At 37.8% G+C, this 288,358-nt stretch overlaps 2 protein-coding genes, 1 long non-coding RNA gene and 2 pseudogenes across 5 annotated transcripts; 2 read left to right on the plus strand and 3 right to left on the minus strand.

The window, feature by feature from the left end:
* Nucleotides 1–14,629: 14,629 nt before the first annotated feature.
* Nucleotides 14,630–18,841, minus strand: RPA3 (replication protein A3). Its single transcript, XM_004001404.6, has 5 exons — nucleotides 18,823–18,841; nucleotides 18,425–18,539; nucleotides 17,033–17,107; nucleotides 15,776–15,884; nucleotides 14,630–14,988 (listed from the first exon to the last, which is right to left on the minus strand). Exons 2-5 carry the CDS (start codon nucleotides 18,521–18,523, stop codon nucleotides 14,906–14,908), a joined length of 366 nt encoding a protein of 121 aa, XP_004001453.2. The 5' UTR covers nucleotides 18,524–18,539; nucleotides 18,823–18,841; the 3' UTR covers nucleotides 14,630–14,905.
* Nucleotides 18,782–239,226, plus strand: UMAD1 (UBAP1-MVB12-associated (UMA) domain containing 1). The gene is made up of 4 exons (XM_011280402.3): nucleotides 18,782–18,915; nucleotides 41,528–41,618; nucleotides 162,956–163,029; nucleotides 237,278–239,226. The coding sequence occupies exons 2-4, from the start codon at nucleotides 41,537–41,539 to the stop codon at nucleotides 237,533–237,535; spliced, it is 414 nt and encodes a 137-aa protein (XP_011278704.1). The 5' UTR covers nucleotides 18,782–18,915; nucleotides 41,528–41,536; the 3' UTR covers nucleotides 237,536–239,226.
* On the minus strand, nucleotides 97,016–97,818 carry LOC101099451 (annotated as a pseudogene).
* On the minus strand, nucleotides 173,761–236,317 carry LOC109497465. 3 transcript variants are annotated; one of them, XR_006594228.1, is made up of 3 exons: nucleotides 234,437–236,317; nucleotides 180,707–180,795; nucleotides 173,761–175,728 (listed from the first exon to the last, which is right to left on the minus strand). It is a non-coding gene; the product is annotated as an uncharacterized LOC109497465 (long non-coding RNA). The 3 variants fall into 3 exon arrangements; XR_006594227.1 differs by having other exon boundaries at nucleotides 173,761–175,576; nucleotides 234,145–236,317; XR_002153686.2 differs by having other exon boundaries at nucleotides 234,145–236,317.
* Nucleotides 239,227–247,833: 8,607 nt separating the features above from the next.
* On the plus strand, nucleotides 247,834–247,933 carry LOC111559622 (annotated as a pseudogene).
* The last annotated feature ends 40,425 nt before the right edge of the window (nucleotides 247,934–288,358 follow it).

The following is a 288,358-nucleotide window of genomic DNA, read 5'->3' on the forward strand; positions in this document are numbered from 1 at the left end:
CAGTGAATGCTGAGAGACTGCTGGCTTCTAAAAAAGAATACTCCTCTAGGCAGGGAACATTATTTTCCACTGGAAGGATTAGACACAAATTGGAGATTTGTGGGGGGAGATCCTTGAGGTCATTTGCTACAACTGTTGTTTTGGTAACATCCTTCACCTAACTTAGTGAACAAATACTTTTTTAAGTCTATTTTATTGAATTCTGTTATCTCTGTTTCAGAAACTGTTCTGTCAGTTATAGAATATGTTCTTTCTGGGGACCTGAGAAATTAAAATCATGTATCATCCTTGCTGATAAAACACATCCTATGGGAAAAAAGTAGCCAAGAAGTTACTCAGTACCTCTCCTGGTTTCCCTCTTGTAATTCTTTGTTCTTTTAGAGTTCATTCCCAATGTGTGGAATTCTACAGATTTCTAAATAACTTCAAATATCTCATGCTAGATTTTGAGTGGTGTATATTTTCTCAAGCAGAGACATCTGAACGCAGTGAAAATGAATTCTCATAGAACAAAATTGCCAAGCATATGTGACAGAACTGTAGGGAAAAAGAGCATAACTTTAATCTTCAAAGAAGCTTAAAAATAGCTCCACTGTTATTATGCATGAGGCCTGACAATTGACATTTCTCATTTTGGCAGCATTCACCCACAGCCCCGTATCAGCAACTGAACACATTCATCTCTGGGATAAATGATTAATGAGCTGCCTATCATCTCCACTTCTTTTGTACCAAGTGGCAGAGGCTTCAGTTGATCATATTGCAGCCATCAGCATCATTATTGAAATTGATTCTGCCACTAGAAGGTTGTGCTTGGACAATCGATTAGCATTTAAGTAAAATAATTAAGTTACGGCATTAAAAATAACACAAAATCATCCCTTCTCAGTCACTCTGTCACACCTGGTAAGGTTGTTTGGTTTTGTTTTTGCTTGTAAGCTAGTATCATACAACTTTAGATTGAGGAAGGAAACATGGTAGGCATCAAAATTCAGTTCTTGTTTTGAGTCGAACCCACTAAGAGAATAAACCCATTCTCTTTATTAATCACTGTTGCATTGTGTGAAATGTAAACTTACAAAATTGTGTAACTTGTATGCAATGGTGAGCAATGATTTTGCCAAGTTACTGATGTTAGAGAAAAAGTAAAAGGGTAGAGTTAAGACATTTTTGAAAGGCCAGAATTAATCAGAAAGGAGAGAAGATGAAGGATATAGATTGACAAATGGTACTCTGATACAGTGAAATGAAACTTATTTTTCAGCAAGCAGATGTGAGAATGGGGAAAAAAAACATCATTTAGATGTTTTGGTGATGTCTGCATGTCTAAAACAGATGGCAGAGAGTGATGGTCAGCACAGGCCTACAGAAAAGTGATGGACTGCAGTTTGGGTGAAGTGTGATACACCCAAGGGAAAGGACTTGACACTGTAGGAGCTCAGTAAATGTTAGTGGGGTTTTAGTTACTCCTCTTTCCTCCTCATTTCTAGTCTTAGGCAAGACAACTCAATCTGGCTGCTGGAGAGGGGACCTACCTGTGTATTTCAGTGATAGGGAAAAATACCATGTGATAAAGATAATTTGATTGTACATCATGGTGTCCAAGACATAGTCTTTTTGTGCATGGAGTGATTTCTATAAAGATGCATGGTTAGACTGCCATTAGGTACCTTCTGGAATCAATTATTAGTGCCATCAGAACTGTTCATCATACAAGGGAATCCCAAGACTCGTTTCATATAATTGGAACATTATTCTCATGTAAAAACATCCTGAGGAGGGAGTTGAGTGGTGGTCAGATTGGTGGAGTGATGGATGTGAGGGTCTTCTGAATTTCATAAGACCAACTGTTTAATCTACCTCAAAATTAAGACAGCTACCTGAACTACATTATATTTGTCACCCAATCAAAACACATGCACATTTTCTTCAGAGTTAGGACTTGTTATACAAAGAAACAGAGCCATCACAGCTCTTTCTCATTCCAGCTCCTTCTGCTCTATACTTAAGATTCCAGATTTTAGAAGTTAGGCTGTTGGTGATGGTATTGTGAGTTTCAGTCTTTTTCTGGTTTGTGTGTATTTTAAGAAACTAGAAAAGGCTGCTTTGAGGACTAAGTAGAGGACATTTTTACCCAAAAATTGTTGGTGTAGATAACTGAGACCTGTATTTTGTTTTTTGTGTGTTTTTTTTTTAATTCAAGTTTAATTAACATACAGTGTTGTATTAGTTTCAGGTGTACAATATCGTGATTCAACACTTCTATACATTACTCAGTGCTCATAAGTGTACTCTTAATGTCCTTTATCTATTTCCCCCATCCCCCTACCCACCTCCTCTCTGTCAACTACCAGTTTATTCTCTGTATTTAAGAGTCTTTGTTTTGTCTCTTTTTTCTTTTTTTTTTCCTTAAATTCCACATACGACTGAAATCATATCCTATTTGTCTTTCTCTGCCTGACTTATTTCACTTATCATAATATCCTTTAGGTTCATCCATGTTGTGGAAATGGCAAGATTTCATTTTTTTTTATGACAATAATATTCTGGCGCGCGCGTGTGTGTGTGTGTGTGTGTGTGTGTACCACATCTTTATGCATTCATCTATCAATAAACACTTGGGTTCTTTCCAGATCTTGGCTATTGTAAATAACGCTGCAGTAAACATAAGGGTGCACATATCTTTTCAAATTACTGTTTTCATTTTCTTTAGGTAAATGCCTAGTGGTAGAATTACTAAAGCATATCGTAACTCTGTTTTTAATTTTTTGAGGAACCTGTTTTCCACAGTGGCTGCACCAATTTGCATTCCCACAAACAGTGTACAAGGGTTCCTTTTTCTCCACATCCTCGCTATTGTTATTTGTTGTGTTTCTTTATTTTAGTCATTCTGAAAGGTGCAAAGTGATATTGTTTTAATTTGCATTTTCCTGATGATTAGTGATGTTGAGCATCTTTTTATGTGTCCGCCATCTGTATGTGTCTTCTTTGGATAAATGTCTATTCAGGTCCTCTGCCCATTTTTAGTGTGATTTTTTTTTTTTTTTGGTGTTGTGTAAGTTCTTTATATATTTTGTATACTAACTCCTTATTGGATATATCATTTGCAAACATCTCCTATTCAGTAGGTTGCATTTTTGGTTTTTTGGTGATTTCCTTTGTGGTTCAAAAGCTTTTTATTTCAGTGTAGTCCCAATAGTTTAATTTTGCTTTTGTTTCCTTTGCCAGAGGAGACATATCTAGAAAACTGCTTTTAATGGCTGAAATCAAAGAAATTATAACTGATGTTTTCTTCTAAGACTTTTCTGGTTTCATGTCTCACATTTAGGTCTTTAATCCACTTTGCGTTTAATCTTGTGTATGGTGTAAGAAAGTGGTCCAGTTTCATTCTTTTGCAAGTAGCTGTCCAGTTTTCCCAACACATTTGTTGAAGAAATCATCTTTTTCCCATTGTATATTCTTGCCTCCTTTGTTGTAGATTAATTGACCATAAAAGCATGGGTTTATTTCTGGACTTTCTATTCTGTTCCATTGATCTATGTGTCTGTTTTTTGTGTCAGTACCAAACTGTTTTGATTACTACAGCTTTGAAGTAAATCTTGAAATCTGGGATTGTGATACCTCTAGCTTTGTTCTTCTTTTCCAAGAGTGCTTTGGCTATTTGGGGTCTTTTGTGCTTCCATATAAATTTTAGGATTATCTATTATACTTCTGTGAAAAATATTTTTGGTATTTTGAGAGGGATTGTATTAAACGTGGATTGCTTTGGGTAGTATGGACCTTTTAACAATATTGGTTCTTCCGATACATGAGTATGGAATGTTTTTCCATTTTTTTGTGTCGACTTCAGTGTCTTCCATCAATGTTCTGAATTTATCTGTTAGTTCCATCTGGTCCAGTGTGTCATTCAAAGTCCTTGTTTCCTTGTTGATTTTCTGTCTGGATGATCTATCTGTTGATGTAAGTGTGTGTTAATGTCCCCTACTATTATTGTGTTGCTGTTAATTTTTTCCTTTATGTCTGTTAATAGTTGCTTTATGTGTTTAGGTGTTCCCATGTTGCATGCATTAATATTTACAATTGTTATAACTTCTTCTTGGATTGGTCCCCTTATTATGTAGTGTCCTTCTTTGTCTTTTGTTACAGACTTTGTTTTAAAGTCTGTTTTGTCTGGGGCGCCTGAGTGGCTCAGTTGGTTAAGCAGCCAACTTCAGCTCAGGTCATGTTCTCATGGTTTGTGAGTTCAAGCCCTGCATTGGGCTATGTGCTGACACCTTGGAGCCTGGAGCCTGCTTCAGATTCTGTGTCTCCCTGGCTCTCTGCCCCTCCCCTGCTTGTGCTCGGTCTCTGTCTCTCAAAAAGTGAATAAAAACGTTAAAAAAAATAGTCTATTTTGTCCAATTTGAATTGCTACCCTAACTTTCTTTTCACTTCCATCTGCATGGTAAATATTTTCCTATCTCTTCATTCTCAGTCTGCATGTGTCTTTAAGTCTGAAGTGAGTCTCTTGTAGGCAGCACATAGATGGGATGAGACCTGTATTTTGAAAGTGGGCAGAATATGGTTAAAGTAAGAGGAAGGACTGCAGTGATATGAAAAAACAAACAAACAAACAAACAAACAAACAAAAAAAACCACATGGAAACAAGAGTTCCATAAGTGGACCGTTAACAAACTTACTTTTTATGTTAAAATTCTTCATTGACAAATAATTCTCTTCACTCACCATGAGATGAGCAGGTTAGGCCAAGTTGTGCTTGATCTGCTGTGAGTGAACAACCCCACCCTTCTTTAAGACCCTTGACACAGATTGCTATCAATCACCTGCTTTCCCTCCAAACCTTTTCCAGCATAGTAATATTCAAGGCAGCAGCTATCAGCCGGTCAACATTCATGTTTCCCATTTTTTGCCTCACCATTGATTTGGAAAATTACTTATAAACCAAAATCATGAATGGTTAGAACGGGGAGAAAACTACAGGGTCATTCAGGGAGGTGCTGGAACTAGCTCTCAGATCTCTTGAGTGAAGTCTAGTGTTTTTCTGTTTCATAGATGAACTAGACCAGATGAACTGTTCCTTGTTAGTACAATGTATATTATATGAGCTTTCAGTGATTTTTTTTTAAAGCTAAGTTTTGTTACAAAAATAATGCAGGCTCATGAAAAAAAATATCAAAAATTACAAAACGTACAATATGGAAGTAAATATCTCAGCCCTTTGCTCCATTATCCCTGTTATCTACATGCTGCCTTCCAAAATTCCAACTTTTACTTTCCAGAGGAAGCTGCTTTAAAGTTCCTATACACGTATGGAAATGTTCTTTACATAGACTGTATCTCTCTGTGTCTGTGTCAGTCGTTGCCTCTCTTCATGTGGATAAAATCATGCTATGTAAATTTTCCTTCAAATTACTTTTTTTAACCTAAAAATGTATTTTGCAGACTTTCCTTAGCCCATATATACCTACTTTTTTTTCTTTAGCTGAATGGTATGCAATTATATGGATATATCCTCCTTTCAATGGCAATTTGAGGTATTTCCAATTGCCGTTTTTACAAATAATGTTGCAGGGAACATCCGTGCTAGTATATCTTTGGGTATTTGTGGGTAAGCGTAACTGTCAGATACAATATAGAGCTTGAAATTATTGAGCCAAAAGTTATGTGCATTTTACATTTTGATAGCTATTATCAAATAGTGCTGTTATAAACCATTTTCCTCTAAATCATTGGTATAGAAAATGCTTATTTTCCCCCAACATCTTCAATAGCTGGCATTAAAAAAAATTCTAATTATGGCCATCTGGAAGGTAGAAATCTTAAAAATGTGTTAATTTATGTATGCTCCATTCTGAGTGAGGTGAGCACAGAGTTTGTCCACTGTTTATTTACAGTGCACTTATTGACATGCACTGCCTGCTCATTTCCATCCTCAAACTTATTGATCTTTACTTTTGAGCAAAAAATAATGTTGGAAAGCCCTGATTTCGATACAATTCTCTCCTTATTCATCTTTTCTAAAATTTCAAAATTACCTTTGATGCATTTCTCCATTTTCAGGATTTTAATATTTTTCCTCTACATTGGTCCACCCCATCTGCCCCCTCACCCAAAAGGGGAAAATAATAACCTTCTCCTTCCTTTTATCTTCTTCAATTGAGAATGGTCCAGCATTGATCACATTAAAGCAGTTGTTTAAACTAAATCCCTTTATCAAGGGATGCAGTCAGTATGTAACCATAGAGATCATATTTTGAAGTCAAATAGAGGTGGTGGTTTTGACTATCATCTAGTAGCTATACAACCTTAGCCAAATTAGGAAATACCTCCTACCCCAAAGAAGGGGATAAGGCTTATATGTTAAATAAAAAGGGGTGGGACTTATATGTTAAAATAAAGGGCAAACACAGCTCACACACACACACACACAAAAAAAAACCCTTCAAAAATGGTATCTATTGTTATTACTGTTAAGAAATTTGGAGAATATATTTTGGGTAATTTACTTAGTTCAAAATAAGAAACAATATATCTAGAGTGTTAATTCATGTTTAAGTGTTTGGTTGCAGTTAGGGTGAGGAGGACTACCAGTACTGTCAAAAGTCCCTGATGGTCTGGGTTCAGAGATAATTTTTGTTATAATGTTGCTTAGTATATTGTACTCCATTGTCTTGTTGCCACCTAGTGTGGGTTCTTCCTATTCATCTTGTGTCTCAGTGGTACCCACTGTAGGTCAAGTCATGTGTTTAGGGATAGGGATATATATAACGGGCCAAAGTGACCAAACTTGGCTGATTTGTTTAGAATGAATCGTACTGAAAATTTTACCTCCTGTTTACCTGAGGGCTATTCAGGAACACATTTCTACTGTGAAGACTTTTTCACTTAATTTTTGAATGGGGAATTTATTCACATGATTGAGGTAGTTTATTTCACCCTCATCCACTATCTTTTGAATTTTCTGCATCCTATTCCTACCCTTGTGGAGTTAGAAATATTTTAGAGAGGCAGACAAGAGATTGCAACAAAGTCTGACAGCACACTTAAGGTCTTCTCATTACTGGTGATTCTTGGTGGGGTTGTTGGGTTCTGGGAGGGAGGGCATTCCAGAATCCTGACTGAGAAGCTTCAGCCATGAAATTTTCATATATATCAGATTAAGACTTTAAAAGATTGACAAACAGTTAAAGGAATAAACTGCCATAGATGAAATAAAATGGTTCCTTGGTCTATTTATTGAAATCTCTATTGCAGTAATCATCCCTGTATGTGGCAGCCTCTAGAGGTTAGTTATATGAAAATGCTTCCTGAAGTAGTTTAAATTGGGTACTCTTGGCCTCTTCTTACCAAAATGCATGGGTGAAAACTAACATATGTGACACTTTCATCTGTGTACTTTAGCTAAGTAGAAATGAGCCATTTTCCAGGTTGTAATAACATATTGTATAAAATGGTAACATTATTACATTTATAATATATAAATGGAATTAATTGTATAATGTTATACCATATCATTGTGAAATGCATATTGTAATATGTTGTAATATATCCAAGCCCAATATGAGTAAAACTCTTATTTGCATGCCTGCATTCTTATGAATATTATGGAAATGAGTAAGTTCGTTTCTTAGTAACAAGTTTCCATAGCTCACAATCACTTAAATATGTGTATCTAAAGTTTCTCATCAGCGCTTTAGAAGTTTTCCCCTAAACAAAGCAATCTGTCTTTTTATTTTTCATGAAATCGTTTTTCTATTTTAGCGTACATTTCTTTTTCATTTTTAAGTCTGTAATCTTCGTTATATAAACTGCAGGCTATCTGAGTGAGGTAATCTACTCTACTCTCCCCTCTGCTGGAAGGGGGAATGTTTTCCTGTGCCACCATGTAATTTGCTTTGCAACAATTATTGCTATTTGTAACCAGATATAGTGATCACAGGACACATGTAGCTGTATTTAGAATCTGTTGAAAACAGGGAAGGCAGTATGACTGTTTCTAAATGTCATTGACTTAATGATTTTAATTCATTAAAAATTTTAAAGTTCAAATGCATCAATCCAAACCATTCATTTCTGAAATGTACTTCAGATAAATCCCTCCATGTTCTGATGTTGCAAATGGCTGTCAGTATATTATTTTATTTCCCCGAGTCCCTGCAGTTTCTTAGCCTCATTTCCAATGATATAGTTTATCAGATAACTTATCTTTAGTCCTATTTTTAAAACTACAGAAGCCAAATAGCATGTATTCTAGGCAATTTAGAGAGTCATACCGACAGGTATATGGTACATATGGTGTCTTATAATCCTTTCCAGGCTTTCTATCAAGGAATCCTAGATGTATATGTAACTGGTGTCTTTTACCAGTTGTACATGAAATTTACAAATGTTTCTTTGGCCTTCTTCTTCTTCTTCTTCTTTTTCTTTTTGTCTTGTTCTTCCTTTCAATGCTCAAAGAATCAACTGTAAATCAGGTTAAACAGGAAGCATTATTTTTGTTTAAGCTTTATAGTTTTTGAGTTCATATATACTGATAATGTGTATACTTTGTATTGCTTAAAAATGTTATTAAATTTGTATACCAAATACATTTAGGTTATAAGATAGATGATAAAGGAAGAAAAGCAACATAGAACATATTTTATTCATTTTGGAATGTTATTTTTAAGTTTTCCTTAAGAAGGTCTAGAGCAGGATATTAGTGCCAGTTTTAGCAGATTAATGTTCCTGTGACAAATGACAGCAATCAATTGTCTGACTGTCTTATTCTATTTCCACTGGTAACTCAAGTTCACATTTGGGGAAGTCATATTGTATGAATTTATGATGGGGAAACAGGGAAAGGATAGAAACCTTTGCATCTGTCTTAAATTCTTTTTTTAGAAACAAGTGGGATAGAAATAAATATCATATCTCATCTTGAGTTGTTTTCATGACTTAATCATACTGCTGAGGGTGAAGGAAATTGCTCAGTGGGTCAATTCCTCCAGGTCACCAGCTTCCAAAAGAAAAAAGAAGTCTACAAATTCCCCTGATTTTGAGGCAATGGTTTCTAATTCCTAGTTCCTCCCTTGGTCCGCAGTATGTTCATCTGGAAAACATTTAGTCATTTCTGAGGAGATTCCAAAAGGAGGGAGCCCCTGGTCCACTGTCTGCCTCTTATAAAAGGTCAAATACATGACTAAGGCATAACATTTCTGAGCCATATGAAAGAAATAACTGACTCAGTGGGACCCTGATCACTGAAAAAGAATAGTGTATCTCTTAAAAAGATGTATTCTCTCGTCAAGCCCAATGCTTGCATAATACTTAGTTTCTCAAAAGCTACACAAAATATTAAGATGTTTAAGTGAAATGAGACACTGATTTTGATTTTCTTAGGGTTATGCTAAATTTATTTGACACAATTTGGCTTTATATGATCATTGTGTATTAAGTGGAGTTAATGAAAATCAATACTAAGGTCTAAATAATATTTAGTTCTTAAATAAATACCTAAGCTAAGAATATTAAATGTCTTAGCTTTTGAATCAGTAATTATTCAACAGAAGAATTTCTCTTTGTTGATTATACTTCAAGATTTAGAGTGACAAGATACCAAGATCTTTAAATGAAACCATTCATTTAAGCCTATTCTTACTAAATAAACTTTACCTTACCATAACATTTTATGGTAAGAGATTCTTAGCCAAAATTATTTTCCTGGGTAATATTTCAAACTCCTGTGAAAAATGAATAGAATCTTTAAAATGGAGGGTAATTAAGTCACAGTGTCATCTATGGTATTGCCAAAACTATTACACTTACGGTTCATATATTTTCTTTTCAACTTACGGCACTCACTGTTGGAGAACTGTCTCAAAATTTTCTCAACTTTGCATCTTCAATAATGCATTATATAAAGTCCACAGCTATGGTTGTCCTTTAACTCCCCATCTACAGAAATAATTATGTAGAAAAAAAAATTTCTCATATGTGAAAGCCACTATTTTTTCAGTCCAAGTCTTTTTTTAAAAAAAGATGAGGAAATGCAACAGAACATAGCACTTTGCTTCTGGCATTTTGTAATACACAAAGAAGAACCAATGGCATGCTAATGACAAATTTAATCCTTGCAGTGAAGATGAATGTATTACACTATAAATTGTTCATCGTCTACACCTCTGGTCTTAATTAGCCATCTCAAACCCTATGCTGTAGGTCAGATTGGGGTCATAAAGACCATAGGTGGCTTCCCTCAAACCAACATCGCAATTAAAAAGTAACTTAAAGCATATGCTTTGTTATTACTCTGGATTTAGCATCATCTTTTTCAGATAACCTGTGGTATCAGATTATTAATCTTCTTTCAGCAGTAGATCAGAATCAAATTCCATGTGAATTATGTAAGGGAGGAAACTGAGTTGTAGTTTTACTAAATAGAACCTAAAGAATCATGGTGGATTTCTTTGAAACCTTAGACCAATTAAATATTAAATAGCTCTGAGTCAAGACACCGTTAAGATTATGCTGTGCTGTTATAGATTGACATTTCAGAGGACAGGGACATTATTTATGTGTATCTCTAGCCCAGGACTTGACACAAAATGTTTATTGAGTAACAATATATATATTAAATGAATGTCTTAAAAGACAATAATTCTATGAATTTAGTAATAATACTAGTTTATCACTCAAACCATTTAACTCACCCTATTAAGAGATGCTTTCTGAGTTGTTTTAATTTTGCCTTTCTCAGATGAGGAAAAAAAAGATCATTTGGAGAACATCTGTAAAATTATGACTGAAGACAATGATTTTATAGTTCATCACACTTCACATTAGATTATGTGTGATATATTCCTTTTAGAATTTTACGGAAAGGTTTGATTGTTCTAATGGATTTAAGGATATGAAAATTGTATGGCTTGTTGTTCCTTCCTTTTCTTAGGTTTCCTGGGCAGCTGGAGCTAAATTTAATGCCTACTTGTATTCCCTATTGAGTGCTTTCATACTTGTTATGTCCTTTTTTGATATTTTTCCCTTTTTACTTTCATAGCCTAAGTCTTCTTAGAAATAAGTGTGATACATGTTAGTGATGCCAGTGTTTTATCTTCAGTCCTTATCTTCACTTGTTCATTGAGCTTTGAACATTCTTGACGACTCTTTGAAGCTCTACTTCCTTGCCTTTCATGGTATTCTTTCAGTGAGTAAATATTGACTGCTTACTAAGTGTCAGGCATTGTTGGGGCCCTTTTCTTGACTCAGTCACTCTCCCACTGCTGTTCTGTAAGTGCACAGTCCCCCCCAGGTTGTATCACTTGTTTTGTGGTTCTCTCAATTGGTGCGCTGTTCTTTGATTTAGAAATGATACCTTACTTGGAACTCCCAGGGCAGATTAACTCAATTTTTGGATTTTAGGTAAAGTCATAGGATGCATCTGCCATATGTTATGTAACACCCTCTCACCCCGAAGGCAGCACCCTCTAACCAAACATATTAATATTTCTGCAGCGAAGCATACGAGTATTTACAGTAAGTGGAATAAAGACTACGAGGAACCTGACTAATTTTTTTAATGGGTTTTATTGCCAAATGAGTTTTGTCCCAAATCTAGGGAAAAGATTTGGGGTTTCAAACCATGTTGGATTTTGAAATTTCAGGTAAGAGGTGGGAAGATCCCTTAAACTCAACTTTAAATATTTTAGACTGTCTCGCAAATCTCTGATCCTACATTTCCAAGTAATCTTCTGGACATCGTCACTAAAAGATCCTATCAATCTCTTAATTTGTGTTAAACTTTTTGCCTGCTTGCCAACGGACCTCATCTGTGCTTCTTACTCTGTTTAATTCCTAGCATAATCACTGAGTCCTGCGGAATCCATTATAATATATTCTGAACTTCTTGTCTCTTGTCCTTTGTCACCTCACCTATTATGATTTCAGTCTTCATTGGCTGTCTCCTTGGCCTTGTTGACTCTCAGACCAGGCTGGATGGACTAATTTATTCATACACTATGTTAGGCATTATAAAATACCAGTAAAACAGTTTTGTTTTGTTTTGTTTTTTTCATCTATAAACACCTCTCCTTAGTGGGGAAGACTAGAGCACTGGTTCAATAAATGAGGGAACACTTGGCACAATGGATATTTTGCAACCATTATTTTTAAAAAGGTTGAGATAGCTCTGTATGTCAATTGCCAAGACGTATTATAGGAGAAATGCATGTTGCAGAACAGTATATTGAGGCCCTATACAGACAGTTACATAGTCAAAATTCTGGAAAGCTATCTATCAGTCCATAGCACTGTCTCTGGAGAGACACTAGGAACTTGACTTTCTGATTTTTGAAATGTTTAAATATATGTGCAGTAGTCCCTTCTTTATCCATGGCTTCACTTTTCTATAGTTTCAGTTACCTGCGGTCCAGAAGCAGATGACCCTCCTTCTGATATATCCTCAGGTCAATAGTAGCTCAAGGCTATGTCACAGTGTCTATGTTATTCACTTCATTTCGTCTCACCACATAAGCGTTTTATCATCTCACATCATCACAAGAAGGGTGAGTACAGTATAGTAGATATTTTGAGCGAGATGACATTCACATAACTTGTATTACAGTATATTCTAATTGTTCTAATTTATCATTAGCTATTATTAATCTCTTAATGTGCCTACTTTAGAAATTAAACTTTATCATAGGTATGTATGTATGTGTGTATAAGAAGGAACAGTAGAGTTAGGGATGATACTATCTGACACATCCACTGGAGGTCTTGGAAACATATTTCCCATGGATAAGATTGGGGAACTACTGTATGTGTACATGTATTTAATACATGTATTTACATTATATAAAATATATTAACACAATTAAGCATCATATAAATTATATATTAAATATATTTTTATAATAGATAAGCATAATAAATTTATCTGAAAATTAAAAAGGTTATCAGCAAGTTAAGTGTGATAAGAGGTATAAAGAAAGAAATATAACATGAGTAACTAACTCTGCTTGTCTGTTAGGGAAGCGTAGAGAGAATGTTTTCCTTTCTAGACATTGCATTCAGAGTAGATACCAAGTTCAGTGGCACCAGGTCTTAAAGGGTCTAGTGTGTTCCAGGAACAGCATATCGGTGCTGGATGGACAGTAGTTTCAAGGGAGAGTAGGTTTCAGAACTCAGGTGAGATGTGGTCAGATTGTGAAGGGCAGCTGTTAATTGGAAATGTGGACCTCGGGTCGTCAGTGGAGAGCCTCTGGAGACTGTTCATCTTTTTTTAAATATACGGTTTATTGTGGAGTAATTTTAGATTTACAGAGAAGTTGTGAGAGAGAGTTCTTGTCTAACACCTCACCCAGAGTCCTTCCCCCTTAGTGCTACCTTACATTACCATTGTACCTATGTCAAAACTAAGAAACCAACTGTGGTATATATTATATTAACTAAACTCCAGACTTTATTCAGATTTCACTGGTTTTTCCTTTGATGTCTTTTTCTGTTCCAGGAACCAATCCAGGCTTAGTCTTCTCTGCTGAGTTTCTCTTTTCTTGTTTATCATGACCTTGACAGTTTTGAAGGCTACTGATCAGTTTATAGAATGTTCTTCAATTTGGGTCTGATATTTTCTGAGGAATAGACTGGTGTTAAGCGTTTTTGAAAAAAATACCAGAGTTGTGAAGTGCCTTTTTAATCACATTATAGAGGGCATGTGATTTCTGCCATGTCATTACTGGTGATGTCAACCTTGATCACTTCGTTAAGGTAACATTGGCCATATTTCTCCACTGTAAACTTCCCAGGAGGTTTTCCCTTTTCTAAACTTATCTGGTTTGTGAACTTTATAGTATGATGATTATGACTGTGTTTAATGCAATTGGATTGGTTGGGAGACACAAAGAGCCAGGAAACTGGAAGGCCAGGTACACTTAGGGCTGTTGCAATAGTTCAAGTGAGAAATGACAATTGTCTGAACTTACAGGGGCAGTGGCAGTGAAAAGGACTGGAGATATTCAAGTTCTGGGCAATGGAGTGGCTTACGGTAGTTTTAAAGATAACAGAGCAAATCAAAACCACAATAAGATACCACTTCACAGCCATTAGGATGGCTATAATAAAAAAGTCAGATTATAGTAACTGTTGGTGAGGATGTGGGGAAATTAGAATTCTTAAACACTGCTGCTAGGAATGTAAAATGCTACAGCCGCTTTGCAGAAATTTGGCAGTTCCTCAGAAATTTAAGTATATTTACCATTTGATGCAGTAATTCCACTTATAGGTATATACCCAAAAGAAATAAAAAAATATGTATACACAGAAACTTATCCATGAATGCTCATGATAGCATTATTCATTATATTCAAATGGTAGAAACCACCCAAATTTCCAAATGATGAATGGATAAAAGGGGTATATCCATACAATAGTTTTGTTTTATTTGGTTCTGGTTCTCTGGAGAACCCAGATATAGGTACTCACAAATATAAAAGATGTAGGATTCTGATTGCCTTTAATAAATGAAAATCATTACACAGTTGGCCCAGAGTTGTACTTGGCAGTTTGAAGCCTGACCTTATAGCTATGAAATTCCAAGTTTGTGAATGAATACATGACTAAAAGAGTTAGAATGAAATGATCAACAGCATGTACCATTTCAGCTTTTATTAATAAAACAGAAAACTAAACTCAAGGCAACTGCATTTGACCTGACCACACATAACCAGAGAAGTGAGTCTTTACGAGGACTTAAAGGAGAACTGTCAATATACAGATAGGTTCTGTCAAAAGTGAGATATTGCAATATCTAAATACAGTTAGGTAAGTGAAATTAAAAAGAGAACAAATTAACTATTAAAAATCACAGAAATCTCATCCTCAGATATCAGGGGCTTCTTTTAACAGTCGTCAGCGTGTTCATCAAGATCAATCATACTCCACAACTCCCAAAGGAAAAAACTGAGGGAATTCCTGGGTAATTTTCACAGCTTCATTGTAAAGTCCAAGATCTAAAACAAAACGAAACAAAACAAAACAAAAACATTTTAGCAAACACAATCTACAATGGAAAGATGTAACATCATTTATTATCTAAAAGATTTCTACTTATTTCTCTTTTCTTTCCCTTTTGGAGGTCAACTTATTTTCACAATCTGTCTTCTAAAACAGATACAGATCATCATATTTATTTACCTGTGGCTCTAAAAAATAAGACACAGGGTATAGGCGACTATTCATCTTGATATCCAATGTACAGGCACAGTTCTTGCCTGGTTGTGTTTAAGGCATTATGCATTATTTAATGCTTTCAATCCGTATGTTAAAACAAAAAGCCTGATGACATTATTTTTGTTTGCCATGTTCTTTAAGTTTCTCTTCCCACAAATATTAATCTTTACTGAGTTTACTTAAGCATTGCTTAGTGGGGTTCCTGGGTGGCTCAGTCAGTTAAGCATCCAATTCTTGATTTTGGCTCAGGTCATAATCTCACGGTTCGTGGGTTCAAGCCCTGAATTGGGCTCTACGCTGTCCTGCTTGGGATTCTCTCTCACCCTCTCTTTCTCTGCCCCTTCCTCACTCACTTGCATGTGCGTGTGTGCACTCTCAAAATAAATAAACTTAAAAAAAAAAAAAGTGTGCCAAAATGTTCTCCTATTTTCCTTTGGGATGAGAAAATTCTATAGAAATTGAAAGATGGCAGGATTGAGACTGAAGACCAAGACATCTCCAATTAAGAATAAAATTGTTTTCCTCCTAATTACATGAAATTTCTAAATACTAGAATGCTTTATTTACCAAAAGGATGGTTATCTTCTTTAAACTGGACATAAGATGCACACAGAATGGTTGCTTTGGCTGTTACTCTTCCAACTACTTCCACAATTCCAGAGATTTCTTCATCAAGCTGACACAAAAGAACAAATTGTCAACTTGGGGTTTCAAGGTGATAACGTGGAAATAGTGCTACAGTTTACTCATCTTTCATTCTATGTAACATAATCATTTTAAAATTTACCAACATAAAAACTGAATTGTAATTTGTTAAAAATGTTTGAGTACTTAATGTCAGCATGTCATAATTCAATTACCTTTAGCAGTAGCTTCTGGTCCAAAGATCCAGTTAAATGTTCAAGTTGAAGACAAAATCACTTAAAGATACTGAGAATGTCCCGCTTTCTACAAGGAGTACTTGTTTAAAAGGACACACTGAAAGGAATTTTCTAGTTTCTATATCTTGTGCAGTGTGTCCTGTACACATTAACTAAACAGCACATGTATTCGTCTTCATAAAAAAACAAGAAAATTGAGTACAATAAACAAAACATAAAAACAGGGGTGCCTGGGTGGCACAGTGAGTAAAGCGACCACCTTCAGCTCAGGTCATGATATTGCGGTTCATGAGTTCTAGCCCTGCATCAGGCTCTGTGCTGACAGCTCAGAGCCTGGAGCCTGCTTTGGATTCTGTGTCTCCCTCTCTCTCTGCCCCTTCCCCACTCATGCCTTGTCTCTCTCTCTCTCTCTTTCTCTCTTTCCCCAAAATAAATAAACATTTAAAAAAGTTTTTTAAATGTAAGAACAGTAAGTGATAACTAAAAGTACATGTAAACAAAAATAGAAAATAGAATTTAAAAAATGTAAAACTCTTGAGAAAGGAAAAAATGACTTAAGAGATTTTTTTAATGTGATTTTATGGTCTTTGATAGGAATGGGAATTGTCACCCAGTGACACCCAGTGATACTTTAAAAATTAGAAAATCATGGAGCCCAAAGAATCATTGGTTAGAAACGTAAAGGTATCTATAATGTAAGAAGAGGACAAAAGTTTAACTTTAGAGCAGGGAGGTTTTATAAACTCATCAAGCTATTTTGTTTCAGATAAACAATACTTTTTAGTACAAATATACCCTGTATTTTTATTTGCTAAATCTGGTAACCCTGCACTAACCACAAATTAAATAGGGTCCATGCTTTATACATCCACTGCAAGACTCAGAAACATCAGCAAGATGAAGAATTAACTATAAGATACATAGAATTAATACTTAAACATACAGGCTCCATCAACTCAATGGTTCCATTTTTTCCTTCTCCATCTGAAAGAATAAACATTTTTCCAGTGGGATGAATCTAAAAAAGAAACACGAAATTAAAAAAAACAACAACAACCACATAAACAAAACCATTAAAATCTCATTAAAAATGTTAAAAGTTTGATAAAAGATCAGCAGATTGACCCAAACACTCTTGGAACGGTTTATTTGGTTCAAATTATAATCTTGTGTTACTGTATCTGGTGAAAGGACACATAGTTAAATTTGAATTTCAGATAAACAATACTTTTTAGTACAAATATATCCTGTATTTTTATTTGCTAAATCTGGTAACCCTGCACTAACAACAAATTAAATAGGGTCCATACTGTCTAAAAGTGAGATCTACTAGCACCCATGATTTAAATAGTATGTATCCCACCGGAGGGTCTATTTTAAAAATTAAGCATGATGCCTGCGCCTGGCTGGCTCGGTCCGTAGAGAGTGGCCACTCTTGATCTCAGGGTTGTGAGTTCCAGACCTACCTTGGGTGTATAGATTACTTAAAATCTTAAACCAAAAAATTAAGCATGATTAAGTAAAGCGAGAACTGTTTGTTAGAAGTATTAGAACTACTGTTAGATGTAAAGAGTGAAGTCAGATCTGGTTTGAATGCCAGCTTTGCTACTTGCTGTGGCAGTGAGCGTTTTAACCATACATCACTCCTACCCAGTTTCCCTACCTGTGAAGTCGTAACACCACCTATTTCACGGAGAGGATGTGGGGGTGAAATGAACTACTAAGCCTTTCTAGTAGTTTTCTTTTCCTCAGCTTTCTCGGTTCACTGATTGGGAAGCTTTGGGTCTGCTTTTCATCAGTAGGATGAAAGCTCTGTATGTACTCTTAACACTGGAGTAAGAAAACATACTGATACAGGATCTGGAAGGGACATAGATGTGCTGTAAAACATTGGAAGAATGTTTTATGGCGATGTGACCTAAATGAGAAAACGAGGATTGAGAAGAGACAAAATTGCATGAGAAGGAAACTAGAAAAATAGAGAAGTCAAGACTAGCTAAATTAAGACATCAGAAGGTAGATGTGTGAGTCAGGTCTATAATTTTCTTTATGTAAATACAAAAAGAACCAGAGTGGAGGGAGCTAGAATTAGAACGGAGCGCATACTAAAAGGTCGCGATCCCGCGCCATGAATGTGGCGCCAAAATGGGGCTGCAGTAGCTAAAAGCGTGCCAACAGTCGCCTTGTGCAAAATGAAGCAATCGGGAGCGTAGTAATTTTCTAAGGCCTGTCTTCCTTCACCCTCCCTCACCACCCAGAGGCTGCCACCCGGGCGGTCACGGGGTCCTTCCTCTCGGCTACCAAGCGGGGAGCCGAGGGCGGCGAGCGCGCGCACCTTTTCCAGCCTCCCTACGAAGCAGACCGGCTGGTCGATGAACCGAGCCAGCATGCTGGCGTTGATGCGCGACCTGGGCAACTCCATGACGTCCACCATGATTGCGGTGCGAGACCTACGGCCGGCGGGAAACAGACGACAGAAATTGTGAGCCCCGCGGCGTCTATGGGACGCCGGCACCAATCAGCGGAGACCAACACTCTCACTCCACCAATCAAACGCGCAGAAATCTCGATCAAACTCGAGCTGTACAGTAGAGGGACCGAGCACGGAAGGCTGCTTCCGGAAATGGGGATCGGCTGCTTAGTGACGCGCAGCGTCCCGGAAGTTGCCCGGGTCCTCCGCAGAGTGGGCAGTGGAGGCGGGGCTTGGGTGGGGAGGGGCTTGAGGCTCCCTACCGCGATCTCGGGCCTCCCTGCCGGATTTGACCCCGGAAGCAGGGTGTTGGGCTCCGGTGCGGTAGCGACGGGGGACTGCGGCGCTAGCCTCAGGTACCTCTTCTCGCGGGAGGCGCCGCAACCTTAGTGTTTCTCTTTCTCCCCTATCGACGGATGCAGATGAGAGAGGCGGGACTCGGTGCTTGCCCCGCCGCGGCGTTCTTGGTGCTGCGCATAGACCGTTCGCGTTTCCCCGCCTCCCCTCTTCCCGGTTCTGCGTGGGAAGCGCGGGATTCTTTGCTGAAATGGAGGGATCGGGTGTTTTTGACACCTGCCCTCCTGGAGACGGGAAGTGGGGTCTCCAGTGATCTTACATTGTTTTTGTCAGGCTCTTGCTGCTAGGTGCTGACGGTCGGTGATTTAACCGCTTAAGCTGCGTCACTTACCATTCGGTTTCCCACCTGTTAGAAGAAGGGTTGACCTAATACTCGACTCTTTCTAGCCCTTGCAACCTGGCCACAGTAAGGAAGTGCGAGTTTTCTCGCCTCCTGCGTGTTAGCAACAAATTGATGCTTTTCAGAATGGGTGGGGGTAAGGATCACTGAGCTAGGAGAGGAGACGAATTTAAATATGTTAGATCCTGAGCAGGTGCGCTTCTCCCTGAGACATAGTTTACTTATCACGAAGTGAAAGGGTTAGATAATATGAATGTTTTGCAAGATCCCAGCTAAGTTTTGTCCATGTGATTCACGGACTCAACTCCCCGGCAATCTTCCCCCCCACATTGCCCTCTACGCACCAGGACGTTGGAGGCTTCGAAGATAAAATGTTTGTTTCAACGAGATTCGGGGGTGGGGGGTTCTTAAAACCTTAGCTGGTTCATGTGAATGTTGATTTCAGAGCTTTATCTCCTGGGATTGGTATTGCCTTGCCAGGGATATTCTAGAATGAGCGCTCATAAAAATACCTGCCAACGCTACTGCGGAAATGGGGGGGGGGAGGGAACAACAACTTTTTTTTTATTGGAGTATTATCACTTTTTGGAAACTGAGTCCATGAATTTGCTTAAAGATCCTGAGTTGTCACCATTCAAATTCAGGCACTAGACGGAGACTCCTAATTTAGTCTCCTAGTTGCCTTAAGCAAAGAAGATTCTTTTTGAGATTTCATGTGGCAGTTTAAGATAGATGTGCCATAATTAACTGATACCCTCCCTCAGTGTTTATTTAGCTGAATATATTTGTCTTTTAATTTAGCTGTCACGAAAACAAATTTAAAGGATTTCTTTAGCCAGATGCAGGGTGCATGTGAGTTAGTGTATACAAGAATGGTGGTTGTACTGGCTCAAGTGCATAAAGTTTATATTTTTGTGCAAAACCTTGACTTATTTTGCACACTGTTGTTTTGGGAAACAAGTTGATGTGCGTTATAAAGGGTAAGGTAGGCATGAATATCTTTAATAGCAGTTTTTATTTAAAAAAATTTTTTTTTAAACGTTTATTTATTTTTGAGACAGAGAGAGACAGAGCATGAACGGGGGAGGGTCAGAGAGAGGGAGACACAGAATCTGAAACAGGCTCCAGGCTCTGAGCTGTCAGCACAGAGCCTGACGCTCGAACTCACCGACCGCGAGATCATGACCTGAGCCCAAGTCGGCCGCTCAACCCACTGAGCCACCCAGGCGCCCCTAATAGCAGTTTTTTAAAAAAGCAGCCCTTAATGTACCAGATGCTAATATCATTGTTTTATTATAATTAAAAGACCACTTTCACATACCAATGGCCTTTAAAAAAACAACAGAAAGATGAACAAGAAAATAATTTAAAACATATTTTTGGATATTTTTGGAGTCATTTAAATGTATTGTGTAATACATAATGCACAGAGAAGAGTATATATGGCTGTTATGCATAGTTTCCAGAGAAATTAAATGAACTCATTCAGCTGAAGAAATGGAATTTAGCCAATTAGTAGTTTGTGCTTCCTCAGTTATATTCCCCTCTAGAGGAGCCACAAATAAACACTATCTTGAAATTTGTGTTCAGCACTCTAAGCTTTTCTATATAGTTTATCACACATGTTGGCATTCTTACATGGTATGTTTGATTTTGCTGGTTTTGACCTTTCTATAAATGGAATCATAGGATATATATCCTTTGACTTGTTTATTTTGGTTGTTTTTGAGATTAATCCATGTTGACATATGTAGGTGAGTTCATTCTTTTCATTCAGCTGTTTTGCTGTGTTACTGACATTTTGATTGCATATGGGGCTGCTATGCATGCATATTTTTGTACCTATTAGTTGGTATACTTGTGCAGAGGTATATCAGTAGAACTTAGGATGTGTGTCTCCACCTTTACTAGTAAAACCAAATACAGTTGACCCTTGAACAACACAGGTTTGAATTGCATAGGTCCACTTGTTTCCAATTTTTTTTTATAAATATAGTACAGTACTGTAAATGTATTTATTCAAGATTTTCTTAATAATACTTTCTTTTTTAGAGGAGCCTGAGTGGCTCAGTCGGTTAAGCATCCAACTTTGACCCAGGTCATTATCTCACGGTTGGTGGGTTCCAGCCCCTCATCAGTCTCTGTGCTGACAGCTCAGAGCCTGGAACCTGCTTTGAATTCTGTGTCTCCCTCTCTCTCTGCCCCTGCCTAGCTTAAGCTCTGTCTCTCTCTCTCTCAAAAATAAATAAACACTAAAAATTAAAAAAAAAAACAAACCCTTTCTTTTTTGGGGGGGGGTGCCTGGCTGGCTTAGTTGGGTAAGCATCTGACTTCAGCTCAGGTCATGATCTCATGGTGAGTTTGTGAGTTCCAGCCCTTCATGGGGCTCTATGCTCACAGCTTGGAGCCTGGAGCCAGCCTCGGATTCTGTGTCTCCCTCTTCTCTCTGCCTGTCTCCTGCTTGCACTCTCTCTCTCTCAAAAATAAATAAACATTAAAAAAGTTTTTTTAATTAATATTTTCTTTTTTGTAGTATATTGGAAGAATACCGTATATAATACATATAACATATAAAATATGTTTTAATCAGTTGTTTATGGCTTCTGGTAAGGCTTCCTGTCAATAGTAGACTATTAGTAGTTAAGTTTTGGAGGGAGTCAAAAATTATATTCATTTTTCCACCACTGTAGGGGTGGGTAGTGTGTGCACCCCATCCCCACATTGTTCAAAGGTCAACTATACTGAACTCCAACTAGTCATACCAATTTATTGTTTTATCAGAAGTATAGGAGAATTTCAGTTGATGCACATTTTTGGCAACTCTGAAAGTTTTTTACCCCTAATCTGATGGAGATAAAATAGTTTCTTGTGGTCATAATTTGCTCTCCCTGATTACTAATAAGATTGAACAGCTTTTCAAATATTTTTTGGACATTTGTGTGTGTCAGTGTTTTGTTCTTTTATGCTGATTTTTAATTTTTTTTAGTGCTTATTTTTGAGACAGAGAAAGAGTGCACACGCATGCACACATGAGCAGGGGAGAGGCTGAGAGAGAGAGGAAGACACAGAACCCCAAGCAGGCTCCAGGCTCTGAGCTGTCAGTGCAGAGCCCAGTGAAGGGTTTGAGTTGAGCCTTGAGATCAGGACCTGAGCCCAAGTCGGATGCTTAATGGACTGAACTACCCAGGTGCCCCCATTCTTACTAATTTTTGGGAGCTTTCTGTATTAGTGTGGATAGCAATACGGCGTTTCCAAGTTTTTGACTTATCAACTTTTTTCTTTCTTTCCTTTTTTCCCCCTTTCTTTTATTGGAAGGAACTCTTTTAATATATTTAAATTGTTTCCCCCTTTTGTTTAATATAGTTGAAAAAGTCAATTAAAAATTCTCATTTAAGAATCTTTTCTTAAAACAAGCTCTTAAAGATATTATATATTTAAAAGCATAGTTTGTCTTTCATATTTAAAAATAATCCATCATTTAGAATTGAGTTATGTATATTGTCAGATAGGTATCCAATTTCTTTTGTTTTTGTATTTTTTTTCAGTAGGCTCCATGCCCAGTGTGGAGACCAATCCAGGGCTTGAACTCACTACCCTGAGATCAAGAGTGGGATGCTTTGGGGAGCCTGGGTGGCTTAGTAGGTTAAGCATCCCACTCTTGTTTTCAGCACAGATCATGATCTCACAGGTTCATGAGTTTGAGCCCTATGTTGGGCCGTGTACTGGCAGTGCAGAGCCTGCTTGGGATTCTCTCTGCCTCTCCCCTGCTCATTTGTGTGCTTTCTCTCTCTTTCTCTCTAAATAGATTAAAAAAAAGGGGGGGGGGATGTTTAACCGACTGAGCTACCCCTTGTTGTGAGTTTTTTGTTTTCATTTCAGTCCCAGCATCATTTATTGACTACATCACCATCAACAACAAACCTTCAGCATCACCTAGGTTTTCCTATATGTGTGGGTCTATTCCTGAGCTTTGGTTCTGTTCTGTTGGTCTGTTTCTCCCTGTACTAGCGGTACCAGGCTCCTCAATACTCTGGCCCTGTATTAATTTTTGATGTCTGGGGGGCAAGTTTTTCTATCTTGTGTTATTCAGGAATGTCTTCATAATTCTCGCCTCTTTGCGGCTGTCTACGAATTTAGCTTGTTGAGTTCCATGAAAGATCATATTGAGATTTGACCACGATTGCATGGACTCTTTGGATTGATTTCAGGAGAAGTAACATATAAGGACAACTTTTACTTTTTTTGACCTACTTTGGTCTTATTAACATCTTTCCAAAAAGTTTCATCATTTTCTATAGAAAAGTTTTGATTTTTAGATTAGATTTATTTCTAGCTACCTTGTTTTGGTTGCTATCATGAATGGTATATATATTTTTACTTTTAATTTTAATTTATTTTGAGAGCTAGAATCCCAAGCTTGTAGCTGGAGGTTCAGTTTTCCTATCTTTTGTTCATTTACATTGATTGTGGTTATTGATATTTTTGGATTCATTTTTATAGTCATTTTGTGCATCCTGTGTTCTGCTTTTTTGTTGTTTATTTTTTCCCCTCTCTTGCCTTCTTTTGAATTGACCTTTCAAGTTTTTTTCCTTAATTTCATTTTATTCATTTGTATTACTTAGTAGTTTGTTTGTTTTATTTTAATTAGGCTCTATGCCCAGTACAGAGCCCAACATGGCTCTGATGAACCATGATGAACTCATGATGCTGAGATCAAGATCTGAGCTGAGATCAAGAATCAGATGCTTAACTGACTGAGCCACCCATACACCCCTCCTGTCTATTAGTTTAAATGTTATGTATCGTTTTTACAATTTTTGTGGTCACCCTTTAACATGCATATTGAACTTAAAAGTCTAAAGTTACTGTACTCTGTGTCACGACAAGAGCCTGAATCTCTATTTACCTTTCTCCCTATTTTTATGCTGCTGTCTAGGGTTTTAGTTCTTTTTTTTTTTTTAATTTTTTAACGTTTATTTATTGTTGAGAGACAGAGAGAGCATGAGCATGGGAAGGGCAGAGAGAGGAGGAGACACAGGCTCCAGGCTCTGAGCTGTCAGCACAGAGCCCAATGCGGGGCTCGAACTCACAAACCACGAGATCATGACCTGAGCCAAAGTTGGACACTTAACTAACTGAGCCACCCAGGCACCCCTAGTTCTATCTTGATTTCTTGTAACCCCACAAATTTAGCATTATTATTGCTTTATGCAGTTGGTACCGACTTAGAATTATGTACTTATTATATTTACATCTCATATTTACATATTTACATGTCAACCTTTTCTTTGGTATCATTTCCCCTCTTTTTGAGGTTCTTTTAGTGAGAATCTTTGATAATAAACTCCATGGGTATATATTTTTCTGAATATGTTTATTTTATCCTTGTTCTCAAAGGATGGGTTTACCCCTCTTTCTGTGGTGTAGAATTCTAAATGGACAGTTCCTGTCTTTCAAAACTACCTTGATACTACTTTGCTCTTATAATACTTACTTTTCTTTGAAACTGTGATTATGTTGTAAGTTTTCATGTCTCTATCTGCTTGATCCTCAGTTTGTCTTTGGTGTTCTGCAGTTTTACTGTATAATATATCCTGATGTGGATTTCTCTCATTTAGTTTGCTGGAAGATACATTGTGCTTCGTGAATCTGATAATTCTTCTTTTGTTAGCATCGGGACATTTTCAACCATCATCCCTTTGAATAGTGCCTCTATCTTATTATCTAACTTCTTCTAGAACTCTGATTAGAAATAAGACGTTCTTGTGTGTTCTTGACCTCTGTCTTATAATTCATCGGTTTTGATTCTTTGAATTCTGGATAATTTCTTTCATATCTTTCAGTTTACTAATTCTTTATGAAGTTGTGACTTATTTGCTCTATCTCATTTCAATACTATTTTTTATTTGCTTGTTTCTGGAAACCTTTTTTGTTTTTTTTTGTTTTTTGTTTTTTTGTTTTTTTGTTTTTTTATCAACTCCTAGATCTTAGGAGTTGATATTCTCTTGTCATAGTTTCTGGTCTCCTTTATTTCTTCAAATATTACAGGATATAAAGTATATCTATTTATAATCTATTTTTGACACCCACAGTCCTAATGGGTCTCATTCTGTAGAGTTTTTTGATTCTGTTGACTTACCCTTGCTGTGGCTTGTTTTTTCATTTGTATAGTCATTTTTGATCATGAATTCATATTTCTTGGAAGTTTTGGGTGATTTCTTTGAGATTTAGTCAGAGGGTGTGTTTCTTCAGAGAAGATTCGTGTTTTCTACCTCCCAAGGTGTTTGAGCCCCAGACTTTGTCCTTGTCCCTATGGGGCACAGATCATTAAAACCCAGACTTTTAGCCATTAGAACTCAGCAGTGGCCATAGGGAAAACATTAGCTTCAGTACTTGCATATACTCCTGCGGATTTGTAGACCCATGTCCTTTCTGGTTTCTAATGGGGTTTCTTTATTCTTTTGTTAGCTTGGGCATACATAAAACCTATTTATATTTAAGACATTACCATAAATACTCTTCATCCTTTCACACGATCAGTCAGTCAAAAACAAATTTAAGCTGTTTTACAATGGTCATTCAGTGGCTAGGATTTCAGAAGATATAAAAGTGGCAGAGAGTATAGTAATGAATTCTGGCTCCATTGTCCTTCTTGGTCAGAGCCCTGTGATTGTGCACTGATGGGAATTTGAGTCAGACTTTGACATATGGTTGACAGAGCTGTTGCCAGGTTTTGTCTTCTTTATGTGCATTTTGATGAAAACTTGGGAAGGAGGTAAAACAGCCAGCCTTTTACCTCCTTGGGAGTCTGAAGCAAGTCTTCAGACAGATAGCAATACCTCTTGACTAGACTGTTAGCGACTTGTTAACTACTTGCTGTGCTAGTGCTGTTTTTACCCAGGTCTCAGCACCATGCTTCGTACCCACCTGCACAGAGGAGGTGGTAGAGAAGCAGGCCAGAAGGCAGCAAATAGCCTGGGGACTCCCTTGAATTTGGAGAAAGGGCCTTGTCTGGTTTTGTTTCTCTAGGGCATAACACTGTGCCTGGCTGGTATGTTGGTTGAATGAATTAAAAAGTGAACAAGTGAACAAATGACTAGATTTTAGCAGTTTATTTAGTTAGTTTTTTAAGTGGGCTTCATGCCCATCACAGGGCTTGAACTCATGAACCTGAGATCAAGAGTCTCATGCTCTACCGACTGAGGCAGGCAAGTAACCCCATAGCAGTGTGCTTTTATTTGGAGAGTAGGTAGAGACTTTTGATGATACATTTAGGTTGTTTTGAAAGTCAAATGACCCCTTCCACTATGTGAGGGGACAGGGGGAGACAGCTGTGTATGGACCAGGCAGCAAGTTCTCACCAGACAGTGAATCTGCTGACATCTTGATCTTGAACTTCAAAGTCTCCAGAATTATAAAATATAAATCTGTTGTTTATGAGTTAAAAAAAAAAAAGAAAAGAAAAGAAAAAAAAGTCAAATAATGGAGATTTTTATAGGCAATTTTGGGAGTGAGTCCTTTTGGAAGCTGAATGTGATGGTTCCTGTTATGTGTTAAATGTATTTAAGTGAGCAGCTAGAGCAATTTGAAGACTTGCACTGAATGTGTTATTATTCTTATTTCTATTCATTCTAGGTTTCTCTGTGCTGTAGAGAGTTGTAAAGAGGTGTGACCGTACATCATTCTCCCTTAGGACTGCATTCTCCCATAGAACATTGTTTAAATATGCCCCAAGACATTTGTTTTATGTGAACAGATGCTTTTTGATAGAGTTGTCTGGAGTCTTTTTCAGGATTTTTTTTATTTCAGAGTAGCAACATTGAATGCAGCGGGTAGAAATTAGTATTGTATTCGTTGGAATCTGTGTTATTTAAAGCAAAACTTAAATGGTTTTGGGATGCCTGGCTAGTTCAGTTGGCAGAGCATGTGACTCTTAATCTTGATGCTATGAGTTTGAACCCCACGTCAGGGGTAGAGTTTATTTAAAACAATTTTATTTTACTTAATAAAAAAAAAACTTAAATGGCTTTTTGGTGGCATTTAGGTAGAATTATGTTTGTAGCTTTTCTAAAACATAAAAACATATCATTGTGTCATTACTTTACAGTCAGGGTGGCATTAAAATTTGACTCTAAATTACCTTCTTGGTGAATGAATGAGACCCAAATGATATAAATCATAAGCAAAATTTGGTTGCAAGCTCTTAAAAGGCAACAGCTTTATCTTCTAAATTTCTATATCTCTTCACACTATTTAGCATCTTTCTTTATTTTTTTTTATTTTAATTTGTTTTATTTTTTATCTTTTTTTTAACTTACATCCAAATTAGCATATAGTGCAACAATGATTTCGGGAGTAGATTCCTTAGTGCCCTTACCCATTTAGCCCATCCCCCCTCCCAGGACCCCTCCTGTAACCCTCAGTTTGTTCTCCATATTTATGAGTGTCTTCTGTTTTGTCCCCCTTCCTGTTTTTATATTATTTTTGTTTCCCTTCCTTTATGTTCATCTGTTTTGTCTCTTAAAGTCCTTATATGAGTGAATTCATATGATCTTTGTCTTTCTCTGACTAATTTCACTTAGCATAATACCCTTGAGTTCCTTCCACGTATTTGTAAATGGCAAGATTTCATTCTTTTTAATTGCCAAGTAATACTCCATTGTATGTATATACCACATCCATTCATCCATCGATGGACATTTGGGCTCTTTCCATACTTTGGCTATTGTTGATAGTGCTGCTATAAACATGGGGGTGCATGTGTCCCTTCGAAACAGCACACCTGTATCCCTTGGATAAATGCTTAGTAGTGCAATTGCTGGGTCGCAGGGTAGTTCTATTTTTGGATTTTTGAGGAACCTCCATACTGTTTTCCAGAGTGGCTGCACCAGCTTGCATTCCCATAGCATCTTTCTGTAGAAAAAAAAAAAAAATCTATGGTTTTCACATGTACTGCATTAAAAAGGGATTTTTTTTTTTTTTAAGAAGGTAAAACCTCTTGAAATTAAGATATCTGCTGACTGGAGTGCATCACATATTAGGTGATCGCACCCATCCCTAGAGGAACAATTTACAGGTTACAACGAGGAATTATCCCAATGCTTAGAGTGAAGAGATGGAGAAACCCTGGTTTAATGTAATGGGAGATTTTACTTTCCTAAATTAGTAGAATCAGGGGAGTCATTACTATGCTGTTCTGTTTTTTTATTTTGTTTTATAAATAAGGGGCAGTAAAGGAAGAAAACAGTTAATTCTTACCACTATCAGGATACCAGTCTTGATCCCGAAAATAAAAGGACAGCTAATTAAAAGGAAAACAAACCAACGAAAATCCCCGAATCCAACAACAACAACAACAACAAAACTACACAAAGCTTCCCTGACGATTCTAACAGAGACTTTGGGGGTCATGTTTATTTACAAAGTAATGGAGGAGAGTAAAATTGCATCAGGTCCATTTTACCCTTGGTGAAACCATCTGTATGCAATGATGGAAAAAGGATCTGAGAAGAAAGGTTCTATCCTAAAATTTTCTTGGGCCAACTGTGACTTTCCAAGATGACTTTATCATACGCTTGAAAAACGGTTCTGCTGGGGCGCCTGGGTGGCGCAGTCGGTTAAGCGTCCGACTTCAGCCAGGTCACGATCTCGCGGTCCGTGAGTTCGAGCCCCGCGTCAGGCTCTGGGCTAATGGCTCGGAGCCTGGAGGCTGTTTCCGATTCTGTGTCTCCCTCTCTCTCTGCCCCTTGCCCGTTCATGCTCTGTCTCTCTCTGTCCCAAAAATAAATAAACGTTGAAAAAAAAAAAAAGAAAAAAAAAAAAGAAAAACGGTTCTGCTAGAGAAAATTCCAGAAAATTAGTAATTCCGGATTATATAATGCTTCCATGATAGCGGGATCTTATTATTATGGCAACAGCTCTGAGCGGTATGTGTCTTCCATACTCGTGAAAAGCTGGCAGTTGAGATTATCAGCTGCAGCCTCTGTGGCAAATAAAGCCAGCCGTTAAAAGTCATCAAGTTGTGGTGATCAACTGGAAACACCCCCCGACCCAGATCCAGGAAAAAAACTACAAAATGAAGAAAAAAAGTGCCAGCCTGGGCCCTGTTGGAATCTGCACTGTGAAGTCCTCTGGAGCTGCTTTCCACTCTTCCAGAATCCTGCCTTGCCCGATGCTATATAATTATCAATTCGTAGCTTGAGATCTTCCAACTTTATAAGTATTTTAGGTATTCTGTTTTGGTTAAAAATCATACCTGTTTAATTTATCAATTTGCTAAAAGCAACGATAGGATCATGTTAGGGAAGTGAGTTTTATTAAATCCTATATCTTCAATTTTTAACAGCTATTAGATAACGCACATGATGTCACTTTCCGGTTAGGTAACAAGTGAAAAGGTTCAAAGTGTTATATTAGAGGGCAGACAGTCTTCACAGTGAGGTCACCACCACAAGTCTGTATTCATCTGGGTACGTCGTAAAAGCTGCGCCGGTGTGTGCTGAGGGCATCTGTGAGCTACTCCAGACCAGCAGAAATGGAATGAAAATACTATTACAAGAAGAAAAAAGAACAATGTAAAATTTCTTACTGTTAGAAAAGAGCTTGTTCACCTATTTTTTAAATGGTTGATGGTGGATATTAAAATGCTCTGGTTTTTAGATTTCATTGGATGTTTATTTTTTAAAAGTGTTTATTCATTTTACGCACTCAAGAGAACACTCATGGGAGGGGCATAGAGAGAGACAGAGAGAGAGAATCCCAAGCAGGCTCTGCGCTGACAGGGCTCTATCCCATGAACTGTGAGATCATGACCTGAGCAGAAATCAAGAGTCAGATGCTCAACTGACTGAGCCACCCAGGTGCCCCCTCCATTGGATAAATTATTTATTTATTATTTTTATTTTTAGTATTTTTTTAACATTTATTTATTTTTGAGAGAGAGAGAGAGACAGAGTGCTATCAGGGGAGGGGCAGAGAGAGAGAGGGAGACACAGAATCTGAAGCAGGTTCCGGGCTCTGAGCTGTCAGCATAGAACCTGATGCAGGGCTCAAACTCACGAACCATGAGATCATGACCTGAGCCGAAGTCAGATGCTTAACCGACTGAGCCACCCAGGAGCCCCTCCATTGGATAAGTTTAAAAGAATGTTACAACATTCTTTATTCAACATGTGGATATTTATAATGTGCTAGAAACTACATCCTTTATAATTTTCAATGGAAAATTTTAGATACTACCTTAAAAAATGCAGGGATGCATAATTTTTCACAATTCTTTTAGGGGGTATGTGAGCACTAAAGTATGGTTAGTGGCTTTGAGACTCTTTCGCCTGTAACCTGAACTAAGAAATACATTTCATATCATGACCTAGCACATGCACCCAAAGGCAAAAGTTCGTAAAACATTTTTTACCATATACGATGCTCTCTTGATAATCTTTTTTGCTTCCTTTTCTTCTTTCTTTTTATTTTAGAGAAAAGAGAGAGCATGCAGGGGAGAGGGGCAGAGAAAGAGAGATGCAGGGGCACGCTCCACAATCAGCACAAAGCCTGACATGGGGCTCGATCCCACGATGCTGAGATCATGACCTGAGCTGAAATCAAGAGTCACATGCTCAGCCGACTGTGTCACCCAGGCACCTTTTTTTCTATTTCATTCTATTTAAAAATGTGGTCATGACCCACTAAATTGAGTTTATTTCCACTAAAAGGTCGGGACCTGCAGTTTGAAACACAGCTATACATCCAAGATTCAGTTCTTTGTTTTTTTCCTTTTCTGAGTGCTTTTTTTCTTTTTGGGGGGTGGAGCAGTTAAAAAATCTGAGAGTTGGAAATAAAATTTATGTTAATGCTTCAGTTTAATTAATTGGCTTTCACACTTCAGGGGAGCTCGTCTGTGACATCAGTTTCTTTCCTTGCTCCCCTCTTGCTTATCCTCCCAGATGTCTGCACCTTTCCCCTGTTATATCAGTGTCACAAACCTTCAACAATAAAACATCAACATGGGATGGCAAAACAGAGGCGAATCTTTGGGTAATCCTAGTTGGTAGTCCAGGGTTAATGGATAAATTTAAAAAGAGCTTAGAGACCTCTCTCTTATACAGATACAAAATCTGCCAGAGACTTTACTGAGTCCATTAAGCAGGGAACTAGTAAGATATAACTACTGCAAAAGAGAACTCAAAGTATCACCGCACATTTATAGTCAAAGGGTGAATGTTGAATTTATACATGGTGTAAAACTGGTCACTCCCACAAAGCCGTAATTGATGCCTTCTACCAGATACATTTCTGTGGACAGGAATTATTTGCATGACTATCCATTTTCTACAGGTTACCTCCTACAGAGTTGTAATATAACCTAGTCAAAGATAAACAAAGGTTACAATAACCCAGATGGATAAGCTAGCCAGAATATTCACTGAATTCCAAATCCTTTCACATTTTTTCTTTATACTGATCAGATGCAAGCTATGAAGCCCATTCTGGCCTAGGTTTAAAATTTTGCACCTGAAGGCCACATCCAGTTTGTGGAAGATTTATTCAGTCTCTGGAGTATTTTTACATATTTTGAGTTTCTTGCTATCAGCTAAAGAGTAGATTTTTTTCCAAAATAATCTGATTTCTGCTTTCTCTTGAAATATCAGACTCGGTGATACTGGGCCCACATTCCTACACGGAACTGTGATTGGAAATGCCAAAGGTGCCTTCTGTTGTGGTTTTCTTTTTAATTTTTTATTTATTTTTGAATGAAAGAGAGAGCCTGAGTGGGGGAAGGGGCAGAGAGAAAGGGAGACACAGAAGCCCAAACGGGCTCCAGGCTCTTGAGCTACCCACACAAAGCCTGACACGGGGCTCAAACCCACGAACCGCGAGATCATGACCCTGAGCCAAAGTGGACGCTCAACCAACTGAGCCACCCAGGCGCCCCATGTGTTTTATTTTGTTTTGTTTTTTAATAGAAAATAGAAAAATGCAATTACCACAAAAGAACTATAAAGTGAATATAAACTGGCCATGCATCCTGGTAGCAACAACGATTAGGTTTGATATATATTTTTCCGTATTTTTGTTTTCTAAGAATAAACATGCCTGTCTCCTCTCCGCACACAAAATAGAAATTACTTTCATAATTAACAAGCCTGTTCTTTTTTTTTTTTTAATTTTTTTTTTCAACGTTTATTTATTTTTGGGACAGAGAGAGAGACAGAGAGAGAGACAGAGCATGAACGGGGGAGGGGCAGAGAGAGAGGGAGACACAGAATCGGAAACAGGCTCCAGGCTCCGAGCCATCAGCCCAGAGCCCGATGTGGGGCTCGAACTCACGGACCGCGAGATCGTGACCTGGCTGAAGTCAGACGCTCAACCGACTGCGCCACCCAGGCGCCCCGCCTGTTCTTTTTTTTTTAAGAAACAAGGAAAACTACAGAAAGGATATAAGTAGTATAAAACAAATACAGTAAAGAGACATACTGTAAAGAATATACAAAAAAGATGCTAAAACAGATTATTAAAGAACTACAAGTAAATCATATCAGCCAAAATGACATGTTAAAAAGCTGCTTGAGGTCTATTCAGCTAGAAGGTTCTCTAAGGACTGGGCCAGATGGAGCAGCAGTAGGTAACCCCAGCCTCCTGGGCCCATTCACAGGTGTTAACAGGGGCCCTTCAGACTGAGGTGGCTTTAGATCTTCAGGAGAGAGCTTTCTAGATGCTTTGAGATCCTCTCCATGGGGGAGAGATGAGCCAGCCACAGCTTCAGCCTGGTCCTGTGTTTGTAGTGGTTACTGTTGTTATTGTTGTTTTAGCCTTGCATATAACAGCCAGTGCAAATTGGACTCCAGGCTTTCCTAGTTCAAAACCTTCAAAAGCTTTTTCCCCTGGTTCCTGACTCAAGCCCTCACAAGCCTTGTTTTGGTGAAGGGCTCCTCCTCGCGGTTCCCTGGGCATCTCTCCCCTTCCCTCCCTCCTTTTCTCAAGGCGCCTGTGGGAGCCCGGGCCCACGCTCTCTTCAAACTCCTTCTGTCTCACAGGAGGCTGGCTTCATGCGTACTTAGCTGCTTGGCATTTGAATTTACCACCCCCGGGTTGTGCTGAAGAGGTCAGTCATTTCTGCAGTTTTGAAACGTGAAACAATATAGTCGAGTTAACATCTAAGTCCTGATAAGACAGCCAAGTATGTTTTTGAAAATTTGAAGAAAAGGGAGGGTACACATCACTTTGGTGATAATTAAGGGGATGTGTTTTCATAGTATAATTTGAGATCTTAGAGATCATGATCTTAGTCCCTGAACTTTTACATTTTTCTGTTTGTAATAACACTGATGTTCCTGATTTTAGCTACCACTTACATGCTTAAGTGCTACATGCTCCCTTTCTCTGGGGCACTAGGTCCTGTTTTCCCGACTGCATTTTACATATTTACATTTGTACCAGTCGCTGGTTCCCTACATCTGACTTGTCTGAAGTGGAATTTCAGAAAACATTGTTTTCTTCTCTTAAAATGAGCTTCCCTTTCCTACTTTTCTTATTCTATCACTTTTTTCAGTCTGTCAGGCTTGAACTTTCAGTCCCCTTGTATTAATTCCTTTCCCTCTGTGTTTTGTAGAGTCCAGAGTCCCTAGGCCCTGCTCCATAGTTCTGCACACCCCTTCTTTTTCATTCAGATGTCTCCTGTCCTAATCCATTCCCTTCTTGCTACAACTTTCTAGCTTTTTAACTCCATGCTCTCAATCAGCCTCTTCAGCATATCATTTTAAACTTAATCTTTCTGAAACACTAATTTCCTCAAGATCCTAGACTGTAACAGTAACATTAAACAAACACTGATATGCCACTCCGGATAGTCTAACATTTTCTTACCTTTTCAGCCCTTTCAGTCATTTGTCTCTACCTTTCTTTTGCAGTCTTGATTTCTTGATGTCTTTTTTTTTTTTTTTTTTTTTTTTTTTGCAGTCTTGATTTCTGCTGCTTATCTACATGCCTCTGTTGAGGTCACTCCCTTTGCTGTCCTCTAAAGACACTGTGCTCTTTGTTCATCATGACCCTTCTTACAGGAAAGGCCTTCCTTCTTCTTGTTTGTGTCTGTACCGTACCCAGCAGGTAAAGTTGGGAGTCAAGGCTACCTATTTGTGAAGTCCAGCAGGGTTCTTGTAATTCTCACTGATCCTTTTGGAATCCTTCCGGAGCAAATATGAAGAAAAAATAGTGTGTGTGTGTGTGTGTGTGTGTGTGTGTGTGTGTGTGTGTGCGCGCGCGCGCGCGGGCTTCCATACAGGTATCCCCTGCGTTTTGAAAGTTCATATTATGCATGCTGCTGTTGCTCTTGCGAAAGACCTACCTTAGTACTCGTTTTCGCTAACTTGAAACAAATCTGAAGAGGATTTTTCACTTCTATGAGAAAAAGAGAAAAGTGAAAATATGTTCAGTGTTTGTTTACTATGGGCTATTCTAGAGGCAGTGTGCACTCTAAGCAGCGAGAGTGACCCTGCCGAGCTCCCTGCCTGGGCACTACACTCAGAATCTCAGCATCAAGCCCACCAGAGCTCTGAACTGAGTCCGTGAGCATCTGGGTTTCATCTGCATTTATTCTGTGTGTGCCTTAGCAAGATGTATCCTAAGGTATCCAAAAAAAGCCCAAGAGAGGTTATCTTAGGGTCTGGGAATGTTGAAAAAAATTTTCCATGTAAATTAATGGCAATGGCTTCCTCACTTTATGCCATTTTGGCTTATGAAAGGTTTCATAGAAACACTACTTTCAGATAGCAGGGGAAACTTTCATGTTATTATTATTACAGTTAAATGGCTGTTGTTGATCAGTCACAGATAGGAACTGTAGTCTATTTGATGTATTTACATTATTTAGAAGTCTGTTGAAATGGAAAGAAGATCATCAGATGGAGAAAACCATGTTGCCTTAATCTTTTGTCATGGGTAATATTACTTAAAAGGTAAGACTTAAAATAATAGGAAAAAATAAATACATTACCTACCCTGCCCTGTGCCCCTTCAGAACAATAGGGTCTGCCTTGCCTAGTGATCAGGCTAGCCCTTTTATATGCAGTCTCTGTATACCATTAGAAGTGAAGACACTGTCCTTTTATTTTTCAGTCCTGTGTGAATGCACAGAGAAAAGAAGCATTTTGCTTTTTACACAAAGCCTATCTGTAACACACACACACACACACACACACACACACACACAGTGGTTTAAGTGATTTGAGATGATTTTCCAAATCATTGTGAACTGAACGTTTATATGACATCTAGAATATTGTGCTAATGATGAATTTTTAAAATAGTATTATTGAGGTATTTTATAAACATACAATAAATTGCACATATTGAGAGTGTCCAGTGTGATGAGTTTTGAGTTCTGTTGGTACCCCTCAGACCATCCCTGTGATCACCATAATGGACATATTCATCACCCCCAGAGTTTCCTTATGCTTTTTTATAACCCCTCCTTCCTCTCCCCCTTCCCTGTATGTCCCCATTCCCCAGGAAATCACTGATCTGCTTTCCATCACTACACATTAGTTTGCACTTTCTAGAAGTTCATATAAATGGAATCATACAATATGAACTCTTTTTTTCTGGCTTCTTTCACTCAGCTTATCATTATTATTATGATTATGTTGAGATTTATGCATGTTGTAGCATATCTTAGGACTTCGTTCCATTTTATTGCTAAACAGTAATAGGGATATGCCACCATTCAGCCATTTATCTGGTTTTGGACATTTGTGTTGTTTCCAGGTTTTGGCTATTACTAAAAATGCTGTATGACTTTTGTGGACACGTGTGGACATATGTTTCCAGCTCTCTTAGGTAAATACCTGGAAGTAGAGAGTCTGGGTCATATGCTAGGTGTGTGTTTATGTTAGCACAGCAAGCCTTTTAAAAACTTTTAAATATTTGAATAGGTACATAGTGGTATTTCGCTGAGATTTTAACGTGCATTTGTCTAATGACTAAGGATGTTGAACATCTTTTCGTGTGATTGTGTGCCATCTTTGGTGAAGTGTCTGTTCATATCTTTTGCCCACTTTTTACTGAGTTGTTTTCTCGTCACTGAGTTTTAAGAGTTCTGTATGTTTTCCAGATACACGTTCTTTAACTGATATGTGACTTGCAAGTATTTTCTCCCAGTCTGTGACTTGGGCAAGTGAATTCTTTGTCCCCCATCTCTATCAAGTAGCTCCAGGGTTCCCCTGTTTGAGAACTAGGAGACATTCACTCTGGCGTGGATCCCAGCCCAGCCAGGTAACAATGCTGCTGCTGGCTCCTGAGGGATTTTTAATTATAAATGTTGGTATTTTTCCTGTTTATGAGTGTAAAGTTCACTTATTATAGACAATTCTTAAAATATTCAAAATTGTAAGGAAGGAAATGAGACCAGAATATACTTGGGAAGTCCGAGCAGAAGCCCAACTGTGAAGGCCACGTCCATCAGAAGCATGAGTGCTTAGGGTTTACCATAAACTCCGCTTGGGGCAGCAGGACCGTTACCAGCTTCCTCCGCTTGGGGATTAGGGCTCTTAAATTACTCTCATTTTTGCTGTGGATGGCCTCAGAAATGTGTGGTGGGCTGAGGCTGCAGTGTTTGTTCGTCCGGGATAGAAGTTGAATGCTTGTGTCTGCAACGCTCAGTCAGTATCCGGCCTAAGCACTTAATAAATGTTTATAAAATAGAAAGTAAATGAAGTTCTTGAAGTTAGATGTTGTGGAATTAGTAAATGTCTTTTGAACCTAGAGCTGAGCAAGGCTTGGGAAAGAAGAGATGGATAAAGATAGAAATGGAATTAATGAAATGGATGTGACTAATATTGGGAGCCGTTATATTAAAGTCCAACACAAGCCTCCTAAGTGTGAAGGGCTCCTTGTCCGTGGGGCTTTCTTGATGAAAAACTTTAAGTGTTGGTTCCGAGAGGACTTGGTTTAAAATTCTAGTTGTGCTGTTTAGCGGCCACATAAACTCGGACCAATGCTTAATCTACTTCAATTCTTCTGCTTACACGTTGTGAATACTTGGGTGTGCATGGCGAGATGTCTCTGAGTTATGGGATAGCATACGTAAGACATTCTGGTATAGTGACTGACACTGTAGGAGCTCAGTAAATGTTAGTAGGGTTTTAGTTACTCCTCTTTTCCTCCCTCGTTTCTAGTCTTAAGCAAGACAACTCAATCTGGCTGCTGGAGTGGGGACCTACCTGTGTATTTCAGTGATAGGAAAAAATATCATGTGATAAAGATAATTTGATTGTACATCATGGTGTCCAGGGGCATAGTCTTTTCGTGCATGGAGTGATTTCTATAAAGATACACGGATGGACTGACTTTAGATACTTGTGGAATGAAGAATTATTAGTGCCAGCAGTACTGTTCATCATAAAAGGGAATCCCAAGACTCGTATTGTAAAGTTGGAACGTGATTTTCACATGAAAACATCCTGAGGAGGGAGTTGAGTGGTGGTCACATTGGTGGAGTGATGGGTGTGAGGGTAATTGGTACTTTCGTAAGAATTTTAGAGCTGTTTCAGATGAATATTTGTAGCAAACTATTCTTTGCTGCCATTCTGAGCTCTTTCATACTGTCTCTGCTTCCTTTCTCTTACTGATTCTTCTGTTTCTTCCCTGCCTGGAAGTTTCTTGACTCTTGGAACCTAAGTCATCCCTCCTTTTCTGATGTTTATAATGTTCTAAAAGAAGGGGCTATAATACTATGATCGCCAATCAGTCATACTAACAACAAACTGATGCAGCCTGTATATAGTTTAAATTCATTGTTTTGGGTCATGAAAAACTTAAATGCTTCACTTAAGTTATAACTGCTGTACAAAATACTTTAATTAAAAAAAGATTCTTCGGGCTCCTGGGTGGCTCAGTCGGTTAAGCATTTGACTTCGGCTCAGGTCATGATCTCACGGTTTGTAAGCCCTGCATCGGGCTCTGTGCTGACAGCTCGGAGCCTAGACCCTGCTTCCGTGTCTCCCTCTCTCTCTGCCCCTCCCCTGCTTGCGCTGTCTCTCCCTCTGAAAAATAAATAAACATTAAAAAAACATTAAAAAAAATAAAAGGAGATTCTTGCACTACCGGAGTTTGGTCTGGGTTTTGTAATAACATAGTTAAACTTCTGGGGGTTGAGACTGACTTACCAGAACCACTTTTGTAATTTCCACGTTTGTTCCATTTCTGTTTTGTGGCCAGACACGAAAAAGTGTTGGAAATTTGAGTCCTTCTGTTAGAAGGCTTATCTTTATACGTTAGAACAGGAACCACTTTTTAAAGGGCTTCTCTTTCTCTGTGTTCGCAAAGATCCTTGCTGTAGCACCCCAGTGATGCAGTGAACTAAGCAAGCCACATGGCCATACCTACCTCCGAGGAGGGAAGTAAACTGTAGTCCTAGGGCTCCGTAAGGCAGAGAGCCAGTGAACAACCCTAATGATTTCGTGGGTCTCACTTGTGGTCATCACATATAACAGCTCTTCTCATTGTAGGCAAAATAACTCACCCCTCCCCAAGGGCAGTAACCCAAATTGCCCCATTCAGTCACAGCAGTGCTGGAAGTCCCTTATCGTCCCATCAGGCCCTCTTGTGCCATCTCTTGGTCTGGAGAATTCCTGAATTAAGAAGAACTGTCCCTTATGTCCCCTCCCACTCTGGTGGAACTGGGAAACACCCTGCCCAAACCACTCCCATTCAGAAAGGGGAGGAACTGGAGATACACAACTGTCATGGAGTGGTAGCAATTCTGAAATCCCACTGAGCAGGCTTTTGGGGGGGAACCCCACCTTGGTTTGGAGGATGTTCATTAATTATGCCCAGATTCTGCTTCCCGGGAGAGGCTCCCGATCCGTTGTTCTCTTTTTTTTTTTTCCTTTTCCATTAACTTCCTTGGCTCCCACTCAAGTGGGCCCTAGAGAATAGGCTGTCTTTGGGGGTTGAGCAGTTTTCTCTGGCAGCTTCCTGTCTATAGGGTTGTCCTAAAAATCCAGTAGTCATAGTCCTGTTTAAATCCAGACTAGTAGTAGTCATTTTGGCCACACAGCTCTCAAAAATTTTGTTGGCTTCCCAGCTTGATTCCAATCAGCTTCATGTGTCAATAGCCAGACCTACAATTTTTGCTAGAGATCTCTCAGATTTGCTACATTTCTCATCTTTTTCACCCCACATGTGCCTCCTCCCTTTAATTATTTGAGGGTACCTTTTTTCTGCCAACCTTCAGCTGAAGACTTATCCTCTTCGTCTGTTTTTCCTGAAACATTTTATCCCAAGTGAAGGAATTTACTATGTGCCACATTGATCCACATTGAGGTTTAATATCAGGTGTAGCCGTTGTGTCCTCTTGATTTGATCCTCACCCAATGTTGAGTTTTAATCAGCTGTTCTTTCAGAGGCCTTCTCTGCTTCATTTTCAACTGCTTGGGGTTGGGAAGTCAGTTGCCTTTTCCAGTCTGTCAAGCCTTTGAATCTGAGCTCTCTTTTCTTACATTCCTGCTTGTAAACCAACCAGTTCTCTTCTGATCCCGTTTCTTCCTCGCACAGGTTTCTCTTGATCTTATGTCTTTTCATCTTCTGCATTTGCTTTGCATCTAACCTCGTTTTTTCACCAATTCCACACGAGCTGTATCTCCTTGTCCTCTGCTGAGGGTGCCGAACTATCTCCAGACCTTTCTTTTGGACCCATCATTATATCCAGTAAGCATTTTCTTTGAGGATTTCAGAGGCTGTTCCTTTTCTTTTACTGAACTGTTTTCTTTATCACATGCCTTGTCTTTTACTTCTCCAGTTTTTTTTTTAATTTTTATTTTTATCCTTTTTAATTAAAAAAAATTCTTTTTAATCTTTATTTATTTTTGACAGAGTGAGAGAGAGAGACAGAATGAGGGCAGGGGAGGAACAGAGAGAGAGGGAGACACAGAATTCGAAGCAGGCTCCAGGCTCCAAGCTGTCAGCACAGAGCCCGATGCGGGGCTCGAACCCATGAACCGTGAGATCATGACCTGAGCCAAAGTCAGACGCTTAACCGACTGAGCCACCCAGGAACCCCTTTCTTCTCCAGTTTTTATTCCTTTAAGATTTTTTTTTATGTTTATTTTTAAGACAGAGAGAAACAGAGCATGAGTTGGCGTAGGGGCATAGTGAGAGGGAAACACAGAATCTCAAGCAGTCTCCAGGCTCTAAGCTGTCAGCACAGAGCCTGAAGCGGGGCTTGAACCCACCAACCGTGAGATCATGACCTGAGCCGAAGTCAAACGCTTAACCGACTGAGCCACCCAGGAGCCCCAGTTTTTATTTCTTTAAAAGTTAACTCAGCCAAATATGTTTTCTGTCAACAAATCGGCTCCTTTACCGTCCACCCAGGTCTGCAGCTAAGGGTGTGTCGATCTCCACAAACCCCAGTACACTTCTCAGTTTCTAGAAGGCCTTTGCTCAGATAGGATCTTTATTTGCCTTCCCTGCTTGATTTTCTGGTATGGGTAGAATATTTGAAAACTAAAGTGTGGAGCACTTACTGCCAGCAGGACTTCCTTTCTTTGCTGTTACGTTTCTTTGCTTATAGGGACTGTCCTCAGAATGTGATGTGTCCTCCTGTGTTCCCTTCAGCTTCTTTCCCAGTTGTTTTCTAGGAGTCGGTGTCCTCCTCCCTGAGTGTAAAGAGGAAAGACGCGTGCGCGCGCGTGCGTGCGTGCGTGTGTGTGTGTGTGTGTGTGTGTGTTGGGGGCAGCACACAGTCTTGCCAACACAAAGATCTGCATTGATGGGAATTTAAAGTTGGTTGCGGTGGATACAATCCTGAGTGTCTGAATCAAGTAACTAACTGTAGATGATGTTTGAAGTGCCTTCCTTTCTTTTTTTTAGGTGGCCTCAGTTTTATGACCCTGGCATGACAAGAAGCCTGGACAAGTTTTTGTTTCGTTTACTTTTTCTTTTCCCATTCCAGTGTCTGATTTATAGTTAGTGAGATCGTTCCATATCCTAGGGTTACCTGTTGATTTTAGTTTTACGTATAATAATTTCTTGGGTTATTTCCTGCATGTTCAGAAATTGAGAGAGGTTGCATGATTCAAGGCACGTGTGGTTTGGAACTGGAAGTCTGTGCCCCTTAATTTCTCTTTTTGTCTTCTGACACCAAGAGAGGGCTTATGTTTTTAAGTCTGGTAATGGAATTCCTTAAAGTAATCATTGTGATATATTTATGTTTGGCATTTTACTAAGACTTTTACAGTTTGCTCTGAAGCTGACATTGCGTGGTGTTTCTGTTTCAGATAGCAGCAATGTTTCACTTCTTCAGAAAGTCTCCGGAATCTAAAAAGCCCACAGTACCAGAGACAGAAGCCGATGGATTTGTCCTTTTAGGTGAGCCTTTTACAGAAACAAAATCCTAATTGGATGACTTACTGTTCCTTTAAAAGTTTACTTTAAAATTATGTGATTGATTTTTAATTCTCACTAATACCTGAATTAATTTATGTATATGAAATCTATAAAAATAAAGCTCCCCAGTCACTTAGAATATTTTTGTCAAGTCACACTCTTCTTATATATTACTTTGGCTGCATCCTTCAAATTATATGTGTAAAAATCGTCTCTTTTTTTTCTATCTGATAAGCTGGTCAACCTTTTTAGTTGCAAAAAACCAAAAGTCTTGAAGGATCCTTGATAAAGTCAAGTTCTGTTTTATAAATAGCAGCAAACCTCGCCTCTTAAATTAGCATCTGAAATTAAATTAGGCATCCAATAAATCATTTGCTGAATGAAGTATACTTTATAAATCGAAATATGTTACATAGTGTCTCCTAAATGTTTGTTAAGATTGGTTTATTTTCTATTATAAAATTGATACCTGCAGTTATTACTATTTTGGAGGCTTTAAAAAAATTTCTTTCAAACAAATACTATGCTCTTTCCAAGGCGAATTCTGAAAAATAACATTTCCTTCGTGTGTCGTGTGTCTTTCCCCTGAGGAAGAGACTTGCAGTCTTTGTATAGTTCTTCCCAGAAGTTCTGTCCCCAGGGGTGATGAGCTAAAACCCAGTGTTCCCACGTAACTCACATCCTCTCCCACTCTGGACTTCCTCCCGCCAAATTCTGCTTTTTCCCTGAGAGGAGTTGCATGAACTCATAGGGTATTTGCTCCCTGGGATGTTTCTCAGGTATCCCTCTTTCCAGATTCTGGTTTCCTTCCTCTTAGGATCTCTATCTTGGCCCAGTTAGACCAGGGTCCCCTTCCATGGACAAATGCTTCACATGTCTTGAAAAGTGGAGGTTGGTGCCTTGGATTTAAAGGTGATCTTGAATTTTCAGCCTCGGCCCTCTCAGAGCTGGGTTCATGCCACGCCTCTTTCTCCACACTTTTACAAGTTTGGGTGGGTAGGTCTCTGCCTCTTCAGCCCTTCTCTTTAGGATCTGGTCTCTCACAGAAAGGACACGAGCGTTTCACCCATCTGGCCCTCTTCCATTTCTAGGCCTTAATCTCTGGAAGACCAGACTACAGTTTTTCTTGTGGCTAAATGTTGCCTGTGAACGTCCCATCTTTGACAGTCAAGTTCCGTCAGGCCAGGATCTGCAGTGCGGGCGGATTCCCCTTCCCTTCTGGCAGTTTTTCTGAATCTGCTGCCTGTGTCCTAGGACAGGGGCAGTAATTTGGGTGCTCAGCATTGTTTTCTCTCTGTCCACATCCCCTGTGCCTGAGGCAAAATAGTGAGGCATTATTTGACCAGGGCCAGTGGTTTTTCTGGGGAACTTTCTGATGGGTATAAACTGGGGTCCCATGCACACGACCGCTCCTCTGGCCCTGCTTATCGCATCAAGAATTTATGCCTCAGCTTCCAGGTCCGAACTGGCTCCATCCGTCCCAACTTCTGTTCCTTGAAAGCTGCCAGTGTTGCTTCCCTCTTACCTCCTGAATTAGCCTCACTAACTAAACCTCAGGGATGCCTCTGGTCTGCTTCTTTAAGCATTTCACACAAAACTCTTCTCTCAGAAATGTGCTTCAACAAAGCCTGGTTTTCCAAACTCTGTTCTGTGTTTCTCTGTAGTCTTAACACATGTGCAGAGGGGCGCCTGGGTGGCGCAGTCGGTTAAGCGTCCGACTTCAGCCAGGTCACGATCTCGCAGTCCGTGAGTTTGAGCCCTGCGTCGGGCTCTGGGCTGATGGCTCAGAGCCTGGAGCCTGTTTCCGATTCTGTGTCTCCCTCTCTCTCTGCCCCTCCCCCGTTCATGCTCTGTGTCTCTCTGTCCCAAAAATAAATAAATGTTGAAAAAAAAAAAAAAACACATGTGCAGAGAGCTTTGCTGTTTTCTCTTGTATCATGTTTAGAAATCAACATTACTCTTTTTGTAATCAAATAGTCATTTAAAGGATGTGAGTGTAGTACACAGACATCTTTGTGAGCAGGTGCAACTTTTTTTAAAAAAAATTTTTTTTTTCAACGTTTATTTATTTTTGGGACAGAGAGAGACAGAGCATGAACGGGGGAGGGGCAGAGAGAGAGGGAGACACAGAATCGGAAACAGGCTCCAGGCTCTGAGCCATCAGCCCAGAGCCCGACGCGGGGCTCGAACTCACGGGGACCGCGAGATCGTGACCTGGCTGAAGTCGGACGCTTAACCGACTGCGCTACCCAGGCGCCCCGAGCAGGTGCAACTTTTAATGCTCTTCATATATCTTCTTCACCTGTCTGGTGAAGCACCTGAAATTGCTGTGTGGCCTGCGACATTGCAGCATTTCAGAGGTAAGTTTTAACCACAGCTGAAAACCCCCTGCTGCTGGTCCTTCTAAAATCTCCACTGTCTGGTAGCTCAAAGTATATGGATGCTTCAGTTGTAGCTAGCCCAACACGGGCCTAGTTTCCAGTGTCTTCTGCCTCAGCGGCTGAAGCTTATCTGCTGTGGACCTTTCCTCTTCTAGAAGAGACGCTGGTTTATGAAGTAGTTTTTAGCCGAGCCTCGGAAGACACAGAAACTTTCAGATTTGCTAATTCATGAGGGAATTTCCAGCACTTTCTTACCCTCATCTGCTCTCATGTTCTAGCTGCTCCCTCTGATACACCTAAGCTCTGAGGGGGCACTTTTCCAAAAGCTGACATGCTGTGTTTGGAGGGTGCTTTCCCAGGACCGTCTTGGACTGAGTTGGGTGGGTTTTGTCCCTGCACCGTACCTCACCTGTAACGTTAGTGTCCCTGGCAGTCATGGTGAGGAATCACTTCCGTCATCGTTCCAGGACAGTGATGTAATTTGAAGTCAGCTGGTGGTCACCGTCTTTCAAATGACCCAAGCCAGACGAGTCCCCCAGATGTCTGCTGAGGCTTTCTTCTCCTTCAGTGTCCATGAGTGTTGAGCCCGTCTCTAGGTGCAAAGCTCTACCCCTTCACCACCCTCCATGAAAAATCCCTGCGTGCCTACTATCTTGTGAGCTTAGTTATTCTCCTGAAGTTGTGAGGATGTCAGCCAGCATCAGCCTTGGCTCTCTCTTCCTGTGTCTTCTTTCTCTTCTCATTGATCACACCACCTCCCTTCTTTCTCAGGAACACCTCAGAGACTGCAGTGAAGGGCAGATGAGATCCTGACTCAAGCCAGACTTGTTGGCTCTGTATCCTGGCTCTACAGTTTGCCAGAGTCTCCATTACGGGGGGGGGCAGAAATTCTCCTCTCTCCTCTCAGGGTCTGCGCCTGAGCCTGATACGTAAATACACAAAGGGCAGATGAACAGGAGAGAAGCATACAGGCTTTTATGTGTACACAGGAGCCCCCCCCCCCAAGAAAATGAAGACCTAAAGAAATGGCAAAACCCATGTGCTCATGTACCAGGTTGAACAAAGAGGCCACTGTGGAAAAGTAGATTGTGTGGGGAGACTCAAGGAAGATAAGAGTTATTTTAACAGGGTCTGTTTGTACAGAGTTCTCTTGGCCTTGACTCTCCACCTCTGGTGATAAGAATGCTTCTTCCCTCCTGGCATCTTCTAGAGGGGGGCTTTATCTCCTGCTTTCGGGAAGGAAAGGAGAGGTCAGAGCGCCCTCCTTGCACCTGCTATTTTTCAAGTGCCTTTAGCTCAAAATAATCCTAATGCTCAAGCACCATATTTTGGGGTGGTATATTTGCCACCCTCCGCGGTTTGGGGCAAGTTATATAACTTCTGGGGGTGAGAGGGTGTTGAGAAAATGAGCGTGATACCGGTATGAACCCCATAGCGTTATTGAGAGGATTAAATGGGTTAATATGTATAAAATACTTAGAATAAGTCTCTGGATGAAATGATAGTATTATATCCACATACAGGTGAGGACTGAACTTTTCTGGGTTCTTCCAGCTAACGTAGAGCAGATCTGGGATTAGTCCAGGCAACCTGACTTTAGAACCTAATCCTCTTAACCACCAAGCTATCCATCTTTTTTTTTTTTATGTCATATTATCATTTTAAATTTTAAGACATTAATGACGTTTTAAGCTCTTTAAAATTTTTTTTACATTGTATTCCTTCGTGTTTCAAAGAGAAAGTGTTCTGTTTCTTTTTTTTGCTTTTTTGTTTTTAATGTTTGTTTGTTTTTGAGAGAGAGAGATGGTGTGTGTGTGGGAGGAGCAGAGAGAGAGGGAGACACGGAATCTGAAGCAGACTCCAGGCTCCCAGCTGTGAGCCCAGAGCCTGACGTGGGGCTCGAAATTACGAACTGCGAGATCACGACCCGAGTCAAAGTCGAACGCTTAACTGACTGAGCTAACCTGGCGCCCCATCTTTGTTTTTGCTTTTTCAGTAAAAGAGGGTTGGTATATCATAAAATTTGGCTAATTTTGCTACCCCAAACTTTCCCTTTAAACTATTTAAAATATTGCAGAAAACTGTAATCTCCTTAATGAGGTTGAGGTTGGAGGATGGTATACATTATGCAGTTAATAAAAAAATGCATCAGCAGTTAGGGACCTAGTTGATTTGACTGGTAAAGGTTAGGACAGATTATTAGGAATACAGTAGGTTGTCTTTGCTAAAATTTTTTTTTTATTTATTATTTTTGAGAGAGAGAGAAAGCACATAAGTAGGGAAGGGGCAGAGGGAGAGAAGGGGATAGAGGGTCTGAAGCAGGCTCCATGCTGACAGCAGAGTGCCTGATGTGGGGCTTGAACTTACAGACCATGAGATCATGACCTGGGCCAAAGCTGGACTCTTAACTGACTGAGCCACTCAGGTGCCCCTAGTAGGTTGTCTTTAAAAACAGAGTGGTGAGGGGCACCTGGGTGGTTCAGTTGGTTGAGCATCCGACTTCGGCTCAGGTCATGATCTGACAATTTGTGGGTTCGAGCTCTGCGTTGGGCTCTGTGCTGACAGCTCAGAGCTTGGAGCCTGCTTCAGATTCTGTGTCTCCTTCTCTCTCTGTCTCTCCCCTGCTCATGCTGTCTCTATCTCTCAAGAATAAATATTAAAAAACAAACAAAACAAAAAACAGAGTGGTGAGGGGCACCTAGGTGGCTCAGTTGGGTAAGTGGGTTAAGCATCCAACTCTTGATTGGCTCAGGTCATGATCTCACAGTCACGACATTGGGTCCCCTTACCAGGCTCTGTGCTGGGCACAGGGCCTGCTTAAGATTCTTTCTCTCCCTCTTCCTTTGCCCCTCCCTCATGCACTGGCACTCTCTCAAAAAAAAAAAAAAAAAAAAAAAGGAGTGGTAACCTCTTTTTTTTTAAGCCGATTTGTTCCACTAAGTTGCTCTTTTTTATCATGTGATTATACACTGACAAATGTAATACCTACTTTAGTTTCAGTGCATACTGTGTGAAATATTTTGGAAAACGTCAAATAGGTCAAATGGTAGATATGAAATGCTGTTATTAACATGTTTCAGATTTGGCACACATATATTTTGGTTATTTCTTGGTCCTCATGTGCAGTAGACACATTGCAGGAAAATAAATATATACGATGGGTTTTGTTGTATTTGGGAAGTGATAAGACTAAGTGAAGACTGAGAAACAGTTATATTTATGGCAACAACTTACCAATATGGAGTCTACAGAATTTTTTAGATTATCATTGTATGTAGTCTTTATACATTTTTCTAAAACGGTCAGAGTAAATTATGTTGTTAGAGGTGTAAATTATCTCTCTTTTCCCACTTGAGAGGACCTTTTACCCTGGGAAGGCCTTCCTGCTTAACACAAATAGGTTTCAGGTGACAATTACTAGATGGCATTGCTGAAGTCAATACCCCATGACTTGAAATTTTGGGTCCAAGCAGAGCCTAGGCACTTTGTTGATAATAGGAATATCTGGGTTGTTCGTATACAATTAGCTCACTTTTGGACAGAAAGAAAGCTTTCTCCCTGTTAAGGTTTCCAAAGCGTTTAGCCTTTGTAAAATGTCGAGTGTGCTGAATAAGAAAAAGGGGAGAAAAAAGCCTCGTAGAAAAACATCCTTTCCCTTGTAACCAGTTCCTATTCACATAAGAAGGTAATAGCTATTCGTTCATTCAGTAATGAAGTTGAAGTAATCCTCCAGGGTACTCATTTTACACAAAAACAAATTGCAGTTTTCATTTGCATCACTGGGTGGCGATTTTTCTTAGTTTTATACTACTGTTTAAAACTCCAGCAAGCGTGGTACTATTTGTAATTACCAGGGTTTTCTTGTGTTATGACATGTTTAATTGTAATTTTAAGACATTATCTTTAAGTTGATTACAAATTTACTACTGTAGTGTGCAACCTCATAGTTATTTTAAATTAAGGAAAAGGGTATCTGTTGCCTAGATGTTGGCATATAATTCCTTCTGAAACTAAGACAAAGGCATGAATTGGCTTATTATGTTATAGCAAAAAGAAGGAAAAAGAACAGCAATTTGAAAAAAACCCACGGAATCGGAGATGAAAAGGAATAATTTAGATTATTGTTGTTATGTTCACTAACATTGTTGACCAGTATTGAGTAGAACTTTGGAGCAGGCAGAATGAAACGGGGCAAATACTACCATAGAGATTGAAGAAATTGGGTTATAGTACAACTGACATTCAGCATATGCAGGTGCTTCTGAAAGTAGGGCATAAGGACCTGTGGTCTCCTTTAAACTAATTATTTTGTAAAACTGAATTGAGAATCAGAGTTTAGTAATTTAGCAGCTTGGATTTCATCCTTTCAATATTGATATTGCAATGTGTAACTGAGTCTCACCTAGTGTTTTCCAGTTGAAATGATAAATCAGAATTTGAAACATGTGGGTTATTTTTAAGATTGACCCCTACTGAATTCCTCATTCTCAGAATCATTCAAACCATGCATACATGCTAAAGCTAAACTATTCTGTTTTTATATGGAATGTTTAGATGATCTCTTTGCCTCAATGTTCTTTCCTTTATTCAAAAGTGGAAATATAGCTGTGTACGATAAAAATTTACATTCCAAGGAATGAGGGACAGTAAGTCACTTTGCTTTGTCTAGGCCTGAGGGCTTTAATTAAAACAACAAAGACAAAAACTAAACAGATTTTTAGAGTGTGCTTCCTATTTTTATTCTCTGTTCTTCAAACAGAAGTATACCAAATCTTAAAAAAAAAGAGTGTTTATGGATTAAAAAAGCAACTGATCATATTAATACCTCTTTACCCATGTATCATGATATCCAGAAAAACTCAGATGACACACAACTCTGTGTGTCTAGTGGTAGAATTGACAGAATTGTCACATTCCCTTGTTCCTAATTCTGGTTCATCTGTTCATCTTGTGGCACTTGAGAGCTGAAAGTGTTCAGGCAAGGCTATCCTGTGTGGGGTGTACTGCCCCGCCTTGTCTCCTTGACTGCGCAGATTAGAAGGAAATTTTAGGGCAAAGGAGAGGAGTTGACCATACTGAGAAGCAGAACTGAGCCCTCTGTTTCATTACAATTAATTGAGAGAAAGTCATTCACATACTCGGGCTCAGCAATGTCAATTGGATGACCTGTCTCTCTAACTCCATGCTGACCCTCCTGTGCATCAGGGTGCACTTTGAAAATATACTGGTGCGGGGGCCTCTAGAATCCCTGCATTCTGGTTAGATAGGCCTGGGGTTTGGCCCCGACATGAGGGTTTTTTTTTTTTTTTTTTTTTTTAGAGTTTCCCAGACAGTTCCACCATACACGCAGGGCTGAGAACCACCGCCACCGCAGTTCACTCTCTGTAATTTAGTAATTGTATGCCATGAAACACTTTGAAAAAGACCTCATAAAAATATAGAGTTACAGCTTCTCTTCCACCGTACTTGAGCCATAAACAAACAAACAAAAAGCAAATAAAACCACAAAGTCTGGGTTAAACACACTTCCTTTCAAACATCAAATAGATAAAGAAACAGAAAGCTTTGAGTTTCTTAAAGCAATATATCTGGAACCTTAATTTTTTTTTTTTTTAATCAGTGAAACAATTGGGAAGCGTTTTATTAACTTAATTATACAAATGTCAATTCCAGGTGGCCTCTAACTCTTTTTGTCTTCAGCCATAAGGTATATCTGTTTGACAGATTAACACCTATACACTCACCAGAGCAACTCCAAGGTACTTTTTCTTTGAACTAAACACTTCAGGTAGTCATATTTTTAGTATAGCTATTCGGGGGTCATTGCCTGCTTTACTATGGTGCTGTTTCCTGGAGAGCACTTACTTAGTACGATACCAGTAGGGAGAAAATGTAAGTGTGCACACCATATTCCATAAATGAGTTTCCTCTCGTGTTTCCTTCCAGGCTTTCCTAGTGCTATATCTTCCACATATGAGACTAACTGAAAAATTGTGATGAGTACTTTTATATTTTAACTTAAAAGTTTATTTTTATTTCATCCTGCTAAGGAAATAAAGTACAAGGATGAGAATCGAAGTAGAATGTACAGTGTGAACATTGCACTTCATACTGGTAATAATTCAGATGGGGTTGGAAGACCTAAATATTGTCTTTCTGGTAATCTTAATAATAAGACAGTATTCTTTTGTGTTTTAGTGGTTATCGTACTCAGCGTCAGTTTTTTCCCTTTGAATGTGACCAAAGCCTATTATGAAGGAGAGGGTTCTTACTTAGGATTACACATTAATCTTCATAAATGTGAATTTCTGAAAAATGTGTCTTCTTCCTTTATTATATCATGACAGAATTATGGTGTCATCTCAGAATACCGTTATCAAATAAACTAAGCCAGAAGTGAAACATCTTAAATTTGTGTGATGGAGTCTTATTGTAGTGATCACTAAGTCAACATGCTTGAGGACTTTGTCTGTCGCAGGTGCTATGCTCTTTGTTTAAAATGCTACAGATTCCTGGGCCTGACCCATACTTAGTGAAACACAATCTTTGGAGCCATAGCCCAAGAATCCGCATTTAAAAAAGCAATGCACATGGCATTTCTATGACAAAAGAGACAAGAATATACAATGGGGGAAAAGACAAATGATGCTGGGAAAACTGGACAGCTACATGCAAAAGAATGAAACTGAACCACTTTCTGACACCATACACAGAAATGAACTCAAAATAAATCAAAGACCTAAATGTGATACCTGAAACTATAAAACTTCTGGAAGAGAATATAGGAAGTAATTTCTCTGACATCGGCTGTAGAAACATCTTTCTAGATGTCTCCTGAGGCAAGGGAAACAAAAGCGAAAATAAACTGTTAGGACTACACCAAAATAAAAAGGCAAACTAATGAATGGGAGAAAATGTTTCCAAATGAGATATCTGGTAAGGGGTTAATATTCAAAACATATAGAGAACTTATACAATCCAACACCAAAAAAAACCCAAATAATCCAATTAAAAAATGGACAGAGGACTTAAATAGACATTTTTTCCAAAGAAGACATACACATGGCCAACGGACACATAAAAAGATGCTCCTAAAAATAAGGGGTCAGAATGGCTAAAATAAAAAAGACAAGAAATAACAAGTGTTGGCAAGGATGTGGAAGAAAAGGAACCCTCATGCACCGGTGGTGGGAATGCAAACTGGTGCAGCCACTGTGGAAAACAATATGGAGGTTTTCCACAAAAAATCAAAAATAGAATTACCATTTGATCCAATAATTCCACCACTGGGTATTTATCCAGAGAGTATGAGAGCACTAATTCGAAGGGATATATATTCCCCTATGGTTATTGCAGCATTATTTACAGTATGCAAATTATGGAGGCAGCCCAATTATCCATTGATAAAGAAAGGAATGTGTATGCACACACACAATGGAATATTATTCAGCTGTAAAAACGAATCTTGCCATTTGCAACATGTGGATGGATGTAGAGAGTGTAATGCTAAGTGAAATAAGTCAGAGAAAGACAACTAACACTATATGATCTCATTCATGTGGAATTTAAGAAACAAAGCAAATTGGGGTACCTGAGTGGCACAGTTGGTTACAGCATCCGACTTCAGGTCATGATCTCACAGTTTGTGGGATTGAGCCCCATGATGAACCCCATGGTGACAGCATGGAACCTGCTTGGGATTCTCTCCCTCTCTCTCTGCTTCTTCTCCACTTGCACTGTCTCTTAAAATAAATAAACTTGAAAGAAAGAAAGAAAGAAAGAAAGAAAGAAAGAAAGAAAGAAAGAAAGAAAGAAAGAAAGAAAGAAAAAGAGGAAGGGAGGAAGGAAGGAAGAGAAGAAAGAAAAGAAAAAAGAAAGAGAGAAAGAAAGAAAGAAAGAAAAAGAAAGAAAACTCCGACTCTTAATTGTAGAGGACAAACTGATGATTGCCAGAGGGAAGGTGGGTGGGGAGATGGCTGAAGTACAGAAAGCGGATTAAGAGTACACTTGATGACCTGAGTAATATATGGAATTTTTTGAATCAGTATATTGTATACTTGAAACTAATACAGTACTGTATGTCAACTATACTGGAATTTTAAAAAATTTCTGCTACACTGTGGTCATCAGTTAGGTTATAAACTGATCAATATCTTACAATCGTTATTTTCATTAGAAAGTCATACTTTTATGATTAATTTTACATGTATTTTATATATACATACAAACACGTACATACATTAATTGTATTTTTAATGAGAAGTATTAAGTATACTAAAGCCTTACGTTATAGTGTTAGTGACTTAAAGGAGTCATTGTTCTGAAAATTTTCAGTATTCTAAGTCACATAACTCAGTTCTCAACTTATGGAATGATTTATTTTTATTTCTGGCATCTATTATTTCCTGATGTACAAGGCGAAAATATGCTTGGCAGCACCAGAGGAAAACTGTAACCCTTAAAATAGTTTGTTGATGGATTGGTTGAAAGAGTTGATAACTATGATAACCAGCCATTGTCTGTTGGTCTCCCTATGTTAGGGGTTCTTAGCCATGATGACTTTAGGGGGCTGAGCGGAGTGGTCTGTAAACCTCCTGAACTTATAGACAAAATTTTGTATTTACATTTTTCTGAGAAGGGTCTTTGCATTTCGTCAGAATCTCAAAGGTCTGTGACCCTTCAAAGGTTAAAGAATCACTTTTGTAGATGTTGCTATGTATACCCATGTTTACAAGCCCCTTGGGTTGTGTGATCTTAGGGTATTTTTATTTTTATTTTCTTTCTTTAATGTTTATTTATTTTTGAGAGAGAGACACAGAGTGCAAGCAGGGGAGGGGCAGAGAGAGAAGGAGACACAGAATCCAAAGCAGGCTCCAGGCCCTGAGTTGTCAGCACAGAGCCCGATGCAGGTCTCGAACCCACAAACCAGGAGATCAACCTGAACCGAAGTCTGACTCTTAACTGACTGAGACTTAGCCCAGACTCCCCAGGTTATTTTTATTTTAATGTCAGAAGTAGCATAGTCATTGTCAGAGATGCATCATATCTCATTGGCTACTTTTACTAGTTTGGCTTCAGAAAATAGAATGACTTTTGAGCTAAAAGAAAATCAGGGAATAATTACTGTAATGTAAGATACATAGTACATGGGATATCTGTAAGGAAGTTACAACCTAAGTGGCAAGACGTACAAAAATAAAAATTAAATAACATTACACACAATAATGTCAGACACCAGGTGTTTGGTAGAATGACTTGTACCGTATGCATAGTCCCATACAGTTCATTAGTTTGTTGGTGTTTCTCTGTCTTGTCAGTCTGGTGTGAATAAATGTGTATACTTTTCCACTGATGCATTTGGGACATGATACTGCAATTAGTTTTTTCATTCAAAAAACTAAAAGCAGGGAAATGATAAGAGAGATGAACAGATCCTAAGTTGTGACTGGAGAACTGTTTCACTAGTTGTAGTAAACATCTAATTAGTAATTAGTAACGATAGTTTATTCTTGGTTTGCTTTTGCATGGAGCTCTCACTGTTCTAACTAGGATGTTTTCTGCTCCCAGGCCTGCAGGCCTGTATTTCCTTATGCAGAATGCCCAGCCTGTTTCACTTTGTATCCTGTTCAGTCTCCAGATCTCAGATGAAATTCTGTCTCGAGGTCTCTACTGTTTCTGGATAGCTTGTTCTTTATCTCATAGTACACCTTTTCTCATCATTTATTTGCTCCTTAATCACATAGTATCTTTTAGTACCTCCTATATCATTGTTTTGTAATGTTATTTAAACTTGCATTTTTCTGAATTTTACCACTTGTATTATAACCTCCTTAGAGACATCTTGTCTGCCGTGTATCTTCCCTAATAGCACAGTGACTTCTATAAAATTTATCTGCAATCTACATGTTGTCAACAGGTTTTGGAATGACTTCTAGATCATTTAGTATTTGGTTAGAAAACTTGGTAATGTCTTCTATTAAGGTGTTTTTCCAGTGAAAATGCATCTTTGTTGAACTTATGTCACCTGTCACCTGGACTTAAATTATACTAATTTTAGTTATTAATGCAAACTGAATAAGCATTCAGAACAAGTTTGCCTATTCCAAATTTGTTCCCTTTTCTTCCACACTTCTGAGTATTCACTTCCTCTTCGTGGCCCTGTGTTTCAGGAGAGAATGGCTTCATTCTTAGCCCTGGGAGGTCAGTTCTAATGTGTGTAAGCGAGTAAGGGTGGCCCGATCCACCTTGCCAGCAGTTAGTTTCAGAATGGAGACCTATGACATTTCTGCCTGATTGGATGTGAAGGAAAGCTGGCTGAGGGGCTCACAGGCAGTTACTGGAGAGATCTCCAGGCTCTTCCCCTGGCAGCGGTTTCATCTGGACGAAATGTCTGATGAGGTTGCATACATGGGTGCCACCTTTGCTGAGGGGAGGTAGCTCGGGACAGAGATAACATGTTGAAGATGGCAGAATAAAATGAGGAAGCAATTTGGTCCATGATGACATTTTTGAACTGATACATTTACTAGCCTGGGATCTGTCAACCTCTGGGCTTCTTCCTAGGTGAGATAGTAGATTCCCTCATTAAAGTTTAAGCCACTTTTAGATACACTTCTGTTATGTGCAGCTGAAAATGGCTGGACTGATGTTTGACAGATATGTTTGTAATGTCCAGACTTCATAGAGTTTATATATATATAATTTATATTTCTTCATTTGATGTGTATAAAGGAAAAGTTTGCATTTATGCCCTCCAAAACTCAATTTAACAAAACAGTGTATGGGAATAGCCTTGAATTACATTGCAAATGAAATGGATAGGTTGTCAGGGTCACATGTAAACATTTTGAAAGACGTCCCTAATGGCATCAGAAAGGCTGTGTGCATCCTGGATGTTGCTGGTGCCCAGAGAGGGCTCTGTTGGTGCTACAAAGCAACAATCATATTGGTGAACAATCATATTAACCATTTGGTGATCAGGAAGCAAGTTTAACATACTAACATAATAGTTTGCTACCTATGTGTAGGCAATTTACCATATCTTAGTTATATTTGAAGAAATTGGTTGGTAGGTTTATTTTTATTTCTTTTAATAAGATTATCATTTTTTTTCAAGTTTTATTTATTTAAGTAATCTCTACACCCAGTGTGTGGGGCTTGAACCTGTGGCTCCCAGATCAAGAGTTGCATGCTCTTCTGATTGAGCCAGCCAGGTGTCCCTGGTTTGGAAGTTCAGATTGATGTGCAGCACATTATAATTTTTCCCACCCAGAGTAATAGGAAATGGGATCCCTGATGCATTTTCTTACAAGTCCAGTTCTCAGGAATGGATTACTGATATTAAGCAGGAGATACCTGTGCGAATCTGGACCAAGAATTTTACAAAGTCAGCAATCCTACTAATGATATGTTCTTACACTTAATACAGTCTTAAAGCAGCTCACCTATGTGACTCACATATCTTCATGTGTTATATATTTAGAAACGTACCATTTCCAAAAATGCTGAAGGCGATAAATGAAATTGTCATCCTTTTTTTAAATGTGGAAATTTGGGGGAAAAATTGAAATGTGTATGTTTCTTTTTATCATCCCAAATTTATAGTTTTAAAGTCACTATTTAAAGTTTAAAACCAATTATATGTTATATTTATACTTGAACTGCATGTCAATCATGCTCAGTGTGTCAAATTTTAAAAAAGAGTTTTTAAAGTTAATCTTATTTTTAAACATTTGCATTTTTTAATTATAAATCCAGCTACAATTTATTACATTCTGCTCTTGAAGGGTGGGAATGATGCCATATATAATTACTAGCTGTTGAAGGAGATTTTAGGGATAATTCTAAACAGCCTCATATGTAAATATTTCCTGATTGAGAGTTATATATTCAAAGTACTTTATGTAAATTCTTTTGTTTGCTAAGGAGAGAAAGGAAGGTAAATATAGTATAGAAGCTATTTCAGATAAAATACCAAATTACTGTATGAACCAATTAGAGTAAAAGGATTCCCTTCCTGGTGAGACAGAAATGCCTTTCCAGCCTGTGGGCATCTTTTTATTGCCGAAGGTGGTTTAAATTTACCACCACTCGGGGCACCTGGGTGGTGCAGTCGGTTAAGCGTCCGACTTCAGCCAGGTCACGATCTCGCGGTCTGTGAGTTCGAGCCCCGCATCAGGCTCTGGGCTGATGGCTCGGAGCCTGGAGCCTGTTTCCGATTCTGTGTCTCCCTCTCTCTCTGCCCCTCCCCCGTTCATGCTCTGTCTCTCTCTGTCCCAAAAATAAATAAACGTTGAAAAAAAAAATTAAAAAAAAAAATAAATATACCACCACAAAAATTCAATTGTGATTTCTACCTGTTACTAAAATATGCTAATGAATCTAAGTATATTTTAATATTCTCAGATAGACTTAAATGTTTTCTCTTCCCTGAAAGAATGCATTTTCTTTCAGCTTCTTTAGGTCTCCAAGTTTACAGGACCTTGAAGTGCATAGGGCTCAGTATGGTACAAACCCATATTTCTCAAGTTGTGTTCTGTGTGCACCTTCCTGGAACAGGGCAGAGATGTTACACAGACAAAATTGAATAATGGTGGTCTTTTTACAGTTTGTAGGAAAAAATAACCTGATGGAATTTAAAGTTTTCATTCTGAAAATTTCCTTAACTTCTAGAGAAAACCAGCATTAATTTTACAAGCAGGTATTAGGCCATTAACATGTATGAATAGGAGCAAATGGTAATTAGAGGAATAACTTGCAAACAGACAATTATATTTACTTCTGTGACTGCTTTGCTGTTTGAACATTTGTTAGTCATAGTCATGGTTTTATGTTTTATTTGATAACCTATAAAATAAAATAAATTGAATATTAATAGCAATTTCAACTTAGAATAAACATAAAATTTTGTCTGAAGCTGTAGTTTGTGTGATAGAATTTTAAGTATCATTATTTCATAATGTTGTGCAAAGAGCATTTTTTAAACATATGTATTTATTTTAGAGTGAGAGTGTGAGTGGGGGAGAGGCAGAAAGAGAGAAAGAGAGAGAAAATCCCTAGCAGTCTCCATGCTGAGTCCCAACTTGGAGCTTGAACCATATGAGCCCAAATCAAGTCACTTAACTGACTGAGCCACCCAGGCGCCCCCGCAAAGAGCATTTTGACTTTCAGAGGCTTCATGACATTCACTGTGGGAAGAGATTACATTTCAAAGCTTATTTATTTTTGAGACAAAGAGAGACAGGGTGAGCCGGGGAGGGGCAGAGAGAGAGGGAGACACAGAATCCGAAGCAGACTCCAGGCTCTGAGCTGTCAGCACAGAGCCCGACGCGGGGCTTGAACTCGTGAACTGAGATATTATGACCTGAGCCGAAGTCTGATGCTTAACTGACTGAACCACCCAGGCACCCCGAGATTACATTTCAAAGAAAATGGCAGTTTTTATCTTACACAGTTCAGATCACTTTACTGGGACACAGATTCCTCATCCAGTAAATGAGAGAGGAAATTAGATTTTTACCTCCAAAGTTTTGGTTTGTTTTTAATAGCTTAACATTTCAGTAATACTTTTTTTGATTTATGTATTTAAAGAGATTCACAAATCCCTCAATTTATTCTTATCTTTGTTGGAATAAATCGATGGTAGTAAAGCATGTTCTGATACATTGAGCTCTTCTTCAAGAGGGCGAGAAATCAGTGTACCAACTGAAACAAAAGTCAGTATGAAGGTTTTTTTTAAATTTTATCTAGCTAGTAGACCCAGTGTATCCCTGACAAATCTTTTATTAAATATTTAGGGAAACATTTTATAACCATGCTAAAACCTAAGGGTGACAGCTAGCTTAATGGCAGAGTCTGGGCTACAGTCAGACTAGGAAGGAACCAACTAATCTGCACATGGTACAGTGTGTTGAGCCTTACATCTCAAACACCTAGGATGTCACAGTTACCCCTCTCTACCACTGGGGTTCCATCCAGAGAAGGAAGCAGAGTACTCTGTTCTCTGTTCTTGTACTGCAGGCACACACATCACCATCTTTCTTCATTCTGGAAAACAGGTGGTCTGCAGATAGAGGAGGGACTGGTGGTAATGGAGGCAAATGGGGAGGCAGAGTTCCCATCAGCGAAACAACATAGGCAGCCACAGCGATAACTTTGGTGTTGGTAGCAGTGATGCTGGAAATTGAAAATGTTTAAAAAAATTTATTTAGGGGAGAGTGCAAGTGGGGAGGGGCAGTGATGGGGGAGGTAGAAGATCTGAAGAAGGCTTTGCGCTGACAGGCTGACGGCAGTGAACACGATGTGGGGCTCAAACTCAACGAACCACGAGATCCTGACCTGAGCCGAAGTCGGGCATTCAACGGACTGAACCACCCAGGCACCCCAGAAATTGAAATTTTTTAAATGTACTCCTGAGGTGGTAGCAACAGGAGCAAAAAGACTTCCCAAGAGAGAAGAGTTACTCTGGGTGAAAGTGTAAGAGAAACCAGCAAATGAATTGAGTGCTGTGTGTACCAGCCTGCCTCCAGCTGGTGGGAATTTATATTTACATACTCCTCCTGGGAGAAAAATTGACAGTTTGTATCAGAAGCTTTAAAGAAGTAGACCTTTTGCCTTAGAAATTCTACTTTTGGTAGTTTGTCATGAAAACATAAACAGATGCAGTTTATAGGATGGTATGTTTAGCACAAACCTTTAAGCTTTTATTCATTCTGGTGTAGTTAATATATAGTGTTATATTAGTTTCAGATATACAAGATCGTGATTTGACACTTCTATACACCACCCAGTACTCATTGCAACAAGTCCACTCCTTAGCCCCCGTCACCTATTTTCCCCATCACCCCTCCCCCCACCTCCCCTCTGGTAACCATCAGTATGTTCTCTATACTTGCCTGTTTCTTGGTTTCTCTGTCTCTTTGCTCATTTGTTTCTTAAATCCCACGTATCATTGAAATCATACAGGTCTTTCTCTGACTTATTTTGCTTGGCTTATTCTCTGGAGCTCCATCCATTCATTGCAAATGGCAAGATTTCATTCTTTTTTTATGGCTGAGTAATATCCCATTGTATAGCATGAACCTTTCTCTTATACATGTTTTATATGCAAATCTCTGGAAGGAAAAACATTTATTTACCTATGGACCTTATGAATTCAGGTGATTTAATTTTTTTCTCCTTTTTATTACTTATATGTACCCAATTTGATTAGTTCTATTTATTGTAATGAACATATAGTACTTATGTAAACCCAAAGTCTAAAGGAACCCCAAAGAGATAGGCCTCTGAATCCCGATTCTCCCATAGTTCTCCCAAAAGTAGATGTGCATTTTACTTTACTACTGAAATTTCATTGTGCTTCCTGTTTTCAGCATATAATTCAGTTCACTGAACATTTATTGAGTAGATATAAATACTGTTAGCTTCTCTTAAAATATTTATATTAGTAATTATATATATTATTTTGGTAGATTTAAGGCTAGAGTTATAATAATACAAGAAAATCTCATCCTAAACTTTTCATTCATCTTGCAATAACTTAATAATTTATAGCATTTCTAGGAGGAAAATATATCTTGGGGAAAGAAGTTAAGGAACTTTTTACTTGAGTCTCTCTCATGTTTTCCAGGATGTTGATGATCCTTTTATTCCTGTGTATATCAGGAACTTCTAGTGAATTAGGAGACATCCTTTAAACATTAAGGTCACTTTTAAGGTGAAATTTTATTTTATTTAAAACATTTTTATGTAAGCTGTATCATTTTTAATGGATTGCATAAACTTACAACCTATGTAGTTTATTATAGTCTACTCAGTAATTTTAGTAACATGAATATGAAGTTTTATGTCCTCTTATTAAATTATTTTGCACAATTGTTTCTCTGGAATTTTAAGTTTAAACTTTTAAATTCTAATTATACTGTGAATATATATATAATAATTTTTCCTCTGCATTGGTTTTTTGTATTGATTGTTTAGTTAATAAAGTTAAAAGCACGTGTTATTTTTACATGTTGGTTATTTAATAAAGGTCTCTCTGAGGACGGCAATCTCTCTTCAGTGCCGTTATTGTCAGTTGATCTGGAATGTCTGTTAATGATGTCTTGGCCGAAGGCTGAGTTTTTATTTCAATCAAATCATTAGGCACATGTAGCAAATATATCAGAAAGTTTAATTTTAAAAGAAAACAAGCCTTTGGTTTTTTTCCACTCTTACAGAAGAGCACTGTTAAGTAGTTGGGAGTTTATCTCTGGGTGACATTTGAACATTTTGAAGAAGGAACTTAGCATGTTCTCAAGGTAGAGAAGAGCACTATTGCTCCCAAGCAGGTAAGCGTTCAATCGTTTGTTTACTTGTCAACATTTTCCCCATCATAGTTGATCTCAGACAGAATTTTCAAGCTCAGCCAACTTTAGGATTGATTTATAGCAAAGAATGGTTATGTTCTATTAAGAAAGGATGTGCAGAGAAAAAAATCTGCTAACTTTGTCCTCTAACTTTTTCTAGACCTAGTAAATTGATTTTTACTCTGATTCTGTCCATTTAATTTTTGTTACCTGCTTCTCAACCATGCTCTTTCCTTGTTACTTGTAGCCATAGAACTTCCTAAATATTTAGTCTCAGAGCAAGAACAGTCAGGCTTTTCATGTTCTTTGGCATTAGCAGCTGTAACACACTGAATTTCTGGCAGTGGAATTTTATGGACAGAATCTGACCCCTACCCCCACTCCCTTGTACCATGGCCCTGAATGAAGAAACTTTGCTTCTGAGCATGTGCACCTCGACACGGATATGTCCACTCTTGTTCTTAGTAGACTCAGCTTTTATATCTTTGTACGTTGCTAATTATCAGTCAGGTATCATCTTTAGGTTCTTTATTTTTCTACACCTGTCTTCTCACTTGATCATAAATGTTGATTATAAATTAAGGAGCATTATTCACATTATTACATTTTATGCACTCATAGTTGGGTTTAGTAATGCAAGGGTGTGGAAGAGAGATGGATTGTCAACCTTTCTTTATATGAGGTTCTTTTAACCTACTGTATCTCTGTGTGTTTCTGTTAATACTATTATCAGTGTGATTTGTTTTCTTCTTGAGTTCATATGAAACTCTTTCAGAGTTGAAATTGCTAAGAATGATTAGATTTAAAAAATCATAAAACCAAATATGGCCTGGTTTGTGAATTTTCATGATAAAGATAATTTGTAAAAATTGTATCATATATTAATAGATGTGTCTTAGCATAAAATAATAATTTTCTAGAAAAAAAACACTTCTTAGAAGACCTGAGTGTAGCCACTGGAATTGGCCATGAGGCCTGATTTGAGAATAGAATAATTTGTGGTATGAATTTGGTAAGTAAAGTTGGGGAAATTCAGATCCCATTTGATTGTGGAGAAGCATATTTTTCCCCAGCTATTAACTGATGTCAACTGCCTGAAATTTATCGATCTCAAGGCTCTTCCTTATTTGTTGCCAGTTACTCTCCCTCCTACAGGGAGAGTACAAATGACTCACAAGCTCAAGCTAAATAAAGTACTCTGTAAAGATTTTCTGCCTCTAGAACTGCTCAAAGTCAGATTTGATTAGCGGGCACTGATCCTTGCCAACTGGTTTGCCCTTAATAACTCCATGGGTAGGGCCTGTCAGACCAGACTCAGATGTAGACTCTCTCCCATTTTTGTTTTGTTTTGTTTTGTTTTGTTGACTTCCCTTTTCAGACATCCCATCTGAAACCTGTTAAGAACAACATAAAACTGGTCCCAGATTTATTGATTTTTCCTGGGCATTTGACTGTGTGAAATGGAACCAGCGATGACCTAAACTCGGCGTGCTCAGTAAACACCTTCTCTCCTTGCTCCAAGTTCTATAGAACTTCAGTCTTAGTGTGTGTTCTAAGCAGACTCTAGGAATATTCTTGTGGCAGATCAGGTAATTTTCAGCAAGGGTAAATCTGGTTGTTTTGCACTTCTTTTTATTTTTCATTATTTTATTATTTTATTTTTATGTTTTGAGTAGACTTCAGGCCCAGCAAGGAGCCCAGTGTGGGGCTTGAACTCACGATGGTGAGATCAAGACCTGAGCTGAGATCAAGAGTTTGATGCTTTAACTGACTGAGACACGCAGGTGCCCCTGCACTTTTTTATTTTTTTAAATTCTTATTTTTTTCACCTATTAAAATCTTGATGAGCACATACCACTTCTTGATGATCTGTGCACCTGACCCTTTGCTGGACTGAAGGGGGAGATTACACTCTTCTACAACGGTGCTGATTGTGTAGATTTTGTTTTTTCTTTTGGACACGTCCCTCACTGCCTGCTACTTCTGCTATCTAATTTTCATCCAAAAGAACTGCGTAGTATTTATTGCTCTAACATCAGAATCATCGTGTTTGCCAGACAAGTTGCAATATTCAATTTGCTTATCTCTAAAAGACCGATGAAACAGATAACTTACCCATTTCATCTTGAAGGGTTTCCTTGAATGTATCTGCTTTAAAACAGATAGCATATAGGTATCCTTCAGAGACTTTAAAAAATGGCTAATGTAAAATCTGATCTGAACAATTATTGTGTCTCTCTGTGGCAGTTCTGCTTGAACTTATCTTCCAAAGCACCCCAATGGTGAAGGAGCGTGAATATGCTCCCCTAAAGCCTTTGGGGTGGACGCTTTGTCTCAAGGATTTTTTTCCCCCACAGAGCTGGTGTTATCTTCAACTCATGTGAAATTTGCACTCAGTGCATAATATAGCTGTGATTGTTTTAACGTGAAATGCTTTCTTTCTGGGAGTGCCTGGGTGACATAGTCGATTAAACATCCGACTCTTGATCTCGGCTCTGGTCATGATCTCATTGTTTACGAGTTCAGGCCCCACATCAGGCACTGATGGTGTGGAGCCTGCTTGGGATTCTGTCTCTCCTTCTCTCTGTCCCTACCCCTCTTGTGCTCTTTCTCTCTCGAAGTGAATAAGTAAACTTAAAAAAAAATTAAATGCTTTATTATTTTTTTAAGTTTATTTATTTGAGAGAGACAGAGACAGCATGAGCGGGGAATGGGCAGAGACAGAGGGAGAGAGAATCCCAAGCAGGCTCCATGCTGCCAGCACAGAGCCTGATGTGGTGCTCAAACTCATGAAACCATCAGATCATGACCTGAGCCGAAACCAAGAGTCCCATGCTTAACCAACTGAGCCACCCAGGTGCCCCTTAACATAAAATGCTTTTATTTGTGTAACATCAAACAGTAAATGAGATGCTAAAAGATTCGCAGTGTTTTTCCTTTGTCGTTGTGTATCTTCTCACATGCCACATATACTCCTGGAGGTATTCATCCTCCAGTTTGAGAAGCATAAATCAGAATTCCTTGGTTGCTTAAATAACTGTTTAATGAGACCAGAAGTGTTTTGTAGGAAAATTTTGGTATTCCCTCAGCCCACTTCGTAAGGGCTGTTAAATGGCCTTGTCTTTGGGGGAGTTGCCGTTGCTTGGAGTGGATTCCTTATCAGTCTGACCCTCTACTTGTTTGATTGTCCAAGCATTTAGTTCTGCTTTTAATTAGAAATAGAGAATTTCTGGACTTCAGGTTCTACCCAGAAAGTGTGTTATCTGAATCTTTTGGTTGTCAAGTTCTTATCAGAATCTCAGTAGCAAGCAATATTAATAGTGGACTGCCTGGAAGATAAATAATTCATCCATTACTCAAAGTAAGCTGTATCCTTTTTTGGATATGGACTGTATGAGGATCTGTTGAAAAAATGCCCATGTACCCATGGGCCCAATATTTCACCTACAAGTTCACGAGATTCACAGAATCCTTGTAAACCATTCCTGAATTTCCAGTAAGTTAATCATTTATTCAATAAATATTTATCAAGTGCCTACTCAAATACTTATTGAGTGCCCATTGGCTAAACACTGTGCTGGTGAAGGGATTTTATTTATTGTGAATTGCTATAAGCTTCATCAAATCTTTTTTTTTTTTTTTGATGAAATTAATGAAGATACAGATAGGTCAAATTTCTATGAGAAGGTTGCAATATATAGCAATTCTCACTTTAAAAACTAACTATAGAAACTTATTCCTTTAGTGTTTTTTTTAATAAATATATGTGACTGCAATTTCCCCCTCCCTCTTTGCCATCAGTTTCAACCAAATTGGTAGAAGTTTCAAGTGAGAAATGTTTGTTGACTTTCAGTGTTTTTAGAACTTAGCCTTTTCCTTAGAAGTTGCTTCTCGAACCAGACCCATGTGACTTAACAAAGTCACATGTTTGAGATTGAATCATTGCAGCAGACGTTACCCTCTCTGAATATTTTTCCTTTTTTTGTGGTAGATCATATAGTTGGAAATCCTGTTTGGGCAGTTCAGTCCAGGCTTTTGGACTGTCCGATAGCCAGGTTTTCCTGTGGGGACTACAGCTTTGCTTCTTGGGTTCTGTTTGTAGCGACCTCTTTCCCTCCTGGCCTCTTCAGCCCCTGTTACCGTGACCCACGTCTCTTCCTTAGCCAGTATTTAACGGTGAGGTGGATGAGAATCTTGTCTTAAAATGAACACCTGTCAAAGTGATTTGCATCCCCAAAAGTAGACCTTGAATTTTTCTGCAACATATAAGTAATGAGTTTTGTGGATGTTGGTTTCCCCCGACTGGATGGGGTGCTGATGTCACTGATTAGGGGGAATGTCAGACCTTTCTTAATTTTGTGCTTTTCCTTCTTTTCAGACTCATTTTTTTTTAAGGTAATATAGAATGAGTTTTTTAAGTCCCTTAGATTCTTTTTTTAACTGACGATTTGAAAGTTAAATATGTTTATGCTTTAACCAACCATTCATAAACTTGGGCCTGAAGTTGAGATTTTAATTTCCTTTGAATTTTATAAGAATTTATGAATTCAAAGTGCAGATTTGTTTTATTTTTACTTACATTAAAATAGGAAAATCTTAAACTGTTTAAAAATAGTGGCACCAGACTGACCTAAACCAGGAGCACTGGAAATTTTCACTTCAGAAACTCCCTGCATCCCTAGGGTGGTCTGTGGATGTGATGTTCCAATCTGGAAGGTCATCTTGGAAATAGATTTAGTTCTAAGTTTAGGACCAGAAAGACTATTTCCTTCCTCCAAGCTTTTCACATTTTCCCCTAAAGCTTCACTGACGAAGGGCAGATAGATTTTTCAGTTTCACAACTGCCAGGGAACCACAACTTGTGAGGGTCTACAATCTTAGAGCTCATATAATGCCATATAAATATTAGGTGTTCAGTAAATATTTGAGTTGAGTGAGAGAGAGTAGATGAATTTGCATTGTAAAACCTCTAAACTAGGCTCTGAGTAATAAATAATACTATTTATATAAGTGGAAATAAATCTCCTGCTTACTTCTAGTCAGATTATATCCAGAAAACTATATTTAAAGAGAGGGAAAGTTCTGAATTAAAGTCAAAGTAAAAATACTTTCTTTTCATGAAGGGTGGTGATGTTTTACCCACTTACAAGCCTTTCAAATATTTAGAGATGCTCACTGAAGGAAGTAATTCTTTGCGGGGGGAGGGGGGGGAATCCTCTAAACCTAAACATTTATGGAAAGAAATAATCATATAATTGACACCTGGACCTCTGTAGAGATTTGGTTAATATTTCACTTGTGTGTCAGCGTTTAATTAGCATGTTCTGTTCCGCATAGAGAAAAATGTGTGAGGCAGAATGGAAGCCATCTTACCTTTTAAATATATACATATAGCTTTAGAGGAGTGAACCATATAGTTTCCTCCCTCACTGTGGAGCCTAGGGCCCAGAAAATTCTTATAAGGATGAAGTTGTAGCCTATAACTTAAAACCTTAAGGGGAAACTAAGGTTGGGGGCCTTCAGTTGGAGCTGTGTCTGTGACAGTTTCCGCATTTGCTGAATGAAAGCAGTAAAGCGCACTAACGACAATTCACATGACACTTCACACCTTCAAAAAATGATACTGGAAGCTGTACTGCTTGGTTCTGCTTCCTATCCCTTGTTTGTTAAGAATGCTTCCAGATTTCTCTCTCTCTCCCAGGCTTGTAAATTTGTGTTGCTTTGTAGAGGATGAAATATTTATAAAGTAGCCTTTTTTTTTTTCTGATCCCCTCACCTCCTTCACTTAAATGTTCTGCGTCTCTCTGCTTTTCTGATTGAGAGTTGACCTTACTCTCCTGCCTTGCAGGGTCCTGGCCTTAGACTAGTGTGATTAGGATGATTAACAGAACAGGTACAGGGGCTCGCCTGCCTGTTTATTAGCCTCCCCTTTGCATATCCAAGATCTTGCAGGTGTAGGTCCCACTGTGGTTAGTTCGCGGGAGACGCTCTTTCTTACGTGTGCCTCCGATCCCTTGCTACTGAGGACACCCGGATGTCTTCACTTTCTGCCATTTTTCCTTATCTTTTGTAAGATTTCACTGTAACCATTTTTGCTATTTCTGTGCTCTCAGCTGTACTTCTTTCTTCTATTTCTGACCTCTCTTGTCTTTTATGAATTTCCTCAACAAGAGGAGGTCATGATTAATAAAGAGTGGAGCTGAAATTCAGATTGAAACTCAGGCAGAAAAGGTATATGGAAATATATTCACATGTAGTTGAATTCTGCAGAAGGGATTCCCAAGGTAGAGAAGTGATCGCTACATAGATGTCTAATTATCTTGCTTTTCCATTACTTCCATTATTATGATTGAAAGCTAAGTTTTATGGGATAAATTATTTGTAGCTTGGCTTTAAAAAATATGGCATTTGAGAATATCGGTACAGAAATGACAGGCTATTTCACATTTTAGAACTCGAAATTTCTATTAACTCACTCTTTCACAAGTTGGTAATATAATTGATATTCTTGTTCAGGGCCTGGAGGTCCTGCACTTCTAAAGAAATACTTCAGTACAGTGTTAATGTTACATATTTTATTAAGTCTAATTTTTAAAATATGATATTTTATGAAGTAGGAGAATTCTGGTCTGGAAGGCAGGAAACCTGGGTTTCAGTCACATTCAAATTGCTTTTTCTTTTTTTTTTTTAAGGTTATTTATTTATTTTTTATTTTATTTTTAAATTTTTTTTAATGTTTATTTATTTTTGAGAGACAGAGAGACAGCATGAGTGGGGGAGGGGCAGAGAGAGAGGGAGACAACAGAATCTGAAACAGGCTCCAGGCTCTGAGCTGTCAGCACAGAGCCCGACACGGGGCTGGAACTCACAAGCCATGAGATCATGACCTGAGCCGATGTCGGACGCCCAACCAACTGAGCCACCCAGGTGCTCCTATTTATTTATTTTTTAATTTTTTTTAATGTTTATTTTTGAGAGAGTGAACGAGAGAGAGACAGAGTAGGAGCAGGGGAAGGGCAGAGAGGGAGGGAGACACAGAATCCAAAGCAGGCTCCAGGCTCAGAGCTATCAGCACAGAGCCCAATGCAGGTCTCAAACCCATGAACCATGAGATCATAACCTGAGCTGAAGTTGGACACTTAAGTGACTGAACCACCCAGGCGCCCCTTTTTAATCATTTCTTAAAATTTCCAAATGAACAGCCCTCAAGGACAAAAATGAAAGGCACCTGTTTTCGTTTATTTATTTATTTATTTATTATTTTTTTTTTACTGTTTGTTTATTTTTGAGAGAGAGAGAGAGACAGAGTGCAAGTGGGAGAGGGGCAGAGAGAGAGGGAGACACAGAATTTGAAGCAGGTTCCAGGGTCTGAGCTGTTAGTACAGAGCCCAACGTGGAGCTTGAATCCATGAACTGTGAGATCATGACCTGAGCTGAAGTCTGACAATCAACTGAGCCACCCAGACTCCCTGAGAGGCACCTATTAATGCATTAGACAGATATTTTAAAAATAACCTGTAAAGTGATTTTCTTTAAATTGAATCTTATTTTTCCACTGACCTCTGTTATAATCTTTGAAATATATTACTGTGAGTAAAATTTGATCCTAATTCGAGCTGTGAGACTACCCACCCTACCTGACCATGAGTACCCCGTTTTCTTTTCTGTAAAAAATGCTCACAGACAAAGCAAATAGTTTGTGTTGATGAACAGTTGCTATGCCCACCTGTACAACTTCCCTTTTCTAGATGCAGGGGAAAGGCACTTGGTTTTTGCTTATATTTATTCTTCAGTTCTGTTGGAATATAAATTGATTATGTGTTCTTTGAAGCCATAAGACTAGCCACAGCAGAATTTCAAGAGAATGCCATCAGCCAGTCTTCTGGTAGCACTACACTAAATTTACTGCCTGCTTTTGAAATTCTTCCTTGCCAAACTTTGAGTGAATGACTCTTCATATAATTGGGCACAGATGTAGTTTATTTTATTTGCCAAAAATAATTACTGTGGCTCACTAAAATGGCGATTAAAACCCACTCAGTGTTTGTAACTCTTTTTTTCTAAGAGTTTGGAAATGTGCCTAAAATGAGGGTTCTCCAGTAAGAATCATGTCAGTTCCTGAGAACAAACTGAGGGTTGATGGGGGGTGGGAGGGAGGGGAGGGTGGGTGATGGGTATTGAGGACGGCACCTTTTGGGATGAGCACTGGGTGTTGTATGGAAACCAATTTGACAATAAATTTCATATATTAAAAAAATAAAAAAATAAAAAACAATAAAATCTAAAGCTCTCTAAAAAAAAAATCATGTCAGTTCCTTGAATTACTGAATTACAAATTCCTGTTCTTATATAAGGTTGCCGCTTAAACCAGCCTTTCATCAACATTTAGAATGAAGAACCAATTTTCACTCCAATTTATTTCACCTGTAGAAATTGTAACTTTTTTAAAAGTGAAGCACCGATTTGTTAGGACTCTTAATTTTTCATTTATTAAATACAAAGAACAATAAACTTTGTCCACCGTATGGATGTAACCACATACGTGGCAAGAAATAGCTGTCAGCTGTCAGCACAGAGCCTGACGCGGGGCTCTAACCCACGAGATGTGAGATCATGACCTGAGTCGAAGTTGGATGCTCAACCGACTGAGCCACCCAGGCCTGAAACCATCCCAGAGTACAGCTGCCTACAGTGCAGATGATTCCAAGAATTTGTCTTAACCAATTCAGAGGCGGAGGGTGAGCCCCTGAGAGATTGTTCTTTATTTTATTTTATTTTATTTTATTTTATTTTATTTTATTTTATTTTATTTTATTTTATTTATTTATTTATTTATTTTTTTTAACGTTTATTTATTTTTGAGACAGAGAGAGACAGAGCATGAATGGGGGAGGGTCAGAGAGAGAGGGAGACACAGAATCCGAAGCAGGCTCCAGGCTCTGAGCTGTCAACATAGAGCCCGATGTGGGGCTCGAACTCACGGACCGCGAGATCATGACCTGAGCCAAAGTCGGCCGCTTAACCGACTGAGCCACCCAGGCGCCCCGAGATTGTTCTTTTTTTGTTTGTTTTTACTTATTTCTTGTTTGGCCAGTGAGATGTTTAATTATGTTTTAATATAATTACACACACCTACTTTAGAACGGCAGTTCTCAAGGAGATACTTCCATGGACTCCATGAAGCCTTCCTTCTTCCAAGTGCATTATCTGTGTGACCCTGGGTTTTAACATACTTCAGCCAAACAGTGGATCACAACAGCCTGAATGCAGAGGCAGATAGGAGAATCCAGCTGTCCACTCTTAAGCCAAAAATTAAAAAAGATTTCAGGGGCCCCTGGGTGGCTCAGTCAGTTAAGCGTCTGACTTCAGCTCAGGTTGTGATCTCACAGCTTGTGAGTTCGAGCCCTGCGTTGGGTTCTGTGCTGACAGCTCAGAGCCTGGAGCCCGCTTTGGATTCTGTGTCTCCCTCTCTCCGCCCCTCCCCTGCTCACACTCTGTCTCTCTCTCTGTCTCCAAAATTAATAAACATAAAAAAAAGTTTAAAAACACCCAAAAATTAAAGGAGATTTTCACAAATATAAGATGCCTGTCTTTCCACTACATTTGTGTATTTTAATATAGTCATTTTTCATAAAAACATGCTATTTATGTTAACATGCAAAATGTAATTTTAAGTGAATTAATATATTTAAAATTTCTGTTTTGATTTCTAATATGATAAAATATCAATAGATATAACTGACACAAATAAAAGCTCTTTGATGTCCTCAATATTTTTGAGAGCATAACACTGGTCTTGAGATCACAAAGTTTAAGAACTGATGCCTTGGTGGGGGAGTCGGGGTGGAGGTGGCGCCCCGGTGGCTCAGTGAGTTAAGTGTCTGACTCTTGGTTTTGGCACAGTTCGTGGGATTGAGCGCCGTGGCAGGCTCTGTGCTGACAGCATGGAGCCTGCTTGGGATTCTCTTTCTCCTCTCTCTGCCCTTCCCTACCCTCTCTCTCATAATAAATAAATATTAAAACATTTTTTTAATTAGTTAGTTAATTAAAAATAAATTTTAAAAAGTACTGTTGCCTTAGAGAATGCTTCTATACCAAAATGTCAGTTTAATTTACAGTTTTTAATCATGAAATGGTCATCAATTGAAAAAAATGGTGCTGTGTTTTATTTGGGTAGGAGTAAAATAGGGAAGATGAAACTGATCTTGAACAGTGTTCATTTTCTGGATGGAAAGAGAGTGTGGCCTGAGCCAGCATGCAGGTCCACATGCAGAAGAGAAATGATACCACAGGAGCCACATAACTCAGCACTGCTGACGTTCTCTCTGACCTTTTTATTATTCTGAATTGAAAGGAGCTCCTATTCTCACATCTTGCAAACCAGTCTTTCTTTTTAAAACCTTTATGCAATGGTAAGAAGAGATCTCTGCTTAGACCAGCTCCAACCGAACTGCATAAAATAAGAAATGAGCATAGAGGGCCGTCTGGGTGGCTCAGTCGGTTAAGCGTCTGACTTCGGCTCAGGTCATGATCTCCTGGTTCGTGAGTTCGAGCCCCGTGTCTGGCTTTGTGGTGACAGCTCGGAGCCTGGAGCCTGCTTCAGATTCTGTGTGTGTGTGTGTGTGTGTGTGTGTGTGTTGCACTTTCAGGAGGATTGTAATGAAGTTTATATAAATGATGCACTACAATTTTTTTTTTCAGGAAAATTAAGATTGTGTTTTGGAAACATAACTGGCTGATAAAAAGTAGGATCTTTGCAGTTTTTAATCATAATAACCACCTACATTATTAGAGTGCTTTGAAGTCCTCCAATGAATGAAATCAATGAAAGTAACTTCAAGTGTTCCAAGAAGGTACTCACTCAAGTTATGTTGTAAACATAATGAAATGTGTAGGGTAAAGTAAATATGATTGGATTGGGTCACATGCTTTGTGCAGTGTTCACGTTCAGTTTGTTCATCACAGAATGCTTAATAGGTGTTTTATATAATCATCTGGCTCTAAGTACTGTACTTATCTAATGCATTACTTTGATAATCATTTGAGTATTTCCATTTTAAGGCAATGAATTAAAATTCAGGCTTAAACTGCTGAACATATTTAAAAACAAAAAGTATCTGTGCCCTGTAATCTATTATTAAAAATCTGTGTTGCTATTTTGCATGGAACAAAACTAGATGAAATCAGTGTTCCCTAGAATAAGCTGTGAAAGTCAGCATTCGAAGTTCTCATGGAGTCTAGGTGTTCAAAAGAGTAGATGATACCCAGTAGTGTTTGCGTGTGGTGTGTGATTTTGGGAAGAGAGTGAGTAGGGATTAATAAAAATATGTAAAAGCCATGTTGAATCAGACCAAAAATCAGATGATCTTTTTGAAAAGAAAAAAAAAATCATCAAAAAAGCCTACAAAATGAATGATTGATGTAGGGTTGAGGAAAGGCTAGAAGAGGTGGAGACAGTGGGGCCTGTCATGTTAGCACACTTGTCAGCATTGCTGGTTAGAGGCCATGCGATGGGAAGAGAGAAGGACAAGTTCAAGAAGTATCAGCAGAACATAGGAATTGCACAAGGTTTAGTGATTCTAATAAGAAAAATTAAAACTAATATAACAATGGTAACAGTATGTGTATGATTTTTTTTTTTAAATAGGCTTCGTGTCCAATGCAAAGCCCAATGCAGGGCTTGGTTGGACTCACAACACTGAGATCAAGACCGTGAGATCAGTACCTGAGCTGAGATCAAGAGTCGGATGCTTAAATGACTCAGCCACCCAGGCGCACTGACTGTTTTTGGTCTTTTTAAGCACTTTCCGAAGCTTCAATTAAATTGTAGCTAAAAACGTTAGGTATTGTTATTTTTTAGAGTTGGGGAAAATGAGGTACACGAAGCTTAAGTAACTCATCTAAAGACACACACTGAAAATAACCATGATGACACATGATCTTAACTCATTTTATCTTCATAGCAGCTCTAAGAACTTAGTACTGTTATCCCCAACTCACAGATGGGGAAGCTAATTGTGAGAGAAGTTGAATAACTTGCCCAAGATTGCACAGTTAATAAGTGCCAGAGCTGGGATTTTAAACTAGATTGCCTGAGTCTGTGCTCTTAACCAGTATGTTCTCCATCCTGTGTGTTGTTTCTGTTATTTTTGGATAGACCATCTTAACTTAGATTTAAAAAATAATCCAATACAGTACAAACATTTGCAGTGGTGCCTAAGATCTTAGCAGTGGCCCAGGGAGATGACAGCAAATCGTTCTTATTGCCAGGCTTATGTTTTTGTCTCATTCTTATCTTTGAAGTTAAGTCATTTTTAGTCGGTCCCTAGAAACTGTAACGTGACTGTGTCAGGGCACTTATTAATTAGTATTGAGGAGTTTTTTCTCATTAGAAATACATAACGATAAATGCTAGCATTCTTTGGATAGGAGGATTATTATTTCTACACATATTTGAGGAGTTGGGATAAATAGGCAAAAATCAATTTTTGTGGCCCTTTGTGAATATCAGTCTGTACAGCAAAAAGTATACCCACCATGTTTGTTGGCCTGCGTATAAAATTAATATGGAATGGATTTGGTCATTAAATTATTGTTACTTAGAAGACGAGAAAATACCCTTCTGGGAATCAAATTAAATCTGTAACTATGGCACTTTTCACTTGCCTTGAATGACTTCCCTGGAAATCAGAAGCCTTGTGTTCCGCTTCTAGCACCATCATCAATGTTACCTTTGGTAAATCATTTAAACATGCTAAACGTATGTTCCATTTGGCACTGGGAATGCCATATGCTCTCATGTTGCCTAAATGCGATTTTGCAAAAAGTGAAATTGATTTTAAAAGAGGAATATGCACAGCGATTCTATCACCTGTTAAGCAGAATGCATTGTGTGCTTCATAAATCTAATAAGAGAATAGATGATAGTTTGGAACTTAAAAAAAAAAAAGACCTCTTTAGTTTTATAGGTTTCAGAATTCAGCTTAATTTTGCCTTAAAACTATTCTTACTGTTAACATCTAGTGCTTTTAAAAAATCAGCCAAGATATCTTTGGACATTTACATTCTTTTTCTGTTCACAAATGTCATTAACTTGAAATATAAAGATGCTTTCTAAGGAAACTGGTCTGCCTAGCCAGATCTTTTAATGTAGTTATTTTGCGATCTGAGCTGCAAAACCCAAACACGGAGGCTGCCTTCCACAATGCCTTGTTGCCCAGACAGTGATGTCATGTTTTAAGCATGTTTAGTTTGCAAAGGTCCTGCTTTTGATCCGTTAGTTGTCACTTTTTTTATGCAGCTCCTCCTGAATTACAAAGGTACTGAGAGTAATTTGCTTCATTAAGGTCTGTTGCTGACACTGTTGTATTTCATTCCTCATTCTTCTCCTCGCCTCCTTCATTAAGACCTTATTCAAATTTGGATCCTGGTTCTACTGCGACATCCACGCCATTATCATCTAAATAGCAATTACATATTCAAAAACAACAGCTTCTCCTTAACTGTCTGTAACTTAACATTTTACATAGATTCAAGTGGGAATTAAGAGTAAAATGAATCTTTTCTTCGTGATTTACAACCCTCCCTTTCACCCTTGATTTACTAGTTAATGTTGAATAAGCTGCTTGTAGACGAAGGAAGACAAAATTATTGATTGCTCAGCTTGAGTTTGTAGAGGTATATGTATTATAAATTGTTTCTATACTAAACAGGCACCCAAAGGACAGAGACCCTGATTTAATCACCCACATATTTGCTAGACAGCATTTACCATTTTGGATATAATGGGACCAGGTTTAATGCTCTATTAAGGAATTAATAGTTATCTTTTACAAACTGCATGCTTTATAACTTGAAACATTTAAAGGAAACCTTTTAAAATGAGTCAATATATTTGTCCTTTGTAGGATAGAACTCAAAAGTAGATGCAAATTCTACTACTAATATAACAATATGCTTTCGTATGTTTTGGCCGTCTTAAAATTTTATAGTCAGTACACACTAAGCTGATTTGACTGAAATGAGTACCCATGGAGACAAAGTGTTTCAACAGATACAGTGGGCATAAATATTAGGATTTTTTTTTTTTGCCATTAAATGTGGTTAAAAGAAAGAATGCAAAATACCAAATACACATGTGTATATTGTGTAATACAAATATAGGCAGTTATGGATCTCTTTTATGAATTTCTTAACCAGCAGAGAGAGAGACTGTGTGTGGGTTTGGGAGGGAGGGAGGGAGAAGTGAGGTGAAGGTAAGAGAAGGGGAGGAGAAACAGAGCCCTAACCTTAAAAATGCTAATTAACTTGGTGTGCCTGAGTGGCTCAGTTGGTTAAGCTTCCAACTTTGGCTCAGGTCATGACCTCACAGTTTGTGAGTTCGAGCCTCGGGCCCTGGGCTGACAGCTCAGAGCCTGGGGCCGCTTCAGATTCTGTGTCTCCCTCTGTCTGCCCTTCCGCTGCTTGCATGCTGTCTCTCACATTGTCTCAAAAATAAATAAACATTTAAAAAGAATGCTAATTAACTATTCAATACCCTGTCTTTTGGCACCTTGCATAATAATTCCTCACCTATTTTACAAATTTCTTATCATGGTTAAGGAATGTTCTTTCCTATTTGTCTGAAATGAACCTCTATTTTTTTGTTTCGCTATCCATATTCTCAAATTTATCAGAATTATGTATGTGTGAATACTGATATCATGCTCGGGGTTACTTGCAATGTAGATTTAAGTGATACTAACTTGTGTGGATGTGAACAGTTGGAAACTGGCTCAGTTGTGGTCTTAACCAATGAGAGTCCGGAAGACTTACCCTTTGTTTACCTCACCATCTTTTGTGAAGATAAGCCCTGAGGGTAAACTGGATTGGCCAGAGGTCAGTGTTCATTTAAAAAATCACCAACCAAGTTGGGTAGAATGCTGTAAAACAAAGCAGAAGAAACTCTAGAGAGAAGGTGAACGAACCATTGGGAGACTTAGAGCTGACAGGTCAGGCACTGAGTCTGCAGGGACAAAGCTAGGTGTGTAGGTTAACTAGAGTTTGCTTAGAAATCGTTTGTCCCAAACAAGGGTCTGTTGATGTGTCCCTATATTACATTTTGTAATGCTGTCTTGTGACCAGCTGGAGTTAAGGTCATTAAAGTGATAGATCTGACCAGATATTATCGTTGCCTCTTGCTTATGCTGTCTTAGTCCCTTTGGGCTGCTATCGCAAAAATACCATAAACCCGGCGGTCTGTTTTGAGTAATTTTTGTATAAAGTGTTAGACCTAAGTCAAGGTTCTTTCTTCTTTTCCTTTTTTTTTTTTTTTGTTTTCTTTTTGTTTTGTTTTTGTTTTTGTTTTTTTTGGGGGGGGTGTTGGCTACAAATATCCAATAACAATGTTGCTTTTAATGGTAAAACAAAGTAAAGCACATGTTCATCATCAGAATAGATCTATAATCTGTGGTTTATTTGTACAATGCACTTTCATGCAAAAACAAAGCAACTCAAGGTACATGCAGCAATATGGATAAATCCCAGATAAATAAATGATGTGGAATGAGAAATGCGAATTGCTAAAGAGTATTGTATATACATTGTCATTGTGATTGCACTTATATGGTTCTGAAACATTAAACTAGGGATATAAACAAATATGGTAGCACTATTAAAACAGAATAAGAAACACAGAATTTAGAGAGAATTTACCTCTGAAGTGGGGGGAAGGGAGAGTGAGATAGGGTGACTTCATGGTTAACCATAAATTCTATTTCTTAAATTGAGTGGTGGGTATGTGGGTGTTCACTTTGTTGTCATTCTGAAAATGTTTTCTTTTTAAAGATTGTATGTTCTGTTTGTTGCCAGTATAAAAACATGTAGATTTTTGTGGCAACCATCTTGATGAAAGTTTTAATTCTAATAATTTAGGTTCTTCTGGATTTTCTAAGTAGGTAATCATAAACATTAAATAATTTCAGAGTTTTGTTTCTTTCCAATCATTAAGGCTTTTATTTTTTATCTCATTGAGTTATCTAGGATCTCTGTCAAGTATGTTGAAATGTGAAAGCAAGCATCTTTTTTCCATTTTTGATTGTGAAGAGAATGCTTATAATGTTTACGGTGTTCAACTAGTAAATACAGTATATACTGTTTATCAGGTTACTCTTAATTTGTTTTTTTTTATTATAAATTGGCAGTGTTATCAAATGCCTTTTTTTAGATCCCTTGATCAAGTAACTTTTTGCTTTAATCCTTAATGTATAAACAACTTTGCATTCCTCAAGTAAAGTCAAAGTATATTTTATTTTTGATATTTTTAAAAATAAATTATTGGATTCACTTAGCTTATATTTGGCTTGAGGTTTTTGCAACACATTTTTATGAGTGAGATTTGTAATTTTCCATTCTTGTGCTGTCTTTGAAAAGTTTGGTTAAGGGTTACATTAGACTCATTAAATGGAGTGGGAAGTGTTCCTTATTTCTAAACAATTTGTTGGAAAAATTTGTATAACATTTGATTTTATTAGAATTCACTTGCAAAATTTTCTGGGCCTGGTGTTTCCTTAGTGGGTAGCTTTTTATCTACTGAATGAATTTATTAATAATTATTGACTAGTCTACGGAGTCAATATGGTTAAGTTATAGTTTCAATGGAGATCGCTCATTTAAAAAAAAATTCACAATTTATTGCCAGAGAGATTTTAAAATAACATCTTTTTTTTTTTAATCTCCGGGATTTTTGTTGTTATGTTGGATTTCTCTCCCGAATATTGTTTGCTTGTTCCTTTCTATTTGCTTAGTCTTTTCAAAGATTGACTTTAGAATTTATCGTCCTCTTTATTGCATTGTTATATCCTATTTCATTGTTCTTTTGTTTCTAACTAAAATTTTTTTCATTTTCTTTGGGATTTATTTTGTTAGTCTCATTCTGACTTCTTAGGCTGGTTGCTTACTTTAGGCTCATCAATTTTTAGCTTTTTAATATTCTAATATATTCATTAAAATGCTCTGTATTTCCCTTCAAATGCAAATTAGCAGCCTCCAAATTTAATTTGTATTATTTCCACTAGTTTTCAGTTTTATATATTTTTCACTGTCTATACTTCATTGCTGAGTTGTTTAAAAATATTTTAAGATTTCCAAGTATATGAGATGTTTTGTTTTGGTTATATTTTTGGTGAAGGTTTTTAATTTAATGCATTGTGGTCAGAGAATGTGGGCCAAATGATAATCTTTAAATGTGTTGAGATTTAATTCACAGCCTAGTACATGACATTTATAGAATATTTTGGGAGGAAAGGGATAATTTTTAACTTTTGTGAGGATAAATTCTATTTTGATGGATTTTTATATTCCACTTACCTTTTTAGTACTTTAGAGTATGAAGAGCTTGGAAGAAATTTCTGTTGTTACAAAAGCTGTTTTTTTAAAAAAAATTTTTTTTCAACGTTTATTTATTTTTGGGACAGAGAGAGACAGAGCATGAACGGGGGAGGGGCAGAGAGAGAGGGAGACACAGAATCGGAAACCGGCTCCAGGCTCTGAGCCATCAGCCCAGAGCCTGACGCGGGGCTCGAACTCCCGGACCGCGAAATCGTGACCTGGCTGAAGTCGGACGCTTAACCAACTGCGCCACCCAGGTGCCCCACAAAAGCTGTTTTTAACAGCTCAAGCTTGTAAGCCCTGGCCATAGCCTGTTTATTGTCCTCTATACTTCCATTTCAAGGTCAGAATTATTATTACTTAAAAGAAGAACAAGGTAATTCTCTATAATTTTTTGTCTCAACTTTATAACTTCCTGCTGATGTGACAGACCTTAAATGTTTGTTTTTGTGAAAAAACTATTCTTTTATTGTTATGAATGCTATTAATTTTGACATTGATTTTTTATTTTTTATATATTATTACCTTCTTGTATTTATTTAATTGGATTTTAGATGACTTTATTGCTGTTTTTCTTTTTTTAATTAATTTATTTTAAGACAGAGCATGTGTGAGTGCAAGAGCATGGGAGGGGCAGAGAAAGAGGAAGAGAGAGCATCCCAAGCAGACTCCTCCCTATCAGTGCAGAGCCCATCAAAGGGCTCCATCCCTGAACCATGAGATCATGACCTGAGCCAAAATCAAGAGTCAGATGCTTAACCAACTGAGCCATCCATGTGCCCCCTTTTTTTAATATAAATTTTTAAATGTTTACTTATTTTGAGAGAAAGAGCATGTGTGGACAGGAGAGGGGCAGAGAGAGAGGGAGACAGAGAAACAATCTTTTTTTTTTTTTTTTTTTTTTTTAAGAAAGAGAGAGAATGTGAGCAGGGGAGGGTGGGGGGAGAATTCTAAGCAGGCTCTGTGCTGTCAACACTGAGCCTGACTCGGGGCTCAGTCCCATGAACTGTGAGATCATGACCTGAATTGAAATCAAGAGTCAAGATGCTCAACTAACTGAGCCATTCAGGTGCCCTTATTGCTAGTTTTTCAACATGTAGTTTAATACAGATATATATTTCACCTAGAATTAGTGGTGAAACCATGTCATGTATAACAGATGACAAAAGGTAAATTACCAATGTAAATTGATCTCAAATCTTTCATACTTGGACAGAGTAAGAGAAGAATTCGTAATATTTGAGTTAAATTAGAAACATTAACATTTACTAGTTTTTTGGAATGTTAATAGTTGATGTAAAAAAGGAGTCTTGTGTGTAAATTAAGTTTGGGAAATTAGCTTAAAATGGTAAAAGATGTTTTGCAAGAACTTTTTAGTGTTTATTACTGTCCTGAAAATATCTTCTTGGGTTTATAGTGTTCAGCATTTCCATACTGGCCTAAAACTTGTTTTTTCATGGAAGATTTTATAAAACTGAATACCCTATTGAACCCACATTTATTAGAGGACTACTTAGAATCTAACTTTCAGAGAGTTATTAACTGTTGAAAATTTCAAAAGTCCTGACGTATAAATTTTGAGATCTTTATTCAAGAAGTTTTACATCATAATAAATTTATTTTTGAGAGACAGAGAGAGAGTGCGTGTGAGCTCATGAGTGGGGAAGGGGCACAGAGAGAGAGAAAAGGAGAGAATTCCAAGCCGGCTCTGCATTGTCTGCGTGGAGCCCAGTGTGGGGCTGGTCTCACCAACCATGAGATCATGACCTGAGCTGAAACCAAGAGTCAGATGCTTAACTGACTGAGCCACCCAGGCACCCTGAGTTAACTAATACATATTAATTAGTAAGAATGCCCAATATTTCCTAGTGCTTTAAACATTTCAGGGCACAGTGACATATCTGATTTCATTTGGTCTTCCAAACAACTGTGTATTGTTGTGAGCTGGGCTTTTTGTTTTTTTCTGGAGTCATTAAAGCCTCAAGTTAAATGCGTTTATTCTGCAAATATTGTTAGAAATTCCATTCAGGAAATCTTTTTTTTTTTTTCCATGTTTATTTATTTTTGAGAGAGAGAGAGAGAGATGGAGCGTGAGCAGGGGAGGGGTAGAGAGAGAGGAAGACACAGGATCTGAAGCAGCTCCAGGCTCCGAGCTGTCAGCACAGAGCCCATTGCAGGTCTCGAATCCATTGATGGTGAGATCATGACCTGATCTGAAGTCGGACGCTTAACCAACCGAGCCACCCAGCCACCCCTCCATTCAGGAATTCTTAATTTTTGTGGCTGAAATTCTTTCCGTCTTCATTGCTGATTCATTGAAGTAATTACATTAGAGGAAGCTTTGTGTTGTTGCCAAAGAGAGTAACCCAGTTAAATACCAATGGAAAATTTTTTATCTGTTCATGTTAGCATTTTTAGGTTCTTCTATGCTGCTCACAGCTTTGTGGATAGTCAGCATCAGCTATTTTAAGTTTGACTGGTAGAGTTCTGATTGTCAGATTTCATCATTAATTAAGATACAATATTGTCTGTATCAAGATGGAAATGTTGCTTTTATTGTGTAATTTTTTGAAATAGGAGTTTTGTTTCACTACGTAAACATTTCTATTGAAAAATTCTGTGATTGACTTCTGTTATTTAATTATATATGCACCAATCCTCCCCACACAACCTTTATTTACAAATATAATAATAACAAGTGTATCTTTGAAATAAGAATTGGAAGTATAGGACTGGCCCTTGACAAAGACTCGGGAAGTCAAATGTTATTTTTCTTTAATTTCTTCCAAAGTACCTTTGCTTCCATTTCAGTGCCTCTTTTGTCCATTACTTTGGAAAAGAGGGGTCCCATGTTTTCCCCAAAGAATAGTATAGAAGGGAAGTCTTAAATGACCTCCACTTAGGTGAGTTTGCAAAATGATCAGTGTTCACCTTTTCCGCGAAGCCTTGAATGTTGGCATTGTACCGGCTCTTCTCTACTGAGCGGACATGCTTCTGCTCCTCCAGCAGACTGGTGATCTGTTCATATGTCACACTCTTTGCTCCTACACATGCATGTTTGTTTCTGTAATTGCACAATGCAATTTAAAAAATATGTAAGTATAACAAAGAAGTAATTATTTCTACAAAAACATAGTTAAGTGCTGTGGAAATAATCCATCATTTAATTGCTAAAATAAAAAAGAAAGAGCTGTCAGTTTAGGTGTGGCTGCAATAACTTATAAAACCATCAGACTGATTTGCAAATGTCTTTAAATTCTCATCTGCTTCAAAACAATCGGAAGTTGTATACAACAAATTAGGTGGTGGGCTTACTAAGAAGAAAGGCTCAGAAATCTCATCAGGTGGCTCTTCTACAAATACAGCCCCTCCCCACAAATCTTTCCTATGTGAGAATGCTAAAGCAAGCAACAGATGGGTGGAAAGTTGGGGGAAAGTCAGATGTGGGGTGTTGGCCACTTGTAGGGAGAAATTGTCTTCTGAGCAACCCATTCAAAAACTTACAAAGAACTTGTCTTTTTATCTATAATGACAATTTTATTGCAGGCCAATTATGCCATGTAGTTGAAACTGTTCTCCAAATGTTGACATAGAAAAGCAGAGCACGTGGCAGCAAAACAAAAATTCAGAGAGACTAACTGTTGTCATAGGCAGCAATGCAACTCAAACTAACAAACTATAGTTTTTGTTATAGGCAAATTCACAAATCCTAGAACTCGATTTATATGGTTCTTCATGTTTTACCTAATGGACTTTCTAAATTATTTCTAGAGTTCTCTCCTATTCATATGTACCCTCAGCACAGAACACTTGAAAATAAACTTAACTGAAATGACAGTGTTGTTCCCTGTACTTTAAGTTTCTTCCCATCCCTGCCCATAGGATCTTCGAGAAAGTGACCTAAATGCCATAGATTGCCATTGAATGTAATGTCTTTGCTCTAACCTTCAAATCAGAAGATTTTGGAGTGTTTAAAGAGGAGATATGAAGAAAAGAGTTTTGAATTACAAAAAAACTTTTTTTTTTTAACGTTTATTCATATTTGAAAGACAGAGACAGAAGGCAAGTGGGGTTCGGGCAGAGAGAGAGGGAGGCACAGAATCCGAAGCAGGCTCCAGGCTCTGAGCTCTCAGCACAGAGCCCGGCGCAGGGCTCAAACCCATAAGCCGTGAGATCATGACCTGACCCGAAGTTGGATGCTTAACCAACTGAGCCACCCAGGTGCCTCAAGAGCTTTGAATTTTAATTTGGAAAAAACAGTATGAGACAAAACTGGCAGTCATATAAAATAGATAACATCAAACATTTTAAAAACAGTAGGTATAGTGAGAGCACATAGCAAAATCCACTGAAGCATTTACTAAACTTTGGTGAAAACTATGATGTAAGAACATTCCGAATTACAGGAGTTACTGAACAACATAGTTTGTTGTTGTTGTTGTTGTTCCACCTCAAATGGAAGACTTCTGTCAATGAGTAAGAGCCTCAAGATGGTAAGCTAATAGTCACGGTTTTTTGTTTGTTTTAAATGCAATTATGGATGATGCAGAAACCGTACAGGCTGTGACAGAAAAGGATGGATCTAAATATGAAGAGAAGGAGAAGATAAGAGCAATCTAGCACCAAAAATTACTCACGTCATATAATATAGATGCCCTAGAAACATTTTTATGTTGTACGGAATAACGGCCTGAATCAGCGTTCAACAATATAATATGGGAAAAGACAATGCCAGGAAAAATTGTATTTCTTCTAAGGAACTTCAAAATATTTACTTTATTAAATGCATATAATCCACTTGTTTTGAATTAAAATGTAATGTTGAAGGCATGCATTTGTAAATAATTTCCCACTTAACTGAATGTTTATTAAATAAAGAAGTAGTTACGGTCATATTGGAGAAGATGGCCTCTGCCTCATTGACTCCATCTATTTTGCCCTCTCTAGGGCATCAGCGATATTGAGTGTTGTAAGACAACTTGTGTTATATTTTGAACATATAAAACAAATATTAAATAACAGAGAATTAATTTGTAACAGTATGGGTCAGGAACTGGGGTCAGGATGAGAGAGTCAGTTGAAATTTGACCTTCAGATTTTGTTTGAATCTCATCACTGCTGTTTACGTTTATAACTGGCCATAAATAATTGTCAGATTAACATATTCTGTCGTAGGAAAGTCTGTCTGGGCAAGTTGGCCATCAGCTAAGCTGGGTGTTTACTAGTTATTTAAAAATACTCAACAGAGTACCTGAAAGTACTGTAGATTCTATTTATCATTGTTGTGTAGCTTTTAGCCTTTAGGGAAATCCAGTTTTTAAAATTGACACAGTGATTCATTATTTTAGCAGTGTATTGAGTAACCTGTTACAGCAGAATGCTTAACTTCATATTTGTATATAATAAATTCTAAATTTTAGATCAGACGATAGAGTAAAACTGACATTATTCATTTGGTAAGGAGAGATATTGCAGAACTTGAGTGATTTTTTTTTTTCAGATGTTTTCACTGTAACTTTAATGTGTTGTCTTTATCCCCAGGGGTATTCTGAAATATGTTGATGTGACTTTCTTATAATATACTTTATTTTACTCATAGAACTATCTTTAGTATATTGTTTAATACCATACAGGATATGGTATGTGTGGCGAAGGCATGGATTGCCTATTCTTGTTTACCACTTAATGTGGCATGAATGCATTATTAAGAAACAAGAGAGTAGAAATGCATAAAGTTTAAAATGTATACTGTCAAAATCATAAGGAAATCATGTTATCTTCGAGAAAAAACTATAATGCATCCAGCAAATTGAAACAGATGCCTAAAAAATAATGACTATGAAAATACATGTTTTACCCCTCGCCTTTATTGTTCACACCCACAAATATCCTCTTGCAGCCTCTTCTCTGATTATCTTCTATGGATTTGTGGTGCTAGGATTTTATTTCTTTTTTTTTGTTTTAAGAGTTCTAATTTACCCCACTTCCTTGTATAGACCTCATACCTGACACAAGGGCATTTATTACAAATAGGAATAGGCAACAAAGAGACCTGCCTGAGATAGGCAGAAACCTGTTCTTTCTTTCTTCCTTCCTTTTCTTTCTTTCTTTCTTTCTTTCTTTCTTTCTTTCTTTCTTTCTTTCTTTCTTTCTTTCTTTCTTTCTTTCTTTCTTTCTTTCTCTTTCTTTCTTTCTTTCTTTCTTTCTTTCTTTCTTTCTTTCTTTCTTTCTTTCTTTCTCTTTCTCTCTCTCTCTCTCTCTCTCTCTCTCTCTCAGAAGCAGTACCATCATAAACTTTATTTATAGGTTAATTTTAAAAGAAACCTCTAAATTATGACTTAGTAGGTCCTAGATAAAGCTAGGGAAATCTGTGGGTCTTTTTAAAAGCCTCTGGGGTGATTTTGATCATCATTCAAATTTAGAAACCACTGACTAAGATTAATTTCCTTAGGATTTGCTAGTATGTTGAATTCCAAGCAGGGAGAAAATGGAAATTCTTGTAAATAAATATTAAAAAGTACCTTTGGAGCTGACAAAACTTTTGTTTCAAAAGTGTTTTTTTTAAGAACAGCTTTTCCTGCCTTTTTTGTTAATGAGATTCCGTGATGGCTGAGGTAGGTAAAGACACCTTTGGGATGGATTCAGAAGACCCCAGTGATACAGTGATGAAATAGGATTAGCAGGCTGTCGGGGAGGGTCACGAGTGTGTGAGTTTGAAGTCTCTTCTGTTTGAAACCAATTTTCAGAGTCTTGCATTCGATCCAGTATATAGTACACTACAAGTGGAAAGATTAAACTGGAGCAGTGTAATTAGGGTAAGCCACTGCATCTGCACTGGTATCGCAGCAACTGAATTTGAAACCAGCTGCAAACTGGTGACTAATCTCTCTGGCAAGCCCACATGAGAGCGTAGTACAATAAGGCAGCCTCAGCTTCATGAGCACATGTTTCTTCAACTTGCCTCTGAGCAGGTGATGGCGATGATGCAATCTGATTATACTTTTGAACGTATTCTAACCACAGTCAACAGTTGGGTCTCGCAAGGGATTTCACAAAAGACTTCAAACCAACTAAATAATTTTTCACATACTTTCAACTATAGAAACCCGTGGAAACCAATATATATATTTTTCGCCTTAGTGACAATAGTTCTTTGTGGTACTTGATAGCCTTAAATTTGAGAGGTTTTAATTAATTTTTACATGTGAAATGAAGATGAGAAAAATAGCATGGCAAGAAGAAAGCACTTGGCGCTCTTATGCCGAATTGTTCACGACTGCTTATACTGATCAATTAAGATAATTCCCCTGTTCAGACTGTGTAATTCTGTGCACGCAGGAGCTGTTGAATCAGGGGCCAGGGGAGTGTTTCAGTGCAACACTAACCTTTCCGTATTCAGAGAGTTACCTCCCTAGCAGTATAACCTCTCCTGATGAGGTGATATTTAACAGTGTCTTGAACATTAAAGGTGTTTAATAAATACTCAGTTTGAGTTGGGCTTGAACCTTTATTTTTCATCTTTGAAGAGAATAATAGTTTCTTGCAGCATACTCCTGAGTGGTGAGGATGAATAGAGCCATCTGTTTGAGAATGTATGTCATCTTTGGGAACAAAATGCATTAGGACTTAAAATACAGTCACAGGTATTATTTCAAATGAGTATCTCAGAGGTAGAATGCTTAGAAACTGCCTATTAATGTTAAATTTAAATAGAAAAATGTATAGCTTTCAATAAAGGACATGAACTCCATAAGACCATTGAAATATAACTTGCAAACTACACACCCCTGAGAATAAAGGGTTGGAAAGGGGGTGAAAAATTGTCAAACCGTCACCTGGTAGTACTCACACTTTGTGTACATCAGAATCACTTTGGATGCTTGTCAGAAGTTCATATGCTGGGGCGCCTGGGTGGCTCAGTCAGTTAAGCGTCCAACTTTGGCTCAGGTCATGATCTCACAGTTCATGGGTTCAAGCCCTAAGTCGGGCTCTGTGCTGATAACCAGAGCCTGGAGCTTGCTTCAGATTCTGGGTCTCCCTCTCTCTGCCCCTTCCTTGCTTGCACTCTCTCTCTCTCTCTCTCTCTCTCTCTCTCTCTCTCTCTCTCAAAAATATATATTAAAAAAAAAAAAGGAGTGCATATGTCTGGGCCTCATCCCCATTAATTCTGATTTTGTGGGTTAGGTGTGGGTCCTAGACACGCATTTTCATCATCTTCCTCCCTACCCTCCTACGCAGTGATTCTGATACAACCAAGACTACTATAGTATTATAGTATAGACGATTAAGTGTAAGTATACTACTATAGTGTAGACTACCAGGCGTAAGTATGCTACTATAGTATAAACTACCTAGCTTCCTAATTTGCAAAGAAAACTTTTCATTATCATCAGGACAGGTAAACTTTTCTCATGGTAATTATAAAAAGGCCTTTTGAAAAGACATAATGATTATTGTACTCAATTGTGCTTTTGTAGAAGAAACCAGCATATTTTTTTCATATGTTTTTATTTAAACTTTTTTAAAAAGGGCATTTTACTGAAGAACTCACTCATGAAGTGAATTGAATGCAGGTGTGCCATGTTCTGGTAATCTGAATTTGTAGAAAGGTAGCATTTGGACTACCTGGAGGAATGAGGGGTTAGCGTGTGTTGCAGTTTGACTTGAGTCTCCTGTGATGGTAACTGAACTTATTGTGGTAATCCTTTTGTGATACAGACATGTATCAAATCACTATGTTGTGTACCTTAAACTAATACAATTTTGTTGGTCGATTATATCTCAGTAAAACCGGGGAGTAGAGCAGGGAACAAAAAGGCTTGCAGGAGTTAAGTGGAAGGTGTGGAGGTAGAGATTTTTATATGCCTTAATTGTTAAGGATTTTTTTCCCCCTTATATCCTAGTAGCTGGCTAAATTTCCAATTGATTATAGTGATTTTCCTCAGAGATACAAGTGTTTATTTTTATTTTTTATTTCTTATTTTATTCTAGAATAGTTAACATGTTTATTTTTTTAATTATTATTTTTTTTAAGTTTATTTGTGCATGAGAGAAAGACTGCTCAAGCGAGGGAGGGGCAGAGAGAGAGGAAGACACAAAATCCAAAGAGAGAACAGGGGAGCAGCAGAGAAAGGGAGAGAGGGAATCCCAAGCAGGCTCCATGCTGTCAGTGTAGAGCCCGATGCAGGGCTCGATCTCACGACCCTGAGATCATGACCTGAGCCAAAATCAAGAGTAGACACTTAACTGACTGAGCCACCGATGGGCCCCAATGTTTATTTTTAATATATAAATTAGTAAATTCTTACTAATAGTCTCACATTAGGATACTTTCTTTAGATCTTCCTGTGCTAATTAGGATTTTGTGCTTCTAAGCAAAAAAACTGAATATTAACTAATGTAAAAAACAAATAAATGAAGGTATTCATTTACTCAAAAAAAAAAAAAAAAGACCCACTAACCTCTAGTACCTATGAATGTAACCTTATCTGGAAATAAAGTCTTTGCAGTTGTAATCAGATTCAGATGAGGTCATATTCATTAGAGTGAATGTTTAATGACTGGTGTCTTTATAAGAAGAGTGACATTTGGACCCAGAGATACACACACGCACACACACACACAAGGCTGTGTAGTGATGGAGGCACAGACTGGAGTGAGGAAGCTACAAACCAAAGAACACCAAGGATTGCCAGCAACCTAGGCAATTCTTGGAAGAAGCAAGGAAGCGTCCTCCCCTAGAGACTTCAGAGAGAACATGGCCCTGCTGACCCCTGCTTTCAGACTTCTAGGCTCCAGAATTGTGAGAGAATAAATTTTTATCATTTTAATCCACCAAGTTTGTGGTACTTAATATGGCAGCCCTAGGAAACTAATACAGCATGTGAATGTCTCTTATTTGGATTTTGACCAAAACTAGATTAAAAGAAAAACCGTGAAATTTCTTTCCTCACGTACTCTATTTGTGTCTAAAGGTTCATGTGCTTTGGACCTGGCACCGTGGGCAAGTTAGAATTGTGTTTGCAATGTCAAGGAGCCAGTTTAGTACTGTTCCCAACCGAAAACCACTCTACTTCTGCGTGAGCACAAGCCATTGGGGTTCCTGCCATTAGAACCCGGTTTTGCTTTAAAAGAAGCTCAGGTATTTGAGTTAGTACTAAATGGGGATTTCAGAGTTTTGCCCCATAAAATATGGAAGAGCTTCCATATGAGCAGGAACTGGTTACCCTTCCTGATGCTTCACTTGAATGAAAACTCCCTTCCATCTCAGGGAAGATCTCTGTGAGTCAGTGAGTCAACTTCTTATTCTGCTCCTCCTCCTCTCTCTGATCGTTTGTGACTGCCCATGAGGATTTAGCTACCTGTCCTCTCAGTGATTTTTTTTTTTTTTGAGCTCTCCACCCAATTGTATTCTCCACTGACCCAGTTTGCACCCTTGGGACCTCCATTCTATTGTAAAATATCATGGTGAAGAGTACCAGCTTGAAGCCAGGCACACTGATCCAAGTCCAGATATGTGTAAACATCTAGAGTTGCTGTTTTGCGCAGTAATTTGGCTTTCACTGTAGGTACCCCTGTTGCCAGCTGTATATAGAGATAGAGTACCTCTACCTGGGAGAATCCTGGCTCGGGGGGGGGGGGGGGCGGGCGGTGACAGGCAAGTGATTTCATCTGAGCACCAATTTCCTCATTTATAAAATTGGGATGGTAAAACCTATTATAGAGGTTGATGTGTCGATTCAGTGAGTAGCCATATCTCACATATAGGAAGAAGTACTCGAGGAATGTTATCTCTTGCTGCTATGAGAATAGTATCAAGAATCCATCTAGTGCCTTTTCACTGTTCATTTGCATATCCATTCATGTATTCATTCATTCAATAGCATTTGTGGTGGGTCTACCATATGCCATTCTACAGTCTGTGCCCTCCTGGAACTGACAGTCCAGTTGGAGAGACAGACTTTAATTATATGATCACCTAAACAAGTGTAAAACTACAGCATTGATAAGTGCTGTGAGAGCAGATGACCATGTGTGGAAGTTTGAGGAAGTCTTCCCTAAGTAAAATTTGAGCTGAGAGCGGAAGCATGTATAAGTTAACTGAATGGAGAGAGGAAGGAAGGGAGAGGGTTCCGGACTGAGGCAACAAGAAATCATAATGGCTTTTTGGTGGTAGGGCAAATGGCACTTTTGGTGAATCGGAATAAAGGCCTATAGGCTGATGTGCAGAGAGCCAGGAGGGAGTCAGGCAGACCTTCACACTAGAGCTCATGGGCTCTGCTAATATGTTTATCTTTAAGTGGAAACTGCTGCTGAACATGAAGCTGTGAGTGAGGGTGACATGAACAAATATGGTTTGAAAAGATGCTCCTCCATGGTCTTCCTTTGGTTGAGAGGATTCAGCCCTTTCAGATGGATGCTGCTCGTTCTCACACTCTTAGGACTTGGCTTCTGAGATCAGTTGTCGTTCTGCTTCCACCCTGCCACCTCAGTCCATTTCTCTTCTACATCATTCATAAGGACACCATCTTCTCGCTCTAGGTTATGCTCCAGACTTCCCAGGTCCTTGGACTTGGCTGTCTCCCTTTCCCAGGTCCTGTAATCAGCCTGGGTATCTCTAACATCCATGATGGTGCCCCAGCTAACACCGTAACCTCAATCCCTTGTTCTCCAAAGACTTTCCCAGCCAATGATTTTACCTTTTCTACTCTACCAGTTCTCTGCTGTGGCCTTGCTTTACATTATCTAATCACTTAGATTGGGGCCTCACCTGAAATCTTAAATCTTAAACCTTAAACCCAGAAATCCTCTTCTCTGAAGTCAAGATGTCCCTCTTGCATGCCACCGTTGGCTTATCTAGTTGACAGTTGTCATTTGCTCAATCTCTCACCGCTTCTTGACTCCTTATCCAGTCTGGAGCCTGTGGTCAGTCACTGCAGTGCTGTGAGATGGGACCCCTCAGTCATTTTGATCCCTTTGGATCCATTCTGGATCCCCTTTGGATAAACCCAGCCTTTCCTTTTATCTGCCTCTGTTCCCAGGCTACTAAACATTCCCAGAGAAAATCATAACTGTGCTTGTGGACACTAGAATATATGGTTGCTTTCTAGTTATCTGCACTATCAGCACTCTTCTTTGGTCCTTGTTCATCAGCTGTGTCTTTGAACAGAGTGAATGTCAGCCTTGACTGCATATTAGAATCACCTGAGTGTGCTTGATTCCACCCCTGGAGACTTGATTCCACCCCTGGAGGTTCTGATGTAATAGGCCTGGAGCATATTCAAGGGTTCCACATCCCCAGATGATTCTAATGTGCAGCCAGGTTGAGAACCACTGTGCTAACCTGCCCACAAAGGTTGATGATATGTTCACTTGAGCTTTCTGCTAGCCCTCACTTTAAGCAGATGATGGTGTCTCATCCAATGTCGCTTCCTTTTTCTAGTGTTAGACCTCCCTACTTTTAATTGCATCCATAGTTGCCTAGTTCATTCTTTTTTTAGAGGAAAAAAAAATATACCCACATCCTCATGTTTAACTCCTTCAGAGGTGTACTGGGTATCACTTTCTCCTCCACCCCTGATTGAGCCAGATGATCCGAATGGTTAGGCTTAAGAAGTGGGTATATGATGATAAGAATGCATTTTCCATAAAAACAAAACTTGGTAGAACTCAAACTTGAGTTTATAAAATCATAAGCAGGATATTGAAAAATGATGATTTTCAAAGCAAATAATACCTGATGAAATACAATGAGAAGTGATACCTGAAAGATGGCTGAGACTGGAGAGGGCAGCAGTGGGAGTGGGGGCTTTGCATTTCAAACTGGTGAACTTTGATTTTCAAATCAAACTTTGAAAGTTTTTTTTCTTCTGAATGGAAGGAGTAAAATAATCAAATATTTGTTTAAAAAACAGAACTATGGTAGCCGTATAGGCCATGGTCTGTAGAGGAAACAGGTTTGAGACACAGCAGACCTTTGGGAGCCATTTGTAATGGTCTAGGCAAGAAATGATGAAGCCCTGAACTAGTAGGAAAGTTCAATAAAGGGGAAAAATACCTTCCAGAGAGATTTTTAGAGGTAAAGATCAAGAGGATTGGGTCACTTTTCATTTTAGAGTATAATGTTCAAGACTCCCAGGTATTTGATTTGCTCATAGTAATTAAATAACCCAAGACTTTTTGCTAAATTGTCTATTTATAAGCTACCTGTCTTACTCTCCTTGGGTGCTGTAAGAAAATTTCCATCAACTAGGTGGCTTATAAACAACACAAATTTATTTCTTACAGTTTTGGAGACAAGGAAGTCCATGATCAAGGCACTGGTAGATTTGGTGTCTGGTGATGGACCACTTACTGGTTCAAAGATGGCTGACTTTTAGCCATGTCCTCACATGGTGGAAGGGGTAAGGGATCTGTCTGGGGTCGCTTTCATAAAGGCACTAAACCCATTCATGAAGCTCCACTGTCATGACCCAATCACCCCACCTCCCAAAGGTGGGACCCAAAAGCCCCACCTCCAAAACCATCCCCTTGGGGGTTAGGATTTTAACATATGAATTTGATGGGGTTTGGGGACAGGGCACAAACATTTTTTTCTATAGCACTGGCCCAGTAAAAAAAGATATTTTAGAAAAAAAATTTTGAAATAATTTAAGTCTCTTTTTTGGAAAGTAATTTTAGACCAAGTTTGAAATAAGCTATTTGATTAGTTGTTTGGAATGATTTTTTTTTTTTTAATTTTTTTTTTCAACATTTTTATTTATTTTTGGGACAGAGAGAGACAGAGCATGAACGGGGGAGGGGCAGAGAGAGAGGGAGACACAGAATCGGAAACAGGCTCCAGGCTCTGAGCCATCAGCCCAGAGCCCGACGCGGGGCTCGAACTCACGGACCGCGAGATCGTGACCTGGCTGAAGTCGGACGCTTAACCGACTGCGCCACCCAGGCGCCCCTGGAATGATTTTTTTAATGGTCTATTAAAATGGATAAAAGATGCCTTAGGTATAAAAATATAACCTGAAATGTAGTGAAAGGGCTCACACGGTGGACGAAAATTGGATTTGAAGCTTAGCTCCTACCCTAACTGACCTGGTGACCTTGGCAAGTTGCTTAACATTGCTAAGCTTCATTTTCCTGATCTATAAATGGAGAAAGTAAGAGGACCCACCTCATGGGACTGTGAGGTATATCTGATATAAATGTTAGCTATTATTCTTTGGGTTTTATATATATATATATATATATATATATATATATATATATATATATATATATTAACTTATATATAATTATATATCTATATATAGAGATATATATAGATTTTTTTTTAGATAAACATTCTTATAGCTTCTGCTTGGAATTCTTGCTCCAGCCATTGAGATTCATGACAGTATTCTTGTTATTTAGTAAGCAAATGCAGTGAGTATTTCTTGTCCCTTTTAAGAAAATATTCATTGACATTAGTGAACTGATAAGTTTTACTTTTGGTAAATATAAAAAAGTTGATTCTCCTGTGAAGTTCCAGTTGAGTGTTTTTTTTTTTTCTGAAATTTGCTTATCGTCCTCAACTGCTATAATCAATAAATTCTGTGAGGAGAAATAAGTAAGCAGAAAAGAGAAAAGAGAAACAAATTTTTTTTTTCAGATCTTCTGTGTCAGACCTTCTGTTTCTGACACCTCCATGAATACATCTGGGCATAAACTTCCTTTTTGTTAACTGCCAGTGTCCCAGTTATCTTTTGCTGTTTAACAAGCTACCAAGACTTAGTGGCACAAAAATGACAATTTGTTATTATCATAGTTCTGTGGGTTGACTGAATGTAGCTGGGCTGCTCTTAGTTGAGCTCTTTCATGTGGTTGTAATCAGGTGTTGGCTGGGGTTGCCATCATTAGAAAGCTGGACTGGGCTTGATATCCAGAGTGTCTTACTCATATGACTATCGGTAGATGCTAGGTCAAGCTAAGGCTGAGAAAAAGATTACCTGTACATAGCTTCTCCATATCACTTGGGTTTCTCATAAAATGGTGGCTGGGTTCTAAGAATCACTAATCCAGACACATAGTAAGTAGAAGCTAGCAGGCCGGCTAAGAGCTACCCCCAGAACTGATACAGCATCATTTCCACCATGTTGTTTTGGTCAAAGAGCCTCAGGGTGTTCCCAGATTCAAGGCATAGAGAAATAAATACCATCTCTTGACGGGAAAATCTTGCTAAGGAACACATGTGATGGGAGATGTTTTGGCCGACTTTGGAAAATAAAATTTGTCCCAGTCAAGTGATTATAGGTAAGGTAGAGAAAAAAGTAATTACGGAAGGTACCAATATTCTCATCACATTTTAAAAAATAATAAAATTTGGGGGTACCTGGGTGGCTCAGTCAGTTAAGCCTGTGACTCTTGATCTTGGCTCAGGTCATGATCTCATGGTTCATGCAATTGAGCCCTGCATCTGGCTCTATGCTGACAGCTCAGAGCCTGCTTGGGATTCTCTCTCTCTGCCCCTCCCGTACTCATGTGCATGTGTTCACTCTCTTGCTCTCTCTCTCTCTTTCTCAAAATAAATAAACTTTAAGAAAAAAAGCTAAAAATTTATTTTGGAATAATTTTAGGTTTATAGAAAAGTTGCAAAGATACTATGGAGCATTTTGGAAATATATTTTTCATCCACATCTTACACAGCCAAAGTAGATTTGTTAGAACAAAGAAATAAACATTAGTACAATAGTATTAACTAAACCACAGAGTTTGTCTGGATTTTACCAGTTTCTCCATATATGTTTTGTTGTTGTTGTTGTTCTGGGATTAAATCCAGGGTACTACATCGCATTTAGCCATGTTCTCTTTTTACATGTGAATGAAACTCTCTCCTACTGATTTTTCTCTTTTAACAACCCATTAGGAGATGTTTTACTTACAAATATGCATCTTTATAAATAGTAGAATTTTTTTAATGTGGTTTAAGTCAATTGGAGAATCAGTGATCTATAAAATATATGTTAGCCTTTTTAGGATACTGTAAAACATTTTCTAATGGGTTGCTATTAGTCTTCTAACATGGGAAAAATAATAAAATTTCTAACAGAAATATATAACATCATGGCCATTTTGGGTGTTTTAAAAATTTCCATGTTAACTTTAAACCTTAATCTTTGTTGTATTTGTGACAGAAAAAAATTAAAAATGACTTAAATCAGTGTGAGTAAGACTTTAACATTGCAGTTTAAATTTATAGACTTCAACATAACCACCATTTTTTGGTGATCCAACATTCAGTCTGATTTTCCACCTCATTGAAAACATTCTCCAGCTGCTGCCGAGTGATTTCATAAATTGCATTCATGATCCTGGCTTGAAGTTCCTTTAAAGAATGTGGTCTGGATGAATACACAGCAGTTTTAACAGAGTCCCATAAAATATAGTTCAGTGGGATAGGTCAAGTTTAAAGTTGCACAAGGATTTCATAAACACCCTGAGTAGATGTGCACTAAAACTTCGAATGTGTTATATGGAAAAACCTTATAAAGGATGGCAGTGTTCCAAACATAGATTGAGTTGGTCATCTATGAAACAATTCCTACTACTGATGGCTCTTAATAGTACCACCTGCTAGTTCTTTCATAGTAAATTGTGTGAAATAACACATTCTGTAAACTGATGAACTACTTATTTATTTAATAAATCCATCAATGAAAGAAACCTCTGTCATAAGAAATGGAGCTATTTATTAGACTCAAAAGGTCTTAAGCCAGAAATGTCAGACATCTTTGTCGACAAAGAGTGTTGCAATCTGGCATTGTTTTTTTAAAACAGCAGCAAGTAACGCACCAGACCCAGTTGGTATATTTGTCCTTTATCTGGCAGGAAACTCCAGAATCTCTGGGTCGTCGGATGGATGCCAAGTTAAACCTCAGAAAGACATCAGTGGTCTTGGCATATAGTTCTGAAGATATTACTAGGCTATAAGTGTGCACTGAAGGCTGACATTTTTGGGTCCTTCACTGATGCGTTTCCTTTGTTGATTATATTTATTGGTTTAGTGGGAATATCTTTTCCCCAGCCATATGATTGTTATCCGAGAGAACAAAGCAAACCAGTATAAATTTCATATTCCTAAATTAGAATTGTGGTCCTCTTGTTAGAATAGACGTTGCTCATGTTTTGAAATTAATATGATTACATGAAATGGATGTTACACAGAAAACATAGCAATTTGTGGTAATTATGTCTACACAGGCTAGTATGTTGGCCAGACACCGTGTAGAATTAATTCCAGGGCAGTGTTTCCTACTAGCCAGTCCCATGTCAATTGAAGTTAGGAATTTCAATATTCCTGTAAAAATATCTTATTAATTTTCAACTTGTCACTGAACCTTTCTTTAAATGTTTATGAAAACATATGGGTTATTTATACTTACCTATTTTATGTGCTTAACCTACTCTATTTGTATTAGTAACATGGAACTATCTTGAATCCAGCTACCACACACCAAGACAAATTTCCCCCTTGCTGATAAAATTTTTGATTTCTATAATACATAGTACAAGTATCTCTCTTTAGAGAAGAAAATATGAGTGCAATTTCTGGCTCTTTTAGATAATTCTGAATTTGTAATTTTCTTGTATCTTCAAATGATTGTGATCAACATTTTCTTTCTTTTTTTGTGGTTATTGTTAAGAATTAGCAGTGTATGCCTTAGTTGCATAGTTTTATCCTTCCCCACCTTATAAAAAAAAAAAACCTTTTGATCCACATTATTATGATCAAAGTTATTATGAAGTTAGGGGCAACTGGGTGGCTCAGTCAGTTAAGCGTCCAACTTCCGCTCAGGTCAAGATCTCACGGTTCATAAGTTTGAGCCCCACGTTGGGCTCCATGCTGTCAGTGCAGAGCGTGCTTGGGATTCTTGCCCTCTCCTCACTCTCTGCCCCTCCTCAGCTTGCAATTTCTCTCTCTCAGAATAGATAAACTTAAAAATAAAGTTATTATAAAGTTAGTGTAGAACTATAAGCTTAGTTAAAGCATTCCTTTTCAGATATTGTACCCAGTTCTGTAATCCTGGAGAGACTGCTGTTTGCCCATGGGGTCTCAGAGGTGACTCTACTGTAGAAAGCTAGGTGAAATTAAATCATTAGATTTACCCTGGTGTAGATGTGAATCCCATCAGTTCCCAGAAATTCTCTGGGTTCTGTACTTCGGTGTGGTAGCTAACTTTTACTTATTAAGACTTTTCATTTTAACTAAGGCTTTTACATTTGAACCCTTAAGTTCATGAATGTAGGATGCTTATGCTTTTGAAATTATCTGATCTATTTAATTTAGCTATATTTTGGTGCTTTTACTTTTCAGAGTTAAATCTCTCTTCTTATTTTGGCTTTCACCGAAGTTAAATAGAAAGATTCATTATTCTCTATTTTATGGAAAAGTATGAAGAAACCATTACTATTTTCATCATAAATACTTAAGATCTTGAGGAACATGGTTAAAAGGAAGCCATAAACCACACCATAGTCAAAGTAAATGCCTAGCCTTCGAGAGGCTTTTGTGATCTTTCATTTTCCATTCATCCCCTTAAAATGAAACAGTTACCTATAATTTCCATTAATTTTCATTATCACCTTATATCTTTTTGTTTCTGAAGTGAAATGGTATGCCAACTAATTTTATTTTTCATTAAAAAAAAGTTTTTAATCCCAAATGCATTAATTAAAAATGCTTTGCAATCTCCCACAATACTCACAAAATATCTAAGACCTAAAACTCTGATACTAAAAAACATTTTCATTCAATTTGAATTGTGTTATATAATAAATATAAGATTAGAAAGTGTTTTATTTATACTCCTTAAAGTATACTTAATGATCTATTGTGAACAGGGTGGTGTTATTTTAGTGGTTTCAACCATGGAACACTTGGGTTTCATAAAACCAATGGTGTAAAAAAATGTTCAGGAACACATCATATAAATTACTGTTTAATAGACAATGATTTGTCCGCGAAGAGTGATTATGCCTTAAATGAATATTGTTGCAAGGTCAGTGAAAGAGAAAAGTTGACGTTGGCTGATTGATAGCATAGCACTCTGGAGGGCACAGATATTATAGCTAGAAATAACCCATAATGGTATCAGATTTGAAGGAAAAATAGTATAATTTAAAGGTAATTTTTAAGGTACAAGAATGTGGACTTTCCAAGTCCACTTTTAGTTTGTCACACACATTTCTTGGAGAAACACTGGGAAAGATCTCACGTCTTCATCTTCAGAATTAATGTCTATAAAGTCAGATTTGATTATGTGGATCCTAAAGTTTTAGCTTCCCCAAAGGCCACCTTACTCAGTTTTGGAGGATCTGGGAACACCCACGAGTTCCCTCCCATCCAATTTTTGCAGTAGTAGTTGTGTTCCTGAAATCTTGTGCCACCATTAGGAATGGACCTTTCATTGTGTGCCCATGACTGGAGAATTGCTTTTTCGGATAAAATGTTTGTATCTCCTGATAAAGGAGAAGTGGTGATATTTATTACAAAGAGCTTTGCCATTTGGTATTGTCTTTTGAGAGATAGTATTGTCTTTTGAATATTCTGGTAAAATACATCAAATGGATTTCTCTGTTATCCTTCCCGATGACTTCAGTGCATTCTTTTGGGCTTTCCAGATTGCAGTTGGGGTTTTCAGTGTTATTAGTTCAGGCTGCACTTAAGTCACTGATATAAATTAGTCATTTCTCTCCTTGGTTCCCAGTACGAATGTTGCATAGTATGACTTGAGAAGCATAGTCTTTGGAGATGCCTGCTAGTCAGACCATCTTCCTGAGAATGATCCCTTTTTTTAGTGTTTTAGATTTTTGTAGTTCAATTTTGAGATCACTGCATTTCTTCCTCCTGAGTCCCAGCACTTGTGCTCAACCATTGGTCTTCAGGTACAGCTCCATTTTTCCACTCTCCAGTTTGATGAAGGTAGATGTATGTGCCTCTTTGCCTGTGAGTTTCTACTTCTGTCTTTATCTGGAAGAGTTCTGTTTATTTAGATTGTATCTGTTCACTCAATACTTTCAGGTTTAGTTGTCTTTATTCATTTTATTCTAATGTGCTCTTCAAATGATCTTATCCATGCAGGCCTTCTGATGTGCACAGAACCCTTATTTATTTGTTTTTTTTTTCACAGAACATATTTTTCTTCATCTAATCAAGTTCCTATAAATGTTTCTTCCAGAAGTCTTATTCTTTAAGAATCAGTTCTGTCTCTTTGAATCCTAAAGTTATTTCTTAATGTCTTCATATTAAATGACAGGGCAAAATAAGAAGTGACAGACTTGTTCCTCACTGGGTTGAGATGAGAGTCACTGTGTCACTCAGAGCTTTTCCACAATTTGGAGGGCAGGTGTCATCCCCTAACAAGTAATCCAGCATGGCTGGAGCCTGGCTTCCAATGGCTGCCTAAAGAGAGCCTGGCTTCCAATGGCTGCCTAAAGGTCACTTCACCTCCCCTTGTGTTAGAAAACAAACTGAAAACAACTGGGGTGGCCAGAGGTCACAGGGCCTCTGGTTTCCCCAAAGACCCCTCTGCTTCTCCTGAAGTGATGGCTGCCTTGCTCCGTGAGGGTGTGCCTTGTCTTGGCTTAGTCTGCACCCCTGCCCCACAGGTTCTGGAAACCTACATTTTGAGAGTCCTGGTGTCTTCTGGAGAAAAAGGAGTTAAGCTCACAAAAATGTATAATTTTTACATATTAATTTAGGAGAAACTCATTGTCTACTGAATCAGACATCTGGGTCTGAATCTCTGCTCTGCCGCTTGCCGGCTGGGACTTTGGTGAGTTAATTAACCTCTCTGGGCTTCAGTTTCCTCAGTTTTGAAAGGAGGATGATGACATGGTCTCAGTAGGGCTGCCGTGATGTTTATATCTGATAATTGATGTGAACTGTGCAGCCCACCACAGGGCACAGAATGGGTGCTCACTCAACAGCAGTTTCTCCTCTGACCAGCAGAAAGCCAAGGTTTCTGCCTAAGCCTGTCTCCAGTTCTTAAGTTTGGGTTTTGTACGGTCCATTATTTAATCTCCAGAGCAGATCATCTAGGTCATGTTGGAGGATCAAAAGCCTGAAGAAAGACTACCACCACAGTAGAAGTAAAAAACAAAATTAGTAGGAAACACTCAGTATTACTTGATTTATTTAGCCTATGACAGTTTTATTCGTTTTGATGACACATCAATGGTTGTACCATTATTTTGATGTATATACTGAGATTTACACAGTTTTAGTGACCCTTACACTTTCATCTAACAGAAAATGATTGTTTTTGCTTTGTTTATCTGCACATTTTTGCTAAATTGGTCTCCTTGAAGCTTGGCATATTATCTTTTTATGTGTAGTAATATAAGAAAGAGTGTCGAATGTGGGAAGGTTGCATAATTTTATAGTAGCCAGGTTTTATGATAAAATGTAGAAGCACCATAATATAAAGTTGGTGTATTCATTTCTTTTGAACTAATCCTGAGTATTTTCTTTTTCTTGAAGTGTGTTTCTTTCTTTGCCTCTCCTCTCTTTTGCATGTTCTCAATAAGCGTCTATAGATTTGACTTACAGAACTCATCCTGAGATTTAATTTAGGTTTTCCTTACTATAAGTGGTCTTTCATCATTGGTAGGAAGCTAGCCTGAGTAATTCTCATGGCTTATTGGACCAAATCATTTCCTGCATGTTATCTGTATTGAATTACAGTAGGAGATCCCAGTGAGAGACCGTCTACCCTACTGTCCGGGGGCTCGGCTTCTGAAGCTCATTAGACCAGAGTTCAAATCTGGTATATCTAACATTAATTAGCCATTGGTCTTTGGGCAGGACACTTACTATCTTTTTGCCTCAGTTTTCCCATGTTTAAAATAGAATAATAATGCCTAATTTATCAGATTGTTATAAAGATTAAATGAGGGGCACTTGGGTGGCTCAGTCGGTTGAGCATCTGACTTCGGCTCAGGTCATGATCTCACGGTCTGTGAGTTCGATCCCCGTGTTGGGCTCTGTGCTGACAGCTCGGAGCCTGGAGCCTGTTTCAGATTGTGTCTACCTCTCTCTCTGCCCCTCCCCCATTCATGCCCTGTCTCTCTCTCTCTCTGTCAGAAATAAATAAACATTAAAAAAATTTAAAAAAAATTAGTTTAAAAAAAAAAGATTAAATGAGATGATGTATACCAAAGGCTTAGCCCAGCATGTGTATACACTAAGTCCAAAGTAAACATTAGCCATTATTATGTAATGGAAGATACAGTGTTATTAAAACGTTGTTTTACTAATCACCTTAAACCAAGCAACAACATAATCCAATTTTTCACGTTATCAATTGAAAACATGGATTCTAAAATCCAAACTAATAGAAAGCCAAACTAATAGAAAAATGTCATTTTGATATGTATAGGATTATAATTATTTTGAATTGATAAAAGTGTCTACAGAATATTAAACAGTAGTTAGCTATTAAAAGAATTAGTGCACTTTCTTAAAGATGTTCAGCATGTGACCAAGACATAGAGTAGGCATTGGAAGGATTTACTATACTTTATGAAATTTTTCCAGTATGGGATCTGACTCGCTGAACTTGAAAATGAAACAAACAAAACAGAAGCTTGTTCTCCCTGTGCCCATGGTGCCAGAAAATAAATCACTGCTGTATTTGTCAAGTCATAAAATTTAAATCATCTCTATTTGAGTTGGATACCTTAGGGTAGTATTTGATGCTAACCACTGGTTCAGGCAGGATCTGGTGACATTTAATGGACTATTGTTCAAGGTCAGTTGACACTAGGTCGTTGCCTCAATATTAAAGCATTACGAAATAATATGAATGTAAAAAAAAAAACTTCCATTAAGCACTGGATATAAATGAACTTTATATGTCCTTCTAACCAAATATACTATGGTTTATGGTTATGTGACAAATGCTATGCATTAAGAACATTTTCTTGCTTTAGCTTTACCAATAATTTGCTCCTTTTTTGAGCTCTCAGGGCTGTGGCTACTTAACAACAACACATGTAGGCATTTCTTTATGTGCTTCTCCTGCTTTTGTGTTTTTATAGGCCAGAAGCCCCAGCCTTCCTCCTCTGTGGAATGCTGCCGATTCTCGAAAGTGGTACTGTCTTTGCCCTGGACAGTACAGTGCCAGTGTTTCATTTTGTTTTTTGTTCTTTGTTTTTTTTTTTTTTACACCTGCCATGTTCAGTTGCCTTGACACAGCTGCATTTAGAATTAGCTGATAGCCTGAGTTTCAAGGTCAATGTTCACAGGTGAGATAGAGTTCCCAGGTGAGACAGAGAATGGGAAAAGGAAATAAAAAGGAGAGACGGGCTACGGAATGGAATCCTGTTGTTCGAATTCCTTAGCGAGCTGGCAGAAATTTTAGGAGAAAGGGTAAGAAACTAGTTTTACTTCTCGGCCCCATTATTCAGGCCTAATATCTGAATGAGTTATAAACTTTTAAAATGAAGTCTTTCAGATGTTGGTTAATTATTACACAAGTATACCTTAAGTAGCTTAGGCTATGTATTTTTAAACTAAGAGCTTAGCCTAGTTTGTGAAATTAACAACTTTTTAATTTGACAGAGCGCAGATGAGACCATACACATACTTAGTAATGAACTGTATCAGCAGGCATTCGAGGTCTCACCGAGCAGTTAGTCTCTGTCTCACTGTCATTATTTTGCTTGTCCTCTGTGAAATTCACCATATTTGCAGTAAGTTGCTGTAACGTCAGGTGAGATCTGGCATTTCTCCCCATTCCTAACATCTGCCCTTTCCATGTTGTGCTCAACAAACTAAAACAGTTCTTTGCAGCAAGCGTCAGTAGCTCAGCCAGTGTTTCTTTGAAATGATTATTTACTCTTGTGTAGTAAGGTTTAACCTCAGTATCTTTGCTGTCTAAAAACGGTCAGAAATATCAAAGCTTAAATTCTTCAAGATCCATTTTTCTCAAGGAAGCTGACTGGTGTTTCTAATGACACAGCAGGTTGAGCAAAACCTTCAGAAACTTGGGATATTTATATTAGAGTCAAAAGCAGTTGGTATTTCTTGAAATATATACATAAAAATGGAAACTAAGTTTATACTAATCAAGGTATTTCATGATCTTCTGAGAAATTATAGGATTTTCCAGTTGTCACTTTGGAAAGATGATGAATTCATGAACAGTAGAAGAAATGACCCCACTTGTCATTGATTGGTTCGAGAAACCTATAAAGATGTTCAGATTGTACGTCTTTGTACCAAGGGGAGCACAGGAAGGTTAGCCAGGGCTTGCCTGTAGAGAAATCTGAGTAAAGCTTTGCAGTTCCTGTGTCAATGGGGAAAATAGGAAGGCAGCTTAAACAAGTTAAGACTGCTAAGTATCTAATTACTATGTGGTGAGCCCCCTTTATTTCCCTCTAATAGGAGCATAATTTTTAAAAGTTCTTGAAACCCTGGAATCACTACTACTTTCAAGGCATGAGGCATATTTGAAATTCTGAACAGCAGGCTAAAACTTTCATTTGAAAACTGGTCGGTAGCAAATTTTAATACGAAGCAAAAGAGTTCCGTTATTTCGTCCAAACCTGTATATTTTTTACATCCACCTGAAAGATGTTGTGTGAGAATTCACGACTACCCTGTGTGTCACGTATCAACTAAAAGTGTCCCGTTAATCCTCCTTCAAACTGTTGTAAATTTAGCTTTACACCAGTTCGTATAAGATTGATGTTTTCTCTTCACAGCTTAAGATAATACTTTATTTGACCTAAATTGTTTCAGATTTTAAGTTGGGATTGGCTTTGGTGTAGAAATCTGAAGGATTTTGAAATTTGGTGAGCAAATTCAAGTAGGACATTCCTTGTGTAACCGTTCATAACACTGTCCACTCTTATAATCTGCCTTTTGTATTACTCTTCCCATTCTGAAGCTTCATAATCCTTTTTATAGCTTACTACCTATATCGTTTCCTATACCTTCCTATATAGGTAGCTTACTACCTATATCGTTTCCGTTTCTCAGGACTTCATCCAGAGTCCGTTTATGTCTTGACATGTAGCTGTGAGAATTAAAGACAGTTTGCAAGCAGAAATAAATTTAAAGTCTTCCTCAGCTGAATACTGAAATCAGGAATTCACTGTTTCTCTAAATCCTTGTTAAACCCTGATTTTTAGGCATGCTTTTTTTTTTCCTGCCCTCCATTCATTTGATGGAAACATTAATTAAGTTAATAGCATGGCAGCATCTCCCACTGCCACTGTGAGTCCCTGAGCAGTAGTGCACGTTACATTAACTTCTTCAGGTTATAAAGCCCCCATTTTGCGTGGTGAAGCAATAATTTCAGGGAATAGTGCTTAATGAAGTTTCCCCAGGTGTTTAACTTATTAGAAGTTTGAATCCTTTTAAGTGCAAGGAAAAAAAAAATAAAGAAGTAGTTTTTTTTAAACAATTTTTAATACAGTGAATGAAAACAATTACAATGATAGCTGAGATTCTCCCTGCTTATTAAGCCAACATTAACTTGAATACACATGACACCACTGGCTTTCTGAGCAAGAACTGTGAACTTTTCAGTTAACTACAATTAATATGATAAGGACCGAGCACAACCTGCATTTCTTTTTCCTCAAATATGGGGCTTTTAAATCAACAGACTAAAAATCCGATACATTTATAAACTGACAAAATAAAGTGGGTGGCTCAGTCAGTTAAGCGTCTGACTTAGGATCAGGTCATGATTTTGGGGTTCGTGGGTTTGAGCCTCGGGTCGGGCTCTGTGCTGACAGGAGCCTGGAGCCTGATTCCAATTCTGTGTCTCCCTCTCTCTCTGCCTCTCCCCTGCTCATGCTCATGCTCTTTCTCTCTCTCCCTCTCTTAAAAAAAAAATTAAACTTAAAAAAATAACAAAATAAAGTTATTTTTCTACTGCTAACTAAAATATTTAATTTTTTTTGATGTAATGAAACTAACCACTTTGTAATTAGAATTCTTTGGAAAAAGCTTTCTTACCAACTGACTCTTAAAACTTACCATAGTGATAAAGTTGTTGGTTAATTAGTTACTGACGTGAGCCACCTGTCTTGTGTAGCATACAGCCTAGTCCGTAATAGATGCTCAGCAGAGGTTTGTTGACATGTTGACGATTCACATGGTAATGGCCTCTTTCTGTGTAACAGTTCCTTTTTATAGTCAACAGGTGTTTTTACTACATTTTAATTATCTAGGCTCTAGCACTATTTAATTATCTTTCTAAAAATTTTTATTAGATTTAAATGCAATGTGAACATTTGTACTAGGAAAACATACTAAAATAGGTTTATGTTTGAGCTCTTTCCCCTCTTTAAATTGCTAACACATAGTTGACATACAATATTACATTACTTTGAGATGTACAACACAGTGATCTGACAATTCTGTACATTACGCGGTGCTCACCACACTAAATGTAGTTCACCATCTGCTAACCATACAGTTTTATTACAATGTTATTGACTATATTCCCTGTGCTGTACTATTCATCTCCATGGCCTATTTACTTTATAACTGGAAGTTTGTACCTCTTAATCCCCTTTACCTGTTTCACCCATCCTCCTCCCAACCTCCCCTCTGGTGACCTCCAGGTTTTTTTCTCTATGTTAGAGTCTGTTTTGTTTGTTTCGTTTTTTGGATTCCACATGTAAGTGAAATCATATGGCATTGGTCTTTCTCAGACTTAATTCACTTAGCATACTACCACCTAGGTCTCATCCATGTTGTTGCAAATGGCAAGACTTCATTCTTTTTTATGGCTGAGTAATGTTCTATTGTGTGTTTGTGTGTGTGTATGTGTGTGTGTATATATATATATATATACATATATATATATATATATATATATATATCATATCTTCTTTATCCATTTCATCTGTCAGTGGACACATGGCTTGCTTCCATATCTTGGCTATTGTGAATGCTTTCCCTTTTAAACATGTTTCCATATCTGGGAAGATAAAAAGGAAATTGTTACAATGGTTGCTTTCAGGGCCTGGGAATGGGGTGTTGGTAGAGAAGGGAACTCTTCACCAGTGATTCAGGAAATATTTATAAAGCACCCATTAGATGTCAGATACTTTGCAGTGTTCGTTATGTTGGGAGTATCAAGATATAGTCCCTGTCATCATGAATTTTACAGTTTCATAGCCTGGTAGAAGAGCCAGGCATTTAACACACACACACACACACACACACACACACACACACACACACACGTATGTGTGTATGCATATATATATATATCCTATATATATCCTATATATATATATCCTATATATATATATATATCCTATATATATCCTATATATATATATCCTATATATATATATATATATATATATATATATATATATATATATCCATTTGCAACAACATGGATAGACATAGGTGGTAGTAGAGGAACCAGCATGTGCAAAAGCCCAGAGGCAGTGGGGATTCTGACTTCCTGAAAGAACTGAAAGAAGACCAGTAACACTGAAGTATGGAGAGGGAAGCAAAGAACACGGAATGAAGATGGAGAAGAGACAGTTCACAGTATACAAGGCTTGGTAGTTTGAATTTTGTTCTAAAGTACAAGGGGATATTATTGAAAGGTTTTTAAGCAGAGGAGTAATGGTATCTGTTTTGTTTTTTTTTTTTTAATGTTTATTTACTTTTGAGAGAGAGACAAAGACAGAATGTGAGCCAGGGAGGGGCAGAGAGAAAGGGAGACAGAATCTGAAACGGGCTCCAGGCTCCGATCTGTCAGCACACAGCCCGACGCGGGGCTCAAACCCACGGACCGTGAGATCATGACCTGAGCCACAGTCGAATGCTTAACTGACTGAGCCACCCAAGCACCCCTGTTTGTTTGTTTTAACTTGAAGACCTCACTCGTTGTTGTTGAAGAGAATGGATAGAAAGTGGCCTAAAGCAATAATAAATAGTCTAGGCGAGAGATGGTGATAACTTGGACTAGGATGGTGACCATAGAAATGGAGAAAAGTGGATGTGTTGCGTATGTATTTGGGGACTTGGTGATGGCTTAAATTTGGGGACAAGGAGGTACCCTAGAACGAATCTCCATGTCTGCTCTCATGAGCCGCAGGGTTGATGTTACCGAAGTCCAGAGAAGGAGAAGGTTTGGGGGTGGGGGGGAAGATCAAGAGTTCAGTTCTTAGACAAAGTAACTTTTATGTAGTAATGGAGGTTTATAGCAGAGGTTTGGGCTTCTAGTGTAAATTTCAGGATTTACATCTCTGTGAATGGATGTGATTACATAGGGAAGGCATGTTGAGAAAGAGAGCTGGGGAACTCTAAAACTTAGAGCTTGAGTAGTGTAGGAAAAAACTCACAAGGGGCTGAGAAGGAACAGCTGGAATCAAGAGGAATATTGAAGAGAATGGGTTATGAAAGCCAGGGTGGAAGTGCTTTGGTAAGAATTAGGCCCATCCTTGTGTATAAATTTGTAGAATTGTAGTAAGTCTTATAATTTAATGTGCATGTACGTACCTATGTTTTTCCTAGAAAATGCCTTTTTATTTATTGGTATCCAAAAAACAAACCACAGTGTAACTAAAAATGAAGTTAACCAATGAGATGATCTTGGGTAGACTCTATTTTAGACTATTTTTTCTGAATTTACAGTTACCAAAGACGTGTTTAAACACGTGTCCAAAATAGAGTGGGGAATATACAACATGCAGAATGCAAGTAGACAAGATTTTTATAAAACCTGCATCCTGTGTTCCATGTATTATCATTAACTTGTCTCTGCTGGTTGGATTCATAGAGCTTTAAGATACATAAGTGTTAAGGTTGAATTTAGTTTTGGTTCTTTCCTTGTTCGTTCTCGTGTGCCAAAACTTGGCAAAGTAAGTAGGGATTGCCATGCATACGTGTTCAATTGCTCCTTCTTATCTGGGTAATATAGCTGAACCAATCAGACTCAGGAATGTGTCTGGTATTCCCTGAGCCCTTTTGTAGTTGTAGTAGCTGATGCTACTGAATTATCTTGCTAAATGATAGGCTGTTTGCTGCCGGAAGGAAGAATGGTCTAATGGAAAGACCATGGACTTGGCTCCAATCCCAGCTCTAATTCTTACTCCTACAGATTTGCACAGGCTACTTAATCTCCTCATCCTCCGTTTTCTCATGTGTGAAATGCCTATTCATAATGAATACCTACCTCACAAAATTTTTGTGAGGGTTTACTTAATAAAGCTAAGTGTGTAAAATGCTGAAGAAAATATCTTTAACAAAGCGTGCACTTCATAAATGTACTGGTTTTTAAAGGATTTTATAGAAAATATAGTTTCTGGTGTCTCCTAGCCCTTGCATTTGTGTTTGTCAGTAAATATTTCTCGAATTTAAAAAGATTACACTTCTTTTTCATCACAGAAACTGAGATTTCACCATACACCATAGTGTCTACATGATCATAATTCGTTAAGACATAATTTATGCCTGTATTTGTTGCTCTGTTCCTCAAGGTGCCTCTTCCAAGTCACAGCTTCTTAGAAGGATTGATTCTTTTAATTCGTGAACTTAATACAACCAAAATTTTCAGATAAAGTGATTTTCAAGATTGTCAGTTGAAAAGCAAATAAATACGAATAATCAGAGATTTGAAATTCTGTGTTCATTCATTTAAAAGAAGCTTGATGGATGAGAAAGTTAGTATTTGGCATTTAAATTTTTCTGGCTTCTGATGTTAATGCTTTATTTGGTCTAAAATGGCACTCTGATGGAATATTGATTCCTGTCTCTGTTATACAGTAGACTTGCTGTATACTAAGCCCATCAAAGTGATAAACATGCAAGTATAATCATGTTAAATAATAATTCTCAGTATATTAGGGAAGACTTGCAGAGAAATATTTATGGTAAAGCACATAGGTTATGGAGTAGGTTGTTTTTGCTTGGTCTGTATGTGTATATGTACATTTACATTCCTGTTGAAACCTGAAAGAGGCGCTACATTTTTAAATGTTATTTTTAGTTTTTCACATCAGTGTGCATTTCTGTTTAAGTATCTGTCTAGAATTGGTCCAGAAGCAACATAATCAGATTTAGTCTGGTGAGTCAAAATGAAATGTATACAAATTCACATTCTTAGAAATAAGTTGCTCTAAAATCAAAGCAAGAGAAAAAATGTGGTGTGAAATGTTACACAGAATCCACCACAGCATAATTGGCAAAGGATAGTAGAAATGCTATTTGTTAAAACTTGAATTACAACAGTTGGTTAATTTTCTCACAATAGGATATAGCAAAGCAGTTAAGAAACATCATCTGTCAAAAACAGCATTAAGGCAGGTTAAAGAACCACAAATACAAAGTATATAAATTATAAAATTGAAAACAGAATGTTCAGTAATAATTGATTTTTGATGTCCTTTATAGTTTTTTTTCTCGTTACACTGATTGGTTTATTTGAATAAATTTTCCAAGATCATGTTAATATTTTTCCTCTGTACGTGTATGGGCTTATAAAATCGTATAGATTTGGGATTTTCCTACTTTGGATAACATGAATGTACTAGAGAAGTACTTTACTAATAATTAAGTTGGATTTTTCTCTTTCGCACTGTTGACAAAAAATTCTTTTATTGTGGTAAAATATATATAACATAAAGTTTTCCACTTTAACCATTTTAGTGATACTAACGACATTTACAATAATGTGGTATCATCACCACTATCTATTTCCAAAATTTTTCATCATTCGAAACAAACTGTATTTTTAAAAATGAAATCTTTATTAAGATATAATTCACATACCATGACAATAACTTACTTAAAGTGTACAATTCAGTGGCTTTTCATACAATCATAGAGGTGTGCAGCCATCACCACAGTCAATCCTAGAACATTTTCATCATCCCCAAAGAAACTCTACCCTTTAGCAGTTATGCTTCATTTCTCCCCAGGTTTCTATCTGAATGGGTTTGCCTATTCTAGACATTTCATATTAATGAAATGATAGAATATCTGATTTTTTGTGACTGTCTTCTTTGAGTTGTGTATTTTCAGGGCTTCTCCACGTTGGAACATGTGTCAGTACTCCATTCTTTTTTATTGCTGAATACTATTTCATTGTGTGGCTCCACCACATTTTATTTGTTCCTTAGTTGATGGACATTTGGCTTGTTTCTACTTTTTGGACATTAAGAATGGTGCTGCTATGAAATTTGCATACAGGTTTTGTGTAGGCATGTTTTCATTTCTCGTGGTTTGTGCATAGGAGTGGAATTGCTAAATCAAATGGTAATTTTATGTTTAACCATTTGAGGAATTTCCAGCCCATTTTACTATCCTAGTAACAGTGTGTGGGGATTCCAGTTTCTCCACATCCTGGCCAGTACTAATCGCTACTGTCTTTTTGATGATAGTCATCCTAGTGATTGTGAAGTGATACCCACAGTGGTTTTGATTTACATTTACCTGGTGGCTTAATTATGTTGAGCATCTTTTCATGAGCTTATTGGCCATTGATATGTCTATTGAACAAATGTCTATTCAGATCTTTTGCTCATTTAAAAATTTTTTTTTAATGTTTTATTTTGTGTGTGTGTGTGCGCGCGCACACACGCGTGTGGGAGTGGGCGGAGGAGCACAGAGAGAGAGAGACAGAGAATCTGAAGCAGGATCCCACAAATCAGTAGGCTCATGACCTGAGCTGAAGTCGGGCACTTAACTGACTGTGTCACCCAGGCGCCCCTGCTCATTTTTTAAATTGAGTATTTGTTTTTCAATTACTAAGTTGCAGAAGTTCTTTATATATTCTAGATACAGGTCTCTTACCAAATCTGACCTAGAATTTTTTTTTTTCCTATTCTGTAGGTTGTCTTTTTTGAGATTTGATGGTTTCCACTCTCCTATTCCTAATGACATTTCTCTGGGCCAGCAAAGTCCTGTGTTCTGTGCTGTAGCATTTGGGAGGCATTTTTTTTGGTACTTGCTACTGTGTTGGACACTGGGACCAAGTTCTGAGAGTAGGAGATGGAACTCACTCTCTGTAAGCTTACCATCTAGCGAAAAGGTCACAAAAAGTTACGTTGTCAGGAAAATCACTCTATCTTTACAAACCAGGGAGAGTTTATTTGATTAGATTAATGATAGAAACTTGCAAGTAGCTGAAGGAGATCAGCTTGAATATCATTGAGTAGATGTTACTTCGTGGTGTGTAAAAACTAACCTAGTACAGTGATTTCCAACAAATGGTCTGTTGCGCCATGTTTTCCACTGCCCCTCATCAGAGCCCTGGGCCCTGGAAGCTCATCACGTTGGGTCATTATTTTTGTCATTGACTAGGTGGTTTCTCCTCTCCATTTACTCAAGTCTTATCTGATTTCCAAGGCCTATCTTAAGATACCTCATGACAGGCATCTTTCTGATAACTGATGATGTTTTGTTTCCTCAGTGTGCTTTTGAACCTTAAATGTGTCTTTTTTTTTTTTTTTTAATTTTTTAACGTTTATTTATTTTTGAGACAGAGACAGAGCATGAACGGGGGAGGGTCAGAGAGAGGGAGACACAGAATCTGAAACAGGCTCCAGGCTCTGAGCTGTCAGCACAGAGCCCGATGCAGGGCTCGAACTCACGGACCGCAAGATCATGACCTGAGCCGAAGTCGGCCGCTTAACCTACTGAGCCACCCAGGCACCCCGAACCTTAAATGTGTCTTAACTAATAGCCTCCTATATGAATGTTTGGTTGTCCTCATAGCTTGCACATATTCCAGTTCAGACCATTGACTTCTTTGGGACGCTACCCATGGGGCTGAATGGAAGAAACATGGTAAAACCAAGGGTTTCTGTTCTAATTTTGCAAAATCATTTGGAAAAGTGATAAAGGAAAACAAAATCTGGGAAAAATCAGATAGCAGTGGGTTAGCAGACGCTGACTTGATATACTTCATTAAAAAGCTATTATGTTGAGTTAATGGAAATTAAAATATACAAATTTAGATATTGTTTAGCCTGTTGAGCATGTCCCTTCCTTAAACCCCCATATTTTTCATGGGATATGCACTTTTAGTAGGCTGACATAGAACTCTCGTATGTTTAAAGTTTTCCATTTCACACATGTTGTCTAAATATGTGCATGTAGTTTTTCCTTTAGCTACCGGCCTAATAAAAGCCTCTTGTGAATGCTTATCACCTTGTAAAGTAGTTACCAGAGCTACAGTAAAATTTGCCTGCAAGTGAAAAGGCTTTGACTTCCCTAGAGGGAGAATAAAAAACATATGAGACAAACAGCAGCAACCGAAATTATCTGGTGTAGAAAGTGGCAGGATGCCAGCCAAATGCTCTGTCCCTAAAATGGTTTAAACCTTTATCTCAACTCACTAAAAAGGCCACCTTGTTTAAGGAACTTCAAACACAAACTTGGAAATGTCTCATTATTTTGGTACAGTTTACACAAATGATCTCCCCTTTTATTGCTATCTTCAGGTATGAAGGCCCTAAAGGGTTAGAAGAATTTTTTAAACATTCCTATTTCTTTTTAAAAATGGTGTTGTATAGTTGTTACTGAAAGTTGTTGCAGTGTTTATTTTAGATACTTCAATATATCTAATTAGAAGTGATGTCGGTTTGTTAAGTAGGCAAAGTGGCCTTCAAGTGCATGGTGAAAAATGAGTAATGAGAAGCCTTCATTAGCCATTAGGCTTAGGAGGACTTTTTTTTCTAAATAATAGAGATGGAAGGGGTTCATAAATCTTACTGTTTTGGAGTGACCGGGGGAGAATAGACCATGCTATGTAGAGATATTTTGATGTCTGTCCTAGGGCAGGAGACAACTCTAGCCTTGTTTTTCTCAGAAGTATTGGTACTTTCTCAAAGTTACTTTTTAGAAGGTTCACTCAGCTTTTTGCTTTATAAATTTTAAATTATTATTTTTTTAATGTTTACTTATTTTTGAGAGAGCACAAGAGGGGAAGGAGCAGAGAGGGAGGGAGACAGAAGATCTGAAGCAGTCTCTGTGCTGACAGCAGTGAGTCTGATGCGGGGGCTCGAACCTACAAGCTTTGAGATCATGACCTGAGCCAAAGTCGGATGCTTAATGGACTGAGCCACCCAGGTGCCCCCAATTCTTTAAATTCTTAAACCCAGGGAGTCCTAGTCTTAGAAAACCCGATTATAGTTAAATGCTCTATTTCCTGAATAATCACTATTATTTTTGCTGTAATTATTAATACCACTCCATTTGAACACTTTGTGTCTTACAGAGTGTTTCATACATGCTACTTAATTTTGATTCTTTGAGAAATCCTTGGAATAAGGCAAGACAAACACTTCTCTACTGGTTTAGGGATGTGGGAAGCTGAGGTTGAAACACACCAAGTGACTTGGTAGGGGCCACAGGGTAGCAGAGGATGGTTTTCTCTCCACCACTCTACAGTGCCACCCACAAAGCTCCAAATCTTAGGGGTGCCTGGCTGGCTCAGTCAGTAGAGCGCGTGGCTCTTGAGCTTGGGTTTGTGAGTTTGAGCCTCTCATTGGGTGTAGAGATTACTTAAAAATAAAATCCTTAAAAAAAAAACCAAGAAAGCTTGAAATCTTAGGTTATTGTGATACTTCACAGTTATGTAATATATTTTTGCCAAGAAATAATGAACCTTTGAACCCGTCAAAACTGCCAGATAGGCTGCTGCCACTGTAGTAACTCAGAAGCAGAGATGGATGTTTTGGGTTCTTTGACCTCTATGACTGAGCCCACTAGGTGAAGATTTCTGGAAATGGGTAGTCTTCATTGTTGTTTGCCAAATTACACTATTTGTCTATGTAACTGAAAATCTGGCCTTCATTATTTTCAATTTAACAGATAATTTTCCTAAAAGGAAGAGTTTGCTTGTGTTCTTGGAAGAAAGTAACTAAATATAAACCATTAAGTTATCAGAGAATATGCTGTTTCTGGGCCGAAAAATGGGAAAACAAAATGTAATCACCTAACAAAGCATATGTTTAAAGCATATGTTGTATTGTATTCATTATATGTTATCTTTTATATACAAATATTTTATTATTGGTCATATATTTATGTAATAAAGTTACATGATATAATAATTCCTGAAACCAAATTCTGTTCCATCGATTGGAACATAGTATAATTCAGTACCAATTCATAAATAAATACTTATAAAACTATTATGGAACAATGATAATTTGAAATTGCTGCTATAAAACAAATGACCAATCCTGGAATTGGAATATAAATGAATCAATCAATCTTGTTAGAGCTGGCAGAATTTTTTAAATGTTTATTTCTTTGAGAGAGAGAGAGAGAGAGAGAGAGAATACATGTGCACACAAGCAGGAAACGGGGAGAGAGAGAGAGGGAGAGAGAGAATCCCAAGCAGGCTCTGTGTGGTTAGCCCAGAGCCCAACATGGGACTCCATCCCATGAATCATGAGATCATGACTTGAGCCACAATCAAGACCTGGCTTGATCGAGCCAACTAGGTGCCCCTAGAATTTTCATTTTTTAATTTTTTTATTTTTATGGGAGCTGGTAAGGTGAGGTTTATTTTTGCCTTGGACTTACATTTACAGTAAAGTAATCCACATTGTGCTGTGGTGGGGCATTGATAATATAATCATGCTGATTCAAACATTTACCAAATTTTATGTAATAGCTATTGCCTTTTTATACCTGTCTAAATGCTATATATCATGTTTTCTTTTGAGAATAATAGTACATTTTAATATGTTTTCTATTTTTAGAAAACTTTGGGGAAAAAGAATATTTTTCACAACAATACTTTGGGATTAGCTCTGTCATTCTAGAACCAGTCATGGTTCTAGATAAGTCTAGAAACCACCAAGGTTCCCAGGTTCCTAATACCTCTTTGCATTCCCTTTTATTGCTGTGCTACAGATCTCCCATCCATCACACAAGATTTTCTTATACTCTGGACTTTGCTTAAATCGATGTGATTGCACTGATTTCTGTATTTGCTATTTGGATTTTTTCCCTTTTTTCTTTTTTTTTTTCAAAACTTTTCCCTTGTTAGTGCTTTTAAAAGTTCTAGCCTGTAGCCTTTCCATACTTGGTGTTGGTATTTTACAATAGATGTGAAGAAAAATTGTATGAGATTCCAAGGCAAATATTATCAGTTATTTTTTTAAGTTAAAATGAATGCTGTAACAATTCCATAGTATGTACCATGAAATTTAATGTGCTAAATTAATTTAAACAGTTTTAACATTTTTTCCTTGAAAGACTCTTTTCTGGGTTTTTATAATCTCTCTTAAGTGAGGATACAAGGTGGTTTAATTACTTTCCAGCAATGCACACTCTTAACAGCCAACATTCCAAGTTAAAGCTATGTGTCTTCTTGGGGTTTGAACTGTTTCCACCTAATCCAAGGAAAAATATTTGAGGGACATTAGTTAATGCATTTTCCAGGAATGGGAGTGGGTAAGTATTTTTTTCATAGCTTATAGAATATTTAGCAATTTGAGCCTCTAATATTTAATTTTATAGCGTTCTCAGTACTGGTGGCAAAGGCTTCCTCTAGAAATAGTGAGAAATTATGTGAATTCCCTTCTTGGTATGTTTAGGAGGGCAGGTCATAAATCTTAGTTTCATATTTTTCTAAAATGAAACCAGGCATTGATATTTGCTGTGATCTAATATGCAGATACAATGAAAAGATTCATAAAGTATAAAGATTTTTGAAAGTTGTCACAAAAGGTCACATAAACTGAAACTGTTGTGCAGAAAATATCTAAGATTTAATTACTCTTTTCTGTGATATTTAAGTTCTGTTAAAACTTTAATAACATTAAATACTAATGAAAGGACCTTATGTGTCTCATTTGCATTCATAAATATCCATGAAGGATCTCTTTCACCAGAGTTATTCAATCTTAGTCCAGGACGAGGTCAGACATTGATTATGTTTGACAGTCTTAACAAAAGTGAATGGGAAAGATAGATTTTCCTATATTTTCCGGCTAGAATGGTGAGGGCACTGATCTTGAATATATAGTCTGATATATGGAGAGGAATATTAACACAATAGAATGATAACGGTCAAGTACAACCGTAATGATTACTAGTTATTGAGCATCTGGTAGATACACCAGGCCACATAACAACTCTTTACGTGTTTCATGTGAAGTAATTGAAGCAAACATCTCAAGTTCAGATGGTATTACACCCATTTGACCGAATATGGAAACTGAAGTTGCAAGAAATGAAAAGACACGTCTAAAGTTTCCCAGCTGGAGGCCATTTTGCATACATTGGACCTCCCTGAGCCAAGCCGCTTGTCCATGTTTGACTACCTTGTGTTCAGAGACAGAAAAGGTATTGATAATATGTAATTTATTTGGCTCAGAAATGTTTGTGCTTTTAAATTTGAATTAGCTATCTTTTGGCAGTTTGTGATTTGTAACGTGATGGAAGATAGTAAAACTCCACTCAAATTAGTATGACTATTTTGATTTAATCTTCTCTGATCACTCTCCATTTCATACTACACATGGATGCCTATTTTTCTTATATTTAACAAACATGTATATAGCCCAGGTGTGCATCAGGTGCTGCCCTGAGTATTTATGAAAATGAATTCATTTAATGCTCGCAGTATCTCCATGGGGATGTAGGTATTAATTTATCCCCATTTTACAGATAAGATAACCGAGGCACAGAGACATGAAGTGACTTGCTCAATTACAGGTAGAAAGCGGCCAAGCCGGGATTTGAACCCAGTCACTTTGGCTTCAGAGTTTGTGCTCTTCACTGTCTGTTTTTCAGATTTTATAGAATATGGTGAAAGCAATAATTGTTTGAAACTTCTTGCTGGACTGAGAAGTGTAAAAGGGTAAATAGAGATAATAAATAATGTAAATAAAATACTTAGTAAGAATAATAACCCCCAATAAGACCTTGGAATTCTTTGTTAAAAATGGAAGAAGAGGGACGTTTAGGTGTCTCACTCTGTTAAGTGTCTGACTCTAGATTTCAGCTGAGGTCATGATCTCATGGTTCATGGGATGGAGCCCCACATAGGGCTGTGCACTCACAGCGTGGAGCCTGCTTGGGATTCTCTCTCTCCCTGTCTCTCTGCCCCTCCTCAGCTGGCATGCATGCTCTCTCTCTCTCAAAATACATAAACTTCAAAAAAAAATCGGAGATGAATTTTGAAAACAGCTATAATTGTGTTAAAATCCAGTTGAGCCTCCTACTTTGTAGGGTCTGTTTGATGTTGTACCAGCTTTTCTTTATGGATATAGCTGACCAGTGTGCACATAGTGTCATCATTGTTTCCTGTGTTGTACCGCTAGTTACGTTACTTCCACTAATGAACAAGCATTGAACTCTGTGATGACTATTTCATGTCATGTCCACTTACATGTATCATGGCCTTAGCGCGTATGTTATAAATGAGAGACATTTCCTTTGGACATACGGGACAAATGAGGCTTTTAGAGTTGTTAGGTTAAAATAGGACTGATGTTTCTATAGCTTTAGAGAGAGAGAGGCTGGATGCATCAATTGAAACAATGGATTGATAACACTACAACCGAAGAAGTTTCTGAAGAAGACTTAGAAGTTTTTGATTAATTAAGATTTCAACTTAGATGAATTTCAGTTTTGGCAAACACAAAGACTAAGCGATCCGAGCTGTGCAGTGTGGGAAAGTCCAGGAATGTAAATTAGACTTTGCTATGAGACGTTCTAGAAGTGTACTCAGCCTAAAATTGAATATTTATGTAGGAGTGGAGTGACAGGTGGTCACTACCCCAGCTCCTCTGGGGGTGGATTAAGGACCTTTGGTTTAAGCTGGATCTTCTAACTACTCTGTTTACCTGTAATCAGTCAAGTTTAGCAGGAGCTAATTTATTGGATTTAGGTTTCAGGGCCCCTTCCTTACACCAGCCGCTTCCAAGGATTTGGGAGGGTCTCTGGTTCTGTGTTCGCATGGCCATATTATTTTGCAAAATTTTCAAAAATTCTTCAGAATTTGAGGATATTTAAACCACACGGTTAAAACTGCTGTCTCTACCCTGACCCTCCTTCCATCACTTTGCTCACCTGCTGCATTGCTTTGGCGTGATCACAGGCATTGTTGCAATCTGGCTAGAGGGAAGTTGAATTGGGAATAAATATGTAACTTTAACTTCAGCTTGAAAGATGGTTTGGAATGTTTCAATCAGACAACTGAGAAATCACAGATTCCTAATTTAGACAAATATGAAGAGTTACTTTATTTTTTACCTTAACCTTTATTTATTAAAGAACTGAGAACATTCAGATAATAGAACATAAAATTAAAGCAATAAAGGTGAATGATGAAATAGAAATTATTCTGATGGCAAAAAGTATATTATACCCCCCAAAAAAATCAGATTCTCCCCAAAGCAGTAATTCAAAAAGAGCTAACTTTTGAACAGAAGTAGCAAGTAGGCTCGATGAATTGTCTGAAAATGCAGTTAATGAAGAAGAATGAATCCTATGAATCCCTTGGGGAAAGAGCTGTGTTGCTTGGCTGACTTGACCACAAAATACAAACACAGAAAAAGATAACATAAAACTTGATAATATGTGTCGATAATGAGCTTTATAGTTCACCAATGTCTTCAATTCAAAGAGTATTTAGGAGTACTCCCCACATAAGAAACTTTGAAAGTTTGCAGTTTATATATGAAAAGAAATTGTATGGAAGTTTCTCCAAATTTGACAATGGTCCTAAAAATTTACCTGACAGTTGTGAAGTTACAAGATTTCTTAAACATATATTTGTAAACAATAAGATTTCTATACCCAAAATAGAAGAAACCCCAAATTCTTCTTTCTTTTTTCGTGTGGAACGTTATATCACAAAATTGGTATTAGCCAAAATGTGCAAAGTCAGAAGTTTAAGGAAGGAAGTGTTAGAAAAGTGTGCCAGATGATTGATTAATAAAAAAGAGGGTAGTATTCCTCTGGATTTTGTGAAGTTTGTGCTATTTTCAGTTGTTTACAATTTAACTTTTGGTCATTTTTCTTAATCTGCGTGTGTTATCATTTGTATCTAATTTTGTGTTCCTAACTTTGTATTCTTCATCTTTAAAAGGGCTCTAAAACTGTAAGCTTCAGACCCCACACCACCTGTCTGTAGTTGATAGTTTGTAATGTGAAAAAATATCATGCAGCACACGTATTCCCAAATGCCTAGCATGAGACGTAGAAGCTCCCTCCCCCACCCCCCATTTCTCAGCTCAGAAGAAAACCTGTAAGAAAGGTTTAACTTTTCCTGTGTATTTTCTTCAGATGTTTAGATCTGTTTTGTCCAATAAAGTAGACACTAGGCACACGTGGCTATGCAGCCCTTTAAGTGTGACTAAGGTACTGAATTTTTAACTTAATGTAAATTCCATTTAATTTCATTAAAATTTAATTTAATGAATTTAAATTGAAATGTGAAACCACTACCCAATTCACTGATTAAAAATACTGCTAAATATGTTTAGAACAACTTGGGTATGTTAATTTACTTCAGCCATGAATTTTGTGAAATCTATATGACACTGGTGTGCACCTTTATGTGTGTGCACGCGTGCGTGTGTGCACATGTGTGATGCGTATACACTTTTTTCCACAAAGGATAATACTCTGCATACACTATTCTACATCTTAGTTTTTTTAACTTAATTATATGTTTTGCTCACTAACTTACAGATATCTCTATTATTAGCTGCATAATATTCTTTTCTATTTGTATGATCTTTTTTTCCCACATAGATGCTGGAGTGATTTTTTAAATAATTTTTCTAAGTTTACTCATTTATTTTGAGAGAGACAGAGAAGAGAGCTCGAGCAGGGGATGGTAAGAGAGAGAGAAGGAGAGAGGAATCCCAAGCAGGCTCTGTACAGAGCCCGATGTGGGGCTGGAACTCACAAAACTATGAGATCCTCACCTGAGCCAAACTCAAAGCGTCAGATGCTTAAGCGACTGAGCCACCCAGGTGGCCCTGGAGTGATTTTTTTTTTTTAATCTAAGTGAGATCATGTCACTCCTGTGTTTAAAACCCTTCCATGGCTTCAGATCACTCTCAAAATAAAATCCCAAGTCTTTAGTATGTCTCTAAGGCCTGACCTGCTGTGTCCTCTCTCTGTTCTCCTGCTAAGTTCAGGGTAGCATGTGCATCTGTTAATGTGTAGATGGGGATTAAACACAGGTACTTGAGTCTTTTTTTAAAAAACTCTGTCAGGAATGTCACCAGTAAAACAAAGTCTCTTTATTAATCAAATGTAAAGTCTTACTTAGTTCCTCACTTATCTGACCACCACCAGCTCCTCTTAAAGCAAAGAAATCCGGTGTTTTCCTCCCCAATAGCACTCACTGGAGGAAAAATAAACCTTGTTAACCAGAGTAAAAAATGTTGCAGGCACTCTGTAATCAAGAGCACATTTGAGGGAGGAAATGGTGTTATGGCAGATAGTTGAAGTACACTGTGTCTTAAGAACTTGGTGCTTCTTTATTGCTAGATTAAATTTCAGAATTGAGAGTCTAAATTTTCCTTTTCACATCTGGTGACACTTTTTTTAATCAGTGTGCAAAAGGAGAAAAATCTGTCTGCCTTCTCTCCATGCCTCTAACTGCCGTCCAGCCTATGCCAGACTTAAGGAAAAGCCTTTTACGTTGGCAAGCAAACTCCAAAATGGTTTCCAAGCCTATTAAAAGTAAAGGAAGAGTTTTGCAGAAAAACTTGAGGAAAAAAAAATTTTTTATTGGAGCGGTACAAAATAAGAAGCAACTTTTAAAATTAAACAATGAAAAATAAAAATGTGTTGGCTCACAGTGCGTGTAATGTTGCTGTTCTGGTGCCACCAGAGTAAGGCAGACTCCTGTGACCTATTAAAACTTAAAATTTAGGAATGTAGAATTTTGGAGGATTTATGATTATTGACAGCTAAAGGGATTATGGTGCAAGGTACGGTGATAGTTAGAAACACATGGACTGGAGCACATTTATCACTGAATGAATGTGCTGGATGAACAAATGAATAAACAAGGGAACCATGTTGCTTTCAGTAAGTAGCGTGTGTTAAGAGCATCGTGGGCTGGGAGAAGGGGACTGAAGAAATCAGGAATGAGTGAAGCAGAGAGAAAAGAATATGAAGTGATTGCAGAGAAGCAGTGAGCTCTAAACTGAGGGTGGTATGAAATAGGACGCCAGGGGGTGAAGACAATGATTGAAAAATGAAAAGATAGCCATTTATGTGTGAGTCTGGGCAAGTGGCCACTTCACTTTGAAGTTGCTAGAACTTTTCAGACTCTGGTTTTAATGAAATCAGGAGTGAGGGCATGTGGAGGACTGACAGAAAACAAGCTCGTCAAGGTGTTCAGAGAAGTTGAGAATTAAAGTGTAAGTAGGTCTGGTCGGAATGTGTTTAACACTGTTCATGAAGAAAGTGACAGAAAATCCAGCTGATCCTGGCTTAGCTGAAAAGGGGCATTCATTGTCTCTCATCAAACAGCCCATGGCTTGGGCTGACTTGAGGCTTGTCCTGATGCAGGTTCTGACAATGGTCCTCGTTGTGGAGGGCTGATACTCCTCTGGCGGATGGATGGCTGTAGCTGTTACATAGTTCTTTGGTGTATGTGCTAGTCCCTATTGCGTCCCACACTATGGGAGTGTCTTGATCAACAAATTTTTAATTTTAATGTTGAATTATATATTTCCATATAGTGTTGAATTTTAACCTTTTGGTTAAACATTTTGTGGGTCCTGTGCAAGTAATCCTTGCCAACCGAAGATGGAGAAAATATTCCCTTATTTATCTTAACTAAAGAAGACCCAGCTGTTGGACCAATGACATTTAGAGTTCTAGTCTGCTCAGAATTCCTTGTAGGTTTCTGGGTGATGCTGTGTAGCGCAAGTTGGGGACCACTGGCTTACATGCTGCTGAAAGTCTTCCCAGGATTGCTGGGTACTACCACATCACGGGGTACCTGCTCACCCCAGAAGAAATGATGAGTTCGACTGAACACCTGCATATTGACAGGTTTTGTGGCAAAGTAATATGCATTAAAAGTTTTTGTTTTAAATGAGTAAAACTTTGCCTTTCTTTGAGAGAGGAGTTATTACTTGTATTAAGAGAGAATGATAAGAATGTATTAGTGGTTGGTTAAAAAAAAGAAAGGAAGTTAGGAAGGAAGGGAAGTAGAAAGGAGGGAGGAAGGTAGGAAGGAAGGTAGATAGGAAGGTAAGTAGGAAGGAAGGAAGGGAAGTGGGAAGGAAGGTGGGAAGGCAGGAAGGAAGGTAGGAAGGATGGCAGGAAGGAAGGTAGGAAGCATGGCAGGAAGGTAGGAAGGAAGGATGGTAGGAAGGTAGGAAGGAAGGTAGGAAGGAAGGAAGGAAGGTAGGAAGGAAGGTAGGAAGGAAACTCCAGAGAGGTGTCTCTTCATAAGCAGTGATCAATTATATTGGGTAGTCAAGGTGTCTTCTTAGATTCTGAGGTTTTGAAACTCCTTAACTTCAGGACTCTTGATCCTTTATTTTTGACATTGTTGCACACTATGAGGTATCCAAGATGTGAGAAAATAAAATTATTCCAGATGGTGCCTCTTTTTCATTTTTTAGAATGTTTCCATCTAATCCTCTCCCACAAAAGAAAAATTCCCCTTGGAATTGCTTCTGTTATTATTTGTATTCGTTTTTAACCTTGACAACCATGTGGACATAGTACAGGTGGTTTTGTAGGAGAGCGATCTATAAAGTAAGTTCTTTGTGCTGTGCTGCAGAAGGGGAAATACTTCAATCACCACAGCAAAGCTGCTTTAAAGTAATTGAACATGTTTTGCAGCCAGATGTAAATGAAGTAACTTTTTTTGAAGATGGGTTAATTTACAGATATCTGATCATTATACTTTTGGGTAGACAGAAAGGCAGAGTAACACTGATTACGTGTCGGGGTCTGGCTAGGTTCCCAGCTCCACCACTTGCTAGCTGTGTGGCCTTGGCAAGCCCTTTCGCCTCTCTGAAATGAACATGATAGGAGTCCCCACCTTGTAGGGGCGTTCTGCGGATTGAATAGAGAATGCGGAGAATGCAGATAGCTCCAGGCTATCCGTGCCTGCTACACAGTACGTTCTCCTTGAATCCTAGTTATGTTGTTGATTCTGCTGCTGCCATCATCCCAGGAGGTGCAGCAGGGTCTTGGTGGTGTTTGATCTTACCTCCTTTTGGTCCATCCACAGTGAAGGCTTTGGGGTTGTGAGGCACTCTTAGAAATTAACATGCGGGGTGCCTGGGTGGCTTCATTGGTTAAGCATCGACTTTGGCTCAGGTCATGATCTCACCGCTCTTGAGTTCGAGCCCGACATGGGGCTCTTTGCTGACAGCTCAGAGCCTGGAGCCCTCTTCGGATTCTGTGTCTCCCTCTCTCTGCCCCTCCCCTGCTCATGCTCTGTCTCTGAAAAATAAAGAAACATTAAATTTTTTTTTAAAAAATTAACATGCAAAAATTGGGGGAAGGGGCTGGAGTGTGATTTATTTAAAATTGTTTTAAAAATGTGTTTGCTTATGTGGGTTTTTTGTTTGTTTTTGTTATGTTATTTTGAGAACCAGAAACTTCTTTGCTTCCTGTCTCTCATATCATAGCCTATCCCAGTGGTTTTGAACCCCTCAGCAGTGGGGTTGACTTTACAACTGTTATTTCTGTTTTATGCAGAATTTTTATAGTGACTATCTCAAAAGACAAAAGTGGAAGAGAAGTTTTTATGGGTCTCTTGCTCTTTTTTTTTTTTACCTTGTAATATTCTTTTTGTTTAAAAAAAATTTTTTTTTACATTAATTTTATTTTTGAGAGACAGAGACGGAGCACAAGCGGGGCAGGGGCAGAGAGAGAGAGAGGGAGACACAGAAACAGAAGCAGGCTCCAGGCTCTGAGCGGTCAGCACAGAGCCCGACGCGGGGCTCGAACTCAAGAATGGTGAGATCATGATCTGGGCTGAAGTTGGATGCTTAACCAACTAAGCCACCCAGGTGCCTTACCTTGGAATATTCTTATAAGGTAATAAAGCTTTACAGTTATAAAGTAGAATACAACATGCATCCATGTCCCCGCCACTAGGTTCAGGAACAACATTATGGATGGATACCACAGAAGCTGCTTGTATACACCTTCAACCCCTAGAGAGGTAGCCACTCATCCACATGCCATTTTCTTATACCGCATACTATGTATAATTCCAAACTGTATATAGTATTGTTTTCCTAATTTTAAAAGTTTATATAAGTGCTGTCATTTTTGTTGCCTTCTGCTGCAATTTGCTTTCTTTAACATAGTGTTGTGTTTGTCAAGTTCCTCTATGTTGATGGGAACTCTCAGTCATTTAAGCTGTTGTAAGGTATTTCTGTGCATGAAGATAGCATAGTTTATTTATCCCTTCTCGTGGCAGTAGACATTTACACACTCTCTTACAGACCATGTTGCCATCAGTGTTTCTATACATGTTGTACTTCACAGATCTATGTAGCTTAGGTTTTGTTTTGTTTGTTTTTCTACAGGGAGTGAATTCTTTTTAGTCTGGTCACGTTTTGTGGGCCTCATTATTTTAGTCATCAAAATAAGTCTGAACTACATCTTTTCTGTCTTTTCTAGCTCAAAATTACACTTTTTATATGGGTTATTTAAACTGGATAGTTGAATCATTGGATTTTAATTAGTATAATTTCCCAGTCCCATTAGTGTGTCTCTGCAGTATTTTCTGTAGGAAATAAATTTTACTGATGGAAGGGAAAGTTCCATTTTGAACATTTTTGAGGACAAAATATATGCAATATTAGAAATTATCATTAAGCATGATGACACAAGACACTCAATTTTTCTACCCAGTTTTGTTTCTTTCCTGGAATCCAGAATAATTACAAAAGCTAATAATTTAGAGTAAACATGACTCTACACATATGTAAAATATGTTGTCTACACGTAGATCAGTCCCTTACCTGATTCCTCCAGAGGTCGAGTCACATTGAATATTTTGTTTCCTCTTTAAACTTGAATGAGAATTCATATGGCCAAAGCATTCTACTATTCCCTTGGCCTTTTTCTCTCTTCTTCTTACATAAATGAAAACCTAGTGTAAGGTGACGAATAGGCAAAGTCCTGTAACAAAGAAAAGGGTACTAGAGAATCTGAAGCAATGAGAGATTAAACCTGACTCAAGGGCGTGGAAAGGATTCTTGGGAGAAGGGGAATTTCAGCTGGGCCCTAAAGAATGAAGACCTTGTAGGTCTGTGACAAGCAGGAGAAGTGGGGACCCTCCAGATAGCCCATCTGCCAGCTGACGACCAATATCTGAGAGACTATTCGCACTACTACAGAGAACAGAAGTGCTCAGCTCTTTCCAAATTTCAGGCCCACAGATTTGTGAGGTCTGATAAAAATTGTCCTTGTTTTAAGTGCTAAGTTTGGAGTAGTTTGTTATGTACCAATACTTCACAGGAATACCTGCAAAAACCGAGGAGGGGAATACTTTCTTTTTGCTTTTGTTTGGTTTGTTTTGATGCTTGCTGAAGACAGTATTTAGTCATCCAAAACCTCTTCCCAAAATATACTACTGAATGTAATTTAGAACTTCTAGCAGGAAGACAGGGTTTGGAGAAAATTCCAGGCAGAGGAAATGGCATGGACAAAGATAGCAAAATAGGAAAGGACAGGATATATGGAAGGCAGACAGTAATAAGTTGTGACTGGGAGTAGGGTGTCTCTTGGTTAGTAGTGGATGACTAGACTGGAAAGGAAGATTAAGGACATAGTGTGAAGGGCCTTGAGCATGAGGTTGAAGAGACTATGACATAGAGCCACTGAAGGCTTCTGGGAAAGCAACGTTATACTAGTGGAACTTTTCTTTGGGAAACTCTTCAGATACTTATGGGATAGACTCAGGTGTGGAGAAATTAAGGGATCAGGGTGGAAGCGGTTGAAAGATGTCATAGGAGTCGGATCTGTCATGGCTGGAGCCAGAATGAATACTAGAATACAGGTGGGAAGCATTGTGAACAGAGCTACCACTGACCCGCTCAGTGCATTCTGGGAATTAAAAAGATGCCCTGTCTTTAAGACATTTTACTTCCATCTGTTAGAAAATTGTTGTAATATATTTACTTAATTACAATAAGACACTTGACTGCCATCTACTGGAAAAGTAAACCTATGCATCTATAATGTGAACACTCCTCCCTGTAGATGTGGCACTCTTGTGCAGTACACAACCTATACTACCATATCTGCAACCGTAATCATGTGGGTATGAGTGATAGGACGTGGTAACTGGTCACATTAGTTATCAGAGGGAAAAGGAAGAAATTTCAAGTCTGAATGGTAGGGAAATTGGTAGTAACATTAGTATAACTGGAACTTATTCTTGGGGAATAGGTTCATAAAACAATTATTCTAAACATGGAAGATTCCACAAGTTCTTCATTTTGTTCATTGATCCCAGTATTTTGGATTTATACAGAATTCTGTCTTGTCTTCTGGAGTCTCAGCTTTCCACCCTTTGTGACATCTGAGAATGGTTACCAATCATCTCGCTCTTTTGGGTTCCGTTCACCCCCTCTCTCCCCTGTATCTTTTCCTTCTTTCCTGATCATTGCTTCTCAGTCTCCTTTGCAGGCCCTTTTTTCCCTCAGATTTTCATTCTTACTGCCTTTGCATACAGTGGATGCACAATAAATGTTTGTTGAATTACATTGCCTTTGAAAGATTAGTTTCAGGTTTACTGAGAGACTGACTCTTTGGTGCTAGGGACTAAGGGTGTGCCAGAATTCAGAAAGTAGGAACATACACTAAATACAGTTCCTTGTTTTAGGATCTGTTTTCTACACAATGGGTCACTCTTTGTTGGGGAATTCCTGTACTGTTGATCTGTTCATCATTGTTCAGTAGTGGCAACATCAGGAGAACAAATTCTTAATATTGGCTGTGTCATATGGGCATGTGTAATTCAGAAAATACTTTCAAACCAAATAATGAAGCTTCCCTGTCTTCTAATTTGGGAAGGATGAAAACTTACCTTTCTTTTTTCTTTCTTTTTTTTTTTTTTTTAAATCTCGACTTTTGTACAAGTAGATTAGTGATGAGTTAATAAGCAAGATCACATTTAAATATTTTCATTTGAGGTTGCTTATTAACATTCTTAACCCTACCACCTGCACCTGCCCCCCAACCCATTCACCTAGGTTACTTTTGCTTTCATTTCTCATGGGGCTTGTATGTCAAGGGAGATCCAAGAACTTTGCTTTTCTGACACAGCTTTGCAAACATGTGTTGTGTGTCTGCTTTGTGCAAAGTGCTGTGGGAGGCTTCACTGAAGATACAAAGGTTTCAGATTGCTTCTGCCCTTCAGGAGAGACTGGCTTAATGGGAGAAGTAGACACATATGTAACTGCTCCAGGGCAGGCGATGACAAGGGTCATAATATAGTGCAGACAGAGCCAGGACCCCCTGTGTAAACATCACTCTAAGACTGAGCCACATACGTGACTTGCCATATTTCTTTTCTGAACTGTACACGTTTAACTCGTAACTTACCTGAGTTGGATTAGAATGTGTTTCCTTGAAAGATTCTGAAGTCAGAAACATACTCTGAAAATTAAGATTTAACAGAATTTAACTAAAAATACATTGAATAACATCGACTTGATTCTTAGAAATTTTATTTGATTAAGTTGCTTTTAAGTTGGTACTATCCAAAGAAATTAGAGAAAACTAGAGTGATATTAAATAAGCAAGGATATAAACCAGTCTTATGTTTATGTGAGCCCAGTATTTAGGAAATAAATACCCTGAAATTCCCTAGCCAAATTATATTTTAAAATATGTTTTGAGTACAGGCAAAAGAAAATTACAAACAGCACAGTAGGAAAAAATGTAACTCTCATAAATACAGTGAGGTAGAATGTAAAATACTTGAATGGGTTATTGCTGTTTAGTTAAGGTGCCTTACAGTTAAGTAAAACCAATGACAGTTTTACAATTACTGGAGAACCAAAGCCATGTGAATTTAAAAATGTTAAATGTACTTAAGGTTTGAAATTTAAACAAAAAGTTACTTTTGCTTTTTAAAGAGAGTCCTTTCTTCTACATTAACTCAATCCCTCAGAAAAGAATGAGTGAAAAAGAACCAAGTATACATATTAAACGAAATACAAGCCGCTGAAGAATCATTTTAACTTTTGTTTAAAGCTAGTCACAAAACGGAGCGTACGATTTGTGTCCTAAGTAAACAGTGCAGCTTTACTGGCAACGTGATGGCTTGCAACTTTTATTTAAATTCGTTCTTCTGACGATGAAAAATGTAGCTTCATGGAGGCATATCCCCTAGTTTTCCTTGGCATCTTCCTTAAAAACCTAAAATCGGAAACAAACAGTATGCCCACCAGTTTTATAGGTGATAGTAAATTGGGAAGTATCTCAAATAGCGAAATAAGAGAAGTACCTCAAAGATGCTTAAAAAGATTTGAAAGTATCACAGGAAACAGTAAGATAATACATCTAAGGGCAAGTAATCTGAAAGAGATATTCAATGGGAGAAAATGCTTAGTAATGCTGAAAGGGAGCCAACGTGCTATCAGACAGCAAAGCAGGTATAAGGTTGCAATGGGATATGGCAGGCACAAAGACCTGTTGCCACTTGGGGAGCCATTTTGCAAACTCATTACAGTAAAAAGAAAGGAAGCAGAAATCTCTTACAAACTGACAGTGTCAAGAACACATTTGTCCTATATTAACCTCCAAACTTCCAGATACAGTAGCCACTGATGTTGTGAGTCATTTGGAAAACAGAAATTACAGTGTTTGGAATAGGGAAGAATTGACCTCAAAAAAAAAAAAAAAGGTTTTAAAAATAAAAGGTCTTACCTTTTGTTTAAGTAATAAAACAATATGAAGTTACATGATGGATATAAGCAACTTGTTGAAAGACAAAATTGTTGAGATTAAATTGAGACCATAGAAGCTGGGATTAGTGTGAACACTTTTATAGGCAATTCTCAACATCTAGGCCAATTGTGTAGATTACAAAAGAGCATCATAGAGCAGTGATGGGAGCTGGGTCTCTTGAAGTAAGTTTGGAGTTCATGAAGAACTTCACTAAGTAACAGTGCCAGAATTGATTAGAAACAGCATGTTCTAGCAATGAGGTAGTATTTCTACTGTTGTCTATACTGGCCAGATTACTCTGCCTAATTGTTTACAATCTTTGGTTCAGTGTTTATAGTCTAGGACCATTTAGATGTCTTTGCCAGGGTACCCTGCCCTTTCTCTTAGCACCTTTTTTGATCTTGGCTTCTAGAATTTCTTTGACTGGCTTAACTTCTTACCTCTGCAATTGGCCCTCTGCTTTCAGAGCACTTCCTTCCCTGTATACACCTGCTATTTTGTCTCAGCACTGATCATGTTTGTCCCCACCTGTCACTGTTTGCTAGTGCTGACCCATCTTTGCTGTAATTCTTATTATCACTACTTTTCTTAAGGACACGTCAAATCAGATGTTTTATTGGCTTCTTAAATTTAAATACTCAATTTATTGAGGCTCTGTTCTCAGTCTTCCCATTCCCAATCTAACCAATCCACAGCCTTCCACCTATGCTGGTGAGGACAGCATCTCACTGATCAAAAGGCTGAACTCCTAAACGTCACCATATCCTATCTTTCACCACTTTGCCTTTTATGTCCCTTCTTTTCTGTCCCTTTCTTCGGGTAGCCAAATTCTTAATCTGGTCTTGAGATCTTTCTCTCAAAATATTCCTTCTGTTTCTTGCAACAGTGCTTGATGATGATGATGATGATGATATTTAATAAAGCAATACCATTGTCTCAAACTACTAGTGACTTACGAAACTTCTAACTTAGATTAAAATGGTTTTGATATTTTCTTTTTTAAGCTCAAAAACAGAAATTAGATACATTAAGCAAATTTAATAATATTTTTAGCTTAATATTAAAGCCCTAAAAGTTACTTTTTAAAATCAAAAATTGTTTAGGTCATTGAATTGTTATCTTTTATTGAACTATCAGTCATTTCTTGAGTTCCATCTCTATGCCAGGGGTAGAGCCAGGCCTGCACCAAGTATTAGGTAGTCTCTGGCCTTGAAAGTTTACATTCTGGTTATGGGCAATAATTTTGGCTGAGCAACCGAGAAATCTTTCATACATTCAATAAATATTCACTGAGCTTCCGGCTCTACACGAGGCACTGTGCCAGGGAGTGGGGATACACTACGGTAAGCAAGACACGTAAGATCATTGGCCACATGACTTTCAATCAGCCGGGGAGAGCGATCATTAAACAGTTAATAAAGTGGCAGGTCCAGAGGTGTTGTGTACTTAGGGGCACTTACCCTAGTAGATGAGCAAGCAGGAACTGTAGGAGGAGGGAAGACGGGGCTGACCTTGGTGTTGTGTACTGAGAGCCCAGTGTGCTTGTAGAACTGAAAGAAGGTTGATAGGAATTTACTGTAGATTCAGTTGGGGAATGGTGACTTGAACTATTCAAGACAGGAGGGAGGAGGGCTGGTAGCTGGAGGGAGACCTGGGGTTCTTACAGGCTCATTTAATAGGCATAGATATCTATCTCGAGTTTTAGAAATAAAATATGGTCCTACCCAAAATCTTGGAAGTAATTCTCTTGCCCCGATTTAGTGTCTTTGGGATATTTTTCTGAACACTTATTAAATTTGTAGCCAAGAAAGTAGTGTGTGTGTGTGTGTGTGTGTGTGTGTGTGTGTGTTTGTATGTGTATACACATAAAAGTATTATATATAAATGGTAGAACAGTTCTTCTCAGTCACAACTCATTTTTGTAGTGAAATAATAGTTTTAATCAGAATTGCCCTTCTGGTCATTTGTTTGGCACAGGCTCTTTTGTTAGGATCCAAACATGGCACTTAGAACTGAATTGTAGCAATTTTCTCATCTTAATAAAATTGTGATTGTGCCATGGCATCAGATTATTCTAGAGCAACCTTGCCAAGAAGCAGCAAAATTGACTTGTCTTTTTTTTTTTCTTCCTGGGTATATATGTAGTTAAACTCAATTTTTAAAAATATATTTTACTACAAGTTCTTGCTTATCGCAGGCAAACCCAGTGACCTATTATTTGTTACTTGTATCTGCAGGCCAACAATTTATATTAGGAAGTAAAACTTTTACTGTATAGCATTAAAGTTCATCTGATGAATAAACTGATACTGCCTCAGGTTTCAAACTTTGTTGTGAGTAAAATAAGTCCTCATGCAGTTTAGAAGTAGTACAGCAGCTGCAGACCCAGAAGAACGCGTGCTGTTACTCACATAATAAAGGAACCCCCAAAGCCTTATAATTTATAGATTCATAACCACTTCTCGTTGAATTTATTCTTCTAAATGGTGCAGGTGCTACTTTGGTGTAAAAACATACAACCCTCTTTAGGCAATCTAGAAGAACTCCAAGGTGCTTAATTTTTCTTTCCCCCCTTCTTCCATTGTGAGCTGGTTAGCGTTGAGGATAAACTCAGCACTCCTTTAAAGCTCAAAGGTGTGATTGTTTAAAAACTTACCTAAAACTCCTTTTTAATCATTTAAATATATATGTAATTTCCTACAGATGTGTAATGGATCATTTATTTAAGATTTGGACAGTTCATTTGAAGCCCTATTCTTCACTTATTAGAAAATATTATGGTCTTGCCATGTTCTGTACGGGTCTAGATGTTGCTGGTATGTTGATGAGGGCCACAGAAGTCCCTGCCCTCATGGAAACTCAGAGTCTGGTGCAGTTTATATTTTGGTGGATTTTGTAAGCACTCTTGCCTATTTGGCTTTCATGGAACCTCTTGTCTGATGAAATCTAGGCGACTCTTTCAAGTTCTGTCTTTTAAAGTCTGCTCCCTTTAAAATGATGGCATGAGTGTATTGCTTCAGAGATGGCGGTGACTATTTATCGTGAATAGCGAGCATTCCAAGAAATTAAGCTGGTAACCAAAAGTAGGATTAAATAGTGTGCATTGTTAAGCACGTTTATTTTAGATTTCAACTTCAGGGTATTAGTAGCTGGCATTATTTCATTAATAAAGCAGCATTTTCACCAAGTTTTGTAAGAGGGTAAACAATTTTCCAGGAGATCATCAGGGGCTAATATGAATTCTACAGTAAAGTACTCTGCTCCAGATCATAATAACAATTCCCCCCCCCCAATAATAACAGTTTATACTTCGGTGCCAAGTACTATTTTAAGAGCTTTACATAAATTGACTAGTTTAATCCTCAAATAATGCTTTGAGGTAGATACTATTATTATACCTCTGTATTACATACATGGAGCTCAGAGTAAGTAACTTGCCTAAGGTTACAAAGCTAGCAGGAGGCAAGGCTGAGATGAGATCCCAGGCAGTCTGGTTCTCCGCCTCTGTGCTCTACACTTCTCACACTTAAATATATGCTTTCTCATTACCCTTCTTGCTTTTTTGTGTCCTAGTAATTTGCTTTCTCTCAGATACGTAAATATTGACTTGTGTAACATACACACCTTACTCTGAAAGTGAACCTACTGGCTTTTTAATTAGGGTTTTTTTCCATGTTCATAACTCTCTTATCTTACAAAGGCTTTTTTCAAATTCTAAGTCCAGCAGGTAGTAATTTGGAAGTTCATTTGTTTTGGTTCTTTATGGTTTTGCTTGCTTATTTGTTATTTAATGTGTGTTTTTTTTTTATACCTAGTACCCTGGCAGATTTATCACATTTTAAAACGAAAATTTAGTCAAATTCATTGCACACAAAATTTTATTTCTCTGTGCCTCTGGAGAGCAGTGGAGATAGAAAAGCAGTCCTTGTTTTCCCATAAAGAGGAGCACAGTTTTGCCGACCTCACGTTCAGCCCACTGCAATATTTTGGGTTACTTTTCATCCCTTTGGGTTTTTTGCTGGAGCAAGTATTTCTGCTGTTGTGACTCTACACTGTATTGAACGCGCCTGTGTTGTTTGGCTCCTGGCCTCCTCTCCTGCCTAGTGTTTCTGCTCCTCCTCCCAGGTCAGCTGATGGCAGCTTCTGTGACAGGGCCTGTGCGCTCCTCCCAGTCTTGAGGATTTGCTGCCTTCAGTGCATCTGCTTGACTTTGCTGTGTTGTTAACTAATTACACTCCTTGAGGCCAAGGTTTTGTGTGTGTGTGTGTGTGTGTGTGTGTGTGTGTGTGTGTGTGTCTTGTTAGTTACACTGCTCAATCCTGAGGCTTAAGATGCTGCCAGATATATACTAGGGGTTTGATATTTGCTGAATGAAGACACATCTATATTATAACACTCATTTTATTGTATTTAATAGTTGGTACATGAATTTGTCCTTCCCCTTCTTCTCTCACTCATGTTTGCATTTTCCCTGCTGTCTATAATGCATTAGGTAGGTCGGTAAATATTTACTGAATTAGTGAATGAGCGAGTAAATAATACTCGTCCATCTCTGTGGCACTAGATAGGGATGATTAAAGGGAGGAGAGAGAATGGATAGAAATGAAAGGGCCAGTGAATTAGAAATTTTAGAACTCTGAATTTAGAAAAGAGCAGAAGCACCAAGACCAGATGTCCCCTTTTGTTCATCTGTCCAGAAATTTAGCTTTTGCATGTCTGCAGTTTGCACAAATACTCACTTGTCTTTGAGGGTAACATGGTAAGGGAGTAGTTCTAGAGATTGGACCCTCAGTGAAAACTGCATAAATCTTCTTCTGTCAATTAGGGAGACTTCAATGGCGTTAACTTACGCAAAAAAAAATCTCAAAAAAAAAATAATGTGTCTGCTTATTAAGATATAGTGAACTTTATCATATTGTAAGTTCTAAATTGAGTCATCAAAACAAGAACCTCAGAAATAATATACAAGTTTATTCCATACTGTGGGAGGCCAGAGGACTCGAAGATACTTATTCTCTTCTCTTCACATGCCTCAGAAAACCTGTCTCACTCACCGGACGGTTTTCCCTACAAATCATATGATGTCTTCACTCATCAAATGCTTGTAGAGTGTGTACTCTGTACCCAGGTAGTTGTCTTGGTGGCCTGATGACCTTGGGCAATCAAATTTATTTTGGACCGTTCTTTTTTGTTTCTATAAAGAATGGAGGGAGGTGGAGAGGGACAGAGGGAAGCACATATATATGGAAGAAGCAGCATGTCCTAAGACAGAGTTCTGACAGCACAGCATGTTCTAGAAATGGTACAGCATGGTCATGGTGGTCGGAACACAGGGTCCAGGAGAAAAGAGGAAAGAAGTCGCCACAGGCCTTGGGGAAACAGAGCTACATGGATGAAAGTGGGTATTGAGAGCTGTTGGGGACTTAAAACCCATCAGCACAGTAAACATACTTTCCCCTGGTCTCCTGCCCACCACCTTTTCAACCAGCGTTCCTCTTACTGTGCTGGTTGACTCCGGTACAGATTTTTGATTTCTACCCTTAGCTCAGAGCTCAGGAGGACTCTCTTCTCTTTAAAAAAAAATTTTTTTTTCTTAAAATCTATTCATTTTTGAGAGACAGAGAGCATGAGCGGGGGAGGGGCAAAGAGAGAAAGGGAGACACAGAATCGGGAGCCAGCTCCAAGCTCTGAGCTGTCAGCACAGAGCCCAACACAGGGCTCCAACTCATGAACCGTGAGATCATGACCTGAGCCAAAGGCAAGCGCTTAACTGACTGAGCCACCTGGGCGCCCCTCTTCTCTTTTTTTTTAAAAAAAAATTTCCAACCTGTTTCTAATGAGCTGCATTTTTTAATTACCATAGTGAGTATTCTAAACTGCAGCAACTTTTCTCAGGAACCTCAGCTCTAATGACTCACCCACCCCCCCCCCCTTTTAAAGTAATGACTAATTGCCCTTGTCATTTTTCTGAGGAAATGGGTAGGATCTGGCATGTGCTGCCTCAGTCTGCCTCCCCTCCACATCCAGACTTCCCTTTGCCTCCCGCCATCCTTACAGTCTTTCTGCCTCAGAGGGAAGTATGTGTTCACTTTTTTCAGCACCGACTCCTCCTCCAGTGCTCTTGAGCTTGCTTTGGGCTGTGGGACCTTCCTGTGTTGATCATCTGTGCTCTTATTTCTTCCTTATTACAGGCTCTTTCCTTTTAGCTCCTTAACATTCTCAGATCTCTCCTAGCCTTGAAACTGCATTCTTTGACTTTTTTTCTCAAGAAGTCCTGTGTTTCTTCTTACTTAAGCAAGGAAGGTGGTCTGAGGATTTAGAAAGATTACCTGGCCATGAGGTGGAAAAGGAAGTGAAGGAAAGCAGAAATTTGAGGGAAAGATCAGCTACGAGGGTGTTGAAGATAAAGTGGTGACTGTGGGGAGGAGCTGACAAATCTGAGAGGTATACAGGAGGTAGAACTGATCAGACTTCAAATGGATAGGAGATTAGAAGCAGATGGAGAAATCCCTGATGACCCCCAGAATTGAGGGAGCGAATACAGAAGGAGGAGCAAGTTTTAGGGAGAAGACAGTGTGTTCCCTTTTGGAAGTGTTGGGGTGAACTGCCCTTAGGGCATCCAGTTGGAGAAATTGAGTAGGCAATTGGAAGTATGATCTGTAACTCAAGAAAAATGTTGGTTCTTTAGAAACAACATTGGTAGTCAAAAGACATACTGGTATATCTTGAGGTATAGTGTTGGGTGAGATCTCCAAGTGATGGAGTAAGAAGAAAATGGCCTTGGGGAATAACAGAGGAGGTAGAATAAGAGGAACCTATGAAGGAAACAGAACAAATAGCCAGAGAGAAAGAAGGATAAAGAGTGGTGTGTGTGTGTGTGTGTGTGTGTGTGTGTGTGTGCGCGCGCGCACGCGCGCACGTGCCTGCATGCATGCATGGGTGCCTTGTGTAATTTTTGTTAGATTAGTTTTAGCTCCTTGAAGAAAAGGCTGCTTTGTATTTCCTTATTAAAATTGTGTAGACTCAATCAATATCTAATATATGCCATTATTGATAGAACCCGCTGAAAACAGAGTCAACCCTTGGGAAGAAGTTCCTTTGCCTGAAATCACATGTTGCTAGGGTTTCTGGAAAGAATGCATTTGTTAATCAGATAGTTTGGGATGTCAATAGGAGACACATGGAAAAGTTGGGTGACTAGTGTGCTCAGGGAACAATCACTGCAGCAGCCACAGGATTTTATTTTCAATAGCAACTTGTTTATTGATGTAGGCGATCTTGATGGCTGACTTGTTAGAAATCGTTGGTAGCTTCATGCCAGCGGTTTTGCCACCATAGTGGAAGTTCGCAGATCTGAACATTTTTGTTTTTATCTCCATGATGTTTGGTCACATTTACATTCCACTGCAACACTCCAGTCATGAGTCAAAATTAAACACTGTTATAAACTAGATTATATCCTTATGTTTGTGCAAAAAATCTTTTTCGGGGCAGGGGTAGAAATTTATAGCAATCCAAGAATTCATCCAAAAGCCACTAACAACTTAAGTTGGCCTCATATTAGCCGGATCCCACTTTGGGCCTCCATGGGAGGTGGTAGGAGGTGGGCAGTGCCTCAGGAGCTGTGCAAGAGGGCCCCCCTGGAGGTGTGCAAAGAAAGTCGTAAAACTTCCATTTACAAATTATTTCTATCTCACCCTAAGAAAAAACTGAGGCTCCTGGGTGGCTCAGCCGGTTAAGCGTCCAACTTCCGTTCAGGTCATGATCTCACAGTTAAGTGAGTTTGAGCTCCCCCATCGTCCTCAGTGCTGACAGCTCAGAGCCTAGAGCCTGCTTCAGATTCTGTTGATTGTGTGTCTCCGTTTCTCTCTCAGCCCCTCCCCTGTTTGTGCGCTCTCTCGCTCCCTCTCTCTCTGAAATAATAAATGAATAAACGTAAAAAAAAAACTGCCAATTTTTGTGTGTTTTCGAACATTCATTAGAGATCAGTTCAGTGCTCCATGTTTGCAAATAAGTCAATTATATATTGATACAAATATAGAGGAGGCATGCTCAACTATTTTTAAGTTGGTGTTTGTTCGGGAATAGACTCTGGAGACCTCAACTTTAAATCCTAGATACTGTTTGAATGCTGTGGGTAAGTCAGGAACATTTAGAAGTTTCTTAACAAAACTCTGTCAATAATTTTAGCTATTATCAGAGTCCAAGTGTTCTACTTGCAAATGCAGATGTGTGTGACCTGACCTTAATTCCACAGGATGGATTTTGACCGAGAGCATCAAAAGACAAGTTCAAACCCATTTGCTGCCCTTTCTGTAAGCATGCCGCAGTTTCTCATGAACTACCTAGTGTCCCTCCGCGCACGGTGTGTTCTTTACAGCCGTGCTTTAGTCACAGGCAGTTTAAACTGTTCAATAGTATCTCGCTTTAAAAGGTAGGCTGATGGCGTTTCTATCTTCTGGTACATCTGGTAAGTTAATATATACAGTCTCTGTGAGTATCCTGCAGGGACCTGTTTTTACATGCATACAGGGACGTTTATGCAGAAATCAAAGGCCATGAATCAGAAGAACACAACTCTTGTTTCCAGTGTACTGGAGGCTTAAAAAAAATTGGCTTTGAAAAATTGAAAGTAGTGTGGTTTGTTTTTATTGTGGAACCGATCAGGAAGAACAATTTACAGTCATTGCCATTCTTCACAGCTGAATGGAGTAGAGGTGCCCGCCTCGTGAAATGGAGCAGCTGTGCCCGTTTTCTCTGGGCTCACAAAAACATTTGCTTTTTAATCGAGAACTTTGGATGGTGGGGTACAGTTTGTTTTCATGATGGAAGTGGTCAGTTGTGCCTTACCAGACAGCTGTAGTGTAATTAAGAAAAACTGTGTGAAAGTGGATTAAATATAACAGAAGAAGCCTTGAAAAAGGGGGAGCATTCACCTTAAATTTATTCATTTTTCTTTAATCCTTAAAAAGCAGAAATATCACTACAATTCTGCTCTACAAGATTTTACTATTTCACAGTATCACTTAGCTCTAACAGATATAAGATACCCTACGACAGAAAAATTGTTTGATTTTGTGACAGTTTCAAACTAAAAAGTAGGGGTTTTAAGATGATTTGGCTTGTGAGAGATCTGCTTTCCAAATAACGTTTAAAATCAGGAACTGCACAATTATGTTTACGTTGACTTTAGTGCATTATGAAAGTTAGTGATCTACTTTTGTAGAGAAAGTGTTTTGAGGCTGCTTTTTAGATTCACTTTGTATACAAATTGAACATGAGAATTAACTGTTTTTGATGATGAGAAACTATGAGATGAAAATCACAGTTTTCTTGATAAATTTTTAACTGAATTAGTGAAATGAGAATGAAGTAATCTGGTGAAGTGTTGATTTGTTGTAGTTAAATGTGGAACATTAGGCTGTCAATTGCCTTTGAAAAGCATATACTTATTTTATGCAGCAGACTTTGAAATAAGAATAGAAATGCCTTAATTTGCATCATAGTCTACAGTAGCAAAATAACTGTTACAAGGTCAGAGGAAGCTGAATTAAAAAAAAAAAAAACTATTGTGCTCATAAATAAACCAAGATTCGTACTAGACATTCATTGATCATAAGTTTTTATATGGATTGCTCAACACATTAAAAAACAAAATTTTCACCCTAGGCAAAATAAAAGGTTCAGGTTTGCTCTAAGAGTTTATCGTATAGTAATGACTGTGTATGGAAGACTCGGGTTTTATGTCTGAGAGGATTCTGGAAAGCCATAGGAAGGGAGCGGAGTGGGCAGGGAGTTACAGCCCATAAGTTGTAAGCTGTTTCCAGTCTTCAAGCCCTTATCCTGGCAATTCTCAGAGGAGGACTCTACACTGGCTGTTTTTGAGAAGAATCCCAACTGTCCCTTCCCTACTCTTTGGTGGCCATTCTCACTTGATTCCTTATGTCTTTCCTCACCAGAAGCCCTAAGAAACTCAGAGTCAGACCTGAGTTTATTCTAAATGTCAAACCGTGGCTGCAGCTTGATAGTTGGCTTTTCTGTTTGTAAATCGAGCCCTCACGTGCACCAAACTCTTCTTCAGACTCCTGCATCTACAGAGCCTGGGCAAAGTTGAGTTCAGGAAGGTGAATCAAGAAGAGTGTGGGGTGGATTGGAAAAGTAGAATAACAATAAAAGAATTCTCTGAGGCCAAGTTTTAAAGTAAGAATGGCAACGGAGAGCATTGAAGGGAGCAGTGTTTTGCAATGAAGAAATTACTGGAAATTCTGATCACTGGAATTAAAATCAAAAGATCTGAATTTAAGTCCCAGCTAGCCGAGCGTTTTGGGGAAGTCCTTTCCAGCCTCTGTTTCTCCGTGTATAAGGTGGAAATGCAGTATGTGCTCTACATACCAAACAGGTTATGAGTCTTAGGAAAGAAAGAAGGGGAGAGAGAGAGAAAGACAGTTGTGGGGCAGTAAAGTCCTATGGTGTAGTTATGGAACCAGTTGACCCATCTGTATCTTTTTTGGAGGGGTGGGAATGGGAAGGAACTCTTGGCAGCAAGGAGAGAATGCAGCAGACATTAAATTTGACAAACATTGAGTGTTATTAGAGCTCTTAAGAATCGCATTATTTATCTCTGTTGGACCCCCGACACACCACTTCCCCCACAACACCAATTCCAAACCCTTTCACCCTCCTCAAGTCCCTCCCCAGCCCCCACTTTTCAGTCTGCACAGAAAAATTCCTCCCCTACTTTGCCAGGAGGGCTAAGCAAGGCCCTTGAGCTTCCCTGGCCTACCATCTTGAAGTATCCCTGTCTTTATCCATTTCCTTCTCTCCTTCTGTCGCCTCCATGCAAAAGGTAGAGTGTGTTCTTGACACATTCTCATCTTACTTCATCCCAAACTTTGCTTCACCAATGATCTCCTTTCTCTTGTTCTTTTCACCTGGTTCTCCTTCATAGTCAAGAGACTCTGCGTTCAGTGTCCTATGTGTTGTTGTTGTTTTTTTTTTATTTGCATGAATGAAATTTTTAGGAGTGATTTGAATACTTTCTATCTTTGCCATCCATGCTTTATTTTGGTCCCATTTAGTCTGGCTTCTGTCTATTTCATATTGAAACTTGTGTCTCAAAGGCAGCTGGTGATCTCATGCTGAAGTCCAGTGACCATTACTCTGTGTTTGCTTCCACTGGTCTCCATGTGAAGTTCCATGCCCACCTTCACAGCCTCACCTCTCCTAATTACAGCCCTCACCCTTTGGCTTCTCTGTGTCAGTACATTCCTTGTTCTCTTTACTGACTGCTTTTCTCTCTTCCTCAGCCTCTAAGGGTAGGTGTTCCCTAAAATGCTGTACAAAGCTCACACAATTTAGAAAAATTAATTCAAATTGGATAGCAGACCTAAATATAAGATAAAAATCTATAAAACTGGTAACAACATAGGTGGAAATCTTTGTGACATTTGGATACATATTTTTCAGATATAACACAAAAAATGTGATCCAGAAAAGAGAAAATATTGATGAATTAGACTTCTTCAAAGTAAATATTCTTTTAGAGAGGCATTGTCAAGAAGATGAAAAAAGCCTCAGATTGGGAAACAATATTTAAACTTATCTCGTAAAAGACTTGTATCCAGAATACAAAGAACTTTCAAAACTGCATAATAAGAAGCAAACAGCCTCATTTTTAAAAAAGGGCAAAAGATTTGAATAGATCTATTAATGGTAAATAAGCCCATGAAAAGATGTTTAACATCATCAGTTCTTAGGGAAATGTAAATTAACCACAGTGAGCTACCACTACACCCACTGGAATGGCTAAGATCACAATTACTGACCCTACCAAATGTTGGGAGGTTGTGGAGGAATGGGAACTTGCATATATTATTGCTGGTAGGAAGGTGAAATGGTACAGTCATTTTGGATGTTCGACAGGTTTTTAAAAAGCTAAAGAGAGACCTACCGTGTGACCCAGCCATTCCATGCCAAGGTTTTTACTGCATGCTGTATGAGTCCCGCTGTATAAAAATCTAGAAAATCCAGTGATGGAAAGCAGAGTTGTTGCTTGTGAATGGGAATGTGGTGTAGGATGAATGGATTGCAAAGGAGCATGGGGAAATTTTTGGGAGTGATGGATATATTCATTAGGTTGATTGTGATGATGCTTACACAAATGTATACACATGTCAAAACTGATCAAGTTTGACACTTGAAAATGTGCAGTCTGTTATACATTAATTATACCACAATAAAACTGTAAAAAAATTCATAGAACTACACACTGAAAAGGATGAATATTACAGAATGTAAATTATCCCTCAACAACTCTGGCTTTAAAAAAAGCATATAGGAAAATGAAATATGGGGATTGAGATTGTTAAAATAATTAAAAGCCAATCTGAAAAGATTACATACCATATGATTCTACTTTTACAATATTCTCCAATGACAAAGTTATAGAGATGGAGAACAGATTAGTGGTTGGTTGCCAGGTGTTAGGGATAGTAACAATGGGGGGGGGGGAGCGAGGTGAAGGATAAATGGAAATTTTCAATACTATTTATGCAACTATGTAATGCATAACTAATGAATCTATAATTATCTCAAAATAAAAAGTTGCTCTTTTAAAAAAAGGTCTACTGGATATTTTTGTCTTCTCTGATGGGAAACCATCAATTTTTTATATGTTAAATCTATAATGTTTACCATACAAACACTAGAAATGGATTTCATTGAGATGATTACAACTTAATGTTGCATTGTTGTATACAGAAACCATAGCGAAAATCATCTTCCAATTTCTGGTTCCCCATCTAAACATGGAATACCTTAATTTTTTTTTTTCTCAGACAGTCTTAGTTAAATTGTTCTGACTAGATAATACATACAAATGGTTCAAAATACATAAAGAGAGATGCAGTGAAAAGTCTACTGCAAAATCTGTCTTACATTATACAATTCATATAATTCCCCAAAAGTAAACAACTATTAACTTCTTGTGTTTTCTTCCAGAATTTATATGTATACAAGCAAATGCAAACATATTTTTTTTACTCTCCTCCCTGTTTTTACCCAAAAGATAGTTTACTGTATTGAATATTTTACATTTTTCACTTAACAACGTATCTTAAATTTATAAGGCGATAGAGAGCCTCTTAATTCTTTTTCTTTTGACAGTTGCATAATATTCCATTATGTATTTAAATGTATATCTTCCATACATATATATACAGAGGCAGTTGTGTAATATTATATACATATTACATAGATTGTATATATAATGCACACACATCTATACATAATATGTAGATACTAGGTTATTTCCAGACTCCCACTTTTGTAAACAGTATTGCAGGGAATATCCTTATACATATGACATTTCCTACTTGAACAAATATATGTGAATACATGAAATTGCCCATACTGACTTTTTAATCTAGAAAAAAATTTACATGGTTCAACCTAGTATCTATAGAATGCATTTTCAGATGTGTAATTATTGGAGACAAAGTCTTTAGTGTCCTTTGGATTTTCTGCTCAACTATCAGACATGCATGATAATTTAGATGCCTAAAAAGGGTGTGGAGATGCATTGTGTAAATGTTCTGTTCAGTATAGCTAAGGGGAAAAATGCCCATGCACACACAGGGATATTTCTCAAAGTCCTTTGCCAGTGACTTTATTCAGTGACATGTCTAACTCTTAGCCTGGTCCAGCTCTGTCAGGCTTCTTTGCCTGTTTATGAAAGTCTTTGCTTTCTCCATATTGACAGACCTAAGACTAGAGCTCTGAGCCCTTTGTCTTTCCCAAAGGGGAGTTGTCCAAAATATCTTCTTACGTACTCTCAGTGCATAATCCTCCATTGGTTTTCCCAATTATTGCAGCTTTAGTATTAATTAGGTCTTATGTGATAAATTAGATTCTCTGAAAAAGGCTGACTTTTTTTGTACACAAGACAGATAGATGGGGCATGCCCTTCTACATAACGAGCCAACCAATTGAAGTCTTGGCTTCTGCAATACTGGTTGTATATGTGTGTTTGTATGAGAGAGAGAGAGAGAGAGAGAGAGAGAAAGTAAATATAGGAAAATTTAACAATTGGTTAATATAGGTGAAGGGGAATAATATAGGATGTTTATTGTACTATTCTTTCAAATTTTCTATAGATTTAACATTTTTTTAAATAAAAATTTGAGAGAAAGCATATTCTTTGCTGAAATTATTTGCTGTGAATTAGGGGCAGCTTCATTACCTACTTATGTTCTTGGTTTTTGTTTTGCTGTTTCTAAATTTGAAGACATCTTAGAAACTTTGCCCCCAGATTAAAAAAAATAAGTGATGCTGCTAGGAATTTATCCAAGGGATACAGGAGTACTGATGTATAGGGCCACTTGTACCCCAATGTTCATAGCAGCACTCTCAACAATAGCCAAATTATGGAAAGAGCCTAAATGTCCATCAACTGATGAATGGATAAAGAAATTGTGGTTTATATACACAATGGAATACTACGTGGCAATGAGAAAAAATGAAATATGGCCTTTTGTAGCAACGTGGATGGAACTGGAGAGTGTGATGCTAAGTGAAATAAGCCATACAGAGAAAGACAGATACCATATGGTTTCACTCTTATGTGGATCCTGAGAAACTTAACAGGAACCCATGGGGGAGGGGAAGGAAAAAAAAAAAAAAAACAGGTTAGAGTGGGAGACAGCCAAAGCATAAGAGACTGTTAAAAACTGAGAACAAACTGAGGGTTGATGGGGGGTGGGAGGGAGGAGAGGGTGGGTGATGGGTTTTGAGGAGGGCACCTTTTGGGATGAGCACTGGGTGTTGTATGAAAACCAATTTGTCAATAAATTTCATATAAAAAAATAAAATAAAAAAAATAAGTGATGGTAACAATTCATAATTGTTGAGGGTTTCTTCTCTGCCCCATGTTGGGCTCAGCATTTTATGTGGATGATCTCATTTAAGCCTCTTATCAACCTATTATTGTCTTCATCATTTTTCAGATGTAGCCACTCAGACACAGCAAGGTTAAGTAACTTGCCTCAAATCACAGAGCTAACATGAGGTAGAAATGCTACTTGCTGCCAGATCTGCTGTCATTATACTTGACCTGGTCTTTATTTTGGCCTGAAGTCTTCTGAAGTGAGAGATATTATCATTTGGCTAAAACTCTTGTAACAATTTCCTAATCTGGATAATATGATGATCTGAAGTCTTCATGAAAGAATACAAGTGGATGTACACAGGAAAACTGTCAAGTTTCTTGACATGTTAATAATTTGCAAAGCTCTGTGAAAAAGAACTGTTTTGTGTACCTATCACAGTCAAGCCCTTTTTACCCCTTTTCTGAGTTTGCTTCCTATGTATAAAATTACCAGCTGGCAAAGAGGCATTAATTGGCTCTTTTTCAGTATATTTCTTGTACCTTTCCCTCTCTATTGACTCTTTTCCATCAGAATTTAAGCAAGTTCTCCCTTTATTCCACACAGCCTCTGGCCATCACCATCTCTTCTCTAAGCCAAGCTTTCCTAATAAATGACTCTTATAAAGATACCATAGGGCTCTTTTCCTGTTTTGTACCAGCTCCTCTGATCCTCCGCAACCCCATCTTATGCCCCCAGCTGCCGGTTTCCTTCGGGCAATTTTTCTATGCTGTTCTTTTATTCACGCAACTGAGACTCTGTTTCATGTACAGTTTTGTAGCCTCATTTTCTTCTTACTTTTAATATTGGGGAATTTTTTTCATGTCATTAATTTTGAGACCCTTTTTATTGATGAATAGCATACATACAGAAATGTACACGTTTTAATTTCAATGATTTCTCATACAATGTCATTAGCCTCTAGATTATGAAATAGAAATTACAGAATCCTAGAATCTCCGCCCAAAGCCCCCTTCAGCTACTTTATCCAGCCCCCCAAAGCTACCCTGACTTCTTTTTTTTTTTAATTTTTTATTTTCAACGTTTTTATTTATTTTTGGGACAGAGAGAGACAGAGCATGAACAGGGGAGGGGCAGAGAGAGAGGGAGACACAGAATCGGAAACAGGCTCCCGGCTCCGAGCCATCAGCCCAGAGCCTGACGCGGGGCTCGAACTCACGGACCGCGAGATCGTGACCTGGCTGAAGTCGGACGCTTAACTGACTGCGCCACCCAGGCGCCCCTACCCTGACTTCTTAAAGCGGAGATTGTTTTTGTGTATGAAATGCATATTAAATACACTCATATTTGTGTACTTTTTGTGTCTTGCTCTTCCACTAAAAAATATTATGTTTGTGAGATTCACTCACATTATATGTGGGTGTAGTTGATTATTTTCATTGTTATATATTATTCTGTTGTGTGAACATATATTAATATGTCTTTAAACATAATGGCTATATATTATCCCATTGTACAGATATACCATAATTCATTTATTAATTCTCCTATTATTTTTGCCAGGTTTTTACATTGCAAACATCTTTGCGTAAATACTTAAACTAATGCCTGACCACTCCTTAGAATATGTTCTAGAAATGCATTTACAGACTAAAAGGATATAAACTCTTTAAAAATTCTTAATACACATTGCCATGTTGCTTTCTGGAAAGATAATACCAGTTGACTTTTCTGTTGACACAGTACCCGACACCTAGGTATTCAGTAAAATTTCACTGACGTGAACCTAGGGTCTTCTATACCCTAGGATCCATTTCTGAATTTTCTGTGTCACTGATCTGTCTTCTTTCTAGTTCATTAGTTTTTTAATCAATTTAGATTTTTGAAAGTGTAATAGTGTATAGGGCACAAATTCTTTTTCTGAATCTCTTAAAAAATTATCTGATTGTTCTTGTGTTTTAAATTTTTGCAAGTACAGTCTTAAAATATATAGACTGCCAACTTCAGGCAGAAAAAATGAGGATTTCATTGGAATTACCTTACTGGTATTTCTAAAATTTATGTAATAGGAATTGACATATTTCTATGTATATAATCCTATCCAGGGATGATTCTCCATTTATTCAAGTATTTTTATTAAGCACTTCTTAGTAAAGTTTTATAAGTTTTTCACAAGGGACCTAGCTTTCAAAATTTTTTTATTTCCACACATATTTTGTGGCTCTTGGGAATTGGATAATTTCTTTCTATTTGATAACTAGTTATTGGAAATCTACAGAGTTTTATATATTTATTTTGTATTTATTCTCCTTATTGAGCTTTTATTAATGCTAACAGTTTTTGGTTTCAGTTTGCTACCATTTATGCTTTGGGGTTTGTGACCATTTAGTTTCTAAATTCAGAAAGAGAGAAATTGATATCTGGGATAAAGATAGAGGAAAACAGTAACCTGGAAGACTGTTTTAAAAATAGAATTGTAGAATTCTGATCATTTGTAAACTCCATTTTTTCATGCATTGCAGTGCTGTCTCAGCCAAATCCAAACCATTTTCTCTAGCCTTATATTTTGAATTAAGAAGCAAGTCACAGAGTTAAAGATAAAATTAATGAAATGTTTAAATGTGAAAATAGTCTATCACATTAGGTAAATCGCTCCTACAAAGAAAACCATGTCACTTACCATTTGTGTTGCTCTAAATGCACTTTTTTCCATTCTCTCATTTTTTAAACTTCTCTTTTCTTATTTGTTGTCTATTTTGCTTCTGTGTTTCTTTTTAGGAATACAGTAATTTGGGAAGAAATTTTTTAAATACTAATGGAAAACAAACTTCAGAGTAAATAAGGGAAAAAATGAAAATCTTTCAGTTTTGTTCTCTAAACTTTCCCCCTACATTCTCCTATATCTTTCTGTTCTTCTGGATATTTCCCATAATTCTGTCTCCTTATATACCATTTATTTATTTAAAAGCTTTACACATATGCACATGTGAGATATACATGTTTGTGTCACATTTTTTGTATCACCTTCTCAGAGGTAAGAAAATATGTCTAGGTCATATATATACATGTTGCTGCATATATAATAAAAATAATTTTTTCTTAGTTTTAAGAGTTTACTTCTGATTTTTTAAACATTTAAATTTGTTGCCTTATGACTTTTATTCATTTTAAATTGTAGGTTTTTTTTATTGCTTAATCTTAAGAATAGTTTTAAATACCTAGAAAGTTGAAGCATAAATGTAATCAGAAAATAATACTTTAATCCTGGTTAATCCACATTATTGACCTTCTGTGCCTACATCAGCAACAATAGCAGAATGGTACATAATCTCTTGTGTGGACACCCATATCCACTGGCCAAGTCTGATCTAGAAATGAGATCCTCTTTTGGGATGATGGTTTTGCTGATTTTTAGGAAAATAACAACTAGGATCTCATTTAATCCTCATAAGAGACAGGATGGTTGCACTGTCTTATCTAATTTGTAAAGTGAAACTAGGTCAGATCAACTACAGATAGTGTAACTTGCCCTATGTGGTCTGTAAGCCAACGCTGGTGTTAGTAAAATATATATGTACTTTGTCAAAATAAAAAGAATTCACTATCTCTATAATGGCAGTAGAATTAGAGTATGAGAACATAAGAATCCTATCTTTTGTAGAATAGAAATTATATTTTTAAAAAGGCAGAGTCTGTAGGGAGTGTTTCTGTGGATGTTTGTTACGCTGGGAGGAGAGAACTAGAATGAGCAACGAGGCCACCTTGTTCCCGATCTCGCTTGTAAAGTGGGTTCATGAGCAAGGATGGAGGGCAGCAGTCAAGATAAGCTCAAAGGTTGCTTCCGAGTCTTAGCTCCCAATGAACTATTGGAAACTGTAGAGGTAAAGTGATGTGCTTTCATTAGAGAGATGTAAAACTGGTTCCAAATCCTTAAGAGAAAATAGAAATGAAACATAAGAGCCAGAAATGATTACACCACCAGCGTAGTTAAAAACCAACAACAAAACTGCTTCAACAGGTACCTTGTTCCATGTGGTATTTGTTTTGTTTTTGCACAGTTTTTTTTTTAATTTTTATAAATTTGTTTATTTTGGAGAGAAAGGGAGAGGGAAAGAGCATGCATGCAAGCAAGGGAGGGGCAGGGAGGGAGGGAGATAGAGGATCTGAAGCAGGCTCTGTGCAGAACCCGATGTGGGGCTCAAACTCAGGAACTGTGAGAGCGTGACCTGAGCCAAAGTTGGATGCTTAACTGACTGAGCCACCCAGGCACCCCTTGCACAATGTTATAAAAGTACATGGTGAGTGTACTTCTGGTTAAGTGAAATAAAACCAGAAATAAGACACTGTGCTCAGTCTACTCTAATTCAATACATTCACAAAAAGGAGGCAAAATGAAGAGGAAAATGAAGACAATACATGGATGCAGTTTGCACATGACAGTATGCCATTCTGAAGGCAGATATTATTCATGGAGAGAATTCAGAGTAAACGGTTTCCTTTTATAATTATGTTAGAAAGAACATGGGCCTTAAACCCAGACAGAGTTTAATTTGAATACCGACTCTAACACTTAGGCATTTTGTGATGCTGGGAACTTTAAATTTCTTTTTCAGTATTTTCTTTACCTGTTAAATAAGCAAAAGTATTCCTTCTTAATGTTGTTGTGAAGAGATTATCCCCTTTCATGAAGTTGTCACAATTTCCTTAGAAAGTAGGGGAAAAAATGCTTAAAATCTCTTAAAGACGAGTGCTGTATAAGAAAATAAACAAGACTAGCCTGGTTACAGGTTATTGTATAATCTGATTCTATTGTTGAGTTAGTTTCTGCCTCTCCTTAGAAAGAGGTTGCTCAATGGTCTGACCTATGTTAGAGTTTTTGTTGTCTATGAAACATACCTGAGTGGTTGTGCATACTACTTTTCTGTGGAGTCATTTACGAGTGAAAATGGTAAAAAGGTGGAAAGAGTAAAGGATTACTTCTGTTTGAGTTGGTGAGTTAATGGGTTAATGGAGCCATTGAGATCCTTATCTCCACCTCCACCTATATTTCTGTCTGGTATCTATCTTTGTATCATATTTATGCATTCTAACCATCCTAATTACTCTTCTCATTTATTTTCTGTTTATTTTGAAATAATTTTTGAACTGACAGAAAAGTTGCAAAAAACAAAGAGCTTTTTGTTTTACCATTTGAGAGTAAATTAGTAAGATGACCTGTCATTACTTCCAAAGAGTTTAGTATGTAGTTGCTAAAAGCAGACCTATCTCCTACATCAGTTATCAAAATCAGGAAATTAACCATCGAAGCCATAGACCACCATTTAGGTTTTGTTCAAATGATGTACTTCATAGCAAAAGGATCCTGTTCATACTCATATGTTGCACTGCGTTGTCCTGTCCTTTTAGTCTCCTTCAGTCTGGATCGGTTCTTCAGTCTCTCCTTGACTTTTCAATCCCTAGATACTTTTGAAGATTGCGAACTATTTATTTTACTAAACATCCTTTGGTTTGGGTTTATCTGATCCATCCTCAAAATTGGATTTAGGTGATGCATTTCTGTTAGGAATATCACGGAAGCATTTGTTCTTCTCACTGCATCCTATAAGGGAGTGCACAATTCCTATTTGTTACATTCCATGATCACTTACTTAGTTATGTCTACCAGATTTCTCTATTGTAAAATTACTCATTCTCTCTTTATGATCTGTATGTGGGGAGTGGTGCTTTCAGACTGTGTAATATCCTGTTTCTTATCAACCTCCCACCCACTAGTTTTAGCCTCTATCTAGGCTTCTTGGCTGAATTAATTATTACTGTGACAGTTGCCAAATGGTGATCTTCTAATTCCTTCATTCCTTCTGCATTCATCAGTTGGCATTCCACTGCAAGGAATAGCTTCCTTCACTTCTTTTTTTATTAATTCTTTTATTTATATGAGCATGGGTGCATGGATTTTGAAAATTATTTTCTGATTTATGGATATATTTTCTCATTTATTTATTTTGAGAGACAGAGACAGAGAGAGAGGGGGGGGGGAGGGACAAAGAAAGAGGAAGAGAGAGAATGCCAAGCAGGCTCTGTGCTGTCAGCATAGAGCCCGATGTGAGGCTCCATCTCATGACATGGGAGATCATGACCTGAGCTGAAACCAAGAGTCAAATGCTTAAACGACTGAGCCACCCAGGCAACCCTGGATATTTTTAATGGATTATAGTCTTTTGTTATCATTACTTATTTTGATGCTTAAAATGTCCCAGACTTGGCCAGTGGGAGCCCCTTCAAATTGTCCTCCTCATTGTTTGAGCCCTTTATGGCAGAGATGTTCTAGATCCATCTTCACCCTGCTTGGACTGCAGCAGTCTGAACCACACCATTGCTGCCACAGTCTCCCCCACATCCTCCTCTCCTCACCTGGGCTCTGAAATCCTGCCACTGCCTACCTGCTGGGACTCGATTCTTCAGGAAGGGAGAGAAGGAGCAAGAGTGACCTGGATGGATGGATGGACAGATGGATAGACACATAGGCTGACTGACTTTCAAAAAAATGTTCTTCCCATAAAAATTGGGAAGTAAAAGACTATCTCACCAATCTTACAGGGAAACAGATATTTGGATAATCAGAAATGATGGATATGCCCCACATAATTTACTTATTTTAATTTTGGAATGTGTCTTAGTCCATTTGAACTGCTATAACAAAATATCAGAGACTAGGTAGTTTATAAACAATGGAAATTAATTTTTCACAATACAGAAGGCTGGAGAGTCCAAGATCAAGGCACCAGCACGGTGAGGGCTCTCCTCATGGTTCAGAGCAGGTATCTGCTCCCCATGTCCTCACCAGGTAAGAGGGGCTAGGGAGCTCTGTGGGGTCTCTTATATAAGGCACTAATCCTATTCATGAAACCTCTATCATCATGACTTATGTACCTCCCAAAGGCCCCACCTCCTAATACCATCATCTTTGGGGGGTTAGGATTGCAACATGAATTTTGAGAGGACACATTGAGACCATAGTAGAATGATTCTGTTGTCTACTCATGTTTGAAAATGGGTCCACTTACTATTTTGAGAACTCAGGGCCTAAACCAACCTAAATTCTCCAGCTCTTTTAATCCCACTTCTGTTATATGGTCTCCCAGTCTGAGAAACGTCTTCCTAAGTCCACTATTTGGTATAATTTTAGAGTCAGGCTTAACAAGAAACCATATTCTTCATGCTTTTCCTGCCAGCGTCTTCTGTTCTAGGATGTGTAAGTAGATGCATGGTCTATAGATCATCTGGCCCTATACAGAGAAGTAAGTATATGGTAGTTTCCTCCTCAGGAAGCCTTGTTGGGAGAGCTGGGTTTTTGTTTTTTTTTTTTTTTTTTTTTTTTGCTTTTTTTCTTTGATTGTTAGGCTCTCCCTATTGCCTTGTTCTCACTGGGGCTGATGTGCCTTCCGGTAAGGTGAAGAGAGAGAATCTTGATAGCAACAGGTAGGAGGTTTGCTTTATTAAGTGTGGAGGTGGGTGAGGTAGGGAAGTTCAGAAGACAAGGAATCAGATTGAGACAGGTTGATTGGAATGAGGCAGCTACTCTGAGACGACTTTGCATAACAGAGCTGGTTGGTTAATATGTTTGTCTTTCTGTCCTAGTCTTTTAAGCCTTAAAAAAAAAAAAAGGAGCTGCTTGAGATTGGAACTTTTTTTTAATGTGTTGCAATTAGGCACATGTCCAAATGAATCCTAGTTTCACTAAGCCTGCCCGTAGAAACTACTGAGTTTATTTGAAATCACTGAGTCATGAAGGTATAAATATATAGTGAGGGTTTACTAAACAAACCCTGATTTCAAGAATGTTAAATTTATGAAACTGAGCAATACTGTGGAATTAGGAAGTAATAAATTAGAAATATAAGTTTAAAGCACATAAACCATCTTCAATTTTCCTAACTTTAAGATGGCAAATAGTTATACTGTTTAACCAGTCATGAAATGAGTGAATCCTTCTTTACAAACTGAAAGAATTGTAGATTCTTTTGAACATTACAACTATTTTTAGAGACATTTTGTATCACAAATATATTAGTATATATTCTAATGTAGTACTATGTTTTTTTAAAGAAGATATTGTAAAATTTATTAAATACACACCAGTGAACTTACAAATACAGCACTGAATACCATAAGATAAATAAAAATATTTTAGCAGAAGTCCTTTGGAATCCCAACTACCATTCCTATTTCATGCCATTATCTTAAACTCACTGTAACTACATAGAACCCAGTAAAAATCTCTTCTCTGATTTCAAAGTCACTATTGACTCTTTGTCCTTTTGGTTCTACCCTTAACAAACTGCTCAGAAGTGTTTCCAAGTATTTTACAGCTGGTCTACCTCTTGCTTCCTTGTTACAGAAATCTTGTCCAAACTTGACATCAGAGCTGTGCTTATTGATCTCTCCTTAAGCCTTTTGTTCAACCTCTTTCACCTAGTCCTAAGCGCTATGAATAAATTTATTTCCTTTGACCAATCATGGTGCATCCTCTTCAGCTTCCTTTACAACGTCCTTTTGACAATGCCACGTTTGCAGTAATGCTTCAGTCAGAAAATAGCTATTTCCTAAGGACCTACCATGTGCATTCTTGGTACTGGTCACCATACTAAATGCTGGGAGTATTGTGACAAATAAAATAAACACATCACTGCCTTGGTGGAACTGTCAGTCTAGTGGGAACAACAGCTAATTAAACAAGCGAGTGTGTACAGGTAAATTTTGATTGCAAATGTGTGAGGTGCTTTGGAGAGGAACAAGAACATACAGGAGTGTGGAAAGGGGGCATGGGTTAGGGAGGTGGAAGCTGAGATGTGAAGACTGAATAAATATTAGCTGATTGAGGTGTGGGTTGAGAAACATTTCAGGCAAGGAATGGTCTTTGCCCTTTTCATCATCACTTTTCACCCTCTAATGAAGCAAATTCTCTTACTGTTATCCATGCCACTCATGGTCATGAATGCTTCTTCCTTCTTAATAGGCTTTTCCTTTTCACCTTTCTGGTTTTGTGCTATTAGCCTGTTTTGGAGCTCCTGAGGTCCTAGTCTCAGGCTTTTAAAGTCTCATTTGCCCATTGCCTCCTCCCCTGTTACTCTCTTTTTTCCTTCCATTAACTCCGTTAATGTCATAGGTGGGATTTCTGTGGGAAAGCACAAGCCAGCAGTGAGCACCTTAGAAGTGATTTGTTAAAATTTTTTTTTTTTAAATAATTTAAAGGGGCGCCTGGGTGGCTCAGTCAGTTAAGCATCTGACTTCAGCTCAGGTCACAATCTCGCGGTCCGTGAGTTCGAGCCCCACATCAGGCTCTGAGCTGATGGCTCAGAGCCTGGAGCCTGCTTCCAATTCTGTGTCTCCCTCTCTCTCTGCCCCTCTCCTGTTCATGCTCTGTCTCTCTCTGTCTCAAAAATAAATAAACGTTAAAAAAAAATTTTTAAAAAAAGTGATTTGTTGACATTGAACCCCTTCCCCTGAACACCTGGATTTCATTGTCTACAACCTCCCCTCCTCATCCTAGTGACATCAGAGCTTAAGGTGATGGAAAAATGTCTGTTCCCTAAAGGAAGTTTCGGGCTTTTTGTTTTGTTTTGTTTTTGCTTTAGAGCATTAAAGGGTATGCACGTTAACTGTGAGGTTGTATAATCTATAATTGTGTTCTATCTGTATATCTGGTACTTTATATTTTAGGTTTCTTGATTCAAGTTACTCAAAAGTTTCTATTTTTATAACCAGCAGTTGAGATGTTTAAGTACAGCATATTGGTATTCCCCATCACTAACACTGTGTTGTTTACTGTGAGGACAGATAAGCTTGCAGGTACATGTCGACAGAAACAACTTCGTTGTACTAGTGCAGAGAGGCCAAAATGTGTTCTCCTGACACTGGTTCTTAGTTTTTACTGCAGTGCATTGGAATTGGACAGCTACTCAAACTGTTGCTTACAGCCAGGCCCTTTATTGAGCCATAACCAATTCTGTGGCAGAGAGACAGAAAACACAACTTCCTTCACTTGATTTTCCTTTTTTCTTTAAATGTGTGAATTTATTAAAATAACAAGAATATGGAATAAAGATTAATATATATGAGAACACTTATTAAAATGAAACTAGAATAAATTATAAAATAGAGTATTAACCGGTAGTAGACATATCTTTAACTTCTATCACTTTATTGTTCTAAGAGGATAATCTATCTTATTTTTAAAATGTTTTATATTTAGGGGCATGTGGGTGGCTCAGTCAGTGAAGCGTCTCGATTTTGGCTCAGGTCATGATATCATTGTTTGTGGGATTGAGCCCCGTGTTGGACTCTGCGCTGGGCTGGACTCTATGCTGAGCTCAGCGTGGAGCCTGCTTGGGATTCTCTCTCTGCCCCTTTCCTGCTCGCAGGTGCGTGCTCTCTCTCTCTCTCTCTCAAACATTTTTTTAAGTGTCTTATATTTAATTGTGGTAAAATACACATAAATTTTACCATCTTAACGATTTTTAAACATACAGTTCAGTAAAGTACATTCAGAGTGTTGTTACTCTTTCTTTGCAAAACTCATACTCTCGTGCCTATTAAAACATCTTTCCATTCCTCCCTCCCTCCCGCCCTAGCAACCACCATTCTACTTTCTGCCTCTATGAATTTGACTATTCTAGGCACCTCATATAAATGGAATCATACGGTATTTGTCTTTTTATGACTGATTTATTTCACTTAGCATAATGTCTTGAAGGTTCATTCATGTTGCAGCATGTGTCAGAATTTCCTTCCTTCTGAGGCTCGATAATGTTCCATTGTGTGCATGTATCATATTTTGTTTATCCATTCATCTGTTGATGGATGCTTGGGCTACGTCCACCTTTTGGCTCCAGTGAATGCTGCTGTTCTCAACATGAGTGTACAGATACTTCAAGACCCTGCTTTCAGTTCTTTTGAGAACTTACCTTATTGAGCCCCAACCTTAACACAGAGACACGTACTCTCTACATATTTAAACAATGTGGGAAGGAAGGAGAGGAGGAGGGAGGGGACAGTCATTCCAAAAATTAGGCAGATGGTAATCTGTCAGCCATCTAAGGTTATCTAAGTCTGTTTCAGTGTTTCTCCAAGTGTTATTCATAAACTACCTGCATTAGAATCTCCTGGAACGCTTGCTAAAACTTTTGACTCTTAAGTAAGTGTTTCATCAGAGTTCACAAGTCTGAATGTCTTGTGAGACTCAGGAATTTGCACCCCTGGTGATCCTTACACACACTGAAATGTGAGACGTACTGCCCCACTGGGAGGGAGATGTCTCAGAATTTACCTGTGTTAATGCACGTCAAGGCTCTGCTCTCTGCCTGACTGCGGGGCACATTCATCCCCGGCTATCCCATGATGCACTTTCTTTTCCACCATACACACACACACACACACACACACACACACACACACACTATATATATAAGTTTCATAAATATAGCAAAAGGATGGCCAGGCCTGAGCTGGCAACCCTGAACTTTGATCTGGGCCCTTTTTCATTCAAGGCCCTTCTTCCTCAGGATGCTAAGTGGCGATTCACTGTGGCTGTCTGCCTGCTTCAGTAAGGGGCCAGTAAACAGGTTAGGACTTCCTCAGGCCTTGTGGTGTCTAGGTTTACCTGTGTTCTTAAAGGGACCACTTTTTTTTTCTTATGTGAATATTTTAAAGATAACACAGTGTATTGTGATCCTCAGGATAGTGATTTCACACATTTATGTTGTATAACCAAATGACAAGTGTGACATCTTCAATAAAACCAACCAGGTTCTTCTGCATTTTGAAATCAAACTCTTGGTCTTTATCCAGTTACCACATCATGCCACCTCATCCTATCTGCCATGTGTAGCTTTGCTTCTAATTGTGATCTGTGATTTGCAAATGATTCTTTTAATACCAGCTTTTCTTCAAATAATGTTGATGTATTTTCAGAAATATTGTCTTCAGACTTTTGTGTGATATAAGACCATGTTTAATATTTGACTTCCATTAAAAGTAATGACACTGATGGATATATACATATACACACACACACATATATATGTATATATACATATATACGTATATATACATATATATGTGTGTGTGTGTGCATATGTATGTATATGTGTGTGTGTATATATATATATATAATGAAAGGCACGGTCACTGTAGTGGAGGCAAAGCCCTATTAATGAAATTTGGTTTTGTTACAGCTGGCCACCTTTTTCACAGGGTGCTCCATAAAACTTTCTATTCCTTAACAACTGGGGACTCCCATAATTTTTAGTTTTTGGCTTGTTTCTACAGCCAGTTTTTGTGATTTGCATTTGCTGGAGTTGTAATTCCTTCCAGAATGTAAATGCTGTGAGCCTGGGGACAGGACTGCACTAGTTCACATGGTGGCCAGCATGATATATGTACACAGCACGTGTTTAACAAATATTTCTTGATTGAATGAAACTTGAAGCTGATTAGATTTCATATACCGCTCTTATTGTTTCTGCTAGGAAGTTTCTTTGCAGTTTTCTATTAGACTAAAACCCTTCTATCAGTCTGAGAACTCCATTTCAAGAGATTGAAAAGCTTACCAATCTAATATCTCTGATTGGGCCAATTGATGCTACGTTTGAAACATACATTGGATCTCACGGGATCACTTATTTTTCTATGTTGAAAACGGACTGTAGAGAACCCCTGACACCCACCAGTAATTTCACAAATTTATTCTGTTGGTTGGTAAGGAGACTGAACACTCTGACTGTGAGTGACATGATGTCAATACGTCTCCTACCTAGGGTGCATTATTAGTGATAGATCAATGCCATCATTTTACCTACAACAGGCATCGCATTTGAGTCTGTGTCTCAGGATACCAGATAACCTAGTAGAGTGAGCCTACCCTTTTCTATTTACAAATTTTGGCCTCAGGCCATACACACTGAAAATCCTTTTTGTGTCAGTCCTGTTTGTTTTCACAGAGCCTATAGAACCTGTTGTCAGTGGAAGGCTCAGAGCAGCCCTTTGTAGAGCTTTCTTTCAACAACATTTTGCCATCCAGAGTCAGGAATGGTCAACCGAACTTACTCTTGTAGTATATAAGTATATTCACATTGAGGAAAGAGAGTAATAAAAATCCTTTGAAGGCAGATTTGTACAGCATAATGCAATACTGTACAAAATTAATTGGGGGTAGGATGGGGTGGGGCTTTTGCATCTCTAGTCTTCCAGTCCAAAAGTAAGAATACATGGGTTTAACTGTTGAACATAGTGTTACAGCTTAATTGATGTTTCTGGTTGCTTTGAGATCTTCCAGAAAAATTATTACCCATAGCTACAACGTAACAAGACTCAGACCTAAAGATATCTGTGAAATCCCAGGAAAAGTTAATTAAGAGCAGGCCAGTAGGACTGATCAGTGGGTCCAACCTCAGATTTGCTGATATTTTTACTTCCCTGAGTAAATGTATTTCAGTACTCAGTGTGACCTTAAGTTCTTAAAGTAGTAAGCAAGATTTTAGCTGTGTGATTTTAATGGCAGCCAGAAGATTAAAATCTAACATGATGCCTAAAAGTAGTATACAAATATATATTAAGATCCACACTAATGTTGTGAAAAGTAGATTGTTCTGTTGAACCCTTAATTTTTTTTCATATTTTAACAAGCATTCGGGGGTGCCTGGGTGGCTGAGTCAGTTAAGCATCTGACTTCAGCCCCGTCATGATCTCACAGTTGGTGGGTTCGAGCCCTGCTTAGGGTCCTGTGCTGACAGCTCTGAGCCTGAAGCCTGCTTTGGATTCTGTGTCTCCCTGTCCCTCCCTTGCTCATGCTCTGTCTCTCCAAAATAAATAAACATTTTTTAAAAATTTAAGTATTTTAACAAGCATTTAGAATTCATTTTTTATCAGCCATTACTATGTGTGTAGAACTGTCTTTCTTATCTGTTCCCCTCACCACACCCTCCACAGTCAAATAAACAGATGTTTATTGACTTCTGTTATCAGAATGATGCCAAGTGAATTTGGGGCATAATAATTTTGGTAAGATGTTCTTGGTGTCCTCTTAATTTGCTCTTCTTTAATTCCTAGTCAGCTTGAACCCTTTGCCATTTTGGTTTGCTAACTTCGTTCTTCCCTCTGTGGCTTAGCCGATTGCTCTTCTTGATTCTCCCCCCCCCCCCCCCTTGGGGTTAGAACAGTTGTCATCAGAATCCTGACCTAACAGCAGTGGGCTCCTGGGCAGGGCATGTCTTGAGCAATTAGTACTTGTGCTTTCTTCCATTCTTCATTATAGTGGAAAACAAGGAGCAAAAGGATAGTATTGGAAAACATGGAAGGGAAAACTAATCCAAACTGGAGGAGATGCCAGTGTGAAGTGTATTAGGCAGACTTGGAGAACTCAAGTTTTGATAAGTAATGGGAGGCAGCGTGAGATTATGTAATGATCTGGCATTGTCAGCGGACTTGGATTCCAACACTGGGCCTGCCATTCTTACGTGGATATAATAAAGCCTACCTCACAACACTGCCAAGAGCACTAAATGAGATTACACATGAGGCTTCTCCTATCCTCTCTCCTCTGGGGCGGGTAACGACAACAGCTATGTGACAAGGGCAGAAGCACAGAGGACTATGCTTAAGACGAAACCTTTATCTTTCCCAACTCTACTCCCCGCCCCGGCTTCTTTGCAGTTAGCATTTAACATGTTCTCTCGTTTTCATCTTTGTAGCAGCCTTACTATGTACCATTCCCATTTTTCTGATGAGGAAATTGAGGCTCTGAGAAGTTAAGTACCTTGCACAAGGTCATGGATTTGGTAAAGGATTAGGGTCGAGTTCTGTCAGATTCCAAAGCCATTCCCTTGACACACCGGGCTGCCTCGTATAATGAGTGTGTGACTGAAGAATGAAAAGGAGCTAATGGAGTGGCCATTCCACTGTTCTTTCCACTACTTCACTTGGTGAATGACTAATAAGCAAACACTCCCAGAGGGTATTTGCATTTTAAAAGAGGAGCTCATTAACCCTAATGAATCTCTAATTGGCGGAATATGTGGGGGAGATATTTCTGATCACTGGGGCTTTCTCCTGTGTCTTCAAGGTGCCTGGCTCTCCTGTTCTCCTCTATGGATTATCAACTCTTCTGGAATCAGAAGTATGTAGTAGAATGCAGACACATCCTGCTAGTCCGCCCCAAATGCCATTGGATAAACTGACAAGGGGGTTGTGAAAAGATAGCGAAAAGAAAATAAGTGTAGGTTAGCACTGTGGAAAATGACTCTTTGAAAGCTGAATAACAAGTTTGGCAATTTTGAGTCTACTGAAGAGTCAGGTAAGAATGATATATTCCCTAACCAGTTTTAACTTTAGAAATGTTCTATCAGCATTTCCCATGGTGTGTTCATAGACCCCTGTGAAATGTTTAATAGGTATCAGTGAATACAATGCTCCATAGTCAAATACATTGTGAAAAAAAGTTGTAAAGTTCTTTACTGAAGAATTTCTCACAGGCTTTAATATGTTAAAGTGCATTGGAAATCAACTGGAAGGGAACGCATTCTGCAGATTTTTCTCATACTTTTGACCATAGAAATATTTCTTCCATGTGAACCCCTCGAAACTAGTGTTTTGTAGACTGCATTCTCAGATAAGCAGTTCTAGATAATTCTTTTCTGGTTAAAAGAAAGAAAATAGTTTTCTGTATTCACAGCTTTTCATATTTAGGTAGGCTCCAGCCCTGTCCTCATCAGCCCATTCCCAGTCCTTTTAGACCCTAGGGTCTTCCAGCAGGTACACCTCTCTTCTTCAGATAAGATCTAACCAATTGAGGGGGGGCAAACCCCAACAAGTAGAGACCAAATTCTCACTTTTATTGCCTACTGAGTTGATGTTAAAGATCTGTCAAGGACCAGATAGGTTTCTGAACCCCAAAATGAGCTTGAGCCCATCCAGTTGCAGGAAATGGTGGGCTGGAGCAGGTTTCCCCAGGTGGGAGGAGGTCCCTGTGGAGGGTCAGAGCAGACAGAACCACATGCTGCCTGGAGTCCTCTCATTCTCAACAGAAGGGGAAGAGGAATGGGCAGAATCACATGCACAAGGTCCCCAAATTACCAAGCGATGGATGGGATGGTGGAGGGAGGCCTGGGGTTAATGTTACTAGATTTTCTTCCACATTCAAGGAGGCCTAAGAGGAAGGATACTCCCCCACCCCCTCTCCTGCCAAAACAAGTGTCCTCTGGGTAACCCAAATAGGCATTGGGGTTCCCCTTCCGTCACTGGGGATTTCTCTCCTTTTATCCTGCTCTTTATACCTAGTGCTCACTCTTGACCACCATTTCTCCTCTCCTTTGACCCAATTCACCCAGTAGAATAGGATCATGATGATACCCTAATGACCATCCCCTGTCTCCTCCTATAACTAAAACCTAATTCAGCCTTTTATCCTAGAAAAGGTAGAATACATATAGTCTCTAAATAGGGATCTGGAGGGACACCTGGCTGACTCAGTTGGTAGAGCCTGCAACTCTTGAGCTCAGGGTCATGAGTTTGAGCCCCATGTTGGGCATTGAGATTATTTAATAAAAAAATAAATAAAAATAATAAACCCCCAGAGATTAGGAAACTACAGCTTGAAACTTGTTTTTGTAAATAAAATTTTATTGGAACATAGCCACATTTGTTACTTTATATATTGTCTCTGACAGTTCTCAGCCACAAGGGTAGAGTTGAGAATTTTGTGACAGAAACAGTAGGGCCCACAAAGTCTAAAATGTTTGCTGTCTAGGACTTTAAGTGGAAAAACTTGCCAATATCTAATCTAAAATATGAATGATTTTCACTTCAGCCCTTTGAGTTCCAAAAGGGCTTCCTTAGTGTGTATATTTAGGCTTTATTATTTATTCTAAATAACAACTACATTTTAAACCAAGAAAATTGCACGGTTGTAGTATAAGAGGGATTTTGCCTTTTGTGAAAGTGTTTCCAGCCTTAGAAACTTCTGGAAAAACATCAGGGGGACTGTGTTTGCTTTGAAGGATGGGAAGGAAGGAGAGAGGCATCATCAATGGGAAGGGAAGAGAACAGATAATCTATGGGGCTTATGGAAGAAGAAAAGAGTAGAGAGAAGTGTTTAGGGGCCCAGCGGGTTAGACCAGCACAAGATCCTGTGTTCAAAGCTCCCTTTCACATCCTTGGGCTCTTCTCTTCACTGTTCTGTAACTCAGATTTGATTCCTCCCACCTTGGCCCACATCCATTAGAACCTCCCACCAGACCACAGAAACCCTAGAGGTGTCAGAAGGATTCTAGGTCCCACTGTGACTGCCTTCTACTTGGGAGACTTTGGGCAAGTAACTGAGTGCCTCTGCCCCTTAGGGTTCATTCTCCCTAAACTGGGGAGACAGAGGGTGGATGGGGAGGATGTCTTACCTCACCATAGTGAGAATCAAATGTGGTACTGTAAAAAAACAAAACAAAACAAAACAAAAAACCTTGGAAATGTAAAGTTCTGTGAACATGTTGGTTGTTTGTTCTTTTTAAACAGCTGACTCGCAAATGAAAACTTGTAATCTATCCAGTGTATAAATTAGAGTTAACTGACAATTTGAAAACTAAAATACCTTATATCCCGTTTGTCACATGCATCTTTATTTATTGTTGAAGTATCTAACTTTCATGTAGGTTATAAAAAATTAGAGAAAATAACTGAATTTTTCTCATGATAAAGTAATTCTTCAATGAGAAGAAAAAAACCTTCAAAAATCATATTTCATTGTGACCTGTTCTTTTCCATTTGTTTGTGTAGTTTTCATTCTGTGCCTTTGTTTATAGAGAATAATCTTGCAGATGGCATTTTTCCTTGTAATCAGTTATTGTCCTATCTGAGTCATCGCCAGACATGGCATTTCAGTAAATAGTGATTCTACAATCGCTTCCAGGCAGATGTGTTGTGTGATGTCAGGAACACTGACTGATAACCTTTCTGGTTATTCAAGCAGTAGGGAGAAATGGAGAAAGCTTTGTGCAGATACCCAGCTTGAAGTCAGAAAATGGCAAAGGAAGTACAGACTTTGTGTCAAATGATTTTAGCCAAAAAGTGTTTGTGTGGCTATGGGATAGAGCAGTAATCATTTTAAAAGGGAAAAACTCTTGCATAAATGACCTTTAATATTGGATGATGCATATAATAAGCATCAGGCATGTGAGTTATTAAACATACTTTGACCTCAATGTGCAGACCTTTGCATTACCTTTGCTGCTTCACGCCGCTAGCCAAGGAAATGAAACTCCCCATGCATTGGTTTTGCCACCTGTAAACTGGAGGTTGATTATCTTGTCCCTAACTTTCAGAGAGAAGATAGATTTCTTAAAAAAAAAAAAAAAAGCTCTTCGAGATAAATGGTCAGTTTAAACAATCACTTGAAAAGTCAATCAAAATGGTTTGACATGCTAGGTCACAAAAGTAGGTTGATGTAATTGGTCACTTAATAGCTATTATCTTTATTATCCAATAGATACAACCCAAAAGTTCCTAATGCTTTGGTTTCAGTAGTATTTTTTATTTATAAATCATTGTTTTTAAAATCTAATAAGTTATACCACAATTATAGATCCCTAGAAGCAATACACTGTAGTGGTATTTAATACAGTTGTCTTTGAGGTGAGCATCTGACTCCCGATTTTGGCTCCAGTCATGATCTCACAGTTGAGGAGATCAAGCCCCACATCAGGCTCTGTGCTGACAGGGTGGAGCCTGCTTGGGATTCTCTCTCTCCCTCTCTGCCTCCCCAGCTCTGCTCACGTGCTTGGGATCTGTCTCTCAAAATACATAAACTTTTTAAAAAATGTTTAAAAAAATACAGTTGCCTTTTAAGTTTCACAAATATGTGTAGAAGGACCTTAACTGTATGCTCAAATATAGCTTTTATCACATGCCACCTATATTTTATCTCAGTTTTATGGACTAGAAACTATAAGGAGAAGTTCACTAATTTATTCAGCTAGTATTTATTGAATACCTATTATGTGCTAGGTCTTGCCCAATGATAATGTTGCACATAGCTGAGAACGGAGCTTATAAACTGGAATATGCATCGATATGCTTGCATTTTAAACATTTGGTGGGGAGGAAAATTACTTTATCTTAAGTAAATAAAATACCAATTTAATGCTTCACGATGTTAGAATTTGACAGGCTAATTCTTTAAAATTTCAGTGAGGCTCTTCCCTGATTATCACCATTGGTATGCTAAACTTTTGTGTTTCATAAAAAAAAAAACAAAAAAAACTTAAGCTCAGCCAGGACTTGCATACTTTGTTATCTCCAATCAAGACTTGTGACCTTCCTTATTAACAAATTCTTAACCTTTAATGTTGGCCACATCATCATCTATGAATCTTACAATCTTCCTTGTTGTGGGCATTCCTGAGCTGGCTTAATTTTACAGGAAGAGCAGTTTACAAATTACTAAACCAACCTCTCACTTTGCATTAAATAAGTAGGCTAATTGTTTCTTTCCCTACCATGTTGTAATCACAGATCATTAGATATAGTTAATATATTAAAATAAGTCATTAATAAAATTATGCTTATACTTAACCTATGTTTGTGTCTGTCCTATGTCCTTGGAGCCAGCCTATTACCAACTTCATTTTGTAATATAAGCCACCCAGGCATCAGCCTTAGGAATCAAAGTATTAACTGAAGGCTAATTTATGAATTTGTTCATTGTTCTTTCCTTCTGTGAAGATTGTGTGACATTTGGTTAATTATTACATGCAAATATCCATATCTACTTGGAGGCAAATCTACAGACACACAAGTAAACACTTATAAATAGTTAACCTTATTAAAAAAAATAATATGGAGGACAGTTCCTATTATAGAGACTTTTAATTTGAAAGTAACTTGCCTTATTTTCCTTAAGTCATAAACTCTCCTCACTTATTTGAAATATGACTTGATTTACAAAATACGAATTCACTTGATTTTTCCAGAGTAAACCTATATCAAAGCAGGATACATCTCTGGATCTCTGGTTTACATTGTTTATATATATATATATATATATATACACACATATATATATATATGTATATATATATATGTATGTATATATGTATATATATGTGTATATATATGTATATATATACACATATATATGTGTGTATGTATATATATACACATACATATATGTGTATATATATACACACACACATATATATATATGGATGGATGATTTCTGAAACCTCTATAAAATTACTGTGCTTAAAAATTAAATTACTTTAAAACAAAGGAAACAGTGGTTGCTTCCATAGTGTGAAACATACGGCAACAAAAGATATTTTAAATAAATTGAAGACACTTGGCCTCAATGGTATGGTAAAGGTGTTTTGTTTTTTTTTCTTTTTTTCTTTTCACTTCATAGGAGATACGGCACATGAGCAAAGAATGGCAGCAAGAGGTAAAACTTCCGAAGAAGAAGGCAACCAACCTTTGGAGGTAAGTGAAACTCAGTAAGCCCTTTTGGGGCAAAACTCCACAAGTCACTATGATTATATATTCCTCTGAGGATAAATAGTAACTTCTACTCTTGCTACATAGGTGCCAAGTACAAAGAAGACAGGTGATTTTACCAGTGCTAAGCTTTTCCTAGTGCTGGATATGGAATCTTTCAGTTGAAAAAAGAGGAAGAGAGCACTTAAGTTAGAACACTTGAACTATTTTTGAGTGATTATTTTCTAATACATTCAAATGAATAGGTAATACCTGAACCTATACAGGTTTGCAAATAACCTATTTAGAACTGTATTACATTACCATTTCCAGCATCAAAGTATATTCCTTGACAGTGTTCAGTAAAAAGACTAGGGTATTGGTTCTTTTCCACATGAGAAAATTATTTTTTCCTTGTGGGTACTTCAAAATGTAATTCAGATCCTTTTCATATACTGTGTAGAAACATCCTAACATTCTTTAATCACTAACATAATCATTTTTAAGATGTAGGGGGAATGTTAATTATTCGGGTAGAAGATATACCCATGAATTTTGGAACTTTCTACATGGTGACATACCCCTACTTAATTCTTCCTGTGGTACAGAGGGTGTTGCTGCATACAGCTGGAGGGAGGTCGGGGACCTGGCCTGTTTGGTTCATCACCGTAGTCCCAAAGCCTAGCACAGGATAGGTAGTCAAAAAGATTTGTTAAATGAATGCATGAATAAAATCTTGATCAGTCAACATGAATCTTACCCAGTCTCATGGTTTTAACTTACATGAAGAGACTGATGACTCCCCAAGTAAATCTCCATGAGACCTCTCCCATGAGCTCCAGACTATATCCAACTGCCTATGTACCATTTCACTTACAAATTTCTAGACAGTTCAGGCTTTACGTGACCAAAGAAGAAATACTGATTCCTGATGTGGGTTCAAGCCCTGCATCAAGCTCTGTGGTGACAGCTCAGAACCTGGAGCCTGCTTTGGATTCCGTGTCTCCCTCTCTCTGTGCCCCTCCCCAGCTCCTGCTCTGTCTCTCAAAAAATAAATAAACGTTAAAAAACATTACAATCAAAGCCCCTAATGTACCCCTGCCTCTCTCTTCCTCACGCTCCACATGCAGCTCATCAGTAAGCCTGGTCATCTCTCCCTCTACCTGTGGAATCTGACTCCTTCTCAGCACCGACACCGTTAGAACTCGGGTGTGAGCCACCACTCTCACCAGGACTCTCCTTAAGTCCATTCTCCACACAGCAGATGGAAATATGAATGAGATCACATCACTCTTTGGCTTAAAACCTGCTGTGTGCCCACTGTAACTAGAACACATGCTGTATATTATGGCGGGCTACCAGGAGCAACACGTGCTCTCTCATCCCCATTCTCTCCACACCCCCAAACACCAACCCCACCTACCAGCTGCTGTTCTGTCTCCTGGTCATGTTAAGCTCCTTCCCACCTCAGCCTCTGCAATTTGCTATCCCTTTGTTAAGGTCATTCAGGTCTTAGTTCCAATGTCATTTTTCAGGACTACTTCAGCTAAAGTATCTTTTTCCCTCCATCACTGTCACATAGCCCCATCTTATTTCCTGCACAAACTTTATTAATTCTCAGATTATTCATTTATTTACTGTCTGCCTCCTCTGACTAGAATGAAAACAGACTCTGTGGGCCTAGAATAGTGTCTGGTACATGGAAGGTGCTCAGTAAATACCCGTTAATTGTAATCTAGATTTCCTGTAATGTCATCATCTGCCTGCCAAGTTAAAGGCCTAAAAATGTCATCTTGACTCACTGTCGCCAACATTCTTATCAAGTCTATCAATTCTTACTGATTCTACCTCACAAATACCCTTCCAAGTCTGGTTCCTCACTCTTCAGCTAGGCCTTTGTCTGTTCACTAGACTGTTATTAGATGAGCAGGGTCTTTTCCAAATCCCTTTCTGAAAAAAACAGCAGGTTTTATTACTTCGGGCCCCCCAAATGCCTTGAAACCTGCTAAATAAAGCTTAAGAACAAAATGCTGTTCATACGGCACCTCCTTTGTGAACTCTCCCTACATTCCCAGCCAGAGATGGCCTCAATGTCCTTGTACTGCTTGTGCTGTCTTTTATGACTTCACTATCATGCCAGTTCCTGGACGATGGAGCCTACACCTTTAGTTAACCAGCTTTAAAGCTTCAGCCACTAACCTAGTGTCAAACACATGTGGTGTGACAGAGAAGCCCTGTCATTGATTCTGGGGTGGATAAATGAACAAATCAGTTAACAAAGGGAAAAAAGACAGCAAATGCTGTCTTGTGAGTCTCTTCATTAAATCCTGTTTTTCTCCTTACACTGTAAACACATGGGCTATATTTTTTTTTCATCACTGTAAAGTTTTCTTATTTCTTATAAGTTACCCATAAAAATCTATTAATTTACACTATTGACACTCTTACTACATTAGCAAGGAAAAGTATGATTTCAGTTAAAAAAAAAAAAAAAAAAAGGCCCCTGGGTGGCTCAGTCAGTTGAGTGTCCAACTTTGGCGCGAGTCATGATCTCAGTTTGAGTTCAAGCCCTACGTCAGACTCTGTGCTGACAGCTCAGAGCCTGGAGCCTGCTTCAGATTCTGTGTCTCCCTCTCTCTCTGCCCCTCCCTGCTCATGCTGTCTCTCTCTCAAAAATAAATAAGCATTAAAAAAAAAAAGATATACGTCTGATTAAGAAATTGTTACTATTGTACCTTCACAGGAAGGATTCTCATTATTTTAGTTTTTAGTTTTTAATGGCTATATAAGAAATGTTGAAATATTATTTATAATGAGAATGTTTGGTAAATTAGTATGGGTTCCATAATGTCTAAAAATAAGACTTATAGTTGCCAAAATAGAACTCCCTTTCCTAAGGACCTTTTGGAGAGGGTGGCTTTTAGTATATCAAAATAGGTTTTCTGGTGAGTTCAGATAAACATCGAGATTGCCTGCTATTCTCAAGGAATTGTTGGGCCTGGGGTGGAGAGACTATAAAGATAAATACAACTATGACTCTCAGCTATAGAAGCAGAAATTCTCAATCTATTCATGGAAAATTAGAAAACCCCAACAATTACTATAATATAAAATGGAATAAATGAATTTCATAAATTCCGTAACTACAAAGGTAAGTGAGATTTCAGTGAAGGAAGAAATATTAGGGAGGCCTAATGCACTAGATGAGCATTGAACCATGAACTAATTTTTCTTACTATTTATACAGTTAATTCCTATATGATAAATTCCTGTGATATTCCTTGATAAAATCCTTCATTAAGAACATTTTAGTAAAAACTTGAAAAAAAAAGTTTCAGAAATCTAGAAGCAAATCATAGTATGAAATGACTTTCTACACAGGCATTTCAATGATAGATGATAAAGGGTTAAAAAAGAATATAACTCGGCCTATGCTGTACTGTAGCTTTAATGGTAGTTAAAATATTTTGTTAAGTAGTGTGTGCTATTTTTCCTTACACTTCATAGCCCAAGTATACTTAAAAAATGTGTTCCCTCTCCAAATACAGCTCTCTCCCGACATCAGGACTCTAGCATCTAGGCGGAATATAATTTGCAAAAAGGGGGTGTGGTTTGGACATCAATAAGTGAATTTTTACAGATTTGGATTATGAGCTATGTTGATACATTTACACAAAAGACTATGAAAGGCAGCATATTTATTTGCATTAGTTAGTGGGACTTTTTACTTTGTGAACTGAAAATAATAAGGCATTCATTTCAGAAAAACATTAATTTCTCAGTATACTTGTCTTATTCAGTCCCCTTCCCTTAATATTTTAGGTTCCTTTTACTGATGACTTTAGTTACTACTGTTTCTACCTTGGCATACTCTCTATATGATCCCAAAGTATCATCACCTAAAATAGCGTAACTTAAAGAGATATCAAACCATGTAGTCACCAAACGTGGTTACTCTTAAGTTGTGCTTTAGTCTCTGTTTTTAAGAACCACTGGTAACTTTTAACAGAGTTCATCATGTTTTTGGTGTGTAGAGCTTGAGCTCCTATAAACCCAGGTTTGGGTTCATTAAAATTAAAGTCATTAGACTCTAGCACTTGGGGAAAGAGTTATAATTTGGAACTAATTATCCAGTTGGAGGATTATCCACCTCCTTCTGTTCCTTTTTTTTTTTTTTTCCTTTTTTTTATCTTGTTGCCTTTCTGGGTAAAATTTGGTTATGAGTTGTAATGATATTATGGCTACTTATTACCTTCTGCCAGTCTAGGAGCCTATTACTTACAGCTCAGGGGTATAAATCCACAGATTCATGGAGGGAGGGGGTGCTGTTTTGAGTTTTTGTCATTCTGATCTTTTCAGGGAATAAACATTACAAGTAAGCAAGTAATTAGTCATTATTTTCTCATCTTCAGTCATGGAAAGTGTTCTGTGTTGTGAAAACTGGAACCATATTAGCTACTTATTTTTCTAGTGGGCCTATTCTTTTTTGGTTTTGTAGGTATATTTTGAGAGCTATGAGTATGTAAGTTTCAGTTTCTTTAATCATCTCCAGTTTTGGTGACTCTTAATTTCAACCTAGTTTTAATAGATTCTTTTAGATTAAGTGTGTATTGAACTTAAATTTATTTGTACTATAAAAATTATTTTAAAATTTGAATTTAGTTTTGGTTTCCAAGACTGAGGAATATGTTTATTTAGTGCACTGGCCTAAAGATAACAAAACACAAAAACAAGCCGATAAAAATCTCCCCACAAAACCGCAATTCTATTTATATATTTGTCTTGAGTGACAACTAATTCACATATGCATATGGAAACACATATAAAATAATAACTAACAGATGGCATAGCTGCAAAGTAGGATTTATAAAGATTATTATCAGCTGGTGGTACTGAGATACTACTGTGGTTATGCTGACAGAAGACACAAAAATTATTTATTATAATAAACTGTGACACTAATATCCCCCCAACTTCTGTTTAACCGAAGTAGCTTATTGCATATTTAATATAAATTTCTTAATGACGACCTAAAACAATCTTACAGCCAATTTGTGCTAGGAAATTTAATAGGCAGCACTTGCAAAACAGTAATTGAGGTAGCAACAACAAAATGCTTGCTAAAATTGTTGAGTGCATAATACTAGAATCCCTGGAAAGTAAAGATTTGGGGTACTTTGTTCAGCCCATTTCCACTGTAGTACAGTGGATTTGTGTTTTTTTTTTTTAATTTGTGTATTTGAAAATAGTTGAGTTACATCTGGAATTCACCGTTCAGTAATTTAGGAAACATAAGTTTTGTTGTTGTTGAAATAGGCATGGAATGCACATATTAATGAAACATGTCCACTTTTCTTCTAATGTGTTTTTGTGCTTCCCTTAAGTCTTTTAACAGAACTGGAGGAGACTTCTGATTCTATAGGGGCTAATTTTCTTGTTTTTTATTTCAGATAGTCATTAAAATGAATGAAAATAGCCTTGAGCTTTGTAGATTCCATATGATGTAGACTTTGGCTATCATTTCTTAAAAGGGGAGGAAGATTATCCCATTAAAAACTGGATTCTGTGTAGAAAAGAATCAGGGTCGTGTGGTACAGGAAAATGGAGACAGACTGGGGCGAGTGATTCTCAAAAAGAGTTTTACATACTTTTCTCTACCAGATGTCAGGATTTCAGCCTTAAGAATTTTCTAGTATAACATAGTATCTAACTTTATTAATTTAAAGTACTGGGGTTATAAAGATGATTATGAAAGTGTTTATTCTTGCAAGACATACATAGTCCAAATACGGATATAATGAGTATTGATATTGAAGGCAGTTTAAACTGGTACAACCATTTTTGGAAAGCATTTTGGCAATAAGTATCTAGAGCCATAAAGACATTAATATCCTTTGACAGTAATTCCACTTCCAGGATTCTATTCTAAGAAAATAGTCTTTTTAATCCACAAGAAGGTCTATGTGTAAAAAAAGATGGCAATTCATTCAATGGACTATTTTTCAGTTTTCATACATGCAATTGATGGTTATTCTTCAATAAAAAATAGAGACTCTTGGTTTCATTATTTCAGTTAAATATATGAAGTACAAAATTGTATATACAATATTATTGCTGCTATGTAAAAGCTGTGCAGAAAAAGATGATGTGGGACATAAAAGCATTAGGAGGAGTTGCCTTTGGGATGATAGATACAGGAGATAAATCATTCTTTCCAATGTTATTTTCCAATTGTCTATAATGAGTGTATCTTCTGTTTTAAATGATAGTGAGGTCGGTGATGAGGAAACAATGTATTTACTCAAGGGCAGTTTTTGCTTAATAGAAGAACTATTTTATATGGCAATAAAAACAATGGAGTAGGCTACTGAGGATGATCTTCAGGAGATATGTTGGTACTTTTCTGCCTTGGCTCATTTAGGTTTAAGATCCCTTAATTAGTTGATCACAGAGCACCACATCTGATCACGATTTGTCAAAACATCTGTCCTCTCACTCAGGGGCCTTTCCAGCAGGGAGAAAAGTGAGGTGACTTGGAGGTTATTCTTCACATCTCATTGGAAGTCACACGACCCCAACTTTTCTCATTGATCAACCTGTCAATGTCATTGTATTGGTTATAAAGTCGTATTTCCCCCTAAAACATGTTGCAGGCTCTTCATTTAAACATGTATTTGTCTAAAAACCTTGTTTCTTTGTTTCTATGATGTCGAGACTCTTAGTCGAAGATCTTAATTTCTCCCTTTATAATAGTTTTTGAGAATATAATTTTATCAGATGAGTGCAAGGATCTTTGTTTTTCATTTCCCCTAATATAAAACCCTTCCGAATATCTGATTGACGGGGAAGAGAAGCACAGTTGGATTACCAGTCACTGAACTGGTAAATTTAATTCTTCAGTGTGTTCATCCCCCATGTGTTCATCCCCCTATACAGAACACCTTTTGGGAAAAAGATTTTGTAGAGTGAATTTTTCTCTTTATTTTCATTTGAATTACTGTATTGCAATAATATGGTAGAAAGTACATTTTGGGGAGCCTCTTCTGCTCACCAAATGTCTGATCAAGGACAAGTTAAGGTTCTATTCAACTTCAGTTCTTAGTCAATGAAGTAGGTGAATTAGATGCGGTATGTGACATTCCCTCCCCTCCCCCCCGCCCCTGGAAGTCCTGGCTCTTGACCTCTTTGGAAAGTGAATTGGAATTTTGCCACCAAATGCCAATCTTTGTATTACTGCTATGATGATGGTGTGTGGGTGTGTGGACAGGAAGGTAGGGATCTGCTGCATTATGAAGATTTTAGGCATTGATTGATTAAGCTTTTATACTTGTTAGAAAGGAATAGTCCAATAGTCCTTGTTGGTAAATTATCAAACTGAAAAACGACTTCCAAAATCCTTGCTCTTGCTTCTAAGATCTGTCTTGGGCCACTGGTAAAGAACAATTGAAGCCCTGTATTATTTCTTAAAATCTATAAACTTTTTATATTAGACGATCAGATTAGCATAGGTTGTTGACTGCCCAGAACACTGGCAAGATGAATTAACTTGAGGCATGTGTATCAGAATTTGTAAAGATCTTTTCCAGAACCTCAAATTTGTATATTTTTTTTCCCACCACCTCTTTGTCCTAATTTCAGTTTCACTGGAAAAAATTATAACTGAAAGGTCACAATTCTGACGTTTTCTGGTTTCCATTGGGGTTAACTAACACACTGCAACATAATGTTCATTCATCCTAGTCAGTAAGGCCAAACTATGTGAGGTGTGTGAGAGCTGCCCCTGTTTCCATCCAAAATGCACATATGGTGTGGGTAAGCCAGTAATGGGAGTTTTACGCAATGTTTCTGCTCATGTACACAGTGTGTTGCTCAGCACCAATTATTCCTTGCCAGAAACCCGCTAACCTGCTGCTTTTGTAGCTCTGCTTGATGAGGCTAGGTAGCTTAAAGTGACCACAATGATATTTATTTAACTTCACCAATCTTAGTTTGTTAAAGTTGTAGAACTTTAACCGCCTGCCTCCTCTGCTGATTTATTGCAATTGATTGCAATTAGAATCAGAGAACTGGAACCTTGTCATTGCATTGCACGGAGCCACGTCCGATCCAATGTATGTTTATTAGATATGTGGAGGAGGAAGAGGCAAAATGTGGAAATACTCACTTCTTTGCTTAGCGAATCTAGTTGTTCATCTCCAAATTAGAAAATATTTTTAAAAAGCAGATAAGATATTCGGTTGATATTTTGGTAGTTATTTTGTTGTCATTTTTCCAGTTTTCCCACTTTTATAGTTTTAAAAACCACAAAATCAGCAGGGTGAGAGGTCCATGTTGGGAGAACAACTGTTCCCTATTTCCCATAGCCATCTTTTTTCTAATCCCCTGTTTTTTAATTAGGAACAAATGGTCCTTATTTTTTCCTCCTTCGGTTCATGTTACAGTTGTAACTTCTTGTGACTATATAGGGAGTTTAAATTAAAGCCCAGCCATATTCATGTGGTCTTTACACAACCAGAGATTCTTTTTTGAAAGACAAATTTCATCTGGCTCTTTTGCATTGGAAAAGGAGCATGCAGATACGTATTTGGTCTAGTTGGCATTTTCTGAATATTCTCCTTTGTACCTTACTGAGGATTCTTGTTGTAAATACACTTAACTGAGGACGGACCGATATGAAGACACAGAAAAAATTTACACTTTACTGAAGCTCAGCTAAGTTTATGTCAATTTTTACATTTCTTTCCAGACCTAGCAGGCACTGCTCCTTACATGTCTTTTTTTTCTTTTCTTTTTTTTTTTTTTTTTTAATGAATTTCTGTGTTCTTCTACCCTGGTCAATAATTAACATGAATTTCCACCCATTCAAGGACTGTTTAATGTCCACTTTGGGGATGTCATATCCTTAGGAACATACCTTTTACACATTGCTTTTAAATTAAGAAATCATTATGGGTGTGAATTCATAAATTTTCTCTAACACCAGTTATATAATAGAAAGTCTGTGTACTAGAAACTCCTAATGTAAAAGCCAAAAGCCATAATTTTTTTTTTAATAAAAACAACCCACATTTTCTCTGCCTTGTTATGCCACTTGGAGAAGGAGAGAAGACTGGCATAAACTATACCTGAGAGCACAGTGATAATGGACTGAAGTGCCCACTCCATAGTAATAAAAAGCCTATGAAAACTTTCTCAGACCTTTTGAACTGAAAAGAGTCTGCAAACTGTTGCATAATCCTACTTATTAAGCTGGTTTTGGTTGGAGACTAATTGTGAGAACATGCTATTTGTTCATCTAGCTATTCTGGGTCTATCATCATTGGATCCAGCCGGTCCATCAGAGTATATTTCTATCTCATTGCCTTAGTCCTGCAAAGATTGCCTTCCCTGAATGGTTTTACAGCTTGACTGAATAACTCTGTGAGAAACTTGAGTGGAATACACTATAACATTTATTATGAAGGAATTACTAAGACATTGTCTACTACGTCACATAGTCTCCCCTGCGTCAAGTCCCACTTAGGTTTTCTGGTTTCTTACTGCTTTTATATCCGTAGAAAATATTTTGCTTTCCTGAGGTGGTAATATTCCCTTTTCTCAGGGCCATTGTGAAGTCTGTACCTCATCATTTTTTTCTGTTTTCCTTTGGCAGGGGGAAGCTCAGACCTAAATTTACAGCTTAGTTTTAGTAATTATTTAGGACCCTAGAGGATATGATCTGCATACTTTATTTTCCTCTTCTCTAGGCTCCTGTATTTTTCCTGGGCATGATCTTTGAATTTATTTTGAATCTTTTTGGCTGTTTCAGATTCCTTGGGTGGAGAAAAGGGTTAAAATTTGCACACATATATTTATGCAACACTTATATAAGTCTGTCTCTTCTGCGTAGTTTTTATTTTTCTAGGTTATAAGAGATATATATGCACACATAATTTCAATTTTCTTTTTATTCTTTTTTAAAATATGTGATAAAATTATACATGAGCTTTTTCCTGTGAGGATATATGGACACAGGGCACTTATTTAACGTCTCTCCCATGCCTCGGGCTCACACACTGATCTCCAGTCAGTGTGATTTCTTCAGGATTGTTGTTGACTGGAGGATAAAGGTAAAAAGAGCCTCCTTGCCAGATCAGTAACTTTGTCCAGCTGCTTCCAGGCAGAGGGTACCTTAGGCACCTGCAACCTGCTTGCCCCATCAACCACTCTGTGGCCTCCTTCTACACACACTTTTTCTTCATGCTCTAGACATACTTTTTAGATGGTTTACCAGATTTTAGATACAAGCATGGAAGACCTAGGAAAAGTGACTACCTGACTTAGAGATCTTGTCTTTGGGGTCATTCTTCACAGTAGCAGATTCACAGGACCCCTGCAGTAGCATGGAGAGCTGCCAGAACATGAGCTGTATCACCAGACCTCGAGCTTAGATCTTGGCTTTGCCATATACCAGTACCTTTGATAATACTTAGCCTCTTTGATCTTCATGTCCCTTTGCTGTAAAATGGGAGTGGAGATACTTACCTTGCAGGGTTTTGTAAGAATTAGATGAGTCAATATGTAATTTTTATTTATATGTCTATATGCACCGTGTCTGACATATACTGGGCCCTCTAAATGTTTCAGTTGGAAGGAAATTATGGCTAATGCCTTGAAAATCATGCCAAAGTAAGGTTAAAGGGATTAAATCAGGAATTGTGCCCAGATGAAAGTTACAGACACCTAAAAGGCAGCAGCTTAAATTTAGGGCTTTATTTGTCCCATGTAATGACAAGGCTCTTGGAAGGTGGTGGAGGCACTGTTTTAGGAACTCAAGCATATCAAGGCCAATGTCCTATGAATCTTGATCTTTTCCTCATGGTTTGCAAGATAGCTATCGCAGCTCCATCCATTATATCCAGTTTCCAGGAAGTTGGGGAAAGGAAGGATGGTGAAGGGAGAATAAAAGTGCCGGTGGCTCAATCAGTTAAGCATCCACTCTTGATTTCGGTCTAGTTCATGATTTCGGTCTAGTTCCTGATTTCATGGTGCTTGAGATGGAGCCCTGAGTTGGACTCCCCACTGACAGTGTGGAGCCTGTTTGGGATCCTCATTCATTCTCATTCTCATTCTTTCTTTCTCTCTCTCTCTCTCTCTCTCTCAAAAAAGTGAAAAAATAAATAAACATTAAGAAAAAAAGTGCCTGTGACCAGAAACTTTCCAAAACCTCTCTAGCAAGATTTATTGGCCCTAATGTGTCACATGGCTACCCCTAATGGCAATGGAGCCTGGAACATGTTTTTAGCTTGGTACTTTGCTACCCCCAGCAAAATCAGCACTCATTAATGAGGAGGAAAGGAAAGGTGAATATTGGATGGACTGCAACACTCTCTGATATAGATATCATCCTATTTTGCTTTTAGTAGCTTCATTTTTCTAACAATAGACATCGGTGCAGATGGGAGTGAGGGAGGTAGAGAGAAATACCCATTGGTGATAACTAGACACTATTGGAGGCTAGAGGTCTTTGAGTAGTCAAAGGGGATGGGAAATAAAGAAGGATATTTACTTTATTATTACCTTTTGAACCTATGATAAGTTAGGCATGGTGCTGGTAGGAATTTTACATATATATCTCATTAATTGTTACAGATGAGGTGGGCTATATTATCTATATATTTTACTGAGGAGGCAATCAAGTGTCAAGGATATCAGTTTCCCAAGGTCACACAACCAGTGACAGTAATGGAGCCAGAAGTCAGACTTGCACCTGACTAACCACAAAATCTTTGCTTTGCACTGCATGGCTTTCCTGTATAACTCTCAAGAAACCTGCTCTTGCACTTGGCTTTTATTTTCCATAGTGCCTTGTACTACTGGGGTCCAAAATAACTACATTTGACCTAATTATTTGTGTACAGAATTAAACTGAACGTCATGTAAAGAACTGCTGGTTGCTGAAGGTTATATAGATGAGGCTGGTGCTTCCCTCTCGTCATCACCATTCAGCTGGTGGTTGCTGCCTCTGTGTTTCTGCCTCTAGAGTCAGTAGCCCCTAGGGACATTCCTTAGGACAAAGGAAATATGGCAAAGCCCCAGTGACCATTCTCAGGAAGCCAGAATTCAAAATTGAAAGCTGATAGGATGATGTGACATGGAGACAGGTATCTTCTCAAGTCAGTAGCCAGGGAATTATCCTTGACTTTTTCTACCTCTCCCTCTACTCTAAACCCAGTTGGTCACCAAGTCATTTTGTTTCTACCTCACCTGCCCTTTCCACTACCTCCCCACCACAGCTGCAGTCGTTCAGACTTGATTATCTCCCACACGGACTGCAGAGAAGAGTTTCTGAAATGGCCTCCTTATCTTCAGATTTTGCCATCATTCAGTCCATTTGCCCACAGATCTGACCACGGAGCTGCCTTACCTGATGACATCAGGGGCTCTTCAGCTGCTCACAGAACCAAAGCCAATGACTTTGAGGCACGTGTCCGATCATTACCTGGCCTTGCCCCGTTGTGGTTTACAGTTTCTTACCATGCTGGGCAGAAATCACACTTGTGCAGAAGGGCCACTGAAGCAGATCAGAAAGAGGTGTACCATTTTTAGCTGGATAAATTTCCATGGGTGTTACTTTTTTTTGTTTTTTAAACCTTCACCTCATGCCTGTCGACACTGAGAACCAAAACCAGTATTGTGTGCTTTCAACTTAGTTGCAGTTTTGCTCTGAAAGAAAAATGGGTTCAGATTCTAGCCTAAGGTTATTTAGTCACCAAAACATCCTATTAGTAACTTGGCATTGGTATCTTTATCATTGCCTAAATAAAACCTGATTAGGCTGGTTAATAAGTTATAATTCCCTAGCTTCTTACCAAAGAGCATATTTGAAATATCAGACCATTTCATTTATTTCAATAAATCCTTCATGAACACCTATTTTGAACAAAACTCTGTTAAACATTGCTCTCCATGTCTGAAAATTTCTGGATAATTACTCTGTTGAAGATTTGTGGTTAAAAAAAAATCATATTGCACTTCTAAAAGCTCATCGTTGCAAAATCATGTAAGACAGTTGACCATAACTGAAGCCCAGGATTAGAGGCTATAACTGTTTTCAGCGGTAATTGTCACTCAAGCCAATTTTAGGACCAACCATCAATTAACCAAATGAATCAGTTAACCACTGCTTTCCTTAACAAGTTAAGTGTTAAGGAGTTTTACTAATGCAGAAAGGTGGTACCCCGGGAGAGTATGAGATTGGAAAATGATTTATTATGAGAAGTATAAGGTTAAATTACATATAAATTACAGATGAAAGCATAATGTGAGAATGTTTTCTTTTTCTGAGGTATTACTTAATCTCATAAGTGATTTAAAGGTGTATTCTGTGTGCATCTCATTTTTTTAAGGTGTTGATTATGAAATTTATAATTCTATTAACCTTTGGGTTTTGGTTCCTAATATATTGCCTGCAATTGTCAGTCAAATCAAAACCCAAACTTGAAATTAAAATTGTCTAACAACAAATGAGAGACCAGAAAAAAACTCAACTGGCATTTAAAAAAAATATTACGCCTTGTAAATTTTGAATGTTCGGATTTGAGGATTAAATACTGGCACCTCTCTGTCACTTATTTTTCTACTAATGATCATCCCTGCCTCAGCTTTTTAAAATGGTCTGTTGGGTTTCAGTTTAGCATGCAAGCCCTTAAGCTGTCTTTTGTAGTTTCATAAGGGCCAAGAGCTTGTTAGCCTGGAATTTAGTGTATTTTGATAGTCATTTGTTTTTAGTTATTCTTTTCTTGATTTTTTGGAACTCTTTTCATGAGGAAACTCCATGATTCTTACCAATTAGTCATAACCAGTTCGGATTTAGAAATTACATAATTTACTACTTTGGAACACTACTTTGTTCAAAGACCAAATGGTAAAGATGTGGATATTTCACTGAATATAGGGTGATGTGGCTAATAATTAGATCCTCAGAGAAAAAAATAAAACTCCTGAAATTTGTGGCAGGATCAGAAATGCGGCCAGGGAAAACAAGTAGTTTAATAAATAAATACTTGTTATTAGTGAAAATTGAGCATGACCTTTTTAGGATTCAATCCTTGTTTTTAGTGGTATAGTTTGTGTTTTCACTGTGTTCATTAACACAAAGAACAAGTAACTTCTCTAGTGGCTTGAGATTGGACTCACAGGAAAACATTAGGTAGTAATTAAGAGCAAGGCTTTTTTTTTTTTCCTTAGTTTGTGAAATTTTAAGTATACTTCCTAATGCGGTCACTACTTGCCACATGTAGCTATTGGGCACTTGCAATGTGACTATTCTGAATTCTAATGTGCTAGAAGTGTAAAGTATATACTGGGTTTCAAAGGCTTGGCATGAAAAAAAGATCGCAAGTATCTCAATAATATTTTATGTTGAGCACATGTTGCTATGATAATCTGGATATACTGGGCTGAAAAAAGAATATTAAAATTAATTTCACCTTTTTCTTTTAACTTTCTTACTATGGTTACCAGAAAACTGAAAATCACATATATGGTTCACCTTAAATTTGACTGGACTATGCTCATCTACTAGGCTAAAAAAAAAATCTTTAATATGTATAGTTAATATTGGTTATTAGCAACATATTTGATTCAGATTTTTAACATCTTGAAGAGACCATTTTGGGGGCAGTTTGGGAAGCCCATTTATTCTTTTGCTCCGTGCAAGGGTTGCAGGTTGAAGCAGCTGTTCTTTGGAATTGCCAACCCTGTTCAGTTGACTGATAGCAATCGATAGATAGTTATGGAAGGAATAAATGCCTCTTTGTTGTCACACAGCCTAAGTGAATGAACTGCACCTACTGTTTCTCTCCTTTCCACCTTTCTTCCCCTGAGGGCTTTGACGTCGTTAATAATTGGTTGATATTTATAGTAACATAAATCTAAACGCAGGTTTTCAAAGACTCAATTCATATATTACCATATACTATAAATGATGGTATGTCATAAGTTATCATGGCTTATCATCTTATTTACAACCCTTGGCTAATATTCTGTCACTTATTATATCATTACATATTATTACTGATGATAATATCTATAACCAAAAATGAATTTTTCATACTGTGCTTTTATAAGAAACCAGCCGAAGCAGAGTCTGCATGTAGTAAGAGCTGGGACACAGGCACTTATTAATAATCAGCCTCTTTTCCAGTGAGATTTAACTATTTCCTTTGTGGGGGGAAAATCATAGAAGAGCTGTGTGTATTTTATTTTAAAATCTTTAATTTATGAACTGTTTGACACCACCCTAAAACGTTTTGGAGCACTGAGATTAGTAGAATGAGGTCACATTATGTTAGGCAGAGAGGCCATTGAATAGGCGTTGATAATAATAAAACCTATAAAGGTCATTCTGTGAAGATAAATGTAATATTTGAATTAGTCAGTCATTTGATTTCTCTAAAAACGTAATAAGTTAATCTTGTTCCAAAAAAAAAAAAAAACCCTCCAATACTGGTAGTTTTCTTTTTAATGCCTTTCCTCTTAGGCAATCTTTTGTACATCATGCAAAAGACCATACAATTAGCATGAAATGAGAGAGTGCTTTTTAAATTTGATGAATAAGGGCTCTTTTTTCTCCAGCTGATATGCATGCAAGGTGGAGGTCTGTATCTCACCAGCAGACTATTTGGTATCTATCCTATAAGTAGCTCCCAGTTTATATGTGTGCCTTAATGAGGACAGAGGTGTGGAAGTAATAAAAAAAAAAAGAGCTGAAAGTGCATTAAAAAATAGCTCAACGCTTTAGTGTAAACGCTGCAAGATTCCCAGATTTGGACAGCTGGGCTTTCCACCTTGCCCTGGATTCCAAAGATGGCCGTGTCATCCTTTTTTTTTTTTTTTTGGCAGTCAATTGAGGACATATTAGTAAGACCTCCGTGAGCATGAAAAACTGTTTTTGGTGCTGGTGGGGTTGTCTTTTCTGTCATTTATCACGAAAAGTATTATTTGTTAATTTTTTTTTCTAAGTGTTCCTCCTTTAGAAAAGTTTTTATGCCTCTATATTATTATGGACTGTTGGCTCTACAGAAATACTTGTCTTTGAAGTTGGAGTATTTGCAATATGTTAATGAACGTTATTCTTTTTTTTTTTTAATGTTAATATACTGTTTCATTAGGAGTGGATGCTCTGCTCCTTGCTGTTTTAAATGGCACAGTGTTTAAGAGATTCCTGGTATTGCTGGGAAAGTTTTTATAACTTACCAGCCATTTTTGTTTTGGGCTTCATTATTCCCTCATATGTAGCTAAAGCATTTCCAATTGCATAAAAGAAGGCAAAATGCCACAAATCAGATAAATCGGTCATTAATTGAGCCAACTCTTTCCGCTTAAGGTACTACCATAACTAGGACTTCCAGATGTAGCAAATAAAAAACAAAAAAAACAAGATGCCCAGTTAAGTTTGAATTTCAGATATACAACAGATTTTTTTTTAGCATAAGTTTGTCCCGTGCAATATTTGGGTCATACTTTAGACTACAAAAGTCATCTATATTTGATCTGGCAACCATAACCATAGTTCAGCTTTCTTATTAATTCAAAGAACTCCAGAGCTATGTTAATTCTATGCTTGGATGTTCTGCACAATACTGATTGCTGACCATCCCACCACAACCCAGTTCTTAGGGATATCGTAATATAGTTACAATTCTTGGAAGCTCAAAGTGCTTCCAGTATGTTTTCTCATTTATCCACACATTGGAGGAAGATAGAAAAGGGCACACTCTATTCTCATCTTGCCTGCTTTTCATTTTAATAAAAAGGAGAAAGTAGTCTCTTACAAAGTGATAAGGCTTATTCTGAAAGCTAAGAGACCACCTATAGCAGAATTTGGATTATCCTCTTTACCCGTGTTTTTGGTTCATTTAGTAGGAACTCTCTAGCAGATTTTTAAAACTTCAAAACAAGTGAATTCAGAGAGAACATGCATATTCAGTGTATTTTATAAATGAGGAGGGCAGGTGAAAAGTGACTTTTCCAAAGTGAACACTGCCATCCAAGTGAAAGATTTTAAACTTCCCTATGCTCTCCCTTCTCCTCCTACCTTGCCCTCCACATAACAGATGCTGAGAAGAGCCACTCAAAATGCACGTCCTCATCCCTTGTCATCTGCATTATTACTGAGGTTTCCTAGGTGATATTTCTTCCTCCATCCTCACTCCCTACCAAACTGACAGCTAACAGCAATTTTTCTAAAACATAAATCTCACCACACCACAATCTTACACAGTCTGTTTCAGTGACTACTTATCAGAGAAAGTCCATGCTGCTTAGCATGGCATTCAGTGCCCTTCCTGATCTGGGCTCTACTCAATTCCCTTTCTTTTACTTCTTCCTCAGCACTTGATGCTACAGAAATAGCAAAATATTTGAAATGCTTCAAACATGCCACTTTATTATCTCCAGCTTCTTCATTATCTCCAGCTTTTTGTGCATTGTTCCCTCTGACCGGAATGTATATCTCCTTGTATCTTCCTAGCAAAATCCTGTTCATCTTTGAAAACACTGTATAGGCATCATTTGCTCTGGGAGGCTTTCCCTGATCACACTTCCCGTATCCTTACAGTGAATTCTGTTCTCCTACTTCAACTTTTACATACACTTGTGGTATCACATACACCACAGTGTATTGCAGTGGTTTACTCACATGCCTTTGTGCTGTAGAAGTTTGCTAAGTTTTCTGAGGACAAGACATTATCATCATCATTGCCAAATCTCTGGTTTCTAGTGCAGAGCCTGGAAAACAACAAGCATTTGGAGATGTGTTTGAGTTCCTGAAATGATCGGTTGTCCACTAGATCAAACTTTAGGTAAATCGAGTCCCCTTGAACTGGTCCCATGCTTTAGCTGCTCCCTGACACAAGTTTTGTCCTTTCTTTCACACACAGCAGTTGGTAGATAGAGAAGTGACTCAATTATCAGCTGAATGACTAATCTACCAGTGCTGTTTATTAGTTAACTGTGGAGTTTTTTTATAGGGTAAAGTACTCCCATACAGAGGGGTGGTTGTGGCAGCCTTACATAATAGAGTAATAGAAGTTTGCCTTCAGGTTCTGTATCTCCTTTTGTTTCTTGTGCTTTCTACCTCTAAGGCTGCCCATCAGTCTTTTTGGGGTGGGAACTGTGTCATGGGATGGAGGTCAGGAGGTGGGGGGCAGGGCACTAGATAAGGGAGTAGTGATTCTTACTATAGTAGCCTGACATTGCTCCTTTTCTGGACTAGTCTTCAAACTTATCTTTGTGTTCCATCCCCTTGGGACCTACCCAATCATGGAAGTTAATTAATAAATTAATTCACAACAAGATATTCAATTATATTGAGAGCTCAAAGTGTAATTCCTCTCAGATAACACTTGCATTTTAACAAATGCTTTTAATCCCTATTTCCAAAGAATGAATACTGGCATGATACACTTTATAGTAAATATATACTTCATAATACCAAGGAAAAAAGTGTGTTTGAAAAAACTGGGGATCTTTTCATCTCCCCTCAAATAGTATTACCTAGGTGCTATCTGTAAAATGTATATACATGGATGAATCAGGAATTGCATTTGACTGCCTATAATGGACAATCATAAACTGGTGGTTTCAATGAATCAGGGTTTGTTTGTTTTTTCCATTGAAAAATGTCCTGGGTTCAGCAATTGAGGGCCAGTATAATGGCTCATGATACCATCAATGTACTAGACTTCTGTCTTTCTGCCCCACCACCCTTAACGTGTGGCTTTAAAACACCAGGTTGCCTCCTGATTACCAGATGGCTGCTGCATCTCCAGCCATTAGAGGAGGAGATTGAGGCAAAAGCAAGCCCCCTTTAAATAGCTTTTCCAAAAGCCCAATTCAATAGGTTTCACTTGGCTGTCTTTACTAGTAGGGATGGTTGGGAAATGTTGTTAGCTACGTATATTGCCGAGATACTTACCTATAACTAAGAAGGGAAACAGCCCACTGATAGACAACTAATAATCTTACAACCAAATTAGGGCAAATAATGTGTTATCTCGTCTTTATGGGATCAATTCAAATAAAAAATACTTAGAAAAAACAGCTTATTGTAGTTAATATTATAATAGATTTTCCTATAAGATGCAGTTTTAAAAATTTTTTTATTTAAAAAAATTTATTTTACAAATTTTTTAAAGTAGGCCCCACACCCAACCCTAACATCGATGGTCACATGCTGTGCCTACTGAACCAGCCAGGCACCCCAAGGCACTCAGCTACTATGTGACTCAAACTTGAATTCGGATATATCAGACTCAACCCAAACACTTACTGCCAAGTCAGTGAATCAGAATTGGGAGCTCCAGTTCTGCCACAGGCTTGCAGAGCCCCTAGTTCTGAAGTAACTGCAGCTAGGTCAGTCCTCAGGGACACCATCCCAGCCAACCTCTGTCTGTGTGCACACTGTCATGCTTGCACGTGCCAGGGCTTAGCTGCCACCAAAGCCTGGGATTTGGAAAAGAAAGGAGATAACCCCAACCTATCTTGCCCCCTACTCTGCCTGCCTTATTGCCCATGAAGTCCTCCTGAAACCCAGCTTCCCCATGACCCTTCTCCTCAGCATCTATATAACCGGTGGTACAAACCCTCACTCTTCAGGAATCACTGACCAAGTTAGAGGGAATTACGTTTCGAAGTCAGTTGACCCAGATCATCAAGGCCTTTAAAGGCCAGATCTCAAAGTTCGACTTGTATTTTGTATGTGATTAGCAGGTCACTCGCTAACAAGAAGTAAACGAAAGAATCAGTGGTTTTCCATCAAAACACAAAGAAGGAACATTATTATAAGGTAAAATTTCTATATATAATGACCGTATAGTCATGTCACTTTTGAAGGAAACGTTGTAAGTGCATTGCAATATCTACCAAACATTTTCTTGTTCTATCTATGGCAATTCTTAGCACTAACGCTAATAAGGACTTGGCTTTGGATATAGCAGCTAGCAATTTTTTAGAAACCCAAATTTGGTGAGGAGGGTAAATTATATAGGAAATAGATTTTGGATGAAAATTTTAAATTGTCATATAATGAACAGTAGCAATGACATACCTACATTTAACAGGCAGTCTAATTCTATCGGTAAAAGCTGGTTATAGGTTTGGGGAACAGGTGATTTCTATTTGACTTCAAATTTTAAATATAGTCATTCAGCAAATGATTTTTAAGCATCAGCATTGGTCGTACTTCTGCATTATCCATGGCAATGTGGGAGAGGTATACAAATACACTCAGTGAGTGTATTTGACTCTCTGGATAAAAACTTAAAGCTCATTTTACTTTTTATAAATGTAAATGAACAGAAAAAAAGGCTGAAGCCTGAGCTAGAAATAAAACCATAGTGCTTTAGGTCCATATCATGGGTCTCGCTGAAATAGCACATTTCATTTTTATTCTAAAGAAAGATACAGTTAATAATCTGATATCCTTTTGAAAATCAATTCCCTATACTTCATATCAGTGATGAAAAATATTTACGATGTAAAGGTATATGTTAATTTTACACCAGTCCTAATAAAAGCTAAGAAAAAGATGCAGTATCAGCCTTCTGGATGTCCTTGGTCAGGTAGAATTTAAGGGCTTGAGTCATGGACGACTCATCCTTTTTCCTTGCATTTAATTATTTACTAAGTCCTGTCAGAGAGTGTCTTGTTTGTCCTTTCCTTTACCTCTCCTACGCCAGGACCAGAGATCAGACCCTATCATCCCTCATCTGATTTATTACAGAGCCTCCTGACAGATCTTTCTCATGGCTTTTGCCTTTCTGGTATATTCTTTACATGGTGTCAGAATTTTGTACTTAAGTTAAAAAAGGAAAAAGAAAGAAAAAAGTTGTATTCCCACCTCCCCCCATCCCCTGTCAAACATCTAGTGTCACCTGTTACTTAACAGAACCATATAAAACTGAGCTTGGCATTTACCAGTGGGTCTGCAGCTCCTGCCAGGCCCCTCCAGGGCTGCATTCTATTACTTCCACTTCCCAGACATGCCTCCTGCTTGCATAGCTCTCTGCCTTGCTTGCTGGGCACTTGGTGGAATGCCCTTTCCGCAGTAGCTACAGTGGAGGTCAGCCCTGACCTTCAAGCCTAGCCCAGAATGTAACTGTTTTCCCTGGTCCCCCCATCGGAAGCCAGGTCTCTGTTTTAGGCACTCCCACACTAAGTTGGTCTTTACTTCTATAAGGCATTTAAAAAATTTAGTTCTGTGTCCTAGTGTCTTTGTCCCTTTGTGTGTGTGTCTCTCTCCTTCTCCCTCCTTCCACCCCCTTTCTTCTTCCCTCCCTCCCCACACCACACCCTCTGTCTCTACTCTCCCTAGTCCTTCCTTTCTCTCTCTCTCTCTCTCTCTCTCTTTTTTTTTTTTTTTTTTTTTTTTTGCTCTGGGTACCCAGTAACTTTGGACCAACTTTGAAATACAGAAAAACGGTCATACTGATTCTTCCTTTTAGCATGTTTTCTACTTTTCCTTGTCCCTATATACTTCAGTATTTTCTTTAATCTTCTATCAGGTATTGCCTCAAAACCTTTGTAGGAAGGGCTATACTAACGCTTGAGTAAATATAAATAAATGCATAGACCATGTGTCTGTGGAATCAGGAACTGTGTCTTGCTCATCTTTGTATCTTCTAGCACTGTCTCCACCAGATAAGTGAATTGAATTGGAGCATATTTCCATCCCTACATCTTTATATAAGTATCTGCATACAGAATTTCTCATCAATTTTCTGAAGTGGCTACAAGAATTTTTCTTAATTATAAAAAATAAACCGGGGGCACCTCGGTGACTCAGTCAGTTAAGTGTCCCCCTCTTGATTTCGGCTCAGGTCATGATCTCATGATCTGTGAGATCGAGCCCCAGGTTGGGCTCTGCACGGTCAGTGGGGATTCTCTCTCTCCTTTCTCTCTGCCCCTCTCCCTCTCATACATGTGTGCACATGATCTCTGAAAAATAAACAGTTCTTAAAATGTATATTTTGTTGTTAAAAATGAACCCTCCTATATCTCTCATTCTTAGATAAAATATTAAGATTATATAAATACTAATGATACACTTATTCATTTATAAGGACATTTATTTGTATTGTTTGTATTAAGTTAGATATTCTGGGCTTGTGTAAATTGAGTGCTCATGACTAGTAATCTGATGTAAATTCAGAACAGTTAGAATTGAGGTACCATTACTTTTACTGGTTTAGCCCCTCACCTCCTATCTTTATGCCCACCATGTCCTCAACTCACAGCTGCCACAGCCAGACTTTATCTTGCAGAAACTTACTCCTCTTACATGTTTTTTAGATGTTTACTTGTTAAGAGAGAGAGAGAGGAGGGGAGGGTCAGAGGAAGAGGGGGACAGAGAATCCGAAGCAGGCTCTGCTGTCAGCCCAGAGCCCAATGCAGGACTTGAACCCACAAACCGTGAGATCATGACCTGAGCTGAAATCAAGAGTCAGATGTTTAACTGACTGAGCCACCCAGGTGCCCCGTCCCTTTACATATTTTTCAAAGTTCCATTCATTGGGGGTGCATTATATGATTCTATATACTTTTTTTTTATTATCTGTCATATTTGATCATAAAATCAAACCAAGGAACAAAAAGTTCTACTTGTTAGTTCCATTCATTTTTTTTTATTTGAAGTATAGTTGTCACATGTTACATTAGTTTCAGGGGTACAACATAGTAATTCAACAAGGTTATATGTGATACTATGCAAACCATAAGAGCAGCTACCATCTGTCACCACACAGGGCTATTGGAATACAATTCACTACTTCCCGTATGGTGTACACCTTTTATTCTTGTGACTTATTCATTCTATAACTAGAAGCCTGTATTTCTCCCTCCTTCTGGCAACTGTCAGTTTGTTCTCTGTAGTTTTGGATCAGTTTCTGCCTTTTGTTTATTTATTTTCTATATGTAAGTGTAATTATACAGTATTTGTCTTTCTCGAACTTATTTCACTTAGCATAATACCCTCTAGGTCCATCTATGTTGTCACAGATAGCAAGATCTCATTCTTTTTGATGATGGCTGAGTAATATTCCATTGTGTGTATATATGTATACACATGTATGTATACATACATGTATACATACATGTGTATACATATGTACATACATATATGTACATATGTATGCATACATTTTTACACACATACCACATCTTCTTTATTCATCCCTTTATCAGTGGACACTTGGGTTGCTTCCATATCTTGACTATTGTAAGTAATGCTACAATAAACATAGAGGTACATATATCTTTTCAAATCAGTGTTTTTGTTTTCTTTGGGGAAATACCCAGTAGTGGAATTACTAGATCGTATGGTATTTCCATTTTTAATTTTTTGAGCCCCTCCCCCGCCCCACCAATGCTGTTTTCCAGTGGTTGCAGCAGTTAGCGAATATTCCCACCAGTGGTACAAGAAATTTTGTTTTTCTCCACATCCTTGCCAACACCTGTTATTTCTTGTCTTTTTGATTCTAGCCATTCTGACAGGGGTCAGGCGATAGCTTATTGAGGTTTTGACTTGCATTTCCCTGATGATGAGTGATGTTGTACATCTTTCCATGTGTCTCTGGGCCATCTGTAGGTCTTCTTTGGAAAAATGGCCATTCAGAGCCTCTGCCGGGTTTTTTTTCCCAAGTAATCTTAAGCCCAATGTGGGGCTCGAACTCATGACCCTGAGATCAAGAGTCATGTGCTCTGCTGACTGGACCAGCCAGATGCCCCTTTTTGTCCATTTTTTAATCAGAGTATTTTTGGGGTGTTGAGTTGGAGAAGTTACTCATATATTTTGGCTATTAACCCCTTATTGGATATGTCTTTTATAAATACCTGCTTCTCTTTAGTAGGTTGTCTTTTTGTTTTGTTGGTTTCCTTCACCGTGTAGAAGCTTCTTATATTGATGCAGTCCCAATAGTTTCTTTTTGCTTTTGTTCCCCTTTCCTAAGGATACATAGCTGTAGTTAATGTCAGAGAAATTATTGCCTCTGTTTTCCTCTAGGAATTCTATGGTTTAGGTATTATATTTAGGTTTTTAATCCATTTTGAGTTTTTGTGTGGTGTAAGAAAGTGGTCCAGGTTTCTTCTTCCTCATGTAACTGTCCAGCTTCCCCAGCACCATTTATTGAAAAGACTGTCTTTTCCTCATTGTATATTCTTACCTTTCTTTGTCCATACAAGCGTGGATTTATCTCCGGGCTCTTTGTTCTGTTGATCTATGTGTCTATTTTTGTGCCAGTATTTGATCACTACAGCTTTGTAGTATTACTTGAAATCTGATATTCTGATACCTCCGGCTTTGTTCTTCTCTCTCAAGACTGCTTTGGCCATTCGAGGTCCTTTTGTGGTTCCATACAAATTTTAGGATTATTTGTTCTAGTTGTATTACAAATGCTATTGGTATTTTGATAGCAATTGCACTGAATCTGTAGACTGCTTTGGGTCTGAGATATTTTCATATTTTTCCATTTGTTGGTGTTCACTTTGATTTCCTTCGTCGGTGTTTTATAGTTTTCAGTGTCTAAGTCTTCCACCTCCTTGGCAGGTTATTGTTTTGGTGCAACTGGAAATGAAATTGTCTACTTAATTTCTCTTTTTACCACTTCGTTATTATCATGTAAAACACAACCAACTTCTGTGTATCAATTTTGTATCCTGCACCTTGACTCAATACTGAAATTTAATGAATTTATTATTTGTCATAGTTTTTTTGTTTTTTTTTGGTGGGGTCTTTAGGATTTTCTGTGTATGGTATCATGTCATCTGGAAGTAGTGAAAGTTTAACTTCACTTTACTGATATGGATGCCTTTTAGTAGCTCCATTCTGGATAGTTTGTGTTCTTTTGAGTAAAAGAAGTCAAAATAGTCTCCAAATCAGAGGTCAGTTTTCGCTGTTCTGAAGTTTGATTACTTAGTTTTGCACTGGGTTTAGCTTCATTTTTACTGATTATCTGAACCAGACTCCCCATTGAACCTCCCTGGTGACCTGGTCCTGTGTTCAGAGCCAGGGGCTAGGAACTCCAATTCCCTTTGTGGCTTTTTGACAATTACCTAACTTTCCTGTATTTCCTCATTGACACCATTGGGATAATTGCCTTTTCATACCTCATAGGAGTATTGTAGGATTAATTAATGTTTGTAAAGTGTTTTCAGGATCATGATGAAAGGTATTAATTTGTAAGCATGTGGTATTATTATAATTATTAGTAGTAATAGGGATGGTTGTTTAATGCAAATTTTCATCTAAGTGTAGTGTCATATTTTCAAAGGACAACCTCTTTCTTTGTGGCCAGATGTGGATACAATTAACCCTTTACCCTTTATTTTGAAGATACAATTAGCCAATTGTGTGTGCAATTAGACGTGTATGCAGTTTTTGCCAGAACAACTAATTACAGCCTTGGTAAAAGTCCTTTGAAAATGCTGGCCCTTTGAATCTTAACTGTCCCTATCTGTGTAATAAGCAATTTGTGCTACGCATATTTTGAGGCTGCGGAGGCTCCTGAATGTTGAAGAATTGCTCTTGCAGTTACTGGAGAAAGATTTTATTTTCTTGAAGCCCTAGCATTGTATTTTGCCATCAAGCCTAAAAACCCTTTCACGTAGTTCTGGTTTCAAAGGTTTTATTGATTTTTCTTAATCTTGACATTCAGCTGAAAGATTTTCCACAGGCTGCATTTTGTGAAACAGGTTTTTCTTTTGTAATTTTTTTCTCCCTTGAAAACTCCATTTCTTTTCTGTCTCTAATCCAAACATATCATCTCTTATTACCCTTACTCACTAAATAGCAAGTGAGAAACAGATTAGTACTGATCCTCTCTTCCCAGATGTGGCTTTGTGACACCGTTTTACACGGGATTTTTAATCACTATAATGTAAATTCTATATATACAGAAGAGTAGAAAGAATCCTGAAGAGACCAGGAAGGTACTGTTGTACCCACTGCTCTCCTGTTATTGAGGGAAGGGGGGATGTTCATGGCTGTTAATGAGAAGTTTAAAACAGCCTCTTTTAAGATATTTACACTTTGACACTTCTCACTGATCATCCTTGAACTTGACTTTGTGCAGAACACTATCCTACACCATGGGAGATTCAGAGCTGAGCAAAGCACACTTGTCACCTTCTAGGAGCTTAGTATCAAGAGTTGACGATGAGAAAGGTGTTCAGGTCTGCACACTCCGGTAAGTGTTGTACAAACAAAGTGCTGGGGTAGGGTGTTTGGTAGAAATGGGGATTACACTGATCCAGGGACATCAGCAGAAGCTTCTCTGAAGCTGCATTTGAGATAGGACCTGAAGGACAGGTCAGCATTTTGGTAGACAAAATGGAAAGTTTGATAGAGAAGAGGGAACGTTTTTGGGTGAGTGAAGGCAGCAAGATGCTAAAATGGAGGGTTCAGGGAAGGGTGGTTGGTTTTGCTAGAGTTGTAGTGACCTTGTGAAGGAAGTGGTAGGAGGTAGAAAGGCAGCCTGGGACCACACTGTGGAGAGCCTTCAAGGGAGGGAGCAAAATTCATACTTATCTCAGCTGTCAGAATGAAGCAATGATAGGGGTTTTGATAGAACGATATGACCAGTGCCAGGCCTAAAAGGGAAGCAGGCTCGCTGCATCCCGGATGAAGTGCAGTGTGACGGAGTAGAAGAGGAGAGGTGCCTTTGGAGATGGTGCCAGAATGAAGACCAGTCATCTCTGTGGACTGTTAGCATTGGGAGTGAAAGGGGAGTCGTTAGACACACGTGGCATGCTGAGGACTTAGTATTTCTTGATATTGGCAACTCTCCTGACGTGGAGGTGAAGGACAGGAAGGAGCTAGGTCAAGATGCCTGGGAAGAAAGAGGAGAAGTACCTTTCACTGAAATAGAGATGTCAGGAGGGGGGCCAACTCTTGGGAATTACCACACTGTGGCATGTTTATACAAACAGACAACGATAGCAGGATAGAAGAAGATTAATTCTAGATAGCAAATGTAATGTTTCCAATAAGAATGGTAGAAGGGAAGTATATTTTATCTCAACAACAGCAAAATCAGCTGGTATTGCTGGGGAGCCTTGTTAACATGACAAATGAGAGCATATAAACAGAAAGCTTGAAGAAATTAAATACATTTCTTAGAGCCTATTAACCTTTATACTATGAAAAACGAATTGGAGTGCTTTTATATATATGCTAAGTGTCCAAAACACAACTCTGTGTGTGCTTTAAAAATATTTTTTTTTAGTCACTGAAATGTAGCTACAATATTGGTGGTTACTTTTAAAAGTTCCTTTTTAAAATAATTGAAATAAAGAAGCCAGAGCAAAATAGTACTCTCATCTCTAATCTTAGGAAAGTCTGTTCCCCATCTCATTCTGTCAAACACTGGTTTGTAAGGAGGTTCTATGGGTAATTTATCATGCCAGCAGCCCCAAGAATGTGGAGATCTACCCAGGTATCCCTAAAACCCCCAGATAACCTCATATAATTCTGTCATCCATAAATTTCCTAGCCTCTTTCCAGCCTTTTTACATTTTCATGCTTCACCGTGTCACTAAACAATAAATCTCATGATTCAGGGACTTATTACCAATTATTGAGGAAAAAAGAAGTCTTCTCAACCGTCATTGGTAAAATGAAAAGTCCATAATCCATATGGTAGATGCTCTGTACACATAATTTCTGTCACCTTTTTCCTTAAGTAATGGGGCATTGTGGAAAGACTATGAGCTTTGGAATATATCTAGTTACCTTCTCTATAAAGTGCAAATAATGAAACATTATCCTTCTGGTTGCTCAGGCTGAATCTTTGGCGTTCTGCTGACTCCTCCTATCTCTCATACGTACAGCCAATGTACCAGCAAATTCTATCAGCTATACCTTCAGCTACTTCCAGATCCATCACTTCTTGCCCCCTTCACTGCCACCTCAGTTCAAGCAAATATTATCTACTGTCTGGATTATTATAGTAGCTTCTTAACTCCTTTCTTCCACCTTTGTTGTTCAGCAGTCTGTTCTCAACTACAGAAAGGACACAGTGATTCTTTTCAAACACAAGGCAGTTGACTTTCAAGTACAAGCCAAAGTCTTTGACTGCAACCTCAAGGCCCTATACAATCTGGTTTCCTAGTGGCTTCTTCTCCTACTACCATTTCCTTTATTTATGCTCTTCCAGTCTCACTGCCTCCTGGTTGTTCAAACTCCTGCCTCAGAGCCCTTGCATTGGTTGTTCTGGCCTGGAACACCCTTCTTGCATCTCCTACAAGTGTTTCTTCAGTTACCCTCTGATAAAGTGGTAACTCCCCACTCCATCATGCTCCATGCCTCCTTTCTGCTTTATTTTTCTTCATAGTACCTGTCACCATCTACTATTATACAATGTATTTCGCCTAATTGTATTATATGTCCTTCCCAGGGCTTGTAACAATACAAACTTTTTGGCAATGATTATACATCAGAACAACACATATCATTCCTGAAGGCATAGCACATAGAATTACACACAGCATCCTGATATCAAATTCAACATCATTTTTGTGCAGAAAATTGATCATTTAACCTGTGGTGCTGTTGAACGATACTGCCTTCAAAAAGCATTCTTCCATTGTTCTGTTCACTCATTCGTGCTTATGAGATCTTCCTGTGATTTGTCTGTTTGATATTGTGTTCCTTAAAAGGTACAGATAAATCTGACATTTACAAAAATGTTAGGTCAGTCTTAGTAATGGTTTCCAGATACTTAGATGTAAATTTTTTTTCTCATCTAAATTTATGTCTATTCAAAATTTTTATTTCAGTTCCATGAATAATTTTTCTAGTAGCTTTGGGGGAATAAAGTTTGTCAAGCCCCCCCCCCCTCCCCAGTGGAATCTAGTAAGAACTTTTTAGTAATGATTGAGTCAACAATATATGTCTACTTAGAAAATACTCCATTGAGTACCAAGTAATTTATATACATATACAGAACAAATATACACATCAAAAAAGTAAATTATTCAAATATTCTGTTCTTATTAGATTATTAGAAGTGTATTAGCTGCTCATCATGGTTGTAATTCTAGGTCTGTCTGTATTTCTGTTTTTGTTTTCTATATGTTGGTCCTGTTTTTGGATGGAATAGTATTTGTGACTCTTAAATTATGGATTCTGTCCTTATCAACAACAAAATATGGTCTATATGTTTTTAAAAGCATTTTCCTGTTACTTTTTACATGACATTTTATTCTAATCCTGGTTTTTGGTTTGCCTTTTTTATTTTTAATCTTGGTTATTTCTAGTCATTCATTCATTTGCTGATTAGTACAACACATTTATTGAGGTTCTAGCCATACAGGCATGAAGGAGACAGCCATATTCCTCTCTTATGAGGTTTATATTCTAGTGCAGAGAATTGGGCAATAAACAAAACAATTCTAAGAGTAGCATGTTCTATGAAGAAAATAAAATAGAATTGTGTGCCAGCATGACAGGCAGCACAATAAGATGAAAGTTTTAAGTAACAAAAGAGGATTATTTGTCCTTTATTGAAGGACTTTAAAACACATTTCTTGAAATAACTGATTTAAGATCACACATCTCAGCTATCTTATTTTAGGTTTTCTGGTGTTTCTTTGTTTCCTTTTATTCTTTTCATTCCTCTGGATAATATCTTTTTTTTTTTTTTTTCTCCAGTGATATGGAAGATGTTAACACTTTTGTTTACATAAGTGGCTCTTTTTACTTTCTCTAAAAACACTCTCTGATCTAAATTTTGACTGTCAAATCTGAGAATTACATCTTTTGTTTGCCCCTTTGTAACATATAAAATATAATTTCCATACTCCTTACTTATAGTCTTTATTAATGTAATCTTAAGTGTCAGATTTAATCAATTGTATTAAGTACCTATTCATAATTGGGTTTCATATCCACAATTAAATGGATTTACCTCTATATTTAACTTTTAATGGTTACCATCAGTCTTTATAATTTTATCTTCCTGAATTTCCTAATTTTGATGCTAAACTTTATATAATTACTTTTAAAATGGCTTGAATAATTATCTTAAGCTCTTATATATTTAAAACTTGTTTTTTGTTTTCTTTACAAATGGACAGTTTTACTGGCTATAAAATTCTCATGTTACAATCTTTGGTTGCCCCCAAATTATACATATTACTTCATTGTCTTATAAGTAGGTAGCTTGTTTTGTCTTTTCTGTTACACTCTATAGTTTAGTTTTATCTTTGAAATTTACAAATTTACCATATATAGCAAATTATGTGGGACTCAAGTTTGGTTTCTTCCTCAAAATATTCATTAGTAGCCTAAATCTCACTTGTTTTCCTTCTGTTCTCTATTTGTCATTTTATCTTTTTAAATTTTGCTATTACATTTTTCAGTTACTTGGTGATACATTTTAAAGGTTCAAAGAAACCTGAAGTCAAGAACTTAAATTTGTCTGGATTGATAGCTTCCCCAGTTTCTGGCAGATGCAAACTTAAATCCCTCTAGATGAACTCCTTTTAATCAGACCTAAAATATTTTCACAGAATTCAAAGCAATATTGATTCTTCAGTAAAAACTTACAAAATCCATAAAGAAACAGGGTTGTACACATGCTAAATTAATAGACACAGCAGAATCAAATCTGCATATTGCTCAGATATTGGTTAGTATGTCTCATATAATACAAGATAAGTGTGCTTATTATATTTAAAGGATTAAAAACAAACTTGAAATATGTCAAGGATTACGAGACTTTTAAAAAATATCAAGCATATGTGGAAAAGGACAAAACAGAACATTAGGAATTAAAAGTAGTAATTCAATGCATAAGTTGACATTTAGCATATTAGACATAGATGAAGAGAGATTTTATGGGCTAGAAGACTGATCTTAAGGAGCTACTTAGAATGTAACAAATAAACAGAAATGCAAAATCATAGCATGGAGAGTGCTGATTTTATATATTGCATTATAATAAAATAATGGTTAATAGAACAGCTAATATTATAATGTAATATATAATAATGAATGAGGAGGTCTAAAGTGCATCTTAATGGAATCCCAGAAGCAGAAAGGTCCAACTCAGAGAATGGGGCAGAGACAGTATTTTAAAAGGTAGGAGCTAATAACTTTCCAAAACTGGTGAAAGATATCAATCTTAAGATTTAGGAAGCTCAAAAAATTAAAACACACACACACACACACACACACACACACACCAGAAATCCATATTAGACATGATACTGAAGCTACACAACACCAAAGACAAATAAAATATCTTAAAAGGTTATCTCCAAGAAATAAGAGACAGCTGACTTGCCAAAAACAATGGAACCTGAAGGCAGTGAATTAGTATCTTCAAAATGTTGAGAAAGTGTTATTGTAAACCGAGAATTCCACATTCAGCATCATTTTCAAGAATAAGGGCAAATAAACTTCTTTTTAGATATACAAAACCTGGGAGAATTTGCACCAACAGACCCTCTTCTAAAGGAAATTCTAAATGATACACTTCAAGTGGAAGAAAAATGATCCCAGATGGAAGACCTAAACTGTATAAAGGAATGATAAACTAAGAAAGTGACCCATATGAAACAAATATCAGCTAAAATCAATTTAGAAAACAAAAAGAGTAATGGATTATAGCAAATAACCTAAGAGAGAAGTAGTTGAAATTAAAGCATTTTAAAGTCTTTGTTTTACGTAGGAGGATGATAAAATCATGAACTTATTTGCTCGTTGTTAAGTGTGCATCGTAATATTTCTAGGGTAATTACTAAAATAAAGGAAATAATACAACTTTGAAATTAGTGGATATTTCAGGGGCGCCTGGGTGGTTCAGTCAATTAAACATCCAGCGTCAGCTCAGGTCATGATCTCATGGTTTGTGGGTTCGGGCCCTGTGTTGGGCTCTGTGTTGACAGCTCAGACCTGGAGCCTGCTTCTGATTCCGTGTCTCCCTCTCTCTCTGCCCCTCTCCCACTCTGCTCTCTCTCTCCCAAAAAAAAAATAAACATTAAAAAAGCGTTTAATTAGTGAATCTTTACAAAGACAAGCATTCAGTCAACCTAAAAGAAAGTAAAAAAGGAGAAAACGGGAGACAAAAAGTACACATAGGATGATAGAATAAATGCAAACGTATCAGTCACTATAATATCAGTAAATTAACAAAAGCCTCTGTTAAAAAAGCAAAGTTTATTAGATTGATTGGAAAACATTAGCTTAAAAGAAATCTAAATACAGTATTGTAATTTACACAAAATCCATGTAAATCCTAAGGGTAGAGAAAGGATGAAGAAAAAAGGATGACATAACTAAAAATAAAGTCAGAGTGGCCTTGAAAGCAAAGGTATTACTAGAGACAGAAGGTCACTAGATCTTAGTAAAAGGTTCATTTCACCAGGACAACATAACAATTCCAAAGCTGTATGCCCCAGTAACATGGACTAAAATTATATAAAGTAAAAATGGACAAAAACACAAGGGTAAAAGGAAAAATCTAACACCAGAGTTGGAGACTGGACTATGCCTCTCTTAGTAATTGATTTATCAAATAGCTGAGGGATCAGCAAACTTTTTCTGAGCCATATAATAAATGCTAGGCTTTGTAGGACGTATATGGTCTCTGTCACATACTTCTTTTTGCACCATTTTTAGCAACAGGCTACAGGCCAGATTTGGCCCAGTGTGCTGACCACTGAGATATACAGTAATCAGGAAGGATGTGAATGATTTGAACATCAGACATAACAAGGTTGATATGACCACATACCTATACAGAATAAACATTATTTTCAGGGATGCATGGAACATTTATAAAAATAAGTCACATACTGGGCCATGGAGCAAACATAAAAAAAAAATTCTTTAAATTGTTATCTTATAATCAACCAACCTCCAATCAACTAATAAAATTTGTAAAACCACTTAACAATAATTTGGTAATTTGGCATTTTTCATAAATTGAATATGTGATTCCTTAATGACCAAGCAGTTCCACTCCTAGATATATATCCTAGAAGAACTCTTGCACACCAATGGATGTGCATAAGAATGATCACTGTAGCACTATTAATGATAGTAGCAATTGGAAACAATACAAATATTCATCATCCATAGAATAATAAATAATACTTATTCACAAATGAATAATGAAATGAATTCATGTCTGAGGATGTGTATATGGATTTAGAACTGCTTCACCTGACAGTATGAATGAATCTTAATACAGTGATAAGAGAAGAAAGCAACCACAGAAGGATAAATACACTGATAAGAAGTTCAAAACATTTAAAACTAAACTATTGTTTAGAGCTATACATATTTGTTATGCAGCTATTAAAAAAAAAAGCAAAGACCTACACAGAATTCAAAATAGCATTATGTAGAAAACCCTAAAGACTCCACCAAAGAAAACTATTAGCAGTAAGAACCAAATTCAGTGAAGTTGCTGGATACAAAATCAACATACAGAAATCATTTGTGTTTCCATACACTAACAAAAAAATTTCAATCTCACTTATAATAGCATCAAACAATAACATACTTAGGAATAAATTTAACCAAGCAGATGGAAGTTCTGTACACTGAAAACAATAAGACATTGATGAAAGAAATGGAAGAAGACATAAGTTAATGGAAAGGTATACCCTGTCCATGGATTAGGAAGACTTAATATTGTTAAAATGTCTATACTATCCAAATCTATCTATAGAGTTAATGCAGTCTCTCTCTAAATTTCAATTACATTTTTCACAGAAATAGAACAAACAATCCTAAAATTTGTATGGAACCCAAAAGACCCCAAATAGCCAAAGCACTGTTGAGAAAGATAAAGCTGAAGGTATCACACTCCCTAACTTCAAACTATATTATGAAGTTATAGTAATCAAAACAGTATAGTACTGGCGTAAAACAGACACATAGACTAGTGGAACAGAATTGAGAACTCAGAAGTGAACTCACACTAATATTTGACAACTAATATTTGACAAGGGAGCTAAGAATAGTGAATGAGGAAAGGTCTTTTCAATAAACAGTGTTGAGAAAACTGGATATTCACATGCAAAGAAAGAATGAAATTGTACCCTTATCTTATAGTACTTACAAAGATTAAATCCAAGACTTAAATGTAAGACCTGAAACAAAACAACTAGAAGTAAACATGTGGTAAGCTCCTTGGCATCAGTATTGGCAATGATTTTTTTCATATACCGTCAGAAGTACAAGCAACAAAAACAAAAACAAGCGGGACTACATCAAACTTTAAAAAGCTTATGAACAACAAAAGAAACCATCAACAAAATGAAAAAGTAACTTACAGAGTGGGAGAAAATATTTGCAAGTCATACATCTGATAAGGGGTTAATGTCCAAAATATATAAAGAAACCATACAAGTTGGTAGCAAAAAATAAAAATAATAAACCAATTAAAATAAGGGCAAAGGACTTGAGCAGACATTTTTCTAAAGAAGACAAACCAAGTGCCAACAGGTACGGGAAAAGGGGAATCGGCATCACTAATGATCAGGGAAGTGCAGATCAAAACCACAATGAGATATCACCTGATTTCTAGAATCTGAGAAAGGAGATAATGAGCATTGGTGACGATAGGGAAAAAAGGGAACTCTTGTGCCCTCTTGGTAGGAATGTAAATTGGTACAGCCACTATGGAAAACAGTTTGGAAGTTCCTTAAAAAACTAAAAATAGAACTACCATATGATCCAGCAATTCCATTTCTGGGTATATGCTTGAAGGAAATGAAATGTTCTCTTCGATATCTGCACACAAATATTATTGCAACATTATTTATAATAGCCAAGATTTGGAAACCTCCTAAGTGGTTCTACTGACAGAAGAATGAAGAAAGAAAATGTGGTATATATAGACTGACTTATCTATAGAGAGATATCTAGATATATCTGTATATAGATCTGTATATCCACCTGTATATATTAGTTGACCTTATATCTGTATATATCAATAGATTTATCTATATAGATACAAATCAATAGATAGGCCTATCTATCTATCTATCTATCTATCTATCTATCTATCTATCTATAAAGGAATATTAGCCATAAAAAGTAAGGAAATCCTGCCACTTGTGGCAACAGTAAACAACCTTGAGGGCATTAGTGTTAAATGAAATAAGTCAAAGTAAGACAAATAACGTATGATCTCACTTATAGGTGGAATCTAAAAGACTAAACTCAGAAACAGAGTAGATTGGTGGTTGCTAGAGGCGAGAAAATGGGGAGACTCTGGCCAATGGCACAAATGTCCAGTTAGAAAATGATTAAGTCCTGGGGAACTAATGTGTAGAATGGTGACTAACGTTAATAATACTATATTAAATACTTGAAAGTTGCAAAGAGAGTAGATCTTAAATACTCTTACTACACACACACAAAAGGTTACCATGTGAGGTTGACTGCGGTGTAACTTTCCTGTGCTAATTATTTCACTTTATATATGTATACGAAATCATCCCATTCGACACCTTAAACTTACACAATGTTACATGTTTGGGACAACACCGTGTACATACATATATGTATATATATGTACCAAATCATCCCACTGTACACCTTGAACTTATACAATGTTGTATGTCAATTACATTTCAATAAAGCTGAGGGAAAGAAAAGAATAGCATTTACTTTCTAGTCAAGGAGGCAAAGGAATAGATGGGGATGGAAGGACAGAGTAAACTTCACAGTTTCTCATAATGTTCTATTTCTTAAACTGAGTGGTAAAGTACAAGTGTTTGTGGTATTTTATTCTTTATACCTTAGACATATTTTAATATATTTATGTCCCCATTGTTTAAGAAATAAAGGAAAATACATGGTGCAGATGGGGTAAGGAAGTGTGGAAACAGCAAAGATGGACACCTTTTTGTTGGAGGTATTTTATACAGAAGAACAGAGTGATAGAGCACTAGGAGGGAGATAGGAATACTAAGATTTTTTTTTAATAGTAGATCTTCTACCATATTGGATGCTAATGTAAGTGATCTCATAGAGGAGTGGAAAGTCAGAATTACCAGTTTCAAGAACAAAGTTCTCAAGAAGCGATGCAGTGCACAAATAAATGGTTTGGCCTTAAGGACAATTCAACCAATTTAATGGAGATTGGAGGAGTGCCATAGGTTGGTAGATTTTTTGGTGGGAAGTTGAAGATGATCTCTAGAGATTTGGGGCCATAAATTTGAAATGAAAGGAGTCATCAGGACTCTGTGCTTTCCTCCAACCCACATCCAGCTGTTCAAGTGCATGCAGGTTTGCATTGACATAAAATTGGGTTTAGCTGGGGTTGACATTTTACCAGATGAAAACCATGTGCGAACAAACATGGCAATGGAATTGAAGGTATATGCAGTGAGACAGTTACAGTGATGAAACACACAATCCAAGCTGGATGAAGAAGGAAAAGACATGAGGACATTCTGGACCAAAAAAAAAAAAAAAAGGATTTGCCATTTTTGTGGGGTCACTGAGTTACCAGAGTTGATGTCTAGAGTGTGTGAGACAGACTGTTAGGTGATGGTGGGAAAACAGAGTGCTGGGGCTAGGATTTTTATTACTAATCTCAAAGTCTAAGTTGACCAAGGAAGTACATGGCTGTTGTAGGCTGAACAGAAACAAGTCTGGAGTACATGGATCTGTAAGGAAGGAGTGTTGGATGGGTTGTATATTCATGGTTTTCAACCCTGGCTGTGCATAACCTGAGGAGCTTTCCAAGAACATCAATGCTGACCCTGCCCCAAACCAGTTAAATCAGGATCTCTGTGTGTGGTTTCTGGGGAATTGCTATTTTGAAGAGCTCCCCATGTAATTATGATGTTCATTCTGGATGGGGGAACCATGAGTCTATGTGAACATGGGCATTGTTGAGAATGGTCATAAGGGACATGGTAGAGAAAAGTATGGTGAGCTGGAGGAGTATGGAAGGAAGAAGGGATGATTCATAGGATCAGTGTCTCCTTGAAAGACACTTAAGTTGCTACAGTGTGTGCACTCAATAAATAGTAGCTTTTATTTTGTGTTACCATCATTATTATTGACAGTGGCATTATCCGTCAGAAGAGAGTCCAATTCTTTTATTAAATTCTCAAAGCGGCCTTACAAGAGGTTAAAACCCACTAATTTTAGATGACCACTAAGGAAGGTTCCTAATGGAAATTTGGAGGGAGGAAAAACCCTAGAAATTCTTCCTTGACCTTCCAGAGAAATACTAAAACAAGGAGGAGCTTCAGGCCATCATTGCCTCACATGGCAGTCTGCAAGCATCAAAGGTCAGCTGGTCAGGAGTTGGATGCCACTCCCTTTCCTTGGGAGCCAAACAGTCACCCATTAGACCCATTAGACCCATTTTCTCTGGTCTAACCTGAAGGCTAGGCAACTTCTGGGTGTTTCCCTACCATAAAGCGTCTAAAAGCCTTTTAATTGTGTTTCAGCATTCCCATGGCAGGATTGAGAATGGGGAGCAAAATCAGACATCAAACATATAACACTCTAATATTTTATATTTTCCAGTTACTTTGTATCTTTCACATTCTTGCCCCTCCCCTACAAAAAGAACTGTATTAGTCAGGATTGACAGTACTATTTAAAGCTAATGTGTAGTTATAGGCATTACAGTGACTTCTCAAGACATGGTCTCACTAAAGAATGCAAGAAATTCTAGGTACAAACTGCAAATGTAACAATCTTATTTTTGTGTAATTGGATACAAAAGCATGTTTTCATACAGATTCACTGGATCACTGAGGAAGCTGGCAGGCACATCTTAGAAAAGATAATGTCAAAGAGATAATTGGAAAATATTCCCATCTGGAACATTCCAGATTAGTTCTATTTTAGTTTGAAGAAGAATGAGATACATCTTTCTCTTTGTATCCAACCAAATTTTAGTTTGCTATAAAGAGACCTAACCTCCTATGCTTTTCCCCAATCCTATCTGTCCTCTATAATAGTTCTCATCAGCTTGTATTAAATGAATAGAAGAGCTAATTTAAAAACCGATCATCTGATATAGGAAGGCATATACTTTTCTCCTACCCGACAAAAATAATGATGACAAGGCTGAAAAATGATCCTTTACAGTATAGAGTGTGATTTCTGTAGTGTCTCTGTTAGGTAAGCAGAGGCAATAAACTAAACAAAAGTTTGTTTTTATAAACCAGTCATCTTTTATATACCTTCAGCTGTGTTTCTGTCCTTATTTCACACTTGAAATTTCCCAACTATTCACTTACTCTGTGCATGACATGGAGTGATTTTAGCTCTGTGTACTCCACTTCTGCCTTTGCAACGTGAGGGTATCTCTCCCTCTTCCCCCCACCTCCAATGCCACCATCTTTACAGGTTTGTTATTAAAAGCAAAGGAGGTTATAGATGTGGAGACACTTTGTAAACTAGAAATTGCTATATGTAATGGTTTTTGTTGCCGTTTTCATTCATTTTGTTGTTGTCATCAGAGCTATATTTCTGATTTAAAAGGTGGATTTTAACTTATTTTGGTAAGTATCACCAAGACTAGACAGGTTTAACACTTGATTTGGTTGGGGGGCACCTACGTGTCTCAGTCGGTTAGGCGTCTAACTCTTGCTTTAGACTCAGGTCATGATCTCACAGTTGTAAGATCGAGCCCCATGTCGGGCTCCAGATTCCAGGCGTGGAATCTGCTTAAGAACTCTCTTTCTCTCTCTCTCTCTCTCTCTCTCTCTCTCTCTCTCTCTCTCTCTCTCTCTCTCTCTCTCACTCTGCCCCTCCCCCACTTATGTGTACAGGCACTCTCTCTCTTTCTCTTTCTCTCTCTCCAAAAGAAATAGATAAAAATAAATAAACAGGTAAAACTTGATTTGGTATTGCCAATACGAGCATAGGAACTTAGGACATTTAAAACGTTTTACCGTGGGGGCACCTGGGTGGCTCAGTCGGTTAAGGGTCCAACTTAGGCTCAGGTCATGATCTTGCAGTTCGTGGGTTTGAGCCCACGCTGGGCTCTGTGCTGACAGCTCGGAGCCTGGAACCTACTTTGGATTCTGTGTCTCCCTCTCTCTCTCTCTCTTTGTCCCTCCCCTGCTCTGTTTCTCCCTCTAAAAAATAAGCAAACATTAAAAAAACCTTCTAAACATTTTACTGTGATCAAAAATGTAGGATACTTTATTGAGGTCTAAAAGAAAAACAGCATTATATTTTCTGATAATCTGTGGGCATTTCCCTGTGATGGTGTTGAGTAGAATACAGCAAGGTAAATGAAGTTAACCTTTTTTTATTTTATGGACTGCTGTATGTGACTGTTTCACTGAGAATAAGTTCACTAGCTGAAGACAGCTATTATTACCCTAGGGAAAAAATCAAGAGCACATCTCTTATTCAATATCTATCTTTCAGAAATCTTGGTAGCTGGAGGTCCATTTTCTTTCAACGCTTCCTCAGAAAATTCTTTTCTTTTACCATTCAACAAATATTTCCTATGCATCTGTTCTATGCCAGGCATGCTTCTCAGGAATGGAGATAGAGTATAATTATGAACAAGATAGACATGGTCTGTGCCTTCCCAGAGCTTTCAGTCTGTGGGGGAATAGTTATAAAAACCTTAAACACCCTGTCCTGTGTCCATGAAGAGGGGTACCATGGACCATAATCTGCCAAGTGGAGAATCTTGCATTTCTTAAATATAATTCTGTTTAAGATGGTTTATCCCATACAGCCAGCCCTTCAAACAGCAGTCTGGATGCACAGATTTTAAAATCTATTATGTGAATCTAGTTGGCATAAACTAAAGTCTCCTTGCCACTTTAAGAAACATACAGAATACTGTTTTTGCCCCCTGTTTTTTTTTAAGTTTATTTATTTTTTTGAGAAAGAGAAAGACAGCATGAGCAGGGGAGGAGCAGAGAGAGAGAGGGAGAGAGAGAATCCCAAGCAGGCTCTGCCCTGTTGGTATGGAGCCGGATGCAGGACTGAAACCCAAGAACCATGAGATCATGACCTGAGCTGAAACCAAGAGTCAGATGCTTAACTGACTGAACCACCCAGGTACCCCAAGCCTCCTGTTTTTATTTTTTATTTTTTTTGAATTTAATTTCGATTTGCACATATTCTGGCTAACACAATCTACCTTCTGCTTTCTGATGAGGAAGGAAAGTTTTTTATTTTATTTTTTATTTTTTAAAATTTACATCCAAATTAGTTAAGATATAGTGCAACAATGATTTCAGGAGTAGATTCCTTAATACCCCTTACCCATTTAGCCCGTCCGCCCTCCCACAACCCCTCCAGCAACCTTCAGTTTGTTCTCCATATTTAATAGTCTCTTCTGTTTTGTCCCCCTCCCTGTTTTTATATTATTTTGTTTCCCTTCCCTTCCCTTGTGTTCATCTGTTTTGTCTCTTAAAGTCCTCATATGAGTGAAGTCATAGGATACTTGTCTTTCTCTGACAGACTAATTTCACTTAGCATAATACCCTCCAGTTCCATCCACGTAGTTGCAAATGGCAAGATTTCATTCTTTTTGATTGCTGAGTAATACTGCATTGTGTATACACATACATACATATTGTATATACATATATATATATACATACATACATACATACACACATACCATATCTTCTTTATCCATTTATCCATCGATGGACATTTGGGCTCTTTCCATACTTTGGCTATTGTTGATGGTGTTGCTATAAACATTGGGGTGCATGTGCCCCTTCAAAACAGCACACTTGTATCCTGTGGCTAAATGCCTAGTAGTGCAATTGCTGAGTTGTAGGGTAGTTCTATTTTTAGTTTTTTGAGGAACCTCCATACTGTTTTCCAGAGTGGCTGCACCAAGTTGCATTCCCACCAAGCCTCCTGTTTTTAAAGTTGAGCACTTGAGTACAAAGTTTGTGAAAGGCCATTTGCTTTGGCCTGCAGATGTCTCTGTCATGGCCCCCACTTGTATATTCTCCAGATTCACTGCCAAAACGAAATTCTTTCTTGGCCCCATCAATTGCTCCTTGGGTGGTTCTAGTACTAAAATGATTATTAAAGACTTGCAAATTATTCAGTGAGGAATGGTAAACCTAATTTTAAAATGAAAGATCTTCAGAACTTAGCGTACTTTTCTTCTGATTGCTTCTAGAGCTTTATGTAAACCTGCATTTCTTTTAATCAGCCTCTGCAGGGATTGGCAGAGAAGAATACTATTCTTATTTTTACACACAGAAAGTAAATGAAGATCAAGTGTACTGCCTATAGTTATGGCATTTAATATCATCTAACATTTTATTGAGCTCTGTGTTTGAAGTGAACTCAAACTTGTTCATATTACACAAATAGTAGGCTGGAGATAACCTGAAGAACCCATAGAAAAGAAGTCTTAGTAAAGGGTTACCGTATTTTCTGTAATGGGGAATCCTTACCGCTGCATGATTCGCAGATAACATTCTTTTCATCCAGGGGAAAAAAAAAAGTTCTGGCTCTGGAGCCAGAATGATCTACTTTACAATTCCACCACTTACAGAATTTCCTGAATTGACATTACTTGTTCCAGGCCCAGTAATGTCAATTCTGTAACCCCCAAACCTTTCAAAAGGTTTGACTCGCCCAACTCAAAAACGATCAGGGAGAGCACGCGCGCGCGCGCGCGCACACACACACACACACACACACACACACACACACACACATTGTTATCTAAAATTGAGGTTTGCTTATAAAAATAAACTGAGCAAGATACTAAATTCTTGGTTTATGACACAGTGGTCCTTTCTGGCTCGCCAATGGGAAGGAACACTTCCTAAATTCATCCATCTGATGGTAAAAATTCACAGCTTTGGTGACACTCTGGTTCCCTTTCCTCCTTCCTCTTAATAAGAGGCTGGCACAGCCTTCCCACATGCCATTATGTAGTCACCTGCAGGTACAATTACTGCAGAACTTTCATCTGAATCTCAAAGTGAGGACTGGTTGATAAGAGGGCACAAATTATGCACAGTCCATGCCATACTCTTAGCCATTTCTCTTCTCAAGGTGCTGCTCAAGGTTTGATAAATTTCATTTATCATTTAGGTTGTTATAAAGTAGCTTGTCTGACTGTGCTTCTTCTACTAACGTACTATGTTAATACTCCTCAGAGGAGCTGGGGTGCATTATGCAACAGTGATGCTGGTGTTAATTCCTTCCCAACATCGCTGTGTCACTGTTGCCATTAATTGATGTGCAGGTCAAAAGGACAGCCCTTCTTTTGGCATGACTTCACCTAGCATGTGATTAGCTGGATTTTTTTTTCCTTTCTTCCCATTTTACTTAGACTTTAAGAATAAAAGGCTGAATCATAAGCGGGTAATCTTTTTCTTCTGTCTACTTTCCATAGGCTTCATCCCTACTTTCCCTAAGTCATGGGAGATGCTAGTGATCCAAGTAATAGGATAAACTCAAACACGTACACATCACGTGTTAAGGACCCTTTACTATTTACAGCCCATATGCTTCTAAAAAGATTTTCACTTTGCACTAAGAGCTTCATTTGTCAATATGTTATCTTCTGCAATCTATATTGTATAATAATTGTATATTGTATTGAAAAACATGGATGACTTCTGTTTTCTGTAAAAGAAATGCCCATCAAAGGTTAATATTCAGACTTCTGTAGTTGGGGACCTTCACAGTGCTGCTATTAAACCACACTGTGTGAACAGCCACTTTTATTAAGCCTAACTTCTGCTGGTGTGCCTTACTTTTATAATGGAGTATTCCTGAAACATTTTATGTAAATTATTGGAGAACAGACTGTACTGTCCATAGACTTTTTTTTTTTTCAATTTTTTAAATGTTTGTTTATTGTTGAGAGAGTGACAGACAGAGAGACAGAGCACGAGCAGGAGAGAGGCAGAGAGAGAGGGAGACATAGAATCGGAAGCAGGCTTCAGGCTGTGAGCTGTCAGCACAGAGCCCGACACGGGGCTTGACCTCACAAACTGTGACATCATGACCTGAGCCAAAGTCAGACGCCTAACCAACTGAGCCACCCAGGCACCCCTGCACTGTCCATAGACTTCTAAAACTATACTCAGGTGGCTACTGGGCACTTGAATGTGGGTAGTCTGAATTGACATGTGCTGAATTGAAATGTGTGTATAAAATACACACTGGATTTCAAAACTTAGTATGAAAAAAGAATTTAAAATATGTCAATATTTTTTATATCGATTATTTGTTGGACTGAGATCTTAGATATATTCGGTTAAGTAAAATATATTGTTAAAAATTAATTCCAGCTGTTTCCTTTTCTTTTTACTGTGGCTAGTGAAAAATTTTAAATTATATACATGGCTCTTATTAATTTCTATTTAACAGAACTGACCTGTAGAGTTAAAGATCTTCTAATCCAACCTCTTCATTTTATGGATGAATAAAAACAAAGAGAATTCAGAAAAATTAAGTGACTTGCTTTATACCACATAGCATCTTAGTAAAGTTTGAGACTAGAAATTCCACTCAAATCTTAAGACCAATGCCCTTTTCAGTAACACCAGCTTTTTGTGACTCTGATACTTTTATTATAAGATGAAATGTCTCCCCTTAAGAATTGTTCACTCAGTCCTTTCGTCAGAGCAAAGATTCTTTCTGTAGTGAGTATAAAATTTTTAGTTTGTTTTATAAGTTTGAAATTTTAGTTATTAGCTATTCTTAATATGGAGGTAATTTTCCTTATGAAAACCTTAAAACAGGACACTGTGGCAATGGAAATATTTTTTAAACAGATCTAGTGAATACTGCACTAAAGTTGCAATCTCATTGCACTCTTACAATATATCATAAATTTCAAATTTTTATTGTGTATGCTCAAGTCACACTATCATTACAGTGTATAACCTGGAAATGATGCTAGTAAAAAGTAAGGCCTCCTGGCTATAGATTTCCTTGGTGAATTGCTAGGCAACTGGTTATTTTCTCTTGCTAAGCTTTAACACTCTCAGTGTTGGTATTGTGAGAACAGCCTTTATTTGAGCTAAAGAATTACCCATGTGTAGAAAAGTCATTCAGAGTTCAGTTCTTAAGAGCAATATAGTGTTTTGGGGTGTACAGACTGTGACCTGGGACCAATTATTTCATATCTGTGTCTCATTTTCCTTGTCTGTAAATTAGGGATAATACCACTTATCTGTAGGGTGGCTGTGCAGATTTGAATGACACCTATGTAAAGCATATAGAGATGGCATAATAGTCCATGATACCTCATAGTACCGATTTTATCTTGGTACAAAGAAAAAATAAAAGAGCAAGTGTTGGCTCTTACCTTTAAAATACTTTTCGCCTCTTGATTCCCCCTCTTTCCCAGAAATCCTCTATCATTGAAGTAAAAGTTCTTGGTCCTATCTGGTTATTAGGATACCTTGTTTTCCATAAAGAGATAAAAATTCTTAATAACTATCTGAGAGCTATCACAATCCTTACCGTACTTATAGCTGGATATACTCTCTTTGCAAACATAATATCCATAAAATATCACATTTATAAAATAAAATACAAATAGATGAGACTGTGTTAAAAAGCTCATCTAGGGGCGCCTGGGTGGCTCAGTCGGTTAAGCGTCCAACTTCAGCTCAGGTCACGATCTCACAGTCCGTGAGTTCGAGCCCCGGGTCAGGCTCTGGGCTGATGGCTCGGAGCCTGGAGCCTGCCTCCGATTCTGTGTCTCCCTCTCTATCTGCCCTTCCCCCTTTCATGCTCTGTGTCTCTCTGTCTCAAAAATAAATAAACATTAAAAAAAATAAAATAAAATGCTCATCTAAAAACTAGTATTATTTTTCCAATTGCATTAAAAAGAATAAAATACCCAGGAATAAACTTAACCAAGGAAGCATTCTGTTCCCTGATTTCAAACTATACTGTAAAGCTACAGTAGTCAAAATAGTCTGTTATTGCAATTAAAACAGATACATAGCTCAATGGAACAGAATACACAGCCCAATACACAGCCCAGAAGTAAACTCACACGTATATGGTCAATTAATTTATGACAAAAGAGCTAAGGTGTACAATGGGGAAAGGACAGTCTTCAGTAGGTAGCACTGGGAAGATTGGACAACCACATGCAAAAGAATGAAGCTGGACCACTATCTTACATTATACACAAAAATCAACTCAAAATGGATAAAGGACTTGAATGTAAGACCTTCAACCATAAAACTACTAAAAGCACAGGTGGTAAGCTCCTTGACATTGGTTTTTGGCAACAATTTTTTGGATATGACACGAAAAGCACAAGTGACAAAAGCAAAAATAAACAAGTGGGTCTATATCAAACAAGCTTCGGGGTGCCTGGGTGGCGCAGTCGGTTAAGCGTCCGACTTCAGCCAGGTCACGATCTCGCGGTCCGTGAGTTCGAGCCCCGCCTCAGGCTCTGGGCTGATGGCTGAGAGCCTGGAGCCTGTTTCTGATTCTGTGTCTCCCTCTCTCTCTGCCCCTCCCCTGTTCATGCTCTGTCTCTCTCTGTCCCAAAAATAAATAAACGTTGAAAAAAATTAAAAAAAAAAAAAAAAACAAGCTTCTGCACGGTAAAGAAAACAAGCAACAAAATTAAAAGGCAACTTATGGCATAGGAGAAGATATTTTCAAATCCTATATCTGATCATGGGTTAATATCCAAAATACACACAGAGCTCCTACAACTCAATAGCAAACCCCCTCCAAAAAATTCAGTTAACAAATGGGCAGGAAGAGTATTTTTTTAATTAAACGTAGGCAGAAGATCTGAATTGACATTCTTCCAAGAAGACCTACAGATTGCCAACAGGTGCTTGAAAAAGTGCTCAATGTCACTAATCATCAAGAGAATGCACATTAAAATATGAGATAAACCTTCACACTAGTCAGAATGGCTATTATCAAAAAAGATGAGAAATAGCAAGTGTTGGCAAGGATGTGGGGAAAAGGGAACTCTTGTGCATTGTTCGTGGGGATGTAAATTGGTACAGCCACTGTGGAAAACAATATGGAGGCTCCTCAGAAAATTAAAAATAAAATTACCATATGATCCAGCAATTCTATTTCTGGGTATTTATCTGACAAAAAGAAAAGACAAACTGGAAAAGGTATATGCACCCCCATGTTTATTGCAGCATTTTTTGCATTAGCCAAATAAATGGGTGCAACCTATATGCCCATCAGTGGATGACGCATAAGGAAAATGTTTTGTGTGTGTGTGTGTGCGTGTGTATAATTCAGCCATAAAAAAGAATGAAATCTTGTCATTGTAACAACATGGATGGACCTGGAGGACATTATGCTAAGTGAAATAATTCAGAGAATGACAAATATCATATGATCTCACTTATATGTGGAATCTAAAAAAGAAAAAATAAGGCTCAAATTTCACTTGGGTTTTCTAACTCATGGTAGAATAGTGATGATCTTTGGTTATGCTTTGGTTATTGTACCAGATACTGTTAAAACAGAATTAGATTTTAAAACTTGATGTGTATTAAGAATTAGATTATTGAAACAAACAATTTTCACTAATAATTGTTCCCAGATTTCAAATATTTTAAGTATGGCAGTTGAGTCCCATAAGTATACTTTTAAAGGGTTTTCACCTTTAAAAAGAAATTACTTGATCATATGTGCAAATCAGAATTGATTTCTTTTTGCCTACCCACCCCATTTCTTCGTATTGCTTGCTGTTCCCTACTTATAACACTTCCCAGTTGTTTTCCTTGAGATTTGTCAAATTTTTCCTCTGTGCTAGAATCCTGACCAAAGTAGCACCATGACCGTTTATTTCCCACTCTGCCCACTGCCAAGCATTGTGCCAGATACATTATAGGGACTCAAATATTTTTTGAAAAGATGAATGCAGTTGACCTTCTGATTCCTAATTCATTTCTTTCCTCTATATTATACTGCCTTAGCGATTTTTTATAATTAGGATGCACATTTTTTAACTGTAGAACGAAGGTCATTATTTATATCTGTTTGGCTGAATTTCTTAAAGCCATTTGGTTTCTTTGCATGTACTTACAAAATTCTTAAAATATTTTTAGTAGACAATCATCTCTTGATGTATTCAAGCCAATATGAATTAAGCCCATGAGGAATTTTTTAACTTATTACTAAATGAGGAAAGGAATTCTTGAAAGTTTCAGATACCAGTGAAATTGAACCACTGATACATTATCTGCATATCATTTTTTAAATGATAATTTTTAACATTTGTTAATATTAATTGGCTAAATTGTTGAGGCCTCTTTCAACTAGTCATTTATTTTTCTATAGTAACTTTAACTAAATTTAATAGAATCTGTTATGCTACTAAATATATCAAAATGCACCTTATGGTCAATCTGCATTTTGTTTGCCATCTCAATATAAAATGACATACAATTAATGTTTTCCAAAAGAGATGACATTTTAGCAATTTTTAATGCATTCCGGTGCATTTGGTAATGGGGGTGAAGTTACACAAATGTGTGGTTTCACTGCAGGAAGTCTCCAGTTCCTAACATCAACAGTTGCTCTGGTGTCTGAAATGTTCACAGTTTGGTTAAAATTATGCTCAGTACCAAATGTATCACTTCCACCAAGAAAGGTGGAGTCAAATGACACTTCTGGTGGCCTCAAAAATGACAGCAGAGGATATGCTGAAGCCAGCTTCCTGTTACTGAAATGCTTGTTAGAAGAAGTAATTTCTCTGAACATTGTTAAAAGAGAAAGGGAGAAATTTATAAAATCTTGACTGGATTACTGCCTGGATCCATATCATTTGGGTTTGGAAGCCAGGAAATCATCATAAAAATTGTAATTGGCCCTTTTATTATTCAGTCATCAAACTTAACAGAAAAGACAACTAGAAAGTCAAGTCTGCTTTTAGAATTATTAGGTCAATTATCAGTGTTTCTGAAGGAAAGATCTTTTTAAAGCTATATATACTCTGTCAATTCTGTCATATTTTACTGCCAGCTTTATTAAAACTACTTTCTCAATTTACAAAGATAATGATTTTTCTTGTTCTTTGAAAAACTCCCTATGCCAAATTTGTACAGTGATGGTAGTCTACCTGTTATTTAAGATACAATGATTAGTTTTTTATTACTTGAATTTCTTAGAATAAAGTATTTCCCTTAGGTAGAAATTTAGGATAATACTGAATATGGTAGATTTAACTGACAGTTTCAAATTTCGTGATAGTGCTCTTGTTCTTTGAAAAACTCTATATGCCAAATTTTTACAGTGCTGTTAGTCTATCTGTTATTTAAGATTTGATTAACTTTTATATTACTTGAATTCCTTAGAATAAATTATTTCCTTTAAGTAGAAATTTAGAATAATACTGAATATGGTAGACTTAACTGACAGTTTCAGATTTCATGATAGCTGGCAAGGAAAACTAACAAGCATTTACTGAGTAACTTACTGTGTTCCAGGAACTGTATTAAGGAGCTTTACTGGTGTTGTTTCAGTCATTCATCACAACTTCTTACAAGTAGGTTCACTTATTCCCATTTTACAGATGAGGAAACGGGGGCATATGAGGATTAAGTAATAACCAAGGTACAGAAAACTAAGGTAACTGTTCCAAGAGAGCATAGCTGGGGAGCCCTGAACCAGTGTTGTCATATTATCATTTCTGTAATTCAACATAGTTCACTGCAAAAGCGTCCGTGGGGGTATACACCTATAAACTCATCTAGAATAAAATAAAGAAGTGTGGCCAAGAGGAAGAAAACAAGCCAGGGACTGTGTAATCCCAGGGGATTACCAGATGTCTTCTGATGGAAGGGTAGAGTTACCACCACTGCATTACTTAGGCCTGTAACATTCATTCATTCGGCAGTATTTATTGTGTCTTGTGGGACAGGTGCTCTGCTGCTACATGTACAATTAAGTGGTCAGGGACCTTGCCTCGGGAAGCTTACATTTTAGTAGGAGCAACAGACCATAAACTAATCTAAAATAAAAATAGGCAAACAGGTAAAATTATGTCAGGCCATGGTAAATACAGTGAATGGTATAACGAGTGGAGGGAAATAGAGAACAGGTTGGGGGAGATCCACTTTAAGACGGGATGGACAGAGCAGACTTCTGCATGGAAATGGTATTTAAGATGTGACTTAAAAGAGTTAGCTGGAGTGAAGCATAGAGAGCAAAGGCAAATTACAATACAGCACTTTTTCACATTGGGATTGGAAAAGATTAAAAAGGCTGACAAACACCAAGCTCTGGTCGGGTTGTGGGGAAAGAAAATGCTCACACCCTCTATAAGCCTAAACAACTACTCTGGAGAGCAAATTGGTAATATCTAGTAAATGTGAAAACAATTTTGTACATATATGCAGTTGTTCTTAAAAGAAGTCTTCAAAACAAGATGTCATAAAAGCTTTCTATCATAACTGTAATTGTTGCAAAGGATGGAATTTCCCACACATTGTAAATATTGACATTTAAATATAAAATGATTACATCATTCTTTCAAATATATCCAGTGAAATTGAAATCCCCTAGCAATTTGGTACATGACATCACCCATTTAAAAAATACATGAACAAGCTCTTTAACAATCAGAAATTTCACATCATTCCTTTTTCTACCTGAACTCAGATTTCCATCCACTTCCCCCAAAGAATTTTATCCTTTATCTTGAAAGTCTTTTATTGATCACTGTACCATATTTCCTGGCAACAAAAAATACTGGTATAAATTATTTTTAAAAAATATATTTACTGTGATCATAAGGCCAGGTCTTAGAGAATTTCTTCTGAATTATTATTTTATTAGTATACAGTCAAAACAATATATATGTTACAAATTTTATAATAGACTTTAAAATTTAATTTTTTTAGAAGCACATCCCTTGGTGAGATGGAACCGCTTGTTTTTTCTTTAATTATTTCATGCATCTGAGGATGACTGTTACTAGATTGAAACTAACTGTAAAATGAAGAGAAGATATTGGACCACTAGAAATTACAAGGCCGGATGAGGGCTTACAAAGGTGGATTCGTGTTTTTTAAGTGTATTATATCAAGTAGAACCTATAATATTCAAGTTCATCTAAATAATATAGCTAGGTTAAATGAAATTTAAAAATGAATATAGATTTATGATATTTAAAAATAAATTGACAAAAGAATGAAAATGTTTCTTTTAGAGGCTGAGAAAATAAAAAACACTATAACTGATCCATATTCCTTTTACTTGAAGATGTAGCTTCAGTCTCTTGGAAGTAATGTTGAAATTTTCACCACTAATCTACTTTCTGTCTCAATAGATTTGCCTATTCTGAGTATTTTATATAAATAGAATAATATGTGTTTTTTTGTGACTGGCTTATTTCACTTAGGGTCATCTGTGTTGAGGCACATAGTACTTCATTCCTTTTTACTCCTTTAATTGTTGAATAATATTCCATTAATTGAATATACCACATTTTGTTCATCTGTTCATCAGCTGATGGACATTTGGGTTGTTTCTACCTTTTGGCTCTTGTGAATAATGCTGCTATAAACATTCATGTACCAGAGTTTATTTGAATACCTGTTTTTAATTTTTCTGAGTATAACCCTAGAAGTGGAGTTGCTGGGTCTTAGGATAACTCTGTTTAACTGTTTGAGAAACTGCCTGGCTATTTCCAAAAGTGGCTGCATCATCTTACATTCCCACGAGCACTGTGTGATGAATCCAGTTTCTCCACATCCAAGCCAGCAGTTGTTGTTACCTGATTTTTTTAAATTATACCCATCCTAATGGCTGCAAAGAATCTCACTGTGGGTATCTTATGGTTTTGATTTGCATTTTCTTTATAACTAATGACATCAAGCACCTCTTCATATGCCCACTAGCCATTCATATATCTGCTTTGAAGAAATGTCTGTTCACATCCTTTGCCTATTCTTTAAATGGGTTTCCCTTTATTGTTGAGTTATAAGAGTTTTTTTTTTAATGTTTATTTTTGAGAGAGAGAGAGAGAGAGAGAGAGTGTGAGGAGGGGAGGGCAGAGAGAGATGGAGACACAGAATCCAAAGCAGGCTCTAGGCTCTGCACTGTCAACGCAGAGCCCGACACGGGGATCAAGCCCATGAACTGTGAGATCATGACCTGAGTTGAAGTTGGACTCTTAAGTGACTGAGCCACCCAGATACCCTGAGTTTTTTATATATATTCCAGATGCAAGTCCCTTATCAGATATTTGATTTGCAAATATCTTCTCCCATTCTGATTACATTTTCATGTTCTGCATAGTGTCTGTTGAAACACAGAAGTTTGTAATTCTGATAAAGTCGAACATATCTATGTTTTTTATTTTATTACTTTGGTGCTTTGGTGTCATATCTAAGAAACTATTGCCAAATCAGAGGCCATCTAGATTTACCCCTATATTTTCTTCTAAGATGTTTATAGTTGACCTCATTTCAGACTTTGATCCTTTTTAAATTCATTTTGTACTTAGTGTCATATAAGGGTCCAGTTGCCTTTTGTATGTGATTAGCCAGTTGTCCTAGCACCATTTGCTGAAAACATTGTTCTTCCCCTTTGAATGGTCTTGGTACTTTGTCAAAAATCAGTTGACCATAGAGGGGTAGGAAGATGGTGGAGTAGCAGGATCCTGAGCTCACCTCATTCCACAGATACACCAAAAAAAAAAAAAGAAAGAAAGAAAGAAAAGAAAAAAAACTACATCTGTACAACTGATTCTGAAAATGATCTGAAGATTGGCAGAATAGACTTTGCACAGCTCATCATAGAGAAAAGATCACCTCAGTAAGACTAGGGGGGCAGAGACCTGGTTGGGAGAATTGGACATTAATACAATAATGGTAGAAAACTGTAACATCCCATTTACATCAACAGATACAGCATCTGGAGAGAAAATAAGGAAACAGTGTCTTTGAATGACACATAAAATCAGATGGACCTAACAGATATGTACAGAACATTCCCTCCCAAAACAACAGAATACAAATTCTTCTCAAGTACACATGGTACATTATCCAGGATAGACCACATGTCAGTGCACAAAACAAGTCTCAGTAAGTTTAAAAAGGCTGAAACCCTATCAAGCATCTCTTCCAACCACAATAGTATGAAACTAGAAATCTATTACAAGAAAACCAGAAATAAACAAACACACGCAGGCTAAATAGCATACTACTAAACAACCAATGGGTCAATGAAGAAATCAAGGACGAAATCAAGAAATATGTGGAGACAAATAAAAATGAAAACACAAAGGCCTCAAATCTTTGGGACACAGCAGCTGTGTCCCTCAAAAGCAGTTCTAAGAGGGAACTTTTGAGCTTTCCCTCAAAAGCAGTTCTAAGAGGGAAGTTTATAGCAATACAGGTCTATCTCAAGAAATAAGAAAAATCTCAAGTGTACAACCTAACCTTACAACTAAAGGAACTAAAAAAAGAAAAAAGCCCAAAGCTAGCAAAAGATATTTCTTTTGCTAAATATTAGCATGCAAATAAATGAAATAGAGACTTAAAAAGCAATAGAAAAAAAGATCAGTGAAACCAAGAGCTGTTTCTTTGAATAGGTCAACAAAATTGATAAACCTTTAGCCAGACTCCTCAAGAAAAGAAGAGAGAAGACTCCAAAAAATAAAATCAGAAATGAAGGAGAATAACAATGGACACCACAAAATACAAAGGATTATGAGAGAATGTTATGAAAAATTATATGGCAACAAATTGGACAACCTAGAAGAAATGGATAAATTTCTAGGAACACCCAATCTTCCAAAACCAAATCAGGAAAAAATAGAAAATCTGAACAGACTGATACTAGTAATGAATTTGAATCAGTAATCCAAAATTCCCAACAAACAAAAATCCAAGACCAGATAACTTCACAGGTGAAGTTTTCCAAACATCTAAAGAGTTAATACCTACCTTCTCAAATTATTCCGAAAAATAGGAAAGAAGGCTTCCAAATTCATTCTGTGAGGCCAGCATTATCCTGATACCAAATAAGACAAAGACACTATTAACAACAACAACAACAACAAAACCTACAGGCCACTATCTCTGATGAATATAGATTTGAAAATCCTCAACAAAATATTAGCAAAAGAAATTTAACAATATATTAAAAGGATCATTCACCACAATCAAGTGGTATTTATTCCAGGGATGCAAGCATGGTTCAATATTTGCAAAGCAATCATTATGACACATCACATTAACAAGAGGAAGGATAAAAACCATATCATCATTTCAGTAGATGCAGAAAAAGCATTTGACAAAATACAACATCCACTAATAATTAAAAACTCCCAACAAAATGAGTTTATAGTAAACATACCTCAACATAAGAAAGGTTATTTATGACAGACCCACAGCTAATATCATACTTAATGGCAAAAACTGAGAGCTTTTCCTCTAAGAGCAGGAACAAAGTAAGGATGTCCACTCTCACCACTTTTATTCAACATAGTACTCTAAGTTCTAACCACAGCAGTCAGACAAGAAAAAAAAAAAAAAAGGCATCCAAATTGGTAAGGAAGAAGTGAAATGTTCACTATTTGCAGATGACATGATACCATATATAGAAAACCCTACAGGCTCCGCCAAAACACTATTAAAACTGATAACTGAATGCAGTAAAGTTACACATTACAAAAATTAATATTCAGAAATCAGTTGAATTTCTATACACTAATAATAAAGGAGCAGAAAGAGAAATGATGAAAACAATCATATTTACAATTGCACCAAAAAGAATAAAATACCTAGGAATAAGTTTAACCAAGGAGGTGAAAGACCTATACTCAGAAAACTAGAAGACATTCATGAAAGAAACTGAAAATGACAGACATATATGAAAGGTATACCATGGTCATGAATTGGAGAATTATTATTGTTAAAATGTCCATATTATTCAAAGCAATCTACAGATTCAATGCAATCCCTATTAAAAAACCAGTAGCATTTTTCATAGAACTAGAACAAATAATTCTAAAATTTGTATGGAACTACCAAAGACCCCCCAATAGCCAAAGCAGCCTTGAGAAAGAAGAACAAAACTGAGCTATCATAATTCCAGATTTCAGATACACTACAAAGCTATTATAATCAAAACAGTGTAGTTAATACTGGCACAACAATAGACCCATAGATCAATGGAACAGAATAGAGAGCCCAGAAAGAAACCAATGTATATATGGTCAATTAATCTACAACAAAGGAGGCAAGAATATACAATGGAGAAAAAACAGTTTCTTCAATAAATGTTGGTAGGAAAACTAGACAGCTACATGCAAAGGAATGAAACTGAACCACTTTCTTACACCATACATAAAAAAAAAAATGTATTAAAGATCTAACTGTGAGACCTGAAACCATAAAACTCGTAAGAGAAAACATAGGTAATAATCTCTTAGACATCAGCCTGGATAACATATTTATGGATAGGCCTCCCCAGGCTATGGAAACAAAGGCAAAAGTAAACTATCAGAACTATACCAAAGTAAAAAGCTTTTGCACAGCAAAGGAAACATCAACAAAACAAAAAGGCAACCTAGTGGATGGGGGAAGATATTTGCAAATGATATATCTGACAAAGGGTTAAAACCAAACTATATAAAGAACTTAAATAACTCAACACCAAAACAAACAAACCCCCCCAACAAACAAACAAACAACAAAAAAAGCATGCTGATTAAAAAATGTGCAGAGGACAAGAATAGACATTTTTCCACAGAAGACCTACAGATGGCCCACAAGCACATGAAAATATGTACAACATCACTAATCATCAGGGAAATGCAAATCAAAACCACAATGGGACTATCACCTTCAGAATAGCTAGTATTAAAAAGAAAAGAATTTGCAACAATGTGGATGAAACTAGAATGTATTATGCTAAGTGAAATAAGTGAATCAGAAAAAGATAAATATCATATGAATTTACTCAATTTAAGAAAGCAAACAGATGAACATAGGGAAGGGAAGGAAAAATAAAATAAGATAGAGAGGAAAGCAAACTATAAGAGTCTCTTAAATATAGAGAACAAACTGAGGGTTACTGGAGGGGAGTTGGGTAGGGGGATGGGCTAACTGGGTGATGGCATTAAAGAGGGCACTTGTTAGGATGAACACCGGTGTTATATATAAGTGATGAATCACTAAATTCTATTCCTGAAACCATCACTACACTATATGTTACCTAACATGGATTAAAAAAAAAAAAAGGCCAATAACAAGTGTTAGTGAGGATGTGGGAAAAAAAGGAACTCTTGTGTACTGTTGGTGGGAATGTAAAATGGTACAACCATTATGGAAAACAGTGTGGAGTTTCTTCAAAAAATTAATAATAGAATTACCATATGACTGTAATTGCACTATTGGATATTTACCCAAATGAAATGGAAACACTAATTTGAAAAAATCTATGCGCTCCTATGTTTATGGCAGCATTATTTACAATAGCCAAGATATGGATATGGACGCAACCTAAGTGTCCATCTATAGATGAATGGATAAAGGTGTATATATATATGTACAATAAAAAAATGAAATTTTGCCATTTGCAACAACCTGGACAAACCTAGAGGGTATTATGCTAAATGAAATGAGTCAGAACACAGAAAAACAAATACCACATGATTTCCCTTATATGTGGAATCTAAACAAAACAAATAAAAACAGACTTTTTTTTTTTTGCCTTGAATTGTTTTTTTTTAAATTGGTTTTCATTTACAGTGTATTTATCACATTGCTAAGAATTTGTTACATTAATTCCAGTTAGTTAACATACTGTTATATTTAAAGTGTAGGATATAGTGATTCAGCAATTCCACACAATATCCAGTGCTCATCAGGACAAGTGCCCACCTTAATCTCCATCACCTGTCTCACCCATTTCTCCTAACCCCTTCCCCTCTGTTAACCATCAGTTCCTTTTCTATAGCTAAGAGTCTGTTTCTTGCTCTCTCTCTCTCTCTCTCTCCCTCCTTTTCCTCCTCTCCTCCTCCCTCCCTCCATCCCTCCCTCTCTCTGTCCCTTGCTCAAAAACAAACAGATTCTTAAGTACAGAGAACACACTGGTGGTTGCCTGAGGGGAAGTGGGGATGGAGGAGGGCAAAACAGATGGTGATTAAGATGTGAAAATTTCCAGTCATAAAATAAACAAGTCACAGAGATGGAAAGTATACCATAGGGAATATAGTCAATAATATTGTAATAACAACAACATGACAGATGGTGACTACACTTACCATGGAGAGCACTAAATAATGCCTAGAATTGTTGAATCAATATGTTGTACTCCTGAAACTAATATAACACTGTATATTAATTATACTTTAATAATAAAAATAAAAGCTAGGCAGCTATAAAAGTAGTTTATCATAGGTTTATTTCTGGACTTTTAATTCTATTTGATTGATACATGTCTATCCTTATGCCAGTACCACACTGTCTTAATTACTGTTGCTATGTAAAAAGTTTTGAAATCAGAAAATACAAGTCCTCCAATGTTGTTCTGTAATATTGTTTAAAGATTATCTCACAGTTCTGGGTACTTGAGAATTTCATGTGAATTTTAGGATCAGCTTGTCAATTTCTACAAAGAAATCAGCTGGGATTCTGATAGAAATTGCCTTTGAAGAGTATTGCCATCTTGATAATATTGTATTCTGATCCATGAACATGGGATGTTTTTCCATTTAGAGTTTCTAAAATCTCAATAATGATTTGTAGTTTTCATAGTATAATTTCTTTACTTCTTTTGTTAAATTTATTCCTAAATATTTTATTGCTTGATGCTACTGTAAATGGAATTGGTTTCTTAATTTCATTTTTGGATTGTTTATTGCTCATGTATAGAAATACAACTTATTTTTGTACATTGATCTTGTATCCTCCAACCTTGCTGAACTTACTATTTCTTACAGTATTTTAATGAATTTGTTAGATTTTCCTACATACAAGATCATATGTCACTTACATATAGAAATAGTTTTACTTCCTTTCTAATCTGGATGCTATCTATCTACCAGTTATTTCATTTAAAATCTGTTACTGATAAATTGCCTAATTGCTCTGGGTATAACATCTAACTAATAACATGTTGAGTAGAAGTGGCAAAAGTGGACATCCTTGCCTTGTTCCTAATCTTAGGGGGAAAGCATCTAGTCTTTCTTTTTTGTTAAGTATGATGTTTGCTTGGATTTTCTGGAGAAACCCTTTAATCAGGTTGAGAAAGTTTCTTTGAGTTCCTCGTTGAATGAGTGTTTTCATTGTGAAAGTGTATTTGATTTAAAAAAAATTTTTTTTTCTGGGGCGCCTGGGTGGCTCAGTCGGTTGAGCATCCGACTTCGGCTCAGGTCATGATCTCACAGTTTGTGAGTTCAAGCCCCACATCGGGCTCTGTGCTGACCGCTCAGAGCCTGGAGCCTGCTTCCGATTCTGTGTCTCCCTCTCTCTCTGCCCCTCCCCTGCTCATGCTGTCTCTCTGTCTCAAAAATAAATTAAAAAAAAAAAACATTAAAAAAAATGTTCTGAGCCCATTTAGATGATCATTTAGTTTTAATTATTTAATTGATAAGGTTTATTAATTGATTTTCCTTAAATTCATGTAAACCATGATAGTACAAAGCTCATGCTACCAAAAAAGCATAATACTTTACATATATTGTTTGTATAGGTCTCTTCTCAAAGACAAATTGGTTTTTTGGGTTGTGAAAAAGGAAACTGAAGGAATAGCACAAATTGAGTAAATGTATGTGCAAGTGGGAGCGTTTTGTGTTTTCTTCTCAGTGATTATCTGCTCAGAATTTTTAAATTGTTTTTAAACTTGTGATTTGCTTTACTTTTTGTAGTTGGTGATCCAGATATTTTTTAAAGTATCTTTTCAAGCAATCACCATGAAATTTCTATTTTGAACTACATCACTTTAATCAATTTTTGTGTTTAGGTTGTATTTCAAAGCAATTAAATAAACACGAAGTAAAAAACACACAAGGCCTTTAAAAAATTAACTGTATGCTTTGAGTATGAAAACACTGCTTTCATTTGTGCTACTCTGGGCATAAGTAGGGATGATGTACTTCCCCTTTTTTTCTACATTTAAGGGTCCACCCAGAAATTTGCAACTGCTTTGAGTCCCGGAAATGTTCTCATTCTCTTTTCTTGCCTGTGATATAATCTCTTAATATAGTTGGTTCAAGAATCATGTTAAGTAGACCCAGATCACATGTGTGAGCCTCTTAAGGGCAAGGTAACTTCTCTGTTTGCTGACAACAGATTGCAACCTGGGTCCCAGCACCTGGTACCTTCTGGTCATTGCTCAGAGGTGCCGTAGGCTAGAGAATGTGGGCAGTTGAATCCAGTCCATTCCTGTCACTGGACAGTGGCCACAGAAGTCTTGTCTCAGGAAGTGTCATCAGTGTGTGATTACTTTACTTTCTTAAATATAACTGGAATGTATTTTGTTAAGGTAAAAAGGTTACTTTAAAAATATGTTATTCAGGCATCACAACACTGCTTTTTAGGGATTAAATTTATCTAAATAGTCTGTAATTTCAGGGTTTCCATGATCCACATAGAATTAGCATATCCAGCTGGATATAAAAATGACAATACAACATGCAGTGGTTTTCCCTTGTTCTTTTTTTTTCTTCAAAAAAATTGGATTCTTCCACATTATATATGCTTTTCTTTGTTTTGTTTTGGGAGAAAAAGAAAGTATGATCTTTGGAAAAGTATTCCATAACTCTCTGAAAAAATACTCCCTGATAAAATACTTTTGAAACAATTTGAAAAAGTCTTTAGAAACGGCACATTTAAAAGACATGAAGCGAAGTTTCCTTGGACTGTGTCGGGTTTGGGAGGCAGCATAGACTAATGGCTAAAAGTGCAATTCCAGAGTTAGACTAAATTATTTGGGTTTCAGTATTCCCCATCTGTTCAATGGAGATGAAAATAGTATGTACATCATAAACAAAACATTCAGTGAGATAACACAGGTAAAGAGCATAGAACAGTGACTGGCAATAAAGTGCTCGTTAAATGTTATCCGATGTCTGTAGCAGTGGAGGTACACTATTAGAACCTTAAAACAGACTCAAAGTCAATAAAATTAGAATTAGTAATACTAATAGAATTTACTTATTAGTGTACATCAAAACTCAAATCTAAATCCTTATTTCCACCGTCACAGGGAGACCATAAATTAGTGTCTTTAATGAATTTCCATCAACATACCTGCAAAGTAGGCATGGGAGGGAAAACAGAAACTCTGCTGGACTCTGAGTGTAGATTCTATACATTTAAGAATACTCTTAAAAATTACAGGTGTTTGTTTTTAACACACTTTAGCAGTTGAAGCCATAGCAATTATTTCTAGAAGGCTAAAAGAAAATCTGTACTAGGTTCTGAAAATCAACTACCCAGAAATACCAGACCTTCGAAAACTAGTCCTCAAGGGCACCTGGGTGGCTCAGTCAAACATCTGACTTCGGCTCAGGGTCATGATCTCATGGTTTGTGAGTTTGAACCCTGCATCAGGCTCTCCGCTGTCAGCACAGAGCCTGCTTTGGATCCTCTGCCCACCCCCCACCCACCCCGTCTTCCATCCCCCGCTACCCCTCCCCTAGTTGTTCTCTCTCTCAAAATAAATAAGTAAACTTAAAAGAGGGAAAAAGAAAGCTAGTGCTCATGTAACCAATAGCCACCGTGGAAACGGTGGCTTCTAGAGAGTTAACTGCTGTTGCTGCTTCTGTCCGGCGCCGCTCATGAGGCCTTTCTGTCCCTCATTCAGTCATCATGATCACCCAACTGACCCATGGTGAAGTCATTAGGTGGCCAAAAGGGAACTATGTGAGGCTCTTCCCTCTCCTATCCTATCTTCCATTTCTATCAGGTTAATTATGTTCACCCTTTGACTTCTGATAACCAGTCACTGCCACTTCCAGTGAACCATTGCTTTTTTTGTCATACACATGCATCTTTCTGAATCCCTTTCTTTTTACTAGATTTTACCACTTAATCTCAGGAAAATTCTACTTTGTCACCTTGCTCTTCATAAGATTAAAACAAAAACTGTTAAACACAACTCTCCAGATTTCCTAGACCTATTTCTAATGAAAATAATCTGACAATACAACAATCTTAAAAGTACACCAAAGTACCTTCCAGATTCCTTACCAAAGTTCAGTTCCTACAACTAAATTTGCTTTTTTCAGTAGAGACAATGGTCATTGGGACTTAAATCTAATCCTCTTCCTAAGTCTTGCAGATTAATTTTCAACTTGAAGTACAAGAAACAGTATATATTCTGATAATTACCACTTTCTCCCTAAAAACTTAGGAATCCTGAAAAAGGATGTCCCTAAGAATTGGTTATATATTAAGCAGTTTTTCTGCTGTTGATCTGAAAGCATTTTTCAACCATTCTGTGTATTTTCCTTTGGTTACTCTATTGAGGCATTTAAAATTTTTTAATTAAGATTTTAAATTAAATTTTAAAAATTAAGCTATGTAAATTTTAAATTTTCCTCTAAATTTGCGCACAATTGTGGCTTCTCATTTTTAATCATTTCTTAGCATTATTCACTCTCTATTTTGTTGGGTAGACTTTCTCTCAGAGGAGGTAATGACATCTCATACCCTTAAAATAACACACAAAAGAATTACAGCACAGAGTTCCAGAGTGGGTAGAAAGTCTTAGAGATAATGGTGCTGCTTCAAACAAGATTGAAATACCATCAATTATACTCAGATTTCAATCTATAAAATATTAACCTGGCAAGGCTTACTTTAATTATGATTTTAAAACCAAGCAAAGCATATATTATAAAAAGGTGCATACAAATTTATTATACCTTAAAAATCACAATTCAAAATAAGCAGGGAACATTTTCTATTTCCCTCGCTTCAGGCTCTTGCTAACGTGGCTCCACATATCATAAATACTCTGTATTCCTATATTTATTGAAACCTGAGAGTCCTTTTTGAATTATTTCCTAATTCTCTATCCCGTTAATTTTACTGTAGTTTAAAAATACTGTAGAAACAACCCAAATGTCTATTAACGGATAAGTGGATAAACAAAATATGGTATGTACATACAATGGATTATTATTTAGCCTTAAAAAGGAATGAAATTCTGATACTCAAAACAACCTACATGGTCTCTAAAAACATGCTAAGTGAAATAACCCAGTCACTACAGGATGAGCATTGTACAATTAGAGGTACCTAGATAGGCAAACTGATGGAAAGTATAATGCATAGAGGTTACCAGAGGCTGGGGGAAGGGAAAAATGTTAAATGGGTACAGAGTTTCTGCTTGGGATGATGGAAAAGTTCTAGAGATAGACGGTGGTAATAGTTGCACAATATTGTGAATGTACTTCATTCTACCAAATTATACACTTAAAAATGGTTAAGATGAAATTTTATGTTGCATATATTTTACCACAATAAAAAAAAATATTATCCTGAGTTAGCCATAAAATAATAGCACTCTCCTTGGGGCTCTGAGCATACACCACGAAGGGACCCAGCCTCTTGCCATTCTGAGTAGCCCCTTCATTCTCACACGGGGGTGGAGAAAACACAGCTGTATTTACTTTTCCAACCCCATCTTCTATTTTGAAATACAACCTTTTTTGCAAATGAGAGCCAAGGTCAAGTGACAAAGCACTCCTCTCACCATTTCAGTTTGCCAAACATTGTTTTTCTAGCAGAGTGCTGGGTTAGGTGCAGCGAGTGTGGGTAATGCTACCACTCACATGCCCTCTGAGTGGAATTTAATTAGCCTACCTTCATAATTTCTGTACTCCATTGTATATTCACCAACGATAGTATTTCCAAGTGTGTGGCCTATTCCACACACAAATTCAAATTACAAAGAAAATAAGGCTTTTCCTGTCCCATATTTTTCTATTTCTTAAAGATTTTTCTGTTTCTTGAGTTTAGAAAGATGTTTAAGGTGAACATGAGGTCCTACTGATCATTGTCTTCGAATTTCGGCTATGGACATGACAATTCTATGTACATACTAGCATGTATTTATGTCTTCACATAATGATAATATAAACAATGACAAAATATAAACTTTTCGGAGTAAACTATGAGCAGAACAGATTAGCTTTCTATCCTCAAACAACAACCTTAACATGCTATAATCATATGTTTATTTTTTTAACAACATCTAAATGGTTGTTCTTAAAAAATATATTATTCTTAGGTTATGAATTTTTAAATGTTCATTACATCAAAGCATATACCAAAAAAGCCCAGCATGTAGCTATTACTTAATATCTTTAGATTTACTTTCTTTCTGTATTTCCTACTACTATCGTATGCTATTTATTTCCACTCAATCAAGATGATACAAGCATGCCTACGTATCTAATTACCTCAAAAATGTGTATATAAAGTATTTATGTTTTCTTACCATCTCTAAAAAAGGAAGCATTCCATTTCCCTTCTTGTTGTGTATGCAGATGGCTGAGGTGCTTTGTTGTTTTACAAAACGAAAATCAAGCATTTCAGTGAAACTAATATTTAGTCTGCTGCGATCTCAAAGATCATTTTTCATTGTTTTTCTTTGAAATTATCTGGAAAAAATATGACCTTGTTGCATTGTGCTCTGAAGAAGTTGAACAGATACTTAAAATAAAACTATATAAATGGGAAGTTAAGTGGAATCCAGTGTGACTAATAAGGGATATCAAATTCTTTAGACCTGTGGTGTACATAATAAGCTTAAAGAGTTTGTGTACAAAAGGCTAAGCCATTGTGTAGCCGTGGCTATGATCAGTTGCTATAGTTTTCTAAGCCATTACGTATTGGATCCTGCTTACTAGATTTAACCTAGTAACAAGATGCTTAGTTGTTCTGTTACTTTAAGCTCTACTTCTATTGTGTCACAGTCTGTACTTTTGGACCGTCATTCTCTACTCCGGATGACACGTGGCCATAGAGAAATCCCTAAGTCCTTAAAACAAACAAAAAAACAGGCAAGTTAACTTTAATACCCTTGATGAAGGCCTTTACATTGAAGGGGGAGCATCGGTTGTAAATCAGGAGAGCCAGAGTACGCATCTCTGCCAATTAGTAGTGATGTGACCTTAGATAGTCCTTAAACTTTGAGCCTTAGAAGATGAGAATTGAAACAGTAGCTAACCTATCAAATTTAACGGGATGTGAGGCTCAAATGAAATAACGTGTGTGAAACTACTTTGAAAACTGTATGAAGCAATAAACAAATGCCATTTTTCCAAGATTCTGATTAGAACTTGTCTTATCCCACAGATTTAACTGAATTTTGAAATTGATAAAACCATACCAGTAAGTTGTTTCATAGAATATAATAGCACATGTGAGTTTTAAAAACCATTAGTTTGTTATATTTTTTATTTCCAGATCATTTAACATCTGCACAACTCTATTTTTGTTTGTTTGGTGTGGTTAATAGGCCTCTCTTTTTTTGGTGTAAATGAAGATGCATGGGAGGTAGAAATTGGTGGGGTCCTAATGTCCTATTAAGGACATTTCCTCCTCCTTTTCCTCCTCTGCCTCCTGGGCCAATGGAGAAATAGGATCAAAGAGCCAGCAGACAGAGTAACAAAATGTCCCCCTTTTGACTAAAATAGCCTAGGATGGAGGAGACAGCTTAATGCAGTAGCTAAAACGAACTTCCACACTCCCGATAACTCATGTCTAGACCTGCGGGGAAAGTGTAAGTCAGCACAAAAGACACTCTTACTCCGGCAACCTGTCTCCCCTGGTCCAAGTAAAGAGAGAAGAAAGAGACTTTCTCCAGGCCTCAGGACCTTTGATGGTTTAGTGTCCATTATCGAGAAACATGGACCTATGGCTGTCATCCACCAACTGGGTAGCTCAGCCTACCTCCTTGGGGAGGGATGGGGGTAGGGCAGACAGCCATAGAGGTTAGAGAAAAATCCCTCTTTATGGAAACCAGAAGAGTAAGACAGAAGCTTTTCTCTTTAACAGGGGGTGAACAGAAATTAAATTAAATAAATGATTCCTTAATCTCTAAGACTTCCACCCATCCTCTCTCCTAATCAGCCCTCATCTCTGAGGCTTTCCTCCTCTTACAGTGCTTACCAGTCCTACCACCCTGCTGCTGGTCCTGTTCCCCACACCCCTGCCCTCAAGCATAGGCTCCACTGTAGCCCTTTCAGACTCTAACCAGAAATACTGGTTCCTGGGAGAGAAGAGCCATGTAAGGCAGCTTGATGCCCTAGATTGAATGTGTCCCCCCAAAATTCATATGTTGAAACCTAATCCTCAATTATGAGGGTATTAGGAGGTGGGACCTTTGGGAGGTGATTAGGTCATGAGGGTAGAGCCCTCATGGATGGCATTAGTGCCATTATAAAAGAGGTCCCAGAGAAAGCCTTTGCCTTTTCTGCCATGTGATGTTTTAGGGAAAAGAGAGCACTCTACGAACCAAGAAGCAGGCCCTCACCAGACACTGAATCTGCCAGCACCTTGATCTTAGACTTTCTAGCCTTCAGAGCTGTGAGAAATAGATTTTGTTGTTTATATGCCACCCAGCACATAATATTTTGTTATAGCAGCCAGGATGGACTGAGACAGTTGATTAGGGGGAATTTGGAGCAGACCGGCCTAGTTTCTTCCTCTCTCTCAGTGAAAGGTGGATCTGTAGTAAAAACAGCTGCCACGGCCTCATCTACACTGTAGCAGCACTTCATTGAACTTCCTTTGGGAGACACATTTGTGAAGTAGTTTGTTTGCCAAGTCAAGAACAATCCACCTCATTCTTTAGGAAATAGATGTAGCTGGAGCCTCAAACTAGTTTTAAGTTCTATCTGTATTTAATACTACCCATGGTTCACCATGTGGATGATAATGTGAAAAACAGCAAAATCTTGTTAGAGAAAAAAAAAAAAAAACAAACAGATGTGGAAATCCAGCTTAACATAATAATTCCCGGCTTAGTTTGAATAAATCTGAATATAAAGTTGACAAAGAAACTTACTTAGTCATTCAATAAACAGGTATTGATCACCAATTATGAGCCAGGCATTGCTGATTGCCAGACAAATGTAGATGAAGGCTATTGTCCCTGGCTTTGAGCGGCCCATAGTTTTATGAGAGTGACAGAGAACTCTAGTCTAGTATGATTTGTGCTGTGAGAGAAGTACATACAAGCTGTTATGGGAATACATGAGCAGGCACTTGGCCCAGGTTTGAGGAGTTACTTGGGGAGATCTTTCTAGAAGAGTCCTGACGTGCCTCCTGAAGGGCAAGTTGAAATAGGCAAGATGAAGAGAGTAGAAGAAGAGACAAAGATGTCCTAATTAAGGCAGCAGTAATCGAATGAGCCAAAGCTCAGAGCGAAAGGGGGAGCTTGGCATGTTTGGATAATCGCAGGTAGCTTGGTATGGATGAAGATGTTAGGGAATGGTAATAAAAGAAAATAGAGGGATAAGCAAATCCAGATCATACCTATGTACTACAATATGCAGTTTATTCTCTTGTCCAAAGGCATTGAGGAGTGTTAGGCAAGGAAGAGCATGTGTGTGAAATAGCACCAACGAGAAGGAGCATATAGTGTAGGGTGAGCGAGGCCAGATGCAGGACACTCTGGGAGCATCCATCACACGAGACTGCAGTGGCTTGCAGTAAGAGAATTGACAGTGGGGCCAATGGGAAATGAAACTTGGGGAGACATTAAAACCCTCAAAATCAGTAGGAGTCAGCCATTTACTGGATGGAGAAAGTGACAGGGAGAAAAGTAAAAGACAATTCAGGCTTCTGTGTTTGGTACTCATTATACAAAAAAAAAAAAAAAAAGTTAGAAGAGCATTAGGCTGGGGTAGAGCTGGGAAGGGCTTGAGAGTCAGGTTCAGAACATGTTGAGTTTAATGTGCCACAAGAAAAGGTATAATAAGGAGTTGAACACATGAGTCAGGGTGGTTTCAGGATGGGTGTGGACATATGCACATGTGTGTGGATCTACTTTGGGGCAGTGGAGGAGTAGGGCAGAAGGACCCATGGATAGGGATAAGCTCCTCCAAGGGTGTATGGAGACTAAGAAGAATAAAGGAACAGAAATGAGACCCTGGGAGAATACCTTCTTTCCAGAAATAGGCAAAAGAACAATGAGCTAGACAGATAGAGGCAACACTAAGAAGTGGCCCAGAAGCCAGAAAATAAAAACTCTGAGAGTGACCCATCTTAAGTGCTACAAAGAGGTCATATAAAGTTAGCACTTGAGAACATCTTCTGAGTTTAGCACAGTGTGATTATTAGTAACCTTGGACGAAGTAGTGTCAGTACCAGGGCAGATGGCAGTGGGTGAGGAGTGAAGCAGACAGCAAGCGTCAACAATCGGCTCAGCCTGGCTGTGAAAAAAAGAAGTAGAGTGTGGGTGTTCAGTGGGTAAGATGCCAGTGGGTGCGAAAGACCTTAGGAGAATTTCCTGTAAATGGTGAACTGACTGTATAAAAGATTCTCAATTGGGAGCCACCTCCTAATGGATGAAGCCATGTCCTTGAAGACTAGGGACAGGATTGGGTGTGGAACGCTGGAAAGGGATTAGCTTTGGGTAGGAAGAGGGCAACATGCCCCTGGTGGCAGGGGAGAAGCATGGAGGGGTACAGATGCAGATCCACTTTTGGGGAGCCGTAAGTAGAGGAGACCCTCGCCTGATGGTTCCTCTTTCTTCTGTAGAGTGGGATGCTAGCCCACCGGCTGGCAGCGAGGAGACAGGTGGTGATGTAGGGCCAGGGGAGAGGAGAGCAGGGGTGAAAGTGTGCTGGCAAGAATGAGAGGGAAGGCCTACAGCACACTATGAGATTTTCTGGATAGCCTAAGGTCAGAGATTATGAACTTATATAAATTAACGTCCTAAAAATGTTTTTTTTTAAATCACTGGAATAGCCTTTTTCATTTCCCAAACCAGAACTAAACAGGATCCCATGCTGAACATACTGTTTCTTGCTGGTTCCTTTCCTAAAATGCTTCTCTTTCCTCTTTCCACTGCTCCCCCCCTAGAGTTGGCTGTACAGAAGATTTTCCGGCTTCAGTGAAGCCACTTTTCCAAGAAAGCATGGAACAGATCACAGAAGCAAGTGCCAGCTTGCCTACTTCCCCCTCTTCACTTGCATACATTCAGCTGGAGTTCTGAAAAGAGGAAGTCAGGAGACTTTTTTTTTTCTTTAAGAAAGATAGAAGAAGCAGGAAGCACAGGCAGGTGGAAATACTGGGGGGAGAAGAGGGGGGAGAAAGAGGAAAGGGAACAAATATTGCAAAAAAAAAAAAATCATGAGCCAAAACGTAAATTGAAATGATGTCAGAGATCAGAAAGGAAAGGGAAGGGAGCAAAGAAAAGATCTATCTACTTTCTGACCTGGCCTTTCTGTTCAAATATGTGGCAGCCTCAAACTGGGAACCCCGGCCCCATGGGAAGCAGGTTTTCAGTGAGTTCAGCTTTCTCTCCTGCCTAATTTATCTGTATCCGTGGTCAGGTGTTCTGGGCTTTTGTTTGTTTCTTTGGCCTAATCCCACAATTTAAAAGTCAAGTGCCTAGAATATCTCAGAAATAAGGGGACCAGATTCAGTGCCATTCAAGGGTCACAAGTGAGCCCTCATGATATGCAGGCATTACTGTTCTGGGTATGGAGGATTTGCAGAAAAATGGCAAACAGTCTCTACTTTTGCAATATCATTTCTCCCTAGTGAAAGGAGACTGTGGCTTCGGACTTATGTAGGTGTAAGAGACCAGTCCTCTGGCTTTTATCAGCCAGCCAGACATTTATTAGCAACCAGCTTCTTAGAGAAAAATAAGGAGCTTGAGTACGGCCTTAACTGTGCCATTGCTTGTATCACCTTCTAACCTCTTGTCCCCTGATGCTTCTGACTCAGATTTGCCCCCCAACCCACCCCCATCAAGACGCTGATGTAATGCAAGCAGATACCAGCTGAAGCCAGAATAGAATGGATAGTTATCTGGGGAGATAAAGTGACAGTGTTGCCTGTTCAAGCTATTGTTCAAAGGAACATGTCCTTTATTTATAGTTGTTAGAATTTAAAGGCATAGACAGCGAGAGCTTGACATTCCCTCTTCTTACTATAACTCGTTTCCTAGAAATAGGCTTTAGCAAATAGCTACCTTCTTTGTATGTAAATTGAATGTGTTAGATAGGTGTTTTATACCTGGTTTCATATTCTTCTAATAGGTTCTATTACTGTTTTGGTTAAGGTTGGTTTCTAAATTTTAATGCATCAATATTTTGCTTTTATACGACACTATTTTAGCTTTGCTTATCTGAGGCACAGGTTGCCTCAAGAAAGCAGGAGGTTTAAAAAAAATGCCAAATATAGGTGACGTTCCTATTAATAACATTTTCATACTTTAGTCGGGTATGGCTCCGTAAATTAAGTCTCCAAATTGTTAGCGGGTTTGCAAATTGGCACTCCTTAATAGATTCCATGGTGGTTTGGGGGGCTTCTGTGCCATGAGGTTCCCAGGATGCCACGAACCTTCTGTCGCTCCAGGGAAGTGACTTCATTTCTCTAAGCCTTTACTGAGAAGTGTTATGTGCCTTGTATTCTTGGACTGTTTTTTCTGAAGCTCTGAGATTTTACAGATTGAACCTCGTGAATCTTTACCACCCCTCTGCAAGAAAGGGAGGAATAGTGCCTCTAAACCTTTTTGAATTACTTGAAACGAAGATAATAGAGTGTGAGGAATACAAGATAAACTTGGCCGGCCCATTTTTTTTAGCAGGTTTGCTGATGAACAAGAAATAATTATTTTTATACAAACACGAAAATAGCTTATTATTTGTAAACTTCATTTGTTGTAATGATACAGATAAAGAAATTTGCTTTCTCCCCAAGATTAAAAAAATCTGACACGGTATGCTCCTATTTAAACACTAATTTGAAAAAAGTATTAAAGCTAGATTATATGAAGGAACTTCTGCTCAAGAACATTGTCATAGCAGCCTTTCTGTGAACAGGATTAATCACAAAAATAACGAATATGCCTTATGAACATAATATTCGAAGTAATTTTCAAAAATTTGGCTATTAACTATAAGGTTAATTGATTCTTTTCTTCTCGCTCCATTGTGGTTAACATACTCATTCTTCCCTTTAAAGACCCATTTTATTATGCAAATGAAAAAAATTGAAAGACTTTGTGTCTAAGAGAGAGGGCTGCTTTTTTGCCGGGGAACTCATGCACCTGTTTCAGCCCTCAGCCCCCACCTCTGCTTCCACTGGCTGCCAAGCTAGACTCAGAGATCAGAGTAGCGGGTGTGGGGTCCTTGAATTTTGACTCACATTTTCTTTGTGACTTACTCTCGTTTTGCCTTATAGTTTCTCCCCTCCCAGCTCTCAGCATGCCAACAGCAGCTGCACCATGGCCCTCACACTGCTGCCAAAGGGCAGGCAGCCTCCTTGGAGACTGTAATGTTGCACTCTAGCCAACTGTTAAGAGATAGATGTTGGAGTCATACATACAGCACAGCTGAAATTCAGATCTTTCTAGGAGGCATTTGGTGGAACACTTTTTCCATGGTAATTTTTAATTAATTTTTAAGTTTTGGAGACTTTTCTATTTTGGACAGTTTTCAAACATGTGCAAAGGTAGGAACACTACCAAAGCACATTCCCACGTAGCTTCTAGCTCTCCATTTTGACAGTAATCAACTTATTGACAGTCTTGTTTCACTGTCCCTGTTTCCCTGTGGTTCATCCAGACGACTGGTAGACTTATTTCCAGGGATAAATACCTCCTAAATTACAGTTGCTTTTCTGTCCTCCTTCAGTCTAAGATCTGTCACCTTGATGATTTTTTCAGTCCTTTCCAATGGTAAAAGATATGAGAGTCTCCTTTCCTTCTAAATTAAGCTAAGATATGCTATGTTGGCACCTGTCATATTTTCTAATACCATCCCTGAAATTTTCAAGGCTTTGTGCATTCAGCTAGCCAGTCTATCCAGAGTACATCTGAGGTGTGCAGGGTCTTAGAATGTGGAGCATTAAAGGTCACTGAGTTGGATTCTCCATGTCACCACAGACTAGCTATGTAACCTGGGACAACTTCCTTCACCTTTGTGTGCTTCTGTGTCCTCTTATTTTTACTGTGGGGTCAATAGTAGTACACCACCACCCCCCCCCACTACCCCCAGAGGTGTGGTAGGGCTTAAATGAGAGAGTACATTTAGACAGCTCAGATGGAGCTGGCTCAAAGGTTATGTCCAGTATATGCAAGCTTGCTTCCATCTTTCTCCTCCTCATTTTTCATCCCTCACTGCTCATTTTACAGAAGAGAGAAGTGAGGTCCAGGTGGATGAAGCACATGCCAGTTTTATCAGGAGAACTTGAACAAGGAATCACATGTCTCAATTCCTTTATTATCCAAGATGCAGTTTGCCATAGTCTTGTCCTTAAGGAATTGTGCTCTGACACATAGGAATGATTTGTAAAGGAAAGGAAGGGGGATTAATCAAAGCCTGCACAAAGAAATAAATATTGCTGCCAGAGAGTTAAACCTCAGAAGGGATGTATTTAGAAAGCAAAGTAGTGGGGCACCTGGGTGGCTCAGTCGGTTAAGCGTCCGACTTCAGCTCGGGTCATGAGCTCAAGCCCTGCATGGGGCTCTGTGCTGACAGCTCGGAGCCTGGAGCCTGTTTCGGATTTTGTGTCTCCCTCTCTCTCTCTGCCCCTCCCCCGCTCACACTCTGTCTCTCTGTCTCTGAGAAATGAATAAACCTTAAAAAAAAAAAAAGCAAGCAAAGTGGTACAAGTAATGTACCTCCTCATTGGAGAGAGTGAGATTTCAAAAATGTTTTTGTTTAAGAAAGGAGATGATTTGGCTAATGAAACTGGAGAACATTCTGTACACAAGGAAGAAAGAGAAGAAAGTTCAAGCATGGGATGCTACTAATAGATCCAACAAACATTTGCATGTGAGATTAAGAGGGAAGGCAAGATATAAGAGCGGAGGGTAAGGTAAGATGATTTGAGCCACCAGTGGATGTCAGCAACAAAAGAGATGGATGGATCCCAGACCTTATCTAGAGCCAAGTGGCATCTGCCATTCCTAAAGTTTTTATTTATTTGCTTACTTTAACATGTGCTAAGCATTATTGTACTTACCTGGGAACATCATCACTTCATTAATCCTCACAGCAATCCTATGAAATAGGTACTATTACTGATCTTGAAATACAGCCAAGGAAACTGAGCACATGGAAGTTAAAGAACTTGCCCATGGCATAAGCAGGAGACCTTGGATTTGCACCCAGGCAGTGTCTGTCTACAATCTGTGCTCTCAACACTCTGCTGTGCTGCTCCAGGGTAAGCCCCTGTGCGTAGGTCATCTTGAAGAAACCAGTGATAGATAGGTGATACTTTCTAAAGAGGCTAGAATTGTGGCATCGTTACTCACTGACACCTGTGCTCTCATCTGACCCAGGGATCCTTCGTCTTTAAGCCTCGGTCAGGTTTCAGGAGGCAGGTTCTGGCCACCGCATATATGGACCTTTCTAATAAGCTTTGTCATAGCAGGGCACACTTGCCTTGTTCTAGCTGCAATCCTAAGAAAGTGCTCTGGTGTTTTATTTATGATGTCATAAGACAACTCTTGTTAGGGATGTGTTTGGTTAATTCAAAGTCATTTACTAACAGATTTCTTGAGGGTCTCTGTTCTGTGTTGGGCATGCCTTGTGAAGAGAGTAGTTCCTCTCTTACAGAATCTCCATGGAGTTTTCCTTTCTAGAGCTTCTCATTAGCAAATCACTACCATCATTTCTCTCAATTCATAAAGCAAAAGAAAAATTGGGAGAAGCCTCTCTTGACCCCACATCCCCTTCCAGCAACCGGCACATATCTCTTTTCCCATTTGCAGTATGTCTAGAAATGCTGTCTGTTCTATTTGTCCTCACTTGCCTTCCTCCTGTTGTCTTTTAAACACAACACCAAGCAGACTTTCTTCTCAAGATCTCCTCCAGCTCCAGACTCCTATGAGATCCCTGTACCTTCTAACAGCTCCGCCTGGATGTCTGTTAGGCACGTGGAACATCCAGAACAACTCCTGATCTTCCTGCCTTGCCTGCTCCCTCATGACACCCTTTCCCATCCCTGTAAATGGAGACTCCATCCTTATTGCTCAAGCCACGAACATTGGCTTCATCCTTGATCCTGCTCTTGCTCTCATACCCCACATCCATTCCATCAGCAAATCCTATTGGCTTTCTCCCTTGGTCTATCCACATTCCAGCCATTCTGTCTCCCCCTTAGTATCACCACCAGACCCACAAGCCCAGCTGGTCTTCCTGCTTCCTTCCCTGGCCACAGTACCCCCCACACCCACCATTAGCTATAGTCAACACAGCAACCAAAGCAGTTCTTTTGACATCAGTAAGAATACATCTCTTCTGCAACAATATGTTCTTCAAAATTTTTGTAACGTCTACATGCCACAATATGGATGGATTTCATACATAAAATATTAAGTGAAAGAAGCCAGAAACAAGAGTTCATACTGTATGGTGACTTCATGTAAAATACAGGTAATACCAACCTGTGCTATTAGAAATCAGGATGGTGACTGAGGGGCAGGGAGTTGGTTGTGACTGAAAGAGAGCACCTCGAGGGCCTCTGGAGAAGCTGGTCATTTCTGTTTATTGCTTTGGGTGCTGGTTGCTCACAGGTATTTGGTTGGTTAAAACTGAGCAAGCTCAATACTTATGATGCACCCTTTTCTGTATGTCTTTTCCACTTCAATAACAAGTTTCACAAAACTGTTATTTCTTACACAGAAAACCATCCTCCTGTACTCAGAAGGAATTTATCAGCACTTGCAACTATTATGATATAAGCCTCACGCAGGCAAAAATCTTGTCTGCTTTCATCCACTCAACAAATACTGAGCACTGCGCACTGATCTGGGCACTGGGGATACAGCAGTGAACATGGGGAATAAAAACTCCCTAAGCTTCTAAGGGGTGACACTAGAATAAATTATACACCATGTAACAAGGTACTGAGGGCTAAGGAGAGGAAAAAGCAGGAGAGGGAGATGGAATGCTGGAGTGGGGGGAGTGAGGGCCAGGAGACAGTTAAAATAAGGTGGGCAGGAAAGGCCTCCCTGAGAAGGACATGGGAGAAGGAGCCCCGGTGGGTCTGGGAGAAGAATCTTTGGGGCAGAGGGATTGGAGAAGAGGGAGCCAGGACAGACTAGCTGGAGAAACTGTCAGAGAGGTACTGGGGCCAGATCAGGAAGGGCCTTGTAGGCCTTTGTAAAGACTCTGGAGTTTTATCCCCCAGGTGGGGACTGACTGGAGCAGGTAGTGAGTAAAGTTTTTCCTGACCTGGTTTAAGCTGGGTTTTAGCCACTTGGAGCAGCAGGCCATTCGTTCTCATTTTCGTAAACATACTTACAACTTTTTACTCAATCTCCTGTGGATAGATACTTAGGTAGTTTCCAGTACGGGGCTTGCGTAGAGTGCTATGAACACCCTAGTGCACATCTTTTGGTAAAGTACTGTATGCAAGGTCTACCATTCTTAAAGAAATTGAACAAGATACATCAGCTTGTGTAACATAACATGCTAGTTCCAGCGAAAGTCGGGCAATCAGTCAACACTTGGGGTACACAGGGGAGGTAAATGCTCAAGTTTATCTTAGGGAATAGAAGGTGGAGGATACATGCATCCATACAGAGTATGCAAGGTAATATATGCTAGGTGAAGAATACAAAGAAATGTCAAATGATAGCTTGCTCTCAAGTACCCTAGAGTCTAGTTGGAGATAAGACCTATGCATAGGAAATAGCCACTAGCAAGAACACAAACATGAAATGCCAAATAATATCCTAGTCAGTTTGCCCCATATTCTCTCTGAAGCAGGCAGGGCCACTTTGGACTATGTTCATCTACGATTTCACAGGGAACCTGGGAGTTCTGTAAAGCCTGGAAGCTTACATCAGATTTGTGAGCCAGACTTTGTAGACCTTATCTGGGCTAGGGAAATAGTAAGAATGCAGGCTTGTATTTAGGGGGCCCTGAGTGGTCAGCCTGAGTCAGAGAAGGGTTTAGGATTCATTTTAAAGCCTAGTAGAGATTTAGGTGGATGTATTTCTCAAGTAAGTAAATAGCAGCATTCCAACCTGGGAATATTTCTATATTCCACATTTCTCAATCATTTTGATATATTAATGCCACATTTACCATTTCTAAACCTCAAAGTCCACAAGGTCTAAATGACTTAAATATATATGTATTTTTAGACTGGCAAAGAAAACTCATCCAGTGTGACTGTAGCAGGCCCCGAGGTGGAAAATAAGGCAGGCCAGACTTTGGAAAACAACTCATTAATGGCTGAACTCCTCAACGACGTACCCTTCACCTTGGCCCCACACGTGCTGGCTGTGCAGGGCACCATCAGTGACCTTCCAGACCACTTACTCTCCTATGATGTCAGCGAAAATTTATCACGGTTTTGGTATGATTTCACTCTTGAAAATTCAGTGCTCTGTGATTTGTAATCTTTATGTCTATTTGCACCTTAACAGCTTTCAACAAAGCTTTGCCTATTTTATTTAACCCGTTTGATGTTCTTTGCCATTTCACTGCTTAACCGTCCCCAGAAACGCAAGGATCATAAAGCAAAGAAAATGTCATTGTGTTCATTACTCTGTTTTTTAGAATAAAGGATATTTGTATAAGAGTGGGACTAAAGTTCTACCTCCTTTCCCCCCAGATAATAAATTTAAAACTTAGGCTATCAAGGTTCTATGAAAGGATCAGACTTCAACCAGTCTCTCAAAATAGAACACCTCAGGTTTGTCTTAGAAGAGCTGGCACTTTTCTTAGTTACCACGACTCTGAAGTCTGTGCTTCGAATGGAGCGTGACTTGTCTGCTTTGGAGGAAGTTTGCGTTAATGGTACTCCCTTTATTCTTCCACAGTGTCTATGAATGAATTCAGAAAAAAAAAAAAAAATGTTGCCAGTTAGCTTAATCTCTTCAGTCCGGATTTAGACACTGGGGTGGAAATGTAAAACTTTTCCTACAAAGCAGTGGTAGTTTGCTGACACACAGGTGTGGTACCTGCTCTGGATGCTGTCTCTTTTGAGTGATACATATCAGTTTCCTCCAACCCACGGCAGTCCTTGCCACCTTGAATGGTTCCTGGGTTCCTGCCTTTGTTTTCTGCCTCGTTGCAGCTTCAGAGTGTGTGCTCTCACCAGCTTTCCAGGGAGCTTCCCCTGTTCCTGCTTCAGCTGGCATTTGCTCTCCTTACCACATATGTTCCCAGTTTATGAAGAGATCCACGTTTCCTTTCAACCTCTCTGCCTCCTAAAGAAAAATATCTCATGACGATGCATATTATTGCTGATAACACCCTTATTTAGAAATTTTTTGGCCACAATACAGATGGGAATGTTTTACTGCTAGAAAAACTAAAATCGACTCATTTCCAATTAGAGTGTAGGCAAAACACCTAACTAGGACTTTCAGTTCTTGGCTATCCCTTGTTTATTCCAACTAAAACAGTACAGAACTGCCATTGGTCAATAAACTGTAAAGGGGAGAGGTAAACTGTGACAGAGTATTTTCCATGCCATGGAAAATTTAAATCACATTTGTTTTGATTAGAAGCAATACAATTTATTGATTCTGTGCCAAATTTTAAGTATATTTTTCACAAAGATAGAGTGCCACAGCAAAACTAAACACTGTGCAAAAAGGTACGTGAATCATTCAAGTTTTAATGTGTTATGCATGTTTGTTTAATAAATGTAGCATGGTCTTGATAAAAATTGCGTATTATTTAAAAGTTAAAAGAACATTTCTATTGACAAAAATAGGCTTCATTTACAAAAAACATTACCCCATGAGAGGTGATTGATTACATTCAATCTTTACATAGTTTTCATAAAACATCAGTCTAGGAAATGTGACATGTTACTAACACAAATGTGAACATTTTATAGCAGTTTCTGTGAAAACAGCCTTTTCAATATCCATGTTAATGTACCTTGAGGCTAAATGTTAAGTATGTCATCAATTGGTCTAATATGTGTTAAATTTTATCTAAAATACTCATACATTTCATTTATATTTATGTCTACCATGTTATAAATATGCTTGTAAGTATTTTCATTTGTCTAAAATAATTGTTATATTTAAATAAATGTGAATTAAAATAAACTGATATTTTGATTATTCTCAGATCCAGAGAAAAATGGTTTTCTTTATATTATTCATACCTGCATGCAAGTTATTAAATCTTTTGTGAGGCAAAGATTTAAGTTTATAGTTTGTGCAGTGCAGCCAAAGTATGAAATTTCCACTTACCTATAAATTTTAAGAAGTAACACTGAAAATGGTAAGATCGCTAGGACTAGAGAGATTTGGAAGAAATCACATGAATACCTTGCTCTAGACAGATCCTCCTCATCCCCAAATTGAGTAAGGGCTAGTGTTCATGACCTCTTTTGTTTTTTAACAAAAACATTTTAGTTTTCTTAAGCCTGTCTATAAGTCAATGTTACTATTTTAAAGCTGGAAGAAACATTAGAGATCAGCCAGCTGACTTCATTTACCCAAGAGAAACTTGAAGCCTAGAGGGGTTCAATGACCTAACTCACCTGGTTAGTGATAGACATTTATTTTAATAGTGTTCGTAATTATCAATTGTAACAAAGCCGTATGCTCTGGTGGAAAGAGTTCGGGCATTTGAGGCAACCAGATGGAGTTTGTAATGGCTCCCTTACTTACAAGCTGTGGGACCTTGGTCACTTACCTAACTTCTGGTGCCCTTCGTTCTCTTGCTTGTTAAATAGTAATTGTATGCACCTTGCAGGATTGTGTAGTTTTAGACGGTGTTTGTCAGATACTTGGCAGCATAAAGCTTGAGACGCCATAGGTGTTCTGAGAAAGAGTGCTGCTATAATTCTCATTACTAACCACACATGCACACTAGTCTAACAAAATGCAAAATACGAATGAACCGAACTGCTTAAAAAGTAATATAAAAAATAGCTACCTACATTTACTGTAGGTCCCTCTTGCCCTATTATTTTTTTTCCATATTAAATACCTAACTATAAAACAATTCTAAAATATGTTGGTTGACTCACTGCAGTTCCTTAGTTAAGAATTCCTTAAGGAACATTTTTTCTTCCTCTTATTATTAAGCATCATGGTCATTGTCATTAATATAAGTCATCAGTGGAAAGTACAGTAGATAGAGAATATACGAGTGATTTGACTGAATCTTATTTTTAGCCCTAAAATATGTTCAGGAAGTTGCATGTATTTTTTCCCCAGCTTTCTTTAAAGTCGTTTGCATCTTTTTCTAAAAGCAAAATTAGATAATTCTGACCAACTTAATATGGTTAAATTTTTATCAACTGAACTTTAAAATTATTTTCTAATGTTTGTTTATTTTTGAGAGAGAGCGCGCACGTGTAAGCGGCGGAGGGGCAGAGAGAGAGGGAAACAGAATGGAAGCAGGCTCCAGGCTCTGAGCTGTCAGCACAGAATCCGATGTGGGGCTGGAACTCAAGAACCCTGAGATCATGATCTGAGCTGAAGATGGGCACTTAACTGACTGAGCCACCCAGGCGACCTTCACCTGAACTTTTAATATCGTACCATTGGTGCACCTGGATGGCTCAGTTGGTTAAGCGTCTGACTTTGGCTTAGGTCAAGATCTTGCAGTTCGTGCGATCCCACAGTTTGTGTGATCTCACAGTTCCTGAGTTTGAGCCCCAAGTCGGGCTCTGTGCTGACAGCTTGGAGCCTGGATCCTGCCTCTGATTCTGGATTCTTTGTCTCCGTCTCTCTTTGCCCCTCCCCCACTCATGCTCTGACTCTCTCTCTCTCTCTCTCTCAAAAATAAATAAACCTTAAAAAAAAAATTTAAGTGGTACCATTAAGTGTTAACAAAGGCACATCTCTTGTTAACAGTTCCGGAAATCCGCAATAGTTTTGTGGGTTTAAGTAAACATTCATTGACACCAACACCTTTTTTCCCTTTCTCAAAGTAAAATGATAAATTAGAAATATTCCCATAGTCCTGAAATCTTATAATTCTAACGGACAAATATGGAATACCAAAGAAATAATCTCATCCATGTTCTAAAACAGTGATATATCACACCTTACTCCCTTACCTATCATAATAACAAATGATCAATAAATGAACATTGCCCTCAGTTACCTAGCAAAAAATGTTAATTTCAGAGACGATACATTGTCTTATTAATTATGTCCTTAATAACATTCACATGAAATGTAAGTATATTGGATAGGTGGCTGAAGGATGTTGCATCTTTTAAAGCCACTGAGAAATACGGATTTGTGGATGTTATCTTTTGAGCATTTGTGTCCTACTACTAAGGGCGTGACCTCAATATTATTGAAAAATCTGAAACTCTCAAAATAAGTCTTATTCCACTGATATTACATTGGCCTGAGAGATAAAGTATTATGTGCCAGGAAAATGACTATGCCATATGATTTGGTGGATAGGTGTGCGTGAAAAAGAGAGAGGTGCTGACTGATGTGTGGGAGCTCTGTCACAGTCAAAACAGCAGTATGTTCAACATCATTAAATAAAGTTTTTATTTTAGGGTACCCTTTAGATTTACAGAAAAGTTGCAAAAATAGTGAAGTGTTCTTACGTGCCTTCCACTTAGTGTCTCCCAATGTTAACATCTTAACATTACGACAGTGCATGTGCTACAACTAATGAACCAATTTGGTACTTACTTTTAACTCAAGTCCACACTCTATTCCGATTTCACAGTTTCCCCATCACGTTCATTCATTCATTCTAGCATTTCATTTAACACATTACATTTAGTCGTCACGTCTCCTTAGGCTACTGTTGGCTGTGACAGTTTCTCAGACTTTTCTTGTTTTTGATGACCATGACATTTTTGTGGAACTCTGTAGACATTTTGTAGAATGTCCTTCAGTTGGGGTTTATCTGATGATCTAGTTACACTTTTATAAAAGTTAATAAAAGAAATTTTGGAACATTTCACACGCACACAAATACCATTTGTTGTTGGACAAAATATATTCTGTAATTTCCTCAGAATTCATCTTCCAGCAGATCTATTTCTTCCTAATTTTTGCCATGACTATAACTGTATGCACAATAGACTTTCCCGGAGCATTACCAGTGTTGCATTGTAAGTGGAACCCTCCTCAGGAGTTGGCCTTTCCTAGCTCATTCCCATAATGATTGCATCTTACACATAATGTCATTCTTGAGCAAGTGGTGTAGAGGCAGGAGTACAGTGTAATCGTTTTCCTCTCTAAAGAACCAAGATAACTCATGATACAAAGAGCTCTTCTCTACAATAGATGACTTTTTTTTTTAGTAATTGCAAAAACAAATTTGCAGCTCCGTAAGTTTCTAAAGAAAGAAATATTTCATTTTCAACCTTTAACAAGTAGTTTTAAGAAGCAATAGAAGGAAACTCAGTCATCGTTTGAAGGGGAGGTGCCCAAGAAACTCTTATTTTTACTTCTGATCACCCAGAACTGTGTGCTAAAACATAAAGTTGATCTCATCCAATTTCAGTTGGGGGAAAAAAAAAAAATCAAAGCAAAAAGCATCTTATTTTTTCCTTGGAAGAAATCTAAATACAGTTCTTTGTCAAGAATTTGCCCAGTACCAGATTTAACCCATACCAAGGAAATAAATTCCTTACAATCAAAGGTAAGGCAAAGGATAATTGCATCCAGAACAACCCATCAGTACTCTAACTCTGAACCAGCCCCCCAGACAGCTTTTCAGTTACTACCCAGCCCCAAGAGAGAGTCAGACAATAGACTGTTTCAGAGGTCAGTTAAGGAGACAGCCTCCCACTTAGGACTGCTGCCAGGGACGTCCAATCCAGTGTCTGACATCTGGGTTCTGCAGCTGCCAAGTCTGCCCCTTGTGTGGCCACAGGTGTTGGCTAGAACTCTGAGACACGTGGGGAAGAAAGAACAGGGCAATGTCAGTTTCATTGTATATATGCGTGCTTATGTGTACAGTTTTAATTTTGTTTCTCAAAAGGTACATGATTTATTTTGTTTCAAAATTAATGTATTTCTGCATAATGGCAAGGAACATTTGGAAGGCTAACAAAAAAGCAGCTTTTCTTCAAGAACAAGGACACGACAAAGCCCAAGTTCTTACACCTATGGGGCACGCTGTTCACTAAAATGCTGTGTGTGGTATTGCCAGCTTAGTCATTTGAATAGGACTTCTCAGGACCAAAGAGAAATAAATGGATGCCAAAAAGCAAACAGGCAGTTGGTCTAAGATGAAACCTAAATACTTATCCTCTCCCTACAGTCTCCCCCCTCATCCCTGTTTTGGGTGTTCACAAGAATTTGTGTTTATCAATATGTGTTTTTGAGCCTGGAATAGACTGTATCTAGTTTTCTATTTCACACTATACCAGCTGCAACCATCAGTGAACACAGCTTAAAAACAGTAACACCAAGCTCTCTTCTTCCCCTTATAGGAGACTTAGCTCCTATGTGTGGGGCAAATCTAGAAATTTCTACCTCAGGTAAGTATCTGAGGTTCCTGACCCTAACGAAATGGGCAGCAGTAGAAATGAAGATGATTAAGAGAAGGGGATGACATTGGTGAGAACTATAAAGAGCCAACAGTCAACGTCATTTAAAAATATAGACATGTCTATACCTCCATAATAAAATACATGCTTCCTCCTCGTTTCACCTACTTCAGAGTCTGTAATTGAATTTAATGGAGGAAGAAGGAATCTTCAGATTTCATCTTCTTATCGAATCGCTTTCTAAGGAGAAATGCTTACAATTTTTCCCACCCTGTTTGCTATGTATTTTGCCAGCTAGTAGCATTTTTGGTAGGTTCTACTTTGTATTTTCTATTACAAAAACAATAGGTAAGCAGAATATACTTTTCCACGGTACAGCCACCACCCCATTTCCCATAAGAATCTATGCTGTCTTACTGATGTTCTATCGGACTTAATGCTTAGCACAGAAATTCTTGATCAGGCTTTGTTGAATGGATGAGTGAACCAATGAAATATATCATTAAATTATCTATAAATGAGACTTCCCAAGCAAAGGAACCAAATTTCAAAACTTTTGTAGTTTTTCAGGCCCCAGTAAGTTCCCCAAATTATCATGCGGTGTTTATGCAGCTGAAAATAATGCTTAGTTTACCAAGCCTCTACAAATTGTGCCTTTGTCTGTTTTGGGTATTCTCTATGTTTTTCAGGTTGTGTTTTCCTCTGCCCATAATGACTATGTATGTTCTCATGATGAGTAAGAACTGATTCTAGACAATACAGTATATTTTGGTGCTGTGGATTAACTCATTTGAGGTTTTCTCTAGCTGCCAAGTTTCTCTTGTGTGTTCTTGATTGTGTTTGCATGTATTTCTGCCCCAGAATTTATTAATCCTATATGACCTGCCCTTGAAAAATATCTTCATCTTTCATATGCCTTCCCAAGCACATTTGAGTATTTCAAATGACCTTGGTTTAAAGACATTTTTCTAGGAGCAGTAGCACACCTTTCCATTAAAACTCAACCAATTCTCTTCCCTCGTCATATGAGCATGCTTAGATCTTTTCCCTCTAACTCCAGCTATAAACTCTTTTTCCATCTATTTGGAGTCAAGTTTCTTGAGCGGTCTATATTTGTATCTCCACTTCCTTACTTTCTGTTTACTCACTAACCCTCTCTAACCTGGTTTCCGAGCCCTAGTTAGAAACTCCACTGAATTGCTTCTTACAGAGTTATCTCCAACCTGCCCACTGCCTTATGTCTATTTCTTTCAGGCAGTTATTACTGTTGGTTAGTTCTTCTGTTCTGAATTGTCTTCACCCTTGATTGCTGTGACACTTGCTTTTCTGGTTTTTCTTCCATCTCTTCCACTCCACCTTATACTGTTGGGGACTTCTTTTCCTCATTCCACCCCTAAAATGTTGGCTGTCTTCTGGCTCTGGTATCCTGCACAGTCATATGCATGACTATCTGCTACTGCTGACACCCAAACTGATCTCTAACCCAGAACTCTCTCAAGTTCTCTCTATATACACAGTTTGTAATCATTCATCTCTCGACTCTTACTCTCAACTTCTATCACAGACCATTTGCTCTCCACTCTTTTGCACCTCTCCCCCCTTGCTCCTGTTTGCTGTGGGGAATTCCTTCTTCACTCCACACGGTTATGATGGGAAATAGCATACTTGTTACCACTCCTGGACCCCAAAGGGACAGACACACACCCTGACCTGGTTCAGTCAAGATCCCTCTTACCAACTGATAACAAACGGAAGCAGAAAGCTGAACGTCTTTTGCTGGAGTCCTGACAGCCACCCCTCCCTTTGTGTTTCCAAGTCCTGACATATCATGTGAGGCCCCAGACTACCCAAGCAGTAAATCTAGAAGTCTATCAATTCTTTCTTCTTACTCTGCTCCACACTCAAATGATGATAAACTTGTGTGAATTATATATCGCAAAGCCCTGACTCTTCAATGTGTCTCTGCTCTGCTCCATACCTACCACTCCCATTTCAGTCTATGTCTTCATCATTTGTCTTAACTGATCTTCCTGCATCCTGTACATTATATAAGCCAGAAAGAACTTACTAAACAGTAGATTTAAGGGCACCTAGGTGGCTCCGTTGCTTAAATATCTGACCCTTGATTTCAACTCAGGTCGTGATCTCACAGTTCATGAGTTCAGGCCCCACATTGGGCTCTGTGCTGACAGCATGGACCCTGCTTGGGATTCTCTCCCTCTCTCTCTCTCTCTCTCTCTCTCTCTCTCTCTCTCTCTCTCTGCCCTTCCCTCCTACACTCTCTCGAAATTAACTTAATTAACATAATTGATTAAAGATAGATTAAAACCCTCAGTAGCTCTCTGGTATCCTCTATAGAAATGAAGCAACTTAAAGCAAATAAGGGCCCCCAATTCCCTCTTTAGACTCATCTCATGATATTCCTACTCACATCCTGTGTGCTCTTCCCTGGTGAGAACATGCCATACCTCCTTCACCATCCTTACATTCTGTTCTTTGTGCTTGGAATGTCCTGACATTCCCTTCTTTTTCGTTTTGCTGTTTGTTTTCCTGGTCATAAATAATTAATTAAGATATACTTTAGGGAATATAGTGAATATAAAATTTAAGATAATGATATGAAGTAATTTCAATCCTCTTACAAGTAACCCCAGCCCTCAATGCTCTGCAGATGTAAAACCACTGGTGAGACTCACTAACAGAAGTTTGACTACTCCAGAAGAGGCTTTTCATGAACATTTACAACGAGAGGATCTGAATACCTCTTTTAAGTGCAAAACCACACCACACTTATGCAGCAGCAATGCGTTCATATTGTTCTCATTAGTCATTAGTAGTCAACTTGCATAAATCACCAGGAAAAAGCACAACGGACCTCAGAAAATAGGCTTAAAAATGAACCTGTCCTTACAAAACACACACTGCAATGAGAGAGACATTCAAAAAAGTACTGTGGGTACTGCAGGAATTGTGTCCATTCCAACAATCTCCAGTGAACCAGTCTACGGCTAAATTATTTTACAAAATTTACTTCAAGTATCACCTCCTCTGGGAAACCTTTCCTTATTCCTCCTAAGCTGTACTGGATGTCCTTCCACATGCCTTTACTGTCCTGTTTTCTCCTCTGTCAACGTTCGAAACCCACAGTGCTGGAACTGTTTGTCTACTTTGTGACGCTGAATTGATGCTAACCTGTACTTTCATGCTTAACATGATGCCAGACACCATGGGCAAAAGATTGAATCACCACTGGTTTGAGGGAATGTATGAGATTCTTATTCCATCTACATTAGAATTTGCCTTTGAGTCTCTGTTGGAAACCTTTAGGTCACCTTCTAGATGTCCATATTAGAATATGCTATATTTCCTTAATGTTCCCAAATTTGTGCCCTAAATAATTTAGCTTCTTAAATTTTTGGAAGGTAGAAATGTACCTTTTGTTTGGTTAGCTGTATCAGTAACAATACAATGAAACTGTTTTATGTTTATCATAACCTTTCAGACAGTGTTAAGTCTTTAAATTTGGGGGTATAAGTGACTATGACTCTATTGTAACTTGGGTTTTATTTTTTTGTTTTCTTTAATGTACACACAGAGGGAACTTCCTTCTGCCTTCTATTAAATCAACATTGATTAATGCTAATTAAATTACATGGCTCTTTTTAAATCATGGATTTGTGTAGAATTAAACATATAACATAAAAACTGAATACCTGCTATTTTAATGGGCTGTGCCACTTTTTCATGTAACCTAACCTTAACTGAAGGATTTGGAAATATTAACCCTTTTGATAGTGGTCCATTCTTGAGGAATAGCTCATTTTACTTTTGAGGAAAAACAAACAAATAATTATCTGGAGAAGGAAGACTATCATGTTGATTTTTCATGTATCCAAAGCAGGTTCTAAAATATTCTTTAACTGGCCCATTCATTTGGTAGACCATTTACTACATAAATTAAACTTTTTAAGTTCCGTAATAAGTTATGATATTGTACATTAGTTGAATTTCTAACCAGTTTGGTCACTAAACTTCCCCATAGATACAAAGATGCAGATATACCTCATTTTCAAAAAATGGGGAAAGCAATAGTCAGTCTATTAAAATGTTCAATTAGTCTATAGAAAGAAAAATAAATCCCTGTTATACTGGTTAACAAAATTCTGCATTTCTGTTGTCTAAATAACAACTCATCAAGAATAAAATACTTACTGAGACAAGCTTCTTAGCAAAACTAGTGTCCAGAGTGTTCCCTTTGCCGGCACATATGCTAAAATTGGAATGATATGGAGAAGACGTGCCCTGCGCAAGGATGACACACAAAAATAGTCTCCAGAACTAAACTCAAAAAGGAGGTTTGTAATCTTTATTACCTTCCTATTCTCACTTTGTTAAATGAGTATCAAGGGCCAATAGTTTCTTCCTCCACCCCAACTGAAAACTATCTGCTGAAACTATCTCTACTCATTTTAGGTTCACCACCCTATAATTTTACATGACCCTGAGTTTCTACATTTGGCACTATACATCTATCAGAAAGGGCCTGTAGGAATGAAGCCCTTGGTAAGCAAAGCAGTTGTCTCCTGGGTGTGGGCTATTTCCATTCAGGCTTTTCTAGTGTTCCTGGAGATACACTTGAGGCATTATTTCTTTTTTTCATGTTGATTGTGATAAGAGCCTCATTTCCCAGTGCAATCTATCACTACCCTGCAGGTCGGAGACCACTGGGCTTGTTGCTTTTATTGTGCCCAAGGACAGCAGATGCGATATCCTTAGGCCTGGGTGTGCTTTGTTACGCTTGTTAAGTACAAAATGCCAGAAATGTATCCAGTGCTCGACAAAGTACAAAATACAAAAGACAAGGGCTCTGTCCTTACCACCTCTGATTCCAGAGTATAAAATAGCAGGTAGCAGTAACAGTATCAGTTGATCACCAAAGACAGGCTTGACTATCCTAAAATGCCAGGTGAGTGAACCAATTTAAATGAAAATCTTGTTAAGAGGTGACCGGGAGGGCCTGTGGTGGTTATTCAGAGGAACCCAAGAAAATTTTTTACAGAGCTATTTTTTTTTTTTTTTGAAAAATTAATACAAATTCACCTTGCCTAGAGCCTGTGCTCTGAAACACAAGAAATTAAAAGAATGGGCGGGGAGAGGTGGAACAGAATGAGAACCTCTAGCACCTAGAAATGGAGCCATATTCTCCTGTGACCAGCCTGGAAATAATGAGCTACTTAGTAGTTGTGTCATTCCTGGCACCACTCTTGCTATTAAACCTTATTTCCCATGAGCATCCAGTCAGGCCAACCTCTCTAGTGCCATGACACTCCTCTACTGATGCTATTTCTCTTTCTTTCACTTTTCTGTTCTGCCTACACACGTTCTATCCACTTCTCAGTACAGCTAAATTTCTAGCTCCCTCATGAATATTTCCCAAGTGTGGCATTCATATACCATCTCAGAACCCCAGAACCCCCATGGTATTGTGATTTTCTCATGGGTTCCTCCACTTGTTTTCTGAAGAGACTGTGGGTAGATTGGTGAACCTTGACTTGCCAAAATTGTAAGATGTATCAGGGTAAGCTGATAATTATTTATCATAAAACACATTCCACACAGCAGGTGCTCCATAAATACCTGACTTCCAAACATGATTCCCGTTGTTGATCTTAAATGAATGACCATCCACACTTGTCTCAAAGATCTTCAACATCAGAGTAAGATATGCTGTCACCACAGTCACCGGCGATTTATTACCCTTTCCTCCTCTTTCCTACTCCCTGTTTTAATGTGTTCTTCAGTATACACACCTTCCCCACACCAGATCTTCTCCAAAATATATCTCCCACCAGCTAAAAAGTTGACCTGCTGTACTCCTCTGCTGCGGAAGACCTTTTACCTCTATACTTATCCCTGTTACTTGGAAGGAGGAGTTTGTTTTTCCTACTTAGAAAATGGCACTTTTCCTGGTACTGCCATGACAGTTACTCGATGGAGCTTTTGTTTTGTACCTTTGTGAATAAAACCTGAGGTGCAAAGGATGAAACTCAATGGTATTTACGAATCGGTTTTAAAAGTACTTATCAGGATGGGGATTTCATAAGGCATGTATCTGGTTCACTGGTAACACAGCCTAGTCCTAGAGAAATTTTTGAAGCTTATGATTGATTGCAGAACTATTTCATAATCGTCAGAAACATTTATTAAGCACCTCCTTTTTTTCTTTGTTATTTGCAACAATTTAATCATGTGTTACTTCAGCCTAGGTTTGAAATATATTATTTCTCCCACTTGAGGTGCTTAACAGAATCTGAATTATGGAAGGATGGCTATGGATGGAAGGATGGATGGATAAGTGAAAATTCCCATCATACTTGCAGATAACCACAGACCAATGAGAGTACTGTTTGCTATGAATTGTAAATAGGTCCTGATCATAGTTTTATGCCAGTGCATCCACATGCTGCTACTACACTCCTCCTTGCAACAAAAGACAGTTGACAGGGTGAATGTGGTGAGGTGATATTTAATGTTAGCAGTAATACTTTTAACTTACATTTGCTGCCTTGGTCTTAAATACTAATCACTTTTCTGAGTACCTCACTCATTCACCTTATTTTATCTTTTAAAACTCTACTATTGCCAAGAGGTAGAAACAACTCAAATGCCCATCAACAGATGAATGGATAAACAACATATACATGCAATGGAATATTATTTGGCCCTAAAAAGGAGTCAAGTTCTGAGACATGCTGCAGTGTAGATGAACCTTGAAAACATTATACTAAGTGAAATTAGCCAGACACAAAAGGATAAATATTATTATTATTCTGCTTGTATGAAATATCTACAATAGGCAAATTCATAGAGGCAGCAAGTACCTTAGAAGTTACCACGGACATTGGAGGGCTGGAGGAAAAGGATGTCAGTTAGTGCTTAATGAGTGTAGTATTTCCATTTGGGGCAATAAAAACTTTTGGAAATAATAGTAATAGTTGCACAGCATTGTGAATGTAATTGATGCTACTGAATTGCATACTTACAAGATTGTTAAAATGGCAAATTTTACGTTATTTATAAATATTTTTCCATAATACAAAATTGTGGAAATACCCTATTATTATAAAATCCAATTTGAAATTTGAGTATATCAAGAATGTTTAAACAAATAGGAGTTATATATTCTAATATAAAAAGAAGTACAGGAATGCTTATATGGCAATGATTTGTGGTCTCGGCAATATGCAGGCCATCCTTTCTTTGAATCTCTTGGCTTTCCCTAATGATAACAACATGGCTTCTGGAACTCTACATATTGCTTTCATGTTCAAGGTAGAAAGAAGAAGAAAGGGGTGAAAGAGTCTAATCTTTTTCTTGTATCAGTGGAAAAACAAAGGCTTTTCTCATGCCCCCAATAAATTTCCACCTATATCTTACTGTGCTTTAGGCTATCTCTAGCAACAAGACACAGTAGTATTTACCTTTTCCAGGCTCTACCAGGGAGGCAGAAAGGAGATGGGTTGGAAATATCTGTTAAGGAATGAACGCTGTCTGGTAAAATGACAAAAATGAACGGAAAGGTTAAATCAGTTTCTCAACCTGGCAGCTGACATTTTCGACTGGATAATTTTTTGTTGTGGGGGGCTTTCCTGTGCACTATAGGATATTTAGCAGCACTGGTGGCTTCTACCAACTAGATGCCAGTAGTCTTCCCATCCCCCACCCCCAGTTATGATAATCAGAAATGTCTCTAGACAGTGTCAATATTTGGGGGGAGGGAGCACAAAATTGCCACCAGTTGAGAACTTCTGGGTTAGATGACTGGCCAGAGTCTCATTGCTGATAGGTGGTGGAGATGAGGTTTGCACCCAGGACATCTGACTTTAGAACCTTACCTCTTGGCCATTCTTCTGACCAGCCTGTACAGTTGAGCGAACGGCCTTGTAGTTCACAGGACCAATGGATCATCTGAACTAACTTGCCAAAGACTGAGTTAATGAGACACCAATGAATTGCTCTGCTGCCTGTCCACATGCTTTTCCTGAGCACTTGTTATTTAGCCACAACCTTCTACAGTTTGGAAGTAATAGCAGGTATATCATGGAGAAGCAGGCATCGAATCGCTATCCCAGACATTCTCAATAGGGCAAAATGGTTCCTAGGAAAGCAAAAATGTCTTTGATAATTAAGTGGTTTGTGGCCCCCTAAAATTCTGCCCCCCAACAATAGATCTTATCTCAGTATTTAATTTCTCTGTATTTAATTTTTTTTTCTCTTTGATGGAGCATAATGGAAATACACGTAACAATACACTGCTGTAACATGAGGAACTAGGTTGAGCAAAGACTATGTTTCAGAAAAGGTGAGAAATACTATTACCTAAAATGAGATGATGTGTATGTCTAGAATGTGAATGTTGAGTGAATATTAGGAATCCCCCTGGGTGTTTTCATTAGATGTATCCCTTTAGCTATTGTTCCAGTCACTAGGCATCCCAATTAATTCACTTTCATGTCTCTCTATTCATGAATGTAATAAACTTTTATATTTGTTTCTTTTTACCATCACATTAGTTTCACTGGGATATTTCCAACAAGTGAATTCCCTCCTCTTCTTCATGTCTTTATTATTGAAATAGGTAGCTCTCTGGTTTTTTTTTAAGTTTATTTATTTATTTCGAGAGAGAGAAAGTGCAAGTGTGTGAGTAGGGGAGGGGCAGAGAGAGAGAGAGAGAGAGAGAGAGAGAGAGAGAGAGAGAGAGAATCCCAAGAAGGCTCCATGCTATCAGCTTGGAGGTCGATACGGGGCTCAAACTCACCTACCGTGAGTCATCACCTGAGCAGAAACTAAGAGTCGGATACTTAACCAACTGAGCCACTCAGGCACCCCTCTAGTGTTTTCTTTAAAGAATAAAAGTGTCTAGGGGTGCCTGGGTGGCTCAGTCAGTTAAGCTTCCAACTTTGGTTCATGAGGTCATGATCTCATGGTTGTTGAGTTCGAGCCCCACATCAGGATCTCTGCTGTCAGCACGAGCCCACTTCGGATCCTCTGTCCCCCACTCTCTCTCCCCCTCCCCCATTCACACATACTCTCTCTCTCTCAAAAATAAATATATATATTTTTAAAAGGAATAAACATGTCTAGAAATACACTCATGGTATTAAAATCTCTTTGGATCATCAGCTGATTATTCACATCATAGGATAATAGGTAAATATAGTGAGGCAAACAAGCTTAAAAGCCATAAAATTCAATAGATTTAGGTCTGATTCCTTGACTTTGGATAAATTATAATCTCATTGAGTCTTCATTTTTTATCTGTGAAATGGGCATAATGTCTACTTTATGTAAGCACTGAGATGAGAATTAGAGGAGGTACTACATATCAACTACTTGGCAGAGAGCCTAGAGCATAAGTGGCCAGTATATGGTAACTACTCCAGTAGCGTCTGTAAATAACACTTAGTAAATCTTTTTTTTTTTTTTTCTGGGAGAAGAAAAGGATAGCAGTATGAGAAAGGACTGGCTCAAATCAAAGTGATATAAAAGGCACCTCTTCAATCAGTGTTTGGCTCAGGACAGTAAGCCAGGCCTGACTGTACATGTTCTGAACCAAACCATGGTTCTGGTCTAGCACAAAGACAAGATGCCTGAAGTTCATCTAGGAGAAAAGGCAATACTGAGCTCTCTCTCTCTGATATTCCTTCCTAGAGCTGACGCTGCCCAACACTTAGAGCACATCACTTAACCACCATCCATTTATCAACACCCTCTTTTCACAAATTAGGAGGATGGTACCTGCCTCTGTCTTCTTAAGAGATGGTGAAGACCAAATCACTTCATTCATTTATATCTATGCCACACAAGGCAGAATAAAGCACAGTCCCTACCCACACAGAGTTTACATTTGACCCAATTCCATAAGATCTTTCTTATTTATTTCAAACCCTTTGCTTAGTAAACACTTGAGAAATAACAGTGGCTCATTTGTTGTTTTGTTATTCTTCAAAATATATACATTTAAACATGCACAATAGCAATTTAATGCTGACTGGTGACCTGGGGAAAGTGGGTGCTCATTGTTGCTAGGGTATCTGAACTGAAGTGAGTGGTTTGTATGAACTAGCTATGCTCCTGGATACACAATTTGATTGTCTATTGATCTGGGATAATAAAGTGTTCAGAGAATACTTGCTTTTTATAATGGATCAGATAGAGGTAGAAACTAGATGACTTTTGAAAGTAAATGTTGTTTCTACTTTTTAAATCTCTTATCTCTGAAAATAACTTTATTATTTAGCTGAAATTTCTTCCTTGAATACTAAAGCTGTAGATGGGGTTTTGGAGAAGGGATGTGTAATTATTTCTGAATCTTATTTTTGACACCTTTTCCAAGCAGTTAAAATATATGTGAGATATTAACATTAAGGAGCTACAAAAAAAATAACCCAGAGCTTTATTTTATATTTATGACTTCATCCGGCTGTAAAGCAAACGGCTCACGAAATATTGTAACAGTCACTTTTATACCGAGAGCACTAGTTTAAACTCACTATAACAGGTACTAACAATGATTTTATTTGCTAGAAAGGCACATATTCTAGACTAAATTTTGGCCTAGGGAACTTCTATTAATTCCAATACATGAAGAGTCACAGGATAATCTTACAAAATATTCACAGCTAAACATTGGACTCTGGTACAGTGCCACAGAAGACACTGCACCAGAGTCCATAAACAATTCTTTCTCACTTAGAAATGGCAGTTTACTTGAAATTGTTCCCAGTCCCAACTATCTGACTTGGAGATTTTACTACCTTTTAGCCATTATCTCATAAAACAAAAATTAAATATATACATTCGTCTCTTCTGAAACATCATTTTCCTTCAAATCAACCTAATTCCCCTCTTCTCCCATCTCCTCATAATATTAATTTTATCATGTAGGAACTTTTTTTTTTTTTTTTTAACTGCAGGAACGGAATTGTCTACCTATAACGTTTTAAGGCACACAAGTCATGAAACCCTAGGGCGAAAGTTCTCCCAACACCAGTAAATCTTCCTCATGGCCCTTTCTGCATCCTCCAGTGCTCATTTCATAGCCCACCTAGACATCCTCCATCCTTTATAGGAAAACATTAATTTTCGGTTTCCTGGCTTTGACATGATTATGGTCCAGTGTTTCTCTTACTTTGGAATTTCTGGTTCATTTCTTTTTCTTCCTACTTATCCCCTTTATTCTAAGGCAGGGTGGGTTTGGAGATGATTTATATTGAAGAAGAAAAATATACAGGCCCAAACTGAAATTCCAAAGGATTTGAGGTAGGTTTCTTTAGATCCAGGGATGATGCTGTTTGTCTAGATTGACCCATCCCTTTTGATTTCTTGGATATGGTAAGGAATTCTCTTATCTCTGCTACTAGACTTTGAGATCCAGTAGAATGAACGAAGATGCTCAGAAAAGGTCTCTTAAATGAATATAATAATACTCCTTAAAGTGTGTGTTTTATTCCCATATCTTACATCATTTGATACACCATACTGTTTGAGTTCTGACTGGTGGATGCAGTGCCTGGGCACTGTGGTATCATTCTGGTTACAGCTTCCAGTAGGCATGGTATAAACCAAGCCAAAGAGTAATTATTTTCTACTATAAAATAGAACTTTATTGTATCACATAAGTACAAATATAAAAGGAACATTCTACTTAATTAAAAATTACATAATAAAATCTATACTCTACATTTTAAACACACATTTGAAAAAAAAAAAGCCACATAGAGAACTAAGGCTAAACAAATACAGTTGACCCTTGAACAACCCAAGTTTGAACTGCGCAGATCCACCTAATGCATGGAAATTTTTTATAACTACAGTACAGCACTGTATATATATTCTCTCTTCCTCATGATTTTCCTAATAAAATTTTCTTTACCTTACTTTCTTGTAAGGATAACAGTATATAATACATGTAACATATGTGTTAATTGAATATTTATGTTATCAATAAGGCTTCTAGTCAACAGTAGGCTATTACTTCCATTTTGGGGGAGTCAGAAGTTATACATGGATTTTCAGCTGTGTGGGGTTGGGCACTCTTAAGCCCTGCAGTTGTTCAAAAGTCAACTATACATGCATCTAGGTACAGTTAAATACCTCGCTAACATTTAGCTATTCAGTCACTGTGATGTAAACTCCATGTTTCCCCGGACTTAAGTAGATCCCAACTTAAACTTTCCAAGGCTTTTCCATGTGATGCTCATTGAGGAGATTTGTAGAAAGCCTTACACCTCTCCCTAGAAACAATGATCTTCACCTGCTGGTTCTCAATTTAAAAGGGAGAAGAATTTTAATTGCCATTCCAAGAATAAAGGTCTATTTGCTTTCCTAAACTGCTACTTTCTCCTGTAACCTAAAACACACAGAAAGTTTAAAAAAAAAAAAAGTGATATCAGGGCACCTGGGTGACTCAGTCAGTTGAGCCTCTGACTTTGGTTCAAGTCATGATCTCACAGTTAGTGAGTTTGAGCCCCACATTGGGCTCACTGTTGTCAGTACAGAGCCCGCATTGAATTCTCTGTCCCCACCCTCTGTCTGCACTTACCCCACTTGGGCTCTCTCTCTCTCTCTTAAAAAAAAAAAAAAAAAAAAAAAAAGGTGATATCACTAAATCTAATCAAAAAGAAATTTTACTGGCACTTCTCAAATCTCCACAACTTGCCTGTTATCTACTCTGGCTTCAGTCTGCCATATTTTTAAGATGGATCTCTTTCCTCAGAACCCCTTTAAAGAAAAAAAAAACTCCACTTATATACAACATTACGTGGTATTAAAGTAGAAATAGGAGATTGTTTTCCATCCTTCACCATCATGTTTAAAGTGCATTTTATCTACCAAAGTTATTTAATAACTTACTAAACTTATCTTAAACATAGCTCCTTGGAAGGACATTAAGAACCTATCCTGGAAGCCCCTTCTACAGAAAGGACAGCAAAATGCCCCCAAAATGTTGCCTGCTTGGAAAGTCATCTAAAAGTTTAGTGCTGAGGAAGTGACATTGAGTGGCAGCTTGGACATGTGCAGAGCTGGCAGAAGGGGACTTGGACAGGCATCAGAAGCTCCTCCAGCCACTCAGAACTGGAGGACTTGATGGGGAGGGGAGCGGTGAGAAGAGGGGACAGGGGCTGTGGTGGATTTCATGCTTCTGTGGCTTGCCTCTGTCTCTAAGCATAGCCCAGAGATGCTCTGGCAGGAGTGGGAGCCGCTGGATAGATCAAGAAAGGCTTTTGTCCTTGCCACTCACTAACAGACCAGATTTGGGGTGAGAGATGCAAAATAAACAGGACTTCAGGCAGGTTTGGAATGATCTTAATACTCTGAAGCTTAATCTTGATTAGCATGCTTGAGGTTTGAATTGTGTGGAATTTTTTAGACAGAAGTAGGTGGATTTGCATTCATCCTAGGGATGTGTTGAGGAAACCTTCACCCCCTTCTCACAATACAACACTTAGCTTTCATTTCAATATGTAACACTAAACACTTTTTTTTTTTCCTTTAAGGAAAGATCATTAAGAATGTCTACAAGGAAATCATGGGAAATAACAAAATCTCTCAAAATCTGTTTTTATGTGCTGTTAGAAATAATCATTTGAGGGGTTTTTGTTTTGTTTGTTTTTTTCTCTTGATCATTCTGGAAAAAATTTGTGGGCAAGGACGATGTGGAAAACTTCAGCATTAAAAATAATATCCTAAGTAATCCAAAAGGGAAATTAATTTTCGCTTCAAAGGTGTTCAATAGCACAAACATTAAAATAATGAGTGAACTGGCTCTCCTGAGAAAATGCCAACTGTTGCTGCTTCCCACTGGGTTCTACGTGTAACAAGCTTCTCTCGCTGCCTTAACTTCTGACTCTGTCAGGAGACTTAAGAGGGACATCTCTTCCAGCAATTAGAAACGATCTACTGTGTTACTACACACCAACTTCTCCCATTGTTCAGTCTCTAAGAATGAGTTGGTTTCCTTAACAAATGAAACTGTCATTGTTTTTGAAAAATATTAATAGTAATACGAGGCAACTCAGACGCAAAGGGTGTCTGAATTGATGGCATCTCCCTTTCAGCCATGTAGGAACAGCAAGTATGATGGAGTACCCATTCAGACCCAGATACAGAGAACAGACCCTTAGGGGACGGCCTGGTTGGAAATTTCAAGGCAATGATTTCCCTGTTAAGCTTTGTAGCAGACATGAAATGTGGGTAGTGTAAATAATTTAAGTTCATCTTCTATAATGTTTCATGTTATTATATAAAAGGTAGAAGTTGAAAAAGAGAAACAAAGGACTTAAGCAATCCATTAGGTGAATAATCATTTATTGAAAAATTAGAAACTGACTCTGGGAAAGCCAGTTGCAGAGCTGGCTTGTTGAAATACCTTCTTCCATGTGACCTTCCCTCAAAGTTGCCTGATTCTAGCGTCTCCTACCATTTAAAGGGTGATACAGGTGCTGCCACTCCAAGCTCACACCTCAACTCTCACCCGTAAAATTCACAAATACCTTCATCTGTTAGTGTTTTTTTAAAATTTTTTTTTAACATTTATTTATTTTTGAGACAGAGAGCATGAACAGGGGAGGGTCAGAGAAAGAGGGAGACCCAGAATCTGAAACAGGCTCCAGGCTCTGAGCTGTCAGCACCGAGCCCGACGAGGGGCTCGAACCCACGGACCGCGAGATCATGACCTGAGCCGAAGTCAGACGCTCAACCGACTGAGCCACCCAGGTGCCCCTGTTAGTGTTTTTCAAGAGTAGTAGCAGATGTGGACTATGCTGTGAACAATCTTAACTATATAGATTTTTAAAAGGTTCACAGCTCCCGCCCCCCACACACAAATATTCCTCATTCATAACTATATTCAAATGAGTGTCCCATTTGACTAAAATACCTGCTTTTGATAAGGGGAGCTACATGCCAGAGGTTTTCTGGGGGTGGAGATTGGGAGGGTGGACAGTCAAAATCTGGGAGAGAAAGGAGGAAAGAAAATCTTCTAAGTACATTAGTTTCCCTTATAATATTAACATGGAAATAAAAATTAAAGACACTAAAATGCCCCAGGGGAAAAGTCTATGAAAACTTTAAAAAAGGGATATAGGGGTGCCTGGGTGGCCCAGTAAGTTCAGTGACTTCAGCTCAGGTCACGATCTCACAGTCTATGAGTTCAAGCCCCACACTGGGCTCTGTGCTGACAGCTTAAAGCCTGGAGCCTACTTCAGATTGTGTCCCCCCTCTCTCTGTTCCTCTTCAGCTTGTGCTCTATCTCTGTTTCAAAAATAAATAAACACTAAAAAGAATTTTAAAAATAAAAAAGGGATATATAATGATTTCTATAACCAAGTTATCTCAAAAGAACTTAAACATCTCTATCCCCAACCTTCAAAATATCTAAAATGAATTTTAGGACATTAATCCAATTGTTTTGGGTTTTTTTTTAATGTTTATTTATTTTTGAGAGAGAGGGGGAGAGTGCAAGTGGGGAAGGGACAGAGAGAGAAAAAGACAGAGTATCTGAAATGGGCTACAGCAGACAGCCAGATGTGGGGCTCCAACTCCTAAACCCAGAGACTACAACCCTGAGCCTAAGTCAGACACTTAACCAACTTAGCCACCCAGGTGTCCAACCCAATTGTTTTATCTTTGAAAATACTCCTAAACAAAACTAATAAAATAGCAATTATCAGATAGGACTGCAGAAATCCCAAGGTTGCCTCTAGCAACTATTTCTAACTTTGTTGGAATGTTGGTGTATCAGAGGGTGTGTTTCTATCTTTTTCTCTCAGGTACTCTGGTAATAGGCTCCCCTAAATTGAAATGCCTGCTTTAGTGATTGTCTCTGGTTTTCCCCCTTGCTTTCCCTGGACTATTATTATTAATTCTGTCTATGCTAGGGACTATTTATGTTGAAAGATTTCCTGAGGACTGTTATCAGCACTGCCCACAAGGAATCCCACTTTTTCTCTTGATGTATTCATGTAATTTATAATTTGAACCTATGAGAGGGCTCAATGGAGAGATTATTTAGAAGGCTACTTGAGGCATAGTACAATATGGATTACCATAGCTAATCCAGGTCATTATAATCTTCACCAGAAATTATTTGCTCTTGTGTATAAGTGAAACTAAATGTACAATGACTTTATCTTAAAGACCATGCTTATTAGAGAAAGACAAGATTAAGATTCTGTAGTTCCCAGGGTGCCCGGGTGACCCAGTTGGTTGAGTGTCCAACTCTTGATTTCAGCTCAAGTCTTGATCTTGGGGTCATGGGATCAAGCCTTGCATCAGGCTCTGTGCTGAGCTTGGAGCCTGGTTGGGATTTTCTCTCTCTTCTCTCTCTCTCTGTCCCTCCCCCCTGCTCACTCTCTCTCTCTTAAAAAAAAAAAAAAGATTCTGTAGTTCCCTTTAAAGCTCCCAAGTTATCTTCCTTATAGTCATATTTGTCTATATATTAAATTGTATTTATAGTACTTTCTATATAGGCTTGGATTTATTGATGTATATATGTGATTATACATGGATGTATGTATCTAGACTTGGTTATGCATAGATGTAAAAATAAAATTACAGATCTTATTATAACATAAACAATACATGTAGAATTTAACGTTAAGATGTCTTTTAAAATTGGACCTAAGAGTGGGGTGGCTGGATGGCTTAGTCAGTTAAGCGTCTGACTTCGGCTCAGGTCATGATCTCACCATTCTTGAGTTCGAGCCCCACATCAGGCTCTGAGCCTGGAGCCTGCTTCAGATTCTGTGTCTCCCTTTCTCTCCTCCCGTCCCCTGCTCATGCTCTGACTCTCTCTCAAAATTAAACATTAAAAAATTTTAAAAATATAAAATTGGACCTAAAGAGTATTGGAAGGATTTATTAAAAAGTCTACTGGATTAGACATTAAACATGATTTCTAGTGTCTCCCTTCCATCCCACCTTATCACAAATTGAGTAAGCCATTTAGCCTTTTGGAGCCCTAACTTCCTTATTTGTGATTGAAAATAAAAAATTATTATAGATACTTGCCCCCTTTAAATCATAATAGGGCACCTTGTGCTGGGAAAACTGAGACAGAATGGTCGGCACATGTGCTTTATTTACTGAACTTCACAGCTTAACAATAGGATTTCCACTTCCAGCAGCAATGGTAGACAAGACACTGTTTTCTGGAAACCAATTAGACCCTAAATAAAACATTTTGGTTTGTTGCTGGACTCCCTAAAAGTAGGTAAAATAATCTCCAAGTCTGATCTTCCTCTCCCCCAACCCCTAAATAAAAGGAAGAGCTAAGTCAACACTGGAGCTGGGAGCAGTGAGCTGACAAATGTTCTTAGCAAGAAGCCAAGGAGAGAACTGTGTTATCCTGAGGGATACTATAAATTGCAATTTAGATACTGAACTTACAGTGGACAGCAAGGGAGGGGAGCTGAACCTGAGATTCTGCATTAAGCCAGGACTCTCAAAGAGAGCTAATGTGGCCTAGGTTGATCATCTTCCCACCTCCTAGCAGAAAGCAAACCAGATCTCCATCAGAAAACAGTCTATGGTATATCCCATGAGATTCCCACAATTTATGATCAGGCAACTGTTAGTTCACGATCAAAGACCACTAACCTCACAAAGAGGTAAGCCACCTATGTTAGATATATTTCAGGTATAGACTAGCTGCTTATGAAGTACTTAAAGTAATGTACAATCAAAAGCATAAGCAGGCAGGGCACCTGGGTGTCTCAGTGGCTTAAGCATCCAACTCTTGGGTTCAGCTCAGGTCTTGATCTCACAGTTTGTGGGTTTGAGCCTCACATCAGGCTATGCACTGTCAGTGCAGAGCCTGCTTGGGATTCTCTCTCTCTCTCTCTCTCTCTCTCTCTCTCTCTCTCTCTCTCTCTTTCTCTCTGCTCCTCCCCTGTGCTCACTTGCTCTTGCCCACACACACTCTCTCTCTCCCTTTCTCTTAAATATTTTTAAAAATTAAAAAAAAAAATTATAAGCAACAGAAAACCATTAAGAATGATCAGGCAGTCATGGGGCGCCTGGGTGACTTGGTCGGTTGAGTGTCCGACTTCGGCTCAGGTCATGATCTCACAGTCCGTGAGTTTGAGCCCCGCATCGGGCTCTGTGCTGACAGCTCAGAGCCTGGAGCCTGCTTCAGATTTTGTGTCTCCCTCTCTCTCTGCCCCTCCCCTGTTTATGCTCTGTCTCTCTCTGTCTCAAAAATAAATAAAGTTAAAAAAAATTAAAAAAAAAAAAAGAATGATCAGGCAGTTCTGAAAAATACTAAATGGAACATCTAAATATAAAATATGTAAATGTTCAAAGAAAAAAATGAAACATATTAAAAAGCAGATTAGCCACAGCTGAAAATGCATTAATGAACTCGAACATAGAAATGAATAAATTAACCAGAATATAATCCTGAAAGAAAAAGGACTGGAAAATATGAAAATAGTATAAAGTGTTGAGGATAAAATGAGACAGTCTAATATATGTCAAATCAGAGTCACAGAAGAAGAGAATAAAGCTAATCTAGGAGTAATAGGCAAGAAATTTCCAGAAATGCTGAAAGCTATTAATCTACAATTTCAGAAAGCACAATATTCCCAAAAAGGATGAATAAAAAGAAAATCAATGCTGAGATATCACAAAGTAGTGACTCTAGAGCAGCAAAGACAAAAGTTCTTAAAGCAACTAGAGAGGAATTACATCACAAAAAGATGATCATTTCATGGACAACAGACTGATCAACAGTAATAACAGAAAACAGGAGGCAATGGAATAATATATTTGCTGCTGAGAGGAAAGACTTATGAAGCATTAAATGTTTTAGAGTGAAATCAAGACACAAACTAAAACTGAGAGTTTATCAACAGACTCACACTAAAGGAACTTTGAATCTCAAGTTGACTTTAGAAAGATCATATTCTCTGATGACAATTCAATTAATACAGAAGTCAATAGCAAAAAGGTATTTTCCAAGTCCCCACATACTTGAAAAGAGACTGCTTAATCATTCATTTATCAATAAATCATAATGAATTTCAAATACTTAAAGCTAAATTATAATGAAAATACAACATGTCAAAACTATTATTTTTGAAAGAAATTTGTCACCTATAATTAGGAAAGGGAGAAGTCTGAAAAATGAAGTAAGCACCCACCTTAAGTATTTAGAAAAGAACAAGAGAATAAACTCAAAGAAAATAAAAGGAAAGAAATAATAATAAGAGAATTCCATGAAATCAAAAAGTACAACAGAAAGATAAAGATGAAAGTCAGCTTTTTGGAAAGACTTAAAAAACAATCCATTGGCAAGACTGAGGATAAAGGAGAGTACAAATAATACACCAACTAAAAAGGGCTTGTAAATATAGATACAGCAGAGATAAAAAAGACAACACAAATTTATTGGCAATTTTGTGCCAATAAGTTTGAAAACCTAGGTAAATTTTGATAATTCTTAGAAAATATAACTTACTAAGACTGACTTAAGGATTACAAAATCTGAGTAGTCCTAAAGCTACTAAAGCAACTAAATCAATAGTCTAAAATCTTCCTCCAAGGAAAGACTAGGCCCATTTAATTTTATAGGTGAAATTACTAAATATCAATGTTGATTTCTTTTTTTTTTTTCCAACATTTATTTATTTTTGGGACAGAGACAGACAGAGCATGAATGGGGGAGGAGCAGAGAGAGAGGGAGACACAGAATCGGAAACAGGCTCCAGGCTCTGAGCCATCAGCCCAGAGCCCGACGCGGGGCTTGAACTCACGGACCGCGAGATCGTGACCTGGCTGAAGTCGGACGCTTAACCGACTGCGCCACCCAGGCGCCCCTCAATGTTGATTTCTATATTTTACAGACTTAGCAGCAAATAGAAAAATAAGAAATACTCCCGAAATCATTTCGCATAACCTGGGCACAAAAGATAGCAAGTACAATTCAAGAATAGAAATTATAGGTCAATCTCAGTCAAGCTCATTCACTTGACTTGTGAAAAGTATTATCACATCTGGTGGAGTTAAAAAGTTTATCATGACCTTGTTGGGTTTATTCCAGGAATGCTAGAGAAGTTTAACATTAGAAAATCTAGAATTGTGACCCAATATAATAGATTAAAAGGGAGAACCCATATATAATCTCAGTAGAAGAAGAAAAAGTATGGGATAAAGTTGACCATAGATTCAACGTAAAAAGTCTTATCAAACTTTGAGGAGAAGATAATTTTCTTTATGTGAATTAAGGTATCTATCAAACCTTTAGTAAACATCATTCTTAATGATGAAAAGTTAAAAGCATCCCACTGGAAATCAGAAACTAAAAACAACTTATTAGTAATAATAAGAGACTTTGACAAAGTGGCTGGCTCTAAGACCACTCAATTGCCTTTCTAAACAATGGTCATAAACATTTAAAAATGTAAAAGGAGCTCCTGGGTGGCTCAGGCGGTTAAACATCTGACTCTTGATTTCAGCTCAGGTCATGATCCCATGGTTCATGGGACTGAGCCCCAATTTGGGCTCTGTGCCGACAGCTTGGAACCTGCTTGGTATTCTCTGTCTCCCTCCTCTGCTCATGTGCACTCTCTCTCTCTCAAAAAAAAATAATTTTTTTAAAAAATGTAACATAAAAAAGGTGCAATTTATAATTGCAGTAAAAACATAAGGTATCTGGGAATACACCTAACAAAAGGCATGCAAGATTTGTATAGAAAAAATATAAAACTTGATAGAAAGTCATTAGAGTCTTAAATGAAAAGATGTACCATGCTTATGGACAGCAACTGTAATATTGTAAAGATGTATATCCTATCAAACTGACCTATAGATTTAAGATTCCAGCAGGATTTTTCATGGAATGGGCAAGCTAATTATAAAATGCGCATGAAAAAGCAAAGGGCTAAGAGAAACTAAGACTCTTAAAGAATTGAGTGTAGGGGTGCCTGGGTGGCTCAGTCGGTTGAGTGTCCCACTTCGGCTCAGGTCATGATCTTGTGGTTTGTGGGTTTGTGCCCCGCATTGGGCTCTATGCTGACAGCACAGAGCCTGGAGCCTGCTTCGATTTCTGTGTCTCCCTCTCTCTCTGCTCCTCCCCAGCATGGGGAGCATGTCTCTCTCTCTCTCTCTCTCCTTCAAAAATAAATTTAAAAACATTAAAAAAAAAAAAAAAGAATTGAGTGTGACAGGAGTACCTATGTGACTCAGTTGGTTAAGTGTCTGACTCTTGATTTCAGCTCAGGTCATGATCTCACAGCTTTGAGATCAAGCCCCCCATTGGGCTCTGAGCTGACAGCATGAACCTGCTTGGGATTCTCTCTCTCCCTCTCTCTTGCCCCACCCCTATCATGCATGTGCTCTCTCTTTCTCTCTCTCTCTCAAAATAAATAAACTTTAAAAACAAAAACAAAAAAAAGAAGTGAGTATAACAACTTGTACCAAGTATAAAGGCTTTCTATAAAGCTACAATAATTAAAAGTTTAATCTTGGCAGATTATTAAAAAAGCAGACAAATGGAGAGTGACCGAATGGAACAGAAAATAGGCCCAAACATACAGAGGCACTTGATATTTAATAGAGGTGAGATCGTAGATCACTGGTGGTGAGACAGGCTATGAAGGATCAGGGAGAAGGGAATTGGGAGGAACTGTTGATAGGTATAAAGTTTCTTTTGGGGGTGGGAGATGATATGAATAATCTCAAATTAGAAGATGGTCATGGTCACACAACTTTGTAAATATACTGAAAGCTGTTGAACTATTTACTTTAAAAAGTGAAATTTATGGCATGTAAATTGTATACCAGTAATTCTATTTTAAAAAATAGTACTGTTTAGTAACACAAAACAATGGGGATGAATCTTTAAAAACATTAATTTGAATGAAAAAGAGTTCCAAAAGATTATAGATAGTATGATATCATTTTTACATAACTCGAAAATGAGCAAAATGAAATAATATATTACTTGTGGATATATAGATATGTGATAAAAATATTTGGAATATGGCAAAGGAAGGATCAGCATACACGGGAGTTATTCCCTCAGGGGAAAGTCAGGGAAATAGAACAAGGGAGGAACCCATGGTAGAGGCAATGGTATTGGTGATCCTTTTAGTTCTTGAGTTGAGTGAGTAAAGTTTTCATTTCAATTATGTATATTTTACATATTTTATATTTGATTTTTTGAGAGTTTCAACTATAATATTTACAAGGTAATAAAAGAATAATGCCTTTTAAATTATAATACTATGGGTATACCAGTGAAAAGCAAATCACTTATAAAGCAGGAAGTCAGATTGACCCTAGACTTTCCCATATCACGCTCAAAACCAGGGATAGTGCAGCAATGTCTATAAAGTTCTGAAGAAAAGAATGCATGACTTGAAAAATTTAAACCCAATTAAATTATCCCACTAGGATAAATACAACAGATAGATCATAACCATGAAAGGATGTAAAGAAATCAAAATCGACAAACTTTTCTTGGAATAAAAAATAAGATAACTGGACCCCTGGGTGGCTCGGCTGGTTGACCATACAACTCTTGATTTTGGCTCAAGTCACAATCCCAGGGCCGTGGAATCGAGCTCTGCATCAGGCTCCTTGCTGAGCATAGAGCCTGCCTAAGATCCTCTTTCTCCCTCTAGCCTTCTCCCCAACTCGCACACACCCTCTCAATCTCTCTCTAAAAAAAAAAAAAAAATTAAAAACTAAAATTAAAAAATTAAGTTAGTTAAAAACTACCATGTGACAAAATCTAAGCAACCAAGTAAATGAATCAAAGTAAAGGGTGCAGAAATGAAGAAGCCATGACATGAAAAGGTCTGGTATTGAGTACTAAATCATCTATTTTAAATGATGAAAATAAATAATAAATTAGAAATAGACACTTCTCTAAAAAAGACATCCAGATGGCCAACAGGCACATGAAAAGATGCTCAATGTCACTCCTCATCAGGGAAATACAAATCAAAACTACACTCAGATACCACCTCACACCAGTCAGAGTGGCTAAAATGAACAAATCAGGAGACTGTAGATGCTGGAGAGGATGTGGAGAAACGGGAACCCTCTTGCACTATTGGTGGGAATGCAAATTGGTGCAGCCACTCTGGAAAACAGTGTGGAGGTTCCTCAGAAAATTAAAAATAGACCTACCCTATGACCCAGCAATAGCACTGCTAGGAATTTACCCAAGGGCTACAGGAGTACTGATGCATAGGGGCACTTACACCCCAATGTTTATAGCAGCACTCTCAACAATAGCCAAATTATGGAAAGAGCCTAAATGTCCACCAACTGATGAATGGATAAAGAAATTGTGGTTTATATACACAATGGAGTACTACGTGGCAATGAGAAAGAATGAAATATGGCCCTTTGTAGCAATGTGTATGGAACTGGAGAGTGTGATGCTAAGTGAAATAAGCCATACAGAGAAAGACAGATACCATATGGTTTCACTGTTATGTGGATCCTGAGAAACTTAACAGAAACCCATGGGGGAGGGGAAGGAAAAAAAAAAAAAAGAGGTTAAAGTGGGAGAGAGCTAAAGCATAAGAGACTCTTAAAAACTGAGAACAAACTGAGGGTTGATGGGGGGTGGGAGGGTGACGGGTATTGAGGAGGGCACCTGTTGGGATGAGCACTGGGTGTTGTATGGAAACCAATTTGACAATAAATTTCATATCTCATGAATAGTGAGATCATGACCTGAGCCAAAGTCAGACTCTTAACCGACTGAGCCACCCAGGCGCCCTGAAACATAAATTTTTTCAATATATTGACTCTACCTCAATCTTTGTCACTGAGGGAACTATTGACATTTGGGGTGGACATGTCTTTGATATCAGGACTTCCCTCTGCATTATAAGATGTTTGGCATCTCTGGAGCCCAGCCTCCAGAATGCCAGGATCACCTCAGCTATTATGACCTTGAGAAACAGTTCATGCATTTCAAATGCAACGTAAGCAATTGGCACTGCCTTGGGTTAAGAAGCACTGTTCTAACCTCTTAAAGTCTTTCATAGCATTTGTTTTCAGTAGGCTCCGTGCCCAGCTTGGAGTCCAACACAAGGCTTGAACTCCCAACCCTGAGATCAAGAATGGAAGGTTTAACTGACGGAGGCACCCACGCACTCCCTTTTTAGTTTTTTCCCCTAAATTTAGAGCTATGCCACAGAATTAAAATCTCTTGATTTAAAATCACAAAAGGGATTTTTTACCTAATATTCATTCAATTTCATATTGGTTTCCCTTTCTTCTAGTAAATTAGAGTAAAAATAAATACAGAATAAGCCTTTGTATCCAACACAACCATTTAGAAGTTAACAAAAAATACTTGTTAAAACAAGGAATCTGAAAAAATACACATACTTACTTTGCATATTTTATTTTTGTTGCTGTGATAAAATACAGATAACAAAATTTATCATTGTAGCCATTTTTAAGTGTACAGTCCTATGACTGCGACATTAATATATTCACATTGTTGTACAGTTATCACTACTTTCCGTCTCTAGAACTTTTTCATCTTCCCTAACTGCATATTTAAACATAAACCACATATACAATCATTTGCCAATCTTTTGATTTGGGGCCAAGATCTTTCCTTTGAAAGTGGTCCTCTGATTGGAATTACCCTTGGCCATCTTTTCTGTATGAATTACACCAATAATGCACTCGCCAGGATTTCCGGTTTCAATTTTCTTTAAAATGAAACGAGCTGAAAGATACTTCGGAAGGAATCTGAGTGCAGAATCCTCCTCTATTCCCCTTGACCTCCCAATATTTTACCATTGTGATGCTCACACCTAACCAGAAAGCAAATTTTGCATTACTTTACATTTTCACAAATTTCCTAACACACTCCACCTAGTCTTTATGGAAATAACAATTCATTCTTTTTGCATCAGTATTGTATCAGTTTTCAAAAAAAAATTAAGTTATATGATTTTAAAAGTTACAATTCAAACAGAAACTTGTGGAAAGTATTCAACTGAACTGATGGGGACAGAAGTAAATATAAGGACACCTAGAAAGCTGTCTGCTTACTGTGAGCACTTTAAATGAAGGATGTCACTTATAAAATGATCTAGCAAGTTGGATATTGTATTAAATTTGAAATACTATGTATACTTGTGATGGTTAATTTTGTGTGTCAATTTGATTGGGCCACAGGATGCCTGGATGTTTGGTCGTGTGTTCTTCTGGGTATGTCCCTTGAGGGTATTTCTCGGTGAAATTAACATTTGAATGGGTAGACTGATAAAAACAGATTGCTCTCCCTGATGTGGGTGGGCCTCATCCAATCAATTGAAGACAGAAATAGAACAAAGAGGCTGAGAAAAGGGGATCTCCTGTTGCTGGCTGCTTTGAGCTGGGACATCGGTTTTTTTCCACTCTTTAAACCTGAACAGAAAGATCAACTCTTTTTGGGTTTTCCAGCCTGCCAGCTTTCAGGGTGAAACTATACATCGTCACCCTTGGGGCTTAGCTTGCTGACTGTAGATCTTGGGAATTCTCAGCATCCATGACCACGTGAGCTAATTCCTTATAATAAGCCTCTTTATCTTTCTATATATATGTTTTTATGTATATAATATACACATACATATTATATATATATACACACACACACATATTATATATATATATACACACATATCCTATTGGTTCTACCACTCTGGAGAATCCTAATACCCGACAACCAAATGCAGTGTGGATCTTGGAACAGAAAGAGCACATTAGTGGAAAAACTGGTGAAATACACATAACGTCTTGGATTTAGTTAATAGTAACATACTAATGTTGGTTTCTTAGCTGTGCTAAATGTACCATGATAATATAAGATTGAGCAGAAGAAGCTGGGTAAGGGGTTTTTGAGAATACTGTGTACTGTCTTTGCAGTGTTTCTGTAAATCTAAAATTATTCCAAAATAAAAACTCTGTTTTCAAAAATAGCATGTACTATATTAGCCCCCTTCCTGAAACTATTTCTAATTACCTACTCTCTATTTGTTTTGTTCACCAAATCTTAATAATCTGTACTTCAGGAAATTATTTGCTTCTTTCTTTGTACCTTTCTGTAATGCTTGAAATTTTTTAAAACAATACATATTATTTGACTGGACATACATATTATTTGACTAAAATGATAAAGTCATTCTTTAAAACATTTTAGTCTGTTTGGCAAGGTGACTTCTAGAAATCATCCAAATTCTGAAAGCACTGTTATGTTTGATTTAGTGTTAGTTTTTAATAACATGGTTTCATCTTTAACACTCTCCTGGTGGACGCAAAGATAATTTTAAGATGAGGCTCCAGAATTAATACAATGTCACAGAACTAGACATAATTAGGTGATGTTAGTATAAGACTATGTTGTTTCTGACCTATACATAGATTATTGGCTTATGTCTCTGAGTTACTTTCGCTTTTTGCCAACTGTAAGCCTCATAAGGGAAGGGAAGGCTTTTGGTTACAGTTCTGTGGTTTTGTTCAACAAGGCAGTGACGGAATACAGAACTCAGGGGTCCATATCTCCAAATCAAAGTAATTGGAGGGATTAAAAGCACATTCCTAAATGTTCTAGTACCAATTAAACTGTTTCATGCTCACTCTCTGTATCCCCTTATTTACCCTTTTGCTTTCCTGTCGTCCAGCCTCTCCCTTTTGATTTTGACTATTAGGTACTCATTGTAGATTCTCAAGGGAGCCATTTCTTTTTCTTTTTTCACTTCAAAACTATGAATTCTTTGTAGACAGAGAGAGCATCTTCATTTCCATGTCCCCATCACCTAAGCACAGTGTTTACCTGTCAATCATGGTGAGGGCTATTGAGTGAATGACTTTGAGACAGGAGGTAGTGGTGATGTGTATGAGCTTAGCCACCACTGCAAATGGAACCTCTGAGGTTTTCTAGTTCTACCTACTCACCAAAATTCTATGTCTTTCTCCTTCCCTGTGGTTTTCCTTTTTCAGCTCCCTTCTTCTTGTAATATAGCTAGAGACGTAGTGCCTTTACTCTGCACCTTCTGCATGTGCAAACTCTAGGGTCATCTGCTCTTTGTATGAGGCCAGGTCTTCCATTTAATTTGTTTATACAAAGTATTAATGCACACAGTGATTCTCAAACTTCATCAGGCATCAGAATCACTTGGAGGGCTTATTAAAACAGACTGTGGGGCTGCACGCCAAGAGGTTCTCATTCAGTAAATCTGGGGTAGGAATTGGAGGATTTGCATTTCTAGGTTCCTAGGTGATTCTAATGCTGGTAGTCCAGAAACCCTATTTTGAGAATCATTGGTCTATACACAACAGAAGTACCAGCCAGTTGTCTACTCCCCTCTGCCAGGGGGAAGAAAAAGAGCCAGAGGCATTCATTGTCTAGAACTTCAGCATGATATAAAAATAACAGAAAGAATATGCATGTTTTGTTTTAAAACCAAGGTATAAAGGGCTTTTTCTCTCTTATAATCGTAATTCTTTAATTCAAATCATTCCATTGACTATATAAGTAAAGTTAAAACTGCTAACATAGAGAGAAGACTATTGATATTTCTATCAGAGTATATAAAAAGGTTAATTATGGTGTGCACATCTTAAAGATCTCCTTGCCGTGTGAGCCATCTCCAGAAATACTTGCCATAGAACTGAAATAGAAATGATTATATGAGTAAATTATCACCCACACTCCTTGCATGCATCATTTCATACCGCAAGCCTTTTCTCTTTTCAAGGAATAATGGTTTTACATTTTACTTTGTGATGGCACTCTAATTGCTAAATATAATAGGGGCATTATGCTACAAAGTTAAAAGATTCCAAGTGAAAAGATAAGTCAAATATAGTAATCTCATCCAGCCAATGATTCTTTAAAGTGTGCTCCTCTTTTTCTCCAGCTATCTCCCAACTCTGAACTCTCACACAATGATTGAAACTGAATACATGGCAGAAAAAAAAAAAAATTAAAAGGGATCCTAGAATTCATCTAGCCCAGGCGCCTGCCACTATGACCCACTGGCCAAGTCTGACCCACTGACTGTTTTTGTAAATAAAAAATTTATTAGAGAACAGGCATGGCTGTTTTTTCTACACACTTTAATATGGCTCCTTTCACACTACAATCACAGAGTTAAATAGTTGCAACACAGACCACGTGGTTCAAAACCAAAAATATTTGCTTTCTCACCCTTTACCAAAAACATTTGCTGACTCCTGCTGTAGTCCAACCTACTCATTTGGCAGGTGAAAACATTTATCCTGCTTATCCTAGCTCAAGATTACACTGCTCAAACAGAAACAGTATTGGAAAATGCCAGGCATGGCCCTCAGCAGCTCCTATAAGAGCTATGGTTCCCTCAAGAGTCAAAGCTGTCCTTCATGATGAGTAGAGAAGGGGATATCGGGGTAAGCTTGCATCTCATTACAATTTTCAAAGAGCCCTCCATATGACAAACCCAGAAAGAACAGTGTGACATAAGTGTGCTTTGATGTTAGTCCAAAATGTATAAATGGCATGAATTTTTTCACCCATGTACAAAACACATTAGCAGCTAACATTTAGGGCCTGTTTCTAATAATGAAACGTCCTTTTTCATTGATGAGAGCATCATTAGGATCGTCTTGCCTTTCAGAAAATATACTAACATTCTATCATGTAATATTCTCCACAGTGTCCACAACTTTCAGGAGAATGTGCCTGATAGTGTGAATTCTTATTTTCTCAATTAGGTTCACCAAGTCAGCAAAAGCACATGGGTCAGTGTGTGTGTGTGTGTGTGTGTGTGTGTGTGTGTGTGTGCGCGCGCGTGCGCTCACACGTTCCCCTAGCTATTTTTACATAATTTATACATCTCTAAAATAATGTAATAATACTTAGTGACAGCGCTCTCCAATTTGTGTTAAGGAAAATATGCCTATTCTGTAAATAAATCCAAATTCTATGGGTTTTGATAGCTGCACAGAGTTGTACGATGTTTTGAAGTGTTTTCAGCAAAAGGATGATTATTTTGTTCATTCATCAGTGCTTCATTAGGTATCTCCTCTGTGCCAGTAACCCAGGGTGCTGAGACTGATACACAGAATAGAGCACCTGACTGATGGGGGAGGTCATCTTCTAGAGACAAGTAGTACAATAGGTCTGTAAGCTGTATATGGAGAGACCACTGCATGAGACATTTGAGCAGAGCCCTGAAAGATAAGTGGGAGCTTGCCATGAAGACATGCACATTCCAGGGAAATGAAAACTCAATTTTAGTGTTGTTACCTCCTTGGGAGACTTTGACTCCTTAGTCTTATTTAAGTATCCCTCTTCTGTGTTCCTATAGCATACATCTATTGTAGAACTGTCCTCTCTGCCTGGTCTTCATTAAGTATTCAGTAAATGAATGAATGATGACTGAAAGAATGGATGACTGAGTTAATGAACATACAAAAGTCACGGAAGTGTAACCCAGTCTGGGCTGTTCAGGGAATTGCTTATGTGGCTACAAGATAGAACCCAGAGAAGTGGGGACAAGCCTACTGTAAAAAGGATGGAGAGATAGGTCAGGGTAAAATAACAGAGGACATTGTATACCCTACAATGTGGACCCTATGTACCCTAGGAATGTGGACTCTATAATTTTAGCAACTTCTTGTTGGCACATACTACATACCAATCCTGTGTTAGGTTCTAGAGGTATGAGATATGGCCCCTGCCTTTGTGGAGATTACTAGTTCACTAACACAGTATTAGTCATGGATACCCATGGGCTCTAGATGCAGACTACCTAGGTTCCAGTTTTAATTTACCCTTCACTAACTATGTGGCTTCAATTTCTCAGCACTTCAGTTTCCTTTTCTGTAAAACTAGAGTAATAATAGAACCTACTTCAAGATTGTTGTGATGGTTAAAATGACATTATACACACACACACACACACACACACACACACACACACACACACATATATATAACTTTCTGCCACACAGAAGTTACTCAGTAAATATCAGGCACTCTTATTGGGAAAACAGCCATTGAACAAAAAATTTAAAGTGTGTTGGAAAGCTACAGAAGGTGAGGCCCAGAATGCAATGAGAATGTAATGGTGGTGGATGGGATGGGGCACAGGGGAAGCTGACATGATCTGGAGATTCAAGGAGGGCCTGTCTAGGGAAAGAGTGGATGGAAAGATGTCCCAGGGTGAGGAGGTCCTTGTGAAAAGGGAAGGGACCATTGAGAGAGTGAAGAAAGAATGCCAGTCTGGCTACAGCTTATGGATTGGAACGAGTGAGGAGAGAAGAGTTTCTGGGATTGGTGCTGGAGAGGCAGGCAGAGGCCAGTTTATGGAGGGTCTTAGTCATGGTAAGATCTGGGGCTCTGTCCTAAGTTAGTGGGAGACACTGAAAGAATTAAGCATGGGAGTGACAAAACCAGAAATGTTTTTAAAAGGTGGAGAGAAGTGGACAGATATTCAAGAGAATATAGCAATTGAATTAATTGCTTATTGACTGGATATAATATGTGAGAGCAACAAAGGTATAAGAGGTCTCCTAGATTTCTGGATGGATAGTTTATCATTTACTCAGGAACAGGAGATGAAGAAAGGACTTTCAAGGTCAAAGATGAGAGCAGTTGCATGGATGGTGATGGAACTCAGAGGGATATAGGGGAGCACAGGAACCTGGGCGTGGATGAGATTGCAAGGAAAGTAGACTAAGTAAAAAGACAATCAAGGTGGAATTTTGGAGAAAAATCCAGAGGAGCCTGAACATAAGTGGCCAAAGAGGCTGGTTAAAAACTAGGAGATGCTGACATCATAGAAACTGAGAGAAGAAAAAGGAAGAAAAAAATGGCAGATATGGTTAACACTATCAAATGTGGTTTCAGTTTTTTAATAAGGACTGAAAGTGGTTAACTGGATTTGGCAATTAGGATATCTCTGAAAAGGACCATCTAAAACTCTACTAAACTCTGAATATGCTATTTTGTAGATCTTACCCCATATTATAGTAAACATTAAAATGTACTAAGTTATACATTAAATGTATATATAGGGGCGCCTGGGTGGCTCAGCTGGTTAAAGCATCTGACTTCAGCTCAGGTCATGATCTCACAATTCTTGAGTTCAAGCCCCACATTGGGCTCTCTACAGTCAGCACACAGAGCCTGCTTCAGATCTCCTGTCCCCTTCTCTTTCTCTGTCTCTCTCTCTCAAAAAAAAATTTTTTAATGTATATGCAAATTTAGGTATACAATGTTTTTCCTTATGAAATCATCACTAATTAAAATTTTCTAGTTTTCCTTTTGTATTTGAGCCAGTTTTTCCTGTAGATCTCACTTTGTAGATTCTTGAAAATCACAAGGACCTAGGCCCCTATCAATGATGACCACAATCAGAGTAAGCTATGGTGGGTTATGGAATGAGTGATGAAGCAAATATCATAAGTATGGACTTCTCTTTCACAAGAATAACTGGGAAAAAAAGAAAGAGAGAGAAGCAAAGAAGAGCATAAAGTCCAGGGAAGCTCTAATTTATTTAAGATTAGAGCTTTTCACACAGTTGAGAAGAAAAAAAAGCAACCAGACAATTATTTTCTAGAAAAGGGTTAATGATGAAAGAGATAGTAGGAATATTTGGTTAAAACACTACTTTAAGAGATAGCAGATAGGAAGCAATCTAGAAGTAGGATTCACCGTCTTAAAAAGCCCTCTTTCTCTGAGTCCAGATGGAAGGAGAGCAGGACAAGTGGGTGGACAGATAGATGTTCACATTCTATAGCTATTGTTAATAATGAAATGTATGAATCAAGACTATCAAGTAACTCCAATACCACCATGCAGTGTTGTTCTTCTAAAGATCAGCAAATATAGGAGTGGCATGGGAAGCTTATGGCAGTTAACAACTCTGTGTTTCATAAATAATCCCAAAGTACTGTGATGTAGAGTGCTGTGTAGATGTCTGTTGGGGTTTAGCTCTTATTCTTTTATGAGCCAAGAAGAGGCAAGTACAGTCTAGGAGTAAAATGCCCACCTGTGTCAAGCAAATTGACTTGTCAAAGGCACCATCTGATAGATTAGTTGATTTACATAGAGAAAGCAGGAGGTATATGGAAAATGCATTAACCCTTTGGGGCCACTGGGGCAACATTAGTATATCATTGCTACAGTCCTAAATGGTTCCCCTAATGGTCCCAAAGAGTAAATGCATCCCCCAAAGAGTCTCAGATGGTCCCAGGTGGTCATTCGTCCTCTGAGACTGGAGTGATTACAAATGCTTTTCAAGAGCTGTGTTAGTGGCCCGATTCCCAGGTAAGGAAACAGAATGTTCTTCCAGGTTACTTGACCAGTTACTGACAGAGCTTAGATTAGATATTAGCTAGCTAAAGTGGCTAGCTAATAATTAGCACTGCTGCTCTGATACCAGTAGGTATTCCAGTCACCATCAACATAGTAAATATTTGTCATTCAAAATATAATTGTTCACAGTGAAATACTGTGCATTTATTTCTATGGGGTAGGGAAGTGGTTCCAATAAGATGGGACTGAATGATCTTTGGAAAAATGTTTCTTTTGGTTGTGGCTTTTTGTTGTCAGATGGTTGTAGGTTGTAAAACTCAAGCTAATAAAAGAAGTGGAAGTTTTTCATAATTAATATTGGGAGTTGCCACCCAAGTTTTGTGAGTTTATCAGGCACACGCATCAAATAAATTATATTATTTTTGGAGGTGTTGCTCAAAGAGTCACCAGTGTTTCAGAGCTGACAGAACCTTTGAAATCCTCAACTCAAGGGTGCTTATTTTATAAATGAAAAAACTGACCCTAGAGTAGCCCAGCTAGACTTTTGCCTTAAGCTTATGAAGTGAGAATGCCCAGTTACCTGAAGGCAACAGAGAAAGAAAGCCACAGGACTTCAAGTCTAGATGCCACTTCCAGAGTGGTGGTGAAGATAGCATTGCATATGGTCATTATTAGAACCTGGGTTTATTATAAAAAAGGCCACCAATTCTTCACAACACATACATTTAGTTACCAGGCCTTCTCCACCTTTAAAAGAAATGATGATGTAGAAAATTAAAAAGAAAGTTTACAGAAGATAAGCATATAAAATTTGAGTCAACAAAGTTCCATTCCAGGGCTTATCTAACTCTGTACCTCAAAAGCTTACTTGCATGGCCAAGGGCTTCTAGAAATTTCATGACCAGATGTCCAAGTGTGAATCTTCTAAAAAGAGAAAAATAAAAGCTGCAATAATAAATTATGCTCTGTGAGCACAATTAAATTTTTATTATTTTTGATGATGTTTCCTAGTGTTATTATGAGTGTGCTATTATAAAGCTTACTTAGAATAGCAGTGGTCTGTATAATCTTTTGTCAGTAGACCAAGAATAAAGGCAGCTCAGGGTTCTGGGATTACACAGAATAAGACATTAGTTTTTTGTGGGGGTTTTTTTGGTTTGTATTTGGTGGTTAGTTTAGGGCCTAAGACCCAAAGTAGCCCATTTTAATCAAGAGTAGAACTTCCTTGTTGATGTCCTGGCTGAGTTCAGCGAGATTTACAAACACAGAAAAAGCAGACTTGAATACAGGGAGAAGGGTGGCTTGAAAAGGAAATTCAGCTTCCTTGCTTAAATAAGAGATACATATGACTAGTAATCAAAGTAAATATAAGGATCAAATAATTATAATTGTATTAATCTCTTTGGGGATTTGGGACCTTTCTACTATCTATAAATTAAGAATCACTGTTAGTGAATTTATTAATTAATAATAATCTCTTATAATACATATCATCTTACACATTATAAACTGCTTTCACCTATTATGATTTTGTTTGATGTTCACAACAAATGTGACATGAGCAGGGTAAATGTTATTCTCCTCATTTAACAGAAGAGTAAGTTAAATCTGCAAAGGGTTCAAAGCTGCTTCCATATACAACACTGCCTCTATAGGTGCGATTAGCAATCTCTTCGTGATGAATAATAAATTCTTTACTCTTGTAAGGGCTGAACCTTCAAGCAAGACTGTCTTTAATATAATTGTTGACTGAAGATGTGCCCATCCTTCCCTGGAAACATACAAATTGTGCCACAAACATGTCTTCATGAAATTCAAGCAGGCTATTTCTTTCTAGCAATAAAGACTGAAATAAAGAGAGTGTAGATTAAACATGTTTTCAGTTGATGGTAGAAATGTAAAGAGGATCCTAATCAATGAATTTATTAATAACTCTCCCCACTTTGCTGGATGCCCAGTTATCAAAGCCCATGAGTTTTGGACTTTGGCCATAGCATTGACCTATTTCTCCAAAAGTCATTTTAATTCATACCCGAGTTAAGATTACCAAAGTTGCACAGTGCACTTTCGCCAGCCTGGTGGAGGTTATGAATGCCTCCAGACTGATGCTGCCTACAATATTCTTTGCATGCCAGCTGTTGTGCTCCTCTGATCCCCCAATTTGCATATGGTACATTACTCAACAAGAGAGTTTTTCTTTCTGTTTCACCAAATGCAGGTGTGCGGTCATTCTGTGAGAGCTCTCATACTCAGTCATGTAAATTACCCCCGAGGTCCAGGGTCTGAAAAAATCAGTTTTTATAAAAACAATGAAAAAAACATATTTGTACTTATTCTTTTTCTGTCCTCTGAAAGTCTTCTTCCTGTTCACAGCAACCTCATACATGGAACCAGTCATTGTAGGAAGGGTGGTTTTTTTTTTTTTTTTTGGTTTTTTTGTTTGTTTGTTTGTTTTAGCTGGTGTAGGTTTGTAGAAAATTTTCCTTCCCAAACCATACATAACTAATGAAATATATTTGTTCGCTTTGCTTTCTGAAAAACCCACCAAATTTCTTTTCTTATGTTTACTTCTAAAATCTTCCCAGATACTTAAGAATTCTTGGACTCTATATCTTTCCAAGTATTACTGTTTTCTTCTGCAGCCATTTCCTATAAAATATACTTTTCTCACACCAAGAACTCCAAACTGAAGTACTCAGGTGAAAAAAAATCTGTCTTCTTCCTCAATTACATTCATGTGCACAGATGCTAACTGGAGTAAAATAAAGGGACTATGAACCTTTAACCATTATAGAAAACCTGTAGTCTTAATTCAGTATTACTATAATCAGAAGCTCTAAGGATATATAAAAAACAAATATTTATCCTATGTGCAAATCAGACCCACTAATGCTATTTTATCTTGTTCTTTTAAAATGTTAAAAATTATATCCCATATAATATGTGATTTGCATGCAAAGAATTTCATTAGTAACTCAGATTTCATTCACTATCAAATATGATTTTTAACTTACTGTTTCTCAATAAATATAAATTAAACTTTTTTTTAGCATAAATTATTGCTCGGCTCCAAATTTTCAAAATCATTACATAAAAAATACAGAGAAGGAACACAAACGTTTTCCCCAAATAACTCTTTTAGTTCTTAAGCTTTGTTCAAAGTTTGGGCCATTCTATGTATGAAAGACCAAAAACAAACAAAAAATCCAAAAAAAAAAAAAAAAACTTTGTCTGCTTTTCATTTAAGCAGTTTCCCAATTTTCAAATTTTATAATTATAATTATAATCACTGAACTTTTTTTTTTTTTTTTTTTTTTGGGACAGAGAGAGAGACAGAGCATGAACGGGGGAGGGGCAGAGAAATAATCACTGAACTTTTAAATGTTTACATTTTATAAAAAGAAATAAAGAGTAGAAATAAGTAGGTATCCTTTACACTCCAAGTAAGTCTTAGTAGAGCCTTAAATTGCTTTGAATAATTAAATTAGAAGGAAATGCATCCTTTTATATCATATAGTATTCTGTTGGCTAAACTTAAGAGTACCAGCCTCTTGCTGCCCAGTTCAACTAACTGGATGCATCTCTTCTTTGTATGTTACAGAAGGAGACCTGTCTAGTAGAGTGAAGAAAGAACCCTGAAACAAGTGAACCCATATACCAAGTTGAGGGTCAGACAGACTTGAGAGGATTCTAGTCCTATAGAGCTTTCAGAAGAAAAAAAAAGAAAGAAAAATATATATATATATTTGTGTCATAAACGTGGGCAGTTTGTTAAATTTCTTCATCTTAAATATGCCTTCTGGTCAACTTTCTTTACTTTCCATTGATCAGGCCATTGGGAAAAATAAAAGGGGTTTTGCAAAATATTTGTCCTTACGGAAGACTGCATTCTGGGTATGGCTATATGTAACTCCCATACCCTCTCCTAAGAGCCTACCAAGTCATCTTCCCTCACTCATCCTTGCTTGGAGTTCAAGTCCCATGCTCCTTTTATGGAGCTGCTTTCTTATCCACTCTAGATTGTGCCAACTTGCTTTCTTCAGCACACTGTTGGTGCTAAATAAATAGTGTGATTTGTAGTAATAATGGTGATGATAATGAATCTTAAAACACCTAACTAATCCCAGTGAACTCTCTGTGATGTTAAGGCTGTGGAACACATGGTTGACTAACAGTGATAATGACTGAAAATGAGGTGATAAATTACTATGCAGATTGCTGATGGCCTATAATTGTCTCAAAAGGAGGACATTTCATAACAGACCAATCCCATTTAAGTAAACATAGGTGTAGTGTTATAGACATATACAACTGCATCTGTACAATTTTTGCAATAACCTTCTCCATAAAATACAGGGACACCAAACAGCTTGGACAAACACTCCTGAGGTCAAGGGACATAGGAGGTAAGAATTAAGACTGTGTTTGCTCTTTCTTGAATGTTGTATTGTTCCTGGATCTGTAAGCATAACTTTAGAGACTCCACCAATATAAACACAAAACTACCTAGTTATGAGCCTATGTTTACACAGTCCAGATCAAAAGGATAGACACTCAGGTTCATTTGCATTTGCTGCCAAAAATTTCCTGATTCTTCTTTTGAATAGTAGCAGTAATTCATATTTTGATGCCATTTAGCCTCACGATTAATTTATGTATACAAATCTTATAAAAGGGCTCATATTCTTTACTATGTTGCCAGTACTTTCTTTTCTTTCAAGGAGCATTGTTCTTTTCTAAGGAACTGATTATGTGGCAGATCGTAGGATCACTGCAGACAGCATAGATGAAAAGCCTGTTATTCCAAAGGATTAAATTACAATTCTTAGCGAACCATTGCCAAGCTATTTTTTTTTTCCCCAAACCCAGGGAGGATTGGAAATAGGAAATGTTATGCCTTGAAAACGAGTGGGAGCAGTTGAGTGGATGAGGGAGAATAACCATCCTAGTAAGTGTTATTAAATTCTCTTCAAGTAAAATCATGAAACAAATAAAAGATGATAAAATCTTTAAAATGTCCAAATGATCAAGAAAAATAAACAACCAAGTTTCTAAGAAGTAATAATTATCATGGGGATGGATATTTATTGAATTATAAAGAGGAAGCAAAAGAATCCAATAGATGTAGCATTTACATGCGAATACATGAAAACAATTAAGATCCCAACTTTGAGTATTTTGGGGGGTGCAAGGAATATGAGGGCAGAGGATCTAAGATTTGCAAATCCTTCATAGTTTGCATATGAGTTCTCTAGGGAAGGATTATAAAATATAGTGGGGAAACAAAATGAAAGGGAGTCTCCAGTGAAGGTACTTGGAACAGGATAAGCAAACATTTTCCCCCAAAATCTGACTAAACCCAGGAGGAGAAATCAGTTCTATTTGTGATTCTAAACACCAGGGAGGTATCATATAGCCTGGGAGGGGATGGGGTAAATAAATTCGGGGAAGAAAATATCATAAAGAAGAATTGTTTTGAAATTCAATTCTGAAACATATGTTAATGCATTTGGAGGAAGATAAAGGATCTAGGTGCCCAATGGTATGGAGAGACTGAAGTGAGGAGAAAAGAAACTGATAATTAGCTGTGTGCTGTCATTGCAACAGGGAATCTACAGGATGCCATTGTAGTTTCAGCTAATGTATCACCTTAAGAATCAGGAAGAAACTCCACATGAAATGCTATAATAAAAAGTTAAAAAATATGCACTGAGGGTTTCCCACATTTCAGACACATATCAAGTAGGTGCTTGGGACCAAAAAAAAATGGATAAGATACAATCTCTGCTCATTAAGAGTTCACAGTATTTTGGAGAAAAGGGAGACACACATATGATTCAACAACAACAACAATAACAACAACAGGAACAAATACCACAATGATATGTAATAGTACAAAGGAAACTAAAGAGCTAGCTGCCTGGAGAAATCCAGATATGCTTTGGAAAGGGACTCACGTTTGGATCAGATCTTGAAGGATGAGTAAGAAATCTCCAGTAGAAAAAAACAAAACAGATGGAGAGAAAAAGGCCCATGCAGTGTGACAGGCTGGGGTGCATGAGTTGCAGGAACCAGAAGAGGAGGTTGGAGGATGGTGGGGCCAGACTTTGAGCTGAGGGGTTTTGGCCTTAACCAGGTGAATGAAAGAGAGCATTGCCAGCTTTAAAACAGAAGAATGACCTAAACAAATATGTGTCTCAGGGTAGAAGATCTGACTGAATAAGGTCAGGCTCAAGTCTGCAAGAAGCAGTAAGGAGACCACCACAATGGTGACAGAGAGTGGATCCCATAGATATTTTGGAGATGGTATGAACAGACCTTCATAAGCTATTAAATGTTAAGGATAAAGGAGAGGGAAAAGTTGAGGGAACCACAGCTCCTAAGATGGTGATGCCATTAATTGAGAGAATATTACAAGCGGAATACACCATTTATGCCAAAGCAACAGGGTGAAAGGGGGATGGGGGGGAGGGGACAGGGAAGGTTGGCAAACCTATTGTTAAAATCCTAGTATATATAATGGAGGAGACCGCAATTCAGAGAATCAGCCAGAAAAATATCCTCACTCTGCCCCACCCTACTGTGTCTTGAGAAGATTCAAGGGGACAGAAGACATTCACTGGAATTTTACTTAATTTTTAACTATTACCAAACTATATTTTCTAAAACAAGCACAAACATGTCACATACTAAATGCTATTACAATAGAGACCCACAACATGCTTACTTGCCTCATCAGGTAAACTCTCTTGGTTCAGCCTTCAGAACAAATCAAAGTCCTTCTCATTACTCATAAGTGGAATTGTATCCTGAGATTATAAGGCAGCTTTTTAATAATAATTTTAAAAAACTGTATTTTTACCATATCCAACAATGTACCTCTGTAATCAAGACAATCTCTGATACTATGCAACTAGTATTTATTGCAGAAATAAATTGGCTGTGGAGGCTCATTTAAGATGATAATTGTCATCTAAACTCCTAATTTAACTTTATTTCATTTATTTATCAGTTTATTTATGTTTATTTTTATTTAGAGATGGGGGGAGAGAGAGAGCCCACGGGGGGGGGGGGAGGAGGAGGAGGAGGAGGAGGAAGAGGAGGAAGAGGAGGAAGAGGAAGAAGAGGAGGAGGAAGAGGAGGAAGAGGAGGAGGAAGAGGAGGAAGAAGAGGAGGAGGAAGAGGAGGAGGAAGACGAAGAGGAGGAGAGGGAATCCCAAGCAGGCTCCACGCTGTCAGTGCAGAGCCTGACACAGGGTTCGATCCCACGAACCATGAAATCATGACCTAAGCTGATATCAAGAGACAGAGGCTCAACTGACTGAGCCACCCAGGTGCCCCTAAACCCCTAGTTTTAATTTTTGGTATTCATTAAAACAGCCTTGTTTTTCAATGAATTTAAACCAATGAAATGTTTACTAAAAATATTATTTCATATATTTTATAAATATGTGACTCTTCATAAGATTTCTTTTGAAAAGGGGTTCTAGCTCTAAAAAAGTTTCTTTAAAAACTGAATATGAAGTATATGCTTTAGTGGAGTGTATACTGCATCTATTTCTAATGACTTTTATTTCTGAGATTGTTAAGGAAGTCTTCAATATATTGGACTCATTGAAAATTCTAAGACCATCCTTTCACTGTCAAGACACAATACCCATATTTTTCTCCCTGCTCTGTACTTCTCCCTCAGAGCTTGGTATCTGTGTAACACAAGGACAGGAACAATCCGATTTGCCAGGATAATAATCAACCAAAATGTATCTCCTCTGTTGTTCATTTTGCTTGATTACAGTATCCAAATGCAAGAATGGATGAACTATGTTGAAGTCTGGGTTTTGAAAACACCTGTTTGCTGATGTGGCTACGTATGAATTTTCATATTTAAAACACTAATAGCAGCTTACTCTGTCATTTTTACACTTTGATTGCAAAAGCAGTGGCCTGCACATATCTTGGCAAAATATGTTCAAAGATTATGGTAGGAGCTAAAATTTTCATGGAAGAATAAAAATGTACATTAATACAATTTATACATATTATGTTAGTTTATACAATCTTATATAAGCAACAATCAACTCCTCTGTCATACATAACATTTTAATGTGCTATAAGAACTTCATCAACACCTTCTTGATTGGGTCTTGAGCACTAATCAGGTCCCTCAGTACTACGGGAGGCTTAAATATCTTGCATCTATCATGAAAAGTAAGTAGGATCATAATGACTAATCACATTAGCATAATTTAAAAATGCAGAACATGAATAGCTTTTTTTCCCCCAAAGATTTGTAGTAAAAACTTACAATAAGAGCACAATGATTCATTACGCCATTGGCTTATTTATATTATAACATATTTATGTGCCCAGCAGAATGAAACCATAAAACCACCATTAACGAGTAGAGAAAAGAGGTTTTCAATTGAGTTGCATGAATTCAGGAGGAACATATTAAAACACACACACACACACACACACACACACACACACACACACACACACGTCAAGGAAGAGAAAACTGCTATCCTCTTATGTCCTCTTAGGACATTACAATCTAATCTCACTGTAGATCTTTTTTAGTAATATACATTTTGCACTTCCCACTATGAACCAATTTCTGTCCATGAAGCCAGACAGTTAGTTGCAGGTGAAGTCACTTCACATCACAGACATACAGTACTAAGGGAAAATTTATTCTTAGGGGGAAAAGACAACAACAAAAATAAACCCATCTTTTGGAGAAGCTAGCCCACTTATAAATAGAATATTGCCACCCAAGTGGATATAAATTCACTGACTCCCTCTCAAGACTTCGGGGTGCGTGCTTTTTAAGGACTGAATTGGTCTGCTAACTATGAGCTACTGAGTGCCAGGCACTGAGCACAGTGCTTTGAATACAACTATGAGAAAATGACAACACAGTCTTTGCCTTTGTAGGGCTTACCATCTGCTGGAAATCAAAAAAGGAAACAGACTTTCAAATTATAGTATCACGAGTTCAGTCTCAGAGGAATTAATAGCAGGGCAGCCTGGAGGGTGTAATAACAGTGTTAATACCTGGAAGGAGTTCACCAGGTGAAAGGACACAGGGGTGCGGACAGAAGTATCCAGGCAGAAAGGAGCTGTTTATGAAGAATGTTCAAGGAACTGAGAACAGTTCATTACCAAATATTTATTGAATATTTGTGGATTGAATACAGCTAAACCATGGATTACAAGAGAGAAAGTGGTGAAGGATGAAGCCGAAGGGATTCAGGGTCAGATTTATTCACTTCACAGATATTCAGGGGCAAGAGATCAGTGTATGAGACAGTCATGGCATCTGCCTTCAGGAAGCATATAGTTTAGTGGAAGAAACCGATTAAAAAAGAATGAAATGAAGAATGTCCTATTATGATCAATATAATGAAGCAAACAGAGTATCACGAGAGCATAATGGGAAGAACCAACTTGATGTGGAACTGAAGCACCGTCTCTGAGGAGGTGAGATTTGAAGAATGAGAAGGCGGTCAGATCTGGAGGGGGTTGGGGTGTTATCTAGACAGTTAACCACGTTGAAAGATTTTCAGTGGGAAGGTGATGCAATCAACTTGCATTTTAGACAAATCTTCTGGCTCCTGCACAGAATCTGGAGATGAGTGAGATAAAGGGGTAGGGAGATCGGTCAGGTGGCTTTTCCAGTAATCTGGGTGAGAGATCATTTCCTACTGCTAGAATATCTTAGTAACAGTGGTATTAGGCAGGGATAACATTAAAATATCTAACGATCAGTTTGGCATGAGCATGGGCTCATCAGAATGGGTGATGACCTCAGCAATAAGCAGGGTCTGCAGGCCTATCTCTTTGGGGCCCCAGCTGGATGGGCAGGTGGATGTCAGAGGTGGGGCCAGCCCGACTGCAGGGTGGACCCCGCAGGCCTGCCTCCCTTTACAGCCGGTATGGAAGTATTTCAATATTTTAGCAACAGATTTAGTTGTAGCAGCCTAAGAATTAGGTATAGGGAGGCAGGGAAAGTTTCAGGAGATGGTTAGGAAAGAGAAGGCTTATATTTGGGTAATGCATGAAGTGAGCAGTGAGCAAAAGGGAGGAGTTAGGGATTAGGCTTTGGTTTCTGCTTGGGCAACCAGGTAAACTCATTTATTTTTTCAATTGTATTTATTCAGCACTTTACGTTTAAGACACCTGGGTGACTTGAAATGTCAAGTGGGCAATTGGATATGTGAGGAAGGAACTGGGGAAAGATCTGGGCTGAAGAAACAAGTTTGGGAGTTTTCAGCATCAAGACGTCATCTAAAGCTACAGAACGGATGAGATCCCCAGGGAAAGATTAGTGAGAGAAGCAACAGAAGCCTGGATGGAGCCCTGAGCAGCTCCAGCAGGTAGAGTTTGTGAAGAGGAGAGAAGACTGATTCCTGAGCAGCAGCTGCTGCTGTAGGGGGAAAAAAAACAATTGTGTGAGGTTTCAGGAGCTGAGAGTGTTTCCAGGAGGAGGGAGTGGTTAGCTGTGTTGAAAGCTGTGGAGAGATTAAGACAAGACTAGAGTGTCTACTGGATTTAGCAACATGGAGACCGTTGGTGACCTTGATAAGGACAATTTCGGTGGGTGGTGAGTGCAGAGGTCGTATTACCTAGTACTGAAGGTAGATGAGGGGTGGGAAACTGGATGTGGGGAGGACAACTTCTTACAGTGATATGGGGCTTCTTTGATTTTACTTACTTACTTACTTACTTACTTACTTATTTATTTATTTATTTATTTATTTATTTATGGGAAAACCTTGAGCAAGTTTAATTGCCAGTAGGGGAGCCAGTAATACATTTTGATATATTCCAGGGGTCAGAAAACTAGGGCTCCTGCCTGTTTGCAAATAAAATTGTGTTGGGACACAACCACTACTATTCATTTATATTGCCTATGACTATTTTTCTGCTATGACAGCTTAGTTTAGTAGCTGTAACAGAGGCCCTATGGCCCACAAAACCCAAAATATTTACTCTCTGACCCCTTATAGAAAAAGTTTGTCAGCCCCTAGATTAAGTATGACATGCTTTAGCCCATTTCATTTCTTCAGGAACCCAAATAACTACATACATGTATAAATACATACATAAATACACACGCCAACAAATTCCCAAGTCAAAAGCACTATAGAACTGAATAATGTATAGAATTGTAAATTCTTCCTGGTCAGTTTAACAATTTATCAACAACAAAAAAAAACAAGAGACTTAGCTTTTGCTCCTCTGCTAATAATACACATTTGTTATTGACCATATACACATATTTTAATTTACCACTACATACCTAGTACCGGGTGCTGAGCCTGACACAAGGTAGGCAATCCATAAATAATGGTTGAAGCAAGGAAGGTTGGTTGAACCAATAAATATTGGTGTTGTACAAAAGAATTGCCTGGGATAAGGGGTGGAGGCCCTTTTTTAGATTCAGGCAGTTAGCAGAGGATTCCCTAAGTAAATGATCTTTGGTGGAACCATCCCAGTGAGCTTTCCGGAGGCTGCAAAGAATTACATTCCTCTAGAATTGATCTGGGAAGTGAGGGTGGATGGGTTGGGGAGATCTGGGTTAAAGCTGAAGAGTATCCTTGATGTGAAAATAAAATCACAAAGTGGCACTTTGTAATGTGGCAGCAGGGCAGTCTTGACAGTTCTTTATTTCCTGTGATGAGACAGAAGGAAAGATGAGCTGAATTTACGTAAAGTCCAAGCCAACTTATCCCTCAGGAGCAGGACGAGGAGTTGGAACGTTAAAAGTAGGTTAAAGCAACAAATCAAAAAAGTTATTTTCTACAAACATTTTGTTTAACTGAGAATAAGTATGTATCAATGAGCCAACCTTTAGACACAGGGAGAAAGCCTTTTTTTTTTTTTTTTTTTTTTTTTGAGCCCAGGACATCGTTCTTGAATAAAGGACACTTATCGCCTATTAACTGAGATTTAAAGTAGGGATGTCTTTAAAGGATAGCGGAAACTTACAGATAAATGAGAAGCGATCTGAGTATAGAATCCTTCTAGATTCTTCCCCACAGTTTTTCACAGCTTTACGTATCATTCACACTTTATGAAGTTTTCAGCTTGTTTTCATAGAAACAGCTCTCTTCTTTGTCTTCATATTTTACCTCTTTAGGTAATATTTAATGAAATTGCATCATTATGATAACAAAAGACAACTGTCACAAACAGATGTAGGAAATAACTGCTTCTCAGGAAACATACAGTTTATATCTGAGTAACCCGCTAACTTTGTTTAGTGTGTGGGAGCATTAGGATACAAAGGGAATAGTGATTCTGGTGAGCCCAGGAAAGGGAGGAAAGTTAAGAGTGTTTCTCTGTGAGGGTGTTGCAAGCATGTTATGGGGCCCCAGCTGGTGCTCCTTGAGTCACTGACAAGCTGCCAGCATGGCTGGGTCCCCTGAATATTGACTCAAG

This window comes from Felis catus, chromosome A2 (assembly GCF_018350175.1).
Source record: "Felis catus isolate Fca126 chromosome A2, F.catus_Fca126_mat1.0, whole genome shotgun sequence".
NCBI classification, from domain to species: domain Eukaryota; kingdom Metazoa; phylum Chordata; class Mammalia; order Carnivora; family Felidae; genus Felis; species Felis catus.

Excerpts from the sequence above, each read along its gene's own strand:
- UMAD1 (XM_011280402.3), top strand. The coding sequence starts at position 41,537 with ATGTTTCACTTCTTCAGAAAGTCTCCGGAATCTAAAAAGCCCACAGTA. Across the intron at positions 41,619-162,955 it reads CGATGGATTTGTCCTTTTAG|GAGATACGGCACATGAGCAA; the intron begins GTGAGCCTTTTA and ends TTCACTTCATAG. Across the intron at positions 163,030-237,277 it reads AAGGCAACCAACCTTTGGAG|ACTGGCAAAGAAAACTCATC; the intron begins GTAAGTGAAACT and ends ATGTATTTTTAG.
- RPA3 (XM_004001404.6), bottom strand. The coding sequence starts at position 18,523 with ATGGTGGACGTCATGGAGTTGCCCAGGTCGCGCATCAACGCCAGCATG. Across the intron at positions 17,108-18,424 it reads TCGTAGGGAGGCTGGAAAAG|ATTCATCCCACTGGAAAAAT; the intron begins GTGCGCGCGCTC and ends TTTCTTTTTTAG. Across the intron at positions 15,885-17,032 it reads CCATTGAGTTGATGGAGCCT|CTTGATGAAGAAATCTCTGG; the intron begins GTATGTTTAAGT and ends CTTTTGTGTCAG.